At 36.2% G+C, this 266,445-nt stretch overlaps 1 long non-coding RNA gene across 1 annotated transcript, besides 5 other annotated features; it reads right to left on the bottom strand.

The window, feature by feature from the left end:
- Nucleotides 23,570–24,447: an enhancer, noted in NCBI's record as "OCT4-NANOG-H3K27ac hESC enhancer chr10:59387253-59388130 (GRCh37/hg19 assembly coordinates)". NCBI's record gives its function as "activates a minimal SCP1, AML or CMV promoter by ChIP-STARR-seq in primed H9 embryonic stem cells {active_cell/tissue: H9 hESC(primed)}" and the evidence as "EXISTENCE:reporter gene assay evidence [ECO:0000049][PMID:30033119]".
- Nucleotides 24,448–25,323: an enhancer, noted in NCBI's record as "NANOG-H3K27ac hESC enhancer chr10:59388131-59389006 (GRCh37/hg19 assembly coordinates)". NCBI's record gives its function as "activates a minimal SCP1, AML or CMV promoter by ChIP-STARR-seq in primed H9 embryonic stem cells {active_cell/tissue: H9 hESC(primed)}" and the evidence as "EXISTENCE:reporter gene assay evidence [ECO:0000049][PMID:30033119]".
- LOC105378314 (uncharacterized) lies at nucleotides 96,070–243,453 on the bottom strand. The gene is made up of 3 exons (XR_001747454.1): nucleotides 243,369–243,453; nucleotides 97,397–97,462; nucleotides 96,070–96,618 (listed from the first exon to the last, which is right to left on the bottom strand). It is a non-coding gene; the product is annotated as an uncharacterized LOC105378314 (long non-coding RNA).
- Nucleotides 102,942–103,475: an enhancer, noted in NCBI's record as "OCT4-NANOG hESC enhancer chr10:59466625-59467158 (GRCh37/hg19 assembly coordinates)". NCBI's record gives its function as "activates a minimal SCP1, AML or CMV promoter by ChIP-STARR-seq in naive H9 embryonic stem cells {active_cell/tissue: H9 hESC(naive)}" and the evidence as "EXISTENCE:reporter gene assay evidence [ECO:0000049][PMID:30033119]".
- Nucleotides 183,112–183,691: an enhancer, noted in NCBI's record as "OCT4-NANOG-H3K27ac hESC enhancer chr10:59546795-59547374 (GRCh37/hg19 assembly coordinates)". NCBI's record gives its function as "activates a minimal SCP1, AML or CMV promoter by ChIP-STARR-seq in naive H9 embryonic stem cells {active_cell/tissue: H9 hESC(naive)}" and the evidence as "EXISTENCE:reporter gene assay evidence [ECO:0000049][PMID:30033119]".
- Nucleotides 212,592–213,091: an enhancer, noted in NCBI's record as "H3K27ac hESC enhancer chr10:59576275-59576774 (GRCh37/hg19 assembly coordinates)". NCBI's record gives its function as "activates a minimal SCP1, AML or CMV promoter by ChIP-STARR-seq in primed H9 embryonic stem cells {active_cell/tissue: H9 hESC(primed)}" and the evidence as "EXISTENCE:reporter gene assay evidence [ECO:0000049][PMID:30033119]".
- Nucleotides 243,454–266,445: the final 22,992 nt, after the last annotated feature.

Here is a 266,445-nt window from a genome sequence, read left to right on the forward strand (position 1 = left end):
CTCCCAGTACAGATTCTACTGAATGAGTATCACTTTTGCATCATCATTAAGTCAAAAAAATCTTAAGTTGAATCATGAAAAGTTGGGGATCATCTGTAGTAGAAAATTTGTGTTCTTTGTAGAGACTGCACAAGATAAAATTGAATGAGTAAATAGCTTTCTTTCATGATACATTTAGTCATGATTTGAGATAATAAAAACAAGTAACTTTTTCCAGACTTACATATTTCCCATGCATACCTAAAACCTACATGCCAAGGTTTCTCTCTCTCTCTCCTTCTCTCTCTGTCTCTCTTCTTCTCTCTCCAATCATCCCTCCAAAGACTCAGAGAATTGATCCCAGGATCGCCCATACCCAGTGCCACCCCATACCAAAATCAGCACATACTCAATCAAGTCTCACAGTTGGCCCTGCAGAACCTGCATAAACAAAATGGCAGCCCTCCCTACATGTGGGTTTCAGATCCCATGAATACTGTGTTTTTGATGTGAATTTGGTTGAAAAAAGTTGCTTATAAGTGGACCCTGAAACTCAAGGGTTAACTGTGTGTGTATTTAGATATACATATATACAATTTTGTATGTGTACACATTTATGTATACATACATCTGCCTATACACATGGTTATATGTATAATATATACACAGACACACAAACACAAACATGCTATATGCATTTTTTTCTGGAAGATGAATTACTATTAATGAGAGTGCCACAGTATGTTGCATTTATAAACACAATCTTCGTAGTTGGGGTTGGGCTTGAGTTATGTCATTAACTAGCTGTGTGACAGTGAGCTAGTAACTTGACCATGCAAAGCTTTAATGAAACAATTATAATTATCAGAAAGAAAGCGTGATTAATGAGACGTATTATGCAAATTCTCATTATAGTGTTTGGCCTTAGAAAATGCTCAATATATGATAGGCATTAGGATCATTATTGGCACATTCACTGATTACTAGTTAATGAGCTTGCTGCAATTCAGAAGTAAACATAGCAGTCATATGTACACCAAGTATACAGTTATGCATATGAATACAAGCAGAGTAAGTGATGTTTCAAGCTGTTATCAGTGATTTCAATTTGCCCATGAATTGAATCCAGACTGGTGGGACGAGGGTCAGGGAGAAGAAGCCTTGAGGTAAAATACAATCAGAGATGGTGTGAAAGGATGTAGAATGACCTCTTCTCAACCCAAATTTCTTACACACTTCACATTTTGCTACCTATCAGCCTTATAGTGATTTTGGCAGCATACATGAAACTTGAGTTTTATATGGTTTGAACCTCCAAATCACAGGGAAGCTAAGCACTTTAGCAGTTTCACCCAGTGTTATTTTTCTTATGATAAATTTTATTGCTTACTCCTATTTCTCACAACTCTGCCCAGCAGCAGGAAGAAAATGGCTACATGTGTGAGACAGAAGAAAGGATGCAATTCTAATAATAAAATCATCACAGTTATGAGTTTTGTTTGCTTGTTATGGTTTAAATAAAGACAAAAAATTATCTTCTAATGTTTGAGTTAGTTGTAATTTTCTGGGATCTGTATTTTCTTGCTTTTTAAGGAAAGTTACCTTCTAAGTTTAGATATTAAGATTCATTTTTGGCCGGGCACGGTGGCTCACGCCTGTAATCCCAGCACTTTGGGAGGCCGAGGTGAGCAGATCACAAGGTCAGGAGATCAAGACCATCCTGGCCAACATGGTGAAACCCCGACTCTACTAAAAATAAAAAAATTAGCTGGATATGGTGGCATGAACCTGTAATCCCAGCTATTCAGGAGGCTGAGGCAGGAGAATCGCTTGAACCGAGGAGGTGGAGGTTGCAGTGAGCCGAGATCACACCACTGCATTCCAGTCTGGTGACAGAACTAGACTCCAGCTCAAAAAAAAAAAAAAAAAAAGATTCATTTTCATGCAGATTTTTATTTTGGGACACAGTGTCTGCTTTAGCTCTTTCAAAGATTCAAAAACTGTAGTTTCTATTACACTGTGTATTGTTTCAGATTCCTAGCCTGTAGTTCTATTCAATCATTTGAAAACGTCGTTCTGTTAACACCCACCATTAATTTTGGTTCCATTTTTATATTTTCAACATCAAATGATTTATCACAATTCAGGAAAGACAGTAATCTTTTATCTCAATTTTCCTTCTACTATGCACCTAATATGTTGCCTGATTTCTTTTCAGCTATAAATGAATGATAAGCAATCTGTCCTTAGCTGCCAGCATTCTTTCATTAAACTATCATTCCCTCATTCCGTTTCCTTAGATACTTGTATATATTTCAAATTTTGATGTTTACTCCTTGATTTAGAGCCTCAAGATGAATCACTAGGGAGCCATTGTTTAAAATATAGTCATACATCACCCAATGACATTTCTGTCAACAATAGACCACATATATGATGATGGCCTCATAAGTTTATAATAGAGATGAAAAATTCATAGTATCTAATGATGTTGTAGCTGTCATAATGACATAACACAACATATTACCTTTTATATGTTTAGGTATATTTAGAAACACAAACACTTATCACGGTGTTACAATTGCTTCCAGTATTGAGTTCGGTAATATGCTGTACAGATATATAGCCAAGGATCAATAAACTGTACCATATAGCCTAGGTGTATAGTAGCCTATAACATTTAGATTCATGTAAGTACATAGAGTATACTTACATGAGTACCACTCTATGTACTTACATGAATCTAAATGTTATAGGCTACTGAACACACACAATACTGAAACTGCTTAATGATGCATTTCTCAGAACATATTACCATCAAGTGAATTATGACTGTATGTATGAGATTATAATAAGCTAATATGATGAAGTAGTACAGAATCAAACTTCTTGAGTTCTAACTTTAACTCCAACCATTAGGCTGTGGGACCTTGAGCAAGGTAATTAACTCGGCTTTCTCTTCTGTAAGGTAAGGGTAATAATAGTACCTACCTTGTAAGGTTAAGGATTAAATGCTTTAATGCAAATTAAAATTATCCTGTGTTTGTACATAGTTAAATAATTTAGAAATAACAACTATTATTAACATCCTGTTTTTCACACATGGCTTCTAAGGATGGAATCTTTACAATAAATTCAGGTCTCTACATCTTAATGGATCTTTTGGGAAAATGTTAACTTCATATTGGCTTTTATATCTAATTCTAATCCATGATTACTCTGCATAGTGGAAATGGTGCTCAAAAGGTTCAATCTCTCTCCTATGGTCACAGATCAGATAGTCTTTAATTTATTCTTCTTCAGTTCGTTCTAGACTTAAGAATCAAAACTAAGTGACACAATATGTAGTTGTGATGGCCTCTCTTTCGACAATGGTAAAATCTCTAAGAGTAAGAAAATAAGCATTATATTTATAAGTGTAGCCATGAGATTAAAAAAAATCAACATCATCAAAAGCATAAGGGAGGCTAAAATGGTTCCCCCATGCCTCTAATCCAGCCTCAAGATCTGATTTCTAAGTACAAGCAACCCTTCAAATCTTACTTACTGTACTCAAAAATTCAGTAAAATTCTTCAACACTGCCCAATGAACATTGACAGTTCTATATGAAACCATGTCTCAATTTCTAGCACACATGGTACAACCCTGGATCCATCAACAGTGCTCTTTGCTGTTTCTCAGTGATTTTACTGCCTTTTCTTCTCTGATTTTAGTGAGAACTTACTGTCTCCAAAAGCTATCTGGGCAAGCTGCAAACCCTATGATTACAATCATGTCTTATTTTATTGTTTTTCTCTCTACTGCACTGTGAAGATATTGTGTTTTATACAAATTGAAGGTTTGTGGCAACCCTGTGTTAAGCAAATCTATTGGCATCATTTTTCCAAGAGCATGTGCTCAATTCATGTCCTATGTTACATTTTGGTAATTCTCACAGTATTTCAAACTTTGATTATTATTATTATTATTACTACTATATTTGTTATGATGATCTGTGATCAGTGATCTTTGATGTTACTTTTGTAATTGTTTCGAGACATCACAAACCATACCCACATAACATGGCGAACTTAATAAATGTTGTGTGTGTTCTGACTGCTCCACCAACTGGCTGTTCCCTCATTTCTCTCCCTCTCTTCAGGCCTCTGTATTCTTTTGAACACTATAATATTGAAATTAGGCCAATTAATAACCCTACAAGGGTCTCTAAATGTTCAAATGAAAGGGATAGTCACACATTTCTTATTTTCAATCAAAAGCTACAAATAATTCAGCTTAGTAAGGAAGGCATGTCAAAAGCTGAGACAGGCTGAAAGCAAGCCTTCTTGTGCCAAACAATTAACCAAGTTGTGAATGCAAAGGAAAAGCTCATAAAGTAAATTAAAAGTGGTACTCCAGTGAATACGCAAGTGATACAAAAGAGAAACAGCCTTATGGTTGACATGGAGAAAGTTCAGTGATCTAGATAGAAGATAAAATCATTCACAACATTACCTTAAGACAAAGCCTAATCCAGACAAAGATCTTAACTCTCTTCAATTCTGTGAAGGCTGAGAGAGATGAGGAAGCTGTAGAAGAAATTTTGAAGCTAGCAGAGGTTGGTTTATGAGGTTTAACAAAAGAAGTCATCTTCATAACATAAAAGTGCAAGGTGAAACAGGAAGTGCTGATGTAGAAGCTGCAGCAAGTTATCCAGAAGCTAGCTAAGATAATTGATGAAAGTGGCTGTAATAAACAACATATATAGTAAAATATCAAAAAAACAGCCTTCTTTTGGAAGAGATGCCATCTAGGACTTTCATCACTAGAGAGAAGTCAATGATTGGCTTCAAAGCTTCAAAGGACTGGCTGAAACTCTTGTTAGGGGCTAATGTAGCTGATGACTTAGAGTTAAAGCCAATGCTTATTTACCATTCTGAAAATCCTAGGGGCTTCTAAGGATGGGATTAGCATAATAATTAATATATTAAGAATTATGCTAAATTTACTTTGACTGTGATCTATAAATAGAACAAAAAACCCTGGATAACAGCACAGATGTTTACAGCATGGTTTACTAAATATTCTAAGCCCACTGTTGAGACCTATTGCTCAGAAATAAAGATTTACTCCAAGTATTACTTCTCACTGACAATGCACCTGATCACCCAAGAGCTCTGATGGAGATGTACAAGATTAATGTTGTTTTCATGCATGCTAATACTACATCCATTCTGCAGCCAATGGATCAAGGAGTAATTGTACTTTCAAGTCTTATTATTTAAGAAATACATTTAATAAGGCTATAGCTGTCATAGATAGTGATTCCTCTATGGATCTGCACAAATTACATTGAAAACCTTCTGGAAAGGATTCAGCATTCTATATGCCATCTAGAACATTTATAATTTGTGAGAGGAGGTCAAAATATCAACATAACATGAGTTAGGAAGAAGCTGATCCCAACCTTCATGGATAATTTCGAGGGGTTTATGACTTTAGTAAAGGAAGTTCTTGCAGATATGCTGTAAACAGAAGGAGAACTAGAATTAGAAGTGGGGTCTGAAAATGTGACTGAATTACAATCTCATGATAACACTTGAACAGATAAGAAGTTATTTCTTAGATATGAACAAATAAAGTGGTTTCTTGGGATGAAATCTACTCCTGGTAAAGGTGTTGTAAACATTGTTGAAATAACAACCAAAGATTTATACTATTCCATAAACTTAGTTAATAAAGCAGTGGCAAGGTTTAAGAGGATTGACTCTAATTTTGAAAGAAGTTCTACTGTGGGTAAAATGCTATAGAAAAAAACTTTCATGAAAAAAGGTGTCAATCAATGTAGTAAACTTCATTGTTGTCTTCCTTTCAGAAATTGCCACAGCCATTCCAACCTTCAGAAACCATCACCCTAATTAGTCAGCAACCATGAACATCAAGGCAAGACCTTCCACTAGCAAAAAAAAAAAAAATTATGACTCGCTGAAGGCACAGATAATCATTAGCTTTTTTAAAAGAGCAATAAAGTATTCCTAATTAAGATATGTTCATTTCTTCTAGACATAATGCTATGACACCCTTACTTAACAGACTATAGTGTAGTGTAAACATGATTTTTGTATGCACTAGGAAACTAAAAAATTTGTGTGACTCACTTTTCTGTGATATTCCTTTTATTGCAGTGGTCCAGAAATCACCCCATAATATCTCCACATCATACTTGTATTAAGAAAGCTGTCTAAATCATTCTTTTCACTATGTCTACGGCTTAATAGAGGTGTCAATGAATGTACAGACATCAAATTTGTCATAAGAAATTATAAGGTTAAGTCCGTGACGTGATTTTCATTTGATGAGTTGGAAGAGAATAAAGAAAGAGAAGTATTTTGTATGTATCTTCTGAAATAAACAAAAAATTCACCCTGGCAATTTACCAAAATCTAGAGAAAAGGAGAAAGGAAACAGTAATAATTTGATCAATTTTAAAGTTTTTGGTCTTATCATCTGACTTTCTACTTCATCCATAGTAGCCAACTTGAAGGGACTCCGATTTGCCAAAATTGAGATCGTTTGAGCCCTCAAAAAAAAAAAAAAAACAAGGAGCATAATACATTATAAAATGTACAAAAAAAAAGAGTAGAAAAACCTGAGTCTGTACCAATAGTAATAGATACAAAATAAACAAATAGTGTAGAAGCTGGGGCAGGCTACTCCTCACAGCAGAATAACCGATGCTGATTGGCAAATATGGAGAGAGTGCTAGAGTTAGATAATCATCACTTGGTAATCATCAAAGGAATTATTACTCCACATATGCATCATCAACAGATGCTAAATATTGGAGAGAAATTTTAGTAGTGAGCAGAACATGTATATAGTTCTAAATTATCTCTTGACAGATGGCTTATTAGTTGCAGGGGAAAAATTAGTAGCTATACTTTGTCAAGGGCAACACCTTGATCAGATGATCAAAGTTAATATCACCAATGAGGGGCAGATTGATGTTCTGTAACTTCTGATGTGATACCCTAAAAACTACGTATGGTCATTTATATGTAGCATCACATTCTAGCTAGGAATGTAAAATCTAATTATGAATGAATGAATGAATCTAATTATGAGAAAACATTAGAGAAACCCAAAATGAGGAGTGCTTTATTTTAAAAGGTGACTGTATACTTCAAAAGTTTCAATGCAATAAAATGTAAGGAACAGCTAAGAACATGCTCTAGGTTAAAGAGACATTATAACTAATGTAGTATGTAATCTAAGACTGGATTCTCACTGGAAGAAAACAATATACTAAGTAGGACACTATTAGGCAAAAAATTGAAATATGGGTAACAGATTTGATAAAAGTACTGCATTAAAGATAATTTGTTCAGGTTGATAACTATCTTTTTACTCTCTTATGTAAGAGAGTAATCTTATTCTTAGGAGATTCCCTGTATCTGGAAGATATATTGACAAGTTATTCTTAAGTGGTTCAGATACGATATTATACATGAATTGATAGATTAGGTAGATAATTTATTAATTTTCTATTGCTACATAAATTACCACAAACTTTGTAAGTTAAAACAACAGCCATAGATTCTGACCACATTCTGTAGGTCAGAAATCCAGGCAGGCTGAACTGAGTCTTCTGCTTTTTCTTGCTATGCCAAAATCAAGAAGTCAATAAAGCTACCTCCCTTCCTGGAGGCTCTGAGAAATAATTTGCTTCCAACCTCATTTAGGCTGTTCGTGAAATTCAGTGTCTTATGGTTGTAGAACTGAGGCCATATTTCTTGCTGGCTGTCTACTAGGAAACATTCCCTCAGCTCTTTAAAGCCACTCACATTCCTTCATCCATGATCCATATTCAAACTCACAATGATACATGGGATCCTCACACTTTTAATCTCTCTGATCCTTGCTTCTACCACAGGTTTCTGACTTCTGACTTTTAGGGGACTACCTTGCAGATGCAGGAAATAATAACAGTAATACACATTTACTGTCTGCATTGAGGAAAACTGGCCATAAACTATGCTATATCTATGACCCACAAGGATAATAGCTGCATCTTAAAAGTCAACTGGCTTGGGACTTTAGCTACAACTGAAATCTCTTCACAGTATACCAGTATTAATGTTTAATTGAATGGACGAAAGTCAGGTATTTGGGGGCTAGGAGGAGGGCATCTTTATAATTCTGCCTACCCTAGAAAGAGATAGACAATAGATTAAATGGATGGGTGGATGGATGGATAGATAGATGATAGATACATAGATAGATAGATAGATAGATAGATAGATAGATAGATAGATGATAGATAGATAGATACAAGATCATACATAGACTAGGACTGCCCAATGCTGCTAATTTTATCATTTTTTAAAAAGATATTTCGAGTGCCCTAGGCTTTAAGAGACATGAGACAAAAATGCATAATATTTTAAACAGATGAAGGTGGACAACTCAATGTATATTCCTGTTTGAACCAACTTTAACTTGTAAGAATACTGTCTAAGAAGTCTGAAACATGAGGTACTCCACCAGAGTCTGTGGGGTAACAACAGGCAAAGAGAAAGGTCATGGGTTTGTGAGAAATCAGTCAGAAATGGTGCCACATGTGTCTGGCAATTATGTAATACAAAATATTCCAATTTGCATGGGAGGTTGGGATCTCTAAAGAACCCTTAAACCTTCCAATGAGAAAGAGTTAGTATCTGGAAATCTTCCCAGTCAGAAGGCATGACAGACAAGAAATAATAGGAAAAAGCTTCAGCTATAATAAGTAAATTTTTGAAGTCCTGGTTTCCTTTCATCTATCCTCCCTTTCTGATCCTGAAGGAATTAGAAGTCATATAGTGAATAAGGAAGAAAGAAAAGCATTATATGTTCTGTAGGCTAGAATGGCATATATAACTTTAATGCTTGAGGAGATATTCTGAATCTTTAAAGTCAGAGATATGGCATAGTTTATGGCCAGTTTTCCTCAATGCAGACAGTAAATGTGTACTACTGTTATTATTTCCTGCACCTGCAAGATAGTCATCTAAACTTGAAAGGGAGAAGCAAAAGTCAACATATCCACACTTCTCTCATTCTTTTGACCTGCTTTAATTTTGGTAAGCTATGTGTTTTTGGGGGCTTTATGGGTAACTATCAGATTAATTTGGATCTTGAAGGGTGATTTAAGCAAAATATTTAGAGTAGAAAATAATTATTGTTTAATAACAGAATAGCAATTATTGAGGGCTTAGACATGACTCAATCATATCATTTATTTTTTTTTCTTTGCCACTTCTAATCCAAATAACTTTGTAAATTTGGAAGAAAATAAATGCTACAAGACTAGATAGATAGATAGATAAAATACAAAAGCACTCAGGCTACAGAAATTACTAGAACAAATCACAATAATGTTGCTTTGGGCCATCTGCCAGATCAACCAAACCATATTGTTATGGGGAGTAAACTCTGACATACTAATTGTTCTTGGTTGCTTTAGCATAGTTTTGATAAGCAAGTAAATTATAAGCCATATAAATTATAATGCCAAATTCCTGACAACATATCCAGAGGTGATAATTTGAAGGAAAATAGACCTTTTGATCAAAAGGTCTATTAGACCTTATAAAGTAATTATTAGCTATCCTTTGGAATCCGTTTATATTTGGACACATTGTTTATCATTGCATTTTGAAGAAAATGATTAGTCTGAAATGGTTTTCATGCAAGCTCATGACTTAATTGCAGTTTTATCTTAATTTCCCATTATAAAGAATGTGTTAATTTTAATTCCTAGAGATCTCACTTGCAGTATGAATAGAAGAGTAAGAACCTCATTTACAGATATTACTCTTTAGTATAGTGGGATCAGCAGGTATCTGTGGGAGAAAATCCATAGAAAACATCTGAAATGGCATTGAAGTTTCTCAGTATCCTCAAATTGAATTTTGAAAAGTATGTTTCCCTTTACCGTAAAATATTTAAAGTCAATTTATTGGTTTATGTCTATTAATTATGTATAAATATATAATTATTTGTAAATATGGTAGCAAATATGAGAATGCCTTCATTTTGTCTTACAGACTCAGAAATACTTTATACTAAAGATTTAAAATCAGATCTGAAACTATAAAACTACTAAAGGAAAACATAAGGGAAACACTTCAGGACATGGGTCTGGGCAAAGGCTTTATGGATATGACTTCGAAAGCTCAGGAAAGAAAAGCAAAAATAGACACCTGGGATTATATCAAACTAAAAAGCTTCTGCCAGCAAAAGAAACAATCAACAGATTGAAGAGACAGCCTGCAGAAAGGGAGAATATGTTTGCAAACCATTCATTTGACAAAGTTAATATCCAAAATATAGAAAGAACTAAAACAACTAAAAAGTAAAAAAAACAAATAATGTGATTAAAAAATGGGCAAATGATCTAAATAGATATTTCTTAAGAAAGCATACAAATGGTCAAGAAGTATATGAAAGATGCTCAGCATCACTAATCATCAAGGAAATGCAAATCAAGCCACAATGAGATATTATCTCACTCCAGTTAAAATGGTTATTATTAAAAAAAATGAAAAATAACAAATGCTGGCAAGAATGAGGGGAAAAGGAAATTCTTAAATACTTTTGGTGGGAAGTTAAACTAGTAAAACTATTGTGAAACACAGTATGGAGTTTCCTCCAAAAACTAAAAATAGAGCTACTGTATGATCTAGTACCCCACTGCTGGGTATTTATCAAAAGGAAAGGAAACAAGTACGTCAAAGAGATATCTACTCCCATGTTTATTACAGCACTCTTCACACTAGTGAACAAATGTGCATCAGTGGATGAATGGATAAAGAAAAACTTGTACATACACAGAGTGGAATACTATTCAGTCATAAAAAATGAAATTCTATCATTCATGGAAACATTGATTATCCTAGAAAAACATTATGTTAAGTGAAATAAATCACACATAGAAAGATTAATACTGCATGTTCTCATTCACATGTGGGAGCTAAGAAAATAGAGCCCATAGAAATAGAGTAGAAGTTACTAGAAATTGGGAAGGGAGGGAAGATAGGAAGAGGTTGGTTAATGGATACAAAATTGCAGCTAGATAATAAGAATAAATTCTAGTTTTCTATATTACTGTAGGGTGACTGTAGTTGCCATTAGTTCCTTATATATTTTCAAATAGCTAAAGAAAAGACTTTGAATGACCCCAACGCTAAGAAATAATAAACTTTTGTGGTGAGAGATATCTTAGTTACCTTAACTTGATCATTACACATTGTATACATGAATTGAAATATTCTTCTGTACCTCATAAATATGTACAATAATTATACATGAATGAAAAAATTGTTCAAAGCTATTATAAGAATCACTGGCTCTTTAAATTTATGTTGAGGCATCAGCCCATTTTATGCAACATGTAAACTCGCCTACAGTAAAAAAATGCAATTTGGTTTTATAAAATATTTAAAGTCAACTTATTGGAATTATGTCTCTTCATGACCAAACAAATCAAAAGCATCCTGTACTTAAAAGGCATATTTTAAATCGCTTTGCCTTAATCACGCTGATGAAATTGAAACCACTGCAATTTAATTTATATTACTATTTGAAAATAATTTCACTAGAAAAATTCACCATATCAAGATTAGGAATATCATTTTGAATTGAAATATTCAAGACTGGCACAAGTAGAAAAGAGGTCAAATTAAGTCATGCAGCCTAGAGGAAAGAACTTAATGTCAGTAGCCAGGATACTTGGAACTTCAGCCTCTGCTAAGCTAGGGAGTTGTAATTTATGTGCCTCATTTTCCTCATCTCCAAGACAGGAAAACCAGTTCTCCTGATCTTCCTCACAGGATGGTTTGAAATATCCCTTTAGATCACAGAATAGCATGAGTAAATGCTCACAATACAATCCTAAGTAAAAAGGGTGAAATATAACATTATACACACAATATCATTCCAATTATATAAAGAGAAATGGACACATGCACCTGTACAAACACATATGTATAGCTAAGAGACAAGACAGAAATATTACAATGATTATCTCTGGGTGATAGATTGTGACTGACTTTTTTTCTCTTTACAGGGTTAAGAGAATCCAATATTTGGAAATAAGGCAATTGAGTAGGAGATCATAATCTTTCAATGTCGTATGCAGACATTGTTTAACAGATTCTGCCAAACATTTTTCACTTTATTTGTCATTTGAGTAGATCTCAGTTTAGTTGGTAGTAAAAATGATAGCCCCCAAAATTGTGGTATTGCCTTCTGGAGCACAAATCAGGTTTTTATCAAACCTGCCAGTTTTATTCTAACATTCTTTCTATTTATTCCTATAAATATCCCGTTCCTCAAATGTTCTTGGAATCAGCTTTATCATCTTACTGGTTCTTTTACTAATCAGTTAAATAAAACGTTGACACGTGTTCATTTTATAGTTGTATGAGTCATACTTTGAAAAGTATACTTTGGCAGAGCCTTTCAATATTTTCTAAATTCTCATTGTGCCTTCAATAAATCATATTTTTAAATTTTGGATCACTGCTGGCATTGTATTTTGAAAACTTAAAAGCATTATATTAAGTGAAACATATTAACATAATGCAGAGGAGGTAATAAGTGGTAATAAAAATGAATTAATGTGTCTCTGAATATACCATCACTGCCAAATACTAACTGTGACCTAGGGAAAAAATAATAACAAAAACTTCTTTACTGCTCTAGGATTCAGTTTTCTCTTCTCTAAATTAATAACAATTATACTATTATCACAAATTTCTATATTTATCAAAATATTAACCAGCCCAGTGATAGCTCCCTAAATCTTGTTTCTTTCAGGTGGTTACTTTTTCAGGTCCTCATAGTACTCAATTTCCAAGCCATTTTAATACAGATATTCCAGGTTCAGCTTATATTAAATATAATAAAACATGGATACTTTCATTCCCTCTATTAGTCCTTGCCAAATTGATGGGCAAACCCCCGTCCTCTATATTTCAAAAAGAAATCTCTGAGAGAAATTTCAATGTGGTATTCATAAACCCTTCAACATATAATTTGGGTCAACTCCTAATTCACTAAAGGGGTGTCCACGAGGGAAGTAAAATAATTAGATACTCAAGGATACATTAAAACATGGTCCTGATGGACAGGTAACCAGAATTTGACAGTAGTTGTTACAACAGAACTGAGAGGAAAATAGATAAGTAAATTATTTAACAAACCAAAGCCTTCTAAATTAGTGGGCACCAAACACACTTAGTCACTGTAATCACACTGGACCCACACAGACTTACTAAATTAGCACCTATGAGGATAGTGTCAAATAGAAGTAGTCTCTATCTACTTCCATATCTTATCTGTATTTGTAATAGTTCTGCAATAAGCCTAATTATCAGCCTGGTACTTTAATTAATCAATCACTGCAAGAGTGTAACAATGTATTATAGTCCCCAGATTAAAATGGCAGACTATTTCACTCATTCATTCAACAGATATACTTACTTTGTGTCAGGCTTTCTGTCATGATTATGTTATTCCACTCAACTTTGAAGATTTTCTGTCATAATCATTGGAGGACTCTAACCATTCTAAACAGACAGTTTGAATTATTCTAAAACAAATGGTGCTCAGTGCACCAATTAAGACAAGAGCAATGTCTGTTGTCTTCCAAACATAGTATTTAACAACAACCTAACATTCCTGAATAACTGTCAATAATCTTATCAAGGTACCTTGAGAAAATCAGGCTGTTATTCTTAAGATAATTCAACTACTGATATTCATTATTATCACTACATTAAGACAGACTGCCTTCTAGGTGGAAGTAGTTACCTTCTTAGATTTGTATCTTTCTTCAGACCTAGTTCATTTTTACACTTTCTCTGTCAAACGAAAGAAAATTATCTATTAAGTGAACAGAACGTGACAAGCTTTTTCAAAACTTGTTTTTATCTATGGCTCAATTAAAATGATCTTCTGGATTAAAAGGCAAATCCCAGTAAACCAGCCTGAGTTTCCTTTTCCCCTTATCAAACTAGATTATAAAACTTTTGAGAGCTACCTATTTTTGTTTCTCCTTATTCATACCTCACTGTTGCCAAGACTGTAGTATACTCATAACTTCTTGTTGACTTGGCATAATGCAATGTCCCATTTTGCATGTCTTAGCTATGTTGTCAGACATCTTAGTTTTTCTGAAATAACCAACTTATTAAGCAAAAGATTTGGATTAGTTTGCTCTAATAGCTTCTCTAAAAAAATGATTGAAACCATGCTTTAGGGAAAGAGAATGAGAGACAGAGAGTGATAGTAAGAGAAGAGAAAAGAAGAGAGAATCGTTGTAGACAAAAATCAATTACATTTACTTCCACTGCACAAAACTTGCTCACTTTAGTCTTCTCAAAATGTTTCAAAATTCCTTGATTTTGTGCTTACACCCTCCTGTGCAGGTTTACATTTTTACTTAGAATAAAATTCCTGAGTAAGAGATACATTATATTTCAGCAAAACATCTTCGCCAAATGGCAAAAAAAAAAAAATGGAAAGAAATTAAAATTCTGTCATTGGGTCAATAATGAAGTTTGAACAGGTTGATGAAACAACATAAAACGCCAATGTAATTTTGTGGGCAAGAATAAATGAATATTCAGGGTCTTTGGCAAAATTGAATGAATCATCAATTTAGTTAAACGTTTCACAACTCTTTCTAGTTTTATTTAATACATTTGCAGGAAGTAGTGATTATAGAGAGAGCAAAAAAAGCAGAAAACAGAGCTGTTCTCTCATTTTTTCTTGATCAGCTTAATCTTCTAATACCATAGGATTATAAAGTAGCAGAGCACAAAGACTGGAAAGCCAGCAAAAGCTGGGCACTACACATTACTGAATCCACAGAAATGTAGTGCATTGAGTATTCTTGTAACAAAGACACTAGTAGCAGAATTTTTAAATTGCTCATTTAATCTAAATATACATTTTAAAAATAAGTACTTTCTTTGGTACACATAACTAAGGAACAAATGAATTTTATATTTGTTTTGCTTTACAGTTTATGAAGTATTTTTAGCTGTAGTATTTCATTTGGGCCTCATAACAAATTTGTGTTTCAAGACAAGGCTTACCATCTTCATCTGACAAATAGAGAAATGGATGTTCACAGTAATTTAATAGTCAAAGTTGGATTGTAACTTATATCTTCCAACACCCAGTCTCATGAAATTTCTAAGAGTTTTCATCTATTTATTATTTTTTAATCTAAAAAAATAGACTGCTCATTAAGATTTTTTAAATCTATGCACTTCATCACACATGATGAACATGTCTATCAAGGTTTGAAAACACTTTCAGTACAAAATAACAAATTTGGGTGGAAGAAGAAGTAAATACATCTCGAAGAATTTAACTTTTGTGTTCTTACATAAAGTTTTTATTGAAACTTATTACATATATTATATATACGTTAATATGCAGAAAAGTACTCAATTTTTACATCTACAGCTCGTGTATTTCACAAAGTGAATACAACACCCAGATTCAGACTCAGACCATTACCAGCAGATCAGCAACCTTCCCCTTACCGTTTTCTAGTCACTGCATCCCCAAGGATAATCACTATCCTGACTTCTATTACCGTAAACTAGACTTAGAACTTTATATAAATGGAAGTATGAAAGTTATTTGTATACAGTTTCTAAATCTGTACTCTTCAATATACCTCAAAAGCATTATTTCTTCTAAAAGTAATCCTGTTTATTAACTATATTCTATATACCCAATATTGACTTTTATGTAAGATTTGTCTAGAATTTTCTAAATTCTAGAAAAAGTCTTTGTCTGCCAAGCTTAATTTATATTGTTCCATAAAGATGAGACATTGTCCTGCATGTTTCTCGCCCCTTTACCTTGTGTCTATAGAACCAGTACACCATCTGCTCAAACTAGGGCAGCCTGAAGTTTAGACATTCGACTCTGCTCCCCATTTCAACCCTGTACCCATTCATCAGGCCCTTTTAATTATCTTCTTTGCATATTACTTCTTATGTCAACCCTGTACTCATTCATCAGGCCCTTTTAATTATCTTCTTTAAGTATTACTTCTCATGTCAACCTTTCCCCATTCATCAGGTCCTTTAATTATCTTCTTTAAGTATTTTCCCTTTGAGAAACCAGTATTTATTTAACAAGGAATTTTTATGCCTTAGTCATAAGATATTAATAATGTGGATATTTTCAACAATATACTAGGTAAAAAAGAAAAATGGATTAAAGAAAGAAGAATTTCAGCAGCTACTGATTTGTACCTTAAGGGTGGATTTTTCAGATTTCTCATTCTACCCTGAAAGTTGTTATCAAGGGATCAGAAATGAGAATAACTTCCATTAGCCTTACATATTGGTTGATTGGTCACCTATTGAATAATGTTGCAAAAGCCTAGATCATAACCAAAAAGCATTCAATCATCTTGCGGTGTTTTAAAAACTGTCATTATATTCAGTTGTTTTACTGGCCTCAAACATGCTAAGGTCTCAGGACACAGACCATCTGCGAGACTGGAACAGTGTCAAACAGGGAGTATTATAATTTAAGTTAACATTAAGGTTTTTGTTTTAACAGTTATCTCCCTCCTAAGAGACAGCACTCATAATAAAAGAATATAGAGCTGTAAACCAGTAAACATAAGTTTGAATTCTGGGTCCAGCAATTTCTATGTGGAAGCATCATGATTTTACCAATCCCACTTTTTATAAATGTCAATTGTCAGTAATGGATACAAATCTTGTCTATTTTATTTGAGTTCATATCTTGTACTTCTTTTCTATGCTCACAGGTTTGGGCATATATATATATATATATATATATGTTTTATGAATATTTATTAATAATGAAATTACCATATCCTAAAGAGGACAATTTGAAGAATAAATTCAAATTCAGGCAGTACGTATACAATATTTTTTTCACAGAAGCAGTTACACAAAATTTTCTGAAAACATTTCACAACAATTGAATTAGACACATGAGTGATACTAAAAGTCTCAGTATTGCATTGGGAAAAAGAGAAGTAGTTGGCCATGTAGGTCTTTGCAATGTCTCAGTGAAATAACTCAGATGAGGTAAATGAAATAACAAAAAAAAAATTGTTTTTATTTCTATTCCACCAGTCTATCTTTTACTGGATAATACAGGAAGCATATGTGAGTAAATAAAATTCAACACCTAGACTAAAACAATAATTGCTGGTAAAAATTCCTCACATTGTACCAAAATTCTAACAGAATACATTTCTTCCAAGCTTATATCATTTGCATCTGCAAATGCAAATGAACATCTATGAAGTTGGTGTTGAAGTTATTTTACACCAACATTTAAATGACCATAGATGTCTGACTAAGAATTTAACTATTATCTTCAAAAATATTTTCAAGAATTGCCATGCAAAGGCAAAATAAAATTCAAACACCATATGCAATAGGTCAGTATATATTGTTTATATACACAGTTTTAAAGCCTGAAATCAGATTTATACCGAAATTCTTATTTAAAAAAAAAGTTGGGTATGTGTTCATGTTTGGAGGTCTGATGACATGCAGAAAACTGTAAAGGAAATTACATCTAGGAAAAAACGTGTAAATCTAGAGTACAGCACAGTGTCATCTGTAAAAAGCTTCATAACGGGACAGAGGATTAAGTAGCATTTTATTTCACAAAGAACACATCAGGTAGAGTAAAACCCCTAAACTAACTGTGCCCAAGGAAGAGCTGTCCAAGTCCTTGGTGCTGAGCGTTTCTATATTTCAAACTGCAATTTAAACTTTCCTAATGAAAATCTTTCTTATGTAGACTCACATTTTCAGTATTCTTAAGGAATCATAAATAGAATTTTAACTATTTTGATGACTTGGGATTATTTGGGGTACACTTCATGCAATATTCTTAGTAGCTCTTACTTCTGGATTACTGGGGTTTTGTATATTCTCTATTTTTTTCTTACTTTTTGACCTTTTCTTTCTCTCAGATATACCTTCTTGCTGCTGTTTTGTATCTAAATATCACCATCTTCTAATCTTCTGCTTCTAGAGAATTAGCATGGGTAGCAGAAAGGCTGCACATGAATTCAGACAAAACTTGGTTAAAATCTCTTCCCTGACAGATTTGGAGTCACTTTTATCATCCTGATAAGCCTTAATGTACTCATAATGTAAAAGTGGAGGTACAGTCTATCCCATAGGAAGGATTAAATTTGAGTATTAAGAAATGATACATGGGCCGGGCGCGGTGGCTCACGCCTGTAATCCCAGCACTTTGGGAGGCCGAGGCGGGTGGATCATGAGGTCAGGAGATCGAGACCATCCTGGCTAACAAGGTGAAACCCCGTCTCTACTAAAAATACAAAAACTTAGCCGGGCGCGGTGGCGGGCGCCTGTAGTCCCAGCTACTCGGGAGGCTGAGGCAGGAGAATGGCGTGAACCCGGGAAGCGGAGCTTGCAGTGAGCCGAGATTGCGCCACTGCAGTCCTCAGTCCGGCCTGGGAGACAGAGCAAGACTCCGTCTCAAAAAAAAAAAAAAAAAAAAAAAAAAAAAGAAATGATACATGAAATGCAAAGCAAAGTCCCTCTCATAAAGACTTTAATATGTGAATTTGATTATGCTTCCTCCTCTAATCTGCAATGATTTAAAGAGCCATGTAATGAGGTGTGTCAAATTGATATTGCAGTGAATATTTTCTAGGCTTCTTGGTGTCCAAGTGCATAACCCCCTATTTGATCTTCATTCTCACCTTATGTATATGTCTCCTGATATGGAGTCTGAGCACGCAAGAAACATGTTAGCGGTGCAAGTTACACTGTCTGTTTGGGGGTATTAGGATATGCTCACTAATCCACTTATTAGCAAAAATCCTTAAGACTTTTTTATAATTAGCATGCCAATCTAAGAGGTCAGTGTCACCAAAAAACAGGGATATGGATAAATAATACACTATTTTTTTTCCTAGCCAGTAGCAATTTCTTTGTTACTTTACTATGTTGTTAACACTTCGATTTTTTTTTTTTAAAAAGGAAAGTAAAATTTCTAATCAGGTGTTTTCTTAACAGCTATCATAATAGCCTGGAGAAAATTTAGATTTAAATTCATAATTAAATTTTAGGGATATATATGTATGTGTATTTAATATTTTAGCATATTTTACTACAAAAATTTTTCTTATGTTAGAATTGGCAGTATTAGAATAATTAGGAAATAACCTATCCTTGACTGTGACAATTCATTTCCCTAGTACTGGACTAATCCACATAAAGCCTGCAGCCCAGTTTTTATCTAACCATAGAAATCAACTGAAACTTTTACCAAAATTATGCATATCCCTATGCCTTACTTAGCAGATTCTGTTTCAGTAGTGTATAAAACTAGTATATAAACTAAGATTCTCTTTAAAAAGACTTAAAGTACAGTGGTTCATAAAAAGAGAATTTATAATAATGCATTTGGTTAGTGAGAAGTGTATAATACATAAGCAGTTCTGCTTCACAGTTTTCTAGAGACTCAGGTTAGCAAATCAAGTCTTCTTTTCCAAGAGGGCTGTTCCCATTGTTACCATTCCCAGTTGTGGTGAAGAAGAAAGTCCATGACAAGAGTGACTGTCTAAAAAGACAAGAGTGATTGCCTAAAAGAGTAATCACGGATCTAGCGAGGAGTCTGCTTAGTACATTGCCAAACATTATGAAGAAAAGAATCAATGAGGGAGAGTCATTTTTTAATTTAATAAATAGGGCTGGATTCTTGAATATTTAAATCCATTCTTAGGCAAGTTTGAAAATTTTAGGAAGAACGGGGGAAAATATGCTTAGGCACCAGAAAGATCCATTTTCAAAATATGGCTCTGGCCTTCAAATTCTATGTTAGTTTAAGCAAGGCCACATCTCTCTGTTTTATATTACATATTTTTCATGATGCAGGAGCAATGATTAATATAATTGACACACTGCAGGTACATATAATATAGAAAGCAAAAGTCCTACAATCCTTGCATAATATAACCACTGCTAATGGTTTCGGTAGCCTTCCTTCATATTTTATATTACTTTCTAAATACATACCAACATATTATTATTGAGTTTTATTTTACAAAAATTTCACTTTCAGCAAGTTAAAAACCACCAAACCATAGAACCAATTCTTACATGGTGAAAAAGGTCTAAATAAACATGTGGGTCAGGTGCAGTGGCTCACACCTGTAATCCCAGCATTTTAGGAGGCTGAAGTGGGAGAGTCGCTTGAGCCCATGAGTCTGAGACTAGCCTAGGCAACACAGGGAGATACAATCTCTATGAAAAATTAAATAATTAGCCAGACATGTTGGTACATGCCTGTAGTTCCAGCTATTTGGGAGGCTGGGGCAGGAAGATTACTTAACCCCATGAGTCCTAGGCTGTTGTAAGCTATGATCACACCACTGCACTCCAGCCTAGATGAAAGAGAGAAAAAAAGTTCAAATATGTTTTGTTTATAAATATATCTGTTATAATATGTGAAATATTATTCCAAATTGAATAAATAAAATTATTTCAAATTCCAACTTATTCCAATTGGAAGAAATTTTGGAAAAATTTAAAGAAGTTAAAAGAAATGAAGACTACACATACACTTTGAAATAGAAGTATTGTTAAGACATATTAAGCTAACAAAAAAGCAGATTACAGAGTGATATAAACAATATCATTGCTATTCTTAATGTAAGAACATTCACCATAAATAATCATATATTTAGTGGGAATATACATATTTTTTACTTTGTCTTTGCACACCCATCACATTTTGGGCAACTAGAACTCAAAAATCCCCGAAGGTTTTGTGTGTGTGTGTGTGTGTGTGTGTGTGTGTGTGTGTGCTTTTTCCTTTTCTGGTAAAATATAAATATTAAACGTATTTTTACAGTTTCTTTGAACATGATTCTTCTTGTAATAAAGTAGTCATAAATATGGAAGTGATTTTCCTACATGCTACATTGTCCAGCCAATAAATATACTTACAAAATAACGTGGAGAATAAATAGAAAAAAAAAATAAAGTTATTACCTGCTTTCCATTACTTTCAAAGACCATTTTTTTCTGACTATATGCCTAACACAGAAAGACATTTTAACACAGTGACTCACACAGTGACGCCCATTTATAAAGGCAATTGAATCCACTTCTTGAAAATTACTCAAATATTCTGCTAGGTGTATATTTGTTGGTGAAAATAAATGGGAATTGGCAACCTCTCTAAAAATTCAATCATGATGACTATCATACTTCTACACTTTATTATTCTCCCCACACTCGCATTCACAAATTAAGTGATTCAGTTCAATTTGACAATATCTGAATTTTTGTGCGCTGTTTGCAATGTACTCCCTAGTCACTGAAGAGAAGTCAAAGATAAAGTGAGTTATGTGTCAAGGAGTACCTGGATCATCTCAGTACTGGGATGAGAGAAAAATACAAGGCAGAGCAAGAATACCGCATCAAAGGAATTCTGTGTAAATTACCATTCTCAGGATGTAGAGCTCTGCTCTGTATCATGTCACTGTCAGAACCTTGAATTGTTCTATAAAGGAGATGGCATTTGTGTCTTAAGATTATCTGACAGGAGAATACAGGCCAGGCTAGAGACAGAAAGTATAGAGACTGGTGTTAGGGCCTTGAAATATGCTTACATGCATTTTCTCATTTAATGCCTTTACTATTTTTTAAGGTAATATATTAGTTTGCTACAGTTGCCTTAAGAAAGTACCACAGACTGGGTGACTTAATAAAAGTTTATTTTCTCACACCTCTGGAGGCTAGAAGCCTGAGATTAAGGTGTCAGCAGGGTTGGTTTCTTCTAAAGGCTCTCTTTAGCTTGCATGTGACCGTCTTCCTCCAGTGTCTTCATATGATCTTTAAGTGTATCTGTATTCTAATCCCCTCTTCTTATGTGGACACCAGTCAGATTGGACTAGAACCCACCCATATGACCACATTTTGCCTTAATTACCTCACTAAAATTATATCTCCAATATATTCTGACGTGCTAAGGGTTAAGACTTCAACATATAAATCTGAGGAGGACACAATTCACCCCATAACCAATAAGCACTACTATTATCCCTAATTTATATGTATAGGGGATTTGAGAGGTTAAAAATTTGAAATAATAAATACTTTACTTATGATCACAGACCCAGTAAGTAAAGGGCTAAATACAATATATAACATACCTTAGTCTGTCTGGCTTCAGTCCTGAAACATAGCAGGGACTTGACAAGTAAGTACTGGATGAATGAATGAATAATGAAAATACATTTTATTTTCACATAGTTTCTGAGGCAAATTCATGATAGAGCCAGAATTTATGAGGCTGAATCTAGCATCATTGAATCAATTTGCAACTTTGCCTCTAACAGCTTAGATTCATCAGGCAAGGAAAAATCATGGAAAATTTCTGGAAAGACAACTGGCAATGAGGAAAGTGGTATTCTAGAAGATCAATATGAAAAAAGAGAAACATTAGGATGAAGCTGGGCATTCCAAGCATGCTGCAGTGATGCAGGATTAAGGAAATGACTGAATCATGATACATGATGCTACCATAAAATTTTGATATATATGATAATGGCATTGATTGAGTTGCTACAACATGATGGGCAATGCTACGTATTTTGCACATACTATCTCATGAAATCTTCAAAGCATCATTTGGTATAGGTACTATAATTATCCTTTTTCTGAATTTTTGCAATGTAGCAGGTACTGTGTTAAGTGATTTATTAAATTATTTCATCTATGCAACAGTCTATAGTGAAAGGTACTATTGTTTTTCTGTTTTTGTGTATGAGGAAATTGAGCCCTGAAGATTAAGTAACTGGTCTAAGGCCACCCAGTAAGTGATGAACACAGCATTCAAAACAAGCCTAACTGAATCAAGAGTCTAGGTGATAACAAACAATCCATGTCTATCCCATTATTGTATATTCATACATTGTTTTGACCCCTACAACTTTTTAAAAATTAGATGTTAAAATGAGACTCTGAAAATGTGTGGTCATTTAGCTAATATTCAAACCCAGTCTTGATTATGATAAAGATAATCATAAAGGAATATGAAACAAAATCTATTTGCCTTTAATGTACCTTATGGAATTCTCTAATCTTCTAGCATTAACAAAATATTAGGGCTTACAATTAAAATACTGAAAGTTCTTTGGGCTGTTTATTATATTGAAACATTTGCTATTTCCCATTGAATCGTATCATATTTATAATCTGAGAGCTCCCAGATACTATTTACTGATGAGTTCACTAAAGGTAGAATTTCCAAAATGAGAGAATTAATCAGCAATTGCATGTTTGTTTTAATTGATATAAAATGTAAATGGAATTTACCATTTTAACCATTTCTAAGTGTACGGTTTAGTGACATTAAGTACACACCTTGTTGTACAACATTGTTGCAAAACAGGATGATATATTATCTTGAAAGGAAGAAAAAATAATAAGAAATGCCATAGCAAATTAAAATATGTTTCATGGAAACATGGATTTAATAAAAAATAAATAAATAAAAATTTATAAATTATAATATGTTTTCCAAGTTGCTTTCCCATTAATTACATTAAGAATTTTCATCTGAGAGTCTGTGATGTCTGTACTAGCTTGATTCAAGTTGCATGGTGTCAATGAAAAAAGTCAAACTCTGTAAATATTTAAAGAGATTTATTCTGAGCCAAATGTGAGGAGCATGACCACAAGATAGCCCCAGGAGGTTCTGAGACCATGTGCCCAAGGTGTTTGGTTTATAGCTTAATTTTATACATCAGGGGGATAGAAACTACAGGCAGACATTAATCCATACATGTAAGGTGTATATTGGTTCAGTCCCGAATGGTGGAACAACTCAAAGTAGGGGGCTTCCAGGTCACAGGAGGATTCAAAGATTTTCTGACTGGCAAATGGTTGAAAGAGTTAAGTTATTATCAAAAGAGCTGGAATCAACAGAAAGGAGGATCTGGGTTAAGATAAGAGGTTGTAAAGAGCAAGGTTTTTGTTATGCAGATGAAGCCCAAATAGCTGGCTTTAGAGCTCTTACTAGAGCTGAAAAGGTGCCAGACTCTTAGTTAATTCTCTCCTGAATCAAGGAAAAGACCTGGAAAGGGAAGGGGATTCTCTGCAGAATGTTGATTTTCCCCACAAGAGTTAGTTTTGCAGGGCCGTTTCAAAATATATCAAAGAAATATATTTTGGGGTAAAATAGTTTGGTTTCTTTCAGGGCCTGTTTGTTATCTTTCATCTGATGCTATAATAGAGTCAGATTGGAATTTGGTATCTCATTGCTACAAAGAGTCTGTTTTGTCAGTCTTAAGATCTCTGTTTAACGTTAATGCTGGTCAATTGTTCCTGAATTCTAAACGAAGGCGGGTACAATGAGGCATGTTGGACCTCCCTTTCCCGGCATAGCATAAATTAGTTTTTCATGTTAACTTTGGAATGCCCTTGGCCAAGACGAAGGTTCATTTAGTTGGCTGGGCAATTTAGAATTTTATTTTTGGTTTATAATGGGTTTGCACTGCCCCTCATCTATTGAACAACAGAATCGCTAGAAACTATTGTTAAAAGTCTCAGTATCAGTGCAAATGAGGAGACTCAGAGAGAAGGAAAGCTGAGAGATGAAAGGAGCACCCTCCATTAGGAAGGAGAGCAAAGTTGGGCTGAAGACAGATTCTCATCAGGAAAAGATAACCCTACTCCTTAGGGACTGTAGTACAGAATCTCCATACTCTAGTAAACTCTGACATTTGTTTTCCTTTCTTTTGCTGGACTTGGGCTTGTTCAGAGCACCATGCTGTGGCAGACAGATTGACACTCCCCTCATTCTGGTGATAATTAACCTTGGCTCCCTCTATTAACAGCAACAAACACGGTTCAAAGACTGATCCAGAGCAATGAATCAGCAATTATTTACTTACTTCTTCCCAGCACAGTAGAAATGTTTTGCTGTTACTAGAGAACTCAAAATTCAAACTGTATAATACAAAATTGTTACATTTAGGCCATAACGTTTTGGTTCTGTTAAATAATACAGAAGTGAGACTTTAAACAAGAAACTATAAAACTTCTGGACACTTTCAGTGATGGCTAATACATGCAAGTTGCCACTTAGGCCTCTCAACCAGGGCATACATCATGATGGATCTTCTCACTCTGTCTCTTAAACCTGAACTAGGCTTTTACTCCCTAATAGTTATTTTTTTGTATGAAAAATTTGCCATTGCTGCTCTCGACCATGCAAATGTAACCCAAATACACACCAGGCATGATATAGTTAAAAGCAAAATTATATGTTCTAAAATATTTAGACAGTGGTCAAGTTATCACATAGTATAAAAAATAATATAGAATAAGTCACTCTTTCATCAAACCAGCAGGCTTTTTCTTACCATATCTAAGGAAGTTCAAAGACATTTACTAATGCTTACTCACTGAATCAAGTGAAAAGGAAAAGCTAACCCAAGAACTTGCCACAAAGATTTTGCAAAACATGAGTATCCCATTTATTCAGGGACATTAAATGATTAAAACTAATATCCTGAGTTAAAATTACCAGGGGACATATTTAATGGAGGAAAACAAAGGCTTCAAGAGAAATCAATTGTAAAATAATCAATACTAAAATATGTACTCTGAGCAAGTCTTCATGCAAAGAGTAAGACTTGGTAATAAGGGCCCAAAGCAAATACGGACATATCAGCAGACATTAACCTGCTAGGAGACCAAGAAAGAGACCTCAAGTAAACGAGCATTGAAATAATTTTTTAAGCTAAACTACTTGAGAAAAATAAAGCCTAGTGAAGACAAAAACCAGCACTGATTTCAGAACAATTTTATAACTTTTATACTTCATTGTATATGAAGACTGCAGAATGTGCATAGCTATTCAGAGATTAATTTCAGTAATTTTATAATGTTTTGCTTCATAATATCACACATTTCAGAAGTCTTCTAAGATTTCATATATTGATTCCAGGACGGGATGGGCTGTATCTGATAATCAAAATCAACGTTATGGATCCATTACTTTTATATTGTACTGTGCAAATATAATTTTTAAAGTCTCATGAAAAATTTTAGCATTTTTTATTGCTATATATTATCTGGGTATCAGTAAGGTGTACATTGGTGTAGTAGTTAGCAGAAGCCAAAAATGGCTCAAAGGGATGAATAATCTACTGGAATGAGAAATTTGAAAGAGTGTACAAACCAAGATAATTCTATAAACACTGAAAAAGGAAGTCTGTGGGTTTCTTCCTAGTCACTGTTAATTCAGGTGACCTGGGTTGACAGTTAAGTGCACAAACCTGAGTCAGATGAACTGGGTTTGAATACAGCTAAGCAATCTTACAAAAGTACTTAAAATTTCTCATCTGGAGTTTTTCATTTTTAGAGGATAAAAATAATAAATCTACCTCGTTTGATTGTTTTGAGGGTTAAATGAAGTGAAGTGTTAAAAGCACTTGGCATAGGGCTGGGTGCGGTGGCTCACGCCTATAATCCCAGCACCTTGTGAGGCTGAAGCAGGGGGACGATTTGAGGTCAGGAGTTTGAGACCAGCCTGTCCAACATGGTGAAATCCCATCTCTACTAAAAATACAATAATTAGCCGAGCATGGTTGCTCATGCCTGTAATCCCAGCTACTCGGGAGACTGAGGCAGGAGGATTACTTGAACCCAGGAGGTGGAGGTTGCAGTGAGCTGAGATCCCACCACTGCACTCCGGCCTGGGCAACAGAGTGAGAATGCATCTCGAAAAACAAACAAATGAACAACAACCAAAAAAAAAGCACTTGGCATATAGTGAAGTGTTCAGAAATGCTAGCTACTATTACCTACTAACACTACCTGTGAGACCACTCCTCTTTCCCTTTTAATCCAGTCAAGCTCAGTTCTTATCAGCTTGGCTTTAGCAGTTCTAACTCTGGTTTTAACACCTTTGTATATAAATGAGCACACAAATATGATAGAGAGAGAGTTGGAAGCAGGGAGCCTCAGATTTAAAGAAGAATTACAAAACTGTAATGCAATTATTGAAACTAAAAAATTAGCTTTGTTACAATACTATTAACCAAAGTGCGAAATGTATTCAGGTTTCACCATTTTTTTCTGCTAAAATCCTTTGTATTTTCTAGGATTCAATCCGGAATTCTGCACTGCACTTAGTCCTCATGTCTCCTTAATCTCCAATCTCGATAGTCCCTTAGTCCTTTCTTATCTTCCATATGTTACCATTCATTATTTTGTAGAATGTTCCTCAATTTGGGTTTGTATATCTGATTTGCTTTTTCATTTCTTATGAATATTTGCATTATTGGAAAGGATAGCACAGAAGTGATGTTCTCTTCTCAGCGCATTGTATCAAGAGGCCTATAATATTGATATGTGTTATTGGGGATGTGCACCTTGATTATTTTGCTAAGTTGGTTTCTGCCAGGATTTTCCCCTGGGGACTTACTCTTTCCCCTTGGCATTACTAAATATTTCAGGGAAGAAAATATGAGACAATGCACATGTCTTGTTTCTGTATTAAGTTTCACTCATTCTTTTAGCATTTCTGCGTGGATCTTGCCTATGGCAATTATTACTGAGGGGTTTTAACAAGGATTTCATATTTTCCTCATTTTATATATATTTATTAATTGAAATTTTTCTGTAGAATATTTTTATTTTTCTGCCATTAATTCAGTTATTTATTTATATTAATATGAACTCATATATTTATTTTATTCTCTGATTTATAATCCATTACTATACTTATTTTGTTGCTCAACTTATTCCATTACTGTCCATTGAGAGCTCTTTCAGATTAGTTCTTGTGCCCTTCTAATATGTCTCCATCTTTTTTAGCACTTTCTTGAATTCTGGAAACAAAAGATGCTCCAGTATCACCTTGTATTTTCCCGCCCCAGCCCTGGAATCAACCAGTTCTCCAAAGATTCTTTTATTATTATTATTATTATTGTTGAAGTTCTGGTGCCTGTATTGATATCTGGCTCTTTATTCTACAAACCAAGATCAGAGGTGTAGGTGTGCTCATTGCTAATGATGTGCCATTGCTTTAAGCATTTATCAGTAGACAGAGCCAGGAAATGTAAGTATGTATCCCAACTTGTACATAGATACATATCCACATGTATCTCTAAATATGATAATATTTATCTATTCATAAAATTATATAATTTTTAAATGAGTCTATATTGATACCTCTAACTCAGTCTTGTATAAGTTCATTCCAGCCTTTCCTATTGTCTTATTTGTAACTTCTTTTTCCAGTTATAACTTCCCTCTCATTATTTATATTTACTTATTGTCAATCCTAGCACACAAAGAAGTTCATAATTTCTAGCCCATAGTCCTAAGAAAAATAAATTTACAAACTAAAGTCCATTGTTGGTATACATTTCTCTCTCTGGTCTTGCAATACCCAGTCACAATACAGCCTTCCAAAGTTACTTAGCTCAGTCCCTTTCCTCTCCATCTGCTTAGGTGAGACTATGCAACTAATTTACAATACAATTAGATAAATTTGTCACAGTCTGCAAATTCCCCCTCCCCAACCTTTTTCACACATCCTAGTTTGATTTTATTTTTTCAATTGGTAAAAATCACTTTTTGTAGTGGGCAGTTTTAGGAGAGTTTTAACAGATATTATGCACCTCTCAGTCTCATTACCCCTGAAATTTTCTCATGTTACACCATTATAGCAACTACTTTCCCCATTTCCAATTTCTGGCGACCACTGATCTGTTTTCCTCTCTATACTTTTGCCTTTTCTGGTGTTTCTTTTAATAAAATCAGGCAGTATATTGTCTTTTCAAGATGGCTTCTTTTTCTTGGCAAAATGAATCTAAGATTTATTCATGTTCATATGTGAATCAATAGGTCTTTTATTTTTCTTTCTAAGTAGTATTTCATTGTATGGTGTGTTTATCTTGAAAAAAATAAAAACAAAAATCAGCCCATAAGGTCTGATCTGATGTTCCTGGTCAGGCCACAATGTTATTACAAACTGATCTGTGTTTATAGATAAGCCACATTGTTCCCCTGTTGGACATAAACAATCTCACAGAATATACACTTCAGACAAAGCCATTCTGCAAGCCTCAAAATACAACATCCCAGTCTCTCCTTAAATAAGTAACTTCCAATTGTTTACCAGCTTTAGTTTTAACCATACTCATGTCTGCCTTCTGAATAGTTAAGATGTACTGAGATAATCATAGACTTGCTCCCAATTTCTTACTACACCTTCAACAGAATGAACTTCTGCTTCCTTAGACGCTCTCCAAAATTACCCAACCAAAGGACAAATTACATAATTAGTTCTTCTTAACACTATCTTACAGAGTTACCTCACATTTTCCTTTGGCGAGCATTCTCTTTTACCTCAATGACTAAAAAACCCTACGTGTTCATCTACAAGTATGTTCTAGTGGCCCTGGGCTGTAGAACATTGACAGTCTATCACTGATTGAAGGTCATCTAGATTGTTTCCAATTTTCATTGGTTATGAATCAAGTTTCTATAAGCATTGGCATAGAAGCTTTTGCATGTTTTCACTTCTCTTGGGTAGAACCCTCAGAATTGTATTACTGGCTCATATGGGACCACAGAGACTTTGAACAGCTAAAGCAATAGTGAGCAGAAAGGAAAAAGTTGTAGGCATCAGACTACTTGATTTCAAATTACACTACCAAGCTATAGTAGCAAAAATAGCATGGTAGTGGCATAAAAACAGACTCACAGACCAATAGAACAAAATAGAGAACCATGAAATAAATCCAAGAATGTACACCCAACAGATTTTTGACAAAGATGCCAGCAATATACACTGGGGAAAGGACAGTCTCTTTAATGAATGGTGCTGTGAAAACTGGATAGCAGTTTTTGGTTTCTGGTTACATGAACGAATTATATAGTGTTGAATTCTCAGATATGAGTGCACCCATCACCCAAGTGGTGTACGTTGTACTCAGTATGTAGTTTCTAAATGAGTGAATGATGAGGTGATAAAAAATATTCATTAGAATGCTGCCTTGTGTTCCTAATATTATGAATAGAACTCTAATTCATAGATATTAGAACATGAATGTGTTAGTGTTTACTAAGAATTAGTGAGCATCTACATTCAAAAATTTCTATTGCTCATTTATACTTGTTAAAGTAATAAATTTATCTTTAAAGTAATGAAATAAATAACAAGGATCAAGACCCGTTTAAATATTGCCAGCATAGGTATATAATAACGTCTTGGTATCTCACTTAAGTCCTAACTTTAAACAATGCATATGTGAGTTTTGGGTGCACTTTACCCTATGGAGCACTAAGGTCACTATTTCTCACATATGTTTTGCAGCTGTTCTAGTACAAGAAAGCCTTAAAATTCTTGTGATTTGAGGCAGTTGGTTAACAGTTCATGAACAACATAACAGGGCTGCAATTGAAATGTATTCTTTTGAATCAAGAAGTTGAATATTTGTCAGCACTAAAACAAATACTTCCTTTAAAAAACACAATTTAGAAAATATTTTAAAAGGCTTTCTATCAGGTTTTAATAAATTCATTTTTACATCATAAAGTTGATATGTGGTCAACATTTGTTCTAAGAAAAATAAGATTTGTAAAATGTGTGTGTGTGTGTGTGTGTGTGTGTGTGAGAGAGAGAGAGACAGAGAGAGAGAGAAACGAAAGCCTCCAGCATATGGTAGTCATTGTGCTTGGCACTGGAAATATAACAGACAAACTATATGGTTCCTGTATTCATGGAGCTTAAGGTTTAGGGTAGAAAATTGTAAACATTCACTTGTTATATAGTCTATTACTGCCCATTATTTAATAGGCAATTATAGCAGCATGGTAACTGCTATAACTGAGTGCTGTAGAAGCACATAAAAGGGGCACCCATTCTCTACCAGCAGTGAGTTGCAGGGCAGAGAGTGATTATGGCTGGCTTCCTGGTAGAGGAAGCCATGGCCAAATTGACGCTAGGCACAAAGTTTGAGTAAAAATCAGCTAGGTAGCCAGGGGTGCAGGTGGGCTGGGTGAGGGATTTGGCAGCTAATAGGGTTTGATGAGGAAAGGTCAACAAGAGAACTGAAAGTACCTCAGAATAACAAGAAAATGGCTCCATATGATTAGACACATTAGTATCTATTATTTGAGTTTAATCACCCAGTTTGTAGAATTATTATTTTATATGAAAATGATTTTATTAGTGAGCATAACTGTGATTTTTATTCTTCTCAATGTCCAAGACATTCTACAAAACTTGTTGCTAAGGGGTAATGTTTAGACACTTGCTTGTTATAATCCTACTGAATAGAGTGCTCACCTGCCAAATTAAGTCATAACTTCATCAGCCCCGATAGTGTATTTTTCCAAGTATTTGATTTACTAAAGCAAAGTGGCTTGGGGGCTTATCAAAATAGATTACTTAATCACACAATATATAAAAAAAAGTCATCTACATAGTAAAATATTGTTCATGTTGAACTGCACTGAAAGAATACTTCAGACCTTCACTGACAGGCACAATTCATTCAACCTTTTTGAAAAAAATGTTTTAAACACACAAACGAAATGAATAACTTTGAACTAGATCAGTAACTTGGAGAAACTGCAGTGATGAGAAAAATGTTAAATTCTTGCTCAGAGTATTAGGCTTGTAACTGCTGGGTGCTTTTATTTTTTTCATTATATTGAAAAGGAGGCAGTGATTGTTTCCTGAAAGCTAAGGGGAATACATGAAGGAAATGGATTTGATCCAGAAGGAGAAGAACAGTACTCAAATGGATTTGACATTTTTGACATTTAGTAAAATACCCTGCCTTGTTCTTTCTTTGTTGTGAGCACATGGAGTTACTGGAGTCCAAAATCCCATAAGTGGCAGGAGGAGTAGGCCTGGGGGTCCATGCTTTGTAATGAGAGATAATGACACAGGGAAGGCAGAGTAGAGTCACTGTGTCTCAAGTGAGATATTCTAGGTAAAATGAGATTTTAAAAGGAAATAAGAACATTATTACTGCCTTGGTCTGTTGTGTACCACTATAACAGAATACTAAGCCTGGGTAGTTTATAAAGAACAGAGATTTATTTCTTACAGTTTTGGAGACTGGAAAGTCGAAGGTTGGGAAGCCTGCTATCTGGTAAGGGCCCTCTTGCTGTGTCATTTCATGGTGGAAGGTAGAAAGGCAAGAGAGGAGGAATGCAAGAGAGAAGGAAGGAAACCAAACTCATCTGTTTATGAGAACCCAATTCCATATGAATGTCCTTGATCCATTCATGAACACAGAGCCCTGTTGACCTAATCACCTCTTAAAACTCCCATGTCTCAACTTTTTTGATTGGGGATTAAGTTTCCAACACATGGACTTTGGGGGGCACTTCAAACCATAGCAATTTCGTAACTTAATTATATATCTTCTGAGACGTTTAGAAAAAAATACGTGTGGTAATATATTTATAAAATGTGGTCTACTACTAATAGAAAAGCTACTTCAAGTTCTTTTTGATAGGTTGTTAGAAATGAGATATCAGGGTTTTGTGTTTTTATTGCTGGAGTCGCTTATTTACAATCAGACCAGGTCAGCAACCACTGGCTGTCATTACTATCTGATGGTTGTAACTGATCTTATGAATTGCGGCTACACCTGCCATGTTCTTCTCAGCAGAGACATTAAAGAAATGCCATATGTAGGACAGAATGACACTAGATTAGGGGTAAAGAGACTCAGGTTTTGGATTCCCACTCTGATGCAGATTAGCTGTTTGCCCTTAGGTAAGTCACCTAAATTGTATGAACTCTTGCTTAAACTCTCGAAATGAGAAAGCTTTCCAGATCTATAAGTTTATTATTTAAAAATTAAACCTTGAATTATACTACATTGACCACCAACAGCACAGTGGAAGAATTAATTAAAATCACAAACTAAAAGACATTTCATTCCTTTCTCCGTCAAATAGGTTGTCAGAGAAGATAGTTAAAGAAAAGAATGAACTCAGAGGCAAATAACAAAGCTGCCTTGTGGCAAATGATTTAATTGTCAGCAGGGCTGTCTGACAAGCTGAGTTGAAGAATAATGAAAGCCCTCTGGTTCCAAAATTTCATCACTGGGATTTTCAGCATTCAATGAATTGAGCCTAGCCACAGTTATAATTCAACAAGGTTGCAAATGGATGACCCATCCAACACACTCTCTTCTCTGCTAATATCAGTCCAGTACGTCAGTGTAGGCAAGTGCTCAGCCCAGAATAAGCCTGAAACCTTTACTCAGGAAAAAAGTAGGGCCATCTTTAATCTGCTATTTTTCATAACAGATGATCATTGATTTCATTTCTCTGTTTTTTTAATCTTACTTTCTTCCAACCAGTTAGTTCAGTTTTCTAATTAAAACAACTTATCTTTTTTAGTCAGTGCCTGTAAGAGTTATCCACTTAAAGTGGTTTTGAGTCACCATTTTGAGTCTACTTTATATTGTGCCTACTTATTCTCATTTTAATGCCAGGATTGCTTTAGTTAATTGTTCCAACCATAGGTCTGTTGCAATAAGATAGGACTAACAGACATTAGTTTTCAGTTCAATGGCTTAGTTGTCCCCAACCATTTCAAGTTTTTAATATATTGGACACACTATATGTGTTTGTGTGTGTGTACATTTGTGACTTCATGCATAATATGTGTGTCTGTGTGTGAAGGAAGAAAAAACACAGAGAAACAGAGAGACAAAGAGAGAGACTTCCAGGAGGAAGCAAGTTCTGAGATAGGTTGAATGAATCATCCTTCTCTTCTTACAGAGAGCCACCAATTTAATCATAAGCCCCCAATGTTGTTAGACATATCAACTAAAAAATAAAAATAGCAGTTGAGAATTTAAAGTGAATATAGGTAAATATTAAGAAAAAAATAAAAATTTCACATAATTCATAACAGAGATAAATAGTAAGGCTTGAAAACTTATTTCAGAAACACAGACTCAGGCTCTTCAATTAGACTTTTAAAAATCATTTTTAATTATATCTAAAATTAATTCATATGAACTACCTACCTCAATAAACCAAAAATACTCCCAGAGTTGTTTGAACAGAATTCCTTCTCAGGAAAACACTGTCAGAGACTCTTGGAAATTAGTATTTGCCAAAGCTTAGCCATCCCTGATACTGATTCCAGTCAACCATTTAAAACACCACAAAGATAAAAGACACCAGGCAGCCTGATGTCATTACAGTAATATTACAGGCTCTACACTGAAGATGTAGTATTAGGTTAGTGCAAAAGGTATTGTGGTTTTTGCTATTAAAAGTAATGACAAAGTAATAAAATTTAGGAACTAGCATTTATATACAAGATTTTTTCAGTCTTTTGTTTGTAATTGTGAAATATTAGAAATTAATTATACAAATTACCAGTTTACACTTTTCACATACAAAAAAACAAATAATAAAATTGTATTTTTAAAGAATTTCTAATTATGGGAAATACTAATGATATTTGAATTTAAGTAAAAAATGCAGTCATATACTGTATAATAACATTTTACTCAACAGCAGACAGCATGTACAACACTGGTTCCATAAGACTATAATGGAGCTAAAAAATTCCTATTGCTTAGTGATGTTGTAGTCATCATAAAGTCCGCAGGACACTTCTCACATGTTACGGTGATGCCAGTGTAAACAAACCTACTGTGCTGCCAGTCATATAAAAATGTAGCACATGCAATTATGTACAGTACATAATGCTTGATGATAAAGGACTTTGTCACTGGTTTATGTATTTACTACACTATATTTTAATTATTATTTTAAAATGTACTCCTTATTTTTTTAAAAAAATTAACTGTAACCCAGCCTTAGACAGGTCCTTTGGGAGATATTCCAGAAGAAAGCATTGTTATCATAAGAGATGACAGCCCCGTGCATGCTGTTGCCCCTGAAGACCTGCCAGTGGGACAAGATGTGGAGGTGGATGACAGTGACATTGATCATCCTGACCCTCTGTAGGCCTAGGCCAATGTGTGTGTTTTTGTCTTAGTTTTTAAGAGAAATTTTACAAGTTCAAAAAAATTTAAAAATGTATAAATAGGAAAAAGTTTACAGAACAAGGATGTAAAAAAAAAATTTTGGTACAGCTGTACAATATGTTTGTGTTTTAATCTAAGTATTATTATTAAAAAGTTAAAAAAATTTAAAAGTTTGTGAAATAAAAAAGTTACAGTAAGGTAAAGTTAATTTATTAGTGAAGAATGAAAAATATTTTTTATAAATTGTGTGTAGCCTAACTGTACAATATTTATAAAGTCTACTATAGTATACAGTAATGTTCTAGGCCTTCACATTCACTTGCCACATACTCACTGACTCACCCAGAGCAACTTTTATTCCTGCAAGCTCCATTCATGGTAGGTGCCCCATACATGGGTACCATTTTTTAATCTTTTATACCATATTTTTATTCTACCTTTTCTATGTTTAGATATGTTTAGATACACAAATACTTACCACTGTGTTACAATTGTCTACAGCATTCAAGATAGTAACATGCTGTAAAGGCTTGCAGCCTGGGAGCAATAAGCTCTATCACAGAGCCTAGGTGTACGCTAGGCTATACCATCTAGATTTGTATAAGTACCTTCCACCATGTTTATACAATGACAAAATCACCTAAAAAACACGTCTCAGAATATATTCCCATCATTAAGTAATGCATTATTATATTTAAATTTTTTTAATGTGACATAAACACCGCTGGATGGATAATTTTTACATTTAAAATGACTGCACATGTGTATATATATATACATATATGTGTTTATACAGATGTGTGCATATATGTGTATTTGTGCATGCACCTGCAAACACACATTTACCCCAAAAAAGGCTAAAAATAAACATGCGAGCAATATCAATACATGTTACCTTTAGGCAGTGGTGTCATAAATGATTTTTAGATTTTTTTTCATTATTGTATTTTCTACGTTTTCTATAACTCTCAACTTTAACTTTAAAATTAAAAATAAATAACTTTAAAGCTCTCTGAGACACAGAATTAATTAGTTGCTCCAGTGTTTACCCATTTTATTTTAGTTTGAATTAGTATGGTATATTACCTGGTTAATCTCTGGGGATTTTATTTTTAAACACAGATTCCAAGGCCCCCTTTCTGACTGAAAGAATCAGACTCTTTAAGGATGGATACTGGGAACCAATGTTTTAGCAAAGCTCCAAGAGGGGTTGATTATCAAGGATATGTTTTAAATTATGATCTAAATAACAGATGCAAATGCCTCATGCCCTAATCATGGAACCCCAGTGCTGGCAGGGGTATTCGATTCCGCTACTACAGAAGCCACATTGGATCAGAACTGGAAATTAAGCTACATTGCTAATTAGTCACATAATTTAATAGCAAACCACATCTCCTGATCTCTTTTATTCTTTTTCTTTTCTTTTTTTTTTTTTTTGAGACAGAGTCTCGCTCTGTCGCCCAGGCTGGAATGCAGTGGCGCAATCTCGGCTCACTGCAACCTCCACCTTCCGAGTTCAGGCGATTCTTGTGCCTCAGCCTCCCCAGTAGTTGGGATTACAGGCACGTGCCACCACGCCTGGCAAATTTTTTGTATTTTTAGTAGAGACAGGGTTTCACCATGTTGGCCAGGTGGTCTCCTGATTTCAAGTGCTCTACTGGTTCTCTATTATTATGCATCCTTAAGTTAAGCCTTTTGGATCCATGACCTTTTCCTAGAGTCATTTACAATATGGCTTTTTTCCTGAAATGGCAAAATTATTTGCCCACTTTTTTTTTTTTTTGCAGTAATAACTGTTCTTTGAGGAATGGAACTAAAATAAAGACTTACAGCATTCTAAGCAGCCACCAGTCATCAGAAAGCAATACCTCTTAGTACTGCTGTCTATTTGAATCAAACATAGCTGTCTATGGGTAAAAAGGCTCTTGCTTTCACAGAAACTTGATACATTAAAATTCAAATGTCAGATAACTGAAAATGAACTTGATATATTTAATGTATTATTTTTACAATCTTGTATACTTCAGGAAAATGAAAGCTTTATCAAGATTAAAATTAAAATTTCAAAATACTAGTTTCCATTTTTAACCAATAGTAGAGAACTGATGGAACTATAAAGAAATTGATTTCAATACAAACACAAAGACTTTTTATTTGCTATTTCTAGAGTCCCAGAGTAGAACCATCAGAAAACAGTAGAAAAAGGACAAAGCTTTATTCACCGGCAGCAGGACAACAGTCATAAAGTGAGCTAGCATCCTGACCAAACACTCCTTCTACCCAGCTCTAGCCTATTGTTCCTAAGCTATGTCCATGGACCTGGGCAAGGAGAGATATGGAAAATCTTGTTGGTTTCCCAGCAATGTACATATTCTCTCCCTTCTGGAATAAAACAAATGGGTTATGATGTGTCAAGTTTTCTGCTGTGCCCTAGACTTTTCCCTTCCATTTCCTGTTTTTAACAGTTTTATTGAGGTATAATTAATATATGAGGAACGGCCCAAATGAATGTATAAAATTTGATGAATTATACATAGGCTTACACCTGTGATATTAATACCATCAGCACTTATTCCACTTATATGAGGTATCTATAATAGTCAAACTCATAGAAGCATAAAATACAATATTTATAATTGTTATAGCTTCATGATAAATTGACTTTTATATCACTATATAATGTTCTTTAGCCAGTGTAACAATTTTGAGTTAAAATGTACTTTGTATGACACACATACATACACACACAGAAACAACTCTACTAACATCTCAATTGTGGACTTCCCAGCCTCCTGCACTGTGAGACAATAAATTTCTATTGTTTAAGCCACTCAGCCTGTGTTATTTTGTTATTGCAGCATGAGCAGAGTAATACAATAGTAAACATTCTTATGTAAACACTAAAATATTATCAATAGTGTATAGAACCTACAAGCCAAAAGATGAAAAAACCCGGATTAAGAAAATTATACACTTCACAAAGGGTAAATAAATCACAAAAAGATAAGTCATACAAAGCATAGGATAATTAAAGGTTGTAACAATGAAACCAAGATTATGATTACGATAAATAAAAACAAAATAAATTCCCAAGTTAATATTTAAAGTTCGAAAAAATAATTTAGATATACTCCGAAATAATATGAGGGAATATTTTGTAATATGAGGGTATAATAATATATATCCCCAAAAATCATAAAGTACTAGACAAATACTAACTAAAATATAATAATATCAAATGTGATATAATTTGAGACAAGAAAACTTCCACTAGAGCAACGTTCTTGACGTTGGCATTATTGTCATTTTAGGGTACTGTTCTGTAAGATGTTTACCAACATTCCTAGGCTCCACCAACTAGATCCTAGTTGTACCCCCATCCAGTTGTCGCACCTGAACATATCTCTACACATTGCCAAATGTGAGCACCAATGCCTAGAGGGACATCCCTGGCCTGTCTACATCACTTTACTCACTTCTTGTAGAGTAAAAACAGCTCCTCTGATTGGAAAGTTTGGCAGAAGGAGCGAACCTGTTAGACTCACCCTCTCCCTTTCTTTTCGGATCAGACAGCCTGCCTGCTTGCAGAGTATTCTTTCTTATTTTCTGTGCCACATTTGTATAGGTTTTGCCAATGCTGCTTATAGTTGGGTGGGAAACTTAATTCAGAAATATAAAATAATCTTGGCTCACATGCTGACTTTTATTTTTCAGTCTCATCCTTATCAACAATAAGTGTGATATTTTGATCTCCATATGTCTGATTGCCATGGCTGTGTATCATTTAGTTTCAGCTTATTAAAAATGAGTGTTCGTAATGCCTTAGAACCCAAACAAAATGCCTCTCATTATTAATGTCATTATTAATAATTTTTAACTCCAGAAAACTGCAGTTTTGAAAATTAATTAATTTGTAGAAGTTGATATAGGAGTAAGAAGTAAACATGGGATTTGAATACAGCCCTGACTGTCTCCAGAGCTTATGCTTTTATAATTATTCTAAATCTGATTTTGTTACCCTCTTGCTTAATATTATTCAGTACTTCCCCTAACAATTCTTTATCTGTTCATTAATTCAAATATTTAGGTGCCTAGTATGTGTCATACTTTAGCCATAAAACAATAAATAAAATAGATACAGCCTCCACTCTAAAAATTTTACAATACAGTGCGAGACTCAAACAAGTGACTACTAAAATAAAATGTTGGATTGAAATAGAGATTAAATACATACAAAAAGAGCACCTGACCTCAACCTGTAGGGTGAGTAAAGCTCTGTAAAAGAAGTGATATTAACTAATGGATAGACAAGGGAAAAGGTAAAGGGAAAAGGGTATGCAAAGTATTCAAAGTCTCCAAAGTCCGAATGATTATGGCATGCTATTTCAGTCTGACGAGAATGAGAGTAGAAGAGGTTTGGTAAGGAGTTAGGCTAAAGAAAAACAGAAACTAGATTAAAAAGGAATTTATAAGCCACATTTAGGAGTGTGGGCTTAAATCTTAGCAGATAGGAAGCCATAAAATATATTTTTAAACAAGGCGGTAAAATTATTATATTTACATTTTATTAAAACAATTAATCTGGCTAAGATAGGAGAGAGAGGAAGGAAAAAAAAACAGTAAAAAGTCCAGTCAAAAAAAAAAAAATGTTCAGTCAAAAGACTATCCCGTTGACAAGATGAGAAGAGACATAGAAGGTGTCTCAATGCACTTAGGAAGTAAGGTAAGCTTGGGAGAAAAGGGTAAAGGAGTTAAGAATGATTCCCAGGTTCTGGGATAGATGGTGCCACCATTTACATAGGTGGGGAATATAGGAGGAGAACTGCACTGGGGAGTTAGGCAATCAGGGGAAGACTGACAGCTCATGACTTCAGCCTTAGGTTGAGCTTTAAGCATCTTTCTGGAAATTTTGATGAACATGACAAAAAAGCAGTACAATATCAATTTCTATTCAATAGTTCTCTGAGAAGTTGCTGTGCATCATACACTCTACGCTAGGCATTGTGGGTGCAGTATAGAATAAGGCATGCTTTTTTATCTGCCCTATTGATTCTTACCATCCATGAGGGAATATAGAAGCAGAAAAACTAAGTATATTGATAAGTATATTGATAAATGCTATAAAAGGGAAGTATGAAAAGGAGCAGGTCAGAAAGACAAATATCTATCACATGTTCTCACTCATGTGTAGAAGCTGATCTCAGGGAGGTAGAGAGTAGAATGATAGAAACCAGAGATTGAGAGGGGTGTTGGGGGAGGTGATGAAGACAGGTGGGTTAATGAGTACAAACATACAATTAGATAGAAGGAATACATTCTGTTGTTTGATAGAAGAGTAGAGTGACTATAGTCAACAACAATATATTGTATATTTCAAAATAGCTGGAAGAGAGGATTTGAAATGTTCCCAACACATGGAAATAATGAATGCTTGAGGTGATGGATATTCTAAATACTCTGATTTGATCATTACATATTCTATGCATGTAACAAAATGTCACATGTATCCCACGAAAATGTACAAATATTACATATCAATAAAAATAAATTTAAAAATCAATCAATAAATGAAAAGGTACAGCAAATGTAATCTACTTTGAAGGTGTTAAAATACCCCCTTAAAATTGATATGAAACAAAAAATGCATTATACCTGAAAAGAGATGCCTGATCTGTAAATAAATGGCAGGCCTACTTTACGTTTATTTTCAGAATATGACATATCAAACTACTGAGATATTAAGCTTTGGAAGATGATATGGTTTGGATTTGTGTCCCCTCCCAAATCGCATGTCAAATGGTAATCCCCAGTGTTAGAGGAGGGGTCTGGTGGACAATGATTGGATCAAGGAGGCAGATTTCCCTGCTTGCTGTTCTCATAATAGTGAGTGAGTTCTCATGAGATCTAGTTGTTTAAATGTGTGTAGAACCTTCCCTTCTTTCTCTTCCTCCTGCCCCAGCAATTTAGGATGTGCTTGCTTTCCCTTCACCTTCCTTCATAATTGTACGCTTTCTGGCCTCTCCAGTAATGCTTCCTGTACAACCTCCTGAACCACGAGCCAATTAAACCTCTTTTCTTTATAAATTACCCAGTCTCAGGTAGTTCTTAGAGGTGAAGCCAGCTGGACTTCCTGGGTCCAGTGGGGACTTAGAGAACTTTTCTGTCTAGCTAAAGGATTGTAAACACATCAATCGGTGCTCTGTGTCTAGCTAAAGGATTGTAAATGCACCAATCAGCACTCTGTGTCTAGCTAAAGGATTGTAAATGCACCAATCAGCACTCCATAAAATGGACCAATCAGCACTCTGTAAAATTGACCAGTCAGCAGGTTGTGGGCAGGGACAAATAAGGGAATAAAAGCTGGCCACCCCCAGCCAGCAGCGGCAACCCACTCAGGTCCCCTTCCATGCTGTGGAAGCTTTGTTGTTTTGCTTTTCACAATAAATCTTGCTGCTGCTCACTCTTTGGGTCTGCACCACCTTTAAGAGATATAATACTCGCCATGAAGGTCCACGGCTTCATTCTTGAAGTCAGCACAACCATGAACCCACCAGAAGGAAGAAACTCTGGACACATCTGAAGGAAGAAACTCTGGACACATCTGAAGGAAGAAACTCTGGACATGCCATCTTTAAGAGCTGTAACACCTTGAAGGTCCATGACTTCATTCTTGAAGTCAGCGAGACCAAGAACCCACTGGATGGAATAAATTCTGGACAGAGTTCTTTATAGCAGTGCAAAAATGGGCTAATACAGCAGATGCTATAGTTCTTAAGCTTTGTAATGACAATCCCAGAGATATGTTCATAATCTAATTTTATTTTTGCAATTTACTTTTTCCTAAGCTTTTTATACACCAAATATATTATTGAATAACTTCTATGAGCCATTAGTACAGTTGTGATGGACTATCAAAAATGTTATATAAGTGATGGAAAATGAGATTTATTGAAACCAAATGATTTGAGCTTTGACTTAGAATTTATGCTGTTGGTCTTGATCAGATAGTATGCAGTTATGGAAAGTTTATGATCTAGTAATTTGTCATGGTCATAGGTCTGCCACAGAAAGACTGATTTATAAAAGCTTTCCTGATAAGCCCATGCTAGTTTAATGGTATTTTAATGTGTTTTAAACTTGGATCCACCTCACACTATTGTCTGATGTTGTTTTAGTTGCATATTGGTCTGATATTTTAAACATAAATTGTTCTCCTACATTCCTTACTAATTTGATTATTGATTTTGGAAAATGCATTAACAGTGCTTGGTATGAAGGCAAGAACTTAATTGTACTATCAATATTCATGTAGAGGTCTAATAATAAAAGACAATAAGGAGTTTAATTAAAGGGGCATGAAGATTCCAAACTTTTCCTCCCTTATTCAGTGCTCATTACAATATCAAGGCAAAATGAAGACTTTGATTTGTTGTTTGATATCCCAGCTAATTAACTGTAATTCCTTTATTAAAAAGTAGGCATAATAAGGTGAAATCAGTTATAGCATCTCTATAATCAGGCTGAGGACGATGGGGAAGGTGAAGACTTCATTTTTCCTCAAATAATATGCAGATGAATTATATTTAGCATTTAGCATGAAGTCCTTAAGATGCCTAGTTTAGAACTTTAGAGTTTATGGGTGGTGCCAGAGGTCATAAAGTACAGTAATGCATTACTACAAGCAAGGATCAGAGACCTCTAGATGAGAGTGACAGCTGTCAGCACTCTGACTATAACAATATGAGTCGGATGGACAAAGTATGAACATCGTATCAAGAGGGGTATGGTATAGGTGTAGAACTGGGAAGTTTGGAATCATATAAAACTTCTAGGAAACCATGAAATGCTTGCTCTCTGTTCAGACTAAGCCTACCCTTTCTTGACTTCATCCAATGACATGCAAGACAATTTAGGACAACTTTTGACCTCCTGCATAATGGATGTCTATGTCTATATCTCTATAGATATCTCTATAGATATCTCTATATCTCTATAGATATCTCTATATATAGATATAGAAATATAGATATAGATATCCATTTTATTTATATATATAAAGCCCTGGTGTGTGTGTGTGTGTGTGTGTGTGTGTGTGTGTGTGTGTGTATATATATATATATATATATATATATATATATATATATATATATATATAATGTTTCTTTCTCTAACCATAGGATTGGGAAGATTTCTATTTTTGTCATCTGTCTGATTTAAGTTTTATACAATGAACTTATGCTTCTTTCATGAACAGGGAAGAATTAATTCATTTACAATCCCTTCTCTAACTTAGCATATATAAATATTTCAACAGACTCGAAGTTATCTACAAGTCTTTTAAGGTTATTATAATGTTAATAAATTCCTAGGGAGCAACATATTACCTTTTTAATAGCTTAAATTATTACCTGGACATAGCTGCCACGACTAATATTAATGAAATAGCAAGTACTTGGAAGCATTACTAATAGAATTTTTTACCTTGGGAGAAAAAGTGCCACAGAAAATAAATTAAATGGCAGTCTACATTATCATGTAGTTATTGGTATTAGAACTCTCCATTTGACTGCACGTTCTAAAATTTTATTTGTGTTCTAAAATGTGATACATTATCTGCATGTGAGACCCAGCTAACTGTGCAAGGGAATGGTTACTAGACAATGAACTTAAAAACTTTTGATTACATAAATGTCTTCTTTTGACAAGTGTCTGTTCATATCCTTCACCCACTTGTTGATGGTTTTTTTTTTTTTCTTGTAAATTTGTTTGAGTTCATTGTAGATTCTGGATATTAGCCCTTTATCAAATGAGTAGATTGCAAAAATTTTCTCCCATTCTGTAGGTTGCCTGTTCACTCTGATGGTAGTTTCTTTTGCTGTGCAGAAGCTCTTTAGTTTAATTAGATCCCGTTTGTCAATTTTGGTTTTTGTTGCCATTGCTTTTGGTGTTTTAGACATGAAGTCCTTGCCCATGCCTATGTCCTGAATGGCGGACACGTGAAAAAATGCTCATCATCACTGGCCATCAGAGAAATGCAAATGAAAACCACAATGAGATACCATCTCACACCAGTTAGAATGGCGACCATTAAAATGTCAGGAAACAACAGGTGCTGGAGAGGATGTGGAGAAATAGGAACACTTTTACACTGTTGCTGGGACTGTAAACTAGTTCAACCATTGTGGAAGTCAATGTGGCGATTCCTCAGGGATCTAGAACTAGAAATACCATTTGACCCAGCCATCCCATTACTGGGTATATACCCAAAGGATTATAAATCATGCTGCCATAAATACACATGCACACGTATGTTTATTGCGGCACTATTCACAATAGCAAAGACTTGGAACAAACCCAAATGTCCAACAATGATGGACTGGATTAAGAAAATGTGGCACATATACACCATGGAATACTATGCAGACATAAAAGAATGATGAGTTCATGTCCTTCGTAGGGACATGGATGGAGCTGGAAACCATCATTCTCAGCAAACTATCACAAGGACAAAAAACCAAACACCGCATGTTCTCACTCCTAGGTGGGAAGTGAACAATGAGAACACATGGACACAGGAAAGGGGAACATCACACACTGGGGCCTGTTTTGGGGTGGGGGGAGCGGGGAGGGATAGCATTAGGAGATATACCTAATGTTAAATGATAAGTTAATGGGTGCAGCACACCAACATGGCACATGTATACATATGTAACAAACCTGCACTTTGTGCACATGTACCCTAAAACTTAAAGTATAATAATAAAAAAAAGAAACTGTCAAAAAAAAAACAACTTTTGATTAACAGAAATGGTCTCTATTTTCAGAAGACCTACAGAAATCAGAATGGCAACAGCACATTTTGTACATTCATAAGAATAATGTTAAGTTGTACTATTTTAGTGAACTTAGAAAGTTACAATCATTGTCCTCAGCATAGCTTTCTCATCTCATAGATGTAGAAACTGAGGCCTAGGATAAAAGGATAACTTGCCTAAAGTTTCTCAAATCATTAAAGAGTACAGAAAGAATTTGAACCAAGCTTATCTAATAATTCTTGACTCTATCATCTGAACTACTCTTATTGGTTAATAGTAGTTAACTATTCATTAGAATTTATATGAGGTGTTGGTGGATAAAAGAAGGGTAGGCTTTATTTGCCATTATTTGTGATAAAAATCCATTCATAATTGAATTGGTGAAATTTCAGTGACTGTTAAATTGGATATCTAAAAAGAGCTAATAAAATATTGAGCAGATTCTCTATAATTTATATGTTCATATATACATGTGTTCATAAGTTAATCACTTGCTTTGCTTCTTTGCTTAACTCATTCATAATTCCTGAGTGTTCCAATGTTTTCCCCTTTCTTGATTACAGAATGGCTCAGACCAGAAGTTCTTAAAATTCCTTTGGAAATAAACCCATTTAAAAAGTTGTATAAAACTCTGGGTCTGTTTCATCAATCCTTAAATGCCCACGCAAACAACAACAACAACAACAACAAAAACCCACAAGTGTCCACAGACTATTTAAAGAGTTCATTTGTCTCCCGAAACTAGAGTGACCACAAACCTGGTTTTCGCAGGACAGTCCTGCTGTATACCTGTTGCCAGTGTCCCAGATGACTGTAATAGTACCCTGATTAAAACAGTAAATTATATGAACTCTCTACCTAAAAAGACTTGTATTTAAAATATATATTCATTCTTAATTTTCCTTTTATACTTAATTCTTTATTTTTAATTTTTGTGGGTACATAGTAGGTATATATATTTATGGGATACATAAGATGTTTTAATACAGGCGTGCAATGTAAAATAAGCACATCATGGATAATGGGGTATCCAGTCCCTCAAATATTTATCCTTCGAGTTACAGTCAGTCCTATTACACTCTATGAATTATTTTACAATATACAAGTAAGTAACTATTGACTATAGTCACCCTGTTTCAGTGTCAAATAGTAGGTCTTATTAATTTTTTTCTATTTTTTGTGCCAATTAAGTAGCCCCCTTCCCCCACTCCCCACCCTCCCACTACCCTTCCCAGTCTGGCAATTATCCTATGTCCATCAGTTCAATTATTTTGATTTTTAGACCCCACAAATAAGTGAGAACATGCGATGTTTGTTTTTCAGTGCCTGGCTTATTTCACTTAACATAATAATCTCCAGTTCCATCCATGTTGTTGCAAATGCCTGGATCTCATTCTCTTTTATGGCTGTGTAGTTCTCCGTTGTTTATATGTACTACATTTTCTTTATCCTTTCATCTGTTGATAGACATTTAGGTTGCTTCCAAATCTTAGCTATTGTAAACAGTGCTGAAACAAACATAGGAGTACAGATATCTCCTAGGTATACTGATTTCCTTTCTTCGGGGCATATACCAAACAGTGGGATTGCTGGAACATACGGAAGCTCAATTTATAGGTTTTTGAAGAACCTCCAAACTGTTCTCCATAGTGGTTGTGCTAATTTACATTCCCACGAACAGTGTGCAAGGGTTCTCTTTTGTCCACATTTTCACCAGTATTTGTTATTGCCTGTTTTAGGATACAAGTCATTTTAACTGAGGTGGGATGGTATCTCACTGTAGTTTTGATTTGCATTTCTCTGATGATCAGTGATGTTGAGCACCTTTTCATATACGCATGCTTACCAATTGTATGTCTTCTTATGAGAGATGTCTACTCAAATTTTTTGCCCATTTGTTTATTGTATGACTAGATTTTTTTTTTCCTGTAGAGTTGTTTGAGCTCCTTATATAATCTGGTCATTAATTCCTTGCCATGTGGGTAGTTTGCAAATATTTTCTTTTATTCTTTGGGTTGTCTCTTCACTTTATTAATTGTATACTTTGCTGTGCAGAAGGTTTTTAACTTGATATTATGCCATTTGTCCATTTTTGCCTTGGTTTCCAATGCTGGTGGGAGTACTCCTCGAGAAATTTTTACCCAGACAAATATGCTAGAGATGTTCTCCAGTGTTTTCTTGTAGTAGTTTCACAGTTAGATATCTTAGATATAAGTCTTTAATCCATTTTGATTTGATTTTTGTATATTGCAAGGGATAGTGGTCTAGTTTTATTCTTCTGCATATGGATATCCAGTTTTCTCAGCACTATTTAATGAAGAAACTGTCTTTTCCCCAGTAAATGCTCTTGGCAACTTTGGCAAAAATGAGTCCACTCTAGGTGTGTGGATTTGTTTCTGGGTAATCTATTCTGTTCCATTGGTCTTTGTGTCTGTTTTTATACCAGTACCATGCTGTTTTAGTTACTATAGCTCTTTAGTATAATAGTCAGTTAATATGATTCCTCTGGTTTTGTTCTTTTTCCTTAGGATAGCGTTGGCTATTCTGGTTTTTTTGTGGTTCCACACAAATTTTAGAATTATTTTTTCTATTACTGTGAAGAAAGTCATTGGTATTTTGATGGGTATTGATTTGAATTTGTAGATCACTTTGGGTAGTATGGACACTTTAACAATATTAATTCTTCCAATCCATGAACAGAGAATATTTCTCTATATTTGTGGTGTTCTCTTCAATTTTCTATTTCTTTCATCAGTGTTTTATAGTTTTCATCATAGATACTGGATACTAGAACTTTATCAGATGCATAGTTTGCAAAAATTTTCTCCTATTCTGTAGGTTTTCTGTTCAATCTGTTGATAGTTTCCTTTGCTGTGCAGAAGCTCTTTAGTTTAATTAGGTCTCATCTGTCAATTTTTACTTCATTGCAATTGCTTTTGTAATCTTCATCATGAAATCTTTTCTCATTACTATGTCTAGAATGGTATTACCTAGGTTGTCTTTCAGGGGTTTTATAGTTTAGAGTTTTACATTTAAGTCTTTAATCCATCTTGAATAGATTTTTGTATATTGTATAAGGAAAGGGTCATTTCAATCTTCTGCACATCGCTAGCCAGTTATCCAAGCACCACTTGTTGAATAAGGAATCCTTTCCCCATTACTTGTTTTTGTCAGGTTTGTAAAAGATCAGATGGTTGTAGGTGTGCAACCTTATTTCTGGGTTCTCTATTCTGTTCCATTGGTCTATGCATCTGCTTTTGAAACAGTACCATGCTTTTTGAGTGTTTCTGTAGCCTTGTGATGCCTCCAGCTTTGCTCTTTTTGCTTAGGATTGTCTTGGCTATTCAGGCTCTTTTTCGGTTCCATATGAATTTTAAAATAGTTTTTTTTCTAGTTTTGTGAAGAATGTCAATGGTAGTTTAATAGGAATAGGATTGAATCTATAAATTGCTTTGGACAGTATGGCCATCTTAACAATATTGATTCTGCCTATCCATGAGCATGGGATGTTTTTCCATTTGTTTGTCATCTCTCATTTCTTTCAGCAGTGTTTTTTTGTTCTCCTTGAAGAGATCTTTCACCTTCTTGGTTAGTTGTATTACTAGGTATTTTATTTTTTTGTGACAATTGTGAATGGGATTGTGTTCCTGATTTGGATCTCAGGTTGACTGTTTTTGGCATAAAGGAATGGTTCATTTTAAAACAAAGGTATTAATTAGGCATTTAGATAACACAAAGCAAACTTCACTTTTACTCTATATTTATAATTGTGTAGAAACACATTTACAGATAAATACACATATATGTGTATTTATATAGGAATATGAAGTGTTTCACAGACCTTTACTTAGAAAAATCAGCTATTATATTATTCTTTCAATTATAAATGTTACTACTTATTTTAATTATAGCAAAAAGCAATCAAAAACACTTGATCAAACCAATTTCTAGAGGACAAAACCCTATTTTGAATACAACAGAAAAATTAATAACTTAATTTCTGTGACTGAAACTTACTTTGGAAAAACTTAGAACAAGAAAAACAATTCAGAAAAAAAATCACTTAATGTCTAAATGTCTGTAAAGAACCTGGAAATAACTGTTTCCAATTTCATAGGGAAATGGCCCTACATACTATAAAGGTGATTTTAAATAATAAATATATTTCCCTCAAAATAAACTAACAATTTGAGATTATCATTTTCTCTAAAAATAATAATCTCCTTGAATTTTCATCATGACATATGGCTTCACTTAATGTATTGTGCTCTTCAGCATTTTTTTCAACTTTTTTTATCAGGTCTCTACAGTGAAATATTCAATCAAGTTTCAATGCAGTAATCAAATTATCCTGTTCTTATGATTTCACCTTGTTCTCAGATGTAGTCTCATTTCATCTAATTCTCTGCATAAGAAAATTCCACATTTTCCGTCAATATACTTGTATTTAATCATAAACAATCATGTCATTTTTTGGCTTGGTGAGAATTCAAAAATGAATTGTTCACTTTTAAGCCTCTTACAAAAGCACATAGAATAAAAACTTGAGTTAATCTTCAAAATAAGATTTAAACATTTCTAGAGCACTCTTAGTTTATTTTTGTTTTTCTTCTTTTAAATGGGACACAATGTCATTTTGGACAAAACATTTTTTTTCCTTCAGAGCAATTTCAAAAACATTCTAATGCTCCCTACCCCCACCCTCCCCTACACACTCACTCCTTCCTTTGGAAGACTTGTTTCTCCTCCCCATCCATGTTAATGTTATTCTGCCAAGGGTCTTAATTATTTTATTACACTCACTAGCTATGATAATTGTTTCAGAGTTTGCACTTATGTCTGAAGCCAGACTATTCAAACGTTTGCCCCACATTTTTATGTACTGAATCTGAGAAAGACACCTCCCTCCTTTAAGACTGATGAACTGTAATAATACAAGCCTGGAGCTGCCTGTATCCATTTCTTTTCTTTCGCATGCCTTGTATAGGAATAGCCTACCTACTTGTTTTTGTTTGTTTGTTTGCTTGAGGTGGGGTCTTGCTCTGTCATCCAGGTTTGTCTGTTTGTTTGTTTGTTTGAGGACAAATCTTGCTCTTTCCTCCCAGGCTGGAGTGCAGAGGCATGATCTTGGCTCACTGCAACTTCCACCTCCAGGGTTCAAGCGATTCTCCTGCCTCAGCCTCCAGAGTAGCTGGGATTACAGGCACGTACCACCACACCCAGCTAATTTTTTTTGTATTTTCAGTAAAGACAGTGTTTCACCATGTTGGCCAGGCTGTCTCAAACTCCTAACCTCAAGTGATCCGCCCACCTCGGCCTCCCAAAGAACTGGGATTACAGACGTGAGCCACTGGGTCTGGACTGCCTACCCATATGTAACAGAATAGAAGTCTGAACTACCAAGTTAGAAGACATACAAACCTCTAGAAGACTACCTTCACTTCTGGCACCAACTGCAAGTTTGAACCATTTCCAAAACCATTCTCGTGTTTTATAATTAGCTAGACAGACTCACAGAACTCACTGAAAGCTCTAATTCTCATGATTACAGTTTATTACAAGGAAAAGATACACGTAAAAATTATCCAAGGGAAAGAGTGTACATGGCAGAGTCTAGGAAGTTTCCAAATGCAGAACTTCTGTTGCCCTTTCGCCATGGAATCAGGATGCATTACTCTCTTGGCATTGATGTGTGACAATTATGCAGAGGGTACTGCCAACCAGAGAAGCTCACCTGAACTTCAGTATTCAGAGTTTCACTGAGGCTCCATTATGTAAGCATGATTAATCTCCCGTGGGGCTGATTTCAGTCTGCATCTAGACTGATACAACACGACCCAAAGCCCCCACACTAAGTCACATTGTTGCTCCTTCTGGCATGGTCAGTTCCTACCCTAACACTATACAGGTGGGGCCAGCCAAATTCTTTACTCCCCACAGGTTTATAGGTATAGATGAGACAGACATACAAATAAAGAGACAGAGAGAGAGCGTGACTTTTTGAGTCCTATAGCTGATGGTGATGGAGGACTACACAACCTCTGTCTGTCCAAGTTACATGAGTCAATATATTACCATGCGTGTCATTAAAATCTAACATTGCTTCTAGGATAAGAAACTCTTCTCTCAAACTTTTTTGTATAGACAGAGTTTTCTAGACACTAAGGCACCTTTCAGCTCAATCTGTATTTACTATTTACCTGCCATGGAAGATGGAAAGTGAAAGGAGCTAGTAGGGCAGGGTGCAGGCTAAGACAGGAAGCTGAACTCTATAGGTCAAAGTATCCGTATTTAAGGAGCTTTCAGTTATGCATTATCCTCCATTGATCCTGTCCAAATGGCAGATCTGCTTAGTATGGATAGTGCCAGAGTATTTCTTTACTAAAGCTTCAGTGTTTAGAGCTAGAGTGATGATTGAAACAATTCTAAGTAAGAAAGTCAAGCCTGACCAAATTCAGAAACACCTGCTGTAGTAGACAGAATAATGAATCCCACAACGATACCCATATCCTAAAACCTGTGACTATATTACCTTACGTAGCAAAACAGACTTTGAAGATATGATTAAATGGGGGATCATGAGATAAGGAGATTATCCTAGATTATCCAGGTAATCCAGATAGGCTCAATGCAATTATAACAGTCCTTATAAGGGAAGGCAAGCAGGTCAAAGTCAGAAAAGATGTGAGGATGGAAGCAGAGGTTGGAGTGATGCACTTCAAGGTTAAGGGAGAGGCCATGATCTGAAGAATTCAGGCAATGTCTGGAAGGTGAAATGGGAAGGAAACAGATTATCCTGAGCCTTCGGAAGGAGCACAGCCCTGATGACACTTGATTTTAACCCCATAAAACTGATTTAGGATTTATGACCTCCAAAACAGTAAGGTAATAGGTTTGTGTTGTTTTAAGCTATCTCGTAGCAATTTGTTTTAGCAGCAATATGATCCACATGCACGAACTCAATTTTAAAACAAGAGGCCTGAAGTAGTACCCAATAAATTTGAGAAAGTACTAAGGTCCTTCAGTTTCCCTTTTAGAGTAGAATTGGCCACGATGGGAATTTATTCATATCACTCATACAAAAATAACTTCCCTCTAATTATACAACCTCTGTTTCATGTCATTTTTTTTTCAATTAAGCATGCAGCAGAATAGTTAACAACTTGTACTTGTTTTGTTTCATGGTGTTGTTTTGCTATTATCCATTGCCCATTCTTCATTCTTGTCTTTTTTTAAAGAAGGACTCCCCTGCAATCCTCTATCCATGGTCTTTGGCTGCAACAAATCTACTATAGAGCTTCGGGGATGGGCACATGATGCCACCTCCAGCTAGGCAGAAGATTCTACATGTTTAACTATAATGATTGGTTCAGGAAAATGCATGTAACCCTAGTGAAAATCAAGACCAGATCTTTAGGCTGGTGCCAAGGGGCAAGTGCAGTCCTGGAGCTGCTGGTGACTTTCATCATTCATGCAGTGAAGTTTACTATCTGAGAAAAGAAGGTCATACAGGAAAAAGCACAGGCAGGAGATGGAAATTGAAAGAAACAGAGACTGAGAGAGACAAAGAGACAGAGCATCAGAGAGAAAGACAGAGAGAGATCTAGGCTCTGGTGCCAGCTGTGACCAAACAAGATCACTTTATTTGATCCTTGTAGTTATGTGAACAATTAAGTTTAATTGTTGGTTTAAACAGTATTTTAAAGGGGGTTTTGTGACTGGAAAAGCTAAACTCTTGACTCACACAAGTAGCTCAGGTGCACTCAGATTAAAACAGTATGAAGCAGATGGGAGCCCAGCTGGATCTCGAGAAGTGCAAAAGATTCCAGTTTCTCCAACTCTGACTTCATAGATCATGGAAATATTCACAGACATTCAGAAAAACAAGAATCTCTCACCTATTCACAGGTGCCTGGGATTTCTTCAAAGAAGCATTCACCAAACTAGTGGTAAAGGCTTAAAATTTTATACACCTAGATGAGGGAAATTTATAACTGATTTACTTAGTGTCACTAAAGTAATTTTATTAGGAAAACTGAGGCACTCTGAAACTAAAAGGAACACTAATATTTATGTCAAGGCAACAGGCATAAACAATGACTATTCCAGGCAAAACAGGATATGGTCATCCTACCCAAAAGGAGTATGGCAAGTAAACTGGCTTTTGTTTCAGAAAGCTTGAGTTCAAACCCTGCTTCTGTCACTGCAGGCTTGTAGGCTGTTTAGCACTCCGGATTTTTTTTTTTTTTCTTATTTTAAAATAGTTGGGATAGAACTCTCGAATGATTACTGTGAGAATCAAACACTTGATAAAAAAATATATAAGCACTTAACCATAAACACTTATGTCAACTAGTTTTATTATTATTATTAGAATCTTATTTTGTTAGAAGGAAGAAAGGAAGAAGGGTACCACAGAGATGAAGTGAGACAGGAAAAGGTAAAAGGATGAAAAGTGGTCAAGGGGCCAGCTCTAGGTTTGAGTGTGTACCTGTGGGCGGCTGCAACCTTTCTTGAAGGCAGAGGGCACCACCTAGAGGTAACATGGGTGCATTACATTCTATTGGCTGCGCTCCTGAGTCTGTAATAAGGACATTTTGTTAGCATTTCCATCAAAGGAATTGATCATTGAGGGGCTGGCAGCCTGCCCACCTCCACAAACAGGAGTGAACTCTGGCCCTACTCTGATCCATTTAAATATTATGTGACCATCTTAAAAAAAACACTTCTCAGTAAATCTTTGATTTTACTTCCTTCGACTTAGCTAGCTAGAGACTTGGATGCAAGCCCCAGCTCCCCTACAAGGAACTGTGGGATCTTAAGAAATTTCCTAAAATGAGGCTGTATCAGAGTCGTTTAACAGAAAATACCGTGTAGTCCAATTTGAATTCAACATCTGGCTCCACTAATTACCTTGGAAAAGTTATTTGCCCTTCAAATATCTTCATTTTCTCAGAAAAAAAAAAAAAAAAAGATGAAAATAACAACAGTACCTTTCTCACGAAGTTGTTATGAGGATTAAATGAGATGCTGCATGTAATGCACTCGCAAGAGCAGCTGGCTGATGCAAACTGTGCTTGATAGCTCATTATTTTCTCCTTCGTTGGTGCCTCCCAGACATAACCTTTTACAGTTAAAATAATGTAGTCTAAACCAATGCAAGTAGACTTTATCTAGCTTTTAAAATTTATGAGGGCCAGGTGTGGTGGCTCATGCCTATAATCCCACCACTTTGAGAAGCCAAGGCAGGAGGATTGCTTGAGCCCAGCAGTTTGAGACCAACTTGGGCAACATGGCAAGACCTCGTCTGTACAAAATATTTAAAAATTAGCTGGATGTAGTGGTGCGTGCTTGTGTTCTTAGCTACTTGGGAGGCTGAGGTGGGAGAATAGCTTGTGCCCGGGAGGTCAAGCCTGCAGTAAGCTGTATTCACGCCACTGCACTCCAGCCTGGGTGACAGAGTGAGACCCTGTCTCAAAAGAGAAAGAGGGAGGGAGGGAAGGAAGGAAGAAAGGGCGAAATTTATGTAGCCTTTAGCTTAACAAGTCCAGCTTCCTAAACTTCTAGTTCTAACTCATATTTTTCCCTAGTTGACTGACTTAAAGATGTGCTACCCTTTCAATTGCTGATGTACAGACCCATGACTCTGCATCCCTCAGGATATCTACTTACTTATTATTGAACAAAATCTAATTAGGCAACTAAACTCAAAGGAAGTATCTAAGGAGAAGCCCATCAGCCTCCAAATAATCGCTGCCTTTTCATTCTATGCAGATTGAAATTTGCAATGGAAATGAGATCAGTACCATGTATATTCTTAGTTTGGAATATTCAAGTGGCACATTTCTTCAGATTTAACATGTACAGTATTTTAAACAACAATAGTTGTTTGACAGAAGACTCCAAACTCTTTTTATGCAGCTGTTGCTTTCAGTTGCTGAAAGATAAGAAATTTTAATTATATGGTGAAACATTTTCATCAGGAGCTTCTTGGAAATATCTTTTCTAATACATAAATTGACCACTTGTGCTGTTTTATCTCTATTCTCATTACTGAAAATTATTTGAAGTTCCATACAAATTGAATAGCTTAAAATAGATTAAAATTCTGGGTTAAAAATACAGGAATCAAATTCAAGGTTTTTGAACACTCTGTCCTTTTTGTTCTAGCCCATACAAGTTCATCAACTCACAATTAACTGAGTAAGTATTGTGTTTGGTCTAACAGATCTGGGCATGAGCTCTATGCATGATTTATCACAAGCATATAGGATTTCTTTTACAAGGTGAAAAGGAAAAAACCAATAAGGAAAGTCTGATATTATTTTTGTCTCTTTTGTTAAACTTGCTCTATAGAGCACATGCAGTGATCAAAATTTACTCAAAAACCTGAAGAATTTCTGTAGTCTTTAAAAATGTAGAGACAAAAGCTAGTCGTTAAAAATAATCTAAAAAAAAAAGAAAAAAGAACAGTTTGTCTCTTAGAAAAGAAGAGCCCTATGAATCTGCATTATTATTCATTTAAACTCAATTTCAGAACCTATGTAAAAAATAGACAAGATCTGAAACCTTAAAAACTAACACATACCAAGGATATATTATTTTCTGGTTTAATTATTTTATTTTTTTCTAAGATATAGCTATAAAGTAAACATGCAGCATTTAAATACATGTGTAGATTGTAAAAGTCATTTTCATTAATATCCATCTAATTATGAATTATTAGATACCCACCCAAATATCACACTGTCCTAAGAAAGATAAAATGATGCTGGTCAGAGTAGAAAACCCAAATTTATCAAGAAATTGATGGAAGCATCTAATGAGAAATGCTAAAGAATAGAACAAACGCTGATTAAAAACTTGATGCAAAGCCTATAAAGGCATGACAGTGCAAATAAAGTCACATGAGCCAGTAGGCAATGCCATGTTTGGTGATGAAGACATCTGGCATTAGACTTTTGGATACCACCCTGAATCACAAAAGGCATCAATTTTGAAGTCAAGTTATGAGGACTACACTTCTAAGGCTGAGATCATTAGAAGTGTTATTTAAACAAGTTGCTTAACTTTGTCCTCAAACTCCACATATACCAAACAAGTTAGTTTGATTTGTAATTTTAACATAAGACACAAAGAAAGGCTTTGTGTCCATGAACTCTGGTGAAGGAGAGGTGTCTAGAGGTATGTGTGACTCCCTAAAATTTACTACTTTTTTAGAGACAAGGTCTTGCTCTATCACCTAGGCTAGAGCACAGCATTGCAATCATAGCTCACTGCAGCCTCGAACTTCTAGGCTCAAGTGATCTTCCCACCTCAGCCTTTTGAATAGTTGGGACTGCAGGTGCAAGCCATGGTCCCTGGCTAATAACAACTTTATTAAATAATTATTATGATGTATTGCAGTCTTGAAATTAAATACATCAAACCTATGAAAAATATTCTGAGAGTATTCAGCATTTTAGCAAAATTATGCAACCAAATTCATGGATGATAAACACAACATGGTTCAACAAGAAACAAGCATGGATATTTAGAGATCATTTATAACCTGTCTGAATGATGTAAACGAGAAAAATGTGCCATTCCACAATGGATCCCCTGGGGCTTCTCTATTAAACGGACCAGCAAGCAGTATGTATCGATTAGGATACATATCTTAAATATGCAAATAGTGGCCACGCCAAAGAGATCTCCCAAGATATTTAGAATAATTTTAAAATTATACATCATGAGAAGACTGGCCTCCTTGTATGTGTAAAACACACAAGAAGATATAACGTAGTGCTCTGAAGCTGGAGTCACTGTCCTCATTTTTAAGCTTGTATTCTCATGATATTCATGGGACCCTACTTCCCTGTAAGAGCTTTTTTGACTATTAGAATGAGGCTCAAATTCAACTGTGCCTCCAAATATCTACCCTGTGACTATGTCTGAAGGAGAGAAATCCTGTAAAATCATTTTAAACAACCAGCAGTTATAAAACACAAAGTCCTCCCTCTTCTGATTTGTATTAGAATTGCTATTACATCATTTCAACATGTAATTTTCAGATTTTAACTAATGTCTGTTGCAGTTTTAAAATGCATTTAACTTTTCTCATATGTCATCTAGGACCTAACAGTTAAAAGAATCACTAAGAAAAGGAGAGTCTTTGAACATCGCTATTTTTTCAGCTTCAGCTTTACAAATAACATTGACCGTCAAGAATATTATTGCTTCACAACAGCATTTAGATGAAAGTTTCTTTTAGTTCAGCCATGATGAGATGCTTTTTCTCAGACATGTTTGTGATTTTTTTTAGTTTCTTTTCATTGTCCTATTAATCCAAATATATATTAGTAAGCACACTAATGATTGTTTAATTGATTGCTATTTTAGCTCCATTGCCTTATCAAAGAAAGGGAACTTTCATGAATCCCTGGTATTTCTTTCAGATTATCTGTATGCACATTTCATCCGGTTCTCAGATATCGTCACTTGTTCACCACAGTAGAAGACTCAGAAATACCCATGGCAACACACTGGAGATCCTCACTGCCTCAAGGGCAGAGCTGGTTTGAACACGGCCTTTCCATTGCTTCACTGCCCGCCATTCACCCTCAAGGTCCATTCTGTGCCAAGGCATTGCATGTTCTCAAGGCAATGACCCTGGAGAATGAATAGCCATGTGTGGCAGTATAAGTGCTTGGAAGGTGACTTAGCCCATTTGAACAATAAAACTGTCTTTTAAACAGGTCACAGTTTGTCTCAGAAATATTTTTTAAGGTTCCAATAGAAAAAGAGTTGAACAGTGGAAACTAAAGTATGAAACACATCTCTAAAAATAAGGAAACTAGTGTGTCCGTTCCTCTCCCCAGCTAGTTTGTTTAATTCTCTCTCACACTCTATGTATTACTACTCCCAAGAAAAAACTAGGATCCTTTTTAATTAAAACATAATCTTATTAATAAGACAAACAAGGTCCTCCAGAAAATTTCCTATTTTTCCAGAGCATGTTTTTTTTTTGAGAAACACTCAAATTATTAGTTTTGCGAAAGAAGAAAATAGTGAACAAAACATTTTCAGCTCTCCTATCACACTGTAACATGGCATTCCACATAATTGCCTTTTTGTGTTCACCTTAGGTCTTGAAGTTCCTCTACTACCATGTCCATAAGCAAAGGCTACAATCCTTAGGACTTAGAACACTTGATATCTCTCAATCCTCTCTCCTAGGTTTTCCTCAGCAAGAAAAGCACCACTCATTTGTCAATCCTTAATCATAACAACCCTGTTATTTTATGACAGTCATAAATTTATTCTGCTGTATCTCCAACTAAATTATAAACCCTGATAAAAAGTTTGTCTGATTCATTTTTCTATCCTGAAGTTTAACACAGTGCCTGGCATAGAGCTGGCATTCCATAAGTATATAATGAATTATACAAAAGAAAATGCAATTAAATCATAATAATGGGCAGATAGTTCTTCAGCTTTTTAAAAATGTCTTATCTATAAAGCTGAAAACACTTTGGAGTTCATGTAGTTCTTTCCTTTTGTGTTATACCTAAGAAATTATTATTATTATTTTTTTTTTCTTTTTTGAGACAGAGTCTCGCTTTGTCACCCAGGCTGGAGTGCAGTGGTGCTATCTCTGCTCACTGCAAGCTCCACCTCCCAGGTTCATGTCATTCTCCTGCCTCAGCCTCCCAAGTAGCTGGGACTACAGGTGCCCACCACCACGCCCTGCTAATTTTTTGTATTTTTAGTAGAGAAGGGGTTTCATCGTGTTAGCCAGGATGGTCTCCATCTCCTGACCTCGTGATCCACCCGGCTCAGCTTCCCAAAGTGCTGGGATTACAGGCGTGAGCCACCGCGCCCGGCCTATACCTAAGATATTTGAGGTCTAGAGAATTTACATGATTTGGTAACAGGCTACTTAATTTTGGGAACTACCTCCATTAATTTCCGTATCATACTTCCTTTCTGTTCTTCATTACATTTGAATAATCATTCAAATACTATGGAAATAAAAATCCTTTTTTCATTTTTTTAGAAATAAACACTTTCTCATTAAAAATCACTCTTTGAGCACTTACGAAGAACAAGGTACTCAACTAATCTTTAAAAAGTAAATGAAAAAAGACAATTTATTGTTCCTGAGCTCAGAGAAGTTGTCATTATTATGGTTGAACGAGAATTCTGCTTTGACTTATATTCTAGTTTCTGTTTCCAGCCATCACAATAGGAGTTAAAAAAAAAAAAGAAGAAGAAAGAAAAAGAAATGCTGAGGTTTGCTGGCAACCATCAGAAACTAGAGGAGAATTGTGGGACAGACAGGTTCTCCCTCAAGAGTGCTCAGAGGACTAACCCTGCTGACTCCTTGATTTTGGACTTCTGGCCTCCAGAACTGTGAGAGAATAAATTTCTCTTGTTTTGAAAAAAAAAAACCAAAAACTATGAACTAAAGAAATATAAAATATCTGCAGGTATTTAACTTAGTACAATAGTCCTCCCTTATGTGCAGTTTCACTTTCCATGGTCAACCATGGTCCAGAAATCTTAAATGGAAAATTACAGAAATAAACAATTTATAAGTTTAAAAAAAAAGAAAGATAACTTGGGTATTTCTTCTCATAACATTCACAAATCAGTCTCATTAGGTTTACATGTAATAAATGGCATAGCGATTTATCTATCATTGCATATTACAGAGGAAGGAAGGGAGGAAGGAAGGAAAGGGGGAAAGGAGAGAGAGAAGGAGAGAAAAAAAGGAAGGGGAAGAAAAGAGAGGGAAAGGGAGTTCGTTGCTAAGTCTTAAAGACATGGCATAGAAATTTTAATTTTGGGGGTTTTTGTTTGTTTTAATGGTTGTTTTTTTCATTATGTTCTTTTTCTATTCCCCCTACCACCTCATTTATTTTTTTATAGAGATAATGGGTGATTATATTGCTACCATTGCTATTAAAATTCATGTACTTTTCCCTCTACTTGGAACTTTAGAGCAAATATAATTACTTAATCTTATTGATGTTTATTGCTCTGTTGCAGTAGCTCATTTACATGCATATTTCCTCAAAGGATTTTCTTGCCTGAGGTTTGGGGAACAATTCGGTTATATTAGTTTAAATCAACAGGTATTATTATTATAGCAATTATAAAATATATTGATGACAACCTTTCTGTAACAAACTTAAGGACAATTTATGTCATTTAATCCTCCCAAAGAGATAAGACATTGGTTTCCATAATCTTCAAATTATATAGGAAAAGGGATATAAAAATGTTAGAATGGACTTGGAGAAAATCACTTAGCAGAACATGGTCAAAATGAGAAAAATAATTTTAAAATCTGTGGCTATTGTAATAAGTACATTCAAGTGCATTAAACTGCCATAAAATCTATTGCACTTTAGTGTAAATATGAGAATGATTAAAATGAAAGAATAATTTTAAACAAAGTTCTCTTGAAATTACAAACATTTATCGTATACTTAATAGAACTTTTCTTTATATTAACACAAAATTAATCCCTATAGGAAAAATCAAGGCCTATAAACCATTGTCGTTATTTTTAAGAATATGTCAAATAGCCAAACTAAATTTCTTTGATCATAAAATATACTTAAGGAACCTATAATATAAGATGTACATTCTAACAATCAATGTTAATGAGAAATGGGACACTATTACAGTTCCATGTTGTTCTCAACTTTTCTCTATTAAAACTGAAAGGACAATCCCTTGAAGTGAGGGGAACACCAATATATGAAACAATAATGTTATTGAATAATATACTTCATTGGCAGAAGCTCATTACCATGGTAATGCAACTACTCAAGGCAACATCATTTTGCTCTTTCGTCCGTGAAACTTGTTAAGGTAAAATCTGATGTTAAAATTAACACCCTCTAGACGAGATTATTTCCTAGAATTATAATTATGTATAATGGGTAACAATAGCATTTTTCACTTAACATTTTAAAAACTGTAAAAGCATCACACTTAACCCTGTGTGATCTTGGAGAAACAGGTTAAGCTTTCAGCAACTCATCTGCTCTATTTCTAAATGGGCGCCAACTTTCTATAGCAGGAAATGGACTGAGGAAACCCCTCAGACAGCAATAATGACCTATTTAAAAGTAGTCAAGAAACATGAAAAACAAAGCACCTTCTAGGGAGTGCAGCAAAGGGCTGTGGGGAATAACGGACTGATGAGTCACTCCCTAATAGCAGAATTGGTCTAATCAAGGAACAGTCCCTGGCCCCACAGTAAGAAGACCTAGCAGCATCTGCCCTGTGAGATTTCAGAATTAATGCAGACAATGACTGCTGTGTGGTTTTCCTCTCTCCCTTTTTTGAATAGACACGTATCTTGTAATTATATTGCCTTAGTCTAATACTTGTGTTGGGTGTGTGTGATATTGGTAAACTTGTTAATAAAGCTCTGGATTTAGAGAAGTGCATCCTGACTTGAAGTATAAGATAAGATACTAGATTCACAGTCTGATACTGTGTTTAGATGAGATTTTATGGGGCCATTGAAAGAGATGAATGTATTTTGCATTTGTGAGGCACATATATAATTTTGAGCAGAGGGTAGAATGGTAGATTGATTACATTAATGTAATCAGTGAATGTCTCTATATCCAAGTCATTTGCTCTGTAAATTCCCAGTCTCTCCCCTTTCTGACTCTGAAAGAGGTTGTGTCTTGTTTTGACCAATTGGTATTAGCAAATGTAATCAGAGAATTGAAAGTTGTAGGTGTATTACTATTTGCTGAGATCATTCTAGACAACAGTCAGTAGACCACAAAACAGGTAAGAGAGCACAGTCAAGACCAATTAATCTCAGCCCAGATCAGCAGAAATGCCAAGCTGACCCATACACCAATTTGTGAAAAATAATAAATGGTGGTTGTTTTAAGCCACCAAGTTTTCAGGTAATTTCTTTCGCAGACATCACTAACTGAAATAACTTCATTGGAATAATCTAGGTCTAGGGCTCCAAATCCTGTGTTGAACCAGGATTAATTACTGGACTATAGATAGTTTCCACTGAGTTTTACCAATAAATCCCTTTTCTAAGACTATCTTTAGGAGAGTCAGTGTTGGGCATATTAACCCTAACTTCTCAGTCCAATACTCTGATCACGAAGCTTGTCCTTAAAAGTCATGCTTAAAGCAAAATACCACAATTTCATAATCAATCCCCTAAGAACTATGAGAATAAGAACTAAATTTGCCAAAGAAAAAACTGGTGGATTATCAGCAATTCCAAATAACCACCCTCAGGATGCAAATTATTTCTCTTGAGGAATATGTGGTAAGATCTTTTTTATGGAAAGCCCAAAAGATATCCAGTATCTGGCATGGAAAATATTAATAAGGCTGACATCACAGATTGAGAAAAGTCTTAAGAAGACCTCTAAGATTTCTTCCAAGTATCTTCCAGTGACCTCCATTATTCTGAGAGATGAAAGAGCCATCCCAAATAACTTTCCTAAACCTTGGGAGCTAAGATCCTTTTTTGGCACTCACTTGTATTTGCCAGTACTGCTACATGGTGTATAAATCAAGTTTTCCAGGAAGTTATGGGAACAGAGTAGGGGAATTAATAGGCCCTGGAAGTATTTTATCTCTCTCTCACTGGAAGATTAGACATTTTAGCAAAGATAGTCACCACTTATGAAAAATTGTAACAAAGAATTTGGGTTGGCCTTGGTGGTAATACTTCTTAGAGAAATCCCACTACAAGACAGTGTAAACCTGCTTCCAGCCTCTGATGAATTCAGTTTTCCATTCTTATTAGATAAGAACTTTTTTCCTTCTAAATGTACCCATAGCCTCTGTCCCATACCAAGATTGTTCACCTCACTGGAAACCAGTAGTTACCCTTTTACCACCAAACTAACCCACTTCCATGTTATTGATGTAGTTGAAGTGTACTCATTGGTACTTGTACCCAGGGTGAGAGAAGCCCATATGGCAAAATGTTTGGACCCAGAAATATATTATCATATTAAACACGGTAAAAGTAATGGGTATGTCCTTCATCTGGGGGGGGGGTCACCAACAGTCTTCCCAAATATAGTACTACCTCTAGACTTTACCCAATCCATGGCACAGAGGGCAGCCAGACTCCTGTCAAAATAGGGGTGAAACAAAAGTTCTGTCACACCATATTACTGTTTCTTAGTCATGAACCACATCAGAGGAAGAGCTAGTGCTTGCCTAATCATACAGCTTAAAATCCCAGGGCCAAAATGTCAGAGTGCCACTGCAGTCTGATTTTCAGCACAGCCTAAATGCTTGGCATTGACCTAGAATGAAATGAACGATAAGGCATTGACACACCTGCTGCTATTCCTGTCTCCATGAGTTTTCCCTGATAAATGCCACTCCAGCACCTTCAGTATGTGTGCTCTCTTGCCATTTCCCCTTATGTGTATGAGAGTTAGCAAGGCAGGATGTAGATCTGGTCAGGTGGCTAGAAAGCCACCATGGCTTTCTAGAAGAAGATTGAGGGTTCAACTGAAAATGACCAAATGTAAAGGAGGGAAAAGTTCATCTGATGCAAATCAGTCAGGCTTTAATATGTGTGGTCACTGATGCTCACGAGAACTAACCTCGCATATTCTCTAAAAAGAGGATAGCCAGGGCAATAAGATCACCTGCAGTAGAATGTCTTTTTTTTTTTTTTTTTTTTTTTTTTTTTGAGACGGAGTCTCGCTGTCGCCCAGGCTGGAGTGCAGTGGCGCAATCTCGGCTCACTGCAGGCTCCGCCCCCTGGGGCTCACGCCATTCTCCTGCCTCAGCCTCCCGAGTAGCTGGGACTACAGGCGCCTGCCACCACGCCCGGCTAATTTTTTGTATTTTTAGTAGAGACGGGGTTTCACCGTGTTAGCCAGGATGGTCTCGATCTCCTGACCTCGTGATCCGCCCGCCTCGGCCTCCCAAAGTGAGAATGTCTTGCTTGTGATTAAATACCATTGAGGGAAGTCCTTCTTAAAAATTTATGCATGCACGTGTGCCTGTGTGCACATGTGCAGACACATACACACACACATATGCACACAAGCACACCAGTATATAGGGTGTTTATCCAATGATGACTAAAAAATGAGAATGCTCAGACTGACTGTTTTGGACTGAAGAGACTATCTGGAAGTCAGAGATGAGAGGAGATCCAAAAATTGTACAACTTCTCTATGAGATTAGAATACTAGAGTCATCAGTGTGAAGGCATAGCCTCTAGGGTCTCACTAGCCCAACACCTCTGCATTATCAGAGTTATTCTATAACTGAAATGCCAAAGGAGAGCCAATTCCTCTCCAGTGGAAGATTCTCCTGCAGGTGAGTATAGGAAGGGTAACTGTTACCACTCAGACATCATTTGATCACCCAATGACATTTCCTCCAATGGCCAGGCCACCCAACAGTAGGTATGTCTTTATTAAATTGATAGCGTTCCCCACCTTTTAACTACCCACATAATGAGCAAATAGAATACCAATCCAAGCCAGGTCTTTTCTTCTTCTCTCTTTTCTCTTTCTCCTTCAATTCTCTCTTCTCTGTTCTAGGTTTCTTCCAAATTTATTGTTTGTCATTTGTTTTTCCCTGTGATTTCCATGTTTGATGTTTTTTCAAGTATCTGATCATCTTTGACTCCTTGCTTTTATATAAGTGGGTCTGTTAAAAGTAGATTAGACTCTCCTTATGCTTGGGTGGGATTTATTGATTCTGAGCTTCACTGAAATATTCTCATTTGCGGGACAATCCCCTATCTCAGTTTCGTTAAGTCTTTTATTCTTAGGATGATGAGATACTATCATGCAAAATTATTTTATTCTCCTACCTGAATTATTTAGCCTTTGCTTCTAGCATTCTATGTCATTTGAGCAATGACGTAGAGTCAGCATATTCACTACGTAAATTTCCATTTTATCCCCATGTTGAGTATTTAACTTGTACTTTCCATTCTTCCCTCTGAACTCCACTATAGAGACCTTCTGTTTATGCTCTTTAGATAATAAATCTCCAAAACTGAGAGAATAAGAGGGGAAGTCATTCAGGTTTCTGAGTAGAGAGAGAAAATGAGTCCAAATGCTTTGCAAACAGACCTTGAAATAATCCTCCTATTATTTTCCATACCTGTGTTCATTTATGCCTTTAAAAAGTGCTAACCTGTACCAATTCCCAGGCCTTTTGGGGTGTCTATGAGGTAAACAATTTGACTTTACCCATTATTAAGTTAGGATTTAACTTTCCTGCACACGCTAATTCCATCGCGCTCGTTATCTTCTTTCTGATTTCCAATTTTTTTTCTATTCTCTCTTCTTATACAGGACTGTCTTTGTCAAAATAAGCATCCAAAAAATCCTTTTCTCTCACTTTTGTGTGGTTTCTTGAGGGAACTGACATAAACGTGTCCGTTCAAATGTGTCTGTCAAACCACCATTTTAAACCAAAAGTCTCAATCTGACTTTTCTTCGGAAAGAATTCCCACAACATTGGCAAACACATCAGCGTTTTAAGCTCAGAGAAATGGTGGGACTACAGTCATGCATTTCCCACAGTGTCAAGTTATGACATCAGAAAATATGATCAATTCAAAGATGCTCTTGTCTGTTATCCTGTAATATTTCCCAGAAGCCTTAGTTAATATAGAGTTCATGGATCTTTTCATACCAGAAAGTGTAATCTCAGAGGGGAGATGCTTGAGTTACAGGAATAGTGATTAAATCCTGTGCCATACACTATCACTATCTTGAAAATTGAAATTATGAGGCACCAGCTGTTGGCTCTATTTCTCATAAATGCAAAAGTGCACATTAATGTCCCTGGAATATAAAATGCTACATGATGCAGGGCAGAAATGTCAGTGAATATATATGCATGATTTTTAATCTTTTTCATTCAGTGCAGACACTTCCTCTGAAGTACATTTGACATTATTTCTTAAATAACTTCATGTTGTGGTCAGTATAAATGCTTTGAAGTTGAACGTTCTAGATAGATTTTAAATATTTTGTTATTATAATAGGATTTCTTACCACAGGACTAAAAAGTGAAACTGGGGTCTAGCTGTGTGATCTTTACAATTCTGCTCAATCCCAGCAAATAGCTATTATTTCTATAGAAAAATATTCTCAGAATTTTGTTTCAGCATTTAAAACAACATCTGTTTGAACTTTTTAAATTTTCATTTTAAATTGATTCTTCTGACTTCGTGAAAACAACAAACCACATCTGTCCAATCTTCAGTCTCCAGGAGTCAAATCTTCAAATTATACTTTTTTCCAGCTGCCAGTAAGTATCAGTGAGCAAGAAGCCAAGTAGTAGAGGTCAAGTGTTAGAGGTGCTTTTTTATTGACTATTGTTTTCTGGTAAGATCTACACTGGCTCTACTATTTATGAAAATAAATACTAAGAGATAAATAAAAAGTGGCCAAATACAACTTTTTCACTGTTTTAAGAAACTAAATACAGTTGCTTTAGTGCAAAGTCTCTACAGGATAGGAACTTATTATCAACATTAGTAATACTAAAATTAATCTCTATAAAGGTGGAATTGCAACTTGAAAAATGAGCTAAAACTATAGGAACTAATGAAATTACCTCAGTAGGATTCCACTTTAATGCCTTTGAGGATCACAGCAGATAACAAATGTAATTCCATTTAAGTTACAGTTAAATAAGGCAAATATTAGCAAACTATATAATCTACAAATATTGTGAAAACATGTTCTGATAAAGTGGTATGATATGCAACAAGTTCAAAACAAGGATTTTCAAAAGGTTAATGTTATCTATCAGTCTGACTTCTCTTGATCTGGACATTAATTATGGATTTTTTAACAGGTTGTTTATTTGTCTTTGTTTGGTTTTTATATTTACCTTTATTAATATTATCCTGAAGGTACATATGAGGTGTTCTGAATCAAGACACATTATCGTTGTTTACCTAAAAAAAAAACACTGCACATTCTTCATATCCCAATCCTTACCCCTAGAACAATTCAATGAAAACCATGTCAATACTACACATATAAATGTCAAAGTCTATATTACAGATGAGGACTGGAGAAAATTGGACTTTATCTCCCTATATACATGGGGAAAAGACAATTGCCTCATTTACCTTTATTGAAATCAGAGAGGAAACCTTTGCTCTTGGGAGTCTGGATGAAAAGTATCCTGAAATCTCACTCTAAAATTTTTGAATATAAATACGTATCTCCAATGGCCAGATTCACCTGGTGTGTCTGACTTTTCTGACCTACAGATGTCACCAAGATCTGAGACACATTTTTCCTTGAGAGGTAAACACATACCTCTGGAGTTAGGGAAATTTGTCTGGAGTTTTCTCACTATCTACACAGTCATAAATTAATTTCCCAAGGCTTGCTCTTATCTTAGGATCCAAAATTTTCAACAAAATTTATTCAAAAAGCTCCAACTCTACACAAACACAAAAATATTTCCTCTCTATTCCACCCACTGGCTAGCTCCAATTACTGGCACTATGAACTTTCTTTGAGGGTTACCTGTAGTGATTCTCACACAAGTATAAACAGGAAGATATAATCCATCCCTTAGAAAATCCAGATTGTAAATATGCATGGCATATTTCATAAACATCATTAACAAAAAGTTGTTTTTACTTAACACAAAAGCAAATGTCATCTAATTTATCTTAACATAGAAGAGTGCCAGACTTCAGAAAGGAATTTGTAGAACAATGGATGATGTTGCTAGAGACTTTTCCAAGTTTCCACCAGCATACTTTTCTCACTACCTTTGAATCAGCTAATTTCTTCCTTTCACATAAATTAGACAATGACATGCTTTTTCTTTCATTTTTCTTTTTACAATTAGCTTATTTCTGAATTTGTCACAACTATGACATTTTCAAAACAACTAACATACCTTTACTTTAATTAAGACTTGAAGGATTATTTCTGATCTTGTAGCAGTTCATTATCTTTTTCAAATTTCTATTTATCTAAAAATTATATTTTCTAAGCTTCATAAAACCAAATTTACATTAAAATACAATTTATTTTGTGGGAAACAGACAATTCTTTAAAAGCATGGTTTAGTTCAGCTTTAAGTGCAGAGCTACAGGATTATGTCAACCATATGAAATGGAGCATTTCTATTAAATACAATATATTTCTTCATAATGATATCCATATGCCAATTGAGAGTGATTACTTCTAATTTATGATTTATCAAACTAATCAGTTTAGTCTCTGAGAAAGACTCAGTGGTAACAATCTAGAAAAAAACACAAATTATGTAGTTTTTCAAAAGGTTATATTTCATAGAAAATACAGAAAATGCTAAATTATGAAGTATATAGAGAACAATAAATATTTTGGCTATTATTTATGCAAATTGATCTACCATAATTCTAATTTTATCTTCAGGTACATATAACATTTGAAAGCAATTAAGTTCCTTGATGTAAATTTAATTAGTCTAATCCTAATTTCTTAAGTAAATATACCAGCTGAAAATAATAACATTTCTATAATCTGGCCTGGAAACAAAATCAGACAATGAAATCAGAAACATTGACCCAGATAAGTTTCATATATCATACTTGGATTATGTAAATCTCCTTAAACTGATAAGCAACTTCAGCAAAGTCTCAGGATACAAAATCAATGTACAAAAATCACAAACATTCTTATACACCAATAACAGACAAACAGAGAGCCAAATCATGAGTGAACTCCCATTCATAATTGCTTCAAAGAGAATAAAATACCTAGGAATCCAACTTACAAGGGATGTGAAGGACCTCTTCAAGGAGAACTACAGACCACTGCTCAATGAAATAAAAGAGGACACAAACAAATGGAAGAACATTCCATGCTCATGGGTAGGAAGAATCAATACCGTGAAAATGGCCATACGGCCCAAGGTAATTTACAGATTCAATGCCATCCCCATCAAGCTACCAATGACTTTCTTCACAGAATTGGAAAAAACTACTTTAAAGTTCATATGGAACCAAAAAAAAAGCCCGCATTGACAAGTCACTCCTAAGCCAAAAGAACAAAGCTGGAGGCATCACGCTACCTGACTTCAAACTATACTACAAGGCTACAGTAACCAAAACAGCATGGTACTGGTACCAAAACAGAGATATAGACCAATGGAACAGAACAGAGCCCTCAGAAATAATGCCACATATCTACGACTATCTGATCTTTGACAAACCTGACAAAAACAAGAAATGGGGAAAGGATTCCCTATTTAATAAATGGTGCTAGGAAAACTGGCTAGCCATAAGCAGAAAACTTCCTTACACTGTATACAAAAATTAACTCAAGATGGATTAAACACTTAAATGTAAAACCTAAAACCATAAAAACCCTAGAAGAAAACCTAGTCAATACCATTCAGGACATAGGCATGGGCGAAGGCTTAAGGACTAAAACACCAAAAGCAACGGCAACAAAAGCCAAAATTGACAAATGGGATCAAATTAAACTAAAGAGCTTCTGCACAGCAAAAGCAACTATCATCAGAGTGAACAGGCATCCAGTAAGGGAGAAAGATGTAGGATGGGAACCTAGGCCTATCTCTCCTTTTCACTTTTTTCTGCCTTCTTTATATTTGCTGGAAGATGATTAGATTGTGCCCACCGGATTAAGGGTGGATCTGCCTTCCCCAGCCCACTGACTAAAATGTTAATCTCTTTTGACAACACCCACACAGACACACACAGGATCAATACTTTGTATTCCTCCACCCAATCAAGTTGACACTCAGTATTAACCATCACAGAGCCCAAGCTAAGTAAGACATTATCTTAGCAAATGTGCTAACCTAATCTGCATCTTTATGGCCAGCAGCAACTTTTACACAACAAATTTCCAGATAATTACATCTGAGGCTTCTTAAATTTCTGTAGCCAGACTTTTGAATATTCACAGTCATATTCAATATTCAATTTTTTAAATAGTATATTCAAGCTTACTTTGTGACCCATAGACCAATCAGTAGCTCAGCTTCACTTCCTTGTTGGTGAACCATTCATTCAACACACAATTGGAATCTTAAATCATTTTTGTTTTGATTTTTTTATGATTCTCGTTTTTCCATTTTTCTCACTAGTTTTTGGTGTTGTTGTCACTGAGAAACTTCAACAACTTGTTTTTCTATTTCCTTAAAATACATGAGTTCATATTTTTCACATTATATCCTTTAGTTAGATACTTTGTTTTATCCTTCATTTATAAAATTTTTCAGGAAGACTTATTATAATCATAATCAAACTTTGGCAGTAACTCCACTTTCTGCACTGTTGTTTATAACAGATGTTTCATTTACTTTATCACCATAGACCATGGGGAGTAGTGGTAGGTCTAACACTTGTTTACTTGTTGAAATTTTAATCTCATTGCAATTAAACTCAAAATCACCAAAAAATAATAATAAAATATCTGTGAACAGCAAATGGAAGAGATAGCTGTCCATTCCAGTCTAGTTCTGTTGTCCATTGAGTTTTATTATTAAGCTTATAAGAAAAAAATGTACTATAGAGCTTTTCAGAATTGTGGAGTTGTATTCATTTATTTATGAGGCAGGCATTATAATTATCTCCTTTTTACAGATGAAGAAACAGAGTAATAGAAAAATTAAGTAAATTCCCTTTTTCATACATATAGTGTTGGGAGTAGAGACAGACTTAAAACTTGGGCAGTCTGACTCCACAACCCTTACTATTAACCTCTCTACTAGATTGTCCCTCTATGCATTTTGACTTCTCTGTTTTCTTTTGTTGCCTCTTTATCATGTTCTTTATTTAGCCTATTTGTGGCTCAAGAAAGTGACATTATTACCTTTCACTACCCTCATGAAAGTGATTTAGGATATCATAACATTCAAGACAGGATTGATTGAATTCTGTAGAACAACCAATTATTTATCATTTAGCCCCCCAAAAAACAGTCAGTTTGGGCTTAACTTCCATTTATGAACTTAGATATCTAAGTTTGATTCTCAAAGTTTTGTGTGTATGAAAATATAGACATATTAGTTATGACTTAGGAAGTAAATAGAAATATGATACAAATGAGTCTTACAAATAAAGCTTAGAATGGGAGAATGAGGAGGAGGTTGGTATCTTTTGCCTGTTTTACAAATCAGAAAGTAAAAATAGGATTTGATGACAACAACATAGGCATACAATATATTTTCTTCTTTCACTAGCCGATGAGAACTTCCTTAGTCATTCTTTATACTTTTTTCTTAATGTAAATATGACAAGCCCAACACGCAAAAACACAAAATACTATGTGTATACCTTGCCACACAATAAACTTCATTGATCTGAAATGTAACTTCTATGTATTTAAACTCTCTAAACACTTGGATTTCTAGGTCTTGTTGAAGTGTTTGTCTGTATTTTAGGAATGGAAACATACTGTCTAAACTTCAAACTTGTGTATGTTGCGTGTGTGTTTTAGAACATATTAGCCTTCAAAGACTATTCTTGTAAACCTTCTGCTATTGCACAATGGCAGCACATGTTTTCATGAAAAAGCATGTTTGATGGAAAGTGGACTGAACTAGAATTGGGTTCTCATTTTTATGCCTAATACTGACACCAACTAGCTATGGGACCCTCACTCAAACTACCTGAGCTACTTGGATAATAATACATGTAATGTGATTTCATTTTATTAAAAAGAAAGCTTGTTTACAAAATATAATAAAATATAATGTGTTACAGTTATTACAATAATGATATGTACCTTATACATCATTTGGAAAATACATGAAAGCAAAAATTAAATCTTTTTAATAAAACAGAAATCCGAGATCATTAATAGAAAATTAGAGTGCAATAATATTTTTGTATGTCTGTCCTAGTCATTTCAAGCTGCCATGACAAAATACCATAGACTGGATCACTTAAACAACATATAGTTACTTCTCACAGTTCTGGAGGGTGAGAGTTCCAAGATCAAGGTGCTAGCCTATTTGGTTCTCTGGTGAAGACCCTCTTCCTGGCATACAGTTGGCCACCTCCTCACTTTGTCCTTATATGGTGGTGAGACAAAGAGTAAGCTCTTTTGTGTCTCTTCTGTCAAGGCACCAATCTTATTATGAGGGCCTCAACCTCATGACCTCATCTAAACTTAATTACTTCCCAAAGGCCCCACATCTAAATATCATCCATCACATGGGGGATTAGGGCTTCAACATGTTAACTTGGAGGTGACACAATTCAATCCATAGCAAAGTTCATCCAGTTTTTTTTTTGTTTTAAAACTTAATTTTACTTCTTTAAAAAACATATTTCTGTTACATTTTACATGATTCAGAGATTCAGAATTTTTAGAAAATCAAGTGTTCCTCAACTCCTTCAATCCCATACCTCCCAGGTAACTAACATTAACAGGTTGGGCTATTTTTCATTCCATGGTTTTTCTGTTCTCACAAACATATAGAACTATGCATACACTTATGTAGGATATTTTATTTAATTTTTATGGAATTATATTTTACATATTTTTCTACAACATGTACAGGCCTAGTTTCTGTACATGTAGTTCTACCTTATTTAATAGACGACTGATAATCTGTAGGGTAGTTGCATTAAAATTACTCAGCCTTTCTCTCTTTAATATAGTTTCAAATTGTTTCCAACATATAGCTGCTAAAACATTTTATAAACAATAAAAAGCTACATATATGTTCAAGTTACAAGAATATTTTAAAATTTGTTTGCATGCTGTACTCTTGTATTTTCATGTACTTAATCTTTTTCCCAGTCATCAAGAGGCATCTGTCTAAGAATGAGGTTAGGGGGTGATAAAATTGTTCAAACAAGAATACAAAATGAAAGAGGATTAATATTCCATTTCTAACATAAAATTTTTAGATCATCAGCAAAGCAATCTATTTGACAGACTATTGATTTCATTGTATTCCCTCTTTACAGAGACAGACTTCAGGATCAGAGAAGGAAAACATGAAATTCAGAGATGAAAAACCCAAAGCTCACCTTTTGTGCTTCTTCTTTGTTGTATAGAGAACAGGGACAAGGGAATAATTAGATCAGATTCCAAGCTCCCCTCTCATCCTGGCATGTGAGTGTGTGTTGGGGTGGGAAGAGCAGGAATATTTATTCTGTAACACATAGATAGGTATGGAACAGTCCAAATCATTGAGTCTAATGGCACACTTGACTGGATTTAGTAGTTGGAGTTTCTAAGCTTTTGAAAAAGCTGCAACTGTGGCCATTTCCCACATGACACAAGGCAATGGCACAACAACCATATGCAATAGGTGAAATAAAAGCAGCGTTCCTAATTCTCAATGACCATACACAGCAAGAGACCTAGTAGTGACTAAGTGTATCAGTAAGAAAACTCAGAGGTGCAGAGAGGGGCAGTGAACCCTCAGAAGGCTAAAGTTGATGTGAAGAAGTCACTTTAAGATGGGAGCCAATGTGCAGACCATCTAAATATCCTTAAATGTGTGAATGAATAAACAAACTGTGGTTCGTCTGTATTAGACTGTTCTCACACTGCTATAAAGACATACCTGAGACTGGGTAATTTAAAAGGAAAGAGGTTTAATTGACTCACAGTTTAGCATGGCTGGAGAGGCCTCAGGAAACTTACAATTACGGCAGAAGAGGAAGCAAACACATGCTTTTTCACATAATGGCAAGAAGTAGAAGAATGAGAACCGAGCAAAGGGGGAAGCCCCTTATAAAACTATCAGATCTCATGAGAACTTACTATCATGAGAATAGCATGGGGGAACTGTCCCCATGATTCAATTACCTCCCACCAGGTCCCTCCCACCACATATGGGGACTATGGGAACTAAAATTTAAGGTAAGATTTGGGTGGGGACACAGCCAAACCATGTCATTCCAACACCAGCCCCTCCCAAATCTCCTGTCCTCACATTTAAAAACACAATCATACCTTTGCAACAGTCCTCCAAAAAGTCTTAGCTCATTCCAGCATTAACCCAAAAGCCCAAGTCCAAAGTCTCATTTGAGACAAGGCAAATCCCTTTCACCTATGAGCCTGTGAAATCAAAAGCAACTTAGTTACTTCCTAAATACAATGGAGGTACGGGCATTGGGTAAAAACACCCATTCCAAATGAGAGAAAATTCGCCAAAACAAATGGGCTACAGGCACCATGCAAGTCCAAAATCCAGCAAGGAAGTAATTAAATCTTAAAGCTCCAAAAGAATCTCTTTTGACTCCATGTTTCACATCCAGTTCACACTGATGCAAGAGGTGGGCTAAGCACAGTAAGAGTCACCTTTGCTCCAGTTCCCAACAAGTTCTACATCTCCATCTGAGACCACCTCAGCTTGGACTTCATTGTCCATATCACTATCAGCATTTTGGTCAATCTTTAGGAAGTTCCAAACTTTCTCACATCTTCCTGTCTCTGAGCCCTCCAAGCCTTGCTTAAAATTTCTTCTGCCAGATACCCTAAATCATCTCTCTCAAGTTCAAAGTTCCACAGATCCCTAGAGCAGGGGCACAATGCTGCCAGTCTGTTTGCTAAAGCACAGCAAGAGTGATCTTTGTTCGCTCCAGTTCCCAATAAGTTCCCCATCTCCATCTGAGACCACCTCAGCCTAGATTTCATTGTCAATATCACTATCAGCATTTTGGTCAAAACCATTCAACAAGTCTCTAGGAAGTTTCAAACTTTCCCACATCTTTCTGTCTTCTTCTGAGCCTTTCAAACTGTTCCAATCTTTGCCTGACCCGGTTCCAAAGTTGCTTCCACATTTTTGGGTATCCTTATAGCAGCACCCCATTCTACTGGCACTGATTTACTGTTTTAGTCCATTCTCACACTGCTGTAAAGAACTGCCCAAGGCTGGCTAAACTATAAAGGAAAGAGGTTTAATTGACTCACAGTTTCACAGGGCTCGGGAGGCCTTGAGAAACTTACAATCATAGCAGAAGAGAAAGCAAACATTTCCATCTTCACATGGTGGCAGGAAGGAGAAGAACCGAGTTAAGGGGAAAGCCCCTTATAAAACCATCAGATCTCTTAAGAATTTACTATCACAAGAATAGCATGGGGGAAATCGCCCCCATGATTCAATTACCTCCCACCGGGTCCCTCCCACAACACTTGGGATTATAGAAAGTACAATTCAAGATGAGATTTGGGTGGGAAGACAGCCAAACAATATCATCATCTTTTGGCACCTAAAGTTTTTTTTTAAATATTGGAGATCTAACGTGCAGTATGCTGACTATACTGTACGTTAATATAATGTATTATGTATAATACTTGACATTTACTAAGACTGCTGCCCCTAGCTTTCTAATGCTTTGCTGAATTACCTCTCCTGTAGCCTCACCAGATTGTTAACTCAATCTATGCTGACCCACTCCGCAGTGATCTGAAATTCACTCTCTCACTGAGCAATCCAGGCCAAATTCCAACAGTTTTACCTTATAAGGTGCTTCTTTTCTATTGAAAATTTCCTCCGTATTTTATTAAAGCTCCATTAAAAGCAACCATCTATGAATTGACAAGAATCACTTTCATCCTTCATTTCAGCCTTCTCAATATTTCACATGGCCATATTGGGCTACTCTGGCTGCCACTTCTTCCCACAGGATACCACTGATATGGCTGACATTGACATTGTACCTGCTTTCCCAGCTGTCCTAGGGTGATAATACAGCAGCCTCAAATCTGGGCACAGAACTACACATCTGCATGCTGGTGGCCTGCTTCAAGAGAAAGCATCACTTTACATTCCAAAGCCCTCAAAAATCAAGGTTCTATTTCTTAATGGAAAAGCTACTAATGAGTAAGCTTTGGGTTCTCAAGGGATCTTATTTGATGAGACTGTTGACTTTCAACATCTATATTTATCTTACCAACAAAATTAATGTACATTGCTAAAAGCATTAATTGCCAATTAACAGGGCTTAACATGTTAAGATAAAATATTTCTCAAAAGTTTATTGCCAGATAATCACAGTGTAACCTGTGTCAGTACTTTATTCTCAAAGATGCTCAAGTTCAATATGGTGAAACTTATAATCTGAAAAATTTTTTTTGAGGTTTCTAAGAGTTGGGTCAAAAAATATAACACTTTTTTATAGTGTGAAAATTTTATATTTTCTAATTTGCCACTTTTTTCTTTCATGATTATTACTCAGAAAAAAATTTATTGTTTCTCTAAGATAAAATATTGGCATATTTTAGGACAGCCATTATTTAAGCCATAATAATACAATCAAAATAGGGAATATTGGAGTGTATTTATAGGCCCATAAGTAACCATAACTAAATTAAACTATTGGCATATTGCCAGGTGCCACGATTAGAGGAAATTTTAATTAAAAACTCAATATGTGTGGATTTTTTGCTTAACTCATTTTCTACATGAATAATTCCCTTAAATTTCATATTTAAGCATGAACTAAGTTCCTTAAACTTTTCAAAATGCCAGTATTTGTAAAGAGACTGCATTTCAGCCACAAAATACTCTATTATACAACCATAACCAATATTGTTTTCAATGTGCATAGACCTCTTTTTCCCTATATTTCTTGTTATTTGTTACTGGTTGCTACTTTCGACTGTTGCTAAGAAAACCTTTGCTTAGAAAACACAGAATATCTTGTAGAAGGAATTGTAACACCCAAATCACCTTCTCTTTCAGAGTTCAATGCTGTAGAATTTCTCTGAGAGCTTAAAATTTTCCAAAATGGGATCCTTATGCAGGGAGGTCAGTAATGCCTCTTCCTTCCACTCCCAAGGAAGGGGAATCATCAAGATCCAGGGGCCAGTTACAGCCTCATTTTATACAGGTTGGGGCTGCACAGCTCTTTTCTCCAGACACCCTAGCACTGTTGGCAACCCCCGGCTGTCTGAGGGGCTGTGACTCTGAACTGTAGAGCTGTGACATCTGGGATTTCATGCCCACAGTGCTGTGCATCAAACTTTGCTGAGTCTAAACTTTTTTTTTTTGTTTCAAAATTTAATTTTACTTTATTAAAAACACATATTCTTTCAACTTCACACAATACAGAGGTGTAACATTTTTAGAAAGTTAATAGCGTTCTTCAGGTCCTTGAATCCCATATCCCTCAGGTAGCTAAAGTTAACGGGATGGGTGAGGAAAGACGTTTTCTCTTCCTTTCCCTTCCTACCCACCTCAAAAACTACTGACTGGCCAGCAGAGATCTTATCTCAGCAAGTATCAGATACTGTCTGCATCCCTACAGTGATTATTCTTTTCAACAGCAGTTTCTTCCAGCAGCAACACATTTCTCCAGTTCTTTTCTCTCAAGTATTGTCCTCTGAAGGACTTTTGAGTTTCACCAATGTTGTCTCTCCTGGGTGTGCTCTGAGAAGCTCTGACAGTGGGCTGGAGGGTGGGTGGAAATGTTCCCTGCTCATTTTCTTCCTGTAAGAAGTAAGTCTCTAGCTAATGGCTTGGCCAGGAGTCCTTTATATTCATAAGGTGGCAGGCCTGAGTGCCTACTCCAATGAATAGGTAGGAACAATCAGACTGAAATACTGGAGTCCAGAACCTATGGAGGGCTATTTTCCCAGCCAAGCTGGCCCTAATAGGAAGAGGATATTCTCCCAGAGTGAAGTTGAAAGCGTAAAGATATCAATCAGATTATTAAAGCAAATAGGATCTTATATTTACCTCAAGCTGGTACAATGGACATGCATTAACGAGAGCATCTCCGAACTCTACTTTGGTACCACAACAAAGGTACAATTTTTTGGCAGACAGTTCACTGAAAAGAAAATATAAAAAGCAAAATATGCAAGTAAAATAAGGTGAAAAGGGGTACAGGCTTAGAATCAGAAGGATCAATTCCAAAAAAAGGATACAGGCTTAGAATCAGAAGGACCCAGTTCAATTATACTGACTATTCAGGATGAGATTTGGGCAAATCACTTAAACTCACTATAGCTCAGATTTGAGGTCAATAAAATGTGAATGGAAGTAACTACCTTGAAAAGTTTTTATGCTGTCTAAATGAGATATTCAGTTCTTAAAAATGTCTTATCTCTTTAGTCTTATCTCTTTTCCAATTATACTGTTTCCTAAAATAATTAGCATGCCTTTTTTTTTTTTTTTTGAGACAGAGTCTCACTGTGTCGCCCAGGCTAGAGTGCAATGGCACAGTCTTGGCTCACTGAAACCTCTGCCTCCTGGGTTACAGCAATTCTCCTGCCTCAGCCTCCTGAGTAGCTGGGATTTCAGGTGCGTACCACCACGCCCCATTAATTTTTGTATTTTTAGTAGAGACCGGGTTTCACCATGTTGACCAGGCTAGTTTCAAACTCCTGACCTTAGGTAATCTGCCCGCCTTGGCCTCTTAAAGTGCGAGGTGGCATGCGCCACCACACCCGGCCAGCATACCATTTTTTTTTAACATTGTATAGTGACATGAAGCTGGTGTCATTAAGGAGAAACAAAGCAATAGTGACATCACATTTATAATAACATTTAATACTAGATGCTTGACAATCAATTTCTGAATTTTATCAGCAAAGTTGGAGTCAGAATTACCTGGCTCCACCACCTCTTATATTTATCAGTGAAGGCCTTAACTCTTTCCTTGATCAAAATTTAATCACAGTCTGAAGGAATATTGTACAGATTGAACTTCATACTAAAAGTACCCAGTGCATTAAGCCAATGAGATGCAAACCTTATAAAATTCCATTAAAATAAAAGTACTCATAAAATCAAGAAACCATTGGTGAGCCAACCATTGGTGGTGTGAAAACACCACCATGGAGAAGTCAAACTTATTTTCAGGGAAGAAATTGAAATTTACACACAGAATTGGGGATTTCAGACTTCATCTCAGAGTTGGTCTGCCTCAGAGGAAAATTTGTCATATGCTCATTCACCTGAAGAAAAATCTGTGCCTTCCTTACTTAGCAAGGCAGAAGGAACTTAACTAAGGTCAACTTAATTAAGTGTAACTCTTAATTCTATAAGTTCAACAAGTGGTAAGAACCATAGAGATATGCCAAGACCATTTCCTGGAGAGCTCAACCGGCATGAGGCTCTCCAGTCACACCCATATGTGCACCCACATGAACTCATGCCCAAGTCAGGAAAAGTGCCTATTGTCTGGCCTGGTGGTCTTATATGTGGCTATAAGGGAAAAGATGGTTAGAAAAGAAAAAGAAACAGTCTGACAAATAATTGCTGTATTATGCTTCTAAAAAGGATCCTTAATATAAGACAAAAAAAGGGAACTCGAAGTTTGTACTTATGTAGTTGGGGTTTTGTTTGGTTGTTTGGTTTGGTTGGTTGGTTTTAATTCAATGTCTCAGGTAAAACTGACATACCAACAGAAAATAAGGTCAGTAGCACGGGAGACTGAAATTAAATGTGTGTGTGTGTACAGCCATGAATGTGCTGCTTTCTTCTGTTAGACCCTTGATCGTCACCCCCAACACCATGTTCAGTTAAGGATCCTGGCACCTAAATTTGTATTTGCACAGCCTTCAAAAGGTATTTCTTTATTATGCTTCTCTTTTAGGGGATGATATCTAAAATATTAATAGTGTAAAAAAAATAGGCATAAAATTAAAAATGATAATGTCTCTCTGTAATAAAAAATACTTGCCTTATCCCTGAGTTTTTTTTAATAATTCCCATTTTTAATTATTTGTCATAGCTGGCTTATCATTTAGGAATTTTAGCCAAAATAAAACCTATTTAACTAAATTTTCCAATAAAACCCTATGTTATAAAAATTATTTACACACCAGAATTTTTTGACATGACTGTTCTGTTCTGTGAAAATCATTTTGCCAGGTTATTCCAGTCTCTAGTTTGTTCGCCGCTATGTAACCAGCAACTAGTAAAGTGCCTAGCATGGAGTTTTCTTCAACTAAATGAATAAATAAATGTATGAGGGTTCACGACAGTAACCAAAGTATATGCTCTAGGTTTGGACTCTCACTCCCAGGATTGTGGAAACTCTCCCCTTGACATATTTCAGAAGTCTCCTACGGCTTCTCACATGAGTGTCCATATTGCTCTGCCTTCCTTCCTGTTACAATAGAAGAACTGTTGATGCTCCCAGTGAAGACCAACCTTGACCCTTCTGCTCTAGATCCCATTGTCTCTGACCTTGCTCTCCTGCATCAATAAGTTTGCTCTCTTGATTGGGTAATTCCTATCGTATATAATAACAACATACTGTAAGTTTTCTCGTCTAAATGAATAAAAAATAAATACTTCTAACTGCTTTCTTAACTTCTATTGCTCCATTTCTCCGAATAGAAAAATTCTTTGCGTGGTCTGTCTGTCACTGATTGAGGGCTACAATAGACCCACCTCCTATTATCTTCTCCCCACCCCTTCCCACGCCTGCTGACACTACTGCATGACTTCCTTAACCCTAGGAATAGAGAGGTCATTCCTAATGTGTGAAAAGTTCTACCTCTCTTTCCTTCTCTCTCATGCTTTATGTGTCGTGCTCTGCTGTTAGTACAACCATGAGCTACTTCTACTCCAGAGGCTGACTCTTTGGCCCCCCAGGTTCCTAAGCAACTGACCTGTTGATGATCTGGTCCCCTGCTCTTTACCCTGGGCTCTCCTTCCACTGCCCATCTCTCTTTACTTTGTGTGAACTCCAGCAGTACCCCCCACAAAGTGTGAATATCCCCCTCACACTGCACTCTGCTCAAACAGCCTTATCATGTGCTCCATATATCTAAAATATTTGGGTGAAATTGATATTGTTTTGCTTACATATTTTTCTTTATAGCTTTGTAAAATGTTTTTTTTTTTAGGGAATAGACAAATCTGAAGTATAATCTGTTTAGCCCACACTGTTGAATTAAAAATTATTGTTGCTTCCCTTTTACATTGGCTCGTCCTTCTTGCATCAAGCTTATATATCATGTTTTTCCTGAAGATTTACCTTCACAAGAGTAGACCTGACCTTTATGGACATAGACCTCAGGGCCTCCCCTATATGTGCTTAAACACATGTAATTTTCAGGTTATTCATGGGCTGAGCTTGAAGACTATATGTTCCTGTTCATACATGTCTTAGAATTGTCAAACAAATGTTAATACATCTCACTGAACAAAAAAAGTGAAATTATAATTTTTGTGAAGTATCTAGTGTTATTTCCATGACTTAAGAGTAAAAAGATCAAATGGAAAAAAAATGAAGGAAGAAAGAGAAATGAGGGTAATCCAATGTTAATCATTTCCTGTCATCCCAACATCCTACAAAGTCACACCCTGTCTAGTTCCTTAGCATCAGAGTCATCAGAGGGCCAATGTTTCTCAAAATTTTCTAGATTTCCTTTCATGTATTACATAAGGTCTCTTACAGGCCTTTAATATTATATTAAATTCAAAATTAATCAAATGTCATGAATAAAGATAAATCAAAACAATGAAATGAACAATCACTTTATTTTCAAACTATTATCTATCGGCATGACCTGAGACTATTGTGGACATCAGCTGTCCATCATTGTATCTGAGTCTGCGTAGCAGAGCATTGTCCTTTTCTGAGCTTCTCTACATTCTGTGTATGCACAACAACCAGAAAGAGAGATACTTATAGGTTGGGAGTGAGGAAAGCTATAGGAGTTCATGTTTTAGTAGATAGAGCACGATAGAGACAGAGTAGCCAAACAGTAGTATTGACCATAATACCAAATAGATACAGAGGAATGGGTGTCAAAGAACATTCATGCATTTTTATTTGCAGGCTTAGTGTGAGGGCAATGTGATGTCACATGATGATGTGGTCATGGTGCTATAGTGAGAACAACGCGATGACGGCACAAGCCTTGAGCACATCCCTTCCCTGCTTTTCAGGGAATTCACCAGGCACGCCAGGTATATGAAGTCTGCTCTCTCATAACTCACAAACCACTGCCAATACTGCAGGGCTTTACCCCAAATGGGTCCTATTCATCTACGCACCCTGCCTCATTTCACCTGTCCTGGGTAAAATCTTGTCCTCTGAGAGAGTTTTACCCAGGAAAGGTGAAGAGATGTTTGCTGACAGAGTTGTTTGCTTTAGAAATAAAATCTAAATAAAATAAGACATTTTAAATAACATGTAGAAGCAGGAGCAGAGTAGGTATGATTCAAAATAAATACTAAATGATTAATTGGACAAGACACACAGTAACAAATGAAGTGAGAAAGCATTACAGTGATGGAAATATTAGACCAATAAATTCTGTAGAGTGAATCATCATATCACGTAAAGTGAATACAATCACTGATGTAGCAGGATAAGGAACTATTACATTGCACTGATATTAGATCAAATCTCGGCTCTGCCAATTATTTTAACTTTAGACATGCAATTTTGCCTTTTCGTACCAATGTTTTTCATCTTAAATTAAACTAATTCCTACTTTGTATAGTGTTGCATGTTTAAGTAAGGTGATATATTTGAAAGCACCAGACAGATTCAAACTACAATCACTGTTGTTGCTGTCGCTGTTGTTCATTTCACTTTTACTATTTATATCCAATTATCATATTCCAGAACCCGAAACAAATATTGAAGGCAGTTTCCAAAGTAACCACATATGCTAGTTGCACAACTCTGTGAGTATACTAAAAATTACTGAATTGTACACTTTAAATAGGTGAATTGTGTGATATGCATATCACAATAAAGCTGTTGTATACATACATGCATGAATTACACATTTACATGCCCATACACACACATATACATACACTTCTATGTTTATAACTCAATTATCCAGAAGTAAACACTGAGGGATCCAGAAGCAGTCTCAATACCTTTTCAGCATGTTAATGATGAGATTTTCAGGAGCAAGAAGATCAACCTGGGTCATAAGGACAGGCTACAAGTTTGAAAGGAATTTATCCTCCAAATAAACTGAAGCAGCCACTATCCACATCAAGTCATAAAAACCATCTGTTCTCCCAGGCAGTTGTATAGCTCCTCTGCTCTGAAAATTGGGGAAAATGATGCTGCCAGTGAGGATTCATTTGTGCTATTGACATAAAAGGCTCTATGTAGATATAAAATATCATTACGTTATTACACGCGGCCCAAAGTCCTTATCACTGATATGTATAGTGTCAAAAGCAATTTTTCCCACCTTGCTGCTCAGTGAAAATTGAAAAAAAAATATGCTCTTATTATTATTATTATTGCTAATTTATTTGGAGGATGTCAAATTTCATCCTCAAGCTGATTTACATATTTAAGAGTGTGACTGATATTATGATACTGTATTGTCCTTAAGATTATTTTATAAATGAGAATATCGAATAGGCAGTTTGTATTTTGGTCTTACTGTTATAGATCATGATTTATTAAACAAATGTAAGTCATGTTATTTTCTTAGTTTTACAATCATGTCTTCCTCACATACTAGTATCTGCTAATTATGCTTCATAGAATACATGTCAGTTGTTGTAATTATGACTTACTCCTTCATTATTATGATCCATTCTTCTCACAATGTAGTCCACCTCTGGCAGCATTGAAGGGTCCTTGGAATGGTATCTGATTAAAGTTGAACCAATCTAGAACCTTTTTGCCAAGGTTTTTACTAGGTAGAAATGAAAAAGGGTGCTCAGTGAGGGTGGAAGCAATGAGATTTCCTGTTCAAGAATTCCCAATGTAGCATTTCCCACCCTATAGATGAAGCTGGCCTGCACAGTGATAAAGTAGATGCAACAAGCATGAAAAAACAAAGCTGTACGTGGAATGAGTCCTGGCCCAGCATGCACCTAGGTTCATGGGCCCCTAAAGGCAAATTTCATCATTATACTTCCCAGTGGCAGGCACCAATAATTTCTCACTTTTAAATTTTCCTTCATTTCAAGCACAAAAGTTGTGACTAATAACACTTAACAACACTTAAAAGATAATGCTCTTCACAATTGTAGTAATCCGAAATTTAGCATATATTTTTTAGAACTTGTCCTATATTTCAAAAAGATATCTGCATTCATGTGTTTATTGCAACATTAGTCACAACAGCAAAGATAGGGGACTAACTTAAGTGTTCACCCACAGTGGATTGGGTAAAGAAAATGTGATACATATGTATACAATGGAATACTATTCAGCCAAAATAAAGAATGAAATCTTGTTTTTTACAGCAACATGGATGGTATTATCTTAAGTGAAACAACTCAGAAACAGAAAGTCAAATACCACATGTTTTCACTTTAAGTAGGAACTAAATAATGTATACACATGAATCTAGTATATCCTCAAAGGGGTAGAATGGTCAGGGGGAATGAGGAATAAGGAATTACTTAATTGGTATAATGTAAACTATTTGGGTGATAGTTACACTAAAAGCCCAGATTTCACCACTATGCAATATATCCACGTAACAAAACTACATTTATGTTCCCTAAATTTATATAAATTATATATATATGTGTGTGTGTATAATTTACTTATATATGTATAATTTATTTATATATTATATACAACCTGTTATATATAGCATATATAATTATATATAATTTTATATAACATACATAATTTATTTTAATTAGAAAAAGATTTGTTTTAGGAAATTGGCTCCAATTATTGTGGAGGCTGGCAAGACTAAAATCTGTGGGCAGATTTTATGGCAGGACGGGAACCTGGAAACTCAGGCAAAATTTCATGATGAAGTCTGGAAGCTGAATTCCTTCCTCTCCAGGAAAGCTCAGTCTTTGCTCTTAAGGCCTTCCATTGATTGTCTGATGCCCATCATATTATGAAGAATAGTCAACTTAAAGTCAATTGATTGCAAATGTTAACATCTATAAAATATACTCACAGCAACACTGAGATTAGTGTTTTATTAAATAATCCCATACTCTAGCCTAACCAAGTTGATACATAAGACTAATCATCACATCGTCCTTATTCTACAAACGTCTAACAACGTAGATGACAACTTCTAAGTATCTTGTAAGATACCTTGTCTTCTAACTTGAGGAAACAAAGCACGTTCACTGAGTGAAAACTCTAGAGCTTAAAATTTAGCCTCAGGGTTTTGAAGCTAATAATGAAGCACTCATATAATATTCCTGCAATGTATAAAGTCAGCAGAACCCCTGAAGTGATTACAACTCTGTAGGCACAAAAGGACCATCAATTACTATTCTAGATATAAATATTAAATATTTACCCAGTAACAGGTAAAAGTTTCCGGGTAAAGTTGTGAATGTACTGTTTTGCTGTTGATCATTATACATAAAAGCATAAACATTGCAGCTGAAATAACAATAGCTAGGTCAGCACCTGCCAAAAAAAAAAGAGTTTTAGAGAGTAGACATTTATTTACTTAGTTCAGCTGCAATTCTTGGCAACATAGGAAAACGAATCTATTTTAAAATGGCATCTGATAAGTATTGAAGCATCACATGGGACAAGTCATTCACACTTTTCTCTCTAACATAGAAGTTCATCATGCATTTAGTATTTCCTTTCTTTAGAAATGAAGTATGCATGCTACTGGCCAAATAGTTACATAGTTTTTCTTTATATCTAGTTTTATTTGATCTGTAAAGTGAGTGATTCAGTAGATTAGTGCTGAATCAATAATTTAGCATAACAATCTTCAAAAAAAATTGCAGCAAGACAAGAAAAAGGAAATCAGATGATTAGTGAAGTGATGGATGTACTTGTTTAGGCCTTGGGCAAAATATTTTATATAAAATAGGTGAAGAAGAGTTGGAGGAAGACAAATCAGGCTTAAGTTCATGCTTTAACTCTTATGAGCTGTGCAATCTATGGAATATTTAAAACTAAGTTACTTCCTCTGTAAAATTAGGATAGCTATAGCAGCCTTGTACAATTGCTATAAATATGAAATCAAAAAGCACTTAGCACACTGCCTTGTGTAGACAAGTATTCAGTAAATGCACACTAATTATATAATCCTCTCTGGGTTTTAGCTTTTATCCTCTCTATAATTTAGCGAATTGGGCTAAATGACTCCCCTGGTACACTCCTCTTCCAAATTTATGCATTCTAATTTCTAGTGATAAATTCATTTGCACTGCGAATAGTCAATTCCATGAGGTTTACCGTGCCCTAACCACTCTTCAGAGAAGCCTTGGGATCAGTACCTAGCTACAATATTTACCTTGTGCCTGGCATTGTCTCATTAAAAAATACTGCTGTGGAAAACATTTGCTGTTTTATTTATAATAGCAAACAATGATCTTATCTGAATTAGTCTTCAGTCACATGAAAAACAGGGCTCTCTACTTTACTACTTTGTAAATGAATATGTCTGGACCCGGCTAGTCCTAATGTTAACCAATAACTTACACTGTCAAAATCATAGTGATTTTCAATTAACCACCAGTGTTTTCTTATAATTAATAGGACAGAGGCCAAAGTTAACCACTTGTTCATACAAATCAGGGATAAATAAGCCCGGCTCTTTGAAAATGACAAACATGTACAGCAGTTACCATGGTGATTCCACAGTTATGGTTACAGAAAATTGAAAAAATGGAACTAAGAAAGTCAAGTCACCATGATTCTACCTTAAATAAATTCCTAAATGTAATTCTGCAATTAGTTCCAATCTGGCAAAAGGATGAAGCCCCAGAATGTCATTTCCTAAAGATATTTTTAAATCATCAACTCCAATCCTCTCTAGCTCCGTTTTCTGAAATCCAGACATCTGTGATCTTCTTGCCCCTTGAGATGTAATAATAAGAGATTCCAACCTTTGATACCCTGTAGAAGACAATATCTTCCCACAGCCAATTGCCTGTATTTCCCTGATAATCCCTGGCTTTCTGTTTACTCATATGCTGTCCTGAAGTTTCACATGTCAAAACAGTCATGAACTTAAGAAAGAAAAAAAAATTAAATGCAGAAAGACTACAGGGCTTATAGTAAACCATTATCAAACAAATGTTCACATTATGGGAATTTCAGAAGGAAAAGAGATAGAAAAAGTCATAGAAAACCTATTAAAGTAATAGCTGAAAACTTCCCAAGTCTTATATATGGACATACAGTCCAGGAAGATCAAGGTCCTCAAATGAATTCAACCCAAAAATCTCCTTTCTGAGGCACATTATAGTCAAATTTTCAGAATTCAAAGACAGGGAGAGAATTCTAAAAACAACAAGAGAAAAGCATGAAGTCATATATAAAGTAGTCTCCATAAGACTAACAACAGTTTTCTCAGCAGAAGCCTTATAGGTCAAGAGAAAATGGCACGATATATTTAAAGTGCTAATAGAGAAATCCTTCTATCGAGAATATTATGTTCAGCAATGCTATCCTTCAGAAATGAAGAAATAAAGCCTTCTTCAGATAAGCAATAATTGAAGGAATCTGAAAGCACTAGACCATCCATAAAAGAAATGCTTACAAGAATCCTACATATGGAAGTGAAAGAATGATAACTAAGATCATGAAAACCCACAAAAATATAAAACTCAGTGACAGCAGACACATATATGAGAAAGAAAAGGGAAACAAATCTCGTCACTGCAGAAAACCAACAAACCACAAAGATAAATAAGGGAGAAAGAAAGGTACAAAGGATATACGATACAACCAGAAAACAACAAGCAAAATGATAAGAGTAGCAATTTTACTGATAATTTACTGAGAATAAAATAATAATTTTCAACGTAAACAGTTTAAATTCTCCAATTAAAATATGTGTACTGGCTTAATGAATAAAAAACAAGACCCAACTATATGCTGCCTACAACAAACTCACTTCACCTGTAAAGTCACACACATACTAAAAGTGAGGAGATGAAAAAGATGTTCCATGCAAATCAAAACCAAAAGCAAGCAGGAGTTGCTGTACTTGTATAAGACAAAAATAAAAAGACTTAAAGTCAAAAACAGTAAAAAGAGCCAAAGAAGGTCATTACATAATGATAAAGGGATCAATTCAGCAAGAGGATATAATACTTCTAAATATATATGCCTCCGACACTGTAACACAGATATAAAAAACAACTATTATTAGATAGAAAAAGAGATACAGATGCCAATACAATAATAGCTGAGGACTTTAACAACCCACTCTCAGCATTTAACAGGTCATCTAGATGAAAAATCAACCTGAAACATTAAACTTAAGCTGCACTACTGACCAAATGGAACTAACAACATCTATAGACCATTTTATCCAGCATCCACAGAATACACATCTTCTCTTCAGCAGATGAAACTTTCTTCAGAATAAGTCATACATTAAGCCATGAAACAAACTTCAACAAATTTTTTAAAATCAGATATCTTTTCAGACCACAGTGGAATAAAACTAAAAATTCATAATAAGAGGAACTTTCAAGACTGTACAAATACATGTAAATTCTATAGCACGCTCTTGAGTGAACAGAGGATTTTGAATGTTCCCAAAACAAAGAAATGATAAACATTTGAGGGGATGGACATGCTAATTACCCTAATATAATCATAACATTGTGTATACATGTATCAAAATAGCACTTTGTTCCCATAAATATGTATGACTATTATGGTACTTTTATGATGTTTCAACTGAAAATAAAATTTAAAAAGGACAGAAAAGAGAGAAAGCTGGACACAGCTACACACAAGAGGACAGAGAGTCATGTGAAGACAGACGCAGAGACTGGAGTTATGACTCCACAAGCAAAGGAATGCCAAGAATTGCTGGTAACCACTAGAAGCTGAAAGGCAAGGATTCTTTCCTAGAGCTTTTGGAGAGAGGCTGGTCATGTCAGCACTGGGAATTCAGTTTTCTTTCTAGCATACAGGATTGAGAGAATAAATTTATGTTGTTTCAGTCCATCCTAGTTTTTGGTACTTTGTTATAACAACCCTAGAAAATTAATATAGCCGTGGAAATACTTTTCTCTGTGGAAAACCTAGAAAATTAACATTCCATAGGAAAGTGTTTTGAACTACTGCCTTTCAGATTGATCTGCTGTGGCCCTTACATACTTTTACCACCCTTCAAAGCTAGATCAGTACATCCACACATACCTCTCCCTCCTCTGAACTCACTGTCCCATATCACTAAGCATTCACCCACTGCCTTGTAATATTCTTGAATTATTTTCTTTAAGTAAGTCTTATCTCTCTACTGCAATGCTAGCTTATATTGAATAATGTAATGCTTGGCTGAACTGCATATATATATATGTGTGTGTGTGTGTATATATATGTCCATATATATGTGTGTATATATATATAAGTCCATATATATGGACATATATATGTCCATATATATGTGTGTATATATATGTCCATGTATATATGTATATATATGTCCATATATATGGATATATATACACACATATATATATGGATGTATATATGTCCATATATATGGATATATATATATGGATATATATATATCCATGAATATATATATATCCATGGATATATATGGATATATATATGGATATGTATATATCCATGGATATCTATATGGATATATATATATCCATGGATATATATATATATGGATATATATATATCCATGGATAGATATATATGGATATATATGGATATATATATATCCATGGATATATATGGATATATATATATCCATGGATATATATGGATATATATATATCCATGGATATATATATATGGATATATATGGATATATACATATCCATAGATATATATGGATTATACATATCCATGGATATATATGGATAAATATATATCCATGGATATATATGGATAAATATATATCCATGGATATATATGGATGAATATATATCCATGGATATATATGGATGAATATATATCCATGGATATATATGGATATATATATATCCATGGATATATATGGATATATATGGATATATATACACATACATATATGGATGTATATATGTCCATATATATGTGTGTATATATGTCCATATATATGTGTGTATATATGTCCAGATATATGTGTGTATATATGTCCATATATATGTGTATATGTGTCCATATATATGTGTATATATGTCCACATATATGTGTATATATATGTCCATATATATGTGTATATATATGTCCATATATATGTGTGTATATATGTCCATATATATGTGTGTATATATGTCCATATATATGTGTGTATATATGTCCATATATATGTGTGTATATATGTCCATATATATGTGTGTATATATGTCCATATATGTGTGTATATATGTCCATATATATGTGTGTATATATGTCCATATATATGTGTATATATGTCCATATATACACACATATAGAGAGAGAGAATGTCAAGCATTACATTATAATATCACATATATTATCGATACATGTGATATGTGCTTAAATATGCTTATATCACATATATTATGTGCTTACATATCTGCACATATATACATAGCACTTATGTTTCATATATATCTTCATATCACATATATTATGTTCTTATATATGCAATAAGCACATAATAGATATATAGATATAGATAGATAGATCACAACCACAGCATTTTGCCCTGCTCCCACACTGTTCTTGTTCTTTCCATTTTAAATACCTGTCTCTCTTCTCTCATTTCCCATCCTCCACCCATTCATTTCCACATGTCCAAATCATACTCAATTTTCACAGTCCAATGGAATTTCCCCTAAAAGCCCTCAGCATTCCAGTCAGAAATATACTTTTCTATCTATGAAGTCACACACAGTTATTTCTTTCCTTGTTACAGCACTTTTTATCTTGCTTACCTAATCTGGATAAAGAGATAATATTTGCTAATTTTTTGGAATTTTATTTTGCCCAGTGGAGTGTGCAGACAGGGCACAAAAGCAGATTCTCCTTGATTAGAAAGGAAATTTATAGGCACTGTAGAAGAGAATATTGAAAGTGAAGACCTGGCACTTACGTAGCTAAAAAGAAAAACTTCAGAAAGAAGATAAATGGCTTACTAGAGGCTTTTTCATGTGCCATGTGAATGTCTTCTCCATCTCCTCAAGGAAACTTTAAAAAATGACACTAATTACCAATAACTTTGGAAATGTTTTGTGGTGAGAAGCAAGATGAATGCCACAAAAAGCAGATCAGACTTTAAGATGGACAAGAAGTAAAAGATAAAGCTACCAGCAGTGCTGAGATGACAGGTATTATTCTTGTCTGTTTCCTTTTTAAACCCTAAACTACTAGAGATAGGAGAGTTTCTGCAGGAACTTTGGATCCCTCACATTTCCTAGGCATGATCTTTTGCACATAATACAATAGCACACATTTGTTGAGTGCTTTCACGTGCTAGATACTATAAATGTAATTTGTTTCTGTGACACATGAGATGTTTCTAAAGAACCAAGGCAATTTAAGTGAATCACCCAAGTTTTATAAATGCTAAGTGGCAGAAAGAGGATTTCAACCTACGCAATTTGACACCAAAGCTTATGATTTAACCATCCAGCCACATTTAGGCCCTAGTATGTAAGCAGTTGCTGAATGAATGAAATAAGTAATATTCAGTGCTTACTAAATACCTGTTGATGGGTTAATAGTTAGGATTCATTCCTGGCCTCTTGATGTAAAATCATAGAGAAAGACTAGATATTCCCTTCCAGAATACTTTCATGGCAGAGATAGTGTGTTAGTCAGAAATCCCCAGAGATCCTATTCAGGTCCTAGTATTTGTCTTCCCTGCTGGTATTTCTATTTTCAGCCTCAACAAATAGACCATTTGTGCACTCAGGTTGCCACAAACAAGAGGACATAATAAGCAGTTAAAATGTATAATGATCTCACGCCCAGCATAAGCCAAAATTCTGAAGAAAATTCAGATTCATGGATACTAGCAGAACCAGCCAAGTGAATAATTTGTCTATTTGATGCAAAGGCAGAATAGTAGGGGGTGAGCTCTACTGAGGTACCAGTGATTGGCATAAGTTATCCTCCTCCTTTATTTTTTCAGTTTTCAACCATTTGACTATTACTAAAAAATAAACAGTTAGGGTATAATATACACAGAGACAAAATAAGTCAATTCAAGAGTGTAATGACTCAAATAGTAAAGAAAGCAAAAAAAGAAAGAAAGAAAGGGAAATTTTGGATTTGTTCTGCAAGACAAACATAAATTAAATGGGAAAAAAATAGTAGCTAAAAGTTAGGTCTGTTGTTTTTCCTGATTGGACTATTTAGTCAGTATGGATATTATAAAAATAAAATGGAAAGATACATATTGTCTCTGGACCTCATTTGGTAAGGTATACATAAAAGTGAAAAATACAGCCTGCTAACAAATTACTGAGTACATAAAGAGAAAAGTTTTGGAAGTTTGGAAAAGTTTGGAATTGTAAATTAGTAAAAATTGCCCTCAAAGAAAATTTAGCACTTATTCAATTCAATGTCTAGGTTTTATAGCTCTCAGTCCTCTGTTATATTTTTCTACACTTGTACAAAAATTAATGATGGCCAGGGACGGTGGCTCACACCTGTAATCCCAGCACTTTGGGAGGCCGAGGTGGGTGGATCACTTGAGGCCAGGAGTTTGAGACCAGCCTGGCCAACATGGTAAAACCCCATCTCTACTAAAAATACAAAAATTAGCTAGGCATGGTGGCGGGTGCCTGTAATCCCAGCTACTCAGGAGGCTGAGGCAGGGAGAATAGCTTGAACCCAGGAGGCAGAGGTTGCAGCAAACTGAGATCGTGCCACTTTTACTCCACTCCAGCCTACCAGCCTAGGTGACAGAGCGAGACTCCATCTCAAAAAAAAAAAAAAAAAAAAAGAAAAGAAAAGAAATGATTATCTTTTAAATGAATAGTTTTTATTCTACTGCTTTATGTCCAAGCTAGTAACAATTTCCATATCATGTTTTCTATAAATATTAGGGCCGTATTTTCAGAGATAAGGCTTTTTTTTTTAATTCTAAAAAGAACCAAATAAGAAAAGCTGGGAAATTGTATTAAATAATGGCTGACAAGGTATTTTTGTTTTCACTTATGGAAAATGAAGTCATAAATTCCTGTTAAGAATTAACTTTTTCAAAATAATGCTATGGGGCAACAGTAAAAACTAGTAATGTTAGAAGAATGTAATAAATGTTTGACTTTAACCATGAGAACATTCCAGAGGAACTAGACTTCCAGGGCAATTCTCTTTACACAGAAAATTCTGCCTTGCTCTGTAGAGAAACAGGAACTTATTAGCCCTAGTCATTCAAACCTAAAGAACTGCTTAAATCCAGAAGAGATGCGAGCAGTCATTCCCTGGGATGAGAGGCAAGAATATCTTGCTGGTTGTGGCACTGCGTGAAATCATTGCCTGATCCTGGTCCTTATAGTCTGATACAATCAGCTGAGACTAAACCTGCATTTTATCTGTGTATTGATACTGTAGCCTCCCACATGGATTGAACATTCAGACATTAACAGTCAATCTGCTACAAAAACCACATCTCTATTCATACCCCTTGCCCAGTGTAGATCCAAACCAAACCCAAGATTACCAGATAGACAGCAATTTTTTCATATTCAATGACGTGGTTTAAATACTGGCCTCTATAAGCGTGAGGCTACTCACAAGGAGACCCATTGATCCAATGAAACAGTTACTACTTCAGTTGCACTGACAAGATAACTACTCTGGATATCATTAAATAAGAAACAGCAACAATTCAGACCAGGTCGACGGACAAGCAGGACTTTTGAGTTGCCACAATAAGTGTAAGACACCTCGTGCTTACTAAAATGCAGCTTCCTCGGCCCCAGTTCAAGACTACTACACTATAATTTCTAAATAGCTTGTTGAAATTCATTTATAAATGTTTCATATTCATATCCTAATTTTAGAAAGGATAGAGATTTTAACTTGAGGGAGAGAAATAAAGTCCTATGAATTAAACTAATTAAGTAAATATCCTGAGTAAAGTTAAAGGATATCTCCTAGCCTATAAGTTCAGCTGTATCGTAGTCATAGATATTAATTCATCTAAAAAAAGGTATACCCTGGCCAGGTGTGGTGGCTCATGCCTGTAATCCCAGCACTTTTGGAGGCCAAGACAGGTGGATGACTTGAGGTTAGGAGTTCAAGACCAGCCTAGCCAAAATAGTGAAATCCCATGTCTACTAAAAATATAAACATTAGCCGGACATGGTTGTGCGTGCCTGTTCTCTACTAAAATTACAAACATTAGCCGGGCATGATTGTGCATGCCTGTAGTCCCAGCTACTTGGGAGGCTGAGGCAGAAGAATCCCTTGAACCTGGGAAGCAGAGGTTGCACCGAGCTGAGATCATGCCACTACACTCCAGCCTGGGTGACAGAGAAAGACTCTGTCTCAAAAAAAAAAAAAAAAAAAAAAAAAAAGTATGCCCTAAAGAAAGTGACATGTTTAAAAAGGGAAGTCAAAATAAGTAAATGCAGTCAACATATGCTGAAAGTATAATTTTCAAGTGAGATAGTATCCTGGTACAAAGAAGAATTTGAGACAGTGAATATTTATTTCCAATTAAAAAGTTAATGTTAAAATATTATTGCAAAGTTGTTACAAAACTTGTAATATCATTTAGGACAATAAAACTGTAATCTCCTAGGTTATCTTTTCTACCGCACAAAAATCAGTTTTATCTGAACTGAACAAAAATCTACAAGTTAACATATAGCTTCACAGAGCATTTTTATCAATAGGAAATAAGTCAAACAAAGGTACACAGACACCTCCCTAGAATTTAATAATTCCTGTATGGATATTTTACATGTTTTAGTACATTTTTTAAATCTGAAGTCATTTTTGTCCTTATATTAGTCTATTTTCACACTGCTATAAAGAACTGCCTGAGACTGGGTAATTTATGAAGAAAAGATATTTAATTGACTCACAGTTCCACAGGCTGTACAGGAGGCATGGCTGGGGAGGCCTTGGAAAATTTACAATCAGGGCGAAAGGCAAAGGAGAAGCAAGCATGTCATCACATGGCCAGCAGGGGCAAGAAAGAATAAAGGGGGACGTGCCACACAATTTTAAAAACCAGATCTTGTGAGAACTCAGTCATTATCAAAAGAACAGCAAGGGGGATGTCTGTCCTCATGATCCAATCACCTCTCCAACATTCAGGATTATAATTCAACGTGAGATTTGGGTGGGGAAATGGAGCCAAACCATATTATCCATTAATTCCAATTTTGATATTTTTTTCTTAATAATGCCCAGCAATGAACCTGGACTAGATGCTGAATCTGGGGATATGAAATATTTGGTCATCAGAGAGGATTTTCTGCAGTAGATTAGAAACATTTTTTCAGGCTTTACCATACCCTCAGCAAAATATCTCCCAAAAATATCTATCTATATCTGTTCTCCTTTTCTTGACATCTAATACTAGTTATGGGTAAAGTATGGCGTTTGTCCAATATTTAACCTGTTTCTCAGTTCCCTGTTTTGTAAAATTGAGAAAAAAGAATACCTCATTTGATGACTGTAAGATTAAATTACACAGGTAAAGGACTTATAATGTGCCTGACATACAGTTTTCAATATTTGTTGGTTCTGATTATTATTTTATATTATTATTGTTAGGATACTATTATTCAATCATAGCATGGGGTCAAGACACACAAATTCAGAGTGCTCTTTACACTGGCAGAGCAATATATTCAGAGGGTTTGCTGGAGCATCAATTTCCTCTTATTAATTATTTGCTGATTCTCTTTTGATTCTTGAATGCCATGTCCCCTAAACAGCTCATCTGAAGAACTGCTGACCACAGAGAGGACACCTTTACTGTCAGTCTGGACCCATCATGCTGTGTACTCACCTTTTCTCACTTGCCAGGTGTCACCTTAAAATTTCTGTTATCCTTGCTCACTCTTCCCTATTTTTTTTAAGTAAGCCTTTGTGTTTGATTTTGAGGCACTTGCAGATTTCTGAGATCAGAGAGCTCTTCCTACTGCAGTAGTCTTTGAATAAAGTCTCTCTTCATCTAAGTCCCCAGATTTTTATTGAACCCAGTATAGACTCTTATCTTATTATTTTCCTAGGCATATTCTTCATTAGATTGAATTCTCCAATGAATGCAATGAAATAACTAATTGGCCAAATTAAACTCACTATTTCCCTTAATAAGTACATGTTTATCTATCTTTTCTCACCATCCTAAGATTCTAATAGTTTCTTCTTAAATCACAAAATTACTCTAGAGTTTACTTTAAAAACATTGCACAGAACAAACTAACACCCTGAAACACCAGATTCCTTTCCTTTATGTAACCCCCTGAGCTTATACCACATGGTGCAGTGGGATACATTTGTGCTTACTCTCTCTCTCTCAGGAAAATATGATGTTAATATTTCTTGAGCTCTGTTTCTCTATAACAATTTTCTTCTTCCCTCTGAATTTTCTAGGTAGTTGGCAGTATGCCCAGGCCTCTTAGATTAGGGTATTCGTTCATCAAACATTTACCCTGTTTGATAGGAACTGTAGATACTGTGATAAACAATGCAGGCCCTTGCATGGAGATACAGAATTACAGAGAGCCCTGTGGTTTTCTGTATTATTCTAGTCTCCTTGGTATTCCTCTCTCTTTTAAAGTAACTACTATTGTACATTTTAAAGAAAATTATTAAGATACTTCATAGGTCTTACCCCAAGTAGTTCTTTTTGTCACTTCTCTTAAATTCACTTTTTCACCAACTGCTATGACCAAATTTTTCTTGAGTTCCTATCTTTTAGTCTTATAAATGTAGTATTGCCATGATTATTATTTAGGATTTCCAGGGCTGCAAGAATCTAATGTAAAAGAAACTAACACAAAAGATAAATTAGTGTCTCACATTTAGATACAGTTAAAGCACAATCCAGGTGCTCAGATGTCATTAGGCAATCTGTCTTCAAGTCTGCTCTGATTTCCTCTGTAACACCTTTTTTCTAAGACAAATCTCCCCACAATGGGATAAGAACAAAATAACTTCAAACACATACTCTGTAACTTTAGAAAATTTAGCTTTTCAGGTGTATATTTTTTCAACTAAAGTTCTGAGATTGTCTGGGTCATGCATTTGCTGACAAGCTGTGATGCTTTAGTTAGCAAAGTCTGGGTCACATGCTTATTTTCGAGTTGGGGAGAGTGGGTTGTCATTAGCCAAGCCAGAGCCATATAGAGTAAGAGTGGGAAAGAATGGGTTTCCATAGAAAAATATGTGTTGCTGTTACCAGAAGAAAGGCGGACAAGTTACCACCAAAACATGGGTATATCTAGTGGGTGCAAAGGGCCAAGAAGAGCCCAGAAGTGGGGGTTGCATGTTGCTTTTGCCATGGCGGTACAGACAGGCCTGGTTATGCCACTTCAAAGGGAGAGGCAATAATAATGGGTGAACTTCTATTTTTCTTCCAGGCCAACATAAGTGTTTACACAAATATGTCTAACAGTATCATCATCCAATGTAACAATATAAGAAAATTTCAGGAAACATAACCTTCATACAGGTGTCTTGAATGATTAGGATATTGTCTTCATAACAACTTTAATCTACAGGGATTTTTGTTGAGTTAGAAAGATAAAGACCACCCTTCCCCTTCTTACCATTTGCATTGCTCTTGTTTATTCATTCCCAGGGTAATTTTCTCTCCAAGGAACACTATTTAGGCCCTGTAGGGAACACAAAGAAGACTCTAATATAGCTCAGATACAGATCTACATATGTGTATGTGTGTGCATGTGTGTGTATACAGACATAGCTCTCTGTCTCCAAGGAGCCAACAACATACTATAAGAGATTAAATGGTAAGTGCCCTATAAAAGCTATAAATCAGTTTCCAAATGAACCCAAAAGTGGAAATCAGGAAAGACTGTATGAAATAATTAATATTTGGAGACTGTGTAAAATTTTGAGACATAAAATTGAGTTAGTATAAGCAAAGGCAGAAAGATAAAGGCTGAATGTGTCTGCAGAACATAGAGCAAAGAAATGAATTTTGTTGGGCCAAAAGTTACATACAGAACACTACTGAAGATAATTCTGGAAAAGTAGTCTAGGATCAAATTTTTAAAGATCCTCAATGGGATACTAAAAAGACTGACCTGAATTCCATGGAAAATGAGGAGATGCTGAATATTTTTAAGCAGATCACATGATGAAGGCAACATTTTAGAAACATTAATCTAAAGCAGTAGGTTCAGTGCTAAGGTGAGAACTAGAATTTGAGAAACCAATTAACAGTTTACTAGAGTAGCTGAGGCTAGAGGTAATGGGAAACCGGAATAGACTGGTGACAGACGAAAGAAAAAGAAAAAAACAATACTAGAAACATCAGAGAAAAATTCAAAGATTAGGAACTCTTTCCATTTTTCTTAGGCAAACATACTGAATAAGAATGGTATATTTGGGATATCGACTTTTGGATTTCCCACTCCTTACTTCACTGAAGTTTTGTCTTTATCCCTACCCCTAACCATTGGTGGAAACAATTCTGTCCAAAATTTCCAGTTCCTGTCTTATTGCTCAATCCAATGAAACCGTCTATGGTTACTTTCTGGCTCTTTCCGATGCTTCAGACTCTCTGCTCTCTCTAACAACATTCATGATACCATATGCTCATCATTCTTATGTTTCTCTGAAGGATGTTTTAATTCAATCACTTTTATACATGCTTTCTGCTTATGTCTTAGATGGCAGGATGACCTTACCCAACTGTTGTTTATGTTTGTTATTATTTGTTTAATTCACTTTAATTATTTAAATAATTATAGGTTGGCAACTCTCCAATCTATATTTCTGTCTATATTCTGAACACTTTTTAAGTTCTACATTCATAAATAACACTCCTAAACATATTCATTGGCTTTCCACTAATACCTCATAATTAATAAGCTCAAAACTGGAAACTTCAAATTGCTCTAAACTAGGTTTTTCTGATTTTAATCTAATCTCAATGAATAAAATTATCATACACTTTGTCACACAAGTCAGAATATGAAATCATCTTTGATTTATTCCTTTATTTTAAATGAAATAAAAGACTAAGACATGTTAATTTTATCTCCAAAACATTTCCCCAGAATAACCATTTCCATCATGTTTTAACTGGTAATTGCATAATTTAATAATTGGTACCCCAGAATCTTTCCTCAGTCAAATTAAATTTGTCCTTTACATAAAGCAAAGTGATCAATGTAAAATTTGGATCTGTTCACAACATCCCTTTCTTTAAATGCTTCACAGACTCTTTATTCCCTTCAGAATAAAATCCAAGCCCCTTAGAAGAACATATAATATCCTTAATGAAGTGATTACTTCTCTATACTCATGCCCAAGACTCATGACACACGACTTAAATTGAATCAAGGAATTAAAAAGTAAGTGCAGTTCTTAAATATCATGTGTTTATTATTAAAATACTAGTATAGTATGCAACTAAACAAATTGATCACTTAATTTTCTGTCTATATTATTTAAATATATAAAAATGTTGTTATTTTGAAAGGATAGTTTTCATAAAGTTATTTAGCAGATTTTTCATAAAGTTATTCAGTATGACTTTCTTTTGATACTCATACTGAGGATCTATGTAACTGTTTGAAAGTTAATAATTACTGTGAATATAAAGTGCACAACTTTTATAAGTATCATTAATTATTGCAGGATTGTACTATTGCAATAATAACTATACAGTTTACTTTAACAAAGATAGAATTTCAATATGTAAAGGACATAAGGAGATTTTTGCTCCAATATATATTGCATACTTGCCTATGTTTAAAGTGAATAATCAGATTAACAATAAATCTCAAAGACATACTCTGCTCACATTACTGAAAAGGCTATGCTGATTAAGTTTGATGCTAAACAACCTGATTTCATCATCATTTATCACTGGTGAGACTAAAAATTTCAGAACCATTGTTGAAACAGTCATTCAGTAATTCAGTCTTCCTAAGTCTGAGGCCAAAACTGAAGTCAAATTTCAGAATTTGGCTAACTATCAAGGCCAAACATAGCTGCGTCTTTAATATTTTATTCAGCATCAGTTCTAATAATGTTTTAGTGGAAAACATTCATATTCTTTGCCCTAGTGGAATTTACAGTGCAGTAGAGTAAACAAATTACAAATCAATAAATAAACAAATACAGTCTGTCCTAGTTACTCACAGATGCTGTATTTTTTAATTCATCTACTTGCTAACATGTACTTGTTGACCAAAGTCAGTACTCACAATGCTTTCACAACAGGCTCACAGCAGATAAAAATATGAGTCATCCAAGGCACATGTTCCCAGATGAGGTTGAGCAAGCTGACTCTCTGCCTTCTTTTTTCAACTCCCATTCTGTAAACAAGTGTCCTTTTCATAGTCCATTTATTGCTATATGTTTTATATTTTTGTGCTTTTTCCTGGTGATTTTCTTATTTAAAATGGCCCCCAAGCATAGTGCTGAAGTATTGTCTAGTGTCCCTAAAAGCAAGAAGGCTGTGATGTTCCTTAGGGCGAATATGCATGTATTAGAACAGCTTCATTTAGGCATGAGGTATAGTGCTTTTGGCCATGAGTTTATGTTAATGAATTAACTATATATATATATATATATATATATATATATATATATATATATATATATATGTTAATGAATTAACTATATATATATATAAAATATTTGTTCAATAAATATTTGCTAATTTGGTATTTGTGGGGACTTTGTAGAAGATGATTACCTCAAATAATGAGAATTGACTCTAAATAATGATATATTGTGCTAGAGTTATTATTCCTGGAAATGAAAAGGAATAGAATAATATTTTAGAAAATATTTGTAGAGGTAGATGCGTGTTTAGAATTGGAGATAAGAAAAACTTTTCTTAAAAATTATAGGCTATTACAGGCATACTAAAAAGGAAAATAAAATCTAAAAGATTTTAGGAGCCCAGCAGAGAATTAGATTAGTAAAATTTACAATCAACTGAAGGTAACAGGGGGATTTTCTCAATGCTTTCATAATTTCCTTACCAATATAAGCGTTGAGATACATATATATATATATATACATGTATCTCATATATATATGAGATACACATATATGTGTATATATACATATATACGTATATATATATATATATATATATATATATATATGAAGCGTGAGAGAATTAGAAGTTACCTGCAGCCCCAACTTGCCTGCCAACAAATTAAAGTAATTCACTTGGAAAAAGACTGTCTTTCAAACTTATTAAGACAAGTGGAAATTCCAACCACTACATTATGCATAAATAACCTAATACAGTATACACCATCTTGATGAGAATTCTGCTGATTATAAATAAATATTATTATTATGTAAATCAACAAAAATGCAGTGGATTTAATGTTTCTTTAGTCTTTTTAATTTGGGATTGAACTGTCGTTAAAACTTGTCATTTTATTTTTATTTTTATATTAACTTTGATGGGTTCAACAATAAATGGTGAACTGGAACTCACCCATGCTTTCTGTAGTACAGCTACTTGTGAAACATGTGTGCCAGAGATCCATTCTGCTTTGGTTCAAATCCTGGTTTAAGAACTTATTGGCTGATGACCTTATAAACATTGCCCACAAAAAAATGTAGAACCAAACGTTGCTAACTGCTAAATAAATATTACCTATTATTAGCATACACTTTAAAAGCTTTTACCCAAAACAACATTAGGGAAATATAATTAAAAACAAAATCACCTCCCAATCCAGAAAACCTCTTCATAAGAGTAGAAGACAAAACAAAATATTATTGAAAAAACATTTGGCTAGGCGCGGTGGCTCACGCCTGTAATCCCAGCACTTTGGGAGGCCAAGACAGGTGGATCACTTGAGGTCAGGAGTTCAAGACCAGCCGAGCCTGAGGCCAGGAGTTTGAAATCAGCCTGACCAATATGATGAAATCCCATCTCTATTAAAATACAAAAATTAGCTGGGTGTGGTGGCATGTGCCTGTAATCCCAGCTACTCAGGAGGCTGGGACAGAAGAATGGCATGAACCCAGGAGGCGGAGGTTGCAGTGAGCCAAGATTGCGCCATTGCACTCCAGCCTGGGCAACAAGAGCAAAACTCCATCTCAAAAAAAAAAGAAAGAAAGAAAAAGAAAAAACATTCAACAAGAATATGATGTGCATCCTAGGCAATCCTCTAGCAGACAGCAAAGGCCGAAAGAAAGCTTATCCTTTTGTATTGTAAAGCAGATATAACCATTACAGGAAGGTTCTCAACATAAACAATAACTAGTCTTCAAGTAAGAGGACATAACAGCCCAATATGTCACTCATGGCTCATCCTAAATTTATTTGGTGATTGGGGAGACAACCTATGCTTGCTAATTGGCTTTATCCAGTGAAAAATTAAACATCACATGCTTTATGATGAGGCAGTTTTGAAACTTGGACTAACTTGCCTAAGTTAGGCTCCTACATTCTCACAGAAACTGGAAGATAAGGATGCTGTCTCTCTTGATGTATACATTTCGAAGGCATGGTTCCCAGATCTTGAGGAAGGTATAAAAGCTGATAAGAAGCTTATTCAGCTTGTAAAAAGATTTACATACATTTCAAAGGGACAGGGAAAGCCCTTACAATTACAAGTTTTCTAAAGTAAATGTTCAAGGAAAAGGGAGGAGGTGAGGAGTCTCTTCTCTTATTTTCAATAGAGATTTAAGACTCTTCTTTGCAATTCGTATTTGCTCTTATAATCTCAATACCCATAAGAAAACCTAACATTCATATGTGTTTAAAAATTTGCACCGAAGTTCTACAACATTCTCCTTTCTAAAAGTTTTAAATTTATTTTCTTTTCATGGTCCTGAATCTAATAATTGACCCAATTGCTCCTCTAAAGTGGGGATAAGCAGCATACACTACTCAATCCAATTTAGTTATAGAATAACTAAAATTTGTATTGTGCTGCTTTCTACAGGTACATTTCCTTGGTGACATTTTTCCTATTTTTCAGGAGAGCACTCAGCAAGGGTGCACACTGGCCTGACACTGCCAGCAGCCTCGTGGACTAGCTGGGGTGAGCGGGTAGGAGGGTAAAGAGATAAGGTAATGAGCAGCCGCTGTCCTCTCTCCACATTCCTAGGGGATGCTCATCAAATGCATTGATTTCAAAATCAATGAAACAGAGTGGCTAATTTATTTTGACAAAGAAGCTCAATGAAATAAAACTATTTTACCCTAAAATATGGTTTTTGAATATTTTTAAATGGCTGCCCCAGAGCCAACAGACAGAGAAGGGAGAAGTTTGCGTCTGTAGAGAGCCTTCATTAATGCAGCCCTGCCTCCTCTTTCTAGGCATTTCCCTGGGATCTAGGAGAGATTGGGATTTGGACACATTTAAAGGTCTGAAAAGAAACAGTTACCATCTATTCTTTTTGAGGACTGCTAACCTATGAGGTTTCATCTGCATAACAAGGCCACCTTGGCTACCCAGGCCTCTTCCTTTCTCTCATAACCTGTCTTGCCACTAAACCTGATTTACCAACGTAGACTGTTTCTGGCCATGCTCTAAGTCTGCACTGTTTCTGTGGCTTTAGGATGGTATATAAGCTTCTGTATCTTATTGTCAGGTTGGGTCTTCCTCCTGAAGCCTCCCGTGAATACATGTTAAATACATTATATGCCTTTTTTCCTATTAAGCTGCCTCATAGCAATGATTTTTTTTCAGTGAATCCATAGGAGCCCAAGGGCCTGTGACCTCACACAGCCATGCCTTTTATTCCCTCTCTACTCCACGCTTTGGCCTGTCCACTGTGTCTATTGGTGGGTTTACAACTACATGTACAAACAGACTCACACAGAGGTGTGTATGTGCCCCATGGGCACACACACAAGCTCCTAGGTCCAGCACACCACCTGAAAATATAGGAGAAACTACCAGAATTTTTAAAATAAATTTAATACTTTTAGAAAGGAGCACCTTATAGAAATTCAGTGTAAATTTTTGTAGTATTGTATGGGTGCCCAAAAAAGTAAAGCAAATCATCTCTACTAGAATTCACTATTTTAAAGCAGAGAGACAAATTTAAAAATAAACAAATAATAAATAAATAAAGTAAAAGTTATTTTTAATCTCTTCTTTTTCCGGTTCTCTTTAACTGTCCTGATTAAGGCTATAGTTACATAATTTGATTTAGTCATCAGCACTAGAATGTGATTTAAGACAGGAAGAATATTAGAAACAAATAGAATAAGACAACATCTATGTGGTATAATTTGGAAAGCATACTGAGAACTGTTTCTCTAATGTCAGTCTGGCAATTTGCCTGAAATTCCACCATTAGAACTTCATTTAAGTTTCTGGGAATATCAGTGAAAATTTATAGGCCTCCAAAATTGATAACATGAGGCTATATTCATGGTCATTTGATTCTAAGGGGACCAGTATAACAAAAATATTTACAACATGAAAGCAGACTGAAAAGCAATGATATAGGGAAACGTTTGAGAGGCGAATACACCCAATATTAAAATCTGATACATGGGATTTATTTCTGAAGGACAGTTCCAGGAAATGAGACACGTGAGGTATCTAACATATACGGGCAAGGTACTTCTGAAAAGAGGTGGATTCTTAAAAGAGAAAGAAAAACGAGGCCGTAGCTCAACTTTGCAATCTATATTATTTTGCTTTTATGGATAAGGTAATTCAGAACAAAGCATGAAAATTGTATATTGTCCCTGTCCTTCTAACAGTCATACAGTCAGATGAGTAGGCTCTGAAGACACTAAAATATAACCGTGAAGGGAAAATCATTTTCACCATAATAATAAAGTATTATTACTGCATTCAGTGTATAAACAAAGAGGCTTAAACAGACCACATTCTGTCTTTTTTAAGGGATATTTCAACAACCTTCTGAAATATTCACTATTTAAAGGAAGTCAATAATGTCTGTTTTCAAGGCTTAGAGAGACACATATGTCCCCCCCAAAAATCAGGAAACTATTAAAACAAATTGAATCTTTAAGTTTTATTTTGAAGAGAAGATTATAAAAATATATTTTGTAGAAAAGATAAAATCTTGACTCTCATACAAATATAAGAGCCAAATTTCTCAGTGATTTTATTTAGTTTATAATCAGTAAGATGTAAAAACTGAACCTGTTTAAAAGGAGAATTCAGATAACAGTTACATATGGGCAATTAGAAAGACTGATGTCAATTTACTAATGTATACAAAACTGAGCCTTTCCACAGAGGTAAGGCAGAGAATGAATTGCATCTCCACTGGACAAAATTCAGCTTTGCTTAAATGGACAATAATAAATTGTATTACTATCAATTGTCCAAAATGTACAGAGTTGTAAAATAATTCAGTTAAAAACTGTGAAAGGAACAGAGCCCTGCAGAAGCAGGTAACTCAAAAGAGTGCCCCAGACAATGTCTAGTATTCCATTAAAAGGACTCACAATAATCTGCTTGACCATTTTAAAGCCTTTCACAATCTTTCCCGATATAAATAAGGTGACATGTCTCAAGACTCTTGGCCACAGTCACTGAGACTTTGGAAAAAAAAAAAACTGGCATATTGACCCGGGTTTAGTCTAATTATCTTTCCCTTCTTTCCATTATCTCAGTGCCACTTTGCTTAATAGGGATCATAAGATTTGGGTTCCAGATGCTTCGCTTCCGAGACAGGCTAAGAAAACTTAGTTTAAGGGAAAGCAACTTTAGGATTAAAAGACAATGAAGAAAGTGAATTATCAAGGTTGAATTACTTGTCACTTTTCACACTTGTAATTTATTACACAAACATGAACTTAGACATTTCTGAGCTACATATAAGGAGAAAATTCTAAACTATTATCCCTTTGCTCCTTAAGTGAAAACTTATTCAGTGTTTATCAACTGTAGGTTTTTCCCAATATGAATTCAGAAATGCAAGAAAGCAAAACAGGTGAAAATTAAATTTACATTTTCAAATGACATTTTCCCATTATACAATATTTCCTTATTTAAAAGAAAACTTAATCATTTGACTCATTCTAAAAGAATTCAAGGATAATGCTATGGTTTGAATTATGATAGTTTTTCAAAATTAATGTTGAAACTTCATCCCCAATGCAGCAGTATTAAGAAATGCAGAGTTTGGGATGCCTTTGGTGGAACACTCATTAATGGGATTAGCACCCTTAAAACTGGGATTGAGGTTGAAGGGGGTTGTCTCTTGTCCTTCCACCTTTCATCGTTTGAGGACACAGCAACAAGTTGTCATCTTGGAAGCAGAAAGCAGACCTCAGCAGACACTATTGCTTGGGACACCTTGATCTTGGACTTCCCAGCCACCAGAATGATAAGAAATACATTTCTGTTCTTTATAAATTACCTAGTCTGTGGCATTTTCTTATAGCAGCAAAAAAAGGGGATAAGACAAATTATTATCCATTCTCCCTTCATTAACTTAGGAATTATTTCATTTATTCAAGAACATTTAAGTCTATTCTCCCACGAGCCAAATGCCCTCTTGAGAATTAGGATATAGGCCAGGTGCGGTGGCTCATGTCTGTGATCCCCGCACTTTGGGAGGCCAAGACAGGCGGATCAGTTGAGGTCAAGAGTTCAAGACCAGCCTGGCCAACATGGTGAAACCCCATCTCTACTAAAAATACAAAAATTAGCCAGCCATGATGGCATGTGCCATAGTCCCAGCTGCTTGGAGGCTGAGGCAGGAGAATAGCTTTAACCTGGGAGGTGGAGGTTGCAGTGAGCTGAGATTGTGCCACTACACTCCCCTGGGTGATAGAATGAGACTCTGTCTCAAAAAAAAAAAAAAAGAGAGAGAGAATTAGGATATATAGAATGGCCTACACATTTTCCTGCTATTTCCCATTCTTGCTGGGAATAGAATTAATGGCAAAGAAGAGATTGCTGGATTTGAGTTTATGTAACTGAATAGCACTCTCCTCTTTAAAGAGGCATTTGTCTAACACAACCAGCATAAAGACCCAGCTGGCTAATCTAAGCTCATTCAAAATAATCTAGAGGAAGACAGGAATACCACAATTAAAAGGGTATTTGCATGATATGGAAAAGGCTTTGTAGCCAAGATCTTTTCCACTACAGAGAAGTTTTTGCATTGCAGTTTTGCAGCTATGGGACTAACATAGTACCTTAACTAGCTCTCTTTCTTGAAGATACATACAAATTAATGAAGTTGAGCCTAGAGAACATTATGCTAAGTGAAATAAGCCATGCTCAGAGTGACAAATACCATAGGATCTCATTTATAAATGGAATCTTAAAAAGCCTAACTCATAAAAGTAGAGGGTAGAATAGAGGTATCTAGAAAGTTGGTGGGCAGGGTATAGATGGGGAATGGGAGGCCTTGGTCAAAGGGTATGGTTCAGTTAGACAGGAGGAATAAGTTCTGGCAATCTATTGCACAGCATGGTGACTACAGTCAATAATAATGTATTGTATATTTTAAGATAGCTAAAAGAGAGAATTTTTAATATTCTTATCACAGAGAAGTAAATATTTAAGGTAATAGATATAATATTTGAGGTTAAGTAAACTGATTTGATCATTCCACAATGTATACATCCACCAAAACATCACATTTTGCCACATAAATATGTATTATTATTGGTCAATTAGAAATAAAGTAAAACATTACAAAGTAAATGAGGCCAGGCATGGTGGCTCACACCTGTAATTCCAGCACTTTGGGAGGCCAAGGTGGGTGGATGACTTGAGGTCAGGCATTTAAAATCAGCCTGGCCAACATGGTGAAACATCATCTCTACTAAAAATACAAAAATTAGCTGGATGTGGTGGAGCGGGCCTGTAATCCCAGCTAGTAGGGAGGCTGAGGTAGTTGAATCTACTCAAGTAAATGAGTAGAATAGAGCAAAGCTAAGTTTTCAATGTTCAAAATAAAACTCTAATTCTATTAAATCAAACATGTTTCTGAGAATTTATAAATGAATTCTCATGAATGTATAAGAGTTTCAGAGAAAATCTTCAATTCATGTCCCCATGGAAATAGTTACACATAAATCTTTTTTTTTTTTTTTTTTTTTTTTTTAGAGGGAGTCTTGTACTGTCACCCAGACTGGAGTGCAATGGCGCGATCTCAGCTCACTGCAAGCTCCACCTCCCAGGTTCACGCCATTTTCCTGCCTCAGCCTCCCAGTAGCTGAGACTATAGCCCAGCCTAGTTACATATGAAAAAATATTGCCCCTCTACTCATCCCACCTACCAACCCCCACTCAAGCAATTAATGAAGAAATATCTACTTGGAAGAGTTCCTCACCATTTGGCCTATCTTCTCCTAAATTCAACAGTATTCTTTGTGTTATCATGTATAGTTATACCATTCTTTGACTTAATTAAAATTTTTAGACTTAATTAAAATTTTAATTACATTTAAAAGTTATGGAATTATTTGTTAGCAAATTATAGATAGCTGCTAATAAAACGTAAGTGCTAAAATGCAAATCATATCTAAAAGTAAAAGACACTGGAAAACATACCTGCTTTTCATGTGGTTAATCTCAATTTTATAAAAGGTTTTGGACAGGAGTTCCATTGTACTATGAGTATTGATACATTGTAGATTTCATCTGCTACAAAACTCTTAATTAGAAATAGAATATTAAAACCCAGTTAACCTAAGCTATTTTGCACAAAAAAGAAAAAATCAAATAGGAGTTTCCTCTTGTAAATGAACACATGTGTGTTTCTGTTGACATCTTCATGTTTCATGTCCAGTCAGAAGCAGCTTGGAACTTACGCAGCCCAAATATCTAGGTAGTAGGCAGTGAGTTTAGTCAGTAGTTGAATGCAGATATAACAGAAAAAAAAAAATCACAAAGTTATTTCCTGTCTGCTAGGCAAATATCTGGGACTTTTGCAGCAGAAAATCCACCCTAGAACTTAAAGTATAATAAAAAAAAAATTATATATATATATATATATAAAGAAAGAAGACTTAAACAGCAAATACCCTGGGAGAAGTAATACAGTGGCTTTAATTGAAATAATATTATCAGTTGCTACTACTGGACCCCCTCCTTGAGAATAATGTGGGTTAGGTGACTTTGGGGAGAAAATAGGGAATATGGGAGATAGAAGGGCAAAAGCCCTAGAGATATAATTGAGATGGAGAAGGAACATTGTGACATCACCTAATTTATCCTTTTTTTTAAATTTTCTGGATCCAGTTTTGCTTATGCCTCTCCTTTCTTAAATTTTCCTAGAAAATTATTTTTATGGAGAATTCAAATTTATGCATAAAGCTTGTAGAATGTAGTAGGTAACTCTGCTCCTCAAGAATCAAAGAAATAACCTGGTTTTTGCAGGACTTATGAGCTGAACTGTGAGTACAGAATGCTCATGGAAATATTAGGCTAATAGATTATGTTTGTTTATGAAGAATTTTGAAGAAAGCAAAACTTGTCCAACCAAATAAGCATTGCCTTTTTAAAGTCTTCTAAAGGGGAAGCTCTGCCACTGTTTTTGATTTTTTTTTTTAATGACCTAAGACTACAGGACATTCTTCTGAATATTCTCTTCACATGTTACTTTTTTCATCATGTTTCTCATAAAATTCTAACTCCTCTCTGGATCCACTTCTGAATTTTTATTTAGATGAGATGTTTATTCTGAATATCAATTAAAATGAATATATATATAGACAGCATCAATATGTCACTGTGGTAAGCAGAATTTTAAGATAGTCCACAAGTTTTCCATCCATTTGTGTATACACCTTATATAATCCGCTTCCCTTGGGGGCAAGAAGAACCTGTAAATATGACGGTATAACATTTCTATGATTAGGTTACTGTATTCCTTTAATAAGGTTAGCAAAACAAAACACCACAGACCGAGTGATTAAACACAAACATTTATTTTCTCATAGTTCCAGAAGGTAGAAGTCAGATCAAGTTGTTGACAGGTTTGGCTTTTTTTCTGAGCCCTCTTTCCTGCCTTGCAGATGGCCATGTTCCCTGGCTGTCTTCACGTGGTCATTTCTTTGTCTATGTGTGGTAGGGGTTTTAATCTATCATTTTTAAGAGAACATCAGGCATGTTGAATTACAGTCTATCCATATGACCTCATTGTACCTTAATTACCTCTTTAAATGCCCTATCTTCATATACAGTCACATTCTGAGGCACTTGGGGTTAGGAAATCAACATATGAATTTTGAGGTAACATAGTTCAGCCCATAACAGTTACTAACCAGTTGATATGGGTTTGTCACAAAGAAAATTATCTAGGTGAGTCCAGTCCTGGTGGCTCATGCTTGTAATCCCAGAACTTTGGAAGGCCAAGGTGGAAGGATCGCTTGAGGCCAGCAGAAATTTGAGACCAGCCTGGGTAACATAGCAAGACCCCATTTCTAAAGAAAAATAAAAAAGGAGATTATCTAGATACATAATCTAGATAAGCCCTTAAAAGGGACTTGTTTGTTCTAGAAGTCAGAGAGGACAAAAGTATGAGAGAGCCTGGGAGAGGCCTGGGAGAGAGCCTGCTTAGTGTTCACTTGATATATCCTCATGATAAAATTCAGGTCATTGAGTTTTGGCAAAAATACTACAGAAGTTTTGGCAAAAATATGACGGAAGTGTACTTCTTATATAAGAAGGCTCATGATGCTAAATTGTCCCATTGTTGAAGATGTTAACTTAATGTCCTTTGGGTTTTTTTGTTTATTTTTACTAAAAAGGATATTCTATTCTTTTTAATTAATAAATATTTTCAAGGGATGCTTTGAGGATATCCAAATACCTTATTTCTGATCATGTTTTCATGCACTTCATTTTTTACCATTAATGATTTTTTTTTAATTGAGATGGAGTTTCACTCTTGTCACCCAGGCTGGAATGCAGCGGCACAATCTCGGCTCTCTGCAACCTCCACTTCTCAGCTTCAGGTGATTCTCCTGCCTCAGCCTCCCAAGTAGACCATTAATGATTCTTATAAGAAACAATTACTACTGTAGTGTTTATCAAATGTTCCTTTGCTATTTTTCTATTGTTATTATGCCTTCTACATTCCCCTGTAAGGGAAGCTTTCCTTCACCACATTGGTTATTCAATTATTTCTTTATGTTAATATGAACTCATAATTATTCCACAGGTTATAAAGCATTGTCAATAGTATTTATTTTGTGTACTTCCATTGTTTTATCTTTGGCCACAGAAATCTCTTTCAAATTGGCTCCTATGTTCTGTTGACTTGCTTCTATCATTTTTTTGAGCACTTATTTAGTGTAAAATGTTACATGTTCATTATATACTTTGTGTGTCTCTGCCCTGAAATTAGCCATTTCTTCCAAGAAACTTGGTTCCATTTATTCAAAAATGTAATTTAGAAAACAAGTTATGGACAGTAGGTATGCTTATTGGGGCTGGGGTTTCATTGTTTCTAGGTTCTCTTAGAGCTGTGAATATTATGTATGTATGTGTGTTATACACACATAAATATGCATATATATAATGTGTATGTGTTTGCACACACTTCTATATCTATCTATGAAATATAGAAATAAAATCATTATTTCATACTGGCACCTGCAATTCTAATCCAACTCTACGCTATTTATTCTAGCTTTTCCCTTTTTTCTTATAATTATCCTTTTCTCTCATTTTACAGCTGCAGAGACTTAAGTCTGGGAGATTATCCAATGTCACAAGGCTGGTCAGTGATAAAGTCAGGATTCAAACCCAAGCTTTTTTTTTACTTCAAAGCCCAGGCTTTTAACCACCCGGCTTTGCTACCACTCTAAGAATAGAAGCAGAAACACTTCCCTGAAAACTCTGCCTCTAGATAACTTTGTGAAATTCAACAAATGACTTCAGGATCTCAACTCAAAATTAGATGGAAAAAATTGCCCAGTAGAAAACAGAAATTCTTTGGTTCTAATCTGTTTTTATAATGTCAGAGGTTCAAGTTTGTTCACCTTCAAAAATCTACAGTTAGTAGTTACTTCTTAAAAATGTATCTAAATGTAGTAGAGCCACAATGCAATTGTACTAAAACCACAGGACATAAAAGATATATTAATATTTACCTCGACCTTGAACAACAACAAAAGTTTGCAGAAAATGGAACTAACCACTTGAAGGAGTTTCTAGTCTTAAATTTTAGCCCTTCATGATTCAAGCCTCTGGTTTTTTTTCTTTTTTTAAATATTTCAGAAAACCATCTCCAGCCAAATAAGAATAGTAAAAAGTTTCCAGCAATATCCATGTTCATCTAAGTCCCTTGCCCTTAAGAAGTTTATAAATGGTGTCACTTACACTTTTTCTCTTTATTTCAGTTTTTATTCTTGAAATTGTTTGAGGGTTTATAAATAGTACACAGTGCCCCTTCAAATATTTTGTAATGCTTTCAGAAATGTGATTTACCAATTCAAGGAATGTTTTGCCAACTGAAGCTGATCATTTTGATAGAGAAGACATTTAGAATGCCATTTATGTACTCAAATGTATGTGTGTGTATATTAAGCTTAATATATATGTCACAAGTCATAAATCACATATGACATACCTCATGTAATTGAGACAGCAATCCCAAGTGAATTCCAGGAAAAAATAATCTGTTTGAACAGCAGTAATTTCTCATGTTATTACTTTCTACCTGTAGTGTGGTTCAATCTGATATTAGTGTCTTTTTCATTAGGAAAAAAGTTATTTTCTGGCTTTCAAAAATTGCTAGGTACTAATAAATAATGATTATTCATTATCCAATCTGTCAAAGATGTAGTTTAAATAAAAAACAATTTAAGGCCTTCTTTAAATAGATAGAGAAATGTAAAAAGCTGATGAAGAGGTAGAGTTAAAACACTTTTCAAAATTAATACCTCACAATGCCTCATAAAGCCATTTCATAAAGAAATGTCAACTCAGAACCTTTCTACTTTAAATAAAGGATGTATAATTATATCTATTATAAATAGGAGTTATAGAATTTTGTCACAAATTGTTAAAATTGACACCAAAAATGATACATATTTCCTCACAGATTTTGATTTTCTTACATTCGGCTGTAACCAATTCTTAGGAAACTTGTAAAAGAGCTGTTCTCACCAGATAAGTAAACTTATCTTTTTAATATAATTAATATAATCCCTGTATTTGCTGGAGTACAAAATAGGATCACAGCTGACACAATATCCATGGTAAATAAATCTAAATCTATATACCACTGACTGCGCTAAGCCCATTACTTCCTTCAACCATAAGTATATTAGAACCCCAGGAGTGCTTATAAAGCCCATGTGAGATTGAGTCTAGTTGATACTGCTTTGCAGAAAAGTGACCAGAAAGTTGGATCGACTCATTGAAATTCTCCTTCCCCAAAATGTTCCTGATGTTGCCTCTAGATGGTACTCTTGCTGAAGTAAGAATTCCAGAAGTCTGCTGCAAATATGCAACAACATATCAAACACATCTTAAGACCTGGAGACACAGGAGTTGGAAAGTAGGGCCTACTTACTGCAGTATCACTTCAATAAATGAGACTATTTGAATATTTTGAACTTGGGGATAACCAAAGCACAAGCTTTTGTTCTTTGTTGGTGGAAAGAGGAAAGAAAAGAGTAATCCCTCTTCCAGTATTGTTTGTTCAGTACATATCAGACAGCCCTTTTCCCTCAAGTTCACACTAAGTGACATAGTAGCTGAATATAGGAGCTTCCAGCCTGAGTTCTATATGCTGAGCACATAACCAGCCCTCACCTCACTGCAGAAAGAGGATCCCAGTTGTTGGTTAGCTCATAGTCCATTCAGCACATGCTAGAGGACCAGAAATCAGAATCTCTTTCTCAAGGCTGAAGGTTGCATCAACACTATGCATTTTCTTTGCTGCAAATCAAACCTACGTTTGATTGGTGTACCAGAAAGTGACAGGGAGAATGGAACCAAGTTAGAAAATACACTTCAGGATATTATCCAGGACAGCTTCCCCAGCCTAGCAAAATAAGCCAATATTCAACTTCAGGAAATACAGAGAACACCACAAAGATACTCCTAGAGAAGAACAACCCCAAGGTACATAATCATCAGATTCTCCAAGGTTGAAATGAAGGAAAAATGTTAAGGGCAGCCAGAGAGAAAGGTTGGGTTACCCTCAAAGGGAAACCCATAGGACTAACAGCAGATCCCTCTGCAGAAACCCTACAAGCCAGAAGAGAGTGAAGGCCAATATTCAACATTCTTAAAGAAAAGAATTTTCAACCCAGAATTTCATATCCAGCCAAACTAAGCTTCAAAAGTGAAGGAGAAATAAAATCCTTACAGACAAGCAAATGCTAAGAGATTTTGTCACCACCAGGCCTGCCTTACAAGAGTTCCTGAAGGAAGCACTAAATATGGAAAGGAAAAACCGGTACCAGCCACTGAAAAAACATACCAAAATGTAAAGACCATTGACACTATGAAGAAACTGCATCAACTAATGTGCAAAATAACCAGCTAGCATCATAATGACAGGATCAAATTCACACATAACAATATTAACTTTAAATGTAAATGGGCTGAAAGCCCCAATTAAAAGATACACACTGGCAAATTGGATAAAGAGTCAAGACCCATAGGTGTGCTGTATTCAGGAGACCTATCTCATGTGCAAAGACACACAGAGGCTCAAAATAAAGGCATGGAGGAATATTTACCAAGCAAATGGAAGGCAAAAAAAAAGCAGGGGTTGCAATCCTACTTTCTGATAAAACAGACTTTAAACCAACAAAAATCATTAAAAAACAAAGAAGAGCATTACATAATGGTAAAGGGATCAATGCAACAAGAAGAGAAACTATCCTAAATAGATATGCACCCAGTACAGGAGCACCGAGATTCATATAGCAAGTTCTTAGAGACCTACAAAAAGACTTAAATTCCCACACAATAATAGTGGTAGACATTAACACCCACTGTCAATATTAGACAGATCAATGAGACAGAAAATTAACAAGGATATTCAGGACTTCAACTCAGCTCTGGACCAAGTAGACCTAACAGACATGTACAGAACTCTCCACCCCAAATTAACAGAATATACATACTTCTCAGCAACACATTGTACTTTTTCTAAAAATTGACCACATAATTGAAAGTAAAACACTTCTCAGCAAATGCAAAAGAATGGAAATCATAACAATCAGTCTCTCAGACCACAGTGGAATTCAATTAGAACTCAGGATTAAGAAATTCACTCAAAACCACACAACTACATGGAAACGGAACAACCTGCTCTTGAATGACTACTGGGTAAATAACAAAATTAAGGCAGAAATAAATAAGTTCTTTGAGACTAATGAGAACAAAGAGACAACATACCAGAATCTCTGGGACACAGCTAAAGCAGTGCTTAGAGGGAAGTTTATAGCACTGAATGCCCAAATGAGAAAGTGGGAAAGATGTAAAATTGATACCCTAACATCACAATTAAAAGAACTAGAGAAGCAAGAGCAAATAAATTCAAAAGCTAGCAGAAGACAAGAAATAACTAAGATCAGAGCAGAACCAAAGGAGATAGGGACATGAAAAACCCTTCAAAATAATCAATGAATCCAGGAGCTGGTTTTTTGAAAAGATTAACAAAATAAATAGATCACTAGGCAGACTAATAAAGAAGAAAAGAGAGAACAATCAAATAGACACAATACAAAATATGGTAAAGGGGAAAGCACCACTGATCCCACAGAAATACAAACTACCATCAGAGAATGCTATAAACACCTCTACGCAAATAAACTAGAAAATCTAGAAGAAATGGCTATATTCCTGGACACATACTCCCTCCCAAGGCTAAATAAACCAGGAAGAAGTCTAATCCCTGAATTGACCAATAACAAGTTCTGAAATTGAGGCAGTAATTAATAGCCTACCAACAAAAATAAGCCCAGAACCAGACAGATTCACAACCAAATTCTACCGGAGGTACAAAGAGGAACTGGTATCATTCTTTCTGAAACTATTCCAAATCATTGAAAAAGAGAGACTCCTCCCTACCTCATTTTATGAGGCCAGCATCATCCTGATACCAAAACCTGGCAGAGACAAAACAACAACAAAAAAAGAAAATTTCAGACCAATATCCCTGATGAACAGCAATGCAAAAATCCTCAATAAAATACTGGCAAACGGAATCTAGCAGCACATCCAAAAGCTTATCCACCATGATCAAGTTGGCTTCATCCCTGGGATGCAAGATTGGTTCAGCATATAGAAATCAATAAATGTAATCCATCACATAAACAAAACCAATGGCAAAAACCACGTGATTATCTCAATAATTGCAGAAAAGGCATTTGATAAAATTCAACACCCCTTCATGCTAAAAACACTCAATAAACTAGGTATTGATGGAATGTATCTCAAAATAATAAGAGCTATTTATGACAAACCCACAGCCCATATCACACTGAATGGGCAAAAGCTGGCACAAGACAAGGCTGCCCTCTCTCACCATTCCTATTCAACATAGTATTGGAAGTTCTGGCCAGGGCAGTCAGGCAAGAGAAAGAAATAAAGGGTATTCAGATAGGAAGAGAGAAAATCAACTTGTCTCTGTTTGCAGATGACATGATTGTATATTTAGATAACCCCATCATCTCAGCCCAAAATCTTCTTAAGCTGATAAGCAACTTCAGCAAAATCTCAGGATACAAAATCAATGTGCAAAAACCACAAGCATTCCTATACACCAATAATAGATAAACACAGAGCCAAATTATGATTGAACTCTCATTCACAATTGCTACAAAAAGAATAAAATACCTAGAAACACAACTTATAAGGGATGTGAAGGACCTCTTCAAAGAGAACTACAAACCACTGCTCAAGGAAATAAGAGAGGATACAAACAAACAGAAAGACATTCCATGCTCATGGATAGGAAGAATCAATATCATGAAAATGGCCATACTGCCCAAAGTAATTTATAAATTCAATCCTATTCCCATCAAGCTACCATTGACTTTCTTCACAGAATTAGAAAGAACTACTCTAAATTTTATATGAAACCAAAAAAAGCCTGCATTGCCAAGACAATCCTAAACAAAAAGAACGAAGCTGGAGGCATCACACTACCTTACTTCAAACTATACTACAAGGCTACAGTAACTCAAACAGCATGGTACTAGTACCAAAACAGATATATAGACCAATGGAACAATACAGAGGCCTCAGAAATAATGCCACACATATACAACCTTTTGATCTTTGACAAACCTGACAAAAACAAGCAATAGGGAAAGGATCTCCTATTCAGAAGATGGTGTTGGGAAAACTAGCTAGCCATATGCAGAAAACTGAAACTGGACCCCTTCCTTACACCTTATACAAAAATTAACTCAAGGTGGATTAAAGACTTAAACATAAAACTTAAAACCATAAAAACCATAGAAGAAACCCTAGGAAGTACCATTCAGGACATAGGCATGGGCAAAGACTTCATGACTAAAACACCAAAAGGAATGGCAACAAAAGCCAAAAGCAACTATCATCAGAGTGAACAAGCAACCTACAGAATGAAAGAAAATTTTTGCAATCTATCCATCTGACAAAGGGCTAATATCCAGAATCTACAAGGAACTTAAACAAATTTACAAGAAAAAACAAACAACCCCATCAAAAAGTGGATGAAGGATATGAACAGACACTTCTCAAAAGAAGACATTTATGTGGCCAACAAACATATGAAAAAAATATCATCATCACTGGTTGTTAGAGAAATGCAAATCAAAATCACAATGAGTTAGCTTCTCACATTAGTTAGAATGGCGATCATTAAAAAGTCAGGAAACAACAGATGCTGGAGAGGATATGGAGAAATAGGAATGCTTTTACGCTGTTGGTATGAATTTAAATTAGTTCAACCATTGTGGAAGACAGTGTGGCAATTCCTCAAGGATCTAGAACCAGAAATACCATTTGACCCAGCAATCCCATTACTGGGTAGATACCCAAAAGATTATAAATCGTTCTACTATAAAGACACATGCACATGTATGTTTACTGCAGCACTATTCACAATAGCAAAGACTTGGAACCAACCCAAATGCCCAGCAATGATAGACTGGATTAAGAAAATGTGGCACATATACGCCATGGAATACTATGCAGTCATAAAAGAATGAGTTCATGTCCTTTGCAGGGACATGGATGAAGCTGGGAATTATTCTCGGCAAACTAACACAGGAGCAGAAAACCAAACACCGCATGTTCTCACTCATAAGTGGTCACTGAACAATGAGAACATATGGACCCAGGGAGGGGAACATCACACATCGAGGCCTGTTGGGGCATGGGGGACTAAGGGAGGGATAGCATTAGGAGAAATACTTAATGTAGATGACAGTTTGATGGATGCAGCAAACCACCATGACACATGTATACTATGCAATAAAGCTGCACATTCTGCACATGTATCCCAGAACTTAAAGTATAATAAAAAAAATCTGCAAACTAACAACAAAAAAATCCAGGTGGAAACATTTACTGCATTTTACTACCTTAAAATCCTTTAATCTGATATGATGAATATTAATTTTTAAATTACCAAAGTTTCCACTTAAGCGGAAAATTGTGTTCACAGTCCTAGGGGTGACAAGTCTATCATTTTAAATGTCACCTAATAATTTTAAGTAACAAAAACCCATAAAGAAGCCAGAGTTATGACATATAAAAGTAATGGCACATGTTCTAATAAATATTGATATTGGGCCTTGTACTTGTATCATCATGTTTATCTCTGTCTTTCTCAGTGTTGTTTTACACTTTTCTGCCTTATTTGTTATTTATTATTCTTTACTCCAAGTAATACCCAAGGAATTTCCTAGCCACACAAAGATCATTGATAAAAAGCTACCTGTTCACTGCAAGAATACAATTAACTTCAAATTAGATATAGTGACTGTATTCCTTCTTGTTTCATGTAATTCCAATGTAGTTCAATTGGAATTAAAGATTCTGCATGAAATTGGTCCCAAGTAAAACTACTATGTATTATTCCAGTCATAAATGTCAAACGTTTAAAATAAAGAATACCTAATGATGAATAAGGTTAAAATTAGAGGTAACCTTCGGAAGACATATGTGTGCAGTCATATTTTAATAGAGATTGGGAGATGCACAGGTATTGGCTGGAATTGCCAGGCACGGGCAAGGTCAGCATGAAAACACTCACCAAAGCAGGTCCCAAAGCAGCTAACCTTGAGTCCTTAGGACCCACTGATGTCTAAGGGAGTCACGGAGGACTAAGATTATGAGCCTGTAGGCCACCAATTTCCTGTTTACCAAAACACATCGAAGATGTGACTGTGAACCTCACTCAGAAGAATTAGACAACCCAGGACAGACATATGAAGCTGGAGAAACCCAGGGACCAGATCTCTCTGGAACAAATTCCCAAAGTCTTCAGTATTTTTCAATAAGCCAGGCCTCAGATTACAAACCAGACATGATCTCCCAGTTAAAGCAAGAAGAACTATGGGGAGAAACAAGAAATTAATCTGGGTTCTAGAAATTATTTATCAGGTATTTTCCCCCCATGAAAGAAAATAAATAAATGACGGCTTATAATTTATTATGAATGGGGTCTGTGGAAAGGAGGAATTTAAGGAAAAGAATGATATCCTTTCCCATGGCAACTACCCAGATTTTGCGACTAGTGTTGAAAGGAGAGAGCCATCTTCAAAGCAGAACAATTTTTATGAAGCCCTCCTACTGAGTGAAAATAGTTAGATTGACAAGAGATGAACCTTTGTCATTGTCATGCAAAGTAACCCAAGGGTTGTAGGGATCAGTCAGAAGGCACCAGGAATTCAAAAGAAAGATGTTTGAAGGAAGTGGCTTTACCCAAAGGAAAGCATTATCTCACAATCAAATCTATGGAAAGGAGGAATTTAAGAAAAAGAATGATGTGATTTCCAGCCTTCATGTACCCCACATACAGCAGACATTGGAGACTCACAGGGGTGGGAGAGTGGGGTGGTGGGGGCGAGGAACGGGAAATTACTTAATGGGTACAATGCACATTATTTGGGTAATGATAATACTAAAAGCCTAGACTTCACCACTATACAAGAGGTATAGACCTATTATTTTGTAACTGACAACACTGACAAGAGATACTCAATTTGCTGAAGTCATATGTCAATATACTCTGATTAATCTTTGAGAAATCTTAACAAATTTTTTCAAGAAGTTTAAAGGAAAATCAATCAGATATTTTTCCACCTGACCATGATAAGATAATTAATTTGGGTTCTAGAAATTATTTATCAGGTATTTTCCCCCAGTGAAAGAAAATAAATGGGTGCTTATAATTTATTATGGAGTACCATGAAGTCCTAAAATATACTTAATACAAAAGTTGAAAAAACTCTAAAGAACAAAAGTTGGTTTTATGAACAACACTTTCCAGAAATGGCTATTTTTCAAAAAAGAAATAGACTTCTAACCAATCTTTGTGCTATCAAGTTAAGTGTTATTTCCTTGATCTCAGGGATGTTTCAAAGAAATATTCATCAAAAAAAAAAAAAAAAACAAAAGCAGAGATGAAATAGAATAGATAATCTGAAACAAAGCTAATATAAGAAGGAAAATTGAAATTGTAAGTCAGAGCAAGAAGAATCAAATAATTGGAAATTGACAATTGAGATATGAAACACTGGAAAAGGAAGGTAAGTTAACATATTTTCTGACGTGGCACAAAGGGCAACATTCAGAACAGAAGCAGGCAGTATTTTAATCAATCATTTGAAGATGAGCTTATAAATAAGAAAAGCAAGATCAAAAGAAACCCATAAAGGTACTAACAAAATTTATGCAAAACTGGCTTTCAATATGCACTTAAAACTACTTATTTCAATTCTGAAAGGATTTTTAAAGTACATATTTCTTCCAATACTGCATTTTTAAGTACATATTTTCCCACTACAAAACACCTGGAATAATAGCTGCACCCAGTGGGTACCCAATAAATATTTGATTAAAGTATGAATTTAGATGATCATTATATTTTACACTTACATTCACTCAAGCAACAGCTGCCTATTTTTCTAACATCATTCTACTCATGCTGCCACAATCTGAATAATTATGCTCTTCGCATATGTATCAGCTCCAAAAAGGGTTGGTGTGTAGATCTAGAAGAAGCACCACTTCATAATGTGTTTGATAAATTATTTAAAGTATGTCTAAATCACCACAGTGTTATGGTATTGATACAAAGCTTATTTATTTTACTCTGTAGTTTGTAGACTATAACCTAATTACAGAAACCTAAAAATCTTGAACAATCATTGTTCTTTATACAAGGAGATATTGCTGCTCAGTAGATGCTACATAAACAAGCCAAATAAGGTGTCTGAGGAGTTCTATCGTTGGCTTTCTGTGTAATCCCAGGTGACTTACTTAACCTATCTCTGTTCCTCATTTGCTGATTAGCAAAGTGAAGATTAATTAGGCTTTCCTAATTTGAGGTTATTTTGATACGGATGATGACCAAATACTTTTTCAAGATGAAGGCAGAAGGTAATGCTGTAGTTTTTTAATTCCCAATTTCACCTTAATTTAAATTAGGTCTAGTTTGTCATATGCAAAGATGGGCATGAATTTCAAAAGACTTTTAATGATTGTGTTGTGGGAAAACATGAACATTTGTGAAAAGCATCTCTGTTTTTCACATGAAGATAGAATATGACAGGGACACCAACTATATGTGTATAAAACTCCTGGAAATATTTTAGTAATAAGCAAAGACTTCTGTTTCGCAACTTAACAATGCCTACAGAATGAAGTTACCACAGAATTAAGCTTTGTGTCCATGGCAAAATCAGGGGTTCCTAGCCCTGATCCTTGATCACAGACTTGCTTTACTATGTGACTGAAGATAAGAAAGGAAATTAACCTCAATTTTCTTATTAACAACTGTATACATTAGATTTAATGGCTAGTTCCCATGACGTATACTTCTAATCCATAAAACAATAAGGAGCCTGTATGAGGTAAAGGGAGAAGAGATGCAGAAGGCTTGGTTCAGAGACAACGTAAAGTATCAATTATATTTATATTTATATTCCACTGTGTTGCTCAGATTATCTTCTGGCCCAGCCCAGAGTAATTGTAAGAGACTTCTGGGGAGAAGGGGAGGAAGAAATATGTCAAAGATCTGTGTCTTCAAAGTTTCTCCAAAATGAGAGAGAAGAAAAAAACGCATGGAAATGAAATACAGGTTAAGAAAAGAAATGAAGCATGATGTTTGCTGAGGTGGAGCAAAAGAATAATTAAGCCAATTTCATAAGCAACAAATCCTTACATCTGTCCTAATCTGGAAACCAACATGACGATGAAAGAGACACATGAAGAACAAATTCTGAAGTGAGCATAGTGACCAGAGAATGAGAAGATTAGGTTTTGAGTGGCAGAGGAAAAGATAAAAATATAAGGTGGAAAAATTGATAGTCACACTTGCTTGCAAGTACACTTTAACATTTGAGTTACTCCCTTGAACTAGTAAGGAAAAACTGAAGTCTGATATTTTCAGCTATTTTTCTTATGGCAGCTAAATCACAGAGATGAAATTCTACCATTATTATTATGACCCTATTATATGGAATAGCCAGAGAACAAGAAAGAAAGGCATTAAGGACAAACTGTTCTCTTATTTTGAGGTTTTGCCCAGAGTGATTTATTTACTTACCAAGTGGTATATAAAAATTATTATTTGGTGCTGAGGCTCCATGGCTTAACATGTAGGTTTTATCATAATGACCAAATAAATCTAAAACACTTTTTTTGGGGGGGCGTTAAGGCATCTGCCTTGACTGCTGAATCTGAGAATAAAATGAACTTACCCAACTTTGAGTTCTCACAAGTCTATTTAGTTATACCTCCTAGTTCTTCAAACTAATTATCATGAATCATAAAACCAAACTTTTATCATGCCTGATGATTTAACATGCTTTATGATTAATTTTTCTATTTAGGCAATTGCCTCATCCTTTGAGAAAGAACAATTTAGTGTAAGTGACAGAGGCTTTTCTCATGTGGCTCCTTTTAATATCTGTGCCTGGATGACTCTTACATTTCTTATCATTTCCACTACAGTAGTCAAATATCTATGGAAATCTGTTTTTTTTAATAAATTTTACAGGGACAGAGTTTAGAAAATAAATCAGTTTGACAAATGCATCTTTATTGGATTTTATGACCATATCCATAACTCTTCAGGAAATGCTTTTCATGAGATAGGAGAAATAAGCAGAGAATAAATATACCATCAAAATTCAAATGCTGGATACTGAGTGAATATAAAACATCTAAGGGCTTATACGAGTTGTGGAGAAGAGCAATAGAAATGAAAAAGATGAGGAAAGCCCTTGGAGCCTGTTATTAACAATAAGACAATTCAGCAAGAGAATAACAAAGTAGGGATATACAAGTTTAGGAAGAGATTCTCCTTTAAGATGCCAAGTTTAAATTAAATAAAACAAGCAACAGCCGCCTTATATCCTCAGGTTCAACACTGATGGAGAATGATATTCAAAGAGCTGATAGTATTTATAGTCAGTGTAGTTAAGAGTGTAAGCTACCTCAGGATCAGATGGAAAAACAATGAATATAAATGTTAGAACTCTCTACAGGGATAACCCAGTTCCCAGGCTGAGGAAAACCTCTATGTTATTGTCACACTAATAATAAAAAATGGCAGTATTGTTTTCCAAGTGGAAAGAAATCATTTGGTTTTAGTCACAGACTTGACTGATCCTTGAATTAAAGCAAGAAAAGAAGAAAATTATTCTTTTATACTATGAAGGAAAGAGTTGGTTGCTGAATTTCTAAGGATCCCATGAAGATTTTCACGAGCTAGGTTCCCTTGCTTTCCGAAATTTTCCCTGTAGCTCTTCACTTTGAACTATGCTTTGCATAACCACTCTAGATTTTCTTATGCTCACATGAGACTGTGCCATTAATTTAGACTATGCTAAGTCAGGCAATGTGAAGAATTTCTAACTGAAATTTTTAAAACTTCTCTGCTCAATCTATTTCTTGACCTTATCAAACTGCTTTTTCTCTTTGCAGAAGTTAGTTTATACTGTTTTAACCTCCGAATTATGTTTCTATTTTTGACCCTTTCAGAATGGACACATCAGACAAATCTAAAGTGCTAAATGTGTGTTTGCTATAAAAGAAGCTCATTGTTTTTTTCTTTTCTTCAGTCATTTCAATTGGTAGATAATTCCAAAATACTTTAAAAATATATTTACCTCTCAGTTATATCAGCAATATTGAATACTTATAAACTAATTTCTTTTGGGTTGAAATATTTTATGCCCACCCATGTAATTGATGGGGAAATATATATAACATGGGGTTACAGTGTGGATGTTCGTCCCCTCCAAATTTCATGTTGAAATTTGATCCCTAATATTTGAAGTAGGACCTAGTGAGAGGTGTTTGGACTATGGGGACAGATCCCTCATGAGTAGATTAATGCCTTCCCTTGGAGGTGAATGAGTTCTCATTCTATTAGTTCCCGAGAGAATTTGTTGTTAAAAAGAGCCTGGCACCTCCCCTGTCTCTCTTGCTTCTTCTGTCACCATGTGATCTCTGCAGACCCTGCTCCATCTCACCTTCTGGCAAAAGTGGAGGCAGCCTGAGGCTTTCATCAGTTGCAGGTGCCCAATCTTGAACTTTCCAGTCATCAGAATTGTTGAGCCAAATCTTTTTTCTCTATAATTACCCAACTTCAGGTATTTCTTTATAGCTACACAAAATGAACTAAAACACATAACAAGAGAAAAACTAGCCAAATGTGCATACAAACGAAAGTTAACCTGTATGCTAGTAATTTTCTTGTGGAAAAGAAGAAAGACAACTGTTCTATGTTTCCTTCATCTTTCAATGCTCTTACTTCATAACAGCAAGTGTGCCCCTCCAGAAGTAGGACTTCCTTTCATAGCTATCATCACAGTCTAAATTCTGATCAATTTTGTCTGTACCATTCTCTTGCTCCTAGCAACAGTGGTGCTCTCTTACAGCCTTGGTGCTGCTGGATAACTTAGCGCTTTTACTTCTCCAAGAGTGTTTTCTTTTGCAAGCAAAAGAAAAACAACTGAATCTTAATGGAAAAGATCCTGCTTTTCAGTGAGTTCTAAAATTATCCTTGCTAGGATTTATAGTGTTGCTCTCGTAGAAACCTTTATTAATCTCAAGCAAAAGTTACTAAGATCTCCACAATAGTGGTTCCTTAAGCACATGGTTCTGTATTTTTTATTCTAACAGGAGAATAATTTTTCATGCTAATGCAGCTTTCTCTAATTGTAAATAACCATATGCAGTGTACAAGTTCCCCTGCTGTTTTGAGCTCCTTACCCTAGCATGATTTTCTTCTACTTGCAGGAAACTGATACTTATTTGTATAAAAAGAACTCTCCAATGAAAAAGTAGTAGTCAATCTTTTAAATTTAGTTCCCAAACTTGCAGAAAGCAAGCCAATTTTCTAAGAGCTAATTTACCAAAAGTCAATTCATCCAATACCTCCTTTACCAAATACCCAGCTTCTGAAATAAACTCTCCTCTTGATCTTTTCCCCCAGATGAAGGACCTCCTTTCTCTGCCCCACCTTCCACCAAATTTTGCTGTGGGGCCATAATAGAAGCAAATGCAACAAACTTTAAAATGTTATTAGTAAGATGAAATGAGAGCCAGATAACTAAACCTTAGGGAGATCTTCAAAAGTTTAAAAACCAAACAATCCAATATAAGTTACTCTAAATTTCATAAATGTTTAAAGAAACATGCAAATTTAGCTAATAAGTCATTCAGAAATTCTCTAATTGATAAACTTGATTTTGGTGGATTCTGGTTTTTTTTCAACTTTTATTGTAGGTAAAGGGGCAGACATGCAGATTTGTTACATGGGTATATTGCATGTCACTGAAGTTTGTTATACAAATGATCCCATCTCCCAGGTAGTAAGCATAGAACCCAATAGGCATTTTTTTTTAACCTCTGTATCCCTTCCATCCTCCCCTCTCTAGTGGTCCCCAGTGCCCATTGTCTATTGTTCCCATCTTTGTGTACACGTGTATTCAATGTTTAGCGGCCACTGGTAAGTGAGATCATGCAATATTTGCTTTCTTGTTCCTGTGTTTATTTGCTCAGGATAATGGCCTCCAGCTGCATCCATGTTGCTGCAAAGAAAATGATTTTATTCTTTTTATGGCTACATATTATTCCACAGTGTATATGTACCACATTTTTAAATCCAGTCCACCACTGATGGACATCAAGGTTGATTCCATGTCTTTGCTACTGTAAATAGTGTTGCAATGAACATGTGAGTGCATGTGTCTTTTTGGTAGAACAACTTATTTTCCTTTGAGCGTACACCCAATAATGGGATTGCTGGGTCAAATAGTGTTCTAAGTTCTTTTGAGAAATCTCCAAACTGCTTTCCTCAGTGGCTGAACTAATTTACATTCCCACAAACTGTGTATAAGTGTTCCCTTTTCTCTGCAACCTCACTGATATCTGTTACTTTTGTCTTTTTAATAGTAGCTATTCTGACTGGTGTGAGATGGTATTTCATTGTGGTTTTGATTTGCATTTCTTTAATGATTAGTTATATAAGATTTTTTCATACATCTGCTGACCACATGGATGTCTTCTTTTGAGAAGTGTCTCTTCATGGATTAGATTCTGGCAAATCGATTTACATTTGAGGCTTCAAGTATTGGTCAGGCACAGATCAGGATTTGGGGGTTACTACCGTGCTATCAATAAAGTCATATAAATTTGTCAAGGTGAGAATAGGGTACTTGCCTTTCTCTATACCTAGGAGAACACACAAGCCCTTTCCCCTACTGTATGAAGACTAAGTTGAACTAGAATATTAATTTAATATGCATTGCTTGCTCTGCTTTCCTAGTATATAAACAAGGCAATTTACTTAGCCTCTAGGACAAGGCTCCTTTGAGTTCAAGCAGAATCAGTTGGAAGCCCCCTTGCTCAGTTGGGAGGCAGAGACCCTAACAGTCAATTGCACAACTAATTTCCATAGCCTATCTCTGTAGTTTATTTTAACTACTCCTCACCCTGGGCTTTTTCCCCTTCCTGGCTCTTCTCTGACTTCTCTTCCACTTCTCTAGTATCTAAATCTTAATTCATTATATCTCCAAATTATCTAGTAATAGGAAAGCCATGTCCATTGTAGCTACAGGTCTTACCAACCAGTGGCCCTTAGTTGCCCTTAGCATACCAAGGATACTTCATACTGAGCTTCTATGCTGTATTAATCCATTCATTTTTGGCAGTTGGGATAACATGGTTATTATCCATAAATAGTTACTGTAAGAGGCAATTAACATTCAAGGAGGTTCATCTGAACTCTTGTGAAAAACAACAATTGCTACTATTGAGCAACTACTATGACCTAGTAGATATGGAAAGGAGAGTCTTCATCTTGGGAAGAAGACAAGGAGGGATTTGTGACAAATATGCTCCTGAGCTCTTAAGTAATGCTTTATAGAAGCAAAATTAACCTGAAGATTATGGTTGAAAGCTGTTAACTACAGTAAGAGAGAAAGAATTAGTCTAGTCTTCAGTGCTATTAAACTTTATCAAGAAAGACAAACAATTGAACCTTGTAAAAATTAGTCTTTGTTTCTTTATGTTTGGAGAAGAAGATGGGCCAGAGGAACAGAGAGAAAGAAGCAATGAATATCAAACAGGCACTGTTAGACTCAGCTTTGGGCAAAGGCTGTGACTAGAGTTGGTACAGTTCAAATTTGATTCATTTGTATAATATTTTGAACTTGAGGAATTACTATAATTGTATCAACCACCAGACATATCCATTGGAGAAAGAAAAATGCTCAGACCACAATATCCTACATTATGACCAAGCAGGGGACAGGAAGATGGTCCACTTCACTCCAAAAAATGAATCTCTGTTGTGAGATACTGGGTAATATTAGGGCTTAATATGATTGGTTCCAGCATTTGGTTAGGGGTGGACAGACATGATTCCCCTACTCCTGGGACAAGTGTGTCTATTTGGAACCAGGTACAGGGAATTTAAAAACTTCCTAGAGAGATCAAGGCCAGGCTATTTTTAGTCCAACCGAAAATAAATTAGCAAAGTGAGCCCTATAATGTCGGAATGTCAAAATAATGATATTACCACATGAAAATTACTACATAGAATTAAGCTAATGGAAGAGCAGATGCAAAAACTAACAAATGAAGGTCTTGTTGGTTTGCAGGTGGCTTACACACCATCTTCGTTAGTAATTATTTTGGGTTGACCCTCCTGCCTCCTGAGCCAAACTACATCTTATTCTCTCCTCACACTTATTTCCCTGAATAACTATGGAGAAATCAAGAAACAGCCAGGAATAATAACAGAAGCCTAATGCATATTAGATAATAATTCTCAAAGATAAGTATTAGAGCCTCATTTGTAGATAAGGAAACTATAGCACAGAAAGGTGGGGTAGCTTTCCCTGGGTCACAAAATGAGTAAGAGCCAAAGTCCCTATTGCAAACTAGGTCTGAATGAATCCAAAGCCTATAGTCTAAGCAAAGCTTTGATTATCTCATTTGAGTTCCAGGACCATCTAACTGAGATCCTCTGTACTGTCTTCCTCAACATTAAAGGGAAATATATTTAAGGCAAAGTTTCAAGAATCTTTTTTCATCAGAAATATTATTTGCTTGTGTTACCGGCATCAATCTCCAGCTAACACACAATTTCCCACTACTAGGCTAATGTGAGCCTGCTGCCAGAAGACACATCGGTGGCTGAAATAGGATTGCATCTGACCATTTCACTTTCTTAAGGCTCACATAATGCCGGTGGCTCTGATGGTGATAGCTTGTCTGTTCTGACACTAAGAAAATGTCTTCCAATTCCTTTGTTGCTGCAGATAAGTAAAAGGTACTTAGTACACACAATGTGGAGCACAATGACCCAGAGACAAAAAGCAGCTATTTGATTTCAATCTACATCAGGAGCTGGAAATCTCAGAGACAAGAGCATATTAAAAACATTATTTTCTGATCGCTTTCTAAGACTCTCATGAAATGGGCTTCACTTGGTGTTTCCAATTGCTTCCTGATTGTTTAAGTGACCCATAACTTGAAGATTGCCACATTCCTCCCCAAAAGGTAACCTGGAAATGCAAGGAGAGTCAGTAAATGTTGCGTCGTTACACAATTTCAGATCTCAAGGTTTCTGTTTCAGGTCATTTGTGAGTGAAAGCAGTCCTTTCCTAACCTGTGCAATAGAAGCAGAAAATATTGTATGTTTGCATTGTGTCTTCTCTCTTCAAAACTGTTATTTAAGTAATATCAAAATCCTATGCAAACATTTCTGCTCTTATTTCACATATCTTAGACATGGGTTTCTCCTTAGGGCATGCTTTTGAGTTCAAGCTCAATGATATCTAATAAACTACACAAGTGTTACATGAGTAAGATACCAGTAGAATCCACAACTATCAAATCAGTCTTACAATGTTACGTCACCAGAAAAACTTCATCTAAATAACCACAGTAACCTTACAAAATCCCTAAGATAGCAGACAAAGGAATAGGAAAGGTCCAGGTAAATGGACATGTCATCAAACAGGTACAGAATGTAAGTGCGGAAGTTCACAAATGCAGGAAAGGACAGATAAGGAAAGTAGGGTTAAAGGGGACGGGGAACAATTTAGATGAGGGATTAAGTGAATGACTTTCAACGAAAAGGAAAATAGTTCTTTATATATTATAGATATGATAAAACAATCACCTTCTATAAATTCATTCCACCTACAGTCTTTCTCTCTTAGCCTATAAACATGCTTTTCCCATTTTAAAGGCAAAAAACTAACAAAACAAAACCACATCCCTCAACTGTGAGGTTTCTTCTAGTTAATGTCCTCTCTCTTCTTCCCATTTGTTAAGCTTCTTGAGAAATATTTATCTACATTTATATTTCCACCCCTTTTCGTGCTTGATTTACTCTCTTTTTTTTTTTTTGGTTTTTAAAGAAAAATTTTATTTAACAATTTTTAGATTATATTACAACTATGTACTAATTTTTGAGAACAAAGAATGAGTCACATGAACTTTCTTTTTGGTATTGTTTTTCTGATAAAATATGATAGCATGATAAAAATTCCTTTACTTGACTTTTTTTAAATTATTATACTTTAAGTTCTAGGGTACATAGGCACAATGTGCAGGTTTGTTACATATGTATACATGCACCATGTCGGTGTGCTGCACCCATTAACTAGTCATTTACATTAGGTATATCTCCTAATGCTATCCCTCCCCCCTCCCCCCACCCCATGACAGGCCCCAGTGTGTGATGTTCTGTTTCCTGTGTCCAAGTGTTCTCATTGTTCAATTCCCACCTATGAGTGAGAACATGCGGTGTTTGGTTTTTTGTCCTTGTGATAGTTTGCTGAGAATGATGGTTTCCAGATTCATCCATGTCCCTACAAAGTACATTAACTCATCATTTTTTATGGCTGCATAGTATTACATGCTGTATATGTGCCATATTTTCTTAATCCAGTCTATCATTGATGGACATTTGGGTTGGTTCCAGGTCTTTGTTATTGTGAATAGTGCTGCAATAAACATACGTGTGCATGTGTCTTTATAGCAGCATGATTTATAATCCTTTGGGTATATACCCAGTAATGGGATGGCTGGGTCAAATGGTATTTCTAGTTCTAATCCTTGAGGAATTGCCACACTGTCTTCCACAATGGTTGAACTAGTGTACAGTCCCACCAACAGTGCAAAAGTGTTCCTATTTCTCCGCATCCTCTCCAGCACCTGTTGTTTCCTGACTTTTTAATGATCACCATTCTAACTGGTGTGAGATGGTATCTCATTGTGGTTTTGATTTGCATTTCTCTGATAGCCAGTGATGATGAGCATTTTTTCACGTGTCTGTTGGCCTCATAAATGTCTTCTTTTGAGAAGTGTCTGTTGGTATCCTTTTCCCAGTTTTTGATGGGGTTGTTTTTTTCTTGTAAATTTGTTTGAGTTCTTTGTAGATTCTGGATATTAGCCCTTTGTCACATGAGTAGATTGCAAAAATTTTCTCCCATTCTGTAGGTTGCCTATTCACTCTGATGGTAGTTTCTTTTGCTGTGCAGAAGCTCTTTAGTTTAATTAGATCCTATTTGCCAATTTTGGCTTTTGTTGCCATTGCTTTTGGTGTTTTTGTCATGAAGTCCTTGCCCATGCCTATGTCCTGAATGGTAATGCCTAGGTTTTCTTCTAGGGTTTTTATGGTTTTAGGTCTAACATGTAAGTCTTTAATCCATCTTGAATTAATTTTTGTCTAAGGTGTAAGGAAGGAATCCAGTTTCAGCTTTCTACATATGGCTAGCCATTTTTCCCAGCACCATTGATTAAATAGGGAATCCTTTCCCCATTTCTTGTTTTTGTCAGGTTTGTCAAAGATCAGATGGTTGTAGATTTACTCTCTTTCATCCTTCAGGCCAATTCAAACTTCATGGCTTCTATATGACCTTCCTCAGGCTCCCTGTAGAGTGATTTGTCACTCTCACTGGTAACACAGAGCACATTTTACATTGCACTAATCAAAATACCTTGGGTTCTAATTTCTTCTTTGTAAGTCTATTACCTCCTAAACCGTGAACTGTTTGGAAGCTGTGACTATTCATCATTATGTCTATCACACAATGCATAGATGAAGCATTTGAGACTGTTGGAGGAGAGAGAGAGAGACGCAAACAAGCATAACATAATGTGTTACAAGAGAAAAATGCACCATTCCCACATATTATGTAGGTAATGCTTTTGTAACAGATACAGAGGGGCATAATTAAAAGTGGCCCAGTCTTCTCAGGAGGGTCAGGTTTATGCTCCTAGAACTCTTATTGAAGGAGAATAGTTCACCTGTTTTAAAATAAACAAACATGCAAAGGCTTTCAAAGAAAAGAAAAATCAAGTGTGGAAACATAGAAACGTGAGACAATCAGAAGTCTTTTAAGTCACTGTGGTGGCTGAAGCATAGGTTGAGAGGAAGAGAGGAGCAGGAGACAGGTCTATAAAAGAAGGCTAGGACCTTCTAGGTTTCTAACAGCCTTGTAGGCCTGACAAGGAGTATGACTTCATCCAAGAGGCAGTGAGAATTACTGAAAGACTAAGCAGGATACAGACACATGCCGGGTGTTAGGAAGATCATTCTGGCAGCAGTGTGGAGAACGAAGTGAAGAAGAGCAGGACTACAGACAGAGAGATGAGTAGAATATTTTTGTCTCTTGAGGGTTTGAGCTAAACAGTACAGCTTGGAATAATAAGATTGATAACACATACTGAGAAGTTACTAAAGCCAGTCATCATTCTAAGTCTGTTTATTATTTACCTTAATTATAAGAATAACTCACTGAAGCAGGTGATATTATTGTTTTCATTTTAAACCAGGAAGGTAAGAAACTTGGAGAGCTCTAAGTAAATTGCTAAACCAGAACTCTAACCAAAGAAAGCTAATAAATCCAAAGCCTAAATTAGCTTAAGAATACCAGAGGAAATACTAATAGAAGCCACAGGTCTTAATATCTGATTTTATTAGAGGTAATTTTAATAATTTCTGTTCTACAAGTTGTTTTCAGAAGACAGTCTTTCCTGTGAATTTCACAATAAAATGTACCAATTCACTAACTCTACAGTTGACTTGCAACTTCTTTAACATCTAGAGAGACAAGATGTAAAATTAGGACTCATTTGTCTGCTATATATGCTATAAACATAGCAAAGTAAAAACAAAATGCACAGAACATATGGAATGATGGTTGACCTTGCCTAACCATCTACAGCCTTTTGTATGTCCTTCTCCCTCCTTCCAGGAGCCAGTGCACAAATGCAAGGAGTACTGCTCAAAGAGCCACTGCATTTCCAAAAGATATATTTTAAATGAATTTTAACAAAAACAGTATTTACACAATGCATTATATTCCTATCTCTACTTTTTACATACAACAGGCACTCCAGAACATTCAGAAAGGTTATCTATTTCTTTTAAAATACTAAAAATGTTCAACTATATATATATATAGTAGGAAGGAATAAAATGCACACATGGGAAATGCTAATAATAAGAACATGTCTCCTAAATATGACTAGTTTAGCATAGAACACCCTTCCACCACAGGGTCTTGTGCTCCATCACCTCGAAACACTGAATCACTGTATGTTATTCTTGGTGATGCATCTGGGGAAGTCTAGCAATTCCATTTCCAGAAGACATCTCTTTCCTACAATGCATTATTAATTAATTAATTTTTAAATTTACTCTTTACAAAAGGGCATTTGCAAAATATCTACTGTATGTAGGCAACTTCTTTATGTCTACAAGGTGTAGATGTCGCAAAAATAAGTTTTCTTTTTTGTTTGTTTGTTTAGACGGAGTCTCGCTCTGTCGCCCAGGCTGGAGTGCAGTGGCTGCAAGCTCCGCCTGCCATGTTCACGCCATTCTCCTGTCTCAGCCTCCCGAGTAGCTGGGACTACAGGCTCCTGCCACCAAGCCCAGCTAATTTTTGTATTTTTAGTAGAGACAGGGTTTCACCGTGTTAGCCAGGATGGTATGGATTTCCTGACCTTGTGATCTGCCCGCCTCGGCCTCCCAAAGTGCTGGGATTACAGGCGTGAGGCTGGGGAGGACGCTGAGAGCTACTTTTGCATAGTATGTACACAGGTCAGAAAATCTTTCCAAAGGCTGGTGGGCACTTGTTGAGGGCCGTATATGGTACTTTGTCCTTTCTTCCAATGTCAAGGTCCAGTGGAACGAAACCACTGGGTACTGACCCAGCCACCTTCAGGGCTCCATCCACCCTCAGGTCTGGAGAGGTGTTTGTCCCTTGAAGTGGTATCTAGTCCAGATGGAGCATAGCAGTGGCCAGCCCCTCACACCTTCACAGGTGTTTGCAAGGCCGCCATTCATCTCTCCTGCCATGCCGCAGCCGGGAGTATTCAGTGTTCCAGTGGGAGATGGAGCCAGCGGGTCCTGGGCTGTTGGAAGCTGCCGCCGCCACCATCAGGTCACCAGGAGGGGTTGCCGCTGCCTGGAATTCCGGCTGCTGCTGCCTTGGCACGGCCTGGGGAAATTGGCAGCTCTGCATCTCATCGCTCTCCCTGCGGGAATTAGGCCTAGGTGGGTTTGTTTTTTGTCGTTGTTTTTCTTTTTCTTTCTTTTTTTTTTTTTTTCGTTTGAGACGGAGTCTCTCTCTGTGGTCCAGGCTGGAGTGCAGTGGCGCAATCAATCTCGGCTCACTGCAATCTCCACCTCCCAGGTTCAAGCGATTCTCCTGCTTCAGCCTCCCGAGTAGCTGGGATTACAGGCTCCCGCCACCACCTCTGGCTAATTTTTGTATTTTTAGTAGAGATGGGGTTTCACCCTGTTGGCCAGGCTGGTCTCGAACTCTTGACTTCAGGTGATCCTCCCACCTCAGCCTCCCAAAGTGCTGGGATTATAGGCGTGAACCACTGCGCCAGGTCCAGGCCTAGGTATTTTCAAATCACTTACTGAATGGTTCTGGCAATGGTACTATGCGTGGTAATGCTGATGCTGCTCTATTCAGTGAGCATGGGTCCAACTGCTCCACATAGAAGGGAACAGAGGGATTCTGCGGCCTCCATCAGCAGATGCATGATAATCATTGATTTCATTCTCTGCATCCCCTGATTCTAGGTGTGGGACCTGGAAAAGTTGCTTAACCTTTGTTTCATTGAGATTCTCACATCCAGTGACTACAGTAAGAACGGTTCAAAGAAAAACTGAGGCACATTGCCATGTCTAAGAGTTTATTTGAGCAGAGTGATGCACAAACTGGGATACTCCAAACTGGAATGGTTCATGGCTCCACTGAGGGTACCAGGAGAAGGTTTTTATAGGATGAATGGGAAGCAAGACAAAGAAGATACTGGATTGGTTACAGTGGAGGAGTAGCTTTATTTGGATCATTCCAGTAGAAAGTCCCTAGTTAGAGGTTCATTGGCAGTTTCTGATTGGTTAAGACCTTTTGCACTGAGTTGGGTTTCTGTTTGCTTAGGTAGGAACCCAAGGTATTTGAGCCACCTCAGTCTAATGGCCTTCTAATTAACGATTTTAACAGAAATAATAAGTGTGCATGTAAAACTAGGTCATTACTTAACACACAGGGAATACTCAAAAATCTTAAAAATTATTGACTCCTTTTTAAAAAATTGGGAGGGGTACAGGAGAGAGAAAAAGAAAAAAAAGTCCTATTAAAAAATGTTGCTACTCTTCTAACCAAAATCATTATAATTCAGATTTCTTATTTTGGGATGCAAATCCTCTAATTCTTCAGCCTGTTAGCAGAAATCATTTAGGTAACATAATGGTAGTCTCGTATTGACTTTTGGGTGCCAGGAACTACACATCTACATGAAGAAATTCACTTAATTTAAAACTTTCCATTTCCAGAAAAAGATCAAGTTCACAAAGTCAACAGGATTTAAGACTCTAGTGTCCAATGATTCTTTCTGCATCCAAGGTATTAAACTCATTATGAAAGTCTTGATCCCCTTCTAATACTATCAGTGAAGTTCAAATTTCTATCCTGCAGCCAAGTTCTTCCTGCTGAGAGGCTGAAGTTGATTGAAGTCAGTAAGAGTTGGGTATGTGTAAATGATGGCAGCTTTGCTCTTAGAAAATGTTCCTTCTATTTTCTCTCCACCCAAGAAATTATTTTTCCCCTTTCATCTTAAGACACAGGCACTGAACACTGATGTTCCTTGTCTTCAACCAATCTCGGTGATGAATTTTTGGAAAACTTATTTGGATTCCGAACACATGCACGCTCCATTTTCTGCAGGGTTAAATAATCTGCCAGTTTCCTTTCCTCAGAGAGAACGAGCTAATGAATTACTTCAGATCTCTACCATTTGCTTTACTGTGCTGTGACTTGTCCCATTTTGCTGCTCCACCTCCATTTTTATGAAGTATGCTTTTTGAAGTTTTACAAAATAGTAAAGGATTCAAATTGAATATCACTGAAGAAAGCAGAGAACAACAACAACAAAGAAAAAGGAGTTGGTAAGGAGACATTGTCTCCTTATATAATATAATATATAAATTCAGTTTTAGGTCTTTGTCTTACATCATGTTTCAAGATTTAGAGAAAAGCACAGACAACTCTTCTTAGGATTGTGTCAAAGACAATAATAACAGGTAATTTTCTCCTCATAGGAATGAAAAATTTAAGAAATGTTCTATATTGCTACAGAAGAAACACAATTGAATGAGACTGTACTATTCAAAATAGCCAAAATATAAGAAGCCATGGATAAATTAGTCTGTATTTGGTCCCCATCAGTACAGAGTAGACGTGTGGCTTGTTTGAGAAGGGATAAAGAAGGAGCCAAGAAAGAGGGTAGGCACACCTTTTTAGCTGCATTTGTGAGATCCACAGAATTTTGCAAACACTCAAACTGCAATCACAATATGAAATGTATACTTCGAATGAAGAGTAAATTGTATGAATGTTTTCTTTAGTAATGAATATTCTGCTTTTTAAATTGTTTAATCCTACAGGAAATAGGATTAAAATGTTTCACGTACAGATTAGATCTGGCTTCTGTCATCCCATATATCCCAACCACAGAAAACACATCTTTCTTGATTGATGAGAAATAATATACCACTGTCTTGGAGAAAACAAATTTCTACTGATGTTAAAGAATAAACTACACTACCATATCTCTGTCAAAGCATTGTTGAAGTAGCAATTTGAATAATCATGCCTTATAATCAAATTATATATGTAGTTTAAGACAAAAATCATTCATTCTATTTCTGTTCCATGTCTTGTCATTCCTCTAACGTTCAGCTTACATTTCACCTCTTCCAGGAAGCATTCTATAATTTTCATAACATTGAATGTGATTTTTTTTTCATGTAAAGGCCATACTAATTGATAATGCCTTTTTTAAAGGTATTGTTTATCCATTCATCAATTGATGAACATTTTGGCTGTGTTCACTCTTTGGTTCTTTTGCATAATGCTACTATGAATATTTGTGTGCAAGTTGTTATATAGATATATGTTTTTAATTCTCTTGGGTATGCCAGACATTGTAAGTTTTATATTTTTGAGTAGTGGATATAGATAGATAGATAGATAGATAGATAGATAGATAGATAGATATAGATATAGATATAGATGTATATATATATATGTGTATATATATATATATATATATGTGTGTGTGCATGCCTCTAAACATTTGTATGGGGGCTTTATTCTAGGTGTAGTCAAATTACTTGTACCTAGTATTATTCTTTCTCAACTAGTTTGTAAGCCTTGTTAGAATGAGTCTAGAATAGTTTTAGTGTAGGGATAATTTGGCTAACTACTGAGGCAATATCACCCTGAAGGCCCTTCTAGATGTCTCATACATTTAAGATTTTTCAAATCTGGCTGGTGGGAACATAAATTATTTCTACCTCCGCAGGGAAAGTTCTGCCTACTCCTTTCATTCTTTCTTTTTTCAGCCTCAGAATTTTCCTCACATACATACACAGATCAGTACACAGACAAAGATTCAAGGACACCCCTCTGTCCACAATGTTTTCTACAGTTCCTGGGCAAATTAAGTGCCTTATATATTCTCTTTTGAACTCATTTTGAATTTTTTATGTGATTAGCCAAATATCTTGTCCACCAAAAAAAAAAAAAAATTCCCCAAGTGCCAGAATCACTGAATGTTGTTAAGATAAAAATACTTTTAATTGGGTTTTCCCCTACAGCGAATATAATCTTGTATCAAACATTGACTTTTAAAAATGTTGCCTAGAAGATACACCAAAACAAATGTCTATAGTATTTCTAAAACTCTGGTCTGAATTTAAAATGTCTTTTTTCTGACTGGGCATGGTGGCTCACGCCTGTAATCCCAGCACATTGGGAGGCTGAGGCAGGAGGATCACCTGAGGTCAGGAGTTTGAGACCACCCTGGCCAATATGATGAAACCCTGTTTCTACTAAAATTACAAAAATTAGCTGAGTGTGTTAGTGGGTGCCTGTAATCCCAGATATTCTGGAGGCTGACGTAGGAGAATCACTTGAACCTGGGAGTTGGAGGTTGTAGTGAGCCCAGACAGCGCCACTACACTCCAGGCTAGGCTCTGTCTCATAAATAAATAAATAAATAAATAAATAAATAAATAAATAAATAAATAAAATAAAATAAAATAAAATAAAATAATAAAATAAAATGTTTTTTCTTCCACTAAGTAGCGCTGGAGAAGTTAGAAAGAAACCTTAGGTCCCCTTTGCCTCTCTTGATTACAAACAAAAATAGCTCAAGCCCTTTTCCTTTCCCTATCTCTGCATACACCCTCAAATGTGTAAAAACTTCTTTATCAACCCAAGGTTCCAGAATACTCTTGCCCATTCAAGGGGGTCTTTCTTCCTTTACAGAAAACTATGAGAATTTAAACTGCCCATATCCCCTAGATAAATAATCCCTACACTCTTCCTAGCAAAGATCTAGCCTTACTGCTTCCTTTATTATTGCCAATGCTATGATTTCAAGGAAGATGAAGATTTTTCATTTATTTGGCAGAGTTTTCTCCTGTGTTTCTCTTCCATTGGCATGGCTCTCATGATACCACAGCTTCCTGTTCTATTTCCTAATTAATCAAGCTTTTCTTTTTTCAGCTCATTATTTGCTACCTGAACTTTAAATATTAGAGATCTTGTGGCTCAGTCCTAAATCATTTTTTTGTCACTCTACCTTGTACCCAAGGTAATTTTAACTATGTACCCATTCTCATGGATCCAAGTTCCCTGATGACATTCATGACCCTGTTTAATTCCAGATTAACATGTCCAGACTACCTCTCTTTTCTGAGCCCCGGGGTATATCTGGCAATGCAATATGACATCTTCCTAGGGCATTGTATATCTCTAAAAAGTACAAAATAAAAATCTTTCTCAAAACAAGTTCTCCACAAATGTCCCTCAAATCAGAATGACACTACTCTATATTCAGAAATCTAGGAGTTATCCTTGATATGTATCTCTATTTGCTCTCCCCATCTAACAAATCAAATCTTACTCAGTCAACATTCTATTTACCTCTCAAATCCTTACATTTTTATCCACATCACCAGCAGGACTCTAGTTCTAGCCGCCACTCTCTCATGATGTGACTGCTCTAACAATCTCAAAACAGGTTTTTCTGTGTCTACTTTTTTATCCCTCCAAATCATTCCCTATGCTGCAGCCAGACAGAGTATCTTTTAGACTTTATATCTGCTTATATCATTCTCATGATTATTAGCTCCTCATTCTAATATAGGGGTTGAAACCTTTAAGTTTATTCGTTATTTGTGACCTGGTTGTTGCAGACTTTATCACTTTCACGTTGTGTCATTTTTTTCCCTTGCTCACTCTGTTCCAGCCAAATAGCCTTCCTTAAAGTGACTATTTTCTATTTCAGTTGCTCAAAAGTTCTAAAGTTTGGAGTCCTAGAACCATTTCCTAGGAAAGACTCAGGGTTAAACAAATAGGGCTCCAACCCACCAGCCCTCCCCACCAAACCTGAAAAGCTTATTACCCATGTTGGGGAGCCCAGCCCTGCAATAACAAAAGCATAAATTCTGTCTCTCCCTTCCACTGGAAGCCTCCTTTGGTGGGGTTAGGGAAAGGGAAGAAGACAGGGTTTGTACTTTTTTTCTCTTATACACGAGAAACAAATATTTTCTGGGAAAAAAATGCATTATGGAACAAAAACATCACTAAAAAGCAATCACAGTACATTTTTATAGAAATATTAAAAAAGTTTAAACAATTTGCCAAATTTATCACCATCAACAGTAGGATTTACTGACTATTTTCTGCAGGAATTGTAGTTATTGTTTCTTGAGTGTTTTCTCCCAAACCATGGTAGATTAATTGCATTAATCGCTCCATTTCTTTATCTCTCTCTATATTCAAATCCTTTTACGTGACTTTTTAGTTCCTCTCAGTAAGTAAGTTGTGTCTGTTTTCTCAACCTTTTTATTTTGATTTCCATGTAACTTGCCAATAGAATGTGGCAGTGTGCCATTTCCAAGCCTAGGCCTCAAGAGGGTCTGTGTGTTTCTGTTTGCTCTCTTGTACCTTTGCCATTGTCATTGACATAAGAATACATCTTCTGGAAAATGAGACACAAGTAGAGCATAACCAAGGGGCACCACTCCCTCCTGCCAGGGCTATTCTGGGTCAGCTGACCCCATCAAAGATTGCAAATGCAAGAATGATCCCAGACAAGATCAGCTGAGCCCTTGTCTTATGATTTGTAAACTATGGTAATAAATGATTGTTGTTTGTAGCCACTGAATTTTGCAGTTGTTATGCAGCAACAACTGGCTGATACAATACTGGATGCCATGTTCAGAATTTTACACGTATTATGTCAAATACTCACAATAGCCATATGAGGTAGTTTTCTTTACCATTCTACAGTTGAAGAAACAAGCTCATGGTAACTTTATAAAATACATAGTAAATTAAAATATTTAAGCTGAACCTGTAATCTCTTGTTCCAACAGCCTTCTCTTCCCATACCACTGTGTGAAAAGGTACTGTTCTGAAACCAAATTGCTTACTGTCTTTGTACTTCTACTAATTTTGGTATCCTTGCTCTAGTCCCATTTTCACTGTTGTTACTTAAGGTACCCTTGTAATCATCATCACTGGCTCTGCACAGGAAGAAATATGTCATTTTCTGATGATACACAGATAGCACCTGCATTCAAAGTCTATCTCTTCGATCATTTCACTAAAGTATACTGCTGTATGGAGTAAAGAAATTCCATTGAAATATTAATTTCTATTCAGGGACTCAATGCCTAATTCTTTTTATTTTAAGATCATTAAGCGACCCAGCTTTTGTCCTGAAAGGACTTGCCTAGAGCACAGTTACTACAGTTATATTCATTTATAAGTATTTTCTACTCCATAGCAAGTTAAAAGAAGTAGAGGCAAAAATGCCCTTCCACTTGTTTTCTCTGCTTGTTTCTCTTTGTGTCTTTGTCTCGGTTGGTTTTTCTGCACCTTCTTACCTGACAGGTGTTCAAATATTTTATTTACTCCATATATTTTTATATTAAATTTCCAAACAAGTATCATTCTTCATTACTTGAATTTATTTAGCTTATTTTGCTTTGTACTTTTAGAATTAGAATTTATCTTACTTAATGTAGATATTTGAACAAGAAATCACCAGTAGCCATGTTCCTAATTTGTGAAGAAAAATCAAGTTATCTTACTGTTATGAGCACTTACTAAAAGGCACATCTTCTAAGGCAAAGTAGGGGCTTTAATAAATCACTATCTGTGGCCCCTGCCATGGCCTGTCTTCCACAACAGGGTCATAGTTCACCACGTGGATTCTCCTGCGATTTTCAAAGTTCAAAGTCTGAAATATAGTATATCATTATTTCTGATTTATTAGGGGTTTGTCTCCATTTAATGATGACAGATTCTAAAAGTCTGATTTTTCAGCTATTACAAAATACTAATTAATACATATATTTTTCACATTTGTCGGTGATTCATATTGTATATCAACTCATTAATGACTTCTGTGTATAATAAATCATTTGGGCAGTCAAAAATGTTATACACACTCCCGTAATATTCTGGCACCTCTTTAACCTAAAATTTCCAGCTACTGCATATTTTGTACGCATTTCATCACAATTTGCTGATAGTCATTTAGTCATTCAACAAGCGTATATTTTATAAAATACATAGCTACATGCTCATTACTATGCTGGGCAACAATGGGAGGTAAAGTGAGAATAACAAAGATGGAAAAAAGCAGCACTAAAAATAGAACATTGTTTAATAAATTATGTTGCAAAATACCATGTTGGGGAACTATTGCCAGGGACAGCTCTTCTCCGTTGCAACTGAGAACAGTTATTCTTTCCACCCATTCATTCATGCATTTGTACACACATATATATATATGTACACACATTGGTTAAATCAATACTTGCTGAGCACCTTCTGTGTTTAAGCCTTCTTGTTATTTTAAAACTCACAAAAACTAAATGAATAAAATCCCATTTTTTTAACTTTTAGATTCAGGAATGCATGTACAGGTGTGCTACATAGGTAAACTGTATCATGGGGTTTAGTACAGACATTATTTCATCATCCAGGTAATAAGCATAGTACTAATAGGTAATTTTTCAATCTTCACCCTCCTCCCACCCTCAAGCAGAACTCGGTGTCTGTTGTTCCCTTTTTTGCATCCGTGTGTATTCAATGCTTAACTCTCACTTTTAAGTGAGAACATGTGGTACTTGGTCTTCTGTTCCTGCATTAGTTTACTTAGAACAATTGCCTCCAACTGCATCCATGTTGCTGCAAAGGACATTGATTCATTTTTTTTTTCCTATGGCTGTGTCATATTCCATGGTGTGTATAAGCCAATTTTTTTTTTTTTTTGAGACGGAGTCTTGCTCTGTCGCCCAGGCTGGAGTGCAGTGGAGCGATCTTGGCTCACTGCAAGCTCTGCCTCCCAGGTTCACACCATTCTCCTCCCTCAGCCTCCTGAGTAGCTGGGACTATAGGTGCCCACCACTGCCCCTGGCTAATTTTTTGTGTTTTTTAGTAGAGACTAGGTTTCACCGTGTTAGCCAGGATGGTCTCGATCTCCTGACCTCGTGACCCACCCACCTCAGCCTCCCAAAGTGCTGGGATTACAGGCGTGAGCCACTGCACCCGGCCTGCCAAATTTTCTTTATCCAGTCTACCACTGATGGGCATTTAGGTTGATTCCATGGCTTTGTGAATAGTGCTGTGATGAATACACATATGTATGTCTCTGAGAATATACCCAACAGTGGCATTGCTGGGTCAAATGGTATTTCTGTTTTAAGTTCTTTGAGAAATCTTGAAATGGCTTTCCACAATAGCTGAGCTAATTTACATTCCCACCAGCAGAGTATAAGCATTCCCTTTTCTACATAACCTCACCAGCATCTGTTATTTTTTGACTTTTTGATAATAGCTTTTCTGACTGGTGTGAGATTATATCTCATTGTGGTTTTGATTTACATTTCTCTAATGATTAGTGATGTTGAGCATTTTTTCATATGCTTGTTGGCTGCAGGGATGTCTTCTTTTGAAGTGTCTGTTCAGGTTCTTTGCCTACATTTTAATGGGGTTGTTTTTTACTTGTTAATTTGTTTAACTTCCTTATAGATTCTGGATAGTAGACCTTTGTCAGGTGTATAGTTTGCAAATACTTCCTCTCATTCTGTAGGTTGCCTATTTACCCTGTTGATAGTTTCTTTTGCTGTGTAGAAGCTCTTTAGTTTAATTAGATCCCATTTGTCAATTTTTGTTTTTGTTGCAATGCTTTTAGAGTCATTGCCATGGAATCTTTGACAAGGCCTATGTCCAGAATGGTATTTCTTAGGTTATCTTCCAGGGTTTTTATAGTTTTCTCACATTTAAGCCTTTAATCATTCTTGAGTTGATTTTTCTACGTGGTTTAAAAAGGGATCCAGTTTCAATCTTCTGCATATGGCTCGTCAGTTATCCCAGCATCATTTATTGAATAGAAAGTCCTTTCACCATTGCTTGTTTTTGTCAGCTTTGTTGAGGATCAGATGGTTGTAGGTATGGGTCTTTATTTCTGGGCTCTGTATTCATTTTCATTGGTCTATGTGTCTGTTTTTATACCAGTACCATGCTGTTTTGGTTACTGTAGCCTTGTAGTATAGTTTGAAGTTGGGTAATGTGATGTCTCCAGTTTTGTTCTTTTTGCTTAGGATTGCCTTGGATGTTTGAGCTCCTTTTTGGTTCCATATGAATTAAAAATTTTTTTTCTTATTCTATGAAGATTGCCATTGGTGGTTTAATAGAAATAGCATTGAATCTGTAAATTGCTTTAGACAGAAATTTTATTTTACCCATTTCAGTGTTAGTGAAGCCTGAGCTTAGAGAGGTCAAGTACTTTGTTCAGAGACACAAACCAAGATGCATTTAATATTTAATCCCCTATTGTCTCTACTAGATCATTTGTCTATTCTTTCCAATAAAATATAAAGACATACTTACCTAACTGTATTTCTATGGGTATATAAGAATAAATACATACATTAAACATAAGTTTTTGACTCTATATCCATTAATTTTTAGACACGACTTAGATACAACAAATGCATAAATTTCAAGTGTATAATTCCTTTAATTTTGACAAATATACATGTATAAAACATATATTTAAAATACACATATAATATTAATGTAATAAGTGATAAAGTAATGAAATGGCAACTGATATAATATGTATATATAATCTTTGTACATCACCACAATCAAACTCTGAAACATTCCCATCATGGTTTTTTTGTATTCCTTTTCAGACAGCCTTCCCCCAACCCAAGGCATCCTCTCTCCATCATAGATTAGTTTTGCTAGTGTTCAAATTTTGCATAAATTGATTCAGAAGGAATAAACTCTTTTTCTTTTTTTTAAATTTTATTTTAAGTTCCAGGGTACATGTGAAGGATGTGCAGGTTTGTTACATAGGTAAACGTGTGCCACGGTGATTTACTGCATCTATCTACCTATCACCTAGGTATTAAGCCCAGCATGTATTAGCTATTTTTCTTGATGCTATCACTCCTCTTGCCATCCACCAACAGGCCCCAGTGTGTGTTGTTCCCCTCCCTGTGTCTATGTGTTCACATTGTTCCGCTCCCCCTTATAAGTGAGAACATTCTGTGTTTGATTTTCTGTTCTTGTGTTAGTTTGTTAAAGATAATGGCTTCCATTTCCATCTATATCCCTGTAAAGGACATGACCTAGTTCCCTTTTATGGTTGTATAGTATTCCATGGTGTATATGTACCACATTTTCTTTATCCAGTCTATCACTGATGGGCATTTGGGTTGATTCCAAGTCTTTGATATTGTGAATAGTGCTGCAATGAACATACACATGCATGTATCTTTGTAATAGAATAATTTATATTCCTTTGGGTATATATCCAGTAATGAGATTGCTGGGTCATATGGTATTTCTGGTACTAGGTCTCTGAAGAATCATCGCACTGTCTTTCTCAATGGTCGAACTAATTTACATTCCCACCAGCATTTCTCCGCAGCCTCACCAGCATCTGTTGTTTCTTGACTTTTTAATAATTGCCATTCTGACTGGCGTGAGAGGGTATACCACTATGGTTTTGATTTGCATTTCTCTAATGATGAGTGATGTTGGGCTTTTTTACATATGTTTGTTGGCTGCACAAATGTCTTCTTTAGATAAGTGTCTGTTCATGTCCTTTGCTCACTTTTTAATGGGGTTGTTTTTTTCTTGAAAATTTGTTTAAGTTCCTTGTAGATTCTGGATATTAGACTTTTGTCACATGGATAGATTGCAAAATATTTCTCCCATTTTGTATGTTGTCTGTTCACTCTAATGATCATTTCTTTTGCTGTACAGAAGTTCTTCAGTTTAATTAGATCCCATTTGTCAATTTTTGCTTTTGTTGCAATTACTTTTGACATTTTCATCATGAAATCTTTGCCAATGTCTATGTCCAATAGTATTGCCTAGATTTCCTTCTAGGGTTTTTATAGTTTTTTATTTTACCTTTAAATCTTTAATCTCTCGAGTTAATTTTTGCATAAGGTGTAAGGAAGAGGTCCAGTTTCAATTTTCTGCATATGGCTAGCCAGTTCTCCCACCATCATTTGTCAAATAGGGTATCCTTTCCCCCATTGCTTCCTTTTGTCAGGTTTGTCAAATATCAGATGGTTGCAGGTGTGCGGTCTTATTTCTGAGTTCTCTATTCTGTTCCATTTGTCTATGTGTTTGTTTTTGTATCAGTACCATGCTGTTTTGGTTACTGTAGCCTTGTAGTATAGTTTGAAGTCAGATAGCGTGATGCCTCTAGCTTTGTTCTTTTTGCTTATGATTCTCCTGGCTATACGGGTTCTTTTTTGGTTCCATATGACTTTTAAAATGGTTTTTCTAATCTTGTAAAGATGGTCAATTGTAGTTTAATGGGAATAGCATTGAATCTATAAATTACTTTGGGCAGTATAACCATTTTCACAATATCAATTCTTCCTATCCATGAGGATGTATTGTTTTTCCATTTGTTTGTGTCCTCTCTGATTTCCTTGAGCAGTAGTTTGTAGTTCTCCTTGAAGAGGTCCTACACTTTCCTTGTTAGCTGTATTCCTAGGTATTTTATTCTTTTTGTGATAATTGAAAATGGGAATTCATTCATGATATGATTCTTTGCATGTCTTTTGTTGATGTATACAAATGCTTGTGACTTTTGCACATTGATTTTTTGTATCCTGAGACTTTGCTCTAGTTGCTTATCAGCTTAAGAAGCTCTTGGGCTGAGATGATGGGATTTTATAGATATAGGATAATGTCATCTGCAAACAGAGACAATTTGACTCCTGTCTTTCTATTTGATTCTTTTTATTTCTTTCTCTTGACTGATTGCCCTGTCCAGAACTTCCAATACTATGTTGAGTAGCAGTGGTGAGAGAGGACATCTTTGTCTTGTGGTGGTTTTCAAGGGGAATGCTTCCAGCTTTTTCCCATTTGGTATGATATTGGCTGTGGGTTTGTCATAAATGGCTCTTATTATTTTGAGGTATGTTCCTTCAATACCTAGTTTATTAAGAGTTTTTAACATGAAGGGATGTTGAATTTTATCAAATGCCTTTTCTGTATCTATTGAGATAATTATGTGGTTTTTGTATGTAGTTCTGTTTATGTGATGAATTATGTTTATTCATTTGCATATGTTGAACCAGCATTACATCTCAGGAATGAAGCCAACTTGATCATGGTGGAAAAACTTCTTGATGTGTTGCTGGTTTCAGTTTGCCGGTATTTTATTGAAGATCTTTGCATCGAGGTTCTTCAGGGATATTGGCCTGAAGGTTTTTTTGTTATTGTTGTATCTCTGCCTAATTTTGGTATCAGGATGATGCTGGCCTCATACAATGAGTTAGGGAGCCATTCTTCCTTTTCAATTGTTTGGAATAGTTTCAGAAGAAATAGTACTGGCTCCTCTTTGTACCTCTGGTAGAATTCAGCTCTAAATCCCCCTGATCCTAGGCTTTTTTAAATTGGTAGGCTATTTATTACTGCCTCAATTTCAGAGCTCATTATTGGTCTATTCAGATATTTAACTTCTTCCTAGTTCAGTCTTAGGAGGTGTATGTTTCCAGGAATTTATCCATTTCTTCTAGATTTTCTAGTTTATTTGCATACAGGTCTCTATAATATTCTCTCATAGTTGTTTGTATGTCTGTGGAGACAGTGGTATATTCTCTTTGTCAATTTTTATTGTGTCTATTTGATTCTTCTCTCTTTTCTTGTTTATTAGTCTAGCTAGGGCTGTATCTATTTTACTAATTTTTTCAAAAAAAACACCATCTGGATTTGTTGATTTTGTGAAGGATTGTTCATGTCTCTCTCTCTCCTTCAGTTCTGCTCTAATATTGGTTATTTATTGTCTTCTGCTAACTTTGAGTTTTGTTTGCTGTCACTCCACCCTTCCTTTCCTTCCTCTCTGTGGGTTGCACCAAGCACCTAGTCAGCCCCAGTGAGAGAACCTGAATACTTCAGCTGAAGGTGCAGTATTCACTCACTGTTTCAGTTCTTCTTGGTGGGAGCCGCCAAAGACAGCTGCTTCTAGTCGGCCATCTTGGCCCCTTCCCATAAATTCTTTTGCTATGTGGCTTTGCTGTTCAACTTGATATTTTTGAGATTCATCAGTGTTATTGTATGTGACACAATACAGTAAATTCATTATAATGGCTGACTAGTATTCTATTGTATAAATGTATCACAGTTTGCTTTGTCAATCATCTGTTGTTTAAAATTTTGGTTACTTGTATTTCATGCCATTATAAATAAGGCCAAAATAAACATTTTTATACATTATTTTGTGATATATGTTTTATTTTCTTTGGGTAAAAATGTAAAAGTAGTTGCTGGGTCATAGGTAAGTATATGTTTAACATTATAAGAAAGTGCCAAACAAGTTTTCCAAAGCTATTTTTTTTTTTACTTTTTTCTTTCAAAAGCAATGAATGAATACCTTGATTGTTCTTCATCTTTCCAAATTTTGTTATTTTATTACTTTTCATTTTAGCTTCTCTACTGGGTACTAAGTGGTATCTAATTATAGTTTTAATTTGCATTTCTCTGATCACTAAAGATAAAAATTAGGGTGTTTTAATTTTTATTATTGAGTTGTAAGAAGTTTTTTTTAAATAGATTCTGAATAGGAATTGTTGGTAGGATTTACATATTAAAAATATATTCTCCCAGTTTGTAGCATGCATTAGCATTTTTTGTTGTGTTAAAATATACATAAAAAATTTACAATCTTAACTATTTATATGTACATATATATGTATATACACACTGTGTGGTGAATAACATAGTTTTATACTATTTTTATTTATGTGTGTTTTAAGTTATATAGAAAATAGAAAGAGGAGTTATAAACCAAAATAAAATAATGCTCGCTTTTATATTTCCCATGTGCTTACCCTTACTGAAGATCTTTGTTTCTTCATTCAGCTTTAAATATGTCAACCCACTGCCTTCTGGTCTCTATGTTTTCTGGCGAGAAATAGCTGTTAATCTTTATTGAGAATCCTTTGTATGTGATAACCACTTCTCTTTTTCCATGTTCACAATTTACTCTGTCTTTAGCATTCGACAGTTTGATTATAATATGTTTTGGTGTGGATCTCTTTGAGGTTACCCTCTTTGGAGGTACTTGAGATTCTTGGATTTTTATATCCTTTTCATCAAATTTGGGAAATTTTAAATATTCTTACCTCTTCTTTCTCTCTATCTCCTTCATCTGAGATTCTCATAATACATATGTTAGCCTGTTTGATGGCATTCCACAGGTACGTTATGTTCTGGTTATCTTTCTCCATTCTGTCTTTATTTCTGTTCCTTAGAGCAAGTAATCTACATTTTCCTATATACAAGTTTGCTGATCCTATTTTCTGTTTGCTCAGATCTTTTGAGCCACTCTAGGGAAGTTTTCATTTCAAGATTGTATTTCTCAGCTCCAGAATTTCTGTTTGCTTCTTTTTAATAATTGTAATCATTTTATTAAAATTCCTGTTTCATTTATATATTATTTTCCTGATTCCCTTTAGTTTTTTTGTGAATGTTTAAGACAGTTGTTTTAAATGCAGCAACAGACCAAACAATCCAATTAAAAGAGGTAACAGACTTGAATAAACATTTCTCTAAAGAAGATACAAAAATATGCAAATATCCAATTAGCATATAAAAAGATCCTCAAGATCATTAGTCATTAGAGAAATACAAATTGAAACTACAGTGGTATACCACTTCATGGCTACTAAACTGGCTATACTAAGAAAAAAAAAGGATGTTGTGAAAGAGGAAATAACAAGTGCTGGTGAGAATGTAGAGAAATTGGAATCCTCATACATTACTGGCACAAATATAAAATAGTACAGCTGCTGTGAAAAATAAGTTGGCACTTCCTCAAAAACAAAACAAAAGATTGCAATGTCACCCGGCCATTCCACTCCTAAGTATATACCTGAAAGAAATGAAAATAAGAACTCAAACAAATAACTATATGCAAACATTTGTTGCAGTATTGTTCACAATAACCAAAAGTTGGGAACGATCCAAGTGTCCACCAACAGATAAAAAGATATCCAAAATAAGATATACACATATAATGGAGTATTATTCAGCCATAAAGGTTCTGAATTTCTGAATATGGTTGAGCCTTAAAAACACTATGCTAAGTCAGATAAGCCAGATACAAAATAGCAAATATTATTACTCCAATTACAGGAAGTATCTAGAATAAATAAATTTATAGATACTGAAAATAGATTATAAATTACCATGGGCTAAGGGAGGCAGGAATAGGGAGCTATCACTTAATGAGTACAGAGTTTCTGGGGTGATAAAACATTTTTGGAGATAGTGGTGATGGTTGTACAACAGTGTAAGCATAACTAATGCCACTGAATTATACACTGAAGTGGCTAAAATGGCTAATTTTCTGCTATATATATTATATAACAACTTAAAAATACTTTTTAAAGAGTCAATTGTTTTAAAGTCTTTGTCTGCTAAGTGCAATGTCTAGGCTTCCTCAGAGACAACTTCTAGCAATTTATTTTGCTCCTTAAATGGGCCATACTTTCCAGTTTTTTGGTATGCCTTGTGAATAAAAAAAAAAAAAAAAGCTGTACATTTCAATGTTATAATATGGTAACTCTGGAAATCAGATTCTCCCCCTGATCCATTGTTTTCTGTTTCACTGATTGTTGAAGACTGTAGTTGTCCACTGTTTGTTTAGTAACTTTTTCTTAATTATTTTTGCAGAGACAGTTTTCTTTGCCATGTGTTGTCACTGAAGACTTTGTTTATCAGCTTGTGCTCAGCTAGTGTTTTAACAGAGATTTCCTTGAATGCCAGGAGCCAAAATAAGGGAATGAGAGAGAAAAGGTAAAATAAAAATGTTTCCAGATCTTTGCAGATTGTCTCTGTGCTAGGGCCGTCTTTCAAACTTATCTAAGCTTACATTTTGTGTAGGCATCAGCCTGAGGTAAAATAGGGCCTTCTCAGATGTTTTCTGATCATGTATTATTCCCTATGCTTGCATGCTACAGTGTGTGCATGCATGTCATAGGGCAGAATTCCCCTGTATAGATGGATGCTTTTAAATGCCATAGTTTTTCTAAGACACTGTCTCCCAGGCTTTTCTTCTCTGGCTATAGGATTATCTTTTGTATGTGTCAACTGTAATCTTTCACCCTAGGCAACTATTTGTTGCTCTTCCACTTTCCAGTGCTTTCCAGCAGGCTGAGGTGAAAGTATTACTTGAGGCTGGGAGTTCAAGAAAGCCTGAGCAACACAGCAAGATTCTGTTTCTACAAAAAATAAAAAGTTAACCAGGCAGGGCGGCATGTGCCTGTAGTCCTGACTACTTAGGAAGCTGAGGCAGGACTATTGCTTGAGCCAAGGAGTTTGAGATTACAGTGAGCTATGATCACGTCACTGAAAGCCAGTACCTGGGCAACAGCGCAAGATTCTGTCTGAAAAAAAAAAAATACTTTCCAGCAATGCTTACAGCTTTCGTAGCCCAGATTAGTTTCTAGTTAGGCAAGCAGGTATAACAGAAACAAGTGCCTTGTGTCAGAAATTCAAGTGGTCCAGGCCGGTTAAAACAGGCATACACAATAATTTGTAAATAGCCTGTACTCTGCTACTTGCAGAATCCAGGGCTAAGATCTCACACTGGATTCATGAGTTGTAAACTTCAAGACTGCTACTGGCCTGGGAGGGGAGCAGGAATAAGTAAAAAAGTAAAAACACTGCAAAACATTCCTATCATGTTTAAGTTACTTTCTTCTTGATTCCTCGTTTGCTTGTATGCTATAAAATTTTATCATTTTCCAGAGTTCTGACAAGATTGGTCCTGACAATTTCTGTTTGCTTTTGATGTTTCTAGCGGGGGTGGGAGAGGACAGGAGGTTGGAGCTGCCTACTTTGCCATTTTTCTGATATCACTTTGACACTTTTTTAAAGGTAGAATTGTAGAACCAAGTTACTTATTTTTGTATTGCAATAAAAATGTGCCATAGTCTATTTCCAGGGTTAATGAAAATGAAAACATGTCACAGTTTCCACCTCCTGTTCAAGGTTACAAAAATAAAATATAATATTTTTTGAGCATGTCCAAATAAATTCAGAATTTTTAATATTGATATAATTTAAAAATCTAATTCTGTTTCTATGATCTTTGTATGTTACCCTATAAAAAGAATCATTCATCAAAAGTAACCTACTATAAAAATTGAGATGAATTTATAAAATACTGGAAATTATGTAAAGAAATAATATTTTCAAGTATCAACTGGTGTGTTAAACCATGTATATTTTATGTACACAAAGCCCTCCTTAGTTCCAAAAAGCAAAATCCTCTACCTCCACATCTGTCCTCAGGAAAATTTCCTTACCACAAAAAAACACAAAGGACTACACGACTTAATTTTCAGTATTGAGTTTTAAGATAGAATTTTGATGCTCATGGTAATACATTTGAGAACACAGGGTGTTTTGAGTTACAAATGCCCAGATCTTTTTCATTCTATGGTCCTACTCTGTTAATAGATGTTGCTAAATATGTGACTTCGTTCTTGTCACCTTCTTCCCTTTCTGAAAGTAGATAAAGATCCTTCAAAGAGAGAGAGGGAAAAGGAGAGCTGTAGAGACAGCAAAAATATGAGACTGGGACAGAGCTCTCTGAGCAGGGCTATATGCTGCCTGCCTGTCTAGCCATGCTCTGGACAAGGGGTGTAATACAACCCTAGATAGGTTTGAGGATCTGAGAGTGGAAGACTTGACCTTGCTTCCAAAACTCAGGTTCAGGAGTTTTCACTGAGCCTCTATAGTGAAAGATTTGAAAATGTGGTGTTTGTAAGCTGAGAATGGCCCAGGCAAAATACAAATGTTACCATTAAAGCATGAGAGATCTTATTTTCTTTTATTTCACCAAGAAAGTTGTAGATGAGAAAGAGAAAAAAGAGAGTGAGAAAGAAAGAATACTTCAATGCACCTCAAAGTATCTTTAGCCATAATAAGGGGAGCTACAGGGTAAGTAAACTGGACTATATAGAACTTAATACAGATATCTCAGAGAAATATCACCATGGGAGGTTGCAATGCTCATGAACAAGATAGGAAATTGTGTACACTACAGCAGACGTCACCACAGGCAGACACAAACAGATGAACAGGTAACCCCACCTGACAAAGTAGTAATTTAAATGCCACTCAAGATACAACAAATGAGAAAGAAGAAACAATCATTAACTAATTGCATTTAAACATCACTAGATAACATCTAGCTAGCATAGACCAAAATTATATTGTTTGGTATCAGGCAAAAAAAGCACTTAATAGACTTCAGGTTAGTTTACAGAAATACGATAAACACTCAGAGACTACTATGAACACCTCTATGCATGCAAACTAGAAAATCTGGAAGAAATGGATAAATTCCTGGAAACATGCAACCTCCCAAGATTGAATCAGGAAGAAATTGAATCCCTGAACAGACCAATAATTAGTTCCAAATTGAATCAATAGTAAAAAGCCTTCCAACCAGAAAAAGTCCAGGACCAGACAGATTCTCAGCTGAATCCCACCAGGTGTATAAAGAAAAGCTGGTACCATTCCTATTAAAACCATTCCAAAAAATTGAGGAAGAGGGACTCCTACCTAACTCATTCTATGAGGCCAGCATTATCCTGATACTAAAACCTGGCAGAGACACAACCAAAAATGAAAAAGAAAAGAAAAAGTCCAATATCCTTGACGAACATACATGCGAAAAAAAAAAAAAAACCCTCAACAGAACACTAGCATACTGAATCCAGCAGCACATCAAAAAGCTAATCCACTATAATCAAGTAGGCTTTATACCTGAGATGCAAGGTGGGTTCAACATATGCAAATCAATAAATGTGATTCATCACACAAATGGAACTAAAGACAAAAACCACATTATTATCTCAACAGATGCAGAAAAAGGCTTTCAATTAAATTCAACATTCCTTCATGTTAAAAACCTTCAGCAAACTAGGTATTGAAGGATCATACCCCCAAATAATAAGAGCCATCTAAGACAAACCCACAGCCAACATTATACTGAATGGGCAAAAGCTGGAAGCATTCTCCTTGAAAACCGAAACAAGACAAGGATGCCCATTCTCACCACTCCTATTCAACATAGTACTGGAATTCCTAGCAAGAGCAATCAGGCAAGAGAAAGAAATGAAAGGCATCCAAATTGGAAGAAAGGGAGTCAAATTATCTGTTTGTAGACAATATGATTTTATACCTAGAAACAAGGCTTATACCTAGAAGCCAAGGCTCCTAGATCCAAAAAACAACTTCAGCAAACTTTCAGGATACAAAATCAATGTACAAAAATCAGTAGCATTTGTATACACCAATAACATCCAATCTAAGAGCCAAATCAAAAATGCAATTCCATTCACAATAGTCATAAAAAGAATAAAATACCTAGGAATACAGCTAACTAGGAAAGTAAAAGACCTCTAAAATGAGAATTTAAAAATTCTGCTGAAAGAAATTAGAGATGACACAGACAAATGGAAAAAATATTTCTTGTTCATGGATAGGAAGAATCAATATTGTTAAAATGGCCATAGTGCCCAAAGCAATTTACAGATTCAATGCTCTTCCTATAAAGCTACCAATTTCTTCACAGAATTAAAAAAAACTATTTTAAAATTCATATAAAACTTAAAAAAATCTTAAACAGCTAAGGCAATCCTAAGAAAAAATGACAAAGCAACAGACACATAGACCAATGAAAATAAATAGAAAGCCCAGAAATATAGCCCCACACCTACAACCATCTGATCTTCAACAAAGCTGACAAAAACAAGCAATGGGGAAAGGACTTTCTATTCAATAAATGGTGCGGGGATAACTGGCCAGTCATATGCAGAAGGTTAAAGCTGGACCCCTTTCTTACACCACGTAGAAAAACTTCTACATTGCTGGTGGGAATGTAAACTAGTACAACCACTGTGTAAAACGGTGTGGAGACTCCTTAAAGTACTAAAAGCAGAATTACCATTTGATCCAGCAATTCCACTACTGGGTATCTACCTAGAGGAAGAGAAGTTTGGTTTTCCATTCTGAGTTACTGCACTTAGAATAATAGTCTCAATTTCCATCCAGGTTGCTGCGAATGCCATTAATTCATTCCTTTTTGTGGCTGAGTAGTATTTAATTACACACACACACACACACATATATGTATATATGTGTGTGTATATATGTATATACATATATGTGTGTGTGTGTGTGTGTATATATATATATATGTATATAACCAAACATCATATGTTCTCACTTACAAGTAAGAGCTAAACTGTGAGAATGCAAAAGCATAAGAATGATACAGTGGACTTTGGGGATTTGGGGAAAAAGTGGGAGGGGGTGAGAGATAAAGACTACAAATTGGGTTCAGTATATACTGCTCGGGTGATGGGTGCACCAAAATCTCACAAATCATCACTAAAGAACTTACTCATGTAACCAACTGCTACCTGTTCCCCAAAAACATATGGAAATAAAAAAGTTTTAAATATAATAATAATTTACATGCAAAAAAGAAAAATTAACTCAAGAATGATTAAAGGCTTAAATGTAAAACTTAAAGCTATACAAACCCTAGAAGTTAACCTAGGAAATATCATTTTAGACACAGGCCCCAGCAAAGATTTCATGACAAAGACTCCAAAAGCAATTGCAACAAAAACAAAACTTGACAAATGGGATCTGATTAAACTAAAGAGCTTCTGTACAGCAAAAGAAACTATCAACCAAGTAAACAGACAACCTATAGAATGAGAGAAAATATTTGCTATCTATACATCTGACAAAGGTCTAATATTCAGGATCTATAAGGAAGTTAAACAAATTCACAAGTAGAAAACAAACAACCCCATTAAAAAGTGGGCAAAACATACAAACAGACATTTTTCAAAAGAAGACATAGACACAGCCAACAAACATATTAAAAAATGCTCAACCTCACAAATCATTAGAGAAATGCAAATCAAAACCATAATGAGTTACTATGTCACACCAGTCAGAACAGCCATTATTAACTGTCAAAAAACTAACAAATGCTGGTGAGGTTGTGGAGAAAAGAGAATACTTATCCACTGCTACTGGGAATGTAAATTAGCTCAGTCATTCTGGAAAGCAGTGTGGCGATTTCTCAAATAACCTAAACCAGAAGTACCATTTGACCCAGCAATACCATTATTGGGTATATTCTCAAATGAATACTAATTGTTCTACCATAAAGACATGCACATGTATGTTCACTGCAGCAGTATTCACAATAGTAAAGTCATGGAATCAACCTAATTGTCAATCAACGGTAGACTGCATGAAGAAAATGCGGTACTTATACACCATGGAATACTACAGAGCCCCAAACCCCGAAACAAGATAATGTCCTTTGAGTAACACTGATGGAGCTAGAGGCCATAATCCTAAGCAAACTAGCGCAGGAACAGAATCTGCATGTTCTCACTTGTAAATGGGAACTAAACATTGAGTACACAAGGACAAACAGAAGGGAACAACAAACACCGGGCCCTACTCGAGGATGGAGGGCAGGAGGAGGGACAGAGATGGAAAAATCTACCTATCCGGTACAATGCTTACCACCAGAGTGACAAAATAGTCTGTACAGCAAACTCCTGTGATACACAATTTACCTATATAACCACCCTGAATATATACCCTAAATAAAAACTTAAAAAATAATAATCATTACTTTTTGCATAGCTGGGTGCATGGCATATAATCATGCACATTTTTGAACGAGAAAATTTTAAAAGTTGTCTACTCTAAACTTTTTTCATTTTGCCAATAAAAAGGAAAAGGTCGGGTGTGGTTAACAGACTTGCACAGACTCATCCATATAATTAGTGGCAGAGTCAGAACCACGATTCAGTGTCTTTTCTAGTTAAGGCATCTGTCTGCTAGATGAGACTGCCTCGCTGTCACTATAAAAGCTGTATTAGTATTTCTGTGATACAAATTATTATTTCAAACTTCCATGTGAATTGGGAAAATACTTATGTAGGGTTGACAGTTGTGCAGCTATAGCTTATCAGTTTATTATTCTCGCTTTCAATGAATATTAAAAATATATCATATGAATATGATAAGTAATTTTGCTTCAGGGTTTGCTAGAGGCAAGAAAATGAAACTTTTATTATTAATACTCCTCAAAACAATAGTGAAATCAATCTTCAAATATTTGATCACAAACCTGTCTAATACATACTTAAAAATTAAGTGGAAACCCAATCTACAGTAAATCCGGCTAAGTTTATTTTGACTAATACAAGCATATTGCAACTAGAAAGAAATTTTAGCAGTTTTTAGACATATTTTTCAATCTTTGATTTTTTATATAAATGCTTTTACATATGCTATTTCAGAGCTTTGTTATTAAACTGGTTGCTCTAGGTAATACTAAAAATCCTTTGTACCCTAATCTTTTCTTACAATTTTATTTCTTTTATCATGAAAGCAGAAGTACAAATATGTGCAAAATGTCTTGTAAATTTTGTTGAGGTAATTTATATTTCATGTCATGCTAATTTTGTTAAGATTACTGATCTAGTACACTTCATTTTTTAAAATCAAATCATTTTATTACTTTTAAGCTTCATACATTCTCAGATTTGTAGCCTTTATATGCTTTTTTTTCTAGAATTGATAAATGGATTTTTTTTAATATAATCATTATCATTTAATTTAACTGTTTTGGAACATTCCTACATATTCCAAATAGTCATCTTCTTATTCTACTAATCACAGAACCAAAAATAACATTGAAGGACATTAGTGTTTGCAAAGGGTTTTCATAAACATTAAAGCATTTGATATTTAAAACAACACAGTGAGATATAAATCATTAGAAAATAAGGGTATATTAATAATAGAGTAGTATTGGTAGGAAAGTTTATCATTCCCATTTTAATGATGAATTTTTAAAAAACCTCAGAGAGTTTAAATTGCCCAAGATAAAAGAGGTAGTATTCCTTCTATATCTTAAGTGTTAATAGAGGATTTTATTGTAGAATAAAATCATTTTTAGTAAAAACTTTAAAAATATTTTATAAATGTAAAGTACTAAAATGTACGATGGTGTTATCTAATCATAAGTAGAGAGAAAAACAATATGGACTTAACCATATTACCCTGAAGATGTGTGAAGAGCTCTCTGACTCCTGCTGAGGAACTAAGAGAAGTAGTAACAGAAATAAAAGAGAAGTTAGACATGTTCTGCCATCCCTTTATTTTGTCATTAGAGTGACTTGGTGATATTAGGTGCTAATGAGAAAAATGAAGTCAATATTCTGAATTCAGACTCCTGGGGGTCGTGTTCTAAAGTATACACTAAGATATATGTCTATACAGACAGTCACTATGGCCAATTGGTTGGATGTGAGTTTATTTAACTTTTCTATACCTTCAGTGTGTTTTGAAAGAAGCTGGTATGAGTGGGTTGCTAAGTAAGATGTAGTGAGACATGGTAGGCCAAGGCTCCCCTTGCTGAAAAAAAAACATCATGAAAAACAAAAATCAATTTTATTTTAAAGATAGAAGAGAGCTCTGAAAGCAATAAGGAGTCAATGAACTAAAATTCAAGAAAAGGAAGATTAAATGTGATGAATAAAGAGTATAAGCTGTCTTTCATGAAGCCAAGTCAGACTTTGTGAGCAGATGAGTTAGGAAAAAACTTGGTTTTCAAAAGTGTTCCACTTCATAATTACACATAAGAGAATGTAGAGCTATATTATATTTTCATTGTTGTCATTGTTTGCCCTCACTAAAATGTAAGCTCTGTGAGGGCAGGGACTTCTGAAGTTTGAATTGCTGTAGCACCATATCCTAGAACATTTCACAGCTCATAAGAAACTCTCAATCAATGAATAAATGATGGTTAAAAAAAGATTCCCGGAGCTGGAGGTCATTATTCTTAGCAAACTAACACAGGAATGGAAAACCAAATACCACATGTCCTCACTTATAAGTGGGAGCTAAATAATAGGAACACATGGACACATAGAGGGGAACAACACACACTGGGGCCTACCTGAGGTGGAGGGTGGGAGGAGGGAGAGGATCAGGAAAAATAACTGATAGGTACTAGGCTTAATACCTGGGTGATGAAATAATCTGTACAACAAACCCCATGAAACAAGTTTATCTAACAAACCTACACAAGTACCCTTGAACTTAAAATAAAAGTTAAAAAAAACAAGGATTCCCAGAGAGAAAAATGGAGCTCCTTTGTCAGCCACAAAATAAATCTGAGTACTGTTTATCTACTTTACTAGTACTGAGTCATGAGTAGCTGAGGACTTGTCAGCTCAGCACATTTAAAAAGTCAAGCATACAGATATATTGAAAGAAGAACAACTGCAAAAGTTTCATGTAGATGGAGGCTGGAGAATTATGATAAAATGAAATTTCTTACATTTCCTATTTGAAAAGGGAGAATAATCATCCTCATGGATGATCCCTATAAATGCTCTTCATTTAAAATGCAGTACTTCTTTTTAGGGACTGGCAGTTTATGAAGAGAATACTGTGAATTGCTTGTGTGGAAAAAACGCAAGGAACAGGAGTCATCCCAATACACAAATATATGCTAACAACTCACCTGATAAGAGAAAATGGGAAAGTATGTAAAATTTAATTGAATCCATTTAAAAGACATTTCTTAATAGTCTCAGCTTTTCATGATATTGCAATTTTGTGTTGAATGAGATCTTGGGAAGTCACTTAGGACTTATGCTTAAATCACGTGCAGTAAGGAAAGGAATCATCATAGGAATCAATTTTTAAAATAAGCATTTAAATGAGCCCAATTTCTAAAATGACAGAAATCGACAAGTCTCCATTTCACCTTATGATATGACAGAGTGTACAAGAACCATTGGCAAGATAAATAAATGAAGACAATATCCCTGAGCTTATAGGATTTTGTAAGAAGCAAAAGTAATATGAGAACATGATCAGCTGATGGCTTAGAGTAATGGCAGCATATTCTTTCAGTAATAAGAAGTGAGACAGGAAAAATATCAGTGTGATCTGGTAAAGAATCCTTGGGACTTTATTAGAACCTTCAGCGATGTTCAGGATGTGGACGAGTTGAAGCTACGGAGAATAAAACTTCCCAATGAAGAGAAAATTATGTGCAAATACTTTTCAATGGAATCAAGCATGACAGACTGCAGTAGCCCATGCGAAAAGCAGCCCTCAACTTTGGTTTCAGGTGTGGCTATTGTGGGAAAAAATTACTCGAAATTAAGCACTTTGATCTTCAGATTCTTGCCAGGGATTGTCACAACTCTTTGCACATGCTTAACACTCTTGCTGAGTAAGTGGCTTCTAACTGAACAATAAGTTTCCTTGTGAAATAGAAAATTATGTAAGACTGTGTTATTTAATAAATGTATCATTTAATAAATGATATATTCTATTTGCCAATATAACCTTTTTCTGACCACACTGGCTTTGAGGAGAATCAATGGAGAAAAGATACATGATAGCTTTGAGTCGTGATTTAAATAGCATCTTCCTCATGATGCTGCCCATATTTGCAAATATCACCCATTGTTTATGAGTATATCGCCAGTGCCTTATAGTCCTCCATACACCCCTTTACTTATAAAACCCAAGCAGAAAGCATGTGATGGGAAAGAAGCAGTGCAGTGTAGACATAAAGAGTGTGGCCTTTGAAATTTGACCAGCATGCTCCTGCCCAAACAATACTCATTGAATAGTAATCATAAGCAGATGATCTACTTCCTCAAAGCCTTAACATGTCTTATATAACAATTGTAGATAAAGATAATAAAGCACTCAGGACAGAGTCTGGTGTATAATATAAATTTAATGTGTGTCAGCTGTTAGTATCATCACTGTTAATCACTGTTAATTGACTCTTTTGCCAGTGTTGTTCAAGAAAATAATGTGTAATGATCTATAAATATTTTAAATTTCATTAGCAGCCTTAAAAGTATTACTGATAGAACTGTAATCATTTTGGCATTTTAATAAATAACACAGTCTTACATAATTTTCTATTTCACAAGGAAACTTATTTTGAAATTAAATATTTGTAATTCTACTATATAGGGCAAAGATAAATTAATCCCTGCTGCAACCCCTTGTCCTGTAGCATGCTGCATGAAGTTGCCTATATGCAAAGCAGCTTGTTCACAAATTGATCTCTGCAGATCAGTACATCTGCTTTGTGACTTATCAATGCTCATGGCGAACCTTGAGAACTGTGTTTATTTTAGAGCAAATGGATAGTGTGAAGAAATCAGTGGATATTGCTGCAAATGCTCATTTCCTTACATTGTATCCTGCTGAAATTTCTTAAAGATTATTGAGACATGGCCAAACACAATGGTTCAGGCCTATAATCCCAGCACTTTGGGAGGCTGAGGCAGGTGGATCACTTGAGGTCAGGAGTTCAAGAAAAGCCTGGCCAACATGGTGAAACCCCATCTCTACTCAAAATACAAAAATTAGCCAGGCGTGTTGGCACACACCTGTAATCACAGCTACTGGGGAGGCTGAGGCAGGAGAGTCACTTGAACTGGGAAGGCAAAGGTTACAGTGAGCCGAGATCATGCCACTGCACTCCAGCACTCCAGCCTAGGCAACAAGAGTGAAGCTCTGTCTCAAAAAAAACAACAACAACAACAACAACAAAAAAAACAAAAACAAAAACAAAAAAAAACAAAACAAGGTTCTCAGGATGTTTCTCTTTTAATAAGCATTTTCATTTTTTGGGATATTTGGATATCAGATCCAATTTGACCTTTCTAGTAGGAAAGTATGATACTTTCAGAACTTGACAATAATGCCAAATTCTGGAACTTGAACACAGATTTCTTAGAATATCAACTTTGACACCATAATATGTAGAATATGACTTGCCCAATAAGAAAGAAACAACCTTATAGATGGACTACAGTTTCAGCTGCCAAAGACAAAGTGTGTCTTGCCCTACCAGCAGCCCTGTATACCTCTATTGACCTACAGTCCTTTGAAGTCAACAATATATATGTTATACAGCCCACATTTTGTTAGAAAATCCCAATTACACATATCAAATTTTTAACATAAATCCATCAATTTTTATGTGCTGGAGTGTTAAATAGAAAATAAATTTTAATTACATAGACAATAGAGATCACATTATATTCTACCCCATCGTGTAACCCACAAGGTTATGTCTCAAGAAGCATGCAAGAATTTCTTGTCACAGTTATTAAGAGAAGTAGGATTTATGTGTGTGGGACAACTGGTTTCTAAAGCCTTCAATTATTTTTAAACATATTGATAGGAAAGAAAAATTAGTACTTATAGGCTTCTTTTAATCTGTAACCAATGCCATTACCATATATACTACTATGATGAACCATTGCAAGATTTCCCCTTAGTTAACATTGACCATGCCAGGATCACCCATAGAAAAATATAACAACAAATTAGGAAGAATTATATGTTTTCCATTGGATTTATATTGCTAATCCTTTTCCAAAAAGGCTCTGTGGCAACTAGCTTTCAATATAAAGAGAAGCTTTATCTGATTCTTTTTATTAGAACTTTACAATAAACTTATGAATGTATGTATTATTATTGTGATAAGTTTTTGATGGAGGAAATTGTCTTGGTGTGGTTGAGTGACGAGACTAAGACCATATGGGACCTCTTGGTCACAGCCAGGACCAATTAGTATATTCCAGATGCTGCATTCTCTCAACTTCAGCACACTGCCTCCTGCAAGCAGGCAGAAGCAGAGATTTTTAAGAGATACAAAATAGCTTTTCTTATAGAATTAAGTTTATCACCAGACTGCTCAGAATTATCAAAAATTTGAGACCATGCTAAATTTGTAGGTATGTTTACTCACAAGCCTTAGACCTTACCTTGTTCTAGGTCTCAGTGTCAGTACAGGACAGCTGGCACCCAAACTCCTCCACTACAGCAGCAAAACCTGCTTTTGAACAACTCAGAAGCCCATATGATCCTGGCATGAACCAAGAGTACCAATCTATCCAAGTAGAACAAATAGACCCCTATAAAGTGGAGTTCTTCATCTAGTGACTTTAGATAAGAATTAGATTTCTTCTACCTTTTTTCAGCCATAGTAGTATTACCATTAGTGACATTAAATGCCTCAAAACAGTCTGAAAGACCAAAGGCAGAAAAATAATATGTATCACTTTTAACAATAATAATTAAGACGGGGCTGGTGATTACACTCAGGCACAAGAAGCTAGTGTCCTTGATGATTCTGAATAGATTATTTCAGAGAAGCTGTGGGTATAAATTTTTGTTCTTTAATTTACCATCATTGAAGGCTCAGGAATTTCCCCACAATATAGAGTTAACATTCTTCATTAAAATTATAAATAGAGGAAACATTCACTAAGATAGACCACATTCTGGGCCACACCTTAACAAATTTATAGGAATAGAAATCATAAAATGTCTGCTTTCAGACCGCAGTGGAATTTAACCAGAAATAAGTAACAGAAAGATAACTTGAAAATATCAAAATGTGTGGCAGCTACACAACACACTTCTAAATAACATATAAGTCAAAGAAGAAATCTCAAGAGACATGTAAACATATTTTGAACTAAATTAAAATGAAAATACAACTCATCAAAATTTGTGGGATGCAGTAAAAGCAGTAATTACAAAGAAATTTAAGTCATCGAATGCACATATTAAAAAAGAAGAAAGACCTAAAATCAACAATCTAATTTTCCAGTTTAAGAAACTAGAAAAAGATCAAATTAAATCCAAAGTAATCAAAAGAAAAGAAAAAAAATAAGAATTAGAGCAGAAATCAATGAAAGTGCAAACAAAATCAATAGAGAAAATCAACGAAACCAAACGGTGGTTCTTTGAAAAGATCAATAAAATCAACAAGATTCGAGCCAGGTAAATATGAAAAAGAGAGCAAGAACACAAATCACTAATATTAGAAATGGAATAGGGGACATTACTACAGATCCTATGGACATTAAAAAGGTAATAAGGTAATAATGTGAACAACTCTATGCCCATAAGTGTGATAACAAAGATTAAGTGAATCAATTCCTTAAAAGGCACAATTTGTCAAAATTCACAGAAGAGATGGGCAATCTGAATAGGCCTAGATCTAGTAAAGTAATTTAATTAATAATTAATAACCTTACAAAAACAAAGCATTCGTCCCAGACAGGTTCACTAGTGAATGCTATCCAACATTTTAGAAAGAAATTATGCGAATATTCTATAATCTCCTTTAGAAGACAGAAGAGGAAATACTTGCTAACTCATTCTATGATGTCAGCTTTACCCTAATATCAAAATTAGACAAAGACATTAGAAGAAAAGAAAACTAAAGACAATATTTCTCATGAACATAGATGCAAAAATCCTCAACAGACTACTAGCAAAGTTAATTCAACTACATATAAAAATATTTATACACCACAACCGAGTTGGTTTATCCCAGGTAAGCAAAACTGGTTCAACATTCAAAAATTGTACATGTAATCCATTATATCAAGAGGTTAAAAAGAAAAATCACATAATTATACCAATAGATGCAGAAAAAACATTTGAAAAAATCCAATGCCCAATCATGATAGAAACTGTCTGTAAACTAGGACTAGAGGAAAATTTTTCTACTTGAAAAACAATATCTACAAAAAACCTACAACTAACATCACACCTAATGGTAAGAAATTTGAAGATTTCCTACTTAGATCAAGAACAAGGCAAGGATGTGTCTTCTTACCTTCCTTTCCAATATTATACTGGAAGTACTAGCAAATACAATAAGACAAGAAAAAAATAAAAGGTATACATACTGGGAAGGAAGAAATAAAACTGTCTTTATTCACAGATAACATGATCATCTCTATAGAAAATCTGAAAGAATTAACAGAATAACTTGTGGAACAGGTGATTATAACAAGTTTCTGGATACAAGGTTAATGTAGAAAAAATCAATTCCTTACCTAAATATTAGCAAGGAAAAACTGCAATTTGGATTTAGAAACAAAATACCATTCCCATTAGCACCTCCAAAAATGTAATACTTAGGTATAAATCAAACAAAATATGTACAAGATCAATATGAGGAAAAGTAAAAAATTCTGATGAAGAAATCAAATAAGTAACTATATCAAGATATATTCCATACTCATAAATAGGAAAATTCAATATCAAAATCCTAGTTCTTCCCAACTTGGTCTATTTTATAGATTCAATGTGATCCCAATTGAAATCACAGCAAGATGCTTTGTGGATATTGACAAACTGATTCTAAAGTTTATGTGGAGAAGGAAAAGACCCAGACTAATCAACACAATACTAAAGAGGAGAACAAGTTAGACGACTGACATGATCTCACTTTAAAATGACGTGGTAATAAAGACCATGTGGTGTTGGCGAAAGAACAAACAGATCAATGGAACAGAATAGACAGCCCAGAAGTAGATTCACATAAATAACAACTGACCTCGGACAAAGGAGCAAAGGCAGTACAATGGAGCAAAGATAGTTTTCTCAATAAATGGTGCTAAAACAACTGAATATTCACATGCAAAAGTATAAATCTAGCCACAGACCTTACACTCTTCACAAAAATTAATTCAAAATGGATCATAAACCTAAATGTAAAATGCAAAACTATAAAACTTCTAGAAGATAACATAGGAGAAATTCTACTTGACTTCAGATATGATGACTAAAGAAATACTTGAGAAGTTGGACTTCATTAAAATTAAAAACATCTGCTCTGCAAAAGACAATGTCAAGACAATGAGAATACAGGCCACAGAATAGGATAGAAAAATTTCAAAACACACATCTGATTAAAAAACATCAAAATATACAAAGAATTTTAAAATTTAACACTGGGAAAACAAATAACCCAATTTTAAAAATAGGTCAAAGATCTTAATATACACCTCACCCAAGAAGATATATAACTAGCAAACAAGCATATGAAAACATGCTTCACATAATACGTCATCAAGAAATGCAAATTTAAACAACCATGAGACACCACTATACATCAACTAGAATGACCACAATCTGGAACACTGACAACACCAAATGCTGGTGAGAATGTGGAGCAGCAGAAACTCATTCACTGCTGGTGGGAATACAAAATGGTACAAGCACTTTGCAAGACCATTTCACAGTTTCTTACAAAATTAAATATAGTCTTCTGTATGATCCATCAATTGAGCTCCTTGGTATCTACCCAAGGAGTTAAAAACACATGTCCATGCAAAAATCTGCACATGGATGTTGATGGTAGGTGTATTCATAATTGCCATAACTTGGAAATGGCCAAGATGTCCTTCAGTAGATGAATGGATTAATAAACTTCAGTACATTCAGATAATATAATATTATTCCATGCTAAAAATAAATGAACAGGTGGCTGTGAGACTAAAACACAAGTGAGCCACTCTCCCCACACTTTCTTGCCCATGCTGTGTACCTGAGCAGTACTCTGCACTATGACAAAATAAAATGTCACAAATCAATGTCAACCTTGAAAATAAATGGCCCAAAAACTCCACTGAAAAGACATAGAGTGGCAAATTGGATAAAATAAGAAGGCTCATCTTCCTGCTGTCTTCAAGAGATCCATCTCACATGTAATGACATCCACAGGCTCAAAGTAAAGGAATGGAGAAAGATCTATCATGCAAATGAAAAACAAGGACTGGTCTTTAATTGAGCTCTGAAAAGAGCAGTGGTTGCTATTCTTATATCAGATAATATAGATGTAAACTAGCAACAGTGAAAAAGGACAAAAAAGGACACTACATAATTATAAAGGGTTTAATTCAACAAGAAGGCTTAACCATCCTAAGTGTGTAAATACCCAACATTGAAAGATCCAGATATATAACACAATTACTTCTAGACATTAAAAAATACTCCTTGACAGCCACACAATAATAGAAGGGGATTCAAGACCCCACTGATAGCACTAGACAGATCATTGAGGCAGAAAACCAACAAACAAACTCTGGACTTAAATTTGACACTTGACCAATTAGGCCTAGTAAAAATCTACAGAATAATACACCCATCAACCACAAAATATATATTCTTCATATCTGCACATGAAACATACTCTAAGATTGGCCACATCCTCAGTCACAAAGCAAGTCTCAATAAATTCAAAAACACCATAATCATACCAAGTATTTTTTCAGCCAACAGTGGAATAAAAATACAAATCAATTCCAAGAAGAACTCTCAAAACTACACAAATACATTGAAGCTAAACAATTTGCTCCTGAATGATTCCTATGTAAACATAAAATCAAGGCAGAAATAAAAAAAATATTTGAAACAAATGAAAACAGAGACACAACATAGCAAAACCTCTGGGATGTGGCAAAAGCAGTGTTAAGAGGAAAGTTTATAGCTCTAAATGCCAGTATCAAGAAGACAAAAAGATCTCAAATTAACAACCTAATCTTACACATAAGCAAGCTAGAAAAACATAAACAAACTAAACCCAACAGTAGCAGAAGAAAATAAATCACTCAAATTGGAGCAGAACTAAATGAAATTGAGACCCAAAAATTCATACAAAGGATCAATGAAACAAAAAGTTGGTTTGTTGAAAGAATAAACAAGATTTATTGACCACCAGCAAATTAAAAAAGAAAAAAACAGAGAAGATCCAAATAAACACAATCAGAAATGACAAAAGTGACATCAAAACTGATTCCCCAGAAATACAAAAGTTTCCCAGACACTACTGTGAACACCTCTATGCACACAAGCTAGAAAATCTAAAGGAAATGGATAAAATTTTGGAAACACACAATCTTCTAAGATTGAACCAGGAAGAAACAGAAATCATGAGCATACCAATAACAAGTAATGAAACTGAATCAGTAATTTTAAAAACCTACTATCCAGAAAAAGCCCTGGACCAGATAGAATCACAGCAAAATTCTACCACACATACAAAGAGTTGGTACCAATCCTAAAGAAACTATTTAAAAAAAACAAAGAGAGATGTTCTCTCTTCATTCTAGGAAACCAGTATCATCCTGATACCAAAAATCTACCAAAGACACAAGAAAAAAAGAAAACTGCAGGCCATTATTCCTCATGAACATAGATGCAAAAATCCTGAACAAAATATGAGCAAACAGAATGCCACAGCACGTTAAAAAGTTAATTCACCATGAAATGGGCTTTATTCCTGGGATGCAAGGATGATTCAACATACACAAATCAATAAATGTGATTCACCACATAGATAAAATTAAAAACAAAAATCATAGATCATCTCAATAGAAACAGAAAAAGCATTCAATGAAATCTAACATCCTTCCATGAGAAAAACCCTCAACAAACGAAATGTCGAAAAACCCCATCTCAAAATAATAAGAGCCATCTATGACAAACCCACAGCCAACTTAATACACATCAGGCAAAAGCTAGAAGCATTTCCCCTAAGAACAGTAATAAGACCACCTTCACTATAGAATAGGATGTACACTCCTAGTCAACATAGTACTGAAAGACATAGCCAGAGCAGTCAGGCAAGAGGAAGAAATAAAAGGCATTCAAACAGGAAAAGAAAAAGTCAAATTATCTCTCTTCACAAATGATGTAATTCTATACCTAGAAATTCTTAAAGATTCTGCCAAAGCACCTCTAGTCCTGATAATTAACTGCAGCAAAGTCTCAGTACACAAAATTAATATATAAAAATCAGTAGGATTTTAACCATATTCAGAAGAATGAAACTGGGCCCCTCCCTCTCACCATATACAAACATTAACAAGATGAATTAAAGACTTAAATAATGGGAGAAAATATTTTCAAACTATGCATCTGAAAAAGAACTAATGTCTAGAATATATAAGGAACCTAAGCAATTCAACAGGCATAAAGCAAATCACCCCATTAAAAAATGGCCAAAAGACATAAAAAGACACTTCTCAAAAGAAAACATACAAGTGGCCAACAAAAATATTAAAAAATGCTCCATATCATTAATCATCAGAGAAATGCAAATCAAAACCACAAGGAGATACCATCTCATACCAATCAGAATGGCTATCATTAAAAAGTCAAAAAGTAATAGATGTTGGTGAGGCCGTAGAGAAAAGGGAATGCTTATATGCTGTTTGTGGGAATGTAAATTAGTTCAGCTACTGTGGGAAGCAGTTTGGAGATTTCTCAGAGAACTGAGTTGGACTACCATTTGACCCAGCAATCTCATTACTATTTGCCCAAGGAAAAATAAGTCATTCTACCAAAAAGACACATGCACTCATATGTTTATCACAGCATTATTCACAACAACAAAGACATGGAATCCACCTAGGTGCCCATCAACAGTGCACTAGATAAAGAAAATTTGGTGTGTGTACATCATGGAATGCTATACAGCTATAAAAAATGAAACCATGTCCTTTGCAGCAACGTGGATATAGCTAGAGGTCATAATCCTAAGAAAATAAACACAAGAACAGAAAACCAAATACCACATGTTCTCACTTATAAGTGGAAGCTAAATATTGGGTACACATGGATATAAAAATGGGAATAAAAGACACCATGGAATATAAGAGGGGAAAGTGTGGAGGAGGGTAAGGGTTTAAAAACTGACTATTGGATAATATGTTCGCTACCTGTGTGATGAGTTCAATCATACGCCAATCCTCAGTATCATGCAACATGTCTTTGTAACACAGTTGAATGTGTACCCTCTGAATCTAAAATAATTTTTTAAATAAATTAACTATCAAGCAATGAAAACACATGAAGGAAAATTAAACGTACATTACTAAGTGAAAAATGCTAACCTGAAAATGCTACCTACTGTATGATTTCAACTATGTGATATTCTGGAAAAGATAAAACTATGGAAACTGTAAAAAGTTGCCAAAGTTTGCCAAGGGTTAGAGCAGAGAGGGAAAAAAAAGGCAGAGCACAGAGCATTTTTAGGATAGTGAACTGTCATGTTTTATGATATTATAATGGTAAATACATGTCATTATACATTTGTCCAAACTCATGGAATGTAAAATATGAAAAGTGAACCCAAAATATATACTGTGGACTCTGCATGATTGCGATGTGTCAATGCAGGTTCATCAATCGTTACAAATGCACCACTCTCGTAAGAAATGTTAATAACAGGAGAGGCAATGCATTTGTGTGGCTGGGAGGGATATGGGAAATCTCCATACCTTCATCTTAATTTTGCTGTGAACCTAAAACTGCTTGTAAAGATAGTCTTATTTTTAAAAATTATAAATAGACTACATGGATTTGGATTAGAGAAAACCACGCTTAGTTGAATAATGAGCCAGCATATAAAGCAAAAGAAACTTGCACCAACTTCTGAGGATAAATCATGAGTGGAAACAAATTAGTTTGGGAAAACATAAGGAAGCTAAAACTTCATCTCTTCAGAAGATACTTCTTTGTCCAAAGTCATATTACTAGGGCTAAATCTTTTCATTGTCAAGGAGTCTTCTAAACTGTCCTCTAACCTAAAAGCTCTCATTTAAAAAAACCTGTGTGGGTATGCAATGTCAGACAGACCTAGATTCAAAATAGAAATCTCTAATTTCCCAACTTGGACAAGTTACCTAACTGTACTGTGTCTCTTTTTTCCATCTGAAAATGAGAATAAAAGTTGTTAGCTTTCAATATTCTTGTGTTTATCATGCCCAACATATGGTGAAGGCTTGGCAAATAGCAGTTCTGACATTCTACCAAGTCACAGAGAAAACATTATTTGGTCTATAATTCACTGTCAAAGTTGTAGGGTAAACATTAGATAAGATTTATTCTTGAGAATAATAAATATAATTGAAAGTGAAAGACTACAATCTTGAATATGAAAATGATATATTACTGTGATGACTTGATGTGTGGTATCCTCAGATCAATATAACTATGGTCTCCATTTACATTTTTTTATATCTACAAAGTAAATAAAAAGTTTGTACAACCATTAGATAGTTTGCTAATCCACCTAAAATCTTGTCAACCCTGAGAAATGAGATGCTCCTAGATCAGTTTTGGGGAATCCTCCTTCTATCTTCCAAAGTATATGAAAACTTATGGGCTAATCCTGAAAGGCTCCTTACCCTGTGCCATTCTGGAACTGTGACAGCCAAAAGGGATGGGGTAATGCAGATGTGTCATGACTGCTGAAGCTGGACAAAAAGAACATCCTCACCTATTACAAACAGTACATTTTTAGACATCATTAAGTGCCCTCCAGGTTCCACACATTTCACAATAATCTTTTAAAATAATTGCTACCACTTGAGTAGTACTCTCAGAAAATTACAAGGCTGTCAATTTATTCTCCAGCTTTTAAAATTCCATCACCCATTTCCCTAAGGTAACAGGCTGCAATGTCTTAAACCTCTAAAAAGAAGTCACATTTATATTATATATTATGTTGATATTTTCCTCACTTCTTTAATTTTTTAGAAAGTAAGTATAGACTTTTAGTTCATATTAATGTAGTATATGATTAATTATTCTCTACTTCATCTGGATTTTTTTAATTGGCAAAATTGATGTTGAAAGAAGTCCAGTAGTGAAGAGCATTATTATATTAATTTGTCACAAATTGTCTTTTTTTATTACTTAATACAAAGTACTGTTTTCCTAAAATGTTGAGATTGCAAGTTTCCTTTTCAAAAGTAAATTTTAACTGAGCATTCAGTTTTCAAATTTATAATAGAAGCACTTGCTAGAGTTTTTTTTAATAGTGTGTACATATTGGTTAATTAAGGCTTTGTTTGATACTACACCTATATAAGCTTCAGCAATACTATTAGAAACTTGCATCCCCCAAATCTGAAAATTTCTTTTGATTTTTTTCCTTTCATCAGGCACCCAAGTGTAAATCTAGCAAAAGTAAGTAAGGCCAAGCTTTGTAAAAACATTAACTCTCTATTTGGCTCTTGTCCTCTTTTGCCTACAATAGGTTGTCAAGTAAATAATTTGTGAGTTCCACATGTCACTGGGAAAGCCTGGAGTGATATTCATCCCAAAACTTTAGAGGATATGTCAGAACCTAATTTGTCGGCAAGTGTCTGTTCTCCCTCTTCCTCATTTTATGTATTAGCCCGTTCTCACACTGCTAATAAAGACATACCTGAGACCAGGCAATTTATAAAGCAAAGAGGTTTAATTGACTGACACACAGGGCTTGAAAGGCCTCAGGAAACTTACAATCATGGCATAAGGGAAAGCAAACATGTCCTTTTTCACATGGTGGCAGCAAGAAGTGCTGAGCAAAGTGTGGGAAAGCCCCTTATAAAACTATGAGATCTTGTGAGAACTCATTCACTATCACAAGAACAGTATGGAGGTAACCACCCCCATGATTCAACTACCTCCCACCAGGCTCCTCCTACAACACATGGGGATTAAGAGAACTACAATTCAAGATGAGATTTGAGTGGGGACAAACCATATCATTCTGCCCCTGGCTCCTCCCAAAACTCATATCCTCACATTTCAAAACGAATCATGCCTTCCCCACAGTCCCCCAAAGTCTTAACTCATTTCAACCTTAACTGAAATGTCCACAAGGTCTCATCTGAGACAAGGCAAATCTCTTCCATGAAGGAGCTTGGAAAATCAAAAGCAAGTTAGTTACTTCCTAGATACAATGAGGGTACAAGTATCGGGTAAATACACCCATTACAAATGGGAGAAATTGGCCAAAACAAAGGGGCTACAAGCCCCATGCAAGTCCAAAATCCAGCAAAGAAGTCAAATCTTAAAGGTCTGAAATGATCTCCTTTGACACCATGTCTCACATCCAGGTCATGCTGATGCAAGAGGTGGGCTCCCATGGCCTTGGATAACTCTGCCCCTGTTGCTTTGCAGGGTACAGCACCCCTCCTAACTGCTTTCACTGGCTGGTGTTGAGTGCCTGCAGCTTTTCCAGGTGCACAATGCAAGCTGTCAGTAGGTCTACTATTCTGGGGTCTGGAGGATGTGGGGTTTTTCAGTTGTGGGTTCATTAGGGCACTGCCAGTGCTCCATTAGGCCATGCCCCAGTGGGGACTTTGTGTGGGGGCTCCAACCCCACATTTTCCTTCCACACTACCCTAGCAGAGGTTCTCCATAAGGGCTCTGTCCCTGTAGTACACTTCTACCTGAGCATCCAGGCATTTCCATACATCCTCTGAAATCTAGTCAGAGGTTTCCCAACCTCAATTCTTGACTTCTGTACACCCACAGGCCCAATACCAAAGGCTTGGGATGGCAACCTCTGAAGTAATGGCCTGAGGTGTATCTTGGCCCCTCTTAGCCACAGCTGGAGCTGAAATAGTTGGGACACAGGAAGCCAAGTTTCTAGGATGCACATAGCAAGGAGGGGGCCCTGGCCTGGCCCATAAAACCATTTTTTACTCCTAGGCCCCCAGGCCTGTGATGGGAGGGGCTGCTGCAAAGGTCTGACATGTCCTGGAGACATTTTCCCTAATTTCTTTGTGCTTAGCATTTGGCTACACATTACCCATGCAAATTTCTGCAACAGGCTTGAATTTCTCCCATAAGATGTCTTTTTGTTTTTTATAGCATCATCGTGCCGCAAATTTTTCAAACTTTTATGTTCTGCTTCCTCTTGAATGCCTTGCCACTTAGAAATTAATTCTGCCAGGTACTTTAAATGACATCTTTCAAGTTCAAAGTTCCACAGATCTCTAGGGCAGGGGCAAAATGCCACCAGTCTCTTTGTATAGCAAGAGTGACCTTTGCTCTAATTTTCAACAAGTTGCTCATCTCCATCTGAAACCACCACGTCAGCCTGGACCTTATCGTGCATTTCACTATTGGCATTTCGGTCAAAGCCAAGTCTCTAGGAAGTTCCAAACTTTCCCATATCTTCCTGTCTTCTGAGCCTTCCAAGTCTCTAGGAAGTTCCAAACTTTCCCATATCTTCATGTCTTCTGAGTCCTCCAAGTCTCTAGGAAGTTCTAAACTTTCACACATTTTCCTATCATCTTCTGAGCCCTCCAAACTGTTCCAACCTCTGCCTATTACCTAGTTCCAAAGTTGCTTCTACATTTTCAGGCGCTGTTTTTTAGCAGCACCTCACTACCTGGTATCAATTTACTGTATTAGTCCATTCCCACACTACTAATAAAGACATATCCTGAACTGGGTAATTTATAAAGGAAAGAGGTTTAATTGACTTGTAGTTCTGTAGGGCTGGGGAGGCCTCAGGAAACTTATAATCATGGCAGAAGGGGAAGCACACACATCCTTCTTCACCTGGTGGCAGCAAGAAGTGCTGAGAAAAAGTGGGGATAAGCTCCTTACAAAAGCATCAGATCTCATGAGAACTTACTATCATGAGAACAGCATGGAGGTAACTGCCCCCCATGGATTCAATTACCTCCCACTGAGTCCCTCCTATGACACATAGGGATTATGGGAACTACAATTCGAGATGAGATTTGGGTGGGGACACAGCCAAATCATATTACTTCAGAAAAATAAAACCTCTTTCTACATAAGCATTCCATCACTCAGAACAAAAGTACATTTTCCTACTCTCCTTGTAGGTATTTGGGTACATGTAACAAAGGTCTGGACAAAGCATGCAAGCAGAACAATCATATGTGACTTCCAGAGTGAAAGAGGAGTATGTCTTTTCTTTCCTCCTTGTGCCCTCTTATATTGAAATGTGATAAGGTGCCTAGACCTTGCATAGCCATCTTAGTCCATGCAGTGATGACTAGAATATAGGCTAACCATGTGCCTGTTAATTCAGTTAATAGATACACTTATGTAACATGGAAAAGTGAATGATTAGCAAGATAATGTAAAGCAGACACTTATTTCTCAGTTTCTCTAACATATCTTGTGAATATGTTTATATGGGGGAATATTAAAAGATTCAAACACTTGTTTCAGATCTATCTTTCAAATCATGTTGTTGGACAATATGCCAGGCAATCAGACAAATATTTACTCAGAAATGAGATATCTAAGTAATGCCTATTTTCTTCATCCAAAAGAATCTTTTATCCACATAGAGAGCTTGCTCTTCAGTACACTAGATAGTAATCTTAAATATAATTCCACATAAGCTCATGATACTCACATTGGTACCAAATGCAGCTGCCAATATTCCTGAGATTCAAAACTTTCTGGCTATCTCTCCTTTTCAATCCATCAAACAATACATCATGAGAGTTCAAATAATTAGTGCCCATATTTTCTTGAAATTATGTAGAATACTGATAAAAGATATGAGAAATATGATGAAAGGGAACTGAAAAAACACAGCAGAGAATCCAGAGTTACATCTCATGGAAAAAATAAAACTTTAAAATTGGTCATGGGAGGGTCACTTCCAAGATGGCCCAATAGGAACAGCTCCAGTCTGCAGCTCCCAGCAAGATCAACATAGAAGATCACAGAAGTGATTTCTGCATTTCCAACTGAGGTACCTGGTTTGTGTCATTGGGATTGGTTGGACAGTGGGTGCAGCCCAAGGAGGGCAAGCAGAAGCAGGGTGGGGCATTGCCTCACCAGGGAAGCACAAGGGGTTGGGGGATTTCCCTTTCCTAGCCAAGGGAAGCCAGGACAGACTGTACCTGGAGAAACAGTACACTCCTGACCAAATACTGCACTTTTCCCACAGTCTTAGCAACCGGCAGACCAGGAGATACCCTCCCATGCCTGGCTCAGTGGGTCCCACACCCACAGAGCCTTGCTCACTGCTAGCACAGCAGTCTGAGATCAACCTGGGACACGAGAGCTTGGCAGGGGGAGAGGCGTTCACCATTGCTCAGGCTAGAGTAGCTCACAGTGTAAACAAAGAGGCCGGGAAGCACAAACTGGGCAGAGCCCACCACAGCTCACCAATGCCTACTGCCTCTATAGATTCCACCTCTGGGGGCAGGGCATAGTAGAACAAAAGGCAGCAGACAGCTTCTGCAGACTTAAATGTCCCTGTCTGACAGATCTGAAGAAAGCAGTGGTTCTCTCAGCATGGCGTTCGAGCTCCAAGAAAAGACAGACTGCCTCCTCAAGCAGGTCCCTGACCCCCATGTAGCCCAACTGGGAAAGACCTCCCAGTAGGGGCTGACAGACACCTCAAACAGGTGGGTGCCCCTCTTGGATGAAGCTTCCAGAGGAAGGATCAGGCAGCAATCTTTGCTGTTCTACAGCCGCCGCTGGTGATACCCAGGCAAAAAGGGTCTGGAGAGGACCTCCAGCAAACTCCAACAGACCTGCAGCTGAAGGGTCTGACTGTTAGAAGGAAAACTAACAAACAAAAGGGAATAGCATCAACATCAACAAAAAGGATATCCACAACAAAACCTCATCTGTAGGTCACCAACACCAACATCAAAGACCAAAGGTAGATAAAACCACAAAGATGGGGAGAAGCCATAGCAGAAAAGCTGAAAAGCCAAAAAACAGAGCATCTCTTCTCCAAAGGATCGCAGCTCCTCGCCAGCAAGGGAACAAGACCGGACAGAGAATGAGTTTGATGAGTTGACAGAAGTAGACAATAGAAGGTCAGTAATAACAAACTTCTCTGAGCTAAAGAAGCATGTTCTAACCCATCCCAAGGAAGCTAAAAACTTTGAAAAAAGGTTAGATGAATAGCTAACTAGAATAAAAAATATAGAGAAGACCTTAAATTACCTGAAGTAGCTGAAAAACACAGCACGAGAACTTTGTGATGCATGCACAAGCTTCAATAGCTGATTTGATCAAGTGGGAGAAAGGATATTAGTGACTGAAGATCAAATTAATGAAATAAAGTGAGAAGACAAGATTAGAGAAAAAAGAGTGAAAGGAAATGAACAAAGCCTCCAAGAAATATGGGACTATGTGAAAAGACAAAATATAGGTTTGATTGGTGTACCAGAAAGTGACGGGGAGAATGGAACCAAGTTGGAAAACACTCTTCAGGATATTATCCAGGAGAACTTCCATAACCTAGAAAGGCAGACCAATATTCAAATTCAGGAAATACAGAGAACACCAGAAAGATACTCCTTGAGAAGAGCAACCCCAAGACACATAATTGCCAGATTCAACAAGGTTGAAATGAAGGAAAAAATGTTAAGCGCAGCCAGAAAGAAAGGTCGGGTTACCCACAAGGGGAAGCCCATCAGACTAACAGCAGATCTCTTGACAGAAACACTACAAGTCAGATAAGAGTGGGGACTAATATTCAACATTCTTAAAGAAAAGAATTTTCAACCCAGAATCTCATATCCAGCCAAACTAAGCTTCATAAACGAAGGAATAATAGACAAGCAAATGCTGAGAGATTTTGTCACCACCAGGCCTGACTTACAAGAGTTCCTGAAGGAAGCACTCCACATGGAAAGGAACAACTGGTACCAGCCACTGCAAAACCATGCCAAATGGTAAAGACCATCGATGCTATGAAGAAACTGCATCAATTAATGGGTAAAATAACCAGCTAACATCATAATGACAGGATCAAATTCAAACATAACAATATTAACCTTAAATGTAAATGGGCTAAATGCCCCAATTAAAAGACACAGATTAGCAAATTGGATAAGGAGTCAAGACCCATTGGTGTGCTGTACTTAGGAGACCCATCTCACGTGCAAAGATGCACATAGGCTCAAAATAAAGGGGTGGAGGAAGATCTACTAAGCAAATGCAAAGCAAAGAAAAAAGCAGGGGTTGCAATCCTAGTCTCTGATAAAACAGACTTTAAACCAACAAAGATCAAAAGAGACAAACAAGGCCACTACATAATGGTAAAGGGATCAATTCAACAAGAAGAGCTAAGTATCTTAAATATATATGCACCCAATACAGGAACACTCAGATTCATAAAACAAGTCCTCACAGACCTACAAAGAGACTTAGACTCCTACACAATAATAATGGGAGAGTTTAACACCCCATTGTCAATATTAGAACAAAGAGACAGAAGGTTAACAAGGATATCCAGACTTAAACTCAGCTCTGGACCAGGCAGACCTAATACACATCTACAGAACTCTCCACCCCAAATCAACAGAACATACCTTCCTCTCACCACCATATCACCCTTATTCTAAAATTGACCACATAATTGGTAGTAAAACACTCCTCAGCAAATGTAAAACAACAGAAATCAAAACAAACTGTCTCTCAGACCACAGTGCAATCAAATTAGAACTCAGGATTAAGAAACTCACTCAGAACTGCACAACTACATGGAAACTGAACAACCTGCTCCTGAGTGACTACTGGGTAAATAACGAACTGAAGGCAGAAAAAAAGATGTTCTTTGAAACCAATGAGAACAGAGACACAACATACCAGAATCTCTGGGACACATTTAAAGCAGTGTGTAGAGGGAAATTTATTGCACTAAATGCCCACAAGAGAAAGGAGGAAAGATCTAAAATTGACACCCTAACATCACAATTAAAAGAACTAGAGAAGCAAGAGCAAACAAATTCAAAAGCTAGCAGAAGGCAAGAAATAACTAAGATCAGAGCAGAACTGAAGGAGATAGAGACACAAAAAAACCCTTCAAAAAATGAATGAATCCAGGAGCTGGTTTTATGAAAACATCAAAAAAATTGATAGACCACTAGCAAGACTAATAAAGAAGAAAAGAGAGAAAAATCAAATAGATGCAATAAAAAATGATAAAAGGGATATCACCACCAATCCCACAGAAATACAAACTACCATCAGAGAATACTATAAACATCTCTACGCAAATAAACTAGAAAATCTAGAAGAAATGGATAAATTCCTGGACACGTACACCCACCCAAGACTAAACCAGGAAGAAGCTGAATCTATGAATAGACCAAAACAGGTTCTGAAATTGAGGCAATAATTAATAGCCTACCAACAAAAAAAAGCCCAGAACCAGTAGATTCACAGCTAAATTCTACCAGAGGTACAAAGAAGGGCTGGTACCATTCCTTCTGAAACTATTCCAATCAATAGAAAAAAAAAAAGAATCCTCTCTAACTCATTTTATGGGACTAGCATCATCCTGATACCAACACCTGGAAGAGACACAACAAAAAAATAAAATTTCAGGCCAATATCATTGATGAACATCAATGTGAAAATCCGCAATAAAATACTGCCAAACCAAATCCAACAGCATATCAAAAAGCTTATCCACCACAATCAAGTTGGCTTCATCCCTGGGAAGCAAGGCTGGTTCAACATACACAAATCAATAAATGTGATCCATCACATAAACAGAACCAATGACAAAAACTACATGATTATCTCAATAGATACAGAAAAGGCCTTTGATAAAATTCAGCAATGCTTCATGCTAGAAACTCTCAATAAACTAGGTATTCATGGAACATATCTCAAAATAATAAGAGCTATTTATGACAAACCCATGCCAATATCATACTGAATGGGCAAAAACTGGAAGCATTCCCTTTGAAAACTGGCACAAGACAAAGATGCCCTCTCTCACCACTCCTATTCAACATAGTATTGGAAGTTCTGGCTATGGCAATCAGGCAAGAGAAAGAAAGAAAGAGTATTCAACTGGGAAAAAGAGGAAGTCAAGTTGTCTCTGTTTGCAGATGACATGATTGTATATTTAGAAAACCCCATCGTCTCAGCCCCAAATCTCCTTAAGCTGATAAGCAACTTCAGCAAAGTCTCAGGATACAAAATCGATGTGCAAATATCACAAGCATTCCTATACACCAATAATAGACAGAGAGCCAAATCATGAGTGAACTCTCATTCACAATTACTACAAAGAGAATAAAATACCTAGGAATCCAACTTACAAGGGATGTGAAGGACCTCTTCAAAAAGAACTACAAACCACTGCTCAATGAAATAAAAGAGTACACATACAAATGGAAGAACATTCCATGCTCATGGGTAGGAAGAATCAATATTGTGAAAATGGCCATACTGCCCAAGGTAATTTATAGATTCAATGCTCTGCCCATCAAGCTACCAATGACTTTCTTCACAGAATTGGAAAAAATTACTTTAAAGTTCATATGGAACCAAAAAGGAGCCCGCATTGCCAAGACAATCCTAAGCAAAAGGAACAAAGCTGGAGGCATCATGCTACCTGACTTCAAACTATGCTATAAGGCTACAGTAACCAAAACAGCATGGTACTGGTACCAAAACAGATATATAGAATAATGGAACAGAACAGAGGCCTCAGAAATAACACCACACATCTACAAACATCTGATCTTTGACAAACCTGATGAAAACAAGCAATGGGGAAAGGATTCCCTATTTAATAAATGGTGCTGGGAAAACTGGCTAGCCACATGCAGAAAGCTGAAACTGGATCCCTTCCTTACGCTGTATACAAAAATTAACTCAAGATGAATTAAAGACAAATGTAACACCTAACACCATAAAAACCCTAGAAGAAAACCTAGGCAATACCATTCAGGACATAAGCATGGGCAAAGATTTCATGACTAAAACAACAAAAGGAATGGCAACAAAAGCCAAAATTGACAAATGGATCTAATTCAACTAAAGTGCTTCTGCACTTTTTTCACTTCATCAGAGTGAATAGGCAACCTACAGAATGGGAGAAAATTTTTGCAATCTACTCATCTGACAAAGGGCTAATATCAAGAATCTACAAAGAACTTAAACAAATTTACAAGAAAAAAAAAACCATCAAAAAGTGGGTGAAGGATATAAACAGACACTTCTCAAAAGAAGACATTTATGCAGCCAACAAACAGATGAAAAAAAGCTCATCATCACTGGCCATCAGAGAAATGCAAATCAAAACCACAATGAGATACCATCTCAAGCCAGTTAGACTGGCAATCATTAAAAAGTCAGGAAACAACAGATGCTGGAGAGGATGCGGAGAAATAAAAACGCTTTTACACTGTTGGTGGGAGTGTAAATTAGTTCAACCATTGTGGAAGACAGTGTGGCAATTCATCAGAGATCTAGAACTAGAAATACCATTTGACCCAGCAACACCATTACTGGGTATATACTCAAAGGATTATAAATCATGCTGCTATAAAGACACAGGAACACATATGTTTATTGTGGCACTATTCACAATAGCAAAGACTTGGAACCAACCCAAATGTCCATCAATGATAGACTGGATTAAGAAAATGTGGCACGTATACACCATGGAATTCTATGCAGCCATAAAGAAGGATAAGTTCATGTCCCTTGCAGGGACATGGATGAAGCTGGAAACCATCATTCTAAGCAAACTATCACAAAGACAGAAAATGAAACACCGCGCGTTCTCACTCATAGGTGGGAGTTAAACAATGAGAACACATGGACACAGGGCAAGGAACATCACACACTAGGGCCTGGCCTGTCCCCAGATGGGGGCCTGGGGGAGGGATAGCATTAGGAGAAATACCTAATGTAAATGATGAGTTGATGGGTGCAGCAAACCAACATGGCACATATGTGTCTATGTAACAAACTTGCACGTTGTACACATGTACCCTAGAACTTAAAGTATAATTTTTTAAAATGGTCATAATATATGTATTTGAATCATGAGAGTATAAAGGGTCGTTCATTATCACTTAACCTCAATGTTACTTAATGACATAGATAGCATTTATCTCTCCACCATCTCACTGAATGGAATACCATTCAGAGAGATAAGAGCAAAAGGATATCCTGTCCTCATTGTCTGGAATATTGTATCCAGAACAGTCTGAAATACACTTTTCAAAAATGAGTCATCCTTTAATGAGTAAATTAATTAGAGGAAAAGTCATGGAACAACCAGAATTTTTTTTATTCCAAATACCTTACACAAATGCCTGCAATACAGTCAGTTTTCATTCATTATTTGTAGAAAGGTTGAGTTACAGAGCCAAATAAGCAAGTGCCAAAGAATCTCAAGTGCATGGATGTGGGTCAGTCAAAAGTTTACGTAAGAGCTGTCCATGAAAGTACACTTGTCAAATAAGCAAGAATCAAAGTTAAGAGTCAGGAATACGATCGTAGCAATGTCTTATACTATGCACTACTTTATTTATCCCTGCAATTGCTCCATCAACTCATACTCTCATTCCCATTTCAAAGATGAGAAAACTGAGCCGTTGAAGGGTTATGAATTTGCCCAGCCTCACACAGGTTGTCAGAATTGCAATCCCTATGATAATACTGTGTTGGGGCTCAGAAACCAATACCCCCAAAAAAGGCATTTTTGTTCCTGGAGAGAGCAGATGTCCAGTTCTTGTCTAACTTGTGTCAGATGTTTGAACAAAAGCCACTCTGTCTTGAATAGGGGCTGGGTAATATGGGGCTAGGACCTGCTGGGCAACATTCCCAAGAGGTCAGGCATTCTTAGTCACAGGATGAAATAGGAGGTTGCGGGACTGGTATCACAAAATACAGGTCATAAAGACCCTCCTGGTAAAACAGGAAGGGCAAAGAAGCCAGCAAAAACCCACCAAAGCCAACATGGCTACTAAAGTGACCTCTAGTCATGCTCACTGCTCATTATATGTTACTTATAATGCATCAGCATGCTAAAGACACTCCCATCAGCCCATGACAGTTTACAAATGCCACAGCAATGTTGGGAAGTTACCCTATATAGTCTAAAAGTGGGAGGAAACCTCAGTTCCAGGAATTGCCCACCCCTTTCCTGGAAAACTCATAAATAATCCCCCCCTTGTTTACCATATGATCAATAAATAACCATAAAAATAGCCAACCAGCAGCCCGGAGGGTTTAGGGAGTAGCCATTCTTTTGTTCCTTTGCTTCTCTAATAAATTTGCTTTTACTTCATTCTATTGACTTGCCCCAAATTCATTCTCGTGCAAGATCCAATATCCCTCTCTTGGGGTCTGGATTGGGGCCCCTTTCTGGTAACACTTGAAAGAAAAAAATTCAACTAAGACACAGGACAAAGATAGCAGATAATTTTATTGAATAGAAATATCATTTAAAGAGCTTCTTGTAGAAAAAAAGAGATGTGCCCCAAGGCAGGAGCAGAATGATCCTGTAGGAAAACAGCACCAAGTGACCTGTGCAGGGAGTTTAATCACGTCAAACTTTCTTCAAATTCCTTCTTCTGTCTCAAGTCTCCACCCTTTCCTTTGTCTAATTTTTCCTGCTTCAGCCTTAAATCCCTGCCTTTGCCTCACCTAGGCTTGTGGGACCCTAATTTACTGTTGGTTAATGTGCATGTGCAGGGCTGGTGATCAACAGAATTCCTGCCTGATGGTGGCCCTGCTCATTATCCCCACCCCATGAAAGTTATGTAGCAATCAAATCTATACCTAGCGTGCTTGGGTATCTCTTTGAAATTGTCTTATCTGTTCTAATCTATATTTATGGTGTCAGGGTTTTCTTAGGAATGTCCCTTTCGCCCTTTTTATAAGCATGTAGCTAGAGATATTCTGACATTTTAACAGTAGAATGAACGATTACTGGGGCATCTTACGAGGGGTTCTGGGGGATTTCTTTCTTCCTATGTACCTCCTTTCCTTCTTACCCACATTTGACTAAGTGCTCACTCACTCCAGCAAACCTTTCATAAGCAAATTTTGGGTGGTCCCTCGGGAATGAGCCTTCCCAGACTTTTCCTTTCTCAGGGGCTCCCCTTGCCTACTCGTGTCTTGCTATTTTAGCAATTTCTTCACTTTGATTGAAAGAGAAATGAAATACCTACCTTCTCCAGGTCTCTCTGACCTCCTCCCACCCCCATGGTCTCTCCAATATTGTTGAAGTTCATTTACCTGCCCAATATCCAAACCGACCAAGGAGAACAATTGTTTATTCTTTCCCTCCTTATCTCATTATCAATTGCAGAAAAGACCAAGACTACAGCCACAGCTGCACAGGCTCTTTTACAAGTATAATGACTATCTCAAGAATCATTTACATTCCAAAGAGAACTATTTGCAAGTTAATCTCTGATTCTGGATTCATTCATTCTCCCTAGTAATCCCCTCAACACTCCTATTTTACCCATAACCTATTTTACCAGGATTCAAGCCCTGTTGTTTCTATAACTTCAAGATGGTATATAAGCTTATCTACCTCGTTAGGAAGTTAAGCCTTCATTGTGAAGTCTTCCACATATATATGTTAAATAAATTTTTATGCCTTTTATCCTACTATCTACTTCATGTCAGTGATTTTTCAGTGAGCCTTTGGACAGCCAAGAGACTGAATCATAATAACAACAAAAGCAAGAGCAAGTAACAAGGTAGACACAGATTTGCAAAGATCAAGTCAATTCTTTAGTGATTTTTGACATAACTAATAAAAATGCCAAAGACCCATTGTTTAAATTCTGAATAATTTGTCACTGCACTTCCAGACTAGACTATGCTCTTCCAGACTGAACTAACAATAGATTTGAAAAACTTATAACTAAGCATATTATTTTAGCAATGTTTTCAGTCTGGTTGAAATAGAAATGAATTACCTTCTAAGCAATGTTCAAAATATTCAAATTAGTTTAATGAGTTGCAATGAAATCCCTTTAAAATATATTAAAGCACAATTCAGACAAGCTTATTACTTGCTTAGCAATGTAACAATTGTTGGCTGATTTAATAAGTACTGTACTGTATTTCCCTTGTATTTATTTACTGATATAGGACTTAAGAAGGAATTACTTGGGCAGATACCAAGGGTATGGGAGTCCTCATTAAGGCTTTTACTTTTAACAAACAGCAGCCCCAAATCATTTTCTAGCAAACAGTATTTTCTAGCAAACTGGGAGCTTGCACAGGTGAATGCCAGCAGGAACTAAGGACTAGACATTTTCAAAATGGCGGCTCTATCTTCCCTTCTCTGCCAGCCATGTGTATTATAAGAAACAGACAAGATGGTGGTGCTGATCAACTAGAAAGCCCCATTTGCATAAGAGGATTAGGGTGAGGCAATCAGCCTTCCCTGAGTGCTATGTGAACGTCATACCTGATCAACCCAATCTGCGAGTCTTACATAAATCAGACACTGCCTCCTCAAATGGACTATAAAACTCAGTGCATTCATTGCCAGCTGGTCCTCTCTCTGCTCAGAGATCCCTTCCTCTATAGAAGAAGCTGTTTCTCTTTCTCTTTTCTTCTACCTATTCGACCTCTGCTCCTAAACTCCTCATGTGTGTCTGTGTCCTAAATTTTCCCAGAGCATGACAATGAACCCAGTTTTATACTCCAAACAGCATAGCCACTTCATAATGGGGGTTTGTCCGGGATACTAAGGTACAACATTCATTGAAATGGTGAGTAGAGGAGCGGACTCCAACTCTGTCCTTTCATTCAGAGGCTCTCGGCCTCCATTTTAGACCTTTCACTGAGGACTTAGCTGTTGCATGCGACTGGAAGAAGTCCTGGGGCAACTCAGGATTTCTGGCCAGGGCCACCCCCAGGTGTGTTATCCAAAGGCTTCTGAACTGACTCCAGCCTCCAACCACCCCAACGGAGTGTTGGCAACAGGATCTCCAACTTTCCTATCATAATTTCCTCCTTTCCAGTCCATGACCTTTATATCTCATATCCTCTCTGTGTGGATAAGATGTGTGGGAAATTTTACAGTTCAGGAAAGTAATCTTGTTTAGCAACATCAGGGAATGTCATAGTAACTGGGAATATAACTCAAGGGAAGTTGTGTTTGTGATTTCCTAGGAACAGAGGGTTCTCCCCACGCCCACAAGTGAGCATCTCTGTCTCTCTCAGCCCTTGGTCTGGAGAGCATATGGCATTGCCAGATCTCTCTCTGCCCTTGGTGTGGAAAGCGCATGGCATTTCCAGGCCTCTCTCTGCCCTTGGTATGGAAAGCACATGGCATTTCCAGGTCTCTCTCTGCCCTTGGTCTGGAGAGCTCATGGTGTCTCAAGGCCAACAACTCCACTTAGTGGAATAGGGATCCTCTCCAAGAGGCACGTTTTTGGTCCTTTACCAAAACAACCTAGCTTTCCAATTCCCTTCTCTTTCTGGTCCTCTCTACTAGAAACCAGGCTTTATGCTGCCTCTGTAAATGGGAAAATTCTACCTTCAACAACTAGGAGTAAAATATCCTCCGAAGCCAAATCTTAGTCTTGATACTGTCCCATCAGCAGGAAAATAGTCATTCAGTCCCTATGTTCTTTTAAGGCACCTATTCTGCCCCCAATTAGAGTGGTACTTAATTACTAAGGTGATTTTAGTTCTGAAGTTAATAGGAACCATTCTGTAAGGGTAAATACTTTAGCTCAAGCCATAATAGCAGGATATAGAGTTCAATCTAGCACTCCTCCTTCATTACAGAGGCCTTGCCCAACTATTATATAGTTTTTCTTGAGATCTAGTTTTTGGGGAGCCAGGCAGGTCACACAAGTCTAGGAAGTCAAAGGAGAATCACAGGCAGAGAACTAGAGCCACTTGCATGAGCATGATTAACGCCAATCACTTACTTCCTCTGGTTCCATGGCTGGGGGTTATCCCTGAAACCATGGGTGGTATGTTCAACAAGGTGCCAGGACCCAGGAAACACAGAGGCAAAATAGCAAGAGGGATACCCCCACTGTTTTCCTCTTTACCCTGGGCCACACCAAAAGGAAGGAGACTAAAGGGACTCATTTTTCTTGCTTTTCTTTCTAGATAGGTACCATCTTCAGCCTGTACTCCCCTGGAGTGCATTATGAAGCACAAGGACTCCTTTGACCCTGAGATTTTAAAGACAAAAGTGGCTCATTTTCTTTTGCACGAGGGCATAGCCTTTTTACCAGATCTTTGCAAGCATTACAAAATCAACTCAGGCCTTTTAGCAATCAGATCAGGCAGGCCCAAAGAGAACAATTCCCCAAAAATTAGAAAAGCAACTTCCAAGGCAACCATCTGAGACAGCTATTGGGTGTCCCAGCCCTTCAAGCCCCTCTTATCTGGAGTCACCTCAAACCACACCACCAGCTTTTCCACCTCCACCATATCCAAAATTTCCCACTCCCCTACCTTTGCTCTTACCCCTATAGGAAATTCCCAATGGAGGTGATGCCACTAGGGTTCAAGTTCCCTTCTCATTGCAGGTCCTTAGGCAAATAAAAGGAGGCTTAGTCTGATTTTCTGAAGATCCTGATAGGTATATAGAAGCTTTCCAAAATTTAACTCAGGTGTTTGACCTCTCGTGAAGGGTGAGCAATATGTCTCCTATAATAGGCCTGAAAGGAAAAAGAAAATGAGGAAGGGAAACAAATAAGAAAAACACCATTCCCAATAGGAAGAGAGGCAGTACCTCTTGATGACCCTAATTGGTGCCCCCAGACTTTTCTATGGTGTTTTTCCTTCTTTCAAGGTTTACAATGGCTCCTATCTCTTCTTTTATAATGTTCCTCCAAACTAGGAGAAGTGAATTTCCCCAAACCTTAAAATGCTTGGCTTAGAGTTGAGCTGGGGGAAGGGAACCCAGAGGCCTGACATGCTGGCAAAAAGGTAAAAGGTTATGTTTGTTTGTTTTTTTAACTAGCCAAGTTTTGGCTTCTCTCTACCCACGCAAACTGGAAAAAGGGATAATAAGGATCATTGTTTATATTCTCTGTAAAATTGTAATAAAAAAAGATTTGTGAGGTTGGTCTTAAGCTGTAGCCAGTCTGTTGTGCTTCATGTGTCTTTCTGTATGGTTCTGTCAAAAGAAGGAGTACCTTACGTTAGGATGCAGGCCCAGGACCCCATAAGCCTGCTGATCAAGCCAACCCAACAAAACGGCCAGTAACAAACATGGCTATAGGCCTCCATCTTGTTTCATGTGCTTGGCAACATGACCTGTAACCACATGGCAATACTTTGTTTTAGTCTGTACCATTTTACAATGGTTGCCATCTCCTTATGCTAAGTCAGTTCCTGAATAGGGGCCACAAAATCAGATAAGCTAGTTTGTTGATCTGGATGGTGTCAGCTGTTCCATCAAGGGCAAGGTTTACAAAATATCTTAAGCACTGATCTTGAGAGCAGTTTAAGGAGCGTCAAAATTTTTAGCATCCAGCTGCATGACTCCTAAGCCATGGTGTCCAATCTTGTGGCTAGTTACTTGGTCTGGTCCCCAGGCAAGAGGGAAATATATCTTAAGAAGGGGCTGTTATCGTCTTTGTTTTGGACTATAAACTGTAAACCAGGGTCCTCCCAAAGTTGGTTTGGCCTACAACCAGGGATAAGCAAGGACAGCTTGGGGGTTGGAAACAAAATGGAGTTGGTTGGGTTGGATCTCTTTCACTATATCTCAGTCATAATTTTGCAATAATGGTTTCAAAAGCTGCCTTTCATCTCTTTGAAAATACCTTGTACACTCATTGTTAAGTCATAACCTAATTAAGGCTTGTTGGTTTCACCTGTGAGGTCACTTTTTGTAACGTTCAAAAGCTGAAAATCTTAACAGCTTGGTGTGGCTAAAGTTGAGTAACAAGGGATTTAAAAGGATTTTCTTAAAGAGTGCTCAGCTTAATTAAAAGTGGACATTCAAGTTATAGGTATATTTTTCTTAGTCAAATGAATTTTTTTTTCTGTTTTTTTCTTGCCACTCTTAATGCATGTGTGAGAGGGCCTAAGATAACTTCTGGTAGCATGGGACTCCTTGGGAAAAACAAAGGAGTCGCCATAGACCCCATTCTGGGGGGAAAAAAAAAAAAACACCTCTGTTTTCCTCATGAGACCCCAGGAATTAAAAGTGGATAGTTCCCTCTCAAAACCAAAGGTTCTTTTCTGTTTTGCATTGTGTTATCTAACAGTTTTGAGTTTTGGAGATAACAAGTTACCTCACATTAAGAGGGAGCTTTGGTGTATAAAAACTAGGTAGGAAATACATTTTAAGGGATGGCTAATAGTAGTTATAAATCAGAGAAGCATGCTCTTGGCCACCTGAAAGATATGGAAACATCCCCACCTCCAACTGAGGGATAAGCCAACTGGCTTTAGGTTGCCTTGCAATGAAATACATGGTAGAAGCACTGACCGTCTTCTTCCATAGTATCTCCTTCCCTTTGGGGATCCAAAATCCTGTATAAAAAGGCACCCTTAATTTTGGGGAATCTGTCTTTGTCTTCAGCTGTGCCTACTTATTACGCCCTAGAAATGCATTCCTTCCTGGCCCTGTTCCTCCAAGGGCTCCACCCTGCAGCCAATAATCCAATTAAGAAACTGGCAAATGAAAAATCTTACAAATGCTGAATCTTCTGTCTGTTTGTGTCACTATATGTGTGTTGTGTGTAATGTCTATAAAAAGAGCTCTAATTGGCTTAAAGAAAAACAAGCACTTAAATCAAATATGTTTTCATTTAAGTGACTTTAATCTTTAAGAAATAAAAATAGTCTTAAGGATTATTGGTAAAATGCAAGTGCCATCAAAATGCAAATAGGTGGTCTAAATCATACAATTAGATACTAGCTTTGCTAAATGTGTTAAGGTTGTATACGGCCTGCTTTACAGATAGGTAAGGCCTGGGACACATGGAGTTAGATGCTGGAAGGAGTCAGGCCTTATTGGTACTTCTGTCTGGGTCCTAGGCTCCATAGCTGGTACATAATTAAAATCACTTACTAACCAGGTTTTTCACCAAACATACAAGTTGCTATGAGTTAACAGTGCAACATGTATTTGAGATCACTAAATAGTATTACATGCAAGGAGCATAATAACAGTAAGCTATGTCTTTTTAGTAAAAGAATATAAGAAAGCATGGGAATGTAAATTTTGCCCAGGGAACGAGGGATTATGTTAAATTTGATAAGATAAAGCTAGAGGTTTAAGCAAGTTACAGAAAGATTGTAAAAATTAATCTTGCAAAAATGTGTAAGCATTAACTAAATTCAAAAGGATGTTATATGGTCTTTTCCATAAATTGAGCATTGAAATAAAAGCACAGCAAGGTCGTCCAAAAATGCTAATCTGCCCTTTATCAAAAAGGGTTATAAAGGTTTTGTAAAGATTTCACCTCGTGGTCAAATTGGTAAGATTAGGTGGAATCATCTGTAGGGTTTCATTTAAACAAATTGGGATTAACATTCATAAACTAATGCAAGGGTAAAATTTGGCTTTGAACAGGATTTTCATGTCATAATGAAGGCTAATAAAAGGTATTTATCTTTTGAGTCGTGATTTTGGCCAAATAAATAATTTATGGCAACATGGAATTCTATTTCATAAAATCAAGCGTTTTAAACCTCTAACATTTAATAAGTGCCCCAGAAGCAAACTTTAAGTTTCAAAATTGTCTTTTCTAATGCCTGGCTTTCTGGATGGTTCAGAGGGCCCCTGAAACATTCAGAAAAGAGGTGACCAGGATTATTTGACACGTTTAGTCACATGAGATTGCCAAAATGATATCCAATCTTCTTTAAGTTATATTTTGGTGAACAATTCTAATATATGTTCCAAAATTATATGGGATTTCTAAAATTCTGATGTCTGAATATATGCTCTCAATCATAATCAAGGGTGAAGTTATTGTAAGCCACAGAGATAACTAAACTTCTTTGTCAGTCATGTTTTCAACTGTAACTATCGTGGAAATTTTGTCATTCACAGACAATCGTTGTCTGCTTTGTTCCTTCTCAAAAGATTGGTTATAATCAAGCTATAAGACTTTAACAGGTCTTAGCAAATGCAGGTTTTTAATAGCTTTGAAGATTGTAACATTGGAATAGAGAAACAACGTATGCAACTCACGAAGAACTGAAATGTTCACAAATGTCAAGCAAAACAAGGTTAACTAAATGGACTGCACTCAGAAATTAAAGCAAACTTTTTGAATATTGCTTGAAATATTGCTGATCCTTGTTTTGTTTTTCAGAGTCAAGGAAACTTATTTTGAATTATTTACAGCCTTTAATAATTGAGTAAGGTATACTCCTGTAAATAAAATTTGGAGCATATTTGTTTCTCTCTGCCTGGTACCTCTGGAATTTGGAAGCTATCTGTGGTACTCTTAACTTATGGCAATATAGTTGTTTGCATCAGTCCAATAAGAGTCCATTTTTGTTTTTCAACAGGACACAACTGGAAAAACTGATTATTTTACAAAGGCTTTGACTGGAAGGATGCATTTCCCTTTAAGGAATCAAGCTGGATGTGCAGAGCAGATAAAAGCTCCATGGGGATAACTGGCCTCATACCTTGCCTACACAGTCTCTGCACAGGGTTTCTAACCTGTGGTCAGCAAAGAATTTCACTTCCTAACAGGTCCAGGAGCTCCAAGTTTATCTTGGAACACTAAGAGAAAAGGGTCACCCAACTCACAGGTATTTGAGGATAAAAACCCACGGCTGGGCTCGGCTTTAAAAGGTCTTATCTGAGATTCCTTGTGGAACAGAGTTCCATCAAGGCCAATCCAAAAGACCTACGTATAAATAACCATTCTCACTACACTTTATGCAAATAATCAGACCAAGTATAAGACTCAAGTTTATTCTATGAACAACACAGTCCTATCATAATTTGTTTTTTTTACCAAAAATGAGGACTAGAGAAAGTATTCTCCAAAGCTTATTACACATTTGTCATTAAATCCTAGTCTCATTAGTTGTTTTTAAGCTTTTTGCCTACATTTTAGACTAACCCTGCTTATTCCTTTGAATCAAGTGGTGATCTGCTGCAGCTTAGAAGAAACAAAAAGGGGTGGATAATGTAAAAATATGGATCAATATGCTAGTTCTAGGCAGTTATCCTGCAAATTCTGCCAGATAATAAAAAGAAGGGCGCCCATAACCCAGAGGTTTCTTTGGGAAAATAAAACCAAGAAACTTCATAGAGCCCCAAAGGAAATTCTATATCTTGGCAAGTAAAATTTTGATGGAAAAATCTACTACGTCACCCTTGCAAGACAGAGCATCCCTATTGCTATGGTATTTTGCTTAATTAGTATCCTTATAGCAGGGATAATAGCTACCAACAACAAGGAAGCATGAAAGTTTTAGTATCTCTGAGTTTGCTAGAAATTCTTACTGGGTTTGGTAATATCTCACACCCTAGCTATGCAAAGAAGATTATAAAAGAAAGAGATTTTCTGTGAAAGTCATGACGGGATTGATAATGACAGGAAACATCTAGCCAAGGTTAACACTAAAGTTACTCTAGCCACCCAAATCCAAGAAAGATGTTCTTTTTTCTCTTTTCTTCTACCTATTCAACCTCTGCTCCTAAACTCCTTGTGTGTGTCTGTGTCCTAAATTTTCCTGGGGCATGATGGGCAAACCCCAGACAAATGTAGCTGCTTCATTACCATGTTTGGAAGTGCCTCATTTGTAGTATACTCACAGAGTCAACATACCCTAGTGGTTAAGATTACAATCAGATTATCTGGGTTTTAATCTGGGCTTCACTGTTATAGCAGGTATTAATAGTCAGACTTGAGCAGGGCCGGCGAACCCTCCACCCTCAACACCAGGAATGTCAAACAACTATCAGGTGATGATCAGGCAGTTGCTAAACTGTCTCAAATAATAACTGGTCACAGCCAGAGCCAGAGAAAGGCATTCTCCCAACAGACAGAAAACACTTGAATCTGGTGATAAGCAGCTTCCCAATAAGATCAGTAGTAGGGCGAGTGAGCTAAAACATGTGCACTAAGAGGCAAAATGGCAGAGTTGAACTGATATACAACCTTCCTCTAGGAAGCACTCAACTGGTAAGGGAAAAACACCTCAATTGAGCATGTATACAACTTCAGTAAATGCTGCATGTGCAGCCCCTCCCAAGGGCTGGCAGGCCACTGTGCATCAGGACAGCCCACCCCAAGGGAAGAATTAGGGGAGATGGGACAAAACCCCCTGGAAGTGTGCCAACATATGAAACCCTAAGTCAAAGGTCAAACCATGCATTTGAATCTCTCAAGTCACCCACTTGGCCCTCTTCTAAGTGTACTTTACTTCCTTTCATTCCTGCTCTGAAACTTCATAATAAACTTTCCCTCCTCCTCTAAAACTTGCCTTGGTCTTTTCCTCTACCTTATGCCCCTCAGTCAAATTCTTTCTTCTGAGGAGGCAAGAATTGAGGTTGCTGCAGACCCATACAGATTTGCCACTGCTAACATCACTACTTGCCAGCTATGTGAACATAGCAAAATCTCTCAAATTTTCTGAACCTCAGTTTCTAATTTGTAAAGAAAATAATAGCAATTATTCCATAGAACCATTGAGAGAATTATGTAAGTTAACATATGTAAGGTGCTTAGAACAGGATGTGGCATATTTTAACCACTCAGTGAATTTTAGCAACTATTATAATTATATATAATTTATATAATATTTATATAAAATATATAAAATATATAAAATATTATATAAAATATAATTTATATAATATTTATATAAAATATATATAATTTAGCAACTATTATAATTATAAATATAGGTAAGCTATATTATAATGGAATTTTATTCTGTTTCCAAAACATAAATGGGCTCACTAGCATTCAATAATACAGCCTATTAAGATGTAGAATAATGGTATATCCACAAAAAAAATACCCATCTTGGAAGTATGGTATATCATTTCTCCATCTTTTTTTTTTATATATTTTTGCTATATAGAAGAAGAAGGAGGGGAGGAAAAGGAGGACAGCTGAGAAATTATCAGTGTTTAGGCAGACATTGTGGCACATGCCTGTAGTCCCAGCCACTCAGGAGGCTGAGGCAGGTGGATGAGTTGAGCCAAGTTTGAGGCTCCAGTGAGCTGTGATGACACCAATGCACTCCAGCCTAGGTGATGCAATGATACATGCTCTGTAAAATTTTTTTTTAAAACAACAAATTTGAAAAAAAAGAAAATTGTCACAGTGAGAACTGTCAAATGCTAAGAGCATTCTATTTATAATGTATTGACCCTTCATCCACTTTTTTTGATAAAATTGAAATTTTGAAGCCCTTTTCAAATTCTCTCAGACTCATTACAGCACATTTTAACCACAAAATTATACTCACTAGTTTATCAAAAACAAAACTTTATAAAACCATGATCATGAGCCAAATGGAAGAATCTTTTTTCACCTCTACTGGTTCATAAGGGTTAGACCAGGAAGTCAATTTCTACAGCAGATATTGAAGGTCTCTATATGTTTTGGGGCCCCTCATTGGCCAACAATTTAAGTACAGATTTAGTTTACAGATTTTCTGTCACTCATGAGAGTACGTTGAAAGTATTTTCACTCAGGATAAACTTCTGTGACACTGGAAGAAAACAGTTGTAAAAGATATATTTGTTACCTAACACAATATAAAGGAAATATCAGGCTTAATTACTTTATTATACTGAAAATCGAAGTTTATTTTATGTCCCAAGATAGATTAATATGCTTGAATAGCTGGAGTGCTGCCACAGTCTGAAATACCCAGATAATTTCTGACTGTCCCCAGCATTCGTGCTTTCTGATTGTAGTCCTACAGGGTATTGGAAACACACGTATAATCATAAGATCATTACAGAAAAGACTGATTCATTTTAGCCCTCACCTCATTGTGGTGATACCAAGAGTATTTATCAGCCTTTCTGAATAATATTTATCCCACCTAAAGTGTATACAACAGATATTTTTCTGGTGAAACTAATGAATAAATACATATTTCATTGACCACCTTTTGCCATGTACTTTCTCACCACTGACTCTAAACCACTACCCATATTTGTTGTTAGCACACAACAAAAGCACCATAGGATAATTACCCTGTCACTTAGGAAGCAACTGTAACTTCCTTGGTAATGGGATGTTGGTCTGTAGGTGCAATGCAGAAAGTTTCAGAAGACAGAATACTTGCTGATTAATATAAAGAAATGATGATGATTTCTTAAGGCAAATATGAATAGTTTCTAAAAATTAAGACCAATCAGAAATTAAGCCCATATGTGGGAAAAGGCAAGCTGCAAAATAAATGAACTGCAGAGAAACACTAATCCCATATTAGTTAGTCTTCTTACCTTCTCCCTATTAAATAATTTTTAAGCTGTCATCAAGAAGTCAACATACTATGTGACATTTACCATATTTAATTAAAATTAAAGGAATAAGGGAGAGAGTACATACATACACACACACACACACTCACAAACTGTAAATCACCAGAGAAACAGCCAAAAGGAAGGTAGCTAAAGGAAAAAGTAGAAGCTCTTGGGAGCCTGGATAATGCTGATCAACTGGGTAGATGACATCAGTAAAGTGTAAATGCCAAAGTTTATCTAAAACCATCAGTAGATGAGGCGAAGTTGATTATATAAAATTGAAAACTATACTAAAGATCATTACTTTAATGACATACAAAACTATAAATTTAAGAGATTCCTGAAGGAAGTGATTGGAATGAAACTGAATGAAAATCCATTCATAGAGATTTTTTTAAACCACGTCGGGTCAAAGAAAAGCAAGTTCATGGTAAGAAATCATCTTACACTGACAAGGGAGGGACGAATTTTCCTTTTAGCTTTTCCTAGATATGTTTATTTCTTGTTGGTCAATTTTCAGTCTATGGAGTGATTTTATAGTGAGAAATTATTCAGCAAGCTATATGCTTGAGATTCTTTAATTCACTTCTCCTTTTACTGAACCAGACTGTATTCATAAATCACTGAACCTTTGCCACCTTAGTTTTACATTTCAGCTCCAGTATAGTCTTGGGCGTTTTTGCTATTGTCCTAGTCAATTTTTAATTCTGTATGAATGCAGAAGGAAAGATATTTATCTCGAGTAAATGTCAAAAATTACATTTTGAATTAGCATGCTTTGAATTCCTGACCTGTTTTGACCTCTGTTTGTTCCATTTGTGATAGTATATTTGTGATTCAGATACAGTATTTGCAGAAAATCAAGTCTCTGAAAAGTTTCTGTTTTTTAAATGCATCTATAATTAGAGAAAGTTTACAAATAGTTATATTTGAATGTCTTTAAAAAGCAAAGGCTTTCTGTAGACTTTTAAAAATATTTATGCTTCTACCCCAGATTTTTTTGAAAAAGCAGCATTATTGAGGTAATTAAGTAATTAACATACAATGAATTATACATATTTAGTGTGCACACCGTGATAAGTTTTGACATAATTCCTCCATTCCACCCTTTTTTGTTCCCACCATGTACAAGCAACTACTGATCTACTATCAGTCACTAAATATTAGTTAGTAAACACTAAAATTGTACAGAAATGTAATCATACACTATGTGCTTTGTGTATGTTTGTGTGTGTATGTGTAGGCTTCTTTCACTCAACATAAGTATTTTGGGATCCTTCCCATTGTAGCATTTATCAAGAGCTCATTCCTTTTTATTGCTGAGCAGTACTTCATTGTATATGGATATATCAGTTTGTTTATCCATTCGCCTATTGATGAACATTTAGGTTGTTTCCAGTTTGGGGCTATTGCGAAAGAAGCAGCTATGAACACTGTGTACATGTCTTTGTGTAGGCTTTTAGGTGTGGAATAGCTACGTCATATAGTAGGTATGCATTTAACTTTTTAAAGAAACTGCCAAGCCATCTCCCCAAGTAGTTACATGTTTTCAGAATCCTGCCCAGAATATAAGAGGGTCCCAGTTGTTTCATATTTTTGACAACTTCTGGTATGGCCAATCTGTTTAATCTTATACTAATAGGTATGTAATAGAATCACATTATGGTTTTCATTGGCATTTCTTAATGTCTAATGATGGGACTTTTATTGGAATTGCTTTGAATCTATAGATCAATTCAGGAGATATAAAATTTTAATAATAATAATGAATCCTCTGAATCAAGAACACAGTATATTTCTCAACTTCTTTCAGAAACATGCCCTCACTTTTGTTATACAAGTCTTTTACTTCTTTGTCAAATTTTTCTCTATTTCATATTTTAATGCTATTGTAAATATTTTTATTTCAATTTCTGATTATTCATTGCTAGTATATAAAAATAAAATAGACTTTTAATAGTGTGTTTTTATCCTGCAAACTTAGTAAGCTTATTAGTTCAAGAAATTTTTTTGCGTATTTCCTCTGGTTTGCTGCATAATCACTTATCTGCGAATAAAGACAATTTTACTTATTTCGTCTCCATTTGGATGTTTTCTTTCTTTTCCTTTATTACTATAGAACCACTATTACAATATTACATAGAAGTGATAAAAGTCTGGTACCCGATCTTGCTTGCAACTAATCTCAGGGGGAAAGCATTTAGTCTTTCACAATTTTGTATCACGTTAACAACAGGTTTTTAGTATGTGCTCTTTATTCATTTTAGTAAGTTACCTTAAACTCCTAGTTTTCTAAGAATTTTTCTCAAGAATAAATAATGAATATTTTTCAATGCTTTTTCCACATCCATTGACATGATTATGTAGTTTTTCTTTTTAGCTTGTTTTAATGCTTACACTGATTTTTCTAATGTTAAAAGAATCTTGCATTCTTTGTATAAATCCTATTTGGTTATAATTCAGTATCTCTTTTAAGTATTGATGCATTCAATTTGCAAAAAGTACTCATTAAAACTTTGCATTCTCATCATGAAAAATATTGATTTGTAGTTTTTCTTTCCTTGTAATGTCTTCGGCTGAGTTTGTGTCAGGATAATACTGGCTTTACAAAATGAGGGGGAAATATTCACTCCTCTATTCGATGTGAGTTTTGTAATGCTGGTATTTTTTTTTTCTTAAATGTTTGGTAGAATTCACCAGTGAAGCTATCTGGACTAGAGGCTCTCCTTGTACCATAGAAGTTTTTAGCTACAGTTTCAATTTCTCTAATAGATATAGGCTATTCAGGTTAGCTATCTCTTCTTGTGTGAGATTTGGTAGTTTGTGTGAATTTGTTCATTTTATGTTAAATATATTGGCATAAAGTTATTCATAGTATTCTCTTAATATTCTTTTCATAAATTTAAGATCTCTACTGATATTACCCCTTCACTTCTAATATGGGTAATTTGTGGTTTCTGTCTTTTGTATATGTATGTGTGAAGAGTCTGACCAGAGATTTATCAATTTATCTTCTTATAGAATCATTTTTTGGTTTTAATTTTTTTCTATTGTGTTTATGTTTTCTGTTGCCTTGATTTGCACTCTTATTATATCCTTTCTTCTATTAATTTTTGGGTTGAATTTGCTCTTTTTTTCTAGTTTCCTAATGTAGAAAATGAGATTACTAACTTGACACTTCTCTTTATAATATAGGTGATCAATGCTGTAAATTTGTCCTAAGTATGATTTTGGCAGCATCTGACAAATGTTGTTATGCTGAGTTTTAACTCTTACGGCTTTTGATCTATTCCTTGTCTCATAGGTTATTTATAAGTATGCAATTTACTTTCAAATATTTATGGTTTCCCCAGATATCTTCCTGCTATTGATTTCTAATTTAATTCCATTAGTGTGAGAGAACATACTTTGTATGCCTTGAATTCTTTTAAATTTATTGAAATGTATTTTTTTTACCCAGAATATGGTCTACTTTGGTAATGGTCCATTTAAATTTCTTTAAATGTGTAATCATCTGTTATTGGATAAATTACTTCCATAAATGTCAATTAGGTCTTTGGGTCGATTGTGTTGTTGCATCTTCAATTTAGTTGATTGTGTTGTTATATTCTTACTGATTTTCTATCTCCTTGGCCTATCAATTATTAAAATAATGGCACTAACATATCCAACTATCACTGTGAATTTGTCTGTTTCTCTTTATAATTTTTTTCTCTTGACTTTGAAAGCTCTATTGTTAGGTAAGTAAAAATTTAAGAATATTACATATTCTTGATTAATTGACCTACTTCTCATTATAAAATGATCTCTTCATCTCTGATAATATTATTTTCTTTGAAATCTACTTTGTCTGATATAAATACAGCCCTAAGACTTTATATTGCTTATGGTATTACATCCTTTTACTTTTAACCTCTTTGTGTTTTTATATTTGATACATGTTTCTTATAAAAAGATTTTTTATTCAATCTATCTTTACCTATTAATTAGTAAACATAGATTATGTGATTTACTCTGATTATTTATATAGTTGTGTGTATATATTTCATCTGTTATTTGTTTTCTAATTCATCTCTTCTAACCTTCGTTCCCATTTTCCTTTTTATCTGCCTTCTCTTGGATTAATTGAAAAATTTTATGATTATATATCTCATTCGTTTTCTTAATTGTTGCTTTACAGTGTATAGTATACATCTTTGGCTTATCATTGTTGACCTTCAAGTGATATTATGAAACTTCATGTTCAGTTAGTATATATACCTTAAAATAATATGCTTTAATTCTAAGTTCGTGATTTTTGTCATACATTTTACTTTTACATATGTTATAAACCCCATATTACAATGCTATAATTTTTGTTTAAGCAATTTTTTACACTCTAAATAAATTCTTAAAAGAATAAAATATCTGATATGATTACACATGCAGTTTCCATCTCTAATGCTCTTTGTTATTTTGTGCACATTCATATTTCTATTTGTTATTTTTCTTCTGTCTGAAAGACTTTCTGTCAGATATCTTGTAGTACAGATGAGCTGGAGGTGAATATTTTTGCTTTCATTTGTCTTTTGAAAAGACTTTATTGCACCTTCATTTTCTGAAAATATTTTTTTACTGGATATAGAATTCTAGCTGGATAGTTTTTTCTTCCTTCAATACTTAACAATTTTGCATCATTCTTTTCTCATTTACATTTTTTGCAACCAGAAGTCTGTTGTCATCTTTATCTTTTTTCCTCTGTATGCACTGCCTTTTGTTCGTATTCATTTGCATATTTATTGGGTAGCTTTCATGTGCCTGACACTATTTTAGGTATTGGGGTTACAAAAATAAGCAGACAAAATTGCTGCCTTCATGGAACTCACATTCTACTGATGGAGACCGACAAAGAAGAGCATATAAAAGATTTTGGTTAGCAATATGAAGTATAGTTGGGTGGCCAGAAAAGACCTCACTGAAAAGGCAAGTTTTAAATAAAGACTTGAAGAAAAAGAGAATCTACAGAATTGGGGTGTGTAGGTAGTTGGGAACATTCCAAGCAGAAAGAAAAGAAAGCAAAAGTTCTGACATAGGACTATTCCTGGCATATTTGAATAGCAAAGGGTCAATGTGGCTAGAGTGGAGAGAACAATACGGAGGATAAAAAGGACATGGGGAATCAGATCTTAGAGTCTGGTAGGTAACAGTAAGAGACTTGGATGTTTCTGTGACTGACATAGAAAGCTGCTCATTAGACATGATCTGGCTTATGTTTTATCAAGATCATCCTGGCTTTAGCGTTGAGGATTGACTAGAGAAGGTCAGGGACAGAGAAGGGAAACCATCTAACAAGCTGTTGCAATCATCTAGGCAAAAGGTGACTGTGACCGGCATTTGGGGGGTTAAATTCTGGCTTTATTCTAAATGGAAAGCCTACAAATCAGATGTAGGGTGGATAAAAAGAGTGGCCTCAAGGATAACACTAAGAATTTTGGCCTGAGACAGTGAAATAATGGAAAGAAACTGGTGTAGGGAGAATATTAGCAAGATTCTATTTGGACAAGTTGAGTTAGAGATATCTTTGGTTATCTAAGTAGAGAAGTCAAATAGGCTGCCAAGTTCAAAAGAGTCTTTATTAGAGACATAAATACGGAGTCATTATCATATAGATAATAATTGAATAAATGTAACTAGAAAGTAAGGAAAAAAATTTTTTCTAACCTTTGAGGTTAATTGGAGGTGATTCAAAATACCTGTTATTATCATCACAGAGTAAAAGGGCAATCTGCAGAATGGGACAAAATACTTGTCTTTTGGAAGAAGGCATTTGTAATGTTTTCTTCATATACTTTTTAAAGGTTTTCTCTGTGAACTGTTTGATTATGATGTGGTATTGTTTCAGAACTTGGTGTCGTTTTGTTCATGTTTCTGTTTACATTTATTTTACTTTGTGATCACTGGGTTTATTAAACATATGAGTTTAAATTTTCTGTCAATTTTGGAAAAATAGTTGCTTATTATTTCTTCAACTTTTCTTATTTTGCACCTCTCTATCTTCTTCTTCAGGTACTCAAACTATAGGTATATTGTGTCACTTGAAGTTGTCCCACAACTCTACTCTCTGTTTTTTTTTAAAAAAAATTCTCTGAATAACATCTTCCAAATATGTTTAGGCTCTAATACTTGAAACCTGTGAATATTGCCTTACATGGCAAAAGAGACTTGGCAAAGTGATTAAGACTCTTAATATGGAAACATTATCCTGAATTATCTGGATAAACCCTAAATACAACACAAGTGTCTTCATAAGAGAGATGCAGAAAGAGACTTCACACATGAGACGAAGGCAACGTGGTCATCGAAGCAAGATGCTATGCTGCAAACATCAACATGACATTTGGAGGGATGAAACACATGAAATATTATGATACATATATATGTGTATATATATATATATATATATGGCACATAAGATATTAAAAGTGTCTAGTTTCTAATAGGAAAAAGTTTCAGCAATCTCAAAGCGATTCTTTATGTATGTGTGTGTATAGATAGATGGACAGACAGACAGACAGACAGATAGAATAGGTAGATAGATGATACACACATACACACATAGAGATATATAGATATATGTATATCTCTTATTGGTTCTGTCCCTCTGGGGAACCCTGACTAATAAGCTTCTCTATATTTTGCAGGATAAAGTAAACATAATGTCTTAGTCTGTTGTGTTGCTATAAAGTAATACCTGAGGCTTGGTAATTCATGAAGAAAAAGGGATTATTTAGCTTACAGTTCTGCAGGCTGTATAAGAAGCTTGGTGCAATCTCCTCAGGGATTGAGTAAACTGTTTCTATTGTACAATATGCCTATTCAATCATTTCTTCTAAAGTCAGCTCCCTTCTCCTTCAATCCTTCTTCATCCTGCTTCACATCCCTCTTAAGCTTGGGATAACATTATGTATCCAATGTTTTCTTAGGAAGGAAGAGAAAATGTTCATGTAACAGAGAGTGATAGAAAAACGCCTGTAATCCCAGCACTATGGGAGGCCAAGGTGGGAGGATTGCTTGAGCTCAGGAGTTCAAGACCAACCTGGGCAAGGTAGTGAGACCCCATCTCTAAAAATAAGTAAGGCAGGGCCTTACTGACAAGGCCGTCTGGTGAGGCCCTCAAGCTGCTTCCACTTATGGCAGAAAGAAAAGAGCAGCCAGCATGTCCAGAGATCACATGGTGAGAGAAAAAGCAAGAGAGAAGAATAGGGCAAATGCTAGGCTTTTTTTGTAGCAACCAGTTCTTGGAGGAACTGTCATGAGAATTAGTAAAGCAAAAACTTGCTTAGTCCTCCCCTCCCAGGGAGAGCATTAATGAAGGATTCACTATTCATAAAGGGTCTACCTCCATCTCCCAAACACTTCCCATTAAGCCCCACCTGCAACATTGGGAATCAAACATCAACATGAGATTTGGAGGGGTCAAACAAACCAAAGTATAGCACATAATGTATTAAAAGTGTCTGTTTTTCTAAAAGGAAAAAGCTTCAGCAATCTCAAGGCCATCCTTCCTCTTGGCAATACACATGTATTTTTAAGTGGCATTATGAAGATATTATTATTTGTACTGAAAAGCCCACAGCAGATATTTTAGGGATAGCTCAGAATTTTAACCCAAACAGGGAAAGTGTATGGGTGTTTTTTTTAAAGGCTTGTGGATTAGATACTAGGAGAAAACAAAGCCTCGGGCATCCTTTAAACAGCATAAGGTAGAACCTTCCTAAACTGCCTGTAACTAGACTTGAATGATAAAACAATGTCTCTGAAAAAAATTGAGTCAGACTAAAAATTAATCAGGTAAATCAGACTTTAGGAGATAAAGAATTGTATTGATAGACAAAAAAGCAGTAGAAAAGGTGAAATTATCTTTTGTTTCATTAAAGACAGTGCTCATGTCTTTTTACCAGGTGGGTATCAAAAACAAATGAAATATCATGGCTTCAAATATATGTTTCTTCACTGCACGATTAACCTAAACCTCAAGGTTGAAACTTCCAGCAAGGTTTTCTTTTGGAAACTCATAACTATTTCAAACATTAGATATTAAAAATTTAAAACTAACCATAACTCTTTACCCAGATCAATAAAATAACAGTTGACTTCAATTAACCTCTTTCCAGTCTTTTCACCCTAGTCATGTTCTTTGAAGAACATTGATAGTTGGCTTTGCAGAAACAGAACAGTCCTGTCTTTTCAGATATGCTTTCTTTCCCAGTTATTTTTAAATGGGAAGATAATTGCTGCGATAGTTTAGAACTAAAGGTACACTTGAAATTAAAAAAAAAAGGCAGTTGCTAAGAATCAATTAAGTTTACTCTCTCTAGCTATGCAATAAGCCAGAAATTAATGGGTGAGGTTAAGCCAAGGATAAAAAAGCAGAAGTCAAGACTTCACAAGGATGCCTTTCCTGGGATTGTCAGCCATCGGTAGGTAGTGCTAGTTGTTGGCCGGCCCCTTCCTCCTACACTCTGTTAATTGTTTACATTAACTCCACCCCACTACTGCCCATTTCCAGCTACCAGTATACTTGTTTTCTATGCCTGCTTCCCCTTTAATAATTCAATACTGTCCCCATCTAAGGGGCTCTCTCTTCATATGATATTTCTGTCATCAGCTCTAAAGCTCATGCTACAATTGAAATTAAATCTCTAATCAAGTTATTTATTTAAATTCCCCTCTAACTTTTCCAAAATAATAAAGGCCACTACTCCTGTTCAAGCAGCAGGCTTTAATTTCATTTTAATTACCTTCAGAGCCTTTCATTCAGGGAAACTTTCACTTGGTTATCACATAATTCATTCTCTTGCTGCATTAATTGATAGATCCTAATTATTTATTTTGCTCAGTAGCCTGTTAACTTTCAAAGCTATTTTTAGTCTCTGCTATTTTGGATTCACTTGAAATTTCTTCAGGGATTGAGGAAAATATTTCTATTGTACAATGTGCATATTCAACCATTTCTTCTAAAGTCAGCTCCCTTCTCCTTCAATCCTTCTTTTCTTCATCCTCCCTCACACACCTCTTAAGTTTGGGGTAACATTATGTATTCAATGTTTTCTTAGGAAGGAAGACAAAATGTTCATGTATCAATGTCTGCAATAGAGAGAAATAGATCAAGGTCTGTAATCCCAGAACTTTGGGAGGAAAAGGTGGGAGGACTGCTTGAGCTCAGGAGTTCCAGACCAGCCTGGGCAACATAGTGAGACTCCATCTCTAAAAATACTGTAAAAAAGTAAAAACAGACTTTGCATCTAAAAGCCTCCTGTTTTTCGAATGATGACTTCAGTGAATAGTGAAAATGAAAACTAAAATAAGGCAAATAATCTGATGCCCAAAGCACAGATGCTATTTCAAAATCTATAGAGAAATAAATTTTATCAGTAACTACAAGTTATAAAAGTACATGTAATTTTGTTCCATATTAGAAGCCTTGAAATTACTTTCAAATTGTTATGAGAAAGAAATATTCTATAATCTTTTAAAGATGATTTAAATACATTTTTATAAATATATCATTTTATTTTTTCCTTTATACCTTTAAATAAAAACTGTGTGTGTGTGTCTGTCTGTTCATAGCTATCACATAATATTGCAATTTTGAAATGGGAGAGTTCCTTGACCCCCTTGCAGGATTTGTGACAGGGGTGTGGCTCACTTGCTCAGACACTGTGTGCTTAAATCCCTTTTGGGAGGCGGAGCTTGCAGACGGATAGGTGCAGCAGCCTGGGTGAGTGCTTTTGGGATCCAGCTCATGTTAACATCTCGGGGTGTGTTACAATTAATGCTCTTTTAGCAGTTGCTGTTCGCAGACAGCTAAGTGTTAAACCAGCTCAGTGGAGGGTCAGGGTAATAGCCTTTTGCACCCTGCCCTCTTGGTACCGAGGTCCAGGAGGAATCAGGTCACACACATACTTGAAGTATGGTGAATGTAGGGATTTTATCGAGTGTTGGAGGTGGCTCTTAGTGGAATGGATGGGGAGCTGGAAAGGGGATGGAGTGGGAAGATGATCTTCCCCTGGAGCTTGGCCATCCCACAGCCAATCTCCTCTCCAACAGTCCCCAGCCAAACTCCTCTTGACATTTAGGCACTCCTCTTCTCTCCTTCTCTGCTGTGTTGCTCTGCCACTCTGCTGCTCTTCTGCTCCTTGCTCATCTGCTTGTGGAGCCTGGGGTTTGGGGTTTATATGGGGGCAGGATAGGGGAACATAGTGGGCCAAAAGGCAACATTTGAGTGCAAAAACAGGAATGCCTGTTCTCACTTAGGATCTTGGCTTCCAGGCTTGAGGGTGGGGCCTTTGCCAAAGAACCACCATCTTCTACCCAGTATTTCCCTGCCTCCCATCCATATATATTTCTTGTATTACATGTGTAATGTGTGTGACATGAACTAAGGGCTTGCATTTGCTTGTGAACTTCATCTTCCTCTTCCACAGCAAATGTGCAATGGATGTTTGCTCTTATTACCTCCTCATTCTACTTTTCAGTTTCCCAGTGATCCCCCCGTGTCATGGTGGCTACCCACCCCTCAACACCACTCAGATAAGAGGAATAATAATAATTGTTTATATAGAACACATCTTGTGTCAGACACTCTCCTACATATTCTTTAATCCTCACAACCATCTTATGAAATCGGCACTATTATCATCCCCATTATCCCCATTTTGCAGATAAAGGAAGAAGCCACAGAGTGGCTAAGTAAGCTGCCCAAAGTAATACAACAGCAGGCTGCAGAAGTAGAACTTGAATCCAGGTGTCTGGGTCTCTGAGCCTGCTCTCTGTAACCATTACACTGTCCCTGTTACCTGTACATTCACTTTAGCTATGACCGGCAGTTTTCGATTTTGCTTGTATTTATTTTCATTTTTAAAAATTTCCAGACAATTCAAATCCCGATCCTCTGAAAAGATTTCCGCAGTCAAATGAATGCATGAAGTACAAAGTGTAATTTTATAACAATGTTTCTGAGATGTTTTTCTTCCTAAATTTAATACTTGATTTCTTTTATTTCCTTTCAAATGAAAACTTAGTTATATTGTAAACTGACATGGAAGATTCTTTAAATTACATTATTCTTAAATGCAGGTAGTATAATACAACTATGTCATGTAATATATTGTGCAGCTATAGCTTTTCTGACACCTGTCCTTCTATTTTCAAAATTCATCAGAAAGGATTTGGTTTTAAAAAATCATAAGTTCCCATAAGCTTTCTGGCAAAAATAATGATTAAGAACTTAATAAGGAAACATGACATGAGACCTTTACCAGGTCAATGGTGTATATTTGATTTGAACTTTATTTTCTGAAGCATGTATCAAGAAGACTTTTAGAGTATTTTTAATTCAAAAATTAATTAAAAATCATGTACTTTAAACATAATTTCTTAGGGCACTACAATACCTTAACAAATGTTAAATAACAAAAAATAACCATTCTCTCTATTTCCATTAGAAACTCACTCTCTCACTTCTTATGTAATCTACATCTTATACCAGTTACACCTTAAAGCTAATAGGAGAGAATTCTGTTCATAGCTATCACGTTATACTCTAAGTTCTTTCATACTTAAAGTTTCCTTCACTATTCATGCTCCTGGACCAACTCATGATTTTTTAAGTATCGTAATGTGTTCCATCCCTCATTCAGTGTGTGCATGCAAAATAGTCATTTAACTTTTCTGTTTCTTTTATATGAGAATTTAACATTTACTTAACAAGAGTTTGAGGATTAAGTGATTTAAGTGTGTTTTGCATTCACTCCCTGGTATTAATTAGCATTCCATTATGTGTGTAAAATGAATAAATGTTTTCAGCATGTAGGATTACAATGATGTCAGTCATCCTATTGTTTTTGTCACTCTCCAAAACAAGTGTTATAAGAGTCATGGAAAAACAGGGAACTTTCCTTAATTCTTTAAGAGGACTTCTCATTGAACATCATCTTTTTATTTTCTTTATCTCCTCTTCTCTTTATCACTTCCTATGTCTTCTTTTTGTTGACTGTCATTTAATTCAGCCAAAAGAGCCATTAAAAAATTAAAAATTTGTAAAGCCTCTAAGAATCCAAAATAGACAACTTTTAGTTCATCAGGTTTCGGCTTCAAGATACTGAATGTATATAAAAGGATTTATGAATTAGAGCGACCTAAGCTCAGATGTTGTTTTGTCACTTAATAGCTTTTGACCTCAAGCAAGTTCATCCATTCTCTCAATCACTCACATATTAATTGAGAGCTTACTATGAATGAGGCATTGTTCTGAAAAATATAGCTGTTTACCTGACATATCCTATTCTCAATTTACATATGTTATTATCATTTTACTAATCTATTAAAATGGGACCATACAGAGTTCAGAATACAGGTTCCCTCTGAAATGACAGTGTTTCCTGGAATCACCCTGTGGAAGCTGAAATTAATGACAAATTCAATATAAAATTATAATTTACAGATACAATGTAGGAGTAATAACAAGCCCATTTTAAAAACAGTCCTCTACTTGTTTTGCTTCCTTTTTAATGAAAAATTACTTAAATAGCAATAATTCAAAGTTTCACAGCAAGACTGTTATCTAGGTCCAGGTAAGCCTAATGTTACTGTTAAAAGTATCTTATAGTTGATTTCACAGTAGGAGAATTTCTCCCAATGGTGAATATCACTATCAAAATACTCTGAAAAACTTTGTGATAAAATCATAGTAATGATTGGTGGAGCTATAAAAAAGAATAAGAAAAGTCTAAGGAGAGAGGGAGGACACGTATTTTCTGTCATCTCATGCATATTAGAATAGGTACAAAAAAGAAACGCAATTGTCATGGAATTCTTGGTAACTCGCTGCAGGCAGTCCTTGCCTTCAGAAGCCAATTTATAAAATTCCCAGTTGATGCAGTGGTGATTATTCAAACCATAAAAGCATTAACCTAGGGTCTCTTTACATAGCCAGCTTCCCTAGTGCATTTCAAATAAAGTTTGACTTACACCTGACTTTTCAGAGCAAGGGTATAAAAAGAAATAAACCTCCAGTTAACAGTGTCTACAATTCAGTTTGGAAAAGAGATTCATGTTTTCACATACACTCAGGGAGAAGCTTATTATTGGTCAGCCACAGACACATTGACCTTGAAAGGGCTATCACAGAATTCCATTCATGTTCTGTCTGCTTATGATAGGGGAATTAAAAAAGACATAATAGGTGTAACGGGGTAACACATGGCCTCATCTTTAGTGCTTTACACTTGATGGGTGGCCAAAGTTCTAGAGAGAAGCACCCCCTTCCCTTTTTTTGTGCAAGACTAGATGGGAGGTTCCCTGGTGGGTCAGTTATGAAACTTCTGATCTATTCAGAAGAGAAAATTTAAAAACCAAGCATATCAACTCAATTAGTATAAAAGAGCCAAGTGAGAATCATAGCAAACCAGCCTAATCTCATACATAGAAATATGTTCAAAGAAACTTAGTATCTAAAAACCGAATCTAGGGCAAAGAGCTCATTTCATGTTTGTAATTTTAAAAGAATTCATCTGACATTATAATAACACTAGTAGTTTAAGAGACAAGATTGCCCTAGGACAGGGTAATCTTGTCCTGTACAATGCCTTTGGCAGTGCACATAGAATTACAGAAAAACATGTGAGATGAAAGTAGATAGGTGCACACCTGGGTATGCTGATTGCCAGGTTGAAGTTTATACATATACAATGTGAAATATGGGATGGCCCAAAAACATTCTCAAATTTTCATGGTCAAGGAGAGGTATTTTGAGTTCCACAGAGGATACAGTTTTCTCTGGTGACTACCACTAGATTATCATTTAAATGACCACTTCAGAGAAGCAATGGTTCAAGTCATTAATAACCATTTAGCATAATTCCTTACATCAATTTTGATTCACTTGAATTGATTTACTTCAATTTACTTTCCTTTAGAAAGCAGTTTTATTCAAAAATTGAGAAAAATATCCACATGCCTTGACATGTTGGATATTTCCAGTAGAAAATTATTTGTTGAAACATTCAGAAGATAAAAATCTATTCTGGAATGAATCACTAAGAGTAGCTTGCAAGCATTTTGTCCTAGATCTTATAGGGATCATAATGTAATACAAGATGTGGGAACCCATAATGAAACTAGGGGATAAATTAAATTGAAAGAAGTAAACAATAATCCAGCCCATACTCCCTAAATCATCAGCAGCTCATCTTAGAAATGTTTTGCAGACTAGATGTGGAATGGGTCATCGGAGGGAAAACAGATCAATCTTCCCCTGTGATTTGGAGCCATTACATAGGTATTACTGGTAGAGTTATTAATATTTTTGAGTCTTAAGAAATATGGTAGAAAAATGTCTACCCCAGATTGGAGAAAATCCTTGAATACAAATGTTGTATCATGTAGAGTAAATAATGCTAACTGCTATAACATACATACAAACACACACACAAAAGCTGATTCCAATGAATTAGCAAAATAGTTTTGTCACTCATACCCCTTAGGTAAATTCTGATACAAGCAAGTTTTCCTCCTCTATCTTGTAGTTATGCCATTTACAACATGCAGCCTCCAAGTACATCATATAGGGAAAGAGAGAAAAGGAGGAGACACAACAGCTCACAACTTTCTTAACCTGGAAGTAACACGTCACTTTGTTCCTAGACCATTGGCCAAAACTAGCCATTCGACCCCATAGGTAGCGGGGGATAAATGTCATGGAAGTATATGAGTACCTGGGAAGCAAATGTTCTCACCACAAGATGGGATTAAAAATAAACTAGTTTCTTGTTCTGTGAGAAGTAACAGGACACGAACAGGAAAAGCAAGTTTGAGTCAAATTGTGTAGATCTTTAATAACAAGCCAAGGATTTATCTTGTAAGTAACTAAAAGTAATTAAAGATTATGATAGTCCAGAAGGAATAATAAATGAAGAGAGTATGACTAGGGGAAAGTCTCATGTCAGGCTACAAAAAATGGGGAAAAAAATTCAGTGATACAAATAATTTCCTCTACTTTGTTTCTTTAAGACTGGGTTTATATGTTTACTTTATTCCCTCTAGCCTTTCACAACAAACGTGTGTGTGTGTGTGTGTGTGTGTGTGTGTGTGTGGTGTAGTATCAATAAATATATATTGAGAGCATAATACATGCCAGGCAGTGTTAGCTACTTGGGATGCACAAGTGAGTAAAAGAGACAAAAAATACTGTCCTGTGGCAGTGGGAAATTTTCTGATTTTTTTCTATCCCTAACCAATGAAATGACCAAGATATTATACTCCTATAAGCATGCTTCTGTAAGGAGCAATTTACCTGAAGTTTCTCTAATTCGCATTAAATAACCTTCTCCGTAGAGACAGTGCATATATTTTGGGGTTTGGTGTTTTTTGTTTGTTTTTTACTTTTATTTTAGGTTCAGGGGTACACGTGCAGGTTTGTTACATGGGTAAATTGCATGTTGCTGAGGTTTGATGTGCAAATAATCCCTACGCCCAGGTAATAAACATAATACATAATAGTTTTTCAACACTTGCCCCTCCTACTCTCACCCACCTTCCACCTTCCCCACTCTAGTAGTCCCCAGGGCCTATTGTTCCCATCCTTGTGGCTATGTGTATTCAATGTTTAGCTCCCACTAATAAGTGAAAACATGCATTATTATTTTCTGTTCCTGTATTAGTTTGCTTAGGATAATGGCCTCCAGTTGCATCCATTTTGCTGCAAAGGACATTATTTTATTCCTTTTTATGGCTGCATAGTATTCTATGATGTGTATGTACCACATTTTCTTTATCCAGTCCACTGTTGATGGGCATCTAGGTTGATTTCATGTCTTTGCTATTGTAAATAGTGTTGCAATGAATACAAAACATACAAGTATTTTTGAAACAAATATTATTTGAAACAAAAATTATTGAGCAAAAACTAACAATAAGTTGAAACAAAGATTATTGAAGAAAGGTTCTTTCAAACAAATACTACTGAGCTGGTGAAAAAAAATAGACTACTTTTCCCCTAAAATCTTGATCTAAAATATTAAGATTAGAAAAAATCCATCTGATAAAGACCATAGAAACAAAGCTGTTTCTCAAAATTAGGTTAATTTTCTTGCTGCAACAAGGGAGGGCACTTCAAGGCAACTGTGTAATGTCTCTCATCAAACAAAAGAAGAAACAGCTACTTTAAAATTTGGGGGAAGGGTGGAGTTTAAGTAAAATTTAAATGACACAAAGTTTTGATAGGCTCAAAGAAAGGACTTGTTATAAATAGGTTTATATAATGTCTGGACTGCAAAGTGGAATGATGTTTCTGAAAATTACAAAGACAAAATACATTTGGAAAATTCTGTTCATAACCCTTTATCTAAATCTCTGAACATGGGTTAACAATTCAGGTTGTTTCGATGTGACTCAAATCCCCTATGCAAAGTCGGCTATTCCTTTCTTACTGACATGGTTTTTAAATAGCAAAGTTTCTGACAGTCTATGATTTTATATAACAAAATAATCTATCAGCACTATGTTCTTTAGTTAATCAGTTTTGTAGGTTAACAGGTTAATCAGTCTTTGCAGGTTTCTCAGCCCCACTTTCCTGAGGCCTACATAGAATTACCTGCAAAGAGGCAATGGGGAATTATAATCTCTCCCCTCTCCTTTACCCAATATCTTAAATATTTATTGAACACTTACTATAAACTATTTGTATGCTACACAAAAGAAAAAGAAAAAAACTCAAAACAAATAAAAATGGCCCCTGCCTTAAGGGAGCATCCCTTGCTTCACATGAAAATGATAAATGAATCACACTGGAGAATACCCTTTAGATGGGATGATTTCTCTAAGTATTTGTATCTTTTTTTTTTTTTGAGGAGGAGTCTTGCTCTGTTGCCCAGGCTAGAGTGTAGTGGTGCAATCACGGCTCACTTTAGCCTCCACCTTCCAGGTTCAAGCAATTCTCCTGCCTCAACCTTCCAAGTAGCTGGAATTACAGTTGCACACCACCAAACCTGGCTGACTTTTATGTTTTTAGTAGAGATGGGGTTTCACCATGTTGGCCAAGCTGGTCTTGAACTCCTGGCCTGAAGTGATCCACCCACCTTGGCCTCCCAAAGTGCTGGAATTACAGGCGTGAGCCACTGAGCCTCCTGGACAGATTTTTTATCTTTTGTCCATCTGACTGACATATTTCTGTATGTATATACATATTCTGTATGTATATAAAAGATGAAATGAATAATTTGCCAATGTTGCTATAAGCAAGGATTCAACCAGAAAAAAAACAGCTTCAAACTGGTCTGTCGGCCCAGTCATAGTGATACTGAAGATATTAGGCTGATGCAAAAGTAATTGCGGTTTTTGTCATTGAAGGTAATGCAAAAACCATGATTACTTTTGCACCAACCTAGTACATAGGAACTTTCCAGCCTGAGCATTGAGGGAAAGGGAGTTGTTTCTCATCCTTCTTCTAATTAGAAGGACATTCCCATTTGCTTTGATTTATCTAATTACTAATCATCCTTCGAATTTCCTATATAGTCCTATCTCCTCTGCTGATCCTTCCCTGATTACCAAAGGCCACATTGATTTCTCTTGTCTGTGAGTTGCTTTTGTAGTTGGAATCAATATCAACCAGCCTAAACTCATTGTTCTCTATTGGCTCATTACAAATGTTCTAAGGAAAGCAGGTTTACTGGTGTATTTCCTTGTGAATATGATATTGTATGAGTCATGAGCAATACATAAAGTAGACAGCTATAATTCATTGTCAGGTTCCAGCCCAAGCTGAGGTCTGAGGGGAGTCAGTGGACAGGAGGCAAGTAGTTGAAACACTTGTTGGGGCTGGTGTAGGCAGGGCGTACATTATTATGCACCTCTCTCTCTCCGTCAGCCTTTGTCTCAGCCGCCTGCTCTGGCTGCAGCCCCTCTCAGCAGCCACCTCCGTGGTTGCTGCCACCCCAACACCTGCTGCTGTACTTTCCAATATGCTCACCACTTCTTGGCTCGGATGGCCCGGAGAACCACTGAGGGGCCCTAGGCAGGTGAAACATGGCTTTGCTATGTGCCTCTCTCCCCATCTGACTCTGCTGGCAAAGGCACGCTCCTTCTTGGTGCTGTGCACTTCCAGGTGCTTCAGCACCTTCTCCATGCTCATGGTGGACCCATCCACTCCTGCTCATGTCTCCACCAGAGCCCATCTGAGCAGCACAGCTGCCACATGTTACCACAACCCATGTTGCGGCCACATGGCCGACCTGGAATCATTGGGGTCCGAAGGCTCACTCACCTCGGGATCCTGCCGACTATGCCAATCTTTGCACCTTGGCATTGGCCACTTGGGTCCCTGCTTATGCACTGTGTATCTCTCCCATACCTGAATACATTCTGGGGAGAGGATGTTTCACACAGCTTGGCAGCTGTCCTGTCTATCATGAATTTGATGGACCACTTGACAACAAAATTGGGACAGTACCACTATGTGGTGAACTTAGCTAACATGTTCTCTTCCAGAGAGCCAGGAACAGTTTGCCTTCATGGGAAGGGTGACAGTGAACTTTCACAGTGTTGCTGCAGGGCTATGTGCATAGCCCCACCATATGTAATGGCCTCGTTGTCATGGATTTAGCCACCTGGAGATGTCCAAAGGGAGTCTGCCTATTTCATCATGTTGATGATATTATGTTAACCTCTGATTCTCTTGTAGATTAGAAGCAGTGGCACCCCTCTTGCAATAACATTTGATAGCATGTGGTTGGGCCATCAATGAATCCAGGGTCCAAGGTCCTGAATTGTCTGCCAAATTCCTAAGAGTCGTATCCCCAGTCCACCATAGTGAGGCAGCTGTAGACCTCTGTCAGCCTCCCAGGATATTGGCGGGCATTTGTGCCCCATTTGGCTCAGATGATAAAACCATTGTACTGGTTGACAAAAAAAAAAAAAAAAAAAAAAAGCAGGCTACCTGAGATTGGGATAATGAGGCTGAGACAGCTTTTCTGGCAGCTAAGTGGGCTATTCAGCAAGCACAGACCCTATAAGTGATTAAGCTGGGGCACCCATTTGAACTTAACATGCATGTAACCACAGATGGTCTATGGCAGTACATGGAGCACTTTAGAATGCCAGTAGGCTTTTGGGCCCAACTTTGAAAGGGAGCTGAGCTCTGGTATTCACTGATAGAGAAGCAGTTAGCAGCTGCATATTCCACCCTTCAGGCTCATAAGAGGGTAACGGGATGGGCTACAGTCATCATGCAGACAACTTACCCAATAGCAGGATGGGTATGTTCACGAGTAATGACCCCCTAGACTGGGACAGCACAGACATCCACTTCATCAAAGTGGAGTGCCTACTTAGAACAGCAAATTATGCTGTTTACAAGCCCCTTAGCAGCAGAATTACAAGAAGTCTTGGGACCTGTAGTCCTAATGCAAGATAAGGCCATGGGGCCTGAAGCACCCCTAGACCTGAGCCATCACCATTTAAAAAGGGGCAACTCCCAATTCCTGATGAGTCATGGTATATGGATGGGTCTAGCTGGGGTGCTACTGCTGCCTGGACTGCTGTCATCGTCCAGCCTAGTACTGACACCATATGGTTTGATACTGGGTGTGGACAAAGTAGTCAATGGGTTGAACCCAGAGCAGTATAAATGGTGATCACCAAGGAAGTGACACCTATAGTAATCTGCACTGATAGCTGGGCAGTTTATCAAGGCTTAACTTCGTAGTTAACTACCTAGAAGCTGCAGAATTGTCTAGTTGGTCACTGGCCCATGTGGAGCCAAGCTATGTGGTAAGACCTATGAGAAGAAGGATGACCTCCTCCAACCAGGCAAGGGGACTAACAGTAACCTGTTGTCGCCTGCCCCCTAGCTGACCCATAGCATCCATGATGGATGGGTCTAGTTAGTAAGAGAGCACATAGTACCCCCACCACATGCACCACGATATCAAGCCTGTGTATCAGACCTGTGTGCCCAGAGCCTATGTGTCAGCCTGGGTATTGGGCCCGAGAGCCCAGAACCTATGTGTCAAGCCTGTGTGTTGGACCTGTGTGCCCAAAACCTATGTATCAGGACTATATGTCAGACCTGTATGTCCAAGGCCTATGTCTCCCTGAGCCTAGGGCATGGAGTGTAAGGAAAATGGATGTGCTTCAGTAAAGAATAGGCCAAGGTAAACATCCAGTGTAGCATAACACAGCAAGTCTGGACTGCAGGCACACAATTCTGTGCATTATGTAACCTGTTTGTGTAAGCTCATACCTAGCTCTGAGCCACTATTGTCTGTGAGTAATATAACTTCATTGGTGACTCTGTAAAGGGGAGCCAGCCATCTTGCAGGCAGACAGAGAGAAAGCCAGCCAACTTGCAGGGGGATGGGGGGAGCCAGAAAGCAGCAAGCGTGCCAGGGCATGCAGCTGCAGGTGTGGGGTGGCAGGAGCCACAGAGCCAGCTGCTGAGAGGGGCTGTGGCCACAGCAGGCAGCCAATACAAAAGCTAACAGAGAGAGGCTCATAATAATGCCATGTTTCACCTGCCTACAGCCCCGAGTGTTCTTTCAACTATCTGCCACCCATCCACCTATTCCCAGCCAACCTCAGCTTGGTCTTGAACCTGACATTGGTGTTCAGCTTTATATCCCAAGAAATTAGCTGAGGGTATTTCACTAAAAGTCTGTTGAATGGACTGATAGGCAGATAGATGTAATTCATTACATTGTTTGTGATAAATGACTTTGTGCCCCTTTTATCAGGTTATATTTTTTAAAGTGGCAATAAATTGTAGTTTACGTATTTGCAATCATTTCAAAGTCACTGATCCAAATGGAATACTGGGCTGGGCGCAGTGGCTCATGCCTGTAATCCCAACACTTTGGGAGGCCGAGGTGGGTGGATCACCTGAGGTCAGGAGTTGAAGACCAGCCTGGCCAACATGGTGAAACCCTGTCTCTACTAAAAATACAAAATTAGCTGGGCATGTTGGCTCATGCCTGTAATCCCAGCTACTCGGGAGGCTGAGACAGGAGAATCACTTGAATCTGGAAGGTGGAGGTTGCAGTGAGCTGAGATCATGCCATTGCACTCCAGCCTAGGTGACAAGGGTGAAACTCTGTCTCAAATAAATAAATAAAGAAAGAAATAAAGAAATAAATAAATAAAAATCTGGATTCCTGACATTTGAGGGGAAACCTAAATTCCATTCTTTACTCAAGAAGCATAATGAATGGTTTCCTTGAAAAAAAATATGTAGCTAATGGGCATATTTGAGAAGGAGAAATACATATATTGGAATAACAAAGCAAAATAGCAAAATTGGAATAACTCAAGCCTTAGAAAATTGTAGGAAGATTTTTTACTTCTTACAAAAGATTAACCAATTTAGCCTAATTTCTTTAGGTTGACATAGTGAAATATAAGTTAGGAGATCAACTGAAGAAGGAGGAGTGGTGGGGTAAAGGACAATAATGACATGGTGGTGGTGTTTATAGTTGGGACAGTAAATGCAAAAGAAAGTTAATAGACATAATAAACAGCTTTCTGGTGCTGAACCTTAGATTTGGCTATTAAAACTTAGCTTTCAGATGACAAGTTAATCATGATAATTAATAGTAAGAACAATCATTTTTAATGGCGGGATCTATTTTTTCAGTTTTGGATGTCATGGGTCTATAATATGTAAGGGCTGACTGACGGAAATAATAGTTCTACCTAATTCTCTTGATTGCCATTTTGCCTTGAGATTAACATGAGCCTCATAGACTTGCTGAAAAGACATTGCTCAAAAGAGGTTGTGTTTCACCCTTGGGAAAACACATTCAGAGTTAATACCCTGAATGACCTGAAGAAAAAAGAACCTACCAGTGTCCTTAAGTCTGGGTCAATAGAAACCAAAATAAGCGAATTCCTATCAGACTCGTCAACTCCATAAATGATACACGTTGTATGACTTGAGGTCAAAGATGGATAATATCCTCAATGCAGAATAACATCCTGACCCTTTCCTTCCTTTCCACCATCTCCTCTTGCTGCTCTCCCCTTTCCTTCTCTACTTTTAGTCCCTAGTGGTTTAACAGTTATTTATTCCATGAGGCTGAGCCATAATGTGGTTCTTTTCCTTTGAATCCAAGGATACCCACAAATTAAAAAGTTAATAACTTCCAAGGATTCCAGAGGCACTGCTTTAAAACTCTGCTATCGTTCCTATCTCATTTTTTAAATTAGTTGCATGTGTCCTTCCTTCTAGTCTTCTTAAGAGCAAGTGTTTGTATGTCTCACTCACTTGGATATCATTCATGATACCTTTCAAAGTACCCTATATGGAGTAAGAGCTGAATAGATGCCTACTGGTTTTAATTAAATAATGCCAGAAAATTATAGAATTTCCAAAGTCAGCAGATAACTCTTTTTTCCTACTTTCCCATCAAATATTCACATGGCTTAGAGGTCACCTGAAAACACCAAATTGCATCCCTGAAACTCTCTAATCCAAGGAACTGACTTCTAGTCATTCATTTTCTAGGACCTCTTTTTCTGCAACCAATGTGTCTGAAATCTATCATGCTCCTATTAAAATGTAAAGTCTCAAGGGAAAAGATATTGAAACTAAAGAAAGAGACTCTTTTTATACTGTGGACAGAGGAGACCATGAGGGAGCCCAATCTCAAGGCCTGCAGCTTTTGGGAGGGCAGCTGAAGGGAGACAGAGATCACATCAGAAGCCAGAGCATTCTCATCTAATGTGGGGCTGGAAAACAGAGCCAGATGTCCTGAACAATGAAAAGAGATGAAAATCAGAAACCAACAAGGAGTCCCAACTGAAAACCTATAGCAAATTCCCTGAAGGTTCCCAGCCAGAGAGGATGAAGCAAAATCCCCTGGGGAGTTTCTTCAAATCAAATTATAAGTCCCTCCAAACACCTAACGGCATTATCAGGGGAGGAAAATCTACGGAGTATATTTTGAAAAAGTTCTCTTAAAGTTTGAAAGCAAGAATGACCACATTTTCTCTACCCCATTCTGTATCTACACAATTTTCCCAGGTAAGGATTACTAGAATAGACAAGAAGAATAACACGAATATGAGACAATGTATCATAGTGAGTAAGTACTAATTTCTAGTCAGGGGTGTCCAATTTTTTTGCTTCCTTGGGCCACAGCAGAAGAATTGTCTTGGGCCACACATAAAATACACTCACACTAACGGTAACTGATGTGAAAAAAAAAAGACAAAAAAAGAATCTCATAACGTTTTGAGAAAATTTACAAATTTTTGTTGGGCCGCATTCAAAGCCATCCTGCGACCCATGGGCTGTGGGTTTGACAAGCTTGTTCTACAGTAAAACTACCATTTGTTTAAATTTCAGCTCCACTAGGTGAGACCTGGATAAACTGGAACTATAAAACTTAGCCTCTTTGAATTCCAGTTTCGTTATCTATTGAATAGAGATAATTGTAGTACCTGTTGTTGTGAGAAATGAACGAGATAATCCCTCCAAGGCACTTGAGACAGTGCCTTGCATAGAGTAGAGCTCAATAAATGTGGGTTGTAAATAGTAAGCATGATAGAAATTAAAAGCAAAATACCATGATAGTACAGGGTTTTGTTCAGAGAAGGTCAATGGTATAGGTAAGGAAGTGGAAATGGAGGCAGCACAAAGCATGTCCAAGATGCAGCCCTCTTCAAAGCAAGTGAGCCAGAGCCACCAGAAAGCTCTTTGAGGTCAGGGATGGTCTCTTGTTCACCACTTTATACCTTGTATTTATTATAGCACTCAGTAAATCCTTTTTAAAATAATAAGCAAAATTAGTCTTTAGATGGCATTATGTGATGTCAATTCAACATCACCATTTCAGCAATACTAAACACAACAAAAGAAACCTGAGGCAGCAACTTCTAAACAAAGATAGAGGCCCCATTCACAGGCCATGAACTTCACAGTCAAATTTTGGGTCACTTGAAATCATAGGAAATAGTACCTCCAAGATCCTTCTTAGGCATTTTTTAGTACAGAAGAGAAAATCAGGCAGAGGTCACAGAAATTACTGATAACTACTGTTCAAATAATTAGGGTAAGTCTGTCTGTCTGCTGTGGGTTACAAAAACATCTTGGCAAACTATAAATGTTCACCTGTTCTCAATATTCAATACCCTGAGTCCCCTCATTCCTTTCTGCACAAGACCTAACATTAAGACAAGAACATTTTTAAGTTATCTAGGTCTCTGTGGAACAATAATCAGCATGATGGTATTAAACACTTACTCCAAACAGGGTATACTTCAATTAGCCAATCAGTCAACAAAGGTTTGCTGAGGTGCTTCTTGCATGCACCTATTCATCCCTTGCTCTAGCAAACCACTTAATGTTGGGGGAATTACTAGAATGATCATGAAATATGTTAATATATGTAAACAATACAATAATAAAGCTGTTTATAATAACACTCAAATATTTTTGAATGTTGAAAGTATTGTAGCATGAGTTGGAAAGCTGTAACTTCTATGATTTTATAGAAACCTAAGACAGCTCTGAAATATATTTAACTGTCATTCTCTAACAAGATTTGAAGTATTGCAAATGCTACATAAAACTTGTCATGATCTAATGCTTGAATGTACCAAAATAAGGCCAGAATTTACATTAGGCATAACAGAAGTATCTAAAACACTTATGTTAGAACTGCTAAGCTTTCTTTAAACCTTTGTTCTGAATTATTATGTGAAGAGCCAGCCTCTCTGGGGACAGTATCTTTCCCATGCCCTTTGCACACATAGATTACACTTTAAGGAGTGTTTACTATGCATAAAGTTTGATTAAGCCTTCTGTGGGGACCTGAATTGTAGTAAAATCCATTTCAACTGCTCTAGTTAATGGTATTTAGGGCTTCCTAGTTAAGAGAATTTATACTGATTCTTTTCTAGATGCAACTTTTACAAATGGTTCACAGATTCAGGGCTTTTAAAGAAGATATAGTTTTCACCAAGGTGATTTATATTTTCTAGTATTTAGTAAAAAAAAAACTACATGGCATTATGGTTCTGGCCACTTTGCCAAACATTTTTTGTCAGTTAATTTGTTTTAATGGCAGCGATAAGGTTGATTCAGCACATTAGAAATGGCTGTACTTAATTCATTCCTGCTTAAATTCAACTGTTGGAAGTGAGAGAAGAAGCTGCCAAAGGGTAAACAGCTGATAAAAACTCAACTCTGTTAGTATTGATGTTGCATCATACAGGTGCATTTACAAATCAGGATCTGACAGATGATAGCATCATATTGGCAATGTTTACAACAACAAAATAAACTTTCACATGATTGAGTTGACTCTTCTCAAAAATAACCAAACATGCCTGTAATCCCAGCACTTTGGAAGGCTGAGGCAGGAGGATCACGAGGTCAGGGGATTGAGACTATCCTGGCTAACACGGTGAAACCTCGTCTCTACTAAAAATACAAAAAATTAGCCGGGCGTGGTGGCAGGCACCTGTAGTCCCAGCTACTCAGGAGGCTGAGGCAGGAGAATGGCATGAACCCAGGAGGCAGAACTTGCAGTGAGCCAAGGTCGCACAACCGCACACCAGCCTGGGCGACAGAGTGAGACTCTGTATCAAATAAAATAAAATAACCAAAATGAAATGTCATCCTAATCACTGACTCATTCTATTGCTATGTATATACACCATTTAAGGGCAACTGTGAATTCTATATCCGAACAATATTGTCATGGTGATTCTTTAAAGGACTTATCATTGGAAGCATCCTCCCAACATGGGCAATACAAGTCCTGAGAACTGAGGTTGGCCCACGGTCATATTGAGAAATGACCTGGAGTGCCATTTCACTTGGTATACTAGTACATCTCTGGAGTTCTATTCATAAAATATCATAGAAATTTTAAATACAATCATCATAAACACTGATACATGGAGAGTTCTCACCATGTGCCACTTTTTTAACATGTTTACATATATTAACTTATTTAGTCCTTACAGTAACTCCATAGAATACCTACTATTATCTCCCTTCATAGATTACAGGAGAGCGAAACACAAGAAAGGATAAGTAACATGTCCAAGGAAAACGCTGCATATAATTACTAGAGTTCCCCCGCAGAGCAAGTATTTTCTGATTTTGGAAGAAACATTTTGATCAGCTACTTGGTATAGGAAGTGGGATTGCTGTTGCCTGTTTCCTTCTGAAGCCAGCAAATGCACTCAAAGGACTTGCTTGAAAAATAATAAATGGTCACTAATTACTATCTCAAGAGGATGGGTCAATCATATTAACTGCCGGGCTTTGGTTTTGCAGAGTGGAGTAGGCAAATATTGTACCAAAGACTTAGAGCCACACTATTCCTTTCATTCCACTTACAGATAAGCCTTAGGCCTTAGGTTTTGAGGGTATAGGTGTTCTGCTTCCTATATTTATCTTCTGTCCGGAGATTCATTGGGCTTTGCCAGTGTTCTTTAAGAAGTTGAGGCCGGATAAGGAGAAAAAGAAGAAAATTGAACAGATGTTCAGAGAACTGTGGGACAAATTTAAATGTACCAATATATGTGTAATAGAAGCCATAGAATGAAGAGAGAAAAAGAAATATGAAAAATTATTCAAAGAAATAATGGCTGGAAAATTCCCAGATTTGATCTTAAAAAATTTATTCTATAGATGAAAAAATTCAAAAACCCTAACAGGATAAACACAAAGAGATACATACCTAGACACATCACAGTCAAGCTGCTGAAAGTGAAAGACAGAGAAAATCTTGAAAGCAGCAAGAGAAAAATGACTTATGACATACCAGGGAACAACAGTATGATTAATGGCTGACTTCTTGTCAGAAACAATGGAGGCTAAAAGGCAGAGGAATGACATATTAAAAATGTTGGAGAAAATAAAACTCTGTCAACACAGCAAAACAATCTTCAAAAATGAAGGTGAAACAAAGACAGTTATACATAAATAAAAACTGAGATAATTCATTTCTAGTAGACCTGCCTTACAAGAAATACTAAAGTCTTTCAGGCTGAAAGAAAATGACACCAAACAGTAACTTGAATCCACAGGAAGAAATTAGAGCTTTAAAAGTGAAATGTTTGTGAATAAATATTAAAAACTACATATATTTTTTCTCCTCTAGTTTCTTTGAAAAACATAAGTTTATATAAACTCATGATTATAACACTGCTAGAGTAGGCTTACAACATAGATAATTGTAATAAATATGAGAATATTAGAACAAAGGGCAAGGGAGAAAATGAAGCCTATATTGGAGCAAAGTTGTAATAAATTAATATTAACCTGAAGAAGATGCTATAAAAAGTGTATGTTATAATCACTAGAACTACTAAACAACTCAAGAAATATAGTTAAACATTAACAAAGAAATGAAAACTGTACACAGAAAAATATTTGTTAAACAAAAAAAGAAGGTGTTAAATAAATGGGAAAAAATGACATGGGACATACAAAAAATAATAAAATTGAAGATAGAAATCTAAATATTGCAACAATTATGTTAAATATTACTGGACAAAATAATCAAACAGCAGAGATTGTCAAATAGGATAAGAATGGAGCGGGAGGCCATAATCTTAACCAAATTAACCTAGGAACAGAAAAACAGATACCACATGTTCTTACTTATAAGTGGAAGCTAAACATTGAACACACCACATGGACATAAACAGGGAAAAACAGACACTATCAACTATAAGAGGAGGGTGAAAGGGAGGGGGTCATAGGATGAAAAACTACCTATTGGGTACTATGCTCACTATCAGGTACAATATACCCATGTAACAAACTTGCACATGTATCCCTTGCATCTAATATAAAAGTTGAAATTAAAAATAAAATAAAATCCAAAAAACAAATTTTAAAAAACAGCAAGATTCAACTATATGTTGTCTACAAGACTACACACAAATAGGTAGAAAGTAAATGGATAGAAAAGGCAAACCATGAAAACTATAATTATAAAAGAGCTGGAGACATTATATTAATACTCCACTAAACTTTAAGCAACATTCCTAGAAACAAAAAGAATCATTTCATAATAAAATGCTGAATACATCAGGAGATATAAAAATTATAAAGGCATATGCACTTGACAACTGAGTTCCAAAATACATAAAGCAGAAACTTACAGAAGAGAAAAATAGATGATTCAACATTAGAGTTGAATATTTCAATACCCCTCTCTTAGCAATTGAAAAAAAAAAAAAATTAAACATAAGAACAGTAAGGATATAAAACAGCTGAACAACACTGTCAACCAAATTGATGTAACCGGCATTTATAGAACACTACTAAAAAAGATCAGACTTTGTATTTTTTGCAAGTGCACATGAAATATTCTGTATAATATACCATATGCTAAACTATGTTCCACAACACGTGTGGTGGCAGAATGACAATGTGCATAGACATTGTTGGGTAAGTTGGTTTGTTGTGGTAGAATGAGAACATTGGGGCAGCCCCAGATTTGAATCCTGGCTTAGTAATTTACCAGCTGTTAAATTTTAGACAAGCTGTTAAACTTCTCTGAGATTGTAGATAAAAAAGTAATTGCCTAATTAACAGACATCGAAAGAATTCAATATAATATATGTAAGTATCGTTTTTGTAAATCAAAAAGTACTCAATAAAACATATTATTTTATAATTATCATGACAGAAGCAACCATTGCTGTTTACTTATTTTTTAATTTTAAGCAAGTAGTAGAAAACACCTTATCTACTCTAAGTGGTAAGACAGAAAATGAATTGAAACAAAAATTATGATAGGACTGAAATAATAGCAGGCTATGCTTCTGGTGGCTGAGAATACAAGAAGGGGGAAAGAGCCAAGAAGAAGGAAATGAGTAATCTCAAAGAAAAATTTGGGCTACTTTATATATTTACAGAGTGGAACCTTGAAATTGTCTTTCATATGACCTTTAAAAGAGATTATCAAGTTCTAGAGTAATCCTCAAAATACACACACACATAAACACACATCCATGCACATAAACAAATATTCTCACACACATACCTAATGCAAGCACTATACCTATTGAAATCTCTGTAAGCAAAGGCATTTAACTGGGTTGTTTGAAGTATAGTCTAATTAAATTAATATTCTAAATTAATCTATGGAAACCTAAGGAATACAAATTTGTACAGCTGAATTATTTCAAACATATACTATTCTATTGTTTATCAGAAGAAGAAATTTGAATGGTAGAAAAGAGCTTGGTAGTAAAGATTCCAATATTTCAAATGTACTTCCATATATTGTGAGTCTTTGGGCCCAATTACAGGCCCAAACCAAGATAACTTATACTACGGTTTCTGAAGGCAAGTGTCATTCTAGAATGACTAAAGAATAAGTTTGCTTCCAAGTTCATAATAAGTAGCAACAATTCTCTTATGTCTTCTACTCTTGTACTTTTATTTCTGCATTTGTACAAGGAAAATAATAACTATATTTTACTGAGATTTAATGAGTAGATTTTCAAAAACACTATGGTAAATAAGTAGATTTAGATATTCAGTGAGCTCCATGGTTATTGTAGATAATTTATTAAAATGCATATACATTCAATCATCTCTGGTCTTCTAAGAATTTCACATAGTGTACTACAGAACAGCAAAAAAGTCAATTTTACCCTACTCTAGGGAATCAGACTTAATTAGCTTTCTACTTCCTTTTGGGTCTCAGACATGAGAAATGAACTTCCCAGGGTTCTCCTGTCCTTTAACCCTTACTTGCAGAAATGAGTTGAGAATATTTAATCAATCAGGTTTTCTCACAGAGTTATTATATAGCTTCCATATCATAAAAACAGAGTTCAATAATTAGATTTCAAAACATGGAAGATACAAATCCTCTAATACAGTATTATTTCACTGACTACTGTAGTAGTTTTTCAGGATATTAATAGATGTTATGTTAACAAAAAGATTTTATGATTGAGCAAGTTTAAAATAATGAGATTAAACAAAAATTGAACTGCCTTTTCTTTCTTATTTGTTTGCTGTTGTTTTTTTTTTTCTTCAGAAAAGCTAAGAATTTTTTTTTTTCTTTTGAGACGGAGTCTCACTCTGTCTCTGGGCTGGCATGCAGTGGTGCAATCTCGGCTCACCACAACTGCTGCCTCCCAGGTTCAAGCCATTCTCCTGCCTCAGCCTCCCAAGTAGCTGGTATTACAGGCACGTGCCACAACACCCAACTAATTTTTGTGTTTTTGGTTTTTTTTAGTAGAGATGGAGTTTCACCATGCTGGTCAGGATGGTCTCAATCTCCTGGCCTCGTGATCTGCCCACATCGGCCTCCCAAAGTGCTGAGATTACAGGCGTGAGCCACCCCACCCAGCCCAGCTCAGAATTTTTAATGAATGCAGGTACTGTAGGAATTTCTGACAGGGAGATGTAAGATGTACTATAAATGCAGATACTGTAGGAATTTCTGAGAGGGAAATGTAAAATGTACTGTCTCCCAAACTTAATGGACTAACAAACCTAATTTTTCTGAAAAATATTTTGAAAATTGTCGCTTTTCTCCAGCTCACTCTTTTTACAAAAGAAAACTGAAATTCAGAGAAGTAGTTCATTCAAAGTCACAGGTAATTGTAGAACTAGTACTGGGAACCAAGTTTTTTGTGTCTAATGGCAGAAATATTGTCATTTCTCTTCATATCCTTGAGCAAAGGGAAATGACCATATTCTCAGTCTGCTTTAAGAAAAGTTCTGACTTGTCTTATCTTAAATCTTTAATGTTTTATAATATTGTAACAAAAAATCACTTATGTAGTTTCACTGAGTGGTCCATTGACTCAACTTCAGAAGAATAAGAAAGTAGCTACAATTCTTTAATTTTTTGGCGATGCTCTTTTCTCTTTGCCAATGGAAATGTTTTTGTTTCTATAATTTTTTTCTCCTTGTTTTCTACTATACTCCATGCTGCTAAAGAATAGAGAATTTTCTAAGGTGTATATAACTTCACATCAGTAAGGGCATTCTTCTAGATAGTGTAGACTGAATATTAATCCTGACTAGTTACATTTTTCACAGTTTCTATCTAAATGATAATTTCAGTTCATTCTCAGAATTATAATTTGTAACGAACTGAATGTTTGTGTCCCTTCCAAATCCATGGGTCCAATCTCAATGTGATGGTATTTGGAAGTGGGACATTTGAGAGGTAATTACATCACCAAGGTGTGACCATCATGAATGGGAATAGTGCTCATGTAGAAGCCGTAGATCTACCTGGATCTCTTTCTGCCATGTGAGGACATAAAGAGAAGTCAGCCGTCTGCAACCTTGAGAAGGTCCTCACCAGGACCAAACCATGCCAGCATCCTGATCTCAAACTTCCAGCCTCCAGAACTATTAGAAATAAATATCTGTCATTTATAAGATACCCAGTCTGTGGTACTTTGCTATAGCACCCCAACCTAAGTGGTAATTACTTCATGCACAAATATTATACTAAATATTTTATATTTTTGTTTAATCCTTACAATTACTTTATAATGAGGGTAATATTATCAGATATATTTTATAAGAAACAGAAACTTTAAAATGTTAAGGTATTTTCCCAAGCCTGCACTGCTAGCTAGTCGTTGAGCTGCAATTTGAACACTGGCAATTGGACTCCAGAGTCATATTCTTAACCACTCACCATATGGTTGGTTTAGCTTTTAAGTGCTCCCAGAAGTTCAATACCAAGTCACCAAGGCCAAAGTGATTAATTTGATGTGGTGACTAAGAAAACAGAAATAATTAATGCAATATTGATGCTCAATCTGTCACTCAACAGCGTATTAGTCTCACCCTTCAAAAAACATCATTTTTATCTTCCATTAATCTCAACATTTATATGAAGATGATAACTATAATGATATTTCATATCAATAACTCCTATATGCATTGTGCATGATCCAGTGAAGCTGAATATTCAATCGAATAATCAGTAAAGCCCTGAGTCATGACAAATATTTCATTTGTATTTAATGGCCAATGAAGAAAAACAACATTTGAACACATGATACCAACAATTATTTTTGTGGATCAAGATTATTATTGAGTATAAAAGAATGAATTCCATGTTACATTTGGGTATTTGAGAAATGATAACTGCTATTCTAATCAAAACATCAGGGCTCCAATGTCTCCCTTAATATTATTTTACACTTCTATTGTGTATTTGTAACTATTGTTATGGGGGAAAAACGAATGATTTCAAATTCTGAGCCTTTATTTTTAAGTCTCTTACTAGCAAGCTTATTCTACAAGATTAGTCTCAGTATTTCACAAAACTTAAAGTAAGTTTTTAAAGGTCACATATTTAGAATGCAGTTTTAACTTATGATAACAAAACATTTGCACACAAATTATTCTTCGTTTGCCCTTCCAGATTTATTTTCAGCCTTTTTTCTATGCCTTGTTTTGTGCCTCAGGAAGCTGACCTCCGAGGGCTATTACTAGGCTCCCTTGCTCTCCAGCTTTCAATGTTCTACCACTGGGAAGTTCTGGAGGGGAACCAGTGGGCAGGAACATAAATGGGTTAAGGAATTTATTGCTGTTTGGATGTGGCTCCTTGTTCTTATTAGCAGCCATAACTTGATGTCAGAGCTATATTCCCCGCCCATTCAGGTAACTGCTCTCTTCCCTTGCCATTGTCTGTCTAAAAGTAGCAACACCTTTTCAATTTTACTAGCCCTGGGTGCTTCCCTCTTTCTTGTTGATTTCCTTTTGCCTGTCCACATCTCTATGAGCAACACCTCAACTAAACTCTTCAGATATTCCTTTGAGTAGATCATCTGTGTTCCAGCTGAGACCCTAATATACCTTGTTAAAAAACACAAAAGCAATAAACAATCAAACAAACCACCATCTCCTCTCCACTGTGGAAACAGTTCTCACCAGAGCACTGCAAGGGTAATGTATTCACTGTGGAGTCTAGGAGTGTTTGCAATTCTTTCTTTTGTTTAACAACTGCACCCATGACCACTTGACAGCCACTAGACTATTTCACAATCTACTTCATCTAACTTTGAATTATGAAGACCTGAATTATAAGAAGTTTCTTCCCAAAGACAAAGTTTTTATTAACTGAGATATGAAATGCCAATTAAAAGGGAAAACACTTTCAGTCACCTAAAACTGTCTTCTTTTGTTCTCTCTTGAATTAGTTCAAAAGTCACCTCTTTTTGATAGTTGAAGTCATTTACTAAGAATTATTTGTCTGAGACTATCACTGTAATGAATCATGAAAGTCCTTATATCTTAATTTCATCAGGTATAGCTGTAAGAGACGGTGAGGATATTTCCAATTTTAATACTATTTGGGGGAAGGAAAAAAGAACATGGAAGAAAAATGTGAAAACAGTAAAGGCAAAGAAAAACAGCATCCTCCTTTATAGCACAATATTGAAGACTTTCTCTCAATGTAAAATATTAGTTCTAGGAAATTGCTTTAATTTTACTGAAGGAACATGTAAAAACCCTGGACCTTTCAGTTAAAGAAACACACAACAACAAAATTGACATGAATAGGATGTTCAAAAATGAGTACAGATGTTTATTGTTGAATATAAAGAAACAATGACAGCTTTTAAAGATTGTACAGGCAATATGACAAATATGTATATATTAATAAAAATCTTACTGTGGAATTTTTTTAATCACTGTATTCTATAATTTTAATTGTTTAAAGATTTATTCTTTAAATGAGACCTTTGCATTCTTTTTAATGTTATTAGAACCAGTTAAGATGACTAGTAAAAAAGAAATTATAAATAATAAACATTTATTGAGCATTTATTAGGTACCAGACACTGTGCTGTATGTTTTATACACACTAGCTTATCCTCCAAATGGCTAATAATAGCTAACGTTTATTAAGCACTTACAAAGTACTAGATACAATTCCAAATGCTTTACACACATTATCATTCAATCCTCACATCAAATCTATAACTGAGAGGTGAAGCCAGCTGGACTTCCTAGGTCAAGTGGGGACTTGGATAACTTTTCTCTCTAGCTAAAGGATTGTAAATGCACCAATCAGCACTCTGTAAAAACACCCCGATCAGCACTCCATGTCTAGCTAAAGGTTTGTAAATGCACCAATCAGCACTCTGTAAAAAAGTACCAATCAGTGCTCTGTGTCTAGCTAAAGGTTTGTAAATGCACCGATCAGCACTCTGTAAAAATGCACCAATCAGCGCTCTGTGTCTAGCTAAAGGTTTGTAAACACACCCATCAGCACTCTATAAAATGGACCAATCAGCAGGACATGGGTGAGGACAAATAAGGGAATAAAAGCTGTTCATCCCAGCGAGCAGTGGCAACCCACTTGGATCCCCTTCCATGCTGTGGAAGCTTTGTTCTTTCACTCTCCAAAATAAATCTTGCTGCTGCTCACTTTTTGGGTCTGCACTACCTTTATGAGCTGTAACACTCACCACGAGGGTCTGTGGCTTCATTCCTGAAGTCAGCGAGACCAAGAACCCACTGGGAGGAAGAAACAACTCCAGGCGTGCCACCTTTAAGAGCTGTAACACTCACTGCAAAGGTCTGCGGCTTCAGTCCTGAAGTCAGTAAGACCACGAACCCACTGGAAGGAAGAAACTCCAGACACATCTAAACATCTGAAGGAATAAACTCCAGACACACCAACTTTAAGAACTGTAACACTCACCGCGAGGGTCTGCAGCTTCATTCTTGAAGTCAGTGAGACCAAGAACCCACCGGAAGGAACCAATTCCAGACACATTTTGGCAACCCAGATGGGACTTTTGCCTACCACCAAGCGGTGAGAACCATTGGACCCCTTTCACTTGCTATTCTGTCCTATTTTTCCTTCGAATTTATGGGCTAAATACCGGGCACCTGTCAGCCAGCTAAAAGCAACTAGCGCAGCTGCCGGACTAAAGACATAGGTGTCAGGCTTTCTGAGAAAGGGCTCTCTAACAACCCCCAACTCTTTGGAGTTGGGAGCATTGGTTTGCCTGGAACCAGCTTCCACTTTTCCTGTACTTCCAGGCTGAGCCGAGGGTTGACAGAAAGGAAAGCCATTCAGCTGCAGAGTCCTGACAAAAAGGTGGTTGACCCTGTGGCCATGAGCAGAACTCTTAAAGTCATGTCGCCCAAGTGAGACTCACCCATCTATCCTATCTATTCTGACCCTTGCCTCCTGGGTCCTAATGCCTATCAGACAAACTTCCTCTCGCCTCTCTTCTCTGAGGCTAGTCCCGCTTCTAAAAACCACTCCCTGTCTCTGGTGCTTTTCTAGTTTCTCCTATAAGAATGGTTTCTAGTATAAACTCCAGGACTCTATTCCCTTCTTTAGGCACCTGGGCTCACCAATCAGAAAGACATAATTTTTGCCCAAAGCCCCATCATAGAGGGGAATAACTGGAATTTTAGGATCTCTCCTCAGACTAGCAGGCCTAACAAAAGCTATTCCTGAAGCTAGGATATGGGGAGTCTCAGAAATTGTATCCTTCCTATTCATATAAGAGAGGACAAAAGGCATCACTCTTCCAACTCTGGAGATCCCTTTCCTACCTCATGATATGGCCCTCCACTTCATTTTTCAGGCATAACATCTTTATAGGACAGGGGTAAATTCCCAACACTAGCAGGAGAATGCTTAGGACTCTAACAGGTTTTCTAGAATGTGTCAGTAAGGACCACTAAATCCGATTTTTCTCAGCCCTCTTTGTGGTCTAGGAAGACAGGCAAGGGTGCTGGTTTTTGAGAATGCATTGGTAAGGGCCACTAAATCCAATATTCCTCAGTCCTCTTTGTGGTCTAGGAGGAAAACTAGTGTTTCTGCTGCTGTGTCAGTGAGCACAACTATTCTGATCAGCAGGTCCAGGGACCATTGTGGGTTCTTGGGCAAGAGGTGTTTCTGCTGCTGCGTCAGTGAGCACAACTATTCTGATCAGCAGGGTCCAGGGACCATTGTGGGTTCTTGGGCAGGGGGAGAAACAAACAAACCAAAACTGCAGGTGGTTTTTTCTTTCAGATGGGAAACACTCAGGCATCAACACGCTCACCCTTGAAATGCATCCTAAGTCATTGGGACCAATTTGACCCACAAATTCGGAAAAAGAGGCGGCTCATTTTTTTCTGCACTATGGCTTGGCCCCAATATTCTCTCTCTGATGGGGAAAACTGGCCACCTGAGGGAAGTATAAATTACAATACTATCCTGCAGCTTGACCTTTTCTGTAAGAGGGAAGGCAAATGGAGTGAAATACCTCATGTCTAAGCTTTCTTTTCATTGAAGGAGAATCCACAACTGTGCAAAGCTTGCAATTTACATCCCACAAGAGGACCTCTCAACTTACCCCCATATCCTAGCCTCCCTATAGCTCCCCTTCCTATTAATGATAAGCCTCCTCTAATTTCCCCTGCCCAGAAGGAAAAAAGCAAAGAAATCTCCAAAGGACCACAAAAACCCCTGGGCTATTGGTTATGTCCCCTTCAAGCTGTAGGGGGAGGGGAATTTGGCCCAACCCGGATACATGTCCCCTTCTCCATCTCTGATTTAAAGCACATCAAGGCAGACCTGGGGAAGTTTTCAGATGATCCTGCTAGGTACACAGATGTCCTACAGGGCTAGGGCAAACCTTCGATCTCACTTGGAGAGATGTCATGCTATTGTTAGATCAAACCCTGGCCTTTAATGGAAAGAATGTGGCTTTAGCTGCAGCCCAAGAGTTTGGAGATACCTGGTATCTTAGTCAAATAAATGATAGAATGACAGCCGAAGAAAGGGACAAATTCCCTACCAGTCAGCAAGCCATCCCCAGTATGGATCCCCACTGGGATCTAGACTCAGATCATGGAGACTGGAGTCGTAAACATCTGCTGACCTCTGTTCTAGAAGGACTAAGGAGAATTAGGAAAAAGCCCATGAATTATTCAATAATGTCCACCATAACTCAGGAAAAGGAAGAAAATCCTTCTGCCTTCCTCAAGTGGCTATGGGAGGCCTTAAGAAAATATACTCCCTTGTCACCTGACTCACTAGAGGGTCAATTGATCCTAAAAAATAAGTTTATTACCCAATCAGCTGCAGGTATCAGGAGAAAGCTCCAAAAGTGAGCCCTGGGCCCTGAAAAAAATCTGGAGACATTATTAAACCTGGCAACCTTGGTGTTCTATCATAGGGACAAAAAGGAACAGGCCAAAAAGGAAAAGCAATATCAGAGAAAGGCCTCAGCCTTAGTTACGGCCCTCAGACAAACAAACCTTGGTGGCTCAGAGAGGACAGAAAATGGAGCAGGCCAGTCACCCAGTAGGGCTTGTTATCAGTATGGTTTACAAGGACACTTTAAAAAAGATTGTCCAACGAGAAACAAGCCTCCCCCTCATCCATGTCCACTGTGCCAAGGCAATCACTAGAAGGCACACTGCCCCAGAAGGCAAAGGTTTTCTGGGCCAGAATCCCCCAACCAGATGATCCAACAACAGGACTGAGGGTGCCCAGGACAAGCACCAGCTCAATGTCATCACCCTCGCTGAGCACCGGGTATGTTTAACCATTGAGGGCCAGGAAGTGGACTCTTCCTGGACACTGGCACAGCCTTCTCAGTGTTAATCTCCTATCCCAGACGACTGTCCTCAAGGTCCATTACCATCCAAGGAATCCTGGGACAGCCTGTAACCAGGTATTTCTCCCAACTCCTCAGTTGTAATTGGGAGACTTTGCTCTTTTCACATGCCTTTCTTGTTATGCCTGAAAGTCCCACACCCTTATTAGGGAGTGATATATTAGCCTAAGCTGGAGCTATTATCTACATGAATATGGGGAACAAGTTACCCATTTGTTGTCCCCCACTTGAGGAGGGAATCAACCCTGAAGTCTGGGCATTGGAAGGACAATTTGGAAGGGCAAAAAATGCCCACCCAGTCCAAATCAGGCTAAAAGACCCCACCACTTTTCCTTATCAAAGGCAATATCCCTTAAGGCCTGAAGCTCATAAAGGATTACAGGATATTGTTAAACATTTAAAAGCTCAAGACTTAGGAAATGCAGCAGTCCCTGCAACACCCCAATTCTAGGAGTACTAAAAACCAAAGTTAGTGGAGACTAACGCAAGATCTTAGACTCATCAATGAGGCAGTAATTCCTCTATATCCAGTTGTATCCAAACCCTATACCCTGCTCTCTCAAATACCAGAGGAAGCAGAATGGTTCACCATTCTGGACCTCAGGTATGCCTTCTTCTATATTCCCCTGCACTCTGACTCCCAGTTTCTCTTTTCCTTTGAGGATCCCACAGACCACACGTCCCAACTTACATGGACAGTCTTGCCCCAAGGGTTTAGGAATAGCCCTCATCTGCTTTGTCAGGCACTGGCCCAAGATCTAGGCCACTTCTCAGGTCCAGGCACTCTGATCCTTCAATATGTGGATGATTTATTTTGGCTACCAGTTTGGAAGCCTCATGCCAGCAGGCTCCTCTAGATCTCTTGAACTTTCTAGCTAATCAAGGGTAAAAGGCATCTAGGTTGAAGGCCCAGCTTTGCCTACAGAAGTCAAATATCTAGGCCTAATCTTAGCCAGAGGGACCAGGGCCCTCAGCAAGGAATGAATACAGCCTATACTGGCTTATCCTCACCCTAAGACATTAAAACAGTTGCAGGTGTTCCTTGGAATCACTGACTTTTGCCGACTATGGATCCCCAGATACAGCGAGATGGCCAGACTACTCTATACTCTAATCAAGGAGACCCAGAGGGCAAATGCTCATCTAGTAGAATGGGAACCAAGGGAGAAACAGCCTTCAAAACCTTAAAGCTGGCCCTAATACAAGCTCCAGCTTTAAGCCTTCTCACAGGACAAAACTTCTCTTTATACGTCACAGAGAGAGCAGGGATAGCTCTTGGAGTCCTTACTCAGACTCATGAGACAACCCCACAACCAGTGGCACCCCTAAGTAAGGAAATTGATGTAGTAGCAAAAGGCTGGCCTCACTGTTTATGGGTAGTTGTGGCAGTGGCCATCCTAGTGTCAGAGGCTATCAAAATAATACAAGGAAAGTATCTCACTGTCTGGACTACTCACAATGTAAATGGCATACTAGGTGCCAAAGAAAGTTTATGGCTATCAGACAACCGTCTACTTAGATACCAGGTGCTACTCCTTGAAGGACTGGTGCTTCAAATATGTATCTGTGTGGCCCTCAACCCTGCCACTTTTCTCCAAGAGGATGGGGAATCAATTGAGCATGACTGCCAAAAAATTATAGTCCAGACTTATGCTGCCCAAGATGATCTCTTAGAAGTCCCCTTAGCTAATCCTGACCTTAACCTATATACTGATGGAAGTTCATTTGTGGAGAATGGGATAGAAAGGGCAGGTTATGCCATAGTTAGTGATGTAATCGTACTTGAAAGTAAGCCTCATCCCCCAGGGACCAGCACCCTGTTAGCAGAACTTGTGGCACTTACCCGAGCCTTAGAACTGAGAAAAGGAAAAAGAATAAATGTGTATACAGATAGCAAGTATGCTTATCTAATCCTACATGTCTATGCTGCAATATGGAAAGAAAGGGAGTTCCCAACCTCTAGGGGAATACCCATTAAATGCCACAAGAAAATTACGGAGTTATTGCATGCAGTGCAAAAACCCAAGGAGGTGGCAGTCTTCCACTGCCAAAGCCATCAGAAAGATCAAGGAGAAAAGGCAGAAGGAAACTGTTGGGCAGATGCTGAGACCAAAATTGCTGCCAGGTGGAACCTCCCATTAGAAATACCTACGGCAGGACCCTTGGTATGGAACAACCCCCTCCAAGAGATTAAGCCCCAGTATTCCCCAACTGAAACAGAATGGGGACTTTCACGGTGGCATAATTTTCTCCCCTCAGGGTGGTTAATGATAGAAGAAGGAAAAGTACTTATACCTGAAGTCAGCCAGCGGAAAATACTTAAAACCCTCCACCAAATTTTTCATATGGGTATTGAAAACACTCATCAAATGGCCAAATCCCTATTTGCAGGGCCAAATCTCCCCCAGACCATCCAATAGGTAGTCAAATCCTGTGAGGTGTGCCAAAGGAATAATCCCTTGGTCCATCATAAGGCCCCTTTGGGGGAACAAAGAATAGGTCACTATCCCGGAGAGGACTGGCAGTTAGACTTCACCCATATGCCTAAGTCAAAGGGATTTCAATACTTGTTGGTCTGTGTTGATACCTTTACAAATTGGATATAAGTTTTCCCCTGCAAGACAGAGAAGGCTCAGGAAGTGATTAAAGTCCTAATTCATGAAATAATTCCTAGATTTGGGATTCCCCAAAGCTTACAGAGTGACAATGGTCCAGCTTTTAAAGCCACGATAACTCAGGGAATTTCCAGGGCACTAGGGATACAATATCACCTTCACTGCACCTGGAGGCCACAATCCTCAGGGAAGGTTAAGAAGGCAAATGAAACACTCAAGAGGCACTTAAGGAAACTAACACAAGAAATTCATCTCCCACGGCCTACTACTCTTTTGCCCATGGCCTTGTTGAGAATCTGAAATTCTCCTCACAAAATGGGGCTCAGTTCATATGAAATGCTGTATGGATGACCTTTTCTCACAAATGACCTCCTACTTGACCAGGAAATGGCCAACTTGGTCAAAGATATAACTTCTTTGGCAAAATATCAACAAAACCTTAAAAACCTACCTGAAGGATGGCACAGAGAAAAGGGAACAGAGTTGTTTCAACCAGGAGATCTAGTGTTGGTCAAATCTCTCCCCTCTACCTCCCCATCTATGGACTCTTTGTGGGAAGGACCATACTCAGTAATCCTCTCTACCCCCACTGCAGTTAAGGTGGCAGGAGTAGAATCTTGGATTCACCACACCGGAGTTCAATTTTGGACACCCTCTGAGGAACCTGTGGGACTGTCAGCTCAGGAGTCCCAAGATCAGCCAGACCAGCCTCGATACACCTGTGAGCCACTGGAGGACTTGCATCTCCTATTTCAGAAGGAAACATCCCAGACTAAAAAGGCTCCTACCACTGATCCTGAAGAAAACCCCTTCCTCCTTAAAAAAAATAAGTGAAAACCTACATAATCTTTATCTTTAACACCTCTCCTTGCCCCTTTAATGGAATCCTTTTACTATTTCATCATATTATTAAGCAGCATACTAACCATACTCGTTGCGATAGGACTATATACTGTAGCTCCTGCCGGGATGAAAATCCTAATCACATCAACCTTCTTTCTATCTTCTTTCCTTCTGACAGCAATTTACTCCTATCTTTAACTCAGACTGGATAAAATGATTTTGTCTTCCAGAGCACCCTCTTTACCTTCCTATTTACTCTTTGCCTATTTATCCCTCCTGCTTCCTTGGATACCTCATACAATTGCCCCACCCCCCTTCCACTAGCTCCTAATTACCTCCACAAGACTCTGAACTTAACCCACACTCTGTTAAAATAGTCCAATCCTTCCCTGGTAAATGACTGTTGGCTTTGTATCTCTCTATCAACCTCTGCTTACATTGCCACTCCCATTCCCACAAAAAAATTGGGTCTTTACCAACTTAACCTATCACCCTTGTTATGAAGGAAAAGACCCTTTCCAACTTCTAAATATGCAATCATTAGCCAACTTCCCCATCTCTGATAGGACCAAGAATATCCTAACAGGACGTGCAATCCAACTTTTACGTTCTTACATTTCCAACCTCACCTATTACACAAGCAATGAAAAGCCCATACATGGCCCTGTAACTATGAATACCATCTTAACTTTCCAAGCCCCTTTATGCATCCAATGCAACCTATTGTCAGGCCTGCCCCTGGGGCACCTACTACTCCATCAGTATAATTACAACCTACAACTTCAAGCCCCAACAGATCATAGTAACTTCCAAGTCACCCAAACAGCTCCATTCAGCCGGCTTGTCTGCTTCTCAGGTCCTCCAAAAATCATCACCTCCTCCCTGCATAACAAACAGTCCAGGTTTTGTGAGGGCAAACATAATTCCTGCATGACCATTCACCCCTGGGCCCCCTGCAGCAGTGCCCCCACCACTAGTGAATGCCTTCTCATCCCCTCTTTCAATCACTCTCTCAAATTGTTCCTAGTAGATACAGAATGGTTTTCTCTCCACTGGGAAAATAGAACACAGGGAGCCACTCAGTTTGCTCCCAACAGCCCTTTCGAGCCGCTCACTGGAGCTACCTTGGCAAGTACTCTAAGAGTATGGGAAAATGGAAAGAACAAACTCACACACCTCTTTAACATACACAACCAGTTCTGTCTACCCACCAAGGTATATTCTTCTCATGTGAAAGGTCAACCTATGTCTGCCTCCCCACTAACTGGACAGGCACCTGCACCTTAGTCTTTCTAAGTCCCAACATTAACATTGCCCCAGGAAATCAGACCCTATGAGTACCCCTCAAAGTTCAAGTCTGTCAGCTCAGAGCCATACAACTAATACCCCTACTTACAGGGTTAGGAATGGTTCTTGGTACAGGAACCAGAATAGCCAGTTTATCTACTTCATTATCCTACTACCACATACTCTCAAAGGATTTCTCAGACAGTTTGCAAGAAATAACGAAATCTATCCTTACTCTACAATCCCAAATAGACTCTTTGGCAGCAGTGACTCTTCAAAACCACCGAGGCCTAGACCTCCTCACTGCTGAGAAAGGAGGACTCTGCACCTTCTTAGGGGAAGAGTGTTTTTACACTAACCAGTCATGGATAGTATGAGATGCCACCCAGCATTTACAAGAAAAGTCTTCTGAAATCAGACAACGCCTTTCAAACTCTTTTGCCAGCCTCTGGAGTTGGGCGACATGGCTTCTCCCCTTTCTAGGTCCTGTGACAGCTATCTTGCTATTACTCGCCTTCAGGCCCTGTATTTTTAACCTTCTTGTCAAATTTGTTTCCTCTAGGATAGAGGCCATCAAGCTACAGATGGTCTTACAAATGGAACCCCAAATGAGCTCAACTAACAACTTCTACCGAGGACCCCTGGACTGACCTGCTGGCCCTTTCACTGGCCTAAAGAGTTCCCCTCTGGAGAACACTACAACTGCAAGGCCCCTTCTTTGCCCTATCCAGCAGGAAGTAGCTAGAATGGTCATCACCCAAATTCCCAACAGCCATTGGGGTGTCCTGTTTAGAGGGGGGATTGAGAGGTGAAGCCAGCTGGACTTCCTGGGTTGAGTGGGGACTTGGAGAACTTTTCTGTCTAGCTAAAGGATTGTAAACACACCAATCAGCACTCTGTAAAAATGCACCAATCAGCACTCTGTGTCTAGCTAAAGGTTTGTAAATGCACCAATCAGCACTCTGTAAAAATGCACCAATCGTCCTCTGTGTCTAGTTAAAGGTTTGTAAATGCACCAATCAGCACTCTGTAAAACAGACCAATCAACACTGTAAAATGGACCAATCGGCGCTCTGTAAAATGGACCAATCAGCAGGACGTGGGTGGGGACAAATAAGGGAATAAAAGCTGGCCATCCCAGCAAGCAGCGGCAACCTGCTTGGGTCCCCTTCCATGCTGCAGAAGCTTTGTTCTTTTGCTCTTCAAAATAAATCTTGCTGCTGCTCACTCTTTGGGTCCGCACTACCTTTATGAGCTGTAACACTCACTGCGAGGGTCTGCGGCTTCATTCCTGAAGTCAGCAAGACCAAGAACCCACTGGGAGGAACAAACAACTCCGGGCGCGCCACTTTTAAGAGCTGTAACACTCACCGTTCAGGTCTGCAGCTTCATTCTTGAAGTCAGCGAGACCAAGAACCCACCGGAAGGAACCAGTTCTGGACACATAACCATTATTATTATCTTTATTTTGCCAGTAAAAACACTGAGGCAGAGAAAGGTTAAGCAACTTGCCCAAGGTTACATATCTCTTAAGTAGTAGAACTGGAATATGAGCCCAAGGACTAGCTTGAGAACTCTTCCTTTTTAACTCTGTTTTTATCATGCCCATTTTCAGTGCTAAGAACCAAGATTTAAAAGAATTTAAGTATAGTTAGCCCTATGCATCCATGAGTTCCATATCTGCAGATTCAACCAACAGTGGAATGAAAAGGTTTAGGAAAAAAAATTCTACAAACTCCCAAAAAGCAAAACTTGAGTTTGCCATGCACTCAGAGCTATGTAGAATCCACACAAATGAAGTAATGTGTTGGCCTTGTATTAAGTATTATAAGTAATTTAGAGATCATTTAAAGTATATGGGAGGAAGTGCATAGACTATATGCAAATACTATGCCATTTTATATCAGGGACTTGAGCCCCTTTGATTTTGGTATCTGGGGGAGTTCTGGAACCAATCTCCCACAGATACTGAGGGAAGACTGTAATTTGTCTAAGTCACACAGCTAATAAGTAATTGTATTTGTTTCTAGGGCTACCATAAGCAAGTACCACAAACTGAGTGGCTTAAATGACAGAAATTTATTTTCTCACAATTCTGAGGGCTGGAAGTCCAAATTCAGTGTTGGCAGGGTAGGTGTCTCCTGAGGGCTGTGAGGAAAGGATCTGCTCCAGGCCTCTTTCCAGGCCTGTAGATGGTCGTCTTCATGTTCATATGGCATTCTGCTTGAATGCAAGTCTGTCTCCAAATTTCCCCTTTTTATAAAGACACCAGTCATACTGGATGAGGACCCATTCTAATAACCTCATCTTAAACTAATTATCTCTGTAAACACTCTGCCTCCAAATATGGTCCATTGTGAGATATCAGGGATTAGGACTTTAACATATGAATGAATTTAGGGGGACCCAATTCAACCCATAACAGTGATGGATGTAGGACTCAAATCTAAGGATTCTGACAATATAATCAGATTAATAAAAACCCCATTCTTTCAGCAACTCAAATGTAAAGATCACCTACATAAAACCCCAACATCCACAGATGTGCAGTGACCAGTGGCAGAGATGAGCTCAGATCATTGTCATCCAGACTCCCTTAAATGGGGAGTGTGTTCTTTCTGGGACACTATGACATATACATTTAGGACACTAGTTCTCCAAGTGAAGGAAAATGATAGATGGATGAAATGACCATTTCTCTTCTGTTAGCCACAGAACTTTCTTTTGACAGTAAATTCTGAGAACTTATCTAAGCCGTACATCACTTAAATCACATCTCTTAAGTCACTTTATCAATAGTCACAATTCTGAACCTAAGGCAGGTCCCCCAAGAGATGTTGCCACCTGTATAGAAACGCTTAAATTATACTCCAGCCAAAGTCCTGTAAAGACTAAGCGGCTTTAAATTAACCCAAACTCTTTTTCTTAGCATTTCATCATTTCCTTTTGTGCTAATTGACTTATAATCCTAAATTTATATTTTCTCAAATAAAAGAGCTTTGCCATTTTCAGCAGCTAGGAGATGTGATTCTGGGGGCATAAAAAGCAGATGCTTCTTTTATGAAAGAATAGAAAGCTCAGGGCTCCAATGTCTCCCTTAATATCATTTTACACTTATATTGTTCACTTACAACTATTGTTATAGGGGGAAAAATGAATGCTTTCAAATGCTGAGCCAGTATTTTTAAGTCTCTTATTAGCAAGCTTATTCTACAAGATTAGTCTTGGTATTTCACAAAACTTAAAGTAATTATTTAAATTAGGGTCTTAAGCAGGAGATATACTTTGCACGTATATTTTCAACACTGCTCTACTTGTTCATTAGCAAATGTAAAAATAAGACCATGTGTTTTTAATTATGGTATAACAATAATAATAATAATAGATACTCTGAGACTACAAAGCCACATGAGCAAGCTTTTGCTATTATTTTCTGAGAACCTTGCCATACTTCTAGAATTTTTAGAGACCTTGTATACATCTTATCAAGTATACATTTTATCTAGTTCTTAAAGCAACTGTGCAATACACTTTTCATTCTCCCTATTTTACAGATGAAGAGAATGACACCCGAAAGACTAAGTAATATTCTAGGGAATAATATTCAGTGTGGAAATCAACACTTGAAGCCTGATCCCTCTTTCTGGGTTCTCAACCACTGGCTAGAGTGCCAGAGAGACAGATAGTCAGGAAAGGCTAGACTTTGAATTTAGAAGTGAAGAGTTTTACATAGACTTGAGTAGACAAAAGGACTAGGTCCGATCTCAAGGACTTGTGGCTAAAGTAGGAGAGGTCAATTCTGGCAAGTGCTCAGAGTTAAGCATTAACAGAGTCAGGAAGATCACTATGAACAGACCTGCTGAGCTCCAAAACTCAGACAGAAGCTGTTTTTATTTTGCCTGATTAAAGCTGTCTGCAGGTAGTCCTTGATCTGTGGGTACTGATTGTGGTTTAATGAGGATAATGAGGCTTGAAGTGGTTCTTTCCTTTCAGCAAAGACAGAGATATGAGTATTAACCCATGGTATTTCTGGACTAAAACAGGGCGGAGCTAGAGAATTGATTGCAAATTGCTCCAGCACAAATCTCCCCTCGAAGGCTCCTTCTTTCTGAGAACCAATGGCTGGATTAAACTGTTTATTGGTCTTTCCAAACCCAGGAGTCTACATTAAGATTCCAGTCACTGAATGTCTTAAACGTTCTGGCCAATTCAACACTTTTCCTATTTCTTCATTTGTTTGTTTATAGATTTGCTAGAAAAATTTGTGTAAGTACACCTTTCAAAAGTCAGCAGGCAATTCTTGCTAAATAGGATGCATGGTACTTCATAGGCAAAATGATATTTAGGTGATTGTGATATGTCTTATAAATTCATATTTATAATTTATAAATATATTATTTACAAATAATTTATAAATATATTTATGGTATTTATACATTAATGTGTATAAAAAGAGCATTTTCAAATCAAGGCATACTTCTTATATCTTGATTAGTCTCAAATTAGTTAAATACATAACATTTTCTTCCCAGTTCAAAAGATTTACGATGGTTCATTATCCTGAGAGCGCAATGGTCAGTAAGAAGGCTGTTTCTGTGACACCCGCCCCAGCATGGTGTCTACACCTATTTTATTCCTTTTTACAGAGTGCTATTTTCGGCATTCCTGTTAAGATCTATTGCCCTTTTTAATGATAATGAGGTGATGAAGAGGGAAAAGAAAACTATTAAGGATCACTCATCTGTTCTTCAGATTTCAAGTTGGTCATTCAACTGAAAGGTGATTCTGCAACAGACAGAGACATGTTCTTGATGCAGGGTTCTGTTCCAGAGGCAACTGAAGCCTTACTGTCTAATACATATTGGTCTTGAACACTAGACAGCTTCAGACAGCTTCCATTGTCCTTTAGTAATTTAAGGGGCAATCCTGACTCAACAGGTCTAAAGGAAGCATTTCCCCCCAAATAACAAAATAGATAAGCTAGAGTTTCTCATTTGAAGAGGAATCAGGGGGGTTAAGTTGTTTGTTTTTGTTCAAAGGTAGAAGTAAAGAAAACACAACTCAAAGGAAAATACAAAGGGGTTATTCACCATTTGGAGTTAACAGAGTCACATGGATTTTTCTGGTCAAAGCTGCTTTACTTGCACAGAGCAGAGGCCCATGCAAGCCAGCTCAAATATGTCAGATCTAACTGATGTGGCACATAAAGGTAGAATTACACATCACTGGATAAGATCGGAAACAGCTGGAAATTAGTATCATTGAAGCTGCATCTCCATCCCTCTTTGTCTCTGCCTCTCTCTGTGCTTCTGTCTTCTCTTTTTACTCACTTTATTCTTTTTCTGTCTCTTTTTACATCTGGCTTTAGCTCATCAGGATTTCAGTGTTAGCCCTTAACCTACATGATCTTTTATCTCAGTCTTTCAGTCTCCCAATTCCAAATTTCCAAGAAGGAATGTTAATGGATCAATCGGAAACAGATGTTCATGCCTGATCAAGTAGCCCTTGTAGGGATATTGATCACCTAACACAAACCTGACTACCTGGATGGGTCAATTTTGGAACCAAATTGCACTTCCTCACATGTCTGCTATATTGAGAAGTCACCTGCATCAAATTTAAGTCACTGCCTACTTACAAAACTAGGAAATTACTGCCTTATTTGCCATCAACAACAGGGAATATCTCTGCCTTGGATTTCTACTCTGCCACATAGACCAGCAGCCTCTGTTGTACTACTATAGTGGAAAGAGCTACAAACCAAATATAGCAACGTGGGATATTTCATACCCAGACAACCTCCAGGTTGTATGGTCTTGATTAAAAATACTTAACCTCTCTCTGAGCCTATGGCTTGGAAAAAGTGGGGAGAGAGAGAGATACATTAAACTAGATAATCTTCAACATTCTTTCCCAATTAAATGTGTTGTAAACATTGTGTTCAGTTATTTTGATAGAATCAGCACTAAACTCGGGTTGATACATGTCAGAGAAATGACTACCACTTCTCTCTTTATGAGGTTGGCCTATTTCCTAATTAACTTCTCTCCCATCTCACTACATTTCATCCCACAGTGAACATCACTAATATTAGACTGTCTCTAGTGTCCTAAGCATGTCAAGAATGTTCCTCTGTGTCCTTGCTATTGCTGTTCTCTCAGCCAAGAATGCCCTTGACACCATTGCCTGCTATTGAAACACTGCTTATCCTTCAAGACCCAGTGAAAACATCACCCCCTCTCTACAGCATTTCCTGATAAAAATAATTAATTGTCCCTTTTTTTCAGGCACAGGATACTAATGCACCTCTTCAAGCATGGATTTCATTTGGACTTAAAATAAATTTATTCGGTAATTTATTCTATATCACTTTCTAAGTCATAAATGCCTAAAGCACATGGATTATTTCTTGGGCACTTGTGTATCTCCACAAGAGCACCTGGTAATTATTTAGAATAAAGTAGATACTGAATGAATGAATGAATGCATCCTCATTAAATAAAAAAAGCTGAAATCAGAAACCTAGTACTCACGAAAGCATAAAACATTTTGTAGGTCAGGCCCAGTAGCTCACGCCTGTAATCCCAGGACTTTGCGAGGCCAAGGAGGAAGGATTGCTTGAGGAGGAGTTCAAGGCTGCAGCTAGCTATGATCGCACCACTATACTCCAGCCTGGGTGAAACACAGCAATAATCTGACTCAGAAATTTTTTTTTTTTTTTTTTACATACAACACTTTGGAAATTTCTTCATGATGCAATGAGGTAACAGAATGCCAAGATTATTTTTATAAATACTTTGGTTACTCAAACTTATCTGTATTTTATAATACTGATAGTATAATCATGGCTACCAATCCAAGTAAGCAGGTCAACAGGAAATCAGTAAAATAATCTTTTTCTCCACTTTTATAATATGGTATTGTATTCAAATAGCTAAATGTTAGAAATTAATTTCCTTTGCTCATTGCCGTGTATCATCACAAACTGCAATGAAAATTTTAAGTGTTCTATACTCAAAGTCCTCTAAAATGCAAATATTTTATCTATTCTGCCTTTTATGCCTGCTCTTTAACCATGAGTACTGAACCTTGCTGAATTTCTGACATTATCCTCAACATCAGTTTAACTAGTTGCTCTAGTTTCATCTTGTAAAAATGTGGCAAGGTCAGCATGCTTGAATGTAACACTGTCAACCCCTGCTGACTTGAACTCCATGACTGCATATAGTTAGTTCCATAAAGACAAGTTATATTCTTCTTTTGGGTATTGCTAAATTGCATGAATATATGTCTACAGATCTTGGGCTGCAGTGAAGAAACTCTTCTGAGGCATGTTTAGAAAATACCAACACTTCAGTACATAGGTTTGTAATCAAACCTTTATTCTGTGGTGCCGTGGCCCTAGGGCTGCTTGACTTTAAAAATGAATGAGCCAAAGATGATGAGAGACTACAGCTGGGAGACTCTACCACAGACATTAGAAACACAAATTCTGTTATGTAAAAGAAACAAATCATTGGGCACCAACATATTCTAAAGAAAAACTCCTTATTATTCACCTGCCTCTGCATTCATTGTACACTCACTAAGACTGGCTTCCAGCTATTAATTTTACAATAATAGGAAGGTTTATCTGAATGAGGGAATTGAATATTCCAGTTAATGGTAAAGAATATTACTTTTAAATTAATGCATCTACCTTAATTTATTCCTCAGTCTTCCATGAGTTAAAATGAATAAGTTGTTCTTAATCCAGGCAACAGAAAGTGCCTTGACAAAGATATAATTGCAGACATGCAAATTAAGTATCACATGCTGAACCTTGGGAAAAAATGTATGAAAATGTTGCCAAGCACTGAGACCGCCCAACAATCTCTATTGGTAAAGCAAACTCATCATTACCCTCTTTGTCACAACTGCATAGCTTATTCAATTTTCATAAACTGAACCTACCTATTTAACCAGCATACAGATCAATATATAGCATTTAGCAACTAATACACCCCCTTCCAGTCAATAACCCCCTGATAAGGGTTTATCTTACTATTACATAGTTTTGCCTGGTTTTGATGCTTACACCAACAAAATTGTATAGTGCCTTATCTCTTTTGTGTTTGACTTGTTTCACTCAACATTATATTTGTAAGATTCATCCAGACAGTTGTCTGTAGTTGTTCATTCTTATTACTGTATAGTAGTATTTCATTCTATACTATATCACAATGTATTAACCAATTGTCCTGTTGATATACTTTCAGATAGTTTCTGATTTGGAACTAATACAAATAGTGCTATCAGCTTGTTTTAAGATATATTTTTAGAAGTAGAGTGGCTATGTATGCGTGTGATCAGCTTTAGTAGTATTGCCAAAAACTGGTCTTTCGAGGAGTTGTACTAGCTTCCCTTTTACAAGCAATGTGAGTTATAATTACTACCTATCTCCAGCAGTGCTTTATTATCCTCTTTTAATCTACAATAAATAGTATGTCCCTTTGTGTTTACCTAGTAAATTGATCTCCTACAAATATTTTTAAATAAAAATGTTATCAACTAAGTACACAATATGTTGCATCAAATATTGTATTAAATTGCCATTGCTATATGAGCTTTTATGATGTATTACAGCAAATGATACAGAGATTTGGGTAAAAATTTGTATTCTAACCAATCACTGGCAAACAGCATGTTACAACAATAATTTCCTGGCAATTAGAGCCTTAACACAAAGTGGAAAATTTAGGAACTTACTTCATTTCTTTAAAACAAAAGAGAGAAATAATTTTTACCACACTTTAAAATATGAAACTCACTTATTCTAAAAGAAGTTCAGGAACTTTGATTAGAAAATTTAAAAGTCCCTAATGAGAATTCCTTTCCAGCTTGACAGTGATTAAAAGAATATCATCATTCAGAACATAGCTGTCCATGAATCAAAAATTCTTGTCTCTGAGAAAGAATGTTGAAGCCAATTATGCAAATGTGCAGAAGGGAGAAAGACAAGATTTCAAACCTCTTAATATGACCAAAGAGCACATTTTCAAACCAAACTCAGCTTTTAGGTTTTTATTCTATAAATCTGTAAATCTTAAAAACAAAGATAAAACAAAAAATACATACACACCAATTTTCTGATGTTAATCTAAGACAACTGTGACCCCTACTGTCCACATGTGTTTGCACATTTAAATTCTCAAGGCAAATTTCAGCATTGTTACCGAATATTCTTTGAGATTCTGATTTAAAAGGACACTAGACTAACAGCCAATGCAAGATCTAAAAATATGCCTCTAATTCTTAAGAAAGGGACAATTCAGCAAAATTTAAAGGAAGTGTATATATGTCAGCATGTAATATCTCTACTTTTCCTCCAATCTTTCTCCTTCAGACTAGCCATGAGCATTGCACCTGTCCCTCTCATGCCCTCATTTGTGTACAGCTAACATTTTAATATGAAAAGAAGGTCTTGATATATTCAGTTTAAAGGGATATATTGAGAAAGGTTGTCTCCCACAGCAACTGCAACCCCTATTTTGATTGGTTGTTAAGGTTTCTTAGTTCAAACTCAGGAGTTAATACAAGTTTTTCCATGTACAGAAAGGTGCACTTACAGGTAGATTAAGTATATTAGTAAGTTCGCCAGATACCTGGGTGGGACTTTTATGTAACATTCAGTGAGAAAGGTGAACTGGACATCTCATCACACCAAAGCAATATTTATTTCCATGTGCAGTTTGAGATGAAGGGTGTAGAAAAATGGAATTGATATTTAGTGAGCATCTTCTATTTAATAGTCACCATGCTAAGGTTTTTATACTTATTTTCTTAAGTTAATATTTGGAGCTTCATGAGCTATTGATTATTATGTCAACTTCAGAAAATCTGAGTGATTGCCCAAGGTTACATGAGGATTAAGTGGAAGAGCCAGGATTCAAACCCAAGTCTACCTGGTTCCAAAGCATAGGCTCTCACATTAAATGATTCTGCCCTTCACATCCTATTATATTTAGGATTCAGAAAACAGCACAGAAAAACAGAGTGAAAAAAACAATTTCTTCAAAGATCAATAGAACATGTTTTCCTAACTCTATGAATTAAAGTCAATAAATACTTATTTATTGCTACTATGTAGCTAAAATATTGCCTTATTCTAAAGAGAAATCAAAGGACCTTTTAACATCAAAAGTACATGTAAAGAACAAACGTAGGTAAGTCCCAAAGGACTTAGACAAAAATAGATAAGTCCCAAAGAGGGAAAATACTTAATAAACACTTGAAAACATGTTCAGGCCTTATCATTAAAAGATATACATTAAAATAATAAGGGGATAACAGTTTTCATTTTTCACATTGGCTAAAATTAATATTTTACCCTAGTAAGTATTTGTGAGGATATACAATATGGAAATTGATTGTGCTTTATGTGGCTGTGGGACTCTACGGTAGTTTAACCTGCTGGGTGTCCTGTCTCATGCCTGTAATCCCACCACTTTGGGAGGCTGAGGCAGGAGGATCACTTGAGGCCAGGAGTTTGAGGCTACAGTGAGCTATGATCCTATTACTGCATCCAGCCTGGGTGACAGAGTGAGACAACTTTTAAAAAAAAATTAAATAAAAATAAATAAATAAATAAAATGGTTCAACCTGTTATAAGTTGGGGGTCAGTTTAGTAAAGTCTAATAAAATTGAAGAGGAACATATCCCATGATCCAGCAGTTTTATTTCTGATAACATAGCCTTAGAGAAATATAGCACCTTGTGCAGGATATATATATATATATAGATAGATAGATAGATAGATAGATAGATAGATAGATAGATAGATATAGATATATAGATATAGATATAGATATATTCTCTATATATATTCTATATCTATATTCTCTATATATATATTCTATATATATATTCTCTATATATATTCTATATATATATTCTCTATATATATTCTATATATATATTCTCTATATATATTCTATCTATATTCTCTCTATATATATTCTATCTATATTCTCTCTATATATATTCTGTATATATATTCTGTCTATATGTTGTATATATATATTCTCTCTATATATTCTATATATATTCTTTCTATATATTCTATATATATTCAATATATATAGTATATATTGAATATATATATATTCTTTGCAGCATTATTTTATTCACACACACACACACCCACACACACACACACACACACACACACCCACACCCTTTTTTTTTTTTGAAGCAAGGTATTTCTTTGTCACCCAGGCTGAAATGCAGTGGCACAACCTCAATCTCCTAGTCTCAAGCAATCCTCCTGTCTCAGCCTCCTAAGTAGCTGGTACTACAGGTATGTACCACTACACCTGGCTAGTTTTTTTTTTTTAATTTTATTTTTAGTAGAGACAGGGTCTCACTATATTGCCCAGGTTGGTCTTGAACTCCTAGCCTCAAGCAGTCCTTCCACCTTGACCTCCCAAAGTGCTGGAATTACAGACATGAGCCACTGTGTCCAACCATTCTGATGCTATTATGTCTGAATTCCTGTCTCTATTTATTTTTCTCCAGGTTATGGATCACTTTTTCTGCACATATATTTTTATATTGTTGAATGCTAGGTTTTAAAAATTTCTTCAAAAGGTATCAATTTTTCTAGCAGGCAATTAATTGAAGATCACTTTGATAATTTTAAGCCTTATTTTTAATCGCTTTTTGAGGATCTCAAGAGAAGACTTTAGGATTACTTTAATTCTATTTTTTAAGTCATGACTATTCTGTAGTCTCTACTGAATGCCCCATGGGTTAAGATCTCTCTGCTTTGGCTGGTGAAAACTCAAATAACTCCCAGTCTTGTGTGAAACCTTTATCAGCTTTCAGCTTTCAGCTCCTTAATAATTATTCTTCCCACAGAGCTTATTCTTGTCTGACCTCATAGGGTTTTACCCTATGCATGCTTGGCTTTGTATTTATCTATAGTTTCAATGGGTCCCCTACACAGTTTTCTGGTACTTTTTCTCTGTGTAGCTTTTTCCTATTGGGCACTATGCCCCAAAACGTTCTGTTTAGGTTTTCCTTTTCTCCTCCATAGCCTGAAAATTACCTCTAGGCAGAAAGTCAAGCCTTTCTATGTAGGGATACAACAGTTTTCTTGTTCCCTCTCAGGGATCAGAGTCTCATGCTGCCTGCTTTCTAATGTATAAAAATGCTTGTTTGCTACAGGTTTTGCAGTTTTCTAATTTGTTTGTGACGTAAGATTCATTTTAAATCCTTTTACTCATTCATAGCTGAAAGCTAAAGTTGAATTTCATTTTTTTGTAATCTGTAATAGAAAATGTGAGATTGCAGTGGGGTATTAATGCTAGTGCATATTGATAGGTAAAATACAATGAACAGGTAGCATGTGATAAAGTGTAAAGAAGACAGAGAATTGCTAGAGCCAGTTCCTTACATGGGAAAAGGCAAGAGGATGTAGTTTGTGTAGAACGAGTGTGGTTTACCTTAGATAAAATCATGGACAGGACATTTTATGTGTGAGAGTATAGAAGAAGAAGTATTAGAAGTTTGAGAGAAGAGACAAAATTGTGAAATAGTTGTCCAGAAAAGTAGAAGAGTGAATTAACTAGGAAAATAAAGTAGGGTTTCCAAACAGCAGTAAAAAAGGCCAACCTGAGGTTAGTAGTCATGAATTTAAAATGAGAATGGAAATGTTGCATGTTTCCTACCAGTCATGTTTCGCAGTGCAGCTGCAGACCCAAGCAAGGGAGGCAAAGATTTTGATTTAACCAGGGCTAAAACTTTTCCTTGGCAATCTAGAATTATATACTTTTCTATTTCATTTACTTACCTTTTAATTTGTGTGTTCATTCCCTTGGTGCATATATTCATGGTGACTGTAATATAAAATACATTGTCTCTGAGTTCAATCACGCCATATCTTAAATTACTTCATTTGTGACTTTTCAACATTTAAGGATTGATAGCTATTCATTATATACTGAAGCATACTCAAATCTCACCACTTGAATGCAATATACCAAAGAATTTTATTACATAATTCTCTATTTTTCTATTTTTTCAACCTGACCTGATTTGTCTCCAAGGGGGAAAATCTCAATAAAATATATATACTTTGCTTTCTGATACTACCTTGATAGTTTAAACAAATCACTTAAAGCACATGATATCCATTTTAAAGTCAGTGCAATTTTATTTTCAGGAAAATAAGATTCTTAATCCATAGTAGAATGTTATTATATTAAATATTTATAGAATATAGTTTTATTACTGCCTTGGCCACTTTTAACTGATTTATAGATAGCAGAAATTTACTATATAATCATTTTGAAAATATTAAGGGACACAGCTACACCAATCCATTATTGTATTACACATACTTTGAGTGTTATTCACTCATTTAAAAGTGATAATAACACAGCAATTTCAAAGTTTTTCTCTGTCACTTCAGGCATCAAGGCGTCTTGTAGCTTATTTCTCAATTGAAGGATGCATCATTTGGGGGCAGGGGCTTCAAGTCACAAAAGTATGTTTATGCTCTCTGTATATCCTTAACTTTTAAACTTAGAATAGTATCTTTAAACTTTTAAACTTACAAAGTATTACCAATGCATGAACATAAATTATCATATAATAAATCAGGACATGGACCAAATAGAAGATAAATTATTTTATAAATTGAAATCTTAGCAATATCCACAGTTTATTTATAAATCATTTTCTATTCTTCTAAAGTCAAAAATTATAGAAATATAATGAATTTCTAAACTCTTCAAGGCCAAGACCTATGGTCTCAATAACAAAGAAATGCTATCCTTCTTGGGGATATATTTTTTTTCTCCAATGAAAATAAATCCTCTAATTCTTTTTTTTTCTAGTTTTTTTCTTATTTATTTTTATTTCTTCTAAAAAAAAATGGGATACATGTGCAGAACATGCAGGTTTGTTACACAGGTGCCCGTGGGCCATAGTGGTTTGCTGCACCTATTGACCCGTCCTCTAAGTTCCCTCCTCTCACACTCCACCCCTCAACAGGCCCTGGTGTGTGTTGTTCCCCTCTCTGTGTCCCTGTGTTCTCAATGTTCAACTCCCACTTATGAGTGAGAACACACAGTGTTTGGTTTTCTGTTCCTGTGTTAGTTTGCTGAGGATTATGGCTTCCAGGTTCATCCGTGTCCCTGCAAAGGACATAATTCGATTCCTTTTCACAGCATAGTATTCCATGGTGTATATGTACAATATTTTCTTTATCCAGTCTATCATTGATGGGCATTTGGGTTTGTTGTCTTTGCTCTTGTAAATAGTGCTGCAATAAACATACATGTGCATGTGTCTTTATAGTAGAATGATTTATATTCCTTTGGTTTATATATCCAGTAATGGGATTGCTGGGTCAAGTGGTATTTCTGGCTCTAGATCCTTGAGGAATTGCCTTACTGTCTTCCACAGTGGTTGAACTAATTTACATTCCCACCAACAGTGTAAAAGGGTTCCTATTTCTTCACAGCCTCGCCAGCATCTATTGTTTCCTGACTTTTAAAAATAATTGCCATTTTGGCTGGCGCGAGATGGTATCTCATTGTTGTCTTCTTCATTTGCATTCCTCTGATATCAGTGATGTTGAGCTTTTTTTCTTGTTTGTTGGCTGCATAAATGTCTTCTTTTCAGAAGTGTCTGTTCATATCCTTTGTCCACTTTTTGATGGGGTTTTTTTTTCTTGTGTGTGTGTGTGTGTGAGTGTATATATATATATATATATATATATATATATATATATATATACTCTTTTATATATATAATATATATAAAATATATATACATATATATATTTTTTTTTGAGACAGGGTCTCACTTTGTTGCCCAGGTTGGAGTGCAGTGGCTTGATCTCGGCTCACTGCAACCTCCGCCTCCCAGGTTCAAGCAATTCTCCCACCTCAACCTCCCGAGTAGCTGGGATTACAAGCGCCCATCACCACAACCTGGTTAATTTTTGTATTTTTAGTAGAGAAGGGGTTTCATCATGTTGACCAGGCTGGTCTGGAACTCCTGACCTCAAGTGATCCACCTGCCTTGGCCTTCTAAAGTGCTGGGATTACAGGTGTGAGCCACTGCATCCAGCCTCTTGTAAATATTTTTTAAATTCCTTGTAAATTCTGGATATTAGACCTTCGTCAGATGGGTAGATTGCAAAAATTTTCTCCCGTTCTGTAGGTTGCCCGTTCACTCTGATGACAGTTTCTTTTGCTCTGCAGAAGCTCTTTAGTTTAATTAGATCCCATTTGTCAATTTTGGCTTTTGTTGCAATTGCTTTTGGTGTTTTTGTCATGAAGTCTTTGCCCATGCCTGTGTCCTGAGTGGAATTGCCTATGTTTTCTTCTAGGAATTTTATGGTTTGGGGTTTTACATTTGATTTTTGTATAAGGTGTAAGGAAGGGGTCGAGTTTCAGTTTTATGCATATGGCTAGCCAGTTTTCCCAGCACCATTTACTGAATAGGAGATCCTTTCCCCATTGCTTGTTTTTGTCAGGTTTGTTGAAAATCAGATGGTTGTAGATGTGTGGTGTTATTTCTGAGGTCTCTATTCTGCTCCATAGGTCTATATGTGTGTTTTGGTACTAGTACCATGCTGTTTTGATTACTGTAGCCTTGTAGTATAGTGCAAAGTTAGGTAGTGTGATACCTTCAGTTTGTTCTTTTTGCTTAGGATTTTCTTGCCTACACAGAGTCTTCTTTGATTCCACATGAAGTTTAAAATAGTTTTTTCTAATTCTGTGTAGAATGTCAATGGTAGTTTGATGGGGATTGAATCTATAAATTACTTTGGGCAGTATGGCCATTTTCACCATATTGATTCTTCCTATCCATGAGGATGGATGGAATGCTTTTCCGTTTGTTTGTGTCCTCTCTGATTTTCTTGAGTAGTGGTTTGTAGTTCTTCTTGAAGAGGTCCTTCACATCCCTTATTAGCTGTATTCCTAGGTATTTTATTCTCTTTGTAGCAATTGTGAATGGGAGTTTATTCATGCTTTGGCTCTCTGCTTGCCTATTGTTTGTGTAACGAATGCTTATGATTTTTGCACATTGATGTTGTATCCTGAGACTTTCCTGAAGTTGCTTATCAGCTCAAGAAGTTTTTGGGCTGGGATGATGGGGTTTTCTAAATAAAAAATCATGTCATCTGCAAACAGAGACAACTTGACTTCCTCTCTTCTTATTTGAGTACCCTTTATTTCTTTCTCTTGCCTGATTGCCCCGGCCAGAACTTCTAATACTATGTTGAATAGGAGCGGTGAGAGAGGGCATCCTCGTCTTGTACTGGTTTTCAAAGGGAATGCTTCCAGCTTTGGCCCATTCAGTATGATATTGGCGGTGGGTTTGTCATAAATAGCTCTTATTATTTTGAGATATGTTCCATCAATACCTAGTTTATTGAGTTTTTAAAGTGAAGGGATGTTTAATTTTATCAAAGGTTTTTTTTGCATCCATTGATATAATCATCAGGTTTTTGTCTTTAGTTATGTTTATGTGATGGATTATGTTTATTGATTTGCATATGTTGAACTGGCCTTGCATCCCAGGGATGAAGCTGACTTGATCGTGGCAGATAAGTTTTTTGATGTGCTGTTGGATTCAGTTTCCCAGTATTTTATTGAGGATTTTTGCACAGATGCTCATCAGGGATATTGACCTGAAGTTTTCCTTTTTTGTTGTGTCTCTTTCTGGTTTTGCTATCAGGATGATGCTGGCTTCATAAAATGAGTTAGGGGGGAGTCCCTCCTTTTCAATTGTTTGGAATAGTTTCAGAAGAAACGGTAGCAACACCTATTTCTGGTAGAATTCAGCTGTCAATCCATTTGATCCTAGGCTTTTTTTTTTCTTTTTTTTTTGGTTGGTAGGCTATAAATTACTGCCTCAATTTCAGAGCTTGTTAGCTGTCTATTCAGGATCAATCCTTTAATTCTAAAGAACTATATAACTTAAGAGCTACAAAAGGCCACTTCATTCTTTATGTGGTATTTAGACTTTTATTGTTTTGACTGCCTTCCTGCAACCATATTCAGTTTTGCAAAATGTTGCACTACAAAGTGGAAACAATTATTTAGAGAGGTTCTGACAAATACAATAAGACCAGTGGAATTATCATCTTCTTTGTACTGAACACATTAATTACTTCAATCTAAATAATGCCTTGACTCTGACAACAACATCACAACGTGGACTTATTTGCGGAAGATGCTACCTATCTGGCAGTACCCTAGCAGGCTAGTTTGCTGACCTTGGTCCCATTGTGGATCTTGAAATTGCCCTATAATTGGCTCCAGCCCTTCTTAACTGTGATCTGAGAGCACACCTGCTTACCCAAGAACCTACCAGGACACATGTCTATCTGTGACCCTGCAGAGAGGCCTGAAGATCTCTGTCTCAGCTGTGGACCCTGAAACAACTCTGTGACTTGCTTCCGATATTGGCATCAGCCCCTTTCAGCCATGGGCCAGGGCACTACAACCTGTCCAGGGACCCACGCAGTGATCCATAGAGAGCCTTCCCAGAGACTCTGAGGTAGCCACAACCATCAGCTCACCTAGTCACAGGACCACGATCTATAAACCCTGAAGTGGGCCCTCATTCCAGTACCAGCCTAATGGGCCAATGTCCTGGAGACAGCCCCATGCACAGAAAAGTGCCTTAAATTAAGGCACTCACATAACCAAGATCCTTGAAGCAATCCCATTGACATGGAAACCTAACAGGAAAAGATTTTAACTTGCCAAAGCCAGTTTGTAAAGACTAAAAGAGGTGTTTACACCTTCAAATGCACAGACATTAATGTGAGGCCACATGGATAACAAAAAAAAAAACAAAAAAAAAATCAGGCAAACAGCACACCAACAAAGGAAACTAATAAAGCTCTGATAATTGAACCAAAAGAAATGGAGATATAAGAGCAGCTTGAAAAAGAATTCAAAATAATTACCTTAAGCTCCATGACGTGCAAGAAAATACAGATAGATAAATAAATAAAATTAGGGAAATAATGTATGAACAAAATGAGAAGCTTTAATAAAGAAATAGAAACCATAAAAAGAACAGAAGTTGCCACCATTTATGCATTATCTCTGCACTCTTATCCATAGACATTTGATTCCATAAACTAGTACAACCCATTGTGTTTTTCACTATTAAACTTCCTATTATTAAAGACAGTTATTTCAGTCAGTAAAGACCTTCATATTTTAATATTATTCATAAACATTTTTGTTTTCATTCACAAATATAACAAAAGCATCTTTCATTCAGTTATTCAAGAGGTATTATCTAGTGTTTTCTGTGTTTTAGGAACTGTTAACCATATAGATTAATTCATCTCTTGCTCTCATAAGGCTTACTTTGTTTTTATTCAAATAGATAATTTAAATTGCTGAAGGGAGCTGATGCAACAGCTCTTCTGACAAGTCATCCCTGTCCTCTAAGAACAAAGTGCCCTCCTCTGTGCTTCTGCAACCCAATATATATGCAGAATCCAGTATACAAGCTCTTTGTTCACAGCACTCAGCACAACATTGAACTCATGTGTGATGTGTCTTCTCCACTACTGGATGCTGAATTTTGTATTTTTTTATCTCAGCATCTAAATCACCAAGTACACTGTCTGGTTTCAGTACTTTCTGAATACACATTAGCTGAGTTATTGAATTGGACAAACCAAAGTACAGAGACACGGAGCATGATACCCACTCAAAAAAAAATAAAGACTCTCCAGCTTTCTTCCCAATTACCACTTTTTTCAAAATAAATTTTATTGTCTATATTTAAGCTATCCAACATGGATGAACCTGGATGACACTGGGCTAAGTGAAATAAACCAGACATAGAAAGAAAAATATTATATGATCTTACTTATAAGTGGAATCTATAATAATTTTTTAATCAAATATACAGAGCTAGAAAATAAAACAATGGTTACCATGGGCAAGGAGGTGGTGAAGATGGAGGTAAGGGGATATAAAGTAGTAGATATTTGGGTATTTTGGGGTTATTTTTCAGAAAAGTCTCTTTTCAAATCATAAAAAGTATTAAATTCGCTCATTTACTCACTTCTTTGTAGCTCTTTCCACATAGTTTCATATATGCTAAATTCTACATCAGAAAATAAAAGTATTGGTATTCTGAAAACATTAACTCCTGTCTCTTTATTTCAGGAAGTCAGATTAAGTTTGAAAATCCTCATTTATTCTTGCTAGTTACTAGTAACATTTTATGTTATCCACTAAGATGATTGGTATTAACCTAAAAGAAATTCAATTTTTACTGCAGTTGTATTTCTCAGAACATGACTATATCAGTTATTTTTATGTTGTTTCCATTTTCTGTATTATTATAATTTAATAACTGGGGGATGCATATTTGGATGATAATTTGAGATCATTTCTAGGTCTGCAACATAACTAGATGAAATAAGAAGAAATTTTTGTTATTAGATTTAGAAAAAGCTGGGAACTAAGATGGGGCTATCAATCAGAGCGCCTCAATTACTGTCCACATGGCACCATCATATGGCTTGGGCTTCTCACAGCATGGTGGTGGAGTTTTGCAAAGGGAGCACTCCAAAAGCAAATATTCCAGAGGACAAGCTCCAGTGTGCAAGTTTTATCCAGTCTTTCAATGCATGAAACTTGCTAATGTCCCATTGGGGAAAGTTAACCACCTGATAAAAACCAGAATGGGTAGAGGAGAGTTGTGCCCCCAGCCAAGAGGCAGTGGGAGAGGTCTACATCAGCTGGGAAGAGTACTTGGCCACTGACACGGTTTAAAATTCAAGTACATGATACTAACAAAAATTAAAGCAACTTTCAGTTGATTTTGTCATTATTTTTAAGTTCTCTACAGACAATGCCAGCCTTCCAGGGCAGACTATCTCCTTTTGAGGACAGAGACTCCATATGGCATAAATACAGGAAGCATAGTTTCTTTAGGGCCACCAAAATAACAATCTGCCAAAAAGTTTGAAAGTTATTTTAAGACAAAAGTCAATAAGTTTGAGCAATTGATTAAATATAGAGAATAAAGGAAAGCAATGAGTCAAAAGTTACAGTGAAGAGTGTCTAGCCTAAATGTCTTAGGGTATTGGTTGTCTCTCAAAATAAATAAGTAAACAATGATAATCCTGAGGCCAGGAAACATTTTAGTAACATAAGATGTGTTTAGTGAGAAATGTTGATAAAATTTCTCTGTAGAAATTCCCAAAATGTAATGAAAAATGTGTTTGCAATTTATGTCGGGGGGAAATATGTGTTGGAAATATTGAAGTGTGGAGAGAATAAAATGAGGAAAAGTGAAGAAAGATGAGGCACTGCAGCGGGGTGCTCACATTTCAAAACTAATAGGATGGAATAAGTCAGGAAATAGGCTTAGTGAGAGGGCAGTAGAATCGAAAGAAACCAAAGAAGGAGAACATGTCAATAAGTAGTAGATAGTTAATTAGGCAAAATGCTAGGGAAAAAAAATAGTAATATCCAAAAATAGGCCAATTAACTTAGCTCTTGGGATGTCCCTTCTAACAAAACATTTCAGCTGAATAGTGCGGAAAAGTCAAATTGTAAAAGGTTGAGGAGGAGCAATGACCATCTAACTAACTGCACCTGGCATTTGAGTGACCACTATGATGAGCTTACCATACAATATCTTATTTAATACAACAACCCGGTGAGGCAGGTCAGAATCACATTTCATTGTGTCAAAAAAATTATCTGAAGCTTGGAAACACATAAAAGAGAGACCTGGATTATTTTTCAGTGTGGTGCAGATTTGACTTTTTATTGTCTGAACAATTTTTGAGTTTGAGAGACACAGGTTAACTTTAAGATTTTGGCCCAGTAGAGATGAAAATAATTACTCTTTGGTGGAACAGATAATGTCTTTTGTAAATTAACTAGCTTGTGTCTAAAGTAGTTTCCTTGTAAAATTCTCAAATTGTTGATTATACCTTTAAAATATTGTTTTGACTGGTCTTAATTGCAGTTTGACTGGTCCTTCTTTGCAGTTCCTTCATTGCATTCTAGAGGAAGTTGCTCTCAAGGACTGGGGTGGGGTGGGTACCCCCCAGGCTCATAGGTGTATCTACATTCCTAACCCTGGTGTCTTTATGGTGGGGTGTGGGAAGAAGAGAACCTTAGCTAAGAAACTTTTCTCCATTCTGACTCAGTATTTCTGTCTCCCTAGCCTTTCCCCGTCTCCCTTCTCCAGACACTGAGGGTTCATAAAATTGCAGATCCTGACTATTTTAGATTTTACATATAAGTGAGATTATGAAGTATTTGTATTTCTGTGTCTGACTTATTTCACTTAACATAATGTCCTCCAGTTTCATCCATATTGTCTCAAATAACAGGATTTCCTTCTTTTAAGGCTGAATGGTATTCCTTTATGTGTGTGTGTGTGTGTGTGTGTGTATGTGTGTGTACTGCACTTTGTTTATTCATTCATCCATCATTGAATCATTGAATGTTTAGGGTGTTTCCATATTTTGGCTATTGTGAATAATGCTGGAATAAACACAAAAGTGCAGATATTTCTTCGACATACTTATTTTATTTCCTTTTGATATTTCCAGAAGGGAGCTTGCTGGATCATAAGGTAGTTCTTTTAATTTTTTGAAAAACCTCCATGCTGCTGTCCATAATGGCTGTACCATTTTACATTCACACCAACAGTGTACAAGGGTTCTCTTTTCTCCACATCCTCACCAAGTTATCTTTTGTTTTTTTTTGATAATAGCCATCCTAGCACATATGAGGTTATATATCATGGTGGTTTTGACTTACATTTCCCTGATGATTAGCAATGCTGAGCACATTTTCATACACCTGTTGGAAACTCATAGTAGCAGACAATAGAATGATGGTTGCCAGGTGCTAGGGAAAGAAGAAACAGGGTGAAACTGGCCAAAGGGTAGAAAATTTCAGTTAGGCAAGATGAATAATTTCTGGAGATCTAATGTATAGTAATGTGATTAGTTTACAGTACTATAGTATATACTTGAAATTTGCTAAGAGGGTAGATTGTAAGTGTTCTCACCACATACACACTGCTAAAACAAGTTTAGCCTAAAGCTGTCTCCTTACATATTTTAAGTCTGGCTTAAAGGTTTCTCTGTACATCGTGAACTGTAACAAGTGGAGGTGTAACCAGACCATGGCCTGTGCTTCCGCCAATCACTAAGTTTTGGCCAATCAAATGTAGCTAACAGTTGGAACCCTGTTCAAATAAGGTAAACACTGAGCTGTAACCAATCCAGCTGTTTCTGTACCTCGCTTCCATTTTCTGTACATCACTTTCCTTTTTCTGTCCATAAATCTTCTTCCTACACGTGGCTGCGCTGAAGTCTCCAAAAATACTGGCTGGGAAGAGTGCCGAATGTGTAAATTGTTCATTGCTCAATTAAACTCTTTTAAATTTAATTTGGCTGAAGTTTTTCTTTTAGCAACACAAAAAATGGTAACTGTGAGGTGATGCACATTCTGATTAGCTTGATTGTGGCAATTATTTTACAATGTATACATATATCAAAATATCAAGTTGTACACCTTAAATATGTACAATTTTTATTTGTGAATTATACCTCAATAATGCTGGAATTAAAAAAAATGCAGGAGCCTTTTGCCAGGGCTCCTCAGCAGTGAGATAATTCTCCCCTGTCTATCATGTGTCCATTAAAGCCTCATCCGGTGCTGTCTTTTGGGGGAAAATAAAATACTGGTGAACCATTGCCTCGCTTTTTTGCCTCTTGCTGTGCTGTCATAATACATAAAGAAAGACTTAATTGTTAGTTTCAGCTTGGCTTATTCTAATTGACCACCTCCATACCTGGCAGCTAATCATGTTCAAATCAAAATATTAGCAATTCGATTTAAACAGAAATTTGACAATTTGGACACTGGGAAACACGTAGGATATAAAAAAGATGCCTTAAAAATTCTAACTTACATTCAATGTGTGATTACATTTTGCCAGGCATGTAGCTCTTTTAAAGGATAAAGTATTTATTTGATAATTGCAGCAAGCCCAAATAGATGGAGGTGTTATATTGTGCTACTAACCTTACAAAAAAAAAAAGAAGTTAAAAATGGATGATAATAATCTGAACAGAAGGAAAATAAAAAGAAATCTGGGAAGAAATAGAAGCACTAGGGATACACCAATTTGATGCCCCTTTCTTAAGTTACCAACATGTTGTCAACTAAACATGGGACACTTATACTTGTACATGGGTTTGGTAATGAGAGTAAGAAAGTGGTCAATAAAAAGAGAGAGACTTTTTCTTAGGATAAGTCTAGCATGTGTGCATGCATTCTGGTACCTGGAAAAAAAAAGAGAATAGGAAGAGAACAACTGAAGATGCCAGAAAAAAAGAGAAAACTCTTTTTCCAGAAAAATTTTGGAGAAAGAAGGAGGGGATCGGGTTGAAATCACAAGTGAAAAGGTCAGCACTATAAAAAGAAGAAGGTTGCCTTTTTCTCAAAGTCTGGAGGAAAGAAATAGGGAAAAGTAAAAGTGCAGGAATAATAAGAGGCAGTAGAGATGGATTTCAGCAGGTAGCAAGGGGTGGAGGGATGGAATTCTCATTCGATGACCTCAATCTGCTCAGGAAAATCAGAGACAAGGTCATGCACTGAGGATGAAAAGATTTGAGGTTGATTGGAAGGGACAGGACTGGAGCAGCCACTCAGGTAATGCATTAGAGAGTGAACGTGAAATAAATAAGAGAATCAGTAAGCCAAGGAGAGAAAAGCAGTGTTGTTACTTGGTCTGACACTGTAGTCTGAGACTGAAATGCATAAAGAGGAATTGTTGGGACCCAGGATTGGGGGATTCTCAAGGTAGTCACAGAGGAGGGAAAGCAAGCCTGAGATTTGAGAATATTGAGAAAGAAGCACCCCTGAAATGTCTCGCCAGAGCATTTAAACAGGGTGGAAGCAGCAGCCTGGCTGTCGCTGCTACATGTTCCCATAGCATCCTGTAATTCCACCATCACAAGGGGATTTAATTGTGTATTTGGTAAGCTTCCCTCAACTCAGCTGTAAGCAACCCCAGTGCAGGGTTGTGACTCCCTTATTCATTCCCCAATGTGCAGCAAACACAGCACCTGCCCCATATGTAGAAAAGAGCCAATAAATAGTCATTTACATGGACTTTGACCAACTGTGTTGTAACCTTCTGGCATTTATACTATTCTAGATCCCATTGCATTTTCTCTCCTGCGTTTTCTCCCTGCTGGAGGCTCTGATCTTCATGACTCATATATGTCCTGATGCTGACCTGCCTACCTGGCTTTGTCTAGTATACTTGTCCCCACCTTTCAGGCAGATTATCTATTCCAGAATCATTCTTCTCCCTTGGGTACTAGTTTCCAGCTATCCCTTTCCCAGCTTATTGCTTAAATTCACTCTATGTGCTGACTCTTTTTATGCCTAACACCTGACTCTGGTGCACTAATATCAATAGAGCAAGACAGGAAAACCTCATGCTGAAACACAGACAGCATCAGGAGACAGAACTAATCAGGTCAGAGTTAGAACCAGGGGAGAGAAGTTCTAACACCTGGCATCAGTAAAGAGAATGTAAATGCAGGTGAGAAATATGTGAAAGGCTGAGAACCAGAAAGTCAAGAAGGGAACAAAAAAAGTAGTGTTGAGGGTGCCAAAACAGTGATAAGTTATAAGGATTAAGCTTGAATTTGTGGGTTAAAAGAGATAAGGCTGGTGACTCATATAGCACAAATACCTCAACTCTGACACCTATGGCCTTTTAGGGACAAAGAAAGAAACTGACACTTAAAAAGAAATCATATGTATTTGATTATATTTGTGCCCATAAGCACGGTACATTGTAATTATTACCAGGGGATCTATGGGTTCAGAGCAGTTATATCATTTGGGATCAGGGATATCAGTCCATGAATTCAGCAGACATTTGTTGTACACCCACTGTGTGCAACTTAGGAATACTCAGAGCAATAACAAAGGCATGGTCACTGTTTTCAACAGGTTTACAATCTTGGGAAGAAGAGAGACATGAGAATATACTTTGAGCAGTGGTATCTTCAAATGGTAAGATAGAAGATGGGAGAAACTCTCCTCCCCTGGAGGCGTCAAGTGGGGCTTCTAGAGCAGGTGACAATGGAGTGAATCCTAAAAGATGATAGGGGTTCACTGGGAAGGAAAATTCTTAAGTCATAGGAAAAAGTACATCTCAGAATATGCCACTGTGAAACAGCACATTTCATCTGGCAAACTGTGGGTATCTCAGCATGGTTGGCACATTGAGCAGTATCAGAGAATGATAAGAAATAAAACTAAAGAAAGTAAGCAGGTGCCAGATGACTAGGGCCCTTGCCATGGGACATTGCAATCGTACGCTGTAGGTGAGAAGAAAAGTCTCCATGAAAAAATAAGGAAAAGCACCAGGAAATTTGCAGACATGGGAATAGAGAATTCATGGGAAACATGACGCTTTTTCAGATATTAATGGAGTAAAATGCAGAAATGTAGGCTTCCTGTGGTATTCCATGTAACTTAAGTAGGGTAAATTTGTGGAATTTAAAGAAATACTCTATATAAGGAAGATCTTTTGTTTCACTGAGGTCCTCCAGCAAATGAATTGACAGCATCGTGAGATAGTGAGTTTCCTATTTTAGGAGGTATTGAAGTAGAGGCTGCAGTCAGCCTATAAAAGGCATACTAGAAAGAGGTGATGTGAGAAGTAGAAAAGACAACCAGTACTACCTCAGGTTGTAAGATTTTCTATCTCTCCTGTACTTCAGAATACCAGGATGTTATATGCTCCATAGATGTTGAGCATTTGATTGTCTGTAGCAAAATCAAAAATTAATCTGGCATAATCCTTTAACAATTTCCAGGACTCAGTGGTTCTGTGAAAATACATCTATAAACCAACTTTCATAATTTAAAGAACTTCTCAGACTGTGGAGGATGAGATTTAAAGCTAAAAGTGCAAAAAGGTAAAGTTCCTAAATTACAGATAAAATCATTTAACCTGTTTAAAATCCATTTCCTGATGTTAAGGATATTTTAGCCTTCATTCCAAAAAGACATACAGTCAATTATATTCAAGGATTTTAAAACAGACTTTACTCCACTCAAGCGGCATTTATAACAAGACTTGTTCTTTAACAAGAATCTTGTTCCTATATTTCTCTAAGTCTAATTTATCTTACTTGAATTATTTTCCATGGAGATTGAGGTCAGAAGGTATGTCAGTCTTATCATTTTTTATCCCAAATGTGACGTGCTCTCATAATTGCATTTAGCTTACCAATATGTGTAATGACATACAATTGTTCCTGCTAAATATTAATTATGTAAAGGAGTTCAAATAGATGAAAATTTATGAATAGGGCTATTATTCTTTTTTAAAGCTAATTTTTTTGTCAATGAAAGAGTATTTGACAAATTTTTTTTGTATTTTAATGAAATCAACTCATGAGAAATCAGAGAATTGGTTTATGAATATTGTTAACATTTCTTAAATCTACCTGTTTTAGTTTCATTCAAATCGTACACCACAAAGTAAATACTGACTTAATCAGCAAGCATTTCCAGACAAATACTGCAGTTTCCAATTAAGCAAGGCAAAACCACAATGCAACCATGGAGAGTCTGTTTTGCTTCATTGCATTTTGCAAAGTTTCCCTTATTGAACCTTTACTCAGGAAATAGAAGGTCAGTCTCTTTGGGAAGTCTGAATCTTATGTGGTCATCTCCTCATTCTCTCATCACCCTGTTACCAGCCATTAGCAGCTTTTTCTACACCTTATGAATTGTCTAGGAACTACTTCCCAAGCCTGGATGTTCATCAGAATCTCCAGAAAATCATGTTTAAAAATATAGATTACAAGTTCCAAGATCTACAAGCTTTAGATGTAAGGCTCTGAAATCTGTATTTTTCTTAATAGAAGTTCCCCATGAGGAAGTGATAGAGCGAATCCTTGACTAGTGTTGTGTGCAGATTCAGTCTGAGTCCCTTGATAACCAGCTTTTCTCTGGAAAGCCAGATTCTTTACAAATGGTCTCTACAGTTGTTCTGAAAGTTCCATATGAGAAAATGTCTACTATATAGTCTCTTCCAGTATTGTATTTAAGTTTCTCCAGTACTTTTCTACCACTTCCATGGGCCCAACTTTCAGATGTTTTCCCCATCACTAGTTTTCAAGCCCTGGGGTAACCTCAAGTGCTCTGAGAAGAGCCATAATGCAAAACAAATCTTGTCCTTCATACTTCACCATCTACAAATGCCTTCACTTACTTCCCAGCAAAGCATCCCGAGCTTGTGCACAAATTCCCCTTCTTCCCACATGTAATATTTACAGGCTCTATGCTTTCAAAATCAACTTTACATAGGTATAATTCACATACAACAATTGTACCCATTTTAAGTGAATGTTTTATGAGTTTTGACAAATTTTTATACCTGTGTAACCACTTCTACTATCAGAATACAGAACATTTCCCAAATATTCTCTTGTGCCCCATTCCAGGTAATTCTCCCCAAGCTCCAGCCCCAGAAAACTTCTGACTTGCTTTCTGTCACTGTAGAGGTCCATATAAATAGAACCATGCAATATGTATGCTTTTGTGTATAGCTTCCCTTGCTCAGCATAATTGTATTAGTCAGGATTCTCTAGAGAAACAGAATCAACAGGAGATGCTTATATATATATATATATGGGTATATGTATATATATGGGTATATATATGGGTATATATGGATATATATGGGTATATATATGGGTATATATAGATATATATACGAGTGTATATGTATAGATATATATATATGGAGAGATTAATTGAAGTGGCTCTTGCAATAATGGAAGCCAGAAGGCCAAAAATCTGCAAGATAGGCCAGCAAGCTGGAGATCAAGGGAAGAGTCAGTATTGCATTTCAAGTCTGAAGGCCATCTGCTGGCAGAATTCCTTCTTGCTTGGCAGTCAGGAAGCGAGTCAGAAGTTTTCTGGGGCTGGAGTTTGGGGAGAATTAACTGGAATGGGGCACAAGAGAATATTTGGAAAATGACTACTGGGGAAATGTTCTATATTCTGATAGTAAAAGGGGTTACACAGGTATAAAAATTTGTCAAAACTCATAAAGGCTTTCAAGTGATTAGATGATGCCCACCAACACCATGGCAGGCACTCTGCTTTATTCAAAGTTCACCAATTTAAATGTTAGTTGCATCCAAAAAACTCTTCATAAAAACATCCAGAATAGGCTGGGTGTGTTGGTTCATGCCTGTAATCACAGCACTTTGGGTGCTGGGATTGGTGGATCACTTGAGGTCAGGAGTTCAAGACCAGCCTGACCAACATGGTGAAACCCTGTCTCTACTAAAAATACAAAAATTAGATGAGTGTGGTGGTGTGCACCTGTAGTCCCAGCTACTTAGGAGGCTGAGGCAGGAGAGTCACCTGAACCTGGGAGGCGGAAGTTGCAGTGAGCCGAGATAGCGCCACTGTACTCCAGCCTGGGCATTGGAGTGATACCCTGTCTCAAAAAAAAAAGAAACATTCAAAATAGTATTTGACTTCCATGACCCAGCAAGTTTGGCACATAATACATAAAATTAACATCAAAATAATGTTCCTGTGATTCATCCACATTGTCATATACCCCAATCTGTTTCCCCTTTTTATTATTGAGTAATATTCCATTCTGTGATATAGCACCATTTGTTTATTCTCCTATTGATGGAAAACTGGATACTTTTAATTTGGGGCTATTACGAATAAAGGTGCTATGAGCATATATATACAAGTATTTGTGAGGACATATGTTTTCATTTCTCTTGGGTAAATATTTATGAGTGGGATTGCTGGGTCATATGGGAAGTATAAAGTAGTTTACTATTTTAAATTCCAAAAAGTAATGTAGGAAAGTTCTACTTGCTTCATATTTTTACCTAAGTCCTGGCACTTTCCATTGTTTTTATTGCAGCCATTCTAGTGGTGTATAACAGCATCTCACTGTGGTTCAAATTTGTGTTTTCCTGATGACAAATTATGTTAAGCATCTTTTTATGTATTGACTGGCCAATTTATATATTGACTATATGTATTATGGTTCCATATCATTGCCCTTTTGTGAGATGTCTGTTCAAATGTTTTGCCCATTTTTAAAATAAGGTAAGTTACTTCATATTATGGAATTTCAATATAAATCTTTTGACAAGTACATGTTTTGCAAGGTTTTCTCCCAGTCTGTGGCTTGACTTTTTTCTTATTAGTCTCATTAGAAGAGCGGAAGTTTTTAATTTAGTGTCCCATTTATCTTTTTCTTTCAGAAGTTGTATCTTTGTTCAATTAAAAAAAAATGCCTACCACAAAATCAGAAAGATTTTCTCCTATGTTTCCTTTCAGAAGATTTTTAATTAGTATTTACTTTTAGATTTTAATCTATGACTTATTTCAGTTTATTATTTATGTACTGCATGAGGCAAGTGTTGATATTCATTTTTTTTTCACTTGGATAGCCAATTGTTTTAATACCATATTTTCTTTTTTTTTTTTTTCCAACATGTTCGGGGGTACATGT

This window comes from Homo sapiens, chromosome 10 (assembly GCF_000001405.40).
Source record: "Homo sapiens chromosome 10, GRCh38.p14 Primary Assembly".
Lineage (NCBI taxonomy): Eukaryota > Metazoa > Chordata > Mammalia > Primates > Hominidae > Homo > Homo sapiens.